This window comes from Crotalus tigris, unplaced genomic scaffold, assembly GCF_016545835.1.
Source record: "Crotalus tigris isolate CLP2741 ecotype Arizona unplaced genomic scaffold, ASM1654583v1 scf7180000019692.1526454, whole genome shotgun sequence".
NCBI lineage: Eukaryota > Metazoa > Chordata > Lepidosauria > Squamata > Viperidae > Crotalus > Crotalus tigris.
The window spans coordinates 86,107-310,000 of record NW_024097664.1 but is presented as its reverse complement, the minus strand read 5'-3'; the positions used below and the strand labels follow the sequence as shown (position 1 = coordinate 310,000).

The 223,894-nt window shown below is 47.6% G+C and overlaps 16 protein-coding genes, 3 long non-coding RNA genes and 2 pseudogenes across 28 annotated transcripts in view; 4 read left to right on the top strand and 17 right to left on the bottom strand.

Annotated features, from left to right (window-relative positions):
- The window catches only part of GPSM1 (G protein signaling modulator 1), a 60,068-nt gene extending 50,886 nt beyond the window's left edge, over positions 1-9,182 (bottom strand). For 2 of the 5 annotated variants that reach the window (XM_039364165.1, XM_039364169.1), the window contains exon 1: positions 9,066-9,182. In XM_039364165.1, coding sequence (XP_039220099.1) covers positions 9,066-9,118 — 53 coding nt within the window. In that variant the 5' untranslated portion in view covers positions 9,119-9,182. Of the gene's footprint in view, positions 1-7,674; positions 7,855-8,642; positions 8,853-8,891; positions 8,960-9,065 lie in introns of those variants that run through there. The other 3 variants (XM_039364166.1, XM_039364167.1, XM_039364168.1) reach the window with 3 other exon arrangements.
- Positions 9,183-15,577: 6,395 nt separating this feature from the next.
- DNLZ (DNL-type zinc finger) lies at positions 15,578-17,881 on the top strand. Its single transcript, XM_039364209.1, has 3 exons — positions 15,578-16,077; positions 17,040-17,179; positions 17,706-17,881. The coding sequence occupies exons 1-3, from the start codon at positions 15,841-15,843 to the stop codon at positions 17,839-17,841; spliced, it is 513 nt and encodes a 170-aa protein (XP_039220143.1). The 5' UTR covers positions 15,578-15,840; the 3' UTR covers positions 17,842-17,881.
- A 2,049-nt stretch (positions 17,882-19,930) lies between these two features.
- On the bottom strand, positions 19,931-31,562 carry LOC120317540 (annotated as a pseudogene).
- Positions 31,563-32,576: 1,014 nt separating this feature from the next.
- LOC120317529 (zinc finger protein 239-like) lies at positions 32,577-37,077 on the bottom strand. The gene is made up of 2 exons (XM_039364207.1): positions 36,928-37,077; positions 32,577-36,691 (listed from the first exon to the last, which is right to left on the bottom strand). The coding sequence occupies exon 2, from the start codon at positions 36,587-36,589 to the stop codon at positions 35,720-35,722; it is 870 nt and encodes a 289-aa protein (XP_039220141.1). The 5' UTR covers positions 36,590-36,691; positions 36,928-37,077; the 3' UTR covers positions 32,577-35,719.
- Positions 37,078-45,255: 8,178 nt separating this feature from the next.
- LOC120317569 lies at positions 45,256-55,279 on the bottom strand (annotated as a pseudogene).
- Positions 55,280-61,805: 6,526 nt separating this feature from the next.
- On the bottom strand, positions 61,806-64,297 carry LOC120317549 (zinc finger protein 665-like). Its single transcript, XM_039364224.1, has 2 exons — positions 64,167-64,297; positions 61,806-63,928 (listed from the first exon to the last, which is right to left on the bottom strand). The coding sequence occupies exon 2, from the start codon at positions 63,814-63,816 to the stop codon at positions 62,155-62,157; it is 1,662 nt and encodes a 553-aa protein (XP_039220158.1). The 5' UTR covers positions 63,817-63,928; positions 64,167-64,297; the 3' UTR covers positions 61,806-62,154.
- On the top strand, positions 64,295-68,141 carry LOC120317559. Its single transcript, XR_005559265.1, has 2 exons — positions 64,295-64,432; positions 67,268-68,141. It is a non-coding gene; the product is annotated as an uncharacterized LOC120317559 (long non-coding RNA).
- Positions 67,406-70,978, bottom strand: LOC120317560. The gene is made up of 3 exons (XR_005559266.1): positions 70,046-70,978; positions 69,270-69,432; positions 67,406-67,541 (listed from the first exon to the last, which is right to left on the bottom strand). It is a non-coding gene; the product is annotated as an uncharacterized LOC120317560 (long non-coding RNA).
- A 124-nt stretch (positions 70,979-71,102) lies between these two features.
- Positions 71,103-73,795, bottom strand: LOC120317551 (zinc finger protein 665-like). The gene is made up of 2 exons (XM_039364227.1): positions 73,665-73,795; positions 71,103-73,431 (listed from the first exon to the last, which is right to left on the bottom strand). The coding sequence occupies exon 2, from the start codon at positions 73,380-73,382 to the stop codon at positions 71,883-71,885; it is 1,500 nt and encodes a 499-aa protein (XP_039220161.1). The 5' UTR covers positions 73,383-73,431; positions 73,665-73,795; the 3' UTR covers positions 71,103-71,882.
- A 3,563-nt stretch (positions 73,796-77,358) lies between these two features.
- On the bottom strand, positions 77,359-92,285 carry LOC120317568 (zinc finger protein 850-like). The gene is made up of 4 exons (XM_039364246.1): positions 92,058-92,285; positions 90,446-91,835; positions 88,773-88,888; positions 77,359-82,207 (listed from the first exon to the last, which is right to left on the bottom strand). Exons 2-4 carry the CDS (start codon positions 91,724-91,726, stop codon positions 80,692-80,694), a joined length of 2,913 nt encoding a protein of 970 aa, XP_039220180.1. The 5' UTR covers positions 91,727-91,835; positions 92,058-92,285; the 3' UTR covers positions 77,359-80,691.
- A 4,380-nt stretch (positions 92,286-96,665) lies between these two features.
- LOC120317555 (zinc finger protein 525-like) lies at positions 96,666-99,740 on the bottom strand. The gene is made up of 2 exons (XM_039364233.1): positions 98,243-99,740; positions 96,666-97,984 (listed from the first exon to the last, which is right to left on the bottom strand). Exon 2 carries the CDS (start codon positions 97,865-97,867, stop codon positions 96,953-96,955), a length of 915 nt encoding a protein of 304 aa, XP_039220167.1. The 5' UTR covers positions 97,868-97,984; positions 98,243-99,740; the 3' UTR covers positions 96,666-96,952.
- A 1,031-nt stretch (positions 99,741-100,771) lies between these two features.
- On the bottom strand, positions 100,772-122,561 carry LOC120317557 (zinc finger protein 665-like). The gene is made up of 3 exons (XM_039364235.1): positions 122,314-122,561; positions 107,752-109,017; positions 100,772-101,979 (listed from the first exon to the last, which is right to left on the bottom strand). The coding sequence occupies exons 1-3, from the start codon at positions 122,520-122,522 to the stop codon at positions 100,908-100,910; spliced, it is 2,547 nt and encodes an 848-aa protein (XP_039220169.1). The 5' UTR covers positions 122,523-122,561; the 3' UTR covers positions 100,772-100,907.
- Positions 102,620-107,398, top strand: LOC120317561. The gene is made up of 2 exons (XR_005559267.1): positions 102,620-102,840; positions 103,988-107,398. It is a non-coding gene; the product is annotated as an uncharacterized LOC120317561 (long non-coding RNA).
- On the bottom strand, positions 113,581-115,683 carry LOC120317553 (zinc finger protein 665-like). Its single transcript, XM_039364230.1, has 2 exons — positions 115,510-115,683; positions 113,581-115,274 (listed from the first exon to the last, which is right to left on the bottom strand). Exon 2 carries the CDS (start codon positions 115,160-115,162, stop codon positions 113,738-113,740), a length of 1,425 nt encoding a protein of 474 aa, XP_039220164.1. The 5' UTR covers positions 115,163-115,274; positions 115,510-115,683; the 3' UTR covers positions 113,581-113,737.
- LOC120317550 (zinc finger protein 665-like) lies at positions 117,691-122,447 on the bottom strand. 2 transcript variants are annotated; one of them, XM_039364226.1, is made up of 2 exons: positions 122,314-122,447; positions 117,691-121,174 (listed from the first exon to the last, which is right to left on the bottom strand). In XM_039364226.1, the coding sequence occupies exon 2, from the start codon at positions 121,087-121,089 to the stop codon at positions 119,584-119,586; it is 1,506 nt and encodes a 501-aa protein (XP_039220160.1). In that variant the 5' UTR covers positions 121,090-121,174; positions 122,314-122,447; the 3' UTR covers positions 117,691-119,583. The 2 variants fall into 2 exon arrangements, with proteins under 2 accessions (XP_039220160.1, XP_039220159.1); XM_039364225.1 differs by lacking the exon at positions 122,314-122,447 and adding an exon at positions 121,955-122,218.
- A 3,325-nt stretch (positions 122,562-125,886) lies between the features above and the next one.
- LOC120317556 (zinc finger protein 239-like) lies at positions 125,887-127,308 on the bottom strand. The gene has a single exon (XM_039364234.1). The coding sequence runs from the start codon at positions 126,884-126,886 to the stop codon at positions 126,605-126,607; it is 282 nt and encodes a 93-aa protein (XP_039220168.1). The 5' UTR covers positions 126,887-127,308; the 3' UTR covers positions 125,887-126,604.
- Positions 127,186-134,946, bottom strand: LOC120317567 (zinc finger protein 665-like). The gene is made up of 5 exons (XM_039364244.1): positions 134,601-134,946; positions 133,012-134,353; positions 132,511-132,625; positions 129,039-129,363; positions 127,186-128,777 (listed from the first exon to the last, which is right to left on the bottom strand). Exons 2-5 carry the CDS (start codon positions 134,242-134,244, stop codon positions 127,331-127,333), a joined length of 3,120 nt encoding a protein of 1,039 aa, XP_039220178.1. The 5' UTR covers positions 134,245-134,353; positions 134,601-134,946; the 3' UTR covers positions 127,186-127,330.
- A 3,537-nt stretch (positions 134,947-138,483) lies between these two features.
- On the bottom strand, positions 138,484-155,375 carry LOC120317566 (zinc finger protein 850-like). The gene is made up of 7 exons (XM_039364243.1): positions 155,227-155,375; positions 153,210-155,002; positions 152,896-153,095; positions 150,510-150,520; positions 149,307-149,669; positions 147,374-148,488; positions 138,484-140,999 (listed from the first exon to the last, which is right to left on the bottom strand). Exons 1-7 carry the CDS (start codon positions 155,265-155,267, stop codon positions 139,780-139,782), a joined length of 4,743 nt encoding a protein of 1,580 aa, XP_039220177.1. The 5' UTR covers positions 155,268-155,375; the 3' UTR covers positions 138,484-139,779.
- A 21,797-nt stretch (positions 155,376-177,172) lies between these two features.
- PTGS1 (prostaglandin-endoperoxide synthase 1) lies at positions 177,173-207,254 on the top strand. 4 transcript variants are annotated; one of them, XM_039364222.1, is made up of 12 exons: positions 179,074-179,090; positions 190,674-191,569; positions 191,665-191,736; positions 195,767-195,883; positions 196,486-196,626; positions 196,824-196,967; positions 197,961-198,142; positions 199,524-199,607; positions 201,355-201,601; positions 202,863-203,149; positions 203,282-203,429; positions 205,009-207,254. In XM_039364222.1, the coding sequence occupies exons 2-12, from the start codon at positions 191,563-191,565 to the stop codon at positions 205,368-205,370; spliced, it is 1,791 nt and encodes a 596-aa protein (XP_039220156.1). In that variant the 5' UTR covers positions 179,074-179,090; positions 190,674-191,562; the 3' UTR covers positions 205,371-207,254. The 4 variants fall into 4 exon arrangements, with proteins under 4 accessions (XP_039220154.1, XP_039220156.1, XP_039220157.1 ...); XM_039364223.1 differs by lacking the exon at positions 179,074-179,090 and having other exon boundaries at positions 190,098-190,837; positions 191,086-191,569; XM_039364220.1 differs by lacking the exons at positions 190,674-191,569; positions 191,665-191,736 and adding an exon at positions 177,173-177,465 and having other exon boundaries at positions 178,874-179,090.
- Positions 181,089-183,921, bottom strand: LOC120317552 (zinc finger protein 665-like). The gene is made up of 2 exons (XM_039364229.1): positions 183,767-183,921; positions 181,089-183,584 (listed from the first exon to the last, which is right to left on the bottom strand). The coding sequence occupies exon 2, from the start codon at positions 183,469-183,471 to the stop codon at positions 181,975-181,977; it is 1,497 nt and encodes a 498-aa protein (XP_039220163.1). The 5' UTR covers positions 183,472-183,584; positions 183,767-183,921; the 3' UTR covers positions 181,089-181,974.
- Positions 207,255-209,805: 2,551 nt separating the features above from the next.
- On the bottom strand, positions 209,806-218,161 carry PDCL (phosducin like). Of its 2 annotated transcripts, none has more exons than XM_039364231.1 (4): positions 218,040-218,161; positions 215,385-215,561; positions 214,009-214,190; positions 209,806-211,485 (listed from the first exon to the last, which is right to left on the bottom strand). In XM_039364231.1, exons 1-4 carry the CDS (start codon positions 218,098-218,100, stop codon positions 210,952-210,954), a joined length of 954 nt encoding a protein of 317 aa, XP_039220165.1. In that variant the 5' UTR covers positions 218,101-218,161; the 3' UTR covers positions 209,806-210,951. The 2 variants fall into 2 exon arrangements, with proteins under 2 accessions (XP_039220165.1, XP_039220166.1); XM_039364232.1 differs by lacking the exon at positions 218,040-218,161 and adding an exon at positions 217,790-217,947.
- Between the last annotated feature and the right edge of the window lie 5,733 nt (positions 218,162-223,894).

The following is a 223,894-nucleotide window of genomic DNA, read 5'->3' as shown; positions in this document are numbered from 1 at the left end:
TATTTCATCTCTAGTTATCGACTACGGAAAACCCCATTTCTGCCCTCTCTGGATTCTGTCATACTACGAAGGGGAAGGGGGATGAGCAAAGGGGTTTTATGGCTCTCACTTCCTTCATTAGAACTTCAAAGGGACTGAATGTGGATTCTCACCAAGAGGACTGACTGTAACAATATGGCCATCACCTTTCATCTACTACTCTCTGAATTCTCCCTTCTGCCGGACGTGACGAAAAGGGGGTGGAAATGTAACGCCTGGGATCGTGGCTGGAAGGATGGTGGGGTGGGGGCTGCTTGGGACCCCTTAAAACCTTGAAGGGTAGGGGTTGGCCCCTCAGATCCTGTCTAGAACGCCGCTTTATTTTGAATAAAACTTTGTTGCTGGAATTCCAAGCGAGTTCGTTTGTTTTGGGATCCTGAGCCACGTTCCAAACACACTCTCTCATAGCCCAGCCCACCTCACAGGGTTGTTTTGGCAGAAAAAGGAGGAGGGAAGAGTACTCGATCTGCTCGCCGCTTTGAGTTATATGCAAAGATAATGAAGGCAAAGATATAAATAAACTTTTAAAAAATGCACAACGTATGATTTGTTCAGGCCACAATTGGCCTTAAATATAATCCCAAACCGATGATCCTAATTTGGAAGCCATCACGGTTGGTTCCTTAGGACAAGCCAACAAGCAGAGCAAAACAAGGGACGCCCTGCAAATTCAGCCACTTCCTGACATTTCAGAGTTTGGATAGAGTTGCGAAACTTTTTCAAAGTCTCATGCCCAAAACCTCACTGGACCAAAATTACTTTGTTCCAGGACAACATCCATCGCTATTTATATCTGGTTGTAAGCGCTGATTCCCAATTCTTTAGCTCCTTTTCTTGGGGAACAAACCGCTGTCTTTGCCACCTGCCTAGCTGAGGATTATGGGAGCTGAGGGCATTTGGAAGGTGAGCATGGGAAGGCTGGGTGAAGCTCTTCCCTCAGTTTAGGTGGGACACAGCTCCATAAATAGGACTTTAAAAAATGACTTTAAAAAGAGGCAATATTATTTCTCCCAGTGTCAGGTAGGCTAGAGAGATGAAGTCAGCTCAGCATGGATAATAACCACATTCCTTTTTTAAATTTGGTTTGATACACACCCAGCCGTTTCGCTGTGTTATGAAACTCTCAGTATTCTTAGACTGGAAATTCTGGACACCAGTATCTAAAAAAACATCTGTATATAATAATAATAATAGTAGTAAAGTTGGAAGGGACCTTGGAGGTCATCTAGTCCAACCCCCTGTTCAGGCAGGAAACCTTACACCATTTCGGACCAATGGCTGTCCCGTCTCTTCTTCAAAACTTCCAGTGTTGGAGCATTTACTGTTTCTGGAGGCAGGCTGTTCCACTGATTAATTGTTCTCACTGTCAGGAAGTTTCTCCTTAGTTCTAGGTTGCTTCTCTCCTTGATTAGTTTCCACCCGTTGCTTCTTGTCCTGCCTTCAGGTGCTTTGGAGAATAGCTTGATTCCCTCTTCTTTATGGCAGCCCCTGAGATATTGGAATACTGCTATCATGTCCTTCTCTTCGTTAAACTAGACATACCCAATTCTAGCAACCGTTCCTTATATGTTTTAGCCTCCAGTCCCCTAATCATCTTTGTTGCTCTTCTCTGTACTCTTTCTAGAGTCTCAACATCTTTTTTACATCTGTAAGGTTCTACACCAGGCAAGGAGGGTCAAAATCACTAGTTCCAACCCCAGAACATCTGAATATACATGGACAAATCTCTGCAAGCCTCTATCAGGTTTTTGTCCAGGAATTGTGGAAAATCACAGACACCCTCCATCTGATTCTGTGGGAAGTCAGCCCCCCCCCCCAGAGTCATCTTGGAACTGTTGAAAGGACTGTGTTGAAGACTGGAGATAGATGATGTCATCAACCCAGTCCTTTCAACAGTTCCAAGATGACTCCACACCCATTTGCACCACTCAGATGACCCAGATGACCCAGAGGAACCTCCAGGTGGCCTCAAGGTCCCTCTAAAAGAATGCAAATAACCAGCAGTCTGCAAGGAGTATAAATCCTTCCACTCCCCATCATCCAGCCAGAGCTGAAGAAATTTCTTGGATGAGAAGTGAAACTTCTTCCAAGGAAAAACAAGAACGTCCAGGTGCCTCCTGAAAAAACATCTTTGGGACAACTGTGTCCTAGATGACGGAGAATCTCCACAGACATCTTCCTTCGGGGATCACAGAAAGCAAGAGATCCTGGAGATTATCTAGTTTAGAGTGTCTCAGCCTTGTCAACCTTAGGAGGTGTGGGCTCCTTCTGGGCGTTGAAGTCCACACAACCCAAAGTTTTGAAAAACACTGATCTAGTTTAACACTCTGCCCAGGCAGGAATCCGCCGTGGCTGTGAATAACAAAAAGTGCCACAAATGGACTTTGACAACCAAAGACCAACATTTTTCCATCACGATAGTCGGGCGGTGCTGCTGTCATGTTCTCAGTAGCTTTCCACAATGTCCAACTTCTCCCGGTTTTATGCTCCCAAGGATTTCCAAAGATGACTCATTTCGCACTGGATTCAGCCATTTCATCCTTGAAAAGAGTTTGGGATTGGGAACATATGATATGCTCTTCACTTGCCCCTCCTGAGACATCAAAAAAAACCACCACAATTTAGCAGTGGCTGTCCTCCTGGACCAGCGCTTAGCTCAGACAGCTGCATGGTCAGCCTTGAAGAAGGGAGCGTCTGTTGCAACAGGCTCTTCTTCCTCCATAACGTTTATCTTGTTTATACGACAATTTAGGCTTTGACAAACATGCATCTCTTTCACCCTGCATTCTTGGAGCAATTCAGGAGAAACACAATGACCTTCGTCAACCAGTGAAACTGGAGGTTTAAACAACGCAGAGAAGGGAAAAAAAGCCACGTCTGGGGAAAAAACCCATGGAAAAAACAAGCCACTGTATTTACTCAAGGCCGTGAGGCCAACGGGAGGGAGCTGGGGGATGATTTGGCACAGCCGGTGGTCTCTTGTGGGCTGAAACTTGATTACACGCTCTGCTGATGACCAACTGCCAGAGAACAACCTGGCGATCCAAGAACAACAAGAAAAGAGAAAACAAGCCTGGAGAACCAGCCACGTTTCATGTGGCTGGACGTGGCATTGTGTGGCATTGCCAAGACATGAAATGGTATAGACAGGGTTTCCTGCCTGAGCAGGAGGCTGGACTAGAAGACCTCCAAGGTCCCTTCCAGCTCTATTCTATTCTAAGGACTAGGGGAGACACGATAGCAGTATTCCAGTGTTTGAGAAACGGGTGTGTGCGTGTGTCAATTTATTCTCCAAAGCACCAGAGGGCAGGACAAGAAACAACAGAGGGAAACTCATCAAGGAGAGAAGCAACTTGGAACTAAGGAGAAACATCCTGACAGTGAGGACAATTAAGCAGTGGAACAGCTTGCCACCTGAAGTTGTAAAGTGCTCTATCACTGGAGGCTTTTAAGAAGAGACTGGGGTCCCTTCCAGTTCGATTCTGATTCGAATTCTGAGTGTAGCCATCGCTTCTCCGCCCTCAGAGGCCAGCCTTCCTGCAGGGACCCCCACGACATCTGTGCCTCCTGCAGCATAAAGTCTGCTTGTTCCCACTCTCACCGGGCGCCATTTTGCAGTGACGTCCCTCTTTCTTGCCGTGAGCAGGGCAGAAACACCAACAGCTTCTAGGGAATTCCATTTAGCAAGAGCTCCACGCAGGTAGTTCTCAACTTATGACTGCAACGGAGCCCAGAATTTCTGTTGTCAAGTGAGGCATTTGTTAAGACAAGTTTTGCCCCCATTTTACAACCTTGCTTTCCTCAGTTAAGTGAATCGCTTGCAGTTGATAAGTCAGTAACCCGATTGTTAATGAATCTGGCTTCCCCGTGGACTTTGTCAGAAGTTTGGAAAAGTGACGCCCAGGGACTCTGCGACCCGTCATAAATACGAACCACTTGCCAATCGTCTGAGTTTTGATCACGTGACCACGGGGATGCTGGAAATGTCGTAACTGTCATGGTTCCGACAGATGAAACTCTTCCAAGGATTTTGAGGCATTGCTTACCTTAAAAGAATCCTTATTCGAGTAGCATAGCATTGGCACGTACACAGGCCAAGCCAAAATCTGAATTCCCCTCCCCTGAGCACACAGTACCAAAGCACAACTCCCTCTTGTAATTTACAGTCATAAATCACATTCTCCAATTAGCTTGAAATGCAGGCTTTCCCTCCAGTTCTTCAACCCGGCCATTTCTTATCATCTCTTATTTCAAAAAAACCTTGGTTCTCACCCTAGTTACAATATTGTTCTGTCTAACTAAACTCCCATGGACCTTCCTCCTCCCTCCCCCAATATCATCTAATTCTAACTCTAATTCTAAGAGTAAAACATAAGAAGGAAAATGGCTGCATCTCCATATGTTGTCAAAGCAAGAACGTCCGATGTTAGCAGCGTTGACAGTTTAAGTGTGAAAAATGGTTATAAGTCATCTTTTTCAGAGCCGTTATAACTTTGAACAGTTGCTAAATGAACTGTTGTAAGTCAAGGACTTCCTGTATGCTGAAAGGGGGGAAAACGTGGGCAGGGGGGATGGAAAAACGAGTATTTGTGCCCAGAGAGAGGCTGATGTGGAAGTTGCACAACATCAGGGCACAAAAACTGAAGAATCAATATATCTTAACACTCATCCTCCTCTACTCTCCAAATATTCTGTTTACCCCGCAAGTAAGCCACTGCAGGATCTATCAAAGAACCAGATCCAATTTGGGCAACCACTTGTGATGGCCAGTTGCTCCAGGGATCAAAAATAGACAACATTCCAGTTGGGAGCCAAGGAAAACGCTTGGTCACTGCAGTGTGGTTAGAAATGAGACAAAAATCTGTGTTCTATGCCTTTTTGGGTCTTCAGATATACTATTTTTTTTTTCCTTTTGGGAGGAGCTGATGATATTTTAAACCTCTGGCTCAGGACAAGTGCTGAATTACAGTTCCCATTATCCCCCACTGGGCCAGGACTGCTGGGAGCTGAATTATATGGAAGGTTTGAAAAATCAAGGCTGGGAGGATCAGCACAGCCCCGGGCTTTCGCTGCAAAAACCTTTCATTTCGCAACCCAAAGTAGAACGTTGTGAGTCAACAACGCTGGCGTCCCTTCCTCAAATGCCACCAGGAACCCACTTTCCTTCCAACAAGCCAACATTATCAGGGCTTCGTCCTGCGGTGGGACTCCAGCATGTTTTGACAGCTGCAACACAGTCTCGCTGCAAAATCACGCAGTTTCCTTGGAATTGCAAGGAAATGGTTTTGCCAGAGCTTTCCTCTCAGATGTATTTATCAAGATCTCTAGACTCTCCTAATGGCCTCCCATCCGCTGGGTCCGATTCTGCTTAGTTTTACCGAGCCTTTAGTAAATATAAATATGAAGCAGGTCCAAATTTCAATTTGCTCGTATTTTTGCTGGAAATGTACTTTACACTCAAGGCACTTAAGATGGTTAAGCGCATCAAACATGCATTTATAGGGCTGGAAGGATCCTCAGAGGTCTTCTAGTCCAGCCACCTGCTCAAGGCAGGAGACCTTATACCATCCCAATCAAATGGTTCTCACAACACAGGCCAGACAAGGAATAATGGATGGAAACTGATCAAGGACAGATTCAACCTGGAAATGAGGAAAAAATTCCTGACAGTCAGAACAATCAACCAGTGGAACAGAAGTTGCCTTCAGATGTTGTGGGAGCTTCATCACTGGAAGTTTTCAAGAAGAGACTGGACCGCCATCTGTCAGAAATGGGGGAGGGTCTCCTGCTTGGGTGGGGGGTTGGACTAGATGACCCTTCCAACTCTGTTATTCTATTCTATTCTATTCTATTCTATTCTATTCTATTGCATATTCTATTCTATTCCATATGCTATTCTATTCCATTCCATTCCATTCCATATTCTATTCCATATTCTGTTCTATTCTATTCTATTCCATATTCTATTCCATATTCTATTCTATTCCATTTTCTATTCCATATTCTGTTCTATTCCATATTCTGTTCTATTCCATATTCTATTCTATTCTATTCTATTCTATTCTATTCTATTCTATTCTATTCTATTCCGTATTCTATTCTATTCCGTATTCTATTCCATTCCATTCTATTCCATATTCTATTCCATATTCTATTCTATTCCATTTTCTATTCCATATTCTATTCCATATTCTGTTCTATTCCATATTCTATTCTATTCTATTCTATTCTATTCTATTCTATTCTATTCTATTCTATTCTATTCTATTCTATTCTATTCTATTCTATTCTATTCTATTCCGTACAGGATTCCAGTCTTTGAGGGGCTATCATCACAAAGAAGAAGAGGGGGGGTCCATTTATTTTCCAAAACACCAGGACAAAAAAACGGATGGAAACTAATCAAGGAGAGAAGCAACCTGGAATTAAGGAGAAACTTCCTAACGGTGAGGACAATTAACCAGTGGAACAACCTGCCTCCAGAAATCGTGGGTGCTCCATCACTGGAGGCTTTTAAGGAGAGTTTGGACAGCCATTCGTCCGGAATGATATAGGGTCTATCATTCCGGACGAATGGCTGTCCAATCTCTCCTTAAAAGCCTCCAGTAGGGGTTTGGACTAGATGACCTCCAAGGACCCTTCTAACTAAATTGTTATTTAACAATTTTAAGAAGAGACTGGACAGCCATTTGTCCGAAATGGTGTAGGGCAGTGGTTCTCAACCTGTGGGTCGGGACCCCATTTGGGGTCGAACGACCATTTCACGGGGGTCGCCAAACAAGGCTGTCCGCCATTTTTTCCCCCTTTTCTTTGGCCACGCCCCTGGCACCCCGTGATGTATAAGTGGTTGGGGGTCACCACAACATGGGGAACTGTATTATGGGGTCGCGGCATTAGAAAGGTTGAGAACCACTGGTGTAGGGTTTCCTGCCTGAGCAGGGGGTTGGACTAGATGACCTCCAAGGTCCCTTCCAACTTTACTATTATTATAATTTAGGTGCTAAAGCCTAACTGCGCACAATCAGGAAATATGCACGCCTGCCTGTGGGCAACGCCAGCCTGAGATGTGCCCGGCTTGCTAAAACTGCTACAGAAATGCTAGGGGGAAAAAAAAAACAAGCTGGCCGTCTTCGCACGTTAGCTGGGAAGGCGTCCCATTAACTCAGTTTACGACTCCGCGTAGGATCCTGTTAAAAGGGAACCAAGGGGGTCCCCCCCCCAAGCTGTGCCCGACTTGAGGCTGGCCAAACCCAAACCCGACTCTCCCAACAGACACTGAAAGCCCACCGACCCCCTCTAAGGGTGGGGTCCTGCCCCCACCCCTCTTCCGGCCAGGACCCTGTTGGGTGGGCTTCTCACAACCCAACACCCGGGTGGATAAACCCAACAGGTCCATGTCCAGCAAGACAGACTGGGACTCTGGTGAATGACTGGGGTCCCCCCCCTCTGACCCAGCACTGGGGGGGTCAGCTCCTCTCCGCCCCCCCCCCTTGCCCTGTCTGAGCCCCTCCGCTCTGCCTGATCCGGACCCTGCAGCGCTGGGGACGGCTGGCATAGCGCAGGCGGCGCCAGGGCCAGGTGGGACCCCGCAAGAGCATCTAGCCGGCCTCTCCCCCTCCCGACCTCCGTGCCTACCTGGACTGCGGGCGTCCGTCGCTCGCCCACCGGAGGGGCGCCCGGCTGGCCATCCGCGCTGTCTGCGCTCCACACTGCTGGGGGGGGGGGTCGTCTGGCCACGCCCCTGACTGTGATGTCAGCGCCGCTCTCCGCCCCCAGCCCCGCGCGAGAAGGGCCCCTCCCTCGGGGGAGGAGAGGCTGCCCGGATCGGCGGGGGGGGGAAAGAAATGAAGGGGCTGGGGAGGGGGGGGGTCTACCCGCCTTGCTCTCCTCCAGCCAGAAGGGGCGCGGACCCCCCCCACGCAGCCCCGTTGGCACCCCTGCTTCGTCGCCTCTCCATCCCTCCCCCTCCCGCCTTCATGAGGACTTGGAACTTGTTCTCCTGCTCCAGATTGTCCCGCCGCCTCCGCGCAGCGCAACCAGCTGCAAAAATCCGACCGGCCAGCGGGAGGGGCTTGACTGGGCTTGCGAGGAGGAAGCCAGCTGGGCACGGAGGTGGAACCGACTAGACCTGGTTTTCCATTGCCTCGTTCCTGGGGTTCCCAGACAGTGGCTGGCCCCAGTTGGCTTTGTGCCCGACTCAGCGTCCCCCAGTTGCCCGCCCGATGCCAAAGTAGCTCGGGTCATATCCCTACAATCCGCTTTAACCAGGTCACTTCATCAACTGTTGCATCCACACGTTTAAACCACGGGTTGTTGAACTTGCTGGCCTACAAGCCAGGGCAACTGTGGGAACCCCCGAAGTACATTAGTTCAGCGGAGACAAGCTGAACAATATAGTCCATAACAGAAATAAGCCAGGAACACACTTCTCCCGGCAAGCACCACGTTCACACCACCCACACACCAGGCTGGAGGGGGGGGAACCTCCTTGCAGCTCCGTGTGTGCACCATTTGCTAAGTCTAGGGTTCTTTGGCACCACTGCGCAACTTCCCCGGATGGGTTAAATTCCCCACCCTGGTTAAGAGGAACACAAGATAGTTACCCTAGTTGGGTTGATGCGACTCGCTCTTAAAATTCAGAACCAACTGTGGGTCACGTCGGCCCGGGATGCTTGTGAAAACCGCTGCAGAAATGCCTGGGAAACATCAGCTGTGAAGGGGGCCCGTTCAGTCCACCACTAGCCAAGTTAAAGAGACCCCCACGCTGGCACGACCCATCATGGTTAATGGGGCTTGGCTCACCCTGCTCCAGTCTGCAGGGCAGAGAGGACCTTTACTCCCACCTTACTCACCTCTCCAAAGACAGGAGCAGAAATGCTGGTGTTGCCTCAGCTCCTCCTTCTTCGGCTTCACACAACCCCTGACACCAGGATGAAGGAAACCTGGCTAGTTTTCTCCCCCCCCCATGCCCCATTTCCTCCCCCCCGCGAGCGCCTCAATGCCCAGGGACACCCCCCCAGCCTCACCTGGACTGCGGGCGCCTGGTGCTCGCCCCCCGGAGGGGCTCCTGGCCGTCCATCCACCCTGCCTGCCTGCGCTGCCCGGGCGAGGGATAGTTGGCATGGGACCCGCCCTCGACTGTGACGTCGGCGCCCCGCCCCTGCCCCGCCCCTCCTTAAGGGGCTGTCCAGATCAGCTGGAAGAGAGGGAGGGTCCGCCTCCTTCCTCCCCCCCCCATCAGTCCTTCTTCCCCCCCCCCAGAAGCCGCCTTCATGAGGACTGGAAACCTGTCCTGCTCCACCAGAGCCAGGCTTTCCTGCCCACCTCTGTGTGGCAGCGCAGCCAGCTGCCAACATCCGCTCAGCCAGCTGGGATTGCCCGGCCTGCAGCAGGTCGTGAGAATGGCCCACAGGTGGAGCTGGCCTGGAGACCTGGGCAAGGTTTGGGCGGAAAGTGTGGGGGGGTTGCCGTTGCTTCCTTCCGGGGGCTCCGACGGAGCGGCTGGCCCCCAGGTCAGCCAGGGGCTTGGGGGTCCAACTCAGGGACCCCCCCAGTTTCTTGCCCGACTCCATATCACAAAAAAAGATGTTGAGGCTTTGGAAAAAAAATCAGAGAAGAGCAACTAAGAGGATCCAAGGCCTGGAGGCTAAAATATACGAAGAACGGCGTCAGGACTTGGGCTTGGCCAGTCTAAAGAAAAGAAGAAATAGGGGAGACACGATAGCAGCGTTCCAGTATCTGGGGGGCTGCCACAAGGAAGAGGGGGTCACGTTATTCACCAAAGCACCAGAGGGCAGGACGAGAAACAATGGTTGGAAACTGATCAAGGAGAGAAGCAACCTGGAATTAAGGAGAAACTTCCTGACAGTGAGGACAATCAACCAGTGGAACGTCTTGCCTCCAGAAGTTGTGGGCGCTCCCTCACTGGAGGTTTTTAAGAAGAGACTGGACAGCCATTTGTCCAAAATGGTGTAGTGTCTCCTGCTTGACCATGGGGTTGGGCTAGATGACCTCCAAGATCCCTTTCAACTCTTGTTATTCTGTATCGTAGGTCTCTACGGTCTGCCTAGTGTGAGCATGGATATCCCTGGATAGTGAGGTGGGCAATATATAAATTTAATAAATAAAGACCCACTTGTATTTCTCTGCATTAGCTGCTGCTTTAAAATAAAGCAGAATTAACTCTTTCAAGACTGTTTTGGAGCACAGCCATGTGGATCAGAGCATCCCCTTCAAAATCCTGCACCCTTTTACAAACTCCTCTACTGACTTGATAATTAACAGACTACCTTACAGGATTGTTGTAAACACTGTAGATGCCCGTCATGCTAAACCACAGCTGGAGTTCTTGTGGGTTGTTCGCAGCTGGCTTAGGCAAGAGTGAGAATGGGGCTGTCATAGTTTGTTCAATAATTGGGTTTTTAAAAAATAAACCTGTAAGCTATAAGCTATGCAGAAATGCCTTATAAAGATAGCATGAAAATTTAATAAATAAACAAATCCGTGCCAGATATCAATGCTGCCGTTCTATGGTGGAGTTTTGCATCAGCAAAACGTATTATGTTCCTCTTTTTTGCATAAGAAAGTATCTCTTTTTTTAAAAATTTTCTTCTTTACCTGAGCATCCTGTTCTCTGCTGCATTTTCCCACATCTGCTGCCATGGAAACAGCATCCTCTGGTCCATGCAACTGACATCTAAACTGTGGAATTCTGCAGAGTTTTTTTTTTTTCTTTTGACATTGCCAGGGGTGAGACCTTCTCCTTCAACCCCCCACCCCCAGCCCCAGAAGTTCTGTGCCATCAAGGATCCATCCCGGTTCCCTGCTTCTGAAAGGAGCCAAGGAAAACAGGCCCTCTTTAAACCATCTTCGCCTCTTTAGTTAGAAACAACCACAAGACAAATAAGCCCACTGCGTAATTGGGAGCGTCATGGTGAAAATGAATAATTCTGTGTAGCGGGTTGGGTTAGATGACCTCCAAGGTCCTTCCAGCCTTATGACCCTATAACTGTGTGATTACAGCGACCTACGACTGACAATTTGGTCCTACATTGCACTGTTTATAAAGCAGGTTACTACGTGACTATGTCCAATTACCTTTTTTTTTGGGGTGTGGTGGGTTGTTAAGCAAGTGTGGCCATCATAAAACAAATCCATTCTTCACTAAGGAGCAGGTTTTGCCAGAAATTGTTTTTCCAGCAATAACACCGTAAATTGTGGTCATGTGACTGTGGGGCATCGCAAATGGCTGTAAATGAACCGAGGTGGCGCAGCAGTTAGAATGCAGTACTGCAGGCCACTTTAGCTGACTGTGTTCAGCAGGTCAGCGGTTCAAATCTCACCGGCTCAAGGTTGACTCAGCCTTCCATCCTTCCGGGGTAGGTAAAATGAGGACCCAGATTGTTGGGGGCAATGTAATATATATATATACATTGCTTACTGGTGTACACCGCTTAGGGAGTGCTTGCACTTAAAGCGGTATATAAGTCTCATAAATAAATAAATAAATAACTGTGGGACGGTGGATGAGTGTCCAAAATGTGGTCATGTGACTGGGGGGAGGGATGGCACTTATTATGTCTAGTCCTGGGCTAGGCAACTTTGGCTCTTTTATGACTCGTGGACTTCAACTCCCAGAATTCCTGAGCCAGCCATAAATTGAGGGGGTCAATTTATTTTCCAAAGCACCAGAAGGCAGGACAAGCAACATTTATCCTGGGACACGTCTATTTGCCTTCATTCGTCCTCAACAATGCCTGGGTAAGGTGTGACAACAAACTGAGTCATGAACACTTTTTTCCATACCTGGTAAGAAAGGATGCTGGAGCTTGGTGCCGATCCTGGCGCTTCTGCTGAGCCCAGAAGAAGCGCCGATCAGCTGGAAAGCAGCACTGATCCTGAGGCTTCTGCTGAGCCCAGAAAAAACGCCAATCAGCTGGAAAGCAGCGCTGATCCTGGTGCTTCTGCTGAGCCCAGAAGAAGTGCCGATCAGCTGGAATGTTGCAGCCTCTCCAGGGTCTTGTGATTTACATTCAGATGCTTGGCAACTGATTCATATTTATGACGGTCACAGTGTCCCAGGGTCATATGAAATGACCAAAACCTGCTGCAACCACCCAGCAGATGGGGGGGGGGAATAAAAACCAAACACCCCCACCCCACCCCCACTGCCAATCCTCAACAAAAATGCTCACAACAATGAAAACCTCGGACAGAAGGAAGAGCACCGCTGGGTGGGCAGGCAGGAGTCTTGCTCGGCTGTGGCTTGGGGAGCACTTTTTTCAGTGCCATTGTAACTTCGAACAGTCACTAAGCGAACTGTTGTAAGTCGAGGACTACCTGTAGTTTATCGCTTTTTTCCTTTTTTTTTTTTTGGTCATCAAGTTTTTGACACCTTGCTAGGCGACGGGTGGTCCTCAGATGTTGCCGTATCCTAAAAGTGGTACAATGGGAGAAAAGGTTGAAAAGCCCTGGACTAGATGACCTCCGAGGTCCCATCCAGTTCTGTTCTGATTAAAGCCACGGTGAGCCACTGAATGCTGGGCTGGCTGAGTTTCCCGTCTCCAGGTCTGTACTGAGGCCACGGAGAGAACCCACTTGGCAGTTTGTCCGTTCCTGCCAATTTCTTGCTCCTTCTCCGTTCTGCCAAGCATCAAAAATACCATTTTTTGGCAAGCCGGGCATGTGTTTAGTACACACAGCTGCTGCCAGGGAAAACATTAATCAGAAGCTCTTTCACTGCCAACCACCCAAAGAGTGGCAGTGCCCTGAAATGCACCATATGTTCTCCCTGGGAAAATCCGACAGAAAGGAAAAAAGGAGAAGGAACAGCGGTAATTGGGGGGGGGGTCAAGGGGCAGGGCACAGGGGTTCCAGAGGACGGCTGTTTACAATAGCCTTGTGGATTTACGCAGGGTCGTAACGATGGGCTGGATCTTAAGTCCCATTCGAGGCTGCAGAGGATCTCCTTGATTTTTTGGAATAATAATAATAATAATAATAATAGTAGTAAAGTTGGAAGGGACCTTGGAGGTCATCTAGTCCAACCCCCTGCTCAGGTATCTCACTGAGTTGGACTCGTGATTGTGTCATCTTTGATTTCCTAGAAAGCCACCAATTGCAAAGGTCCACAATTTATTTATTTATTTATTTATTTATGAGACTTATATACCGCTTTAAGTGCAAGCACTCCCTAAGCGGGTGTACACCAGTAAGCAATGTATATATATATATATATATATTTACATTGCCCCCAACAATCTGGGTCCTCATTTTACCTACCTCGGAAGGATGGAAGGCTGAGTCAACCTTGAGCCGGTGAGATTTGAACCGCTGACCTGCTGAACACAGTCAGCTCAAGTGGCCTGCACTCTAACTGCTGCGCCACCTCGGCTCCTGAATAAAGAGCAATAAGCTCTTTATTCAGCTTAAACGTGTGTGTCCAATGACACTTGGCCAATAAAGAAATTCTACTCTACTCTACTCTACTCTACTCCATTCCGTTCCATTCTATTCTAGAGTTATTTTGGACTTTACAGCCTCTTCTGTGTCAAAGACTTCAATGGTTCTGTAAGGTCACAAAGCGAAGTCTCTGTCCAGCGGATTATGCAACAGCTAAAGGTGGATGCCATTTATTTGCGTCACTTACATTGAGATTATTTTGGCAAAAGAAGGGTACCTCTACTTTGGCTGCAACAGGAGGACTTTGTTTGCCTTGTCCGTCTCTGAATCTGAAATTTGAGGTGCAGGTTGACCAGATCAGAACAATTCTTGAACTGTATTTTATGGCCACGATCTGCATTTTTATGACAAGGCAGTTTCTGGCTCCTTCTCTCTCTTTCAGGAAGGGAAGGAATGGAATAAGAGTTGGAAGGGACCTTATAGGTCATCTAGTCCAACCCCCTGCTTAAGCAGGAGACCCTCCACCATTTCTGACAGATCCAGCGATGAAGCTCCCACAACTTCTGAAGGCAATCTGTTCCATTGGTTGGTTGTTCTCACTGTCAGGAAATTTCTCCTTATTTCCAGGTTGAATCTCTCCTTGATCTGTTTCCATCCATTATTCCTTGTCTGTCCTTCAGGTGCTTTGGAGAATAGGTGGACCCCCTCCTCTCTGTGACAGCCCCTCAAATATTGGAATACTGCTCTCATGTCTCCCCTGGTCCTTCTCTTCACTAGACTAGCCATGCCCAGTTCCTGTAACCGTTCATAGTTTTAGCCTCCAGTCCCATAATCATCTTCTATTGGCTTTTGAAAGCCAATAGAATTAGACTCTACTCAAGAAAGTCTATTCTATTGGCTTTCAAAAGCCAATAGAATAAAAGGGAGTAGCACAGCTAAGGAAAAGGGGGGAAACAATGGCGGACTGCGTTGTTTGACGACCTTCGTGAAATGGTCATTTGACCCCAAATGGGGTCCCGACCCACAGGTTGAGAACCACTGTTCTAAAGTCTCAACATCTTTTTTATAGTGTGCAGACCAAAATTGGTTGCAGTATTCTAGGTGTGGTCCTACTAAGGCAGAGATGTCAAACTCGCGACATCACATGACGTCGCGTGACGTATCGGAGCTTTTTCGCCGTTGCCGGCAATGGGGTGGGCGCGGCTCCAGTATGATGAAACCAGCGGACGGGCCAGCAGTTTGACACCCCTGTACTAAGGCTTTATAGAGTGGTATTATACCTCACCTGATCTTGACTGAATCCCCCTGTTAATGCAATTGAGGATTGAAGGAAAGAAAACTGGAGCCAGAATTATCCAGAGATGGGGCAACAGAGCGACAGGCCTGCTTGAAGTCAACCAGGAACTAAGGAATGCTGGATTTGGACAAAAGCCCCAGAAATCCAGGTCTCCTTAACACTGTGTAAGGACCCAGGCACGCTTGGTACTTGTGAATGTGTGTGTTAGATGCTAAGTGGAGGGAGCTGTGTTGTGTGAATGGGAGCAAGAGCTTGCTGACCTATGACTCCCAACATTCTTGCCATTCACCAGGCTGGCCAGCAAACCTCAACCTCTAGACCAGGGTAGGCAACCTTGGCTCTTTTATGACTCGTGGACTTCAACTCCCAGAATTCCTGAGCCAGCATGGGGGAACTATGGCCCCTTCATGACTTGCCGACTTCAACTCCCAGAATTCCTGAGCCAGCATGAGGGAAACTTTGGCCCCTTCATGACTCGTGGACTTGAACTCCCAGAATTCCTGAGCCAGCATGGCTCAGCATGGAAACCTCTCCCTTCCCCTCAGCATGGCTGGCTCAGGAATTCTGGGAGTTGAAGTCCACGAGTTATAAAAAAGCCAAGGTTGCCTACCTCTAGCCTAGACCTAGGCTGCTTTATGACTCATGGACTTCAACTCCCAGAATTCCTGAGCCAGCATGGAGGAACTATGGCCATGACTCATGGACTTCAACTCCCAGAATTCCTCAGCCAGCATGGCTGAGCTTGTAGACCTCTCCCTTTCCCCTCAGCATGGCTGGCTCAGGAATTCTGGGAGTTGAAGTCCACGAGTCATAAAAGAGCCAAAGGTTGCCCACCCCTGCTCTAGACAGTCTTGGCCAGCCTACCTGGGCAGGTTGTTGTGAGGCTCTAAGCTAGGGCCAGCCAGTGCCCCACCTTCTTGGCAGGCTGCGAGCTGCCCTCTGAAGAAAACCTGGGGTTGAGCATCTCTGGACTGCAGGGCTCCCGTGGGCCGGCAGAGGGCGCGAAGACACGTCCTTTGCTGCCCCCTGGTGGCCGGTAGCGGCGTTGCTGCTCGGCTGTACGTCAAGGGCCGGGAAAGGCCGCAGCGCCTCCCTCAATAAAGATGGCGGCCGCGGCCTGTAAAGCGCTTCTCCGGCCTCCCCGCTGGCGCTTCCTCGGCAGCTGCAAAAGCCCAGGGGCCGCGGGAGTCGGAACGCGGGGGCTGGGCAGGTGGCCGGTGCGGGGAGCAACGGCTTCCTGGCGACGGGCCTTGACGGTGGGCCCTGGAGAGCGGCCGCAACAGGAGGACCGGCTCGTCAAGGCGGCAGCGGCGCAGTACCGGCTGGTGTTCACGTGCAAGGTGGGTTCGCGTCGGGCGCGCCGCTCCTCCTGAAGGAAGCCCACGAGTGGAAGCGGCCGAGTGCAGCGAAGCGAGGGCGCCATCTTTGTAGCGGGCGGAACGCAGGCAGGGCGCGGGCGCCATCTTTGTAGCTGCAGAAAGCAGAAGAGAGTGGTGCTGCGGGCGCCATCTTGGCTGGTGGCGGAACGGAGAGGGCGGCCGCGAGCGCCATCTTGGCTGCTGGCGAAACGGAGAAAGCGGCCGCGGACGCCATCTTGGCTGTTGGCGGAACGGAGGAGGCTGCGGGCGTCATTTGCGCCCTGTGCCATCAGCTGGGATGAAGGGATGAATTGTGCAATGGTCTAGGCCAGAGGTAGGCAATCTGGGCTCTTTTATGACTCGTGGACTTCAACTCCCAGAATTCCTGAGCCAGCCATGCTGAGGAGGAATGGAGAGGTTTCCATGCTGAGCCAGGTTGGCTCAGGAATTCTGGGAGTTGAAGTCCACAAGTCATAAAAGAGCCAAGGTTGCCTACCCCTGGTCTAGGCCAGGGGTCTTTAAGCTTGGGCCGTTTTATAACTGGACTTCAACTCCCAGAATTCCTCAGCCAGCGTGCCTGGCTGAGGAATTCTGGGAGTTGAAGTCCATAAATTATAAAAAGGCCAAGTTTGAAGACCCCCTGGCCTAGAACCACCTAAAGGAGGACCCAACGGGACCCGAGGCCCTCTTCACACAACCTGCTTACCTCTGGCTTTGCGCATCCCAAGATGTGGCTTGGTTCAACAGGCTTGTTTCAAATCAACAAATCTGGTCAAACTGAGCAGGCCATGCAAATGGGAGGGCTCCCCTTGCCGGTGAGTCACTGAGAGCTGGGCTGCTCCCCAAATGTAATAAAAGAAGTCATACCTAAACAAACGGATATCCTGGGATATGCCAGAAAACCACTTTGAAACATCCCTGATGGAACTTGGTTTCTGTTTCAGGTATGCAGGACACGATCTGCGAAAACTATTTCCAAGGCGGCTTACCATCATGGAGTTGTGGTAGTGAAATGCTCGGGGTGCAACAACCATCATGTGATTGCTGATAACTTGAGCTGGTTCTCCGACTTGGAAGGGAAAAGGTGAGTATGCGGTCTTTTGCCCTCCCGCTTTTCTGCTCTTCAGGGTTTGATGCTTCACCTGCTGAAGTTGGAATCAATTCCCGGGAACAGTTCAGAACTGACATGATGGACACACCAGAACTCATTAATCCGCAAATCTTTTTATCGTTTTGGCTTGCAAAACAAGCACCAAGCCAGGATTCCCTTATGTGACAAAATCCCACAGAAACCATTTTATTGCATTATTGTTGGCTGTTACTGCTCTTTCTCAACACGTGAAGGCTGAAAGAATAATGAAACAGATAAACAAAGGCAATCCATAAGATAGCCTCCATGTAATTAAAGTAAGGCAAAGAGCAAAAATTATTTCTGCTTGTTTTTTCTACGGCAAATGACTGTGCTGTCATTGTTACCTGGGGGGGGGTGTTTTTTCTTGCTTACAGTCTTGCATTAGAGGCAGCTATGATGTGCACAAAGCAAGGCTTTTGCTTCAGTCGCAGCTAATGCTCCCAGCCTTCTTCGTAACACACTTTTCTTTGTGAATTAGGAACATTGAGGAAATCCTCGCAGCCAAAGGAGAGAAAGTGAGGCGAGTAGCAGGCGAAGACACTCTTGAACTCTTAGTTGAAGACCCCAAATTGCTGGAACCTCTGATCAAAGGAGGAGAAAAAGATCCAGAGTGATCAGAACAGATGTCTTCAATCAACCCAGAAAAAAAAAAAACTCCCCTTAGTTCAGTGGTTCTCAACCTTTTTAATGCCGCGACCCCAAGTGGTCGTAAGTCGAGGACTACTCAACCGGTCGTAAGTTGAGGACTACTCAACTGGTGCAGCACCGTTTGCAGAATGGGACTTTTGGCGGGCTCAGCAGGGCAGAGACAGCCTGGACAATTCCTCTTGGCTTTTGAAAGCAAATAGAATTAGACTCTATTCAAGAGAGTCTATTCTATTGGCTTTCAAAAGCCAATAGAATAAAAGGGAGTAGCACAACTAAGGAAAAGGGGGGAAAAATGGCAGACTGCATTGTTTGGCGACCCCCGTGAAATGGTCATTCGACCCCTACAACAGTATCTACAAAATTGTGGGAAGATATTTGGGTTCAATGGAACACACTGATTAGGAAAAATGTTTTGGCAAAAAAAAAAAAAGGGCTAAAGCCAAAATTAAAAAATTAGATTTGATGGAATACTTAAAAGATTAAGCACTTGTTTGAATATGGTTAAAGAAATAAAATTTTGAATACAAATGAATCTTAGCTTAGAGGGATAAGCAATACAGTATTTTTTGCCTATGATATGAGAAACATAAAAAAGTTTGGGTAATTTATATGAGGGAAATGTACTAAATACTTAAATAAAATGGATTTTGAAGACTTGAATATGCTTAAAAAGAATGAAACATTGATTATAAATGTATTTTAGCTTAAGAGGGATGTTTTTTAAAAAAACAGTATATACTTTCTTTAGTTCTTTCTGTTTCAAGATATGAAAAATGTTAAGTGTTGGGATGGTTCATATGTAGAAAAGGATTTCAATATCTAAGTGTAATTAATTTTAAGAAAATTTTAATAGGTTAAAATATTTTCTTTGAAACATTGTGGGGAAAATAAATTTAAATGAAAACTCTAAAAACAGGATCTATGATAAGGAGATCTAGATGATTAATTAGAAAAGAAGCTTAATAATGAGATGGAGGTTATTTGTGAATACCTAACTGTTATCTTCTAAAATTATCAAGAAATGTACTAATTTAAGGCTGATAAAAGAGAATATTATTGGAAGGAGAGAAAATCAAGGAAAGTTATTATCTAGCATATGGAACTATAGAAACTAATTGTTATTTGTAAATACAAACCCAGACAACACACCGTTTACCAAATATTGATGGTGATATGTAAAAAAAACCAATAAACATATTTTCTTTAAAAAAAAAACATCTTGGCGGCATCACATTGGCTGGATTTGGACTGGTCTTGGGGGGAGGTGGGAAATGAAGGAAATGAGTGTTGTATTGTTGTATGGGAAACTTATGATTCCACCTCCAGCCAATGGCTGATGGGGCAACCACATCTGCCACTGAAGATGGGACCGTGTCCGGCCCCAAAGCAGTAGCAATCATTGTGGCCCCAGCACCAGGGGTGGCAGCTAAAACCATCCCTCCCTGCAGGATTAGTACTGGTGAGGGGGAGGGGTTATAAGAGACCACCAGTGGGAATGAAATTTAACAGGGATCCCCTTAGATGAGAGAATAGAAGGGGAATTCATCAACTTAGCAGATAACACTAAGCTTGCAGGAATATCCAACAACACAGAAGACAAGCTCTGGATCCAAAGAGATTTTGACAGACTTAAACAATGGGCCCTTATCCAACATCATGAAATTTAATGTGGAGAAAAGCAAGGTTTTACACTTAGCCATGAAAACCCAAAGGTACAAGTACAGATTGTGCGAAACCTGGCTCAAAAACAGTAACCGTTGAGAGGGACCTTGGAATCCTAGTGTACGATCACTTAAGGATGAGCTAGCACTGTTGCAGCAGCAGCCCAAAAAGCTAACACAATCCTTAATTGCATAAACAGAGGCATAGAATTAAAATCACATGAAGTATTAGTGCCGCTTTATAAAGCCTTAGTAAGGCCACACCAAGAATACTGCATCCAGTTTTGGTCAACGCATTACAAAAAGATGTTAAGAGTTTGGAAAAAGTGCAAAGAAAAGCAACCACGATGATTAAGAGCCTGGAGATTAAAACACATGAAGAATAGTTGTGGGAACTGGGTATGGCTACTCTAGAGATGAGAAGGACTAGGGGTGACATGATAGCACTGTTTCAATGTCTGACAATTAACCAGTGGGACAGTTTGCCTTCAGAAGCTGCGGGTGCTTCATCACTAGATGTTTTTCAGAATAGATTGAACAGCCACTTGTTTCAAATTGTATAGAGTCTCCTGTTTGAACAGGGGGTTGGACTAGAAGACCTCTAAGGTTCCTTCCAGCTCTATTCTTCTGTTATCATTCTTCTGTTGCTTTGTATGTACACCAAGAGCTTCTGCACCAGAAGCAAATTCCTTGTGTGTCTAATCACACTTGGCTAAACAAATTATTCAACTGAATTCAATTATTCAGACAGGTATTGTGAGTGAAGATCTTTCCACCCTCAGGCATATTCAGCGTTTTTTCTCCATGTGAATCCTTTGATGTTTGTAAAGGTTTTCTCTCCGATTGAAGCTCTTTCCACACTCCAGGCATTTATATGGTTTTTCTCCTGTGTGAATCATGTGATGTCTATACAGAGTTCCTCCATTATTGAAATGCTTTCCACATTCCAGGCATTTATACGGTCTCTCTCCTGAGTGGATCCTTTGATGTACATAAAGGCTGCACCTATGACTGAAGCTCTTTCCACACTCAAAGCATTTATAAGGTTTTTCTCCTGTGTGGATTCTTACATGCTTTTCAAGATCTCCATTCCTTTTGAAGGATTTTTCACATTCGGTGCATTGGTATTTTTCTCCCTCTTGGATTCTTTGCGGATTCCCAAGTTTTCCATCTGTTCTCTCACTGAAGCTCTTTCCACACTCCAGGTGTTTATGCTGTTTCTCTCCTAAGTGGATTCTTTCGTGTGCATAAAGGTGTCCTGTCTGACTGAAGCTCTTTCCACACTCCAGACATTTATATGGTTTTTCTCCTGTGTGAATCCTTTGATGTGCATAAAGGTGACCTGTCTGACTGAAGCTCTTTCCGCACTCCAGACATTTATATGGTTTTTCTCCCGTGTGAATCCTTTGATGTTTATGGAGGTTTCCAGCGTGAATAAACCTCTTTCCACACTCCAGGCATTTATACGGTTTTTCTCCAGTGTGAATTAGTTGATGTATATAAAGATTTCCTCTCTGACAGAAGCTCTTTCCACATTCCAGACATTTATATGGTTTCTCTCCAGAGTGGATTATTAGATGAGTGTAAAGATTTGCTCTCTGACTGAAGCTCCTTCCACACTCCGGGCATGTAAATAGTTTTTCTCCTGTGTGGATTCTTTGATGGTTTTCCAGATCTGCATTATTTTTGAAGTATTTTCTACATTCTGTACATTCGTACTTCTTTCCTCCCTCCTGGATTCTTTGGGGATTCCCAAATCTTCCCTCTGTTCTCTTCCTGAAGCTCTTTCCACACTCTAGGTGTTTATACTGTTTCTCTGCTAAGTGAATTCTTTCATGTGCATAAACATGTCCTGTATGGCTGAAGGTCTTTCCACACTCCAGACATTTATATGGTTTTCCTCCTGTGTGAATCCTTTGATGTGTATAAAGGTGTCCCCTCTGACTGAAGCACTTTCCACACTCCAGACACTTATGCTGTTTCTCTCCAGTGTGCATTGTTTGATGTGCATAAAGGTGTCCCCTCTGAGTGAAGCTCTTTCCGCACTCCAGACATGTATATGGTTTTTCTCCTGTGTGAATCCTTTGATGGGTACGGAGGCTTCCAGCATAAATAAACGTCTTTCCACACTCCAGGCATTTATACGGTTTTTCTCCTGAATGGATCCTTTGATGTACATAAAGGTTTCCTCTCTGACTGAAGCTCTTTCCACACTCCAGACATTTGTGCTGTTTCTCTCCTGAGTGGATCCTTTGATGTACATAAAGGTGTCCCATTTGACTGAAGCTCTTTCCACACTCCAGGCATTTAAATGGCTTCTCTCCTGAATGGATTCTTAGATGCCTTTCGAGATCTCCGTTACTTCTGAAAGATTTTCTACATTCCGGGCACTGATATTTCTTTCCTCCCTCCTGGATTCTCTGGGGATCCCCGGGTCTTCCGCCTGTCCCGATGGACCCTCCGCCCTCCAGGCCCGTCTCGGGGTCTCCGCCCGTTTCCTGCTCCCCGCTTCTCCCTCCGGGCGGCCTCCGTTCCCGGAGTCCCCTTCGGCTCATCCCTGCCGGGCCTCCCCCGCCGTCTCCTCCCGGGGCTGCTCCGCGGGGCCTCCTCTCCTCTCGGGCGGCGCCTCCTTCCGTCCTTCCTGCCTTCCTTCCTCTGCCGGGCTCGCCCGTCCTCCTGCAGGGGCGAAGGAGAAGCGGGTTACGGTTTCGCCCCCTTCCCCGGAGGGGAGTCCCAGCCTGTCAAGCCCGGGGAGGAAGGCCGAAGCCTCCGCCTGTCACGGAACTCTCTCCCAGCCTCCTCCCACACGACCAGGCCTCGGCCTTCTCATCTATCCCTTCACCGCCTCCCGGGACTCCCAGCATCCCCTGCGCCACACCTGCAACATCCGGGCTCCTCTATCGCCGATTCAGGAAGATCGCTCGTTCCCGTTTGGTTTCCGGAAGTGGAGGCGGGACCTCTCTGCGCCCTTTCCCTAGAAGCTCCGCCTCTTCCTCTCTGGAGAGTCCGCTCCCAGGCGTCCTCCTGCCAATCGCCGCCAGCGCCAGAGCGACCAATCCGGGTCCTCCTTCCTTGAATCAGCCACGATAGCGCCTGCGCAGTAACGAGGGTCATCCAGGCAGGCGCAGCTGAGGGGCGTTTCCGGGTCTGCGCCCCTCCTTCATCCGGGCTCTTTCCCTTGGCAGGGTGGGGGTGGGGGAAGTGGGGGTGGGCGCTTCCCCCCTTCGTCCTCCTGGGGGGCTCCAGCCAGGCTGCCCCCGAGGCCTCCAGGCAGCCGGGCCTCCTCTCTGCGCCTCCTGGGCCCCCCAAATCCCGCCTCCTTCCCCGGAACCCCTTTGCCAGACTGCAGCGGGGGGGAGGAAGTCCCCTCCAAGGAGCCCCCCTAATATCTGGGCCTCTCTGACCTCTCGACGTCCTGAGGTCGAAGCCTCCAGAAAGGCCCAGCTTTCCCCCCCTCCCCTTCCCAGCTCTGCCCCCCCCATGCGCCCCTTCCTCCCCGGGGAGCCTGGCCCGAGACCCTCGGCCTTGGGGGGCTCCCCCTGCTTCCTACGCCCCCCCCCCAAAGGCCGGAGGGGTTCCTGCTCCTGCTGCTCTCCCGGACTCCAGCCAGCTTCTCCCGGGCTGAGAGAGGATGCTGAGCTGGCCGTTTCAGAGGCTTTGGAACTTCTATGGCCCCCACCTCCCCACAAGCCCCTTTTCTACGATGTGAAATCATTTTAATGCTCCTGCACTCAATACCCGAGGTAATCGGATGCTGGAGCCCAGTGACCTTCTCCAGGCAATGTTTAAATGTAGGCAGGAAGGTCTCTTCTCAGTTAACAGAACAACAGAGCTGGAAGGGACCTTGGAGGTCTTCTAGTCGACCCCCTCCTCCAGCAGGAGACCCTCCATGATTCCACAAAGTGGGAATGTGCTGCGTCTGGAGGAGCTGGGAGTCTCTTTATTGGCTTCTGTGTTGTGTTCTGCTTTTATTAAAGTGTGTTGTTGAATAAATGTAATGCATGCCTACATGCCCCTGGCCAGCACCTGTTATTTGGTAGAATATGCCTAATGTTCTTATCATTTTTGAGCAAAGAGAAGGGCTGAGTTTAATAAGCAGTGGAAGAACTGCTATTCATTATTCTCTGAAGCTCATTAGACCCTTTGAATTGATAAGCCTGTCCATGGAGGGCTTAAAGGGACAAAGACTGATTCCTTTTGGTGGGCTTCTGCTTTAGGCTTGTAAGGAACTGCCTCAGCTGATCCCTCAGCAAAGGAAGACTCTGAATCCATCCAGTTGGATCAAAAGAACTTTTATGGAGCAACAGTGATTGCGGGAGGACCAGGCGAAGTCTGAAAAGGCCGTGCAGAGCCTTTTTTGGGTGACTGAAAATTTTAGGTATTTTTACAGCTAGTTCTCAACTTACAACAGTTCATTTATTGACCGTTCAAAGTCCAACGGCACTGAAAGAAAGGGATTATAACCATTTTTTGCCCTTATGACCGTTGCAGTCATATGATCAAAAATTGCAATGCCTGGCAACTGACTCATATCTATGACGGTCACAGTGCCTGGGGAGGGTCACGTGATCAGCTTTTGTGACCTGACGAGCAAAGTCAATGGGGAAGCCAGGGTCGCTTAACAACTGCGTTACCGACTTAACGACTGCAGGGATTCACTTAGCAACAGTGGCAAGAAAGGTCGTAAAATGGGGGGAAATTCACTTAATAAATGTCTAACTTAGCAACAGAAATTGTCCAGTGGTCCATTGCATGATCCTGGGTCCTACATCCAGGCTGGTTCCCAAGTGCCTGAAATTTGGATGATGTGACCGATAAGGGTGCTGTGATGGTCGTAACTGCGAGGACTGGGTGTAAATCCCTTCTTTCAATGCTGTTGCAACTTTGAACAATGATTCTCAGTCGAGGATTACCTGCGGCAGGTTAAAATGAACTTGGCACCCTTTGGAAGGCTGGCTTACTACCCCGATGGTCACCCAGAGGTACCCCCAAGCCCACCCACCCCTCACCAGTCCTCCAGCAGATATCTCCCTCCCTAAATTATCAAGCAGTTACAGCAAAGCAAAAAGCAAGCAAAAATGCCAGCAAGCCTCCCCCCCCCACTTGCCAAGAATGGCAGGACACGATGGTGGACCTGAGAGAGTTTGTGCATTTAGTAATAGTGAAGGTCCCATCTAGACGTAAGAGAGCCTTGATAATTCTGTGTCATTCTGAAGAAAGGCATAGATCTTGATCTTAAACATTTTGGCCTCTTTCTTTAATCTGTGATCCTACCTGAGATGGAAACAGCCAGTCCAGAGCTGGAGTAACCTGCAGAAAGATCAGGCTAAAATATTTTATTATTGTAATGGGGGTAAATACAGTAACCTCCTCCAGTGCAAAGTCTTAACTTTTTTCTTGCCTTCCTGAGGAGCTCATATCGATTACCACGTTTTACTTATTTTATCTGAACTGGCACATCGATATAATATCCTTATTTTCTAACTCCTCCAACAGATTGTGGGAGGAGAATGCATTTTTTTTTCCTTGCACCAACTTAGTCCCCCAAGCGATCAAATTCTGTACACTTTTTCCACGGCTGTTCAGAGCTTTGCCATCTGAATTCTCCTCCTTCAGGTGTGGTGCGTTTTATGTATCCGCGGGGGGGGGGGCAAAATGTCGAGGTGAAAAAATGTGCATCACAGCATAAACCATGTGATTTATCTCCTTCCATCTGGCATCAGGAAGTGAGCAGAACAGGCTAGACTTTGCAATAGGTTTCATCACCTAAGGACAATATTTGTACCTCAGGGTTGAAATGAGGGGTCCTTGGTGCTCTCTGAGCTTGCTTGTTTTCTGGCAGACCTTTCATTACCCAACTAGGTAATGTCATCAGCGCAATAAGGAGTGCTGTTTGCTGTCTGGGGGGGCGGTCTTAGGGATTTGTTGGTTGGGCTGTTTACTAATGGCTTGGGGCCGTTTCTGGATTGGGGTCTTGCTTCCTTGATTCTTGGTCTGAAGGTGACCTTGGAGCTAATCTATGCTGATCTGACCGCTCATTCCTGGTGGGGAGGAGCTGGGGTCTTTTTCTCTTTGGGGCTGGTTGATTGTCTCTTTTGCGTGATCCAAGGGCCCTTGCACTTGCCAGCGAGGTCAGGGGAGCGCTTTGAAGGAGCCAACTGCCACCTTTACTGTGGGAGCTGCCAAAGCCTTCTGGGTTCTTAAGATGGAAGTCGATCAGAGCAGCAGCTCCACTAACGGCCATCAGGGGGCAGCAAAGGACAGGACCGTCCACTAACGGCCATCAGGGGGCAGCAAAGGACAGGACCTTGCGCCATCTGCTGGCCCTCCAGAGTCCAACAGCCCCGAGATGCTCAGCCCCAGGTTTTCTCTGCAGGGCCACTCCTAGCCGGCCTTCCGGCCAAGGAGGTGGGGCACCGGTTCTCCCCAGACTAACGCCTCACAACCACCTGCCCAGGTAGACTGGCCAACATTCTCTAGAGTTCGAGATATGCTGGTCAGCCCAGTAAATTTTGATTCGATTCCCACAAGAGTACTCTATAGAATCTAATACCCACATTCACATTTGGTAAGTGTGGCAGTGTTGAGAAGAGCTGGATTTCTGCGCATGTTGTCCAAGCCCAGCCTTCATTACTTCCTGACTGAGTTCAAGCTGGCCTATCAGTTGCCCCCAGTCTGGGCAATCCTGGTTCCAGCTGAAACCCTTCCTGAAGGAGGAGGAGGAACCAAAAACTCATAAAAATAGAGATTGCGGACACAAAATAGAGGCCAAGGATTCTTCCACCTGATTCTACTCCAGGCAACCACCACCATAAATACTGTACTCACTTTGAGCCCCTTCAAATGCTTTACACAAGTTTCAGAGAAGGACAAGGCGAATGATCGAGTCCACCTGTTGCATCAAAAAGTAGGGGTGCCTTTTTACCAAACAATCTCAATTTACTGTGAAATCGGTTGAAGATGATGCAATGGAATTTATTTTTGCCTAATGCATTGGGTGTAAATTTTGATGTATGACTAACATGCTCTCCTTTTCCCGGGCACAACCCACTGCATCGCCTCCTCAGCTGTTGGCCAGCCGTCCAGCTCAGAGATGGCTTCTCTGAACTGCTGGTAACGGGCTGCGGACCCCCGAGTGTGCCAGTCGAGGGGCTGGCAGCCTGTGGCTGCTCATGCGCTTGCTGGCCTGTGTGTGTGGGCCGATGGTATCAGGCAGCAGCTGCCCCGGCCCCTGCCTCGCCTTGCCCTGCGACAATGGTGCCCCACCCTGCCTTGCCTCACCTCACCCCGCAGGATGAGCCTCCTACCCACCGCCCCACCTGCCAGAGACCCCCTGGATCTGCTCCAGGAGTCCAGGACACATTCAGTAGAAAAAGTACAAAAGAATAATTGATTGGATGGAGGAAATGTTACATCAGAAACATGGACAGTTAAGATAAACATCCCATAATATTAAGCATAACCATTTGAAACAGCATTTTATTAAAAGGAGAACATTTGCGTGGGAAAAGGCATCACGAGTCACATAAATCTGTTGTGAAAAGGGACATTTTCAGCCAGCTGAATCTTCTAGCATGTTCAGTTGAAAAAGTCCTTTGTTACTCAGCCTGAGAAAGTCCCTTATTTTGCAGTTAGAAAGTGACAAGCACCTAGATGCTAAGGCAGAAAGGTACATTACACGGTTATGATAAAAACATAAAAGTTACAAGAAAGTGCAAATAAGTACAAGAAATGTGCAAGGGATGTATTCCTGCAACACAGACGTCGTCAAATCAGGCAAAAGTTATTGGCTGCATAACTTGAAGTGCTAACGAGAGCGCGAAAGTAGCGTTAAGGATGAGGTTGGAGGCAAAAAGGAGAGAAAAGGGGGAATTGACTCATTAATAAAAATTTGCAACAATTTAAATGGACTTGAGTTTAATCTTCAGGTAAACAAAAAACGAACAGGGAAGTTTTCTTCACTTGAAAAGGCAAAGCCATAATCCAGCAGGGCAGTTGGGGAGGATGAGTTGCAATGTTGGCTGAGAACTGTTGCCAGATGGGCTGTTTTTCTACTGACTGGATTAGTTTTGGAGGTTTCTTGCAGGAAAGCTGGGGCCTTGGTGGGTTCATTGTGGGGGAGGCTGTTTTGGCCTATTTTTAAGGGGGTTAAGTTTTAGGGCAGTATATCAAACTATCATGAAGGATATCTGCAAAATACATTGCAGGAGCAGGCAGGACGGGGTCACCCATCCAAACCCCTCCAGCTTCTCCTTTCTTCCCTCCCCATTCCACCTTCTTTCCCAAAGACCCTGTCAAGCATCTTGCCGTCAAATGTCTAGGAGAGGGGGGGCAATGGGCAAGAAACCTGCTGTGGGAATTCGTGGCGGGAGGGAATGATAGCTGAGGAAGAGCAGATCAACATGGAACCAGTTTGTGCCAGGCATCGTCAAGGGCGTTTACAAGTATCATGACTTAAGGTCTTTCCACATTCAAGCATATTTAGCGTTCCCCTCCCCCGGGAATCTTTTGATGTCAATGAAGGTGTACACCATCGGTAAAGCTCTTCCCACACTCAAGGCGTTTATATGGTTTTTCTCCTGAATGGATTCTTTGATGCTTACAAAGCCTTCCCTTCTCACAGAAACTCTTCCCACTCTCCAGACATTTCTGTGGTTTTTCTCCAGTGTGGATCCTTTGATGTTTGCAGAGCTGTCAACTCACAGTAAAGCTCTTTCCACACTCCAAGCATTCTTATGGTTTTTCTCCCGCGTGGATCCTTTGATGGGTATAAGGTTTCCCCTCTGACTGAAGCTCTTTCCACACTCTATGTATTTATGCGGTTTCTCTCCTGAGTGGATCCTTTGATGTCTATAAAGTTGTCCCCTCAGATTGAAACCCTTTCCACACTCCATAAATTTATATGGTTTTTCTCTAGTGTGGATTCTTTGATGTGTATAAAGGGTGCTCCTCTGACTGAAGCTCTTTCCACACTCCAGGCATTCATGTGGTTTCTCTCCAGTGTGGATCCTTTCATGTTTATGAAAACTGCTCGTCTGAGCGAAGCTCTTTCCACACTCCAGGCATTTATATGGTTTCTCTCCTGAATGGATCCTTTGATGTACATAAAGGATGCTGCTCTGAGTGAACCTCTTTCCACACTCCAGGCATTTATATGGTTTTATTCCTGAGTGGATCCTTTGATGGGTATAAAGGTGTACCATCCGACTGAAACACTTTCCACATTCCAGGCATTTAAATGGTTTCTCTCCTGAGTGGATCCTTTGATGGGTAGAAAGGTGACCCCTTTGACTGAAGCTCTTTCCACACTCCAGGCATTTAAATGGTTTCTCTCCTGTGTGGATTCTTAGATGGTTTACAAGAGCTGTATTTCTTTTGAAAGATTTTTCACATTCTGCGCACTGATATTTCATTTCTCCCTTCTGGATTCTTTGGGGATTCCCGAGTCTTCCAGCTGTTCTCCTCTCACTGAAGTTCATTCCACAGCTCGGACGGTTATGCTGTTTCTCTCCTAAGTGGATCCTTTGATGTTTCTGAAGGTGTCCAGTACGACTGAAGCTCTTTCCACACTCTAGGCATTTATATGGTTTTTCTCCTGTGTGGATCCTTTGATGTACATAAAGGCTGCTGCTCTGAGTGAAACTCTTTCCACACTCCAGGCATTTATGTGGTTTTTCTCCTGTGTGGATCCTTTGATGTACATAAAGGCTGCTGCTCTGACTGAAACTCTTTCCACACTCCAGGCATTTATGCATTTTTTCTCCTGTATGGATCCTTTGATGTCTATAAAGATTTCCCCTCACACTGAAGCACTTTCCACACTTGAGGCATTTATGCGGTTTCTCTCCAGTATGGATCCTTTGATGTACATAAAGGATGCTGCTCTGAGTGAAACTCTTTCCACACTCCAGGCATTTAAATGGTTTTTCTCCTGAGTGGACCCTTTGATGTATATAAAGGTTTCCCCTCACACTGAAGCACTTTCCACACTTGAGGCATTTATGCGGTTTCTCTCCAGTGTGGATCCTTTGATGTTGATAAATGCTGCTCCTACGACTGAAACTCTTTCCACACTCCAGGCATTTATAAGGTTTTTCTCCTGTGTGGATTCTTAGATGGTTTACAAGATGTGCATTTCTTTTGAAGGATTTTCCACATTCCGGGCACTGATATTTCTCTCCTTCTTCCTGGATTCTGTTGCATTTCCTGAGTCTTCCACCTGTCCCGAAGGACCCTCCGCCCTCCAGGCCCGTCTCAGGGTCTACACCCGTTTTCTCTCTAGTATGAATCCTTTGATGTCTATACAGGGTGCCTTTCCCACTGAAGCTCTTTCTACATTCCAGGCATTTATAAGGTTTCTCTCCAGTGTGGATCCTTTGATGTCTATAAAGGTGTCCTGTCCGACTGAAGCTCTTTCTACATTCCAGGCATTTATAAGGTTTCTCTCCAGTGTGGATCCTTTGATGACTATATAGATTTTCTGTCCTGCTGAAGCTCTTTCCACACTCCAGGCATTTATGTGGCTTTTCTCCAGTGTGGATCCTTTGATGTATATAAAGGTGTCCCTTCCCATTGAAGCGTTTTCCACACTCCAGGCATTTAAATGGCTTTTCCCCTGAGTGGATTCTTAGATGCATTTTAAGATCTGCATTTCTTTTGAAGGATTTTCCACATTCCGGGCATTCAAATGGCTTTTCCTCTGAGTGGATTCTTAGATGCATTTTAAGATCTCCATTTCTTTTGAAGGATTTTCCACATTCTGGGCATTTATGTGGCTTTTCTCCTGTGTGGATTATTAGATGCATTTCAAGACCTCCTTTTCTTTTGAAGGATTTTCCCCATTCCGGGCATTCATATTTCTCTCCTCCCTCCTGGATTCTCTGGGGATTCCCGGGTCTTCCGCCTGTCCCGAAGGACCCTCCGCCCTCCAGGCCCGTCTCGGGGTCTCCGCCCTTTTCCTGCTCCCCGCTTCTCCCTCCGGGCGGCCTCCTTTCCCGGAGTCCCCTTCGGCTCATCCCTTCCGGGTCTTCCCCGCCGTCTCCTCCCGGGGCTGCTCCGCGGGGCCTCCTCTCCTCTCGGGCGGCGCCTCCTTCCTTCCTTCCTTCCTCCGCCGGGCTCGCGCGTCCTCCTGCAGGGGCGAAGGGGGGAGGAGAGGCGGGTCACGGCTTCGTCCCTTCCCCGGAGGGGAGTCCCAGGCCCGCCCGGGGAGGAAGGCCGAAGCCTCGGGCTCTCCGTGGGACTTTCCGGGCAGGCCTCCCTCCCAGCGCCCGTCCCGCCAGACCAGGCCTCGGCCTCCCCCCTCCCTCCCTGCCTCCGCCAGAGAGCCCCTCGGACTGCCACTCCCAGCATCCCTTGCGCCCCACCTGGCTCCGAGCCCGTCCGCGGCCCAATCACTTAGGCGCCTACCTTACATTTGTTTCCGGAAGTGGAGGCGGGACTTCGCTGCGAGGTCTCTTCCTGGTTGCTCTTCCTCTTTCCTCTGAATGGACCGCCCCGAGGAGTCCTCCTGCCAATCGTTGCCCTGCCCAGAGCGACCAATCTACTCCCCCTTGTCCCGATCCATCATCATATGGCGCCTCGCCAGGCCAGATTTCGGCCTTCCCCCTCCCTCCCTCCGCCAGAGAGCCTCTGGGACTGCGACTCCCAGCATCCCTTGCGCCCTACCTGGCTCCGTCCGCGGCCGAATCGATGAAACGCCTCAGTTCTGTTTCATCCCAGAGGTGTGCGGCCTTTCCCTGGAAACTCCGCCTATTTTCCTACAGGGTCCGCCCCGAGGGGTCCTCCTGCCAATGGCTGCCATCGCCAGAGCGACCAATCGGCGTCCTCCTCCCTTGAATTAGCCAGATGGCGCCTGCGCAGTAGCGAGGGCTTTTGTTCCCGGCGCGGAGGGGAGGGGCTCCCCTTGAACTTTGGGGTCCGCTCTTCCCCCCCCCCATCCAGGCAGGCGCAGCTGGGGGGCGTTTCCGGGCTGCGTCTCCGCCCCTTCCTCATCCGGGCTCTCTCCCTTGGCAGGGCGGGGGAACTGGGAGGGCGCTTCCCCCCTTCGCCCTCCTGGGGGGCTCCGGCCAGGCTCCCCCCGAGGCCTCCAGGCAACCGGGCGCTTCCTGGGCCCCCCAGTGCCGCCCCCTCCTCCCCGGGACCCCCTTGCCAGACTAACGGGGGGGGGAAATCCCCTCCAGGACCCCCCCCTAATATCCGGGCCTCTAATAGGTTGAAGCCTCCAGAAAGGCCCAGCTTCCCCCCTCCCCCCCGCTCTGACCCCCCCCCATACGCCCCTTCCTCCCCGGGGAGCCCCCCCCTCGGCCTTGGGGGGCTCCCCGTGCTTCCTACGCCCCCCCCCAAAGGCCGGAGGGGTTCCTGCTCCTGCTGCTCTCCCGGACTCCAGCCAGCTTCTCCCGGGCTGAGAGAGGATGCTGAGCTGGCCGTTTCAGAGGCTTTGGAACTTCTATGGCCCCCACCTCCCCACAAGCCCCTTTTCTACGATTGGAAATCATTTTAATGCTCCTGCACTCAATACCCGAGGTTATCGGATGCTGGAGCCCAGTGACCTTCTCCAGGCATGGTTAGATGTAGGCAGGAAGGTCTCTTCTCAGCTAACAACGGAGCTGGAAGGGACCTTGGAGGTCTTCTAGTCCACCCCCTCCTCCAGCAGGAGATCCTCCATGATTCCAGAAAGTGGGAATATGCTGGGTCTGGGAGTCTCTTTATTGGCTTCTGTGTTGTGTTCTGCTTTTATTAAAGTGTGTTGTTGAATAAATGTAATGCATGCCTACATGCCCCTGGCCAGCACCTGTTATTTGGTAGAATACGCCTAATGTTCTTATCATTTTTGAGCAAAGAGAAGGGCTGAGTTTAATAAGCAGTGGAAGAACTGCTATTCATTATTCTCTGAAGCTCACTAGACCCTTTGACTTGATAAGCCTGTCCACGGAGAGCTTAAAGGGACAAAGATTTATTCTGTTTGGTGGGCTTCTGCTTTAGGCTTGTAAGGAACTGTCTCAGCTGATCCCTCAGCAAAGGAAGACTCTGAATCCATCCAGTTGAGTCAAAAGGATTTTTACGGAGCAACAGTGATTGCGGGAGGACAAAGCAAACTCTGAAAAGGCTGCGCAGAGCACAGTCATCTCTGGGTGACTGTGAAAATTTTAGGCATAATACAGATAGTCCTCAACTTTACAACAGTTCATTTAGTGACCGTTCAAAGTTACAACCACTAAAACAAGGATCATGACCATTTTTCACACTTACAACCTTTGTGGTCACGTAATCAAAAATTGCAATGCCTGGCAACTGACTCATATTTATGACGGTCGCAGTGCCTGGGGAGGGTCACATGATCGGCTTTTGTGACCTGACTTGCAAAGTCAATGGGGAAGCCAGGTTCGCTTAACTACTGCGTTGCTGACTTAATGACTGCAGGGATTCACTTAGCAACAGTGGCGTGAAACGTCGTAAAATGCTCGCTGTAGAATTCTGGGAGTTGAAGTCCACATGCCTTAAAATTGTCAAGGTTGAGAAGCACTGCCTTAGAGTCTCTTCTTTCTGCTAAGAAGCTTTAAAAACAAGGGTACCATTGAGAGCATCCAATTTAGAATTTCAGATATCTGGGGATGGTATTAACATGGGGTTAACCTTTGGAAAACCCATTTAGATTATATCAAACAATGACAGGGAGGAGCTCTGTCACACCCCCAACAGTGAAGGCTGAATTAGCTCTAGTGTCAGGTCCTGCAAGTTCCTGCCATCTGGAAGGGCATTGGGGGTGTGTGTGTGGACAAATGGACAATACGATTGCGTGTACGTGATAGGGAGGGGGGAAATGACAGGTGATGAAGCCCATAGAAGTCCAGAATTGGTTGGTACCAGAGGCACCTTTTGCTTCAATCCGATGACGTCGAGGGTCTTTCTTTCCTAAGGGACCCGGTTGGGGCAGGTCGGACGCCTAGATTCTGCCACATTGCATTGTTCAAATTAGGCAGAGATGGAAGATCTTTTAAAGGCAACTTATTAGAGTAATCTAACAAAGAGGTTTCCCCTAATGAAAAGACGAGCCCAGGACACATACAGCAGAAAAAGTACAAAAGAATAGTTGATTGGATGGAAGAAGTCCTGTTACATCAGAAACGTGGACAGTAAGTTAAACATCCCATAATATGAAGCATAACCATTTGAAAGAGCATTGTATTAAAAGGAGAACGTTTGCATGGGAAGCGACGTGACGAGCCACATAAACCTGTTGTGAAAAGGGACATTTTCAGCCAGCTGAATCATCTAGCCCAGGGGTAGGCAACCTTGGCTCTTTTATGACTCGTGGACTTCAACTCCCAGAATTCCTCAGCCAGCCCTGCTGAGAAAGGGAGAGGTTTCCAAGCTGAGCCACGCTGGCTCAGGAATTCTGGGAGTTGAAGAAGTCCAGGAGTCATAAAAGAGCCAAGGTTGCCTACCCGTGGGCTAGAATGTACAATTGATAAAGTTCTTTGTTATTCAGCCTGAGAGAGTCCCTTATTTTGCAGTTAGAAAGTTACAAGCACCTAAATGCTAAGGCAGAAACCTTCTAAATTACAAGCTTATGATAAAAAATATAGAAGTTACAAGAAAGTGCAAACAAGGGCAAGAAAGTACAAAAGAATGGAAGAAGAAATGCATGAGTCCCTCAGACTCTCCCTCCCTCTCATTCCAATGTCCCTCCTTCTTTCCTTCCTTCCCTGCTTCCCTTCTTTTCATTCCCATCTCCTTCCTTCCTTCCTGTTTCCCTCTCTTGTTTCCTTCCCTCTGGACCCAGGAAGGCACGAGGGGAGGGGGAGAGGTTCGCAGCAGTTCTCTCAAAGAATAACAGTTGGAACAGACCTTTGAGGCCTTTAGTCTAAGCTCCTGCTCAAGCAGGGGACATATACCATTCCAGACAATGGAATATCCAATCTCTACTTAAAAGGTCCCAGTGATGGAGCACCCACAACTTTTGAAGGCAAGCTTTTTCACTGGTTAGCTGTTTGCACAAGTCCTTAGTTCTCGGCTGCTTTTCTTCTTTGATTCGTTTCCATCTATTATTGCCTTCTGATGCTTTGGAAAATAGGTTGACCCCTTTTTCTCCGTGGCAACCTGCCAAATATTGGAACACCATCATGTCACCCCCGCTAGTCCTTTTTCACTAGGCTAGAGATAACCAGTTCCCACAAATATTTGTCATATGGTTTAGCCTCCAGTCCCCTAATCATCTTTTGTTCACAATCCATTAAGACAAGATGGTCCCCCTGGTTTGGTTAATAGAACAGTGGCCATGAGCAGAGCCTTCTCAGAGACAGCACCCCAATTTAGCAAAGGCACGGAGGGGTGTACTCTGCCAAAAACAGCAGAGTCTGTGTCTGCGCCTGCTATGTGCTCAACCATCACGATGCGAAGCTCGTTGTCTTGATCGCTCCAGTTCTGCTTGCAGCGGCACCGGTGCGATCGGTGCAATGAGCCTCAAGGCCTGCAGCCATAAGTGGTGGAACTGCACAACTGGCACGACGAGCCTCACGGCATGCTGTTTTCGGCAGCGCTTCGGTGTCTGGCCGGCCGCCTCAGATCAGCTGTAGTGTGCCACGGAGAGCATGGCGGAGGTGGGCAAGACAGGTGCGCACAGACTCTGCTGTTTTCAGCGGTGCTTTGGTGGATGGCCCAGCAAAGTGGAGCCTGGTGTGGTGAGGCAAGGCCAGGCAAAGCAGAGCTGGATGAAGAGAGGCCCAGCAAAGCAGGGCATGGACGGGTGTGATTGAGTGAGGCAAGGAGGGACGAGATGGGATGAGGCAAATAAGCTGCAGTTGCTGCTACGCACCACTAGCCCCTGCGCGCTTGCTGTTTCCTATGCGTGCTCCAGGAGGGCGCCCAGCTGGGTTGGGGTGGGCCAGGGCTGGAACAACAGGGGCTGGTCCCTTGCCATTTTTGGAAAAGCTCCAGGGGCCAAATCTGAGTCTTTTGGAGGCAACACCCAGCCGGGAGGCCTTGTGTTTGACATGTCGGCCTTATGGTTTAGGGAGGTTTCCATCACCAATAAAACTCTTCCCATAGTCATTTATATGATTTTTCTCATGAGTGGATTCTTTGATGTCTATAAAGACTGCTCCTCTCACTGAAGCTCTTTCCACACTCCAGACATTTATACGGTTTTTCTCCTGTGTGAATACTTAGATGTCTATGGATTTGTTCACCCAGAGTAATCTCTTTCCACCTTCAAGCATTCATGTGGTTTTGCTCCAGTGTGAATCTTTTGATGTCTTTTGAGACTTCCTCCAGTATTGAAACTCTTTCCACACGCCAAGCATTCATACGGTTTTACTCCAGAGTGAATCCTTTGGTGTCTATTGAGACTTCCGCTAGTATTGAAACTCTTTCCACACTCCAGGCATTTAAATGGTTTTTCTCCCGAGTGGATTCTTTGATGTACGTAAAAGCTACTCCTGCAATTGAAGCTCTTTCCACACTGCAGGCATTTATTCGGTTTTTCTCCAGTGTGGATTCTTTGATGTTCACGAAGGTGACCTGTCTGAGTAAAGCCCTTTCCACACTCCAGGCATTTATACCGCTTCTCTTCTGTGTGGGTCCTTTGATGTCTATACAGGTTTTCCCTCAGACTGAAAGTCTTTCCACATTCCAGACATTTATTTGGTTTCTCTCCAGTGTGAATTCTTTGATGTGCATAAAGGTGTCCAGCCTGACTGAAGCTCTTTCCGCACTCCAGACATTTGTACGGTTTCTCTGCTGTATGGATCCTTTGATGTACATAAAGGATTCCCGTCTGACGGAAGCTCTTTCCACACTCCAGGCATTTAAATGGCTTCTCTCCAGTGTGGATTCTTAGATGCTTGTTAAGATCTCCATTTCTTTTGAAGGATTTTCCACATTCCGGGCACTCATGTTTCTCTCCTCCCTCCTGGATTCTCTGGGGATTCCCGGGTCTTTCGCCTCTTCTGCAGGACCCTCCGCCCTCCAGGCCCGTCTCGGGGTCTCCGCCCGTTTCCTGCTCCCCGCTTCTCCCTCTGGGCGGCCTCCGTTCCCAGAGTCCCCCTCGGCTCATCCCTGCCGGGCCATCCTCCCGGGGCTGCTCCGCGGGGCTTCCTCTGCTCTCGGGCGGCGCCTCCTTCCTTCCTTCCTTCCTCCGCCGGGCTCGCCCGTCCTCCTGCAGGGGCGAAGGGGGGGAGGAGAGGCGGGTCACGGCTTCGTCCCTTCCCCGGAGGGGAGTCCCAGGCCCGCCCGGGGGAGGAAGGCCGGAGCCTCCGCCTCTCCGTGGGACTTTCCGGCCAGGCCTCCCTCCCAGCGCCCGTCCCGCCAGACAAGGCCTCGGCCTCCCCCCTCCCTCCTCCCTCCGCCAGAGCGCCTCTCGGACTGCCCCTCCCAGCATCCCTTGCGCCCTACCTGGCTCCGAGCCGGTCACCGGCTGAATCAATTAGGGCGCCTCGGTTCTATTCGTTCCCGGAAGTGGAGGCGGGACTTCGCTGCGAGAACTCTTCCTGGTTGCTCTTCCTCTTTCCTTTCAATGGACCGCCCCGAGGAGTCCTCCTGCCAATCGCTGCCCTCCCCCGAGCGCCCAATCGGCGTCCTGCTTCCTTCCATCCATCAGCCATATGGCGCCTGCGCAGTAGCGACGGTTGTCTTCGTTCCGCCGCGCAATTGAAGCGAGCGGCTCCCTTTGACCTTTGGGGGTCCCGACTTCTCTCCGCCCCTCCCTCCCCTCCCCATCCTGGGGGTCTCTCCCTAGGCAGGGAGGGGGGATCTGGGGGGCGCTTCCTCCCTTCTTCCCCCTGGGGGGCTCCAGCCAGGCTCCCCCCTTAGCCCCCAGGCAGCCCCTCTCCCGGGCGGGGGGGGTCGGGGCAGGGGGGGAGGTGAGAGCAGCCTTCTCATATCTGGGGGGCGCCCCGAAGAGGAGGGGGCCCCCCTGTTCCCCCCCTGAAGGCTGGAGGAGCAGCGAAGGAAGAAAACTGGCCGGGGAAGGAAGGAGGAATCTCCTGACAGGGAGAACAGTTAGCCGGTGGAACTACCCGCCTCCAGAAGCTGTGAATGCTCCAACAATGGAGGTTTTAAAGAAGAGACTGGACAGCCGTTTGCCTGAAACGATCTAGGGCTGGGGTAGGCAACCTTGGCTCTTTTGTGACTCGTGGACTTCAACTCCCAGAAGTCCTGAACCAGCCATGCTGACACAGGAATTCTGGGAGTTGGAAGTTCACAAGTCATAAAAGAGCCAAGGTTGCCTACCCCTGAGTAGCATCTCCTGCCTGAGCCTATGGATGGACTAGGTGACCTCCAAGATCCCTTCCAACTCTATTATTATTATTGTTTGACTTCAAATATTTGTATTCAAATAATGTTTTTCCCAAATGTATTTCTTCAGGTTCCCCCCCCCCAGTTCTGCCTTTCCAAAGAGGAAGGAGGAAAGGGGGGGGGGATGAAGGAGAGGACGCCTTTCCCAACCTCTCGGGGTGCTTTGGACTGGAGTAGATGTGGGGTGCCCTCTAACATCTAATGCTGCTCCCCCTTTTTAGGCATTGCTTTGGGAGAAGAATCCATCCACCCCACCCTACCCCCTCGAGGGTTGAGGTGTGTCTCTTCCTCAGTCCTGTGTCTTCCATCGCAGGCCGGAGGGATTGAAGTTTCTGTGCAGGACCTTAGCCCTCCTTGGCACTGCCTTCCTCTGGGCAGAGAGAGCTCTGAGTTGCTTCCTGGGATCTCCTGGGGCCAGCTTGGGAGTCCTAGCCCTGAGTGCCAGGACCGGGATTACATCCATGCATAGTCAAACCCATCTTTTACTTTTGCAATATTTCTTATGCTTTTTCATAGACCGAACCCCATTCTGACGTCTTTGACCCTAATAAAGGTTGGATTAGGAACCAGCTGAGTATTTCCAGAGCAGAATGTTCTTCAGTGGAGTGAGAGGCTTTATTTTGAACAATTCCCAAAGTGATCTTCTGAGTTTGCAACACTTTAGCAGACTGAATGTAACTTTAGGGTAAACCAAAAATACAACAATGTGGTTGTCTTTCCTTGAAAAGCCAAACTCTGTCTGGGGGGGGAGAGTTTGGGGATTAAGTTGAAATGGGAACAGTTTTGTCAGCTGAGCAGTTTTTCTACCCAATTGGGCCAGTTTTGGAGATTAGTTGCAGGACAATTTTGACCTCGGTGGGTTCCATTCTGGGCTATTTTTAAAGGGCTGTGGAGAGAATCCTTGACTATAAATCATTTCTTTAGTGATTGTTTGAAGTTATAGCAGTGCTGAAAAAAGTGACATATGATCAGATTGCACAATTGTGAGCATTGGACATCCCCGTGGTCACGTGACCGAAATTCAGGCTGATAGCAACTGGCATGTGTTTCTGATAATCACACAGTGCCAGGCTCATTTGTCCTTTCCCACGATGGACTTAGCATCTATCTATCATCTATCTATCTATCTCTATCTATCTATCTATCTATCCCTAATAACTATAAAAATACAAATCCCAGGCATATCTGTACAACGATATAAAATGCTCAAACTCTGGGAAGGATATAAACCAGCTTTTCATTGTTAAAAAATAAAACAATAAAAACAACTATTTACAATGCTAAAAACAGCCTTAGCTTTTACTGGTCCACTGTCCAGTGTCATCACAGTGAGTGTTAGGGGTGAGGAGTTTTCTTATAAACCTTGCTCAGTTTTTTGCCCATTGATGGCGTGATAGGGCAGACCTTAATTGTCTCAGTTGTCCCGCCTCCCCTCGTTTGCATTCCAATTTCACAGCCTTCTTTCCTCCCATAACATAATGCTGGACCCAGCCGTGCGGCCCAAATTGACCATGGGGGGGGGCGATTGGAAGATACACCACAGGTAATAGCATCAGGAAGGGTAGGATTGACAAAGGTGGAAAGGACAGAAAAAGGAATAATGGGAGGAAACAAGGCTGTGAAATTGGAATGCAAAAAACAAACAAACCCAGAGTTTAGTGGGAGGCTTTTGTGAGCCTTTCTTACTTCGCGCTTGATTCCTGTCTTTAGGGGTACAGTAAACGGACTGGGGGGTGCATTCTTACTACACTGTGGAAGGAGAGCTCAGAAGACAGAGGAAGAAGAGAGGGAGGGAGGAAGAAGGGTGGACCAGCAAGTTATTAACTTAGCAACTTTAAGACTTGTGGACTTCCAGTCCCAGAATTCTTTAACCAGCCATGATGGCTGAGGAATTCTGGGAGTGGAAGTCCAGAAGTCTTAAAAGTGCCAAGTTTGAAGACCCCTGAACTAGCTGGTAGCGCTGCATATTAATAAACATGGATAAATTCATCGTACATTTGTCAGCGCAAAAGGAAATGGATTCAGCAAAGGAACAGCCACCAAATAAATAAAAACTTTTTTTCCCTACAGTTTGTAATATTTTATTAGATTATACAATAAAATACAAAAATACAAAAGCAAATAGTAGGACACAGAGGGGAGGAAAAGGGGGGGAAAGTGAGGGGGAGAAGGGAAAAAGAACAGACTTCCTCTGTTGCTGTAGAAGGAAGCATTAACATTGAACCTCATCTTTTTACTTTTCCATATTAACTAGCCATTTCTATAACAACTAATGAATCTAGTCAGTAAAACCCCAAATCCCCCCCCTTTTTTTTAGTCATCAAGTTTTTGACACCTTGCTAAGCACTGGTGGTCCTCAAATATTGTCATGCCCTAAAAGTGGTACGATCTGTGAAAAGCTAATTTGGAATAAATTTTACAAATGGAGGGAAAAAAGTATGGAGTCAACAGAAGAGATATAAGCAGATTAAGATACTAGGAATATACAGTTGTATATATATATATATTTAAATGTACAGTATGATTGACAAGATATATGTCAAAAACGATATATCGTGTTCAATGTTTTTAATTTTTTTCTGTATTCAATAAAAGTAATAAAAAAAGAACGTTTGCATGGGAAAAAGTGTCACTGTCAGGATTCAGTTATATTTCTTTTGTATCTATCTCCTCTAACCTAAAACCAATTCTTACCCTTTACTGGGTCCTGCGATACTCCAAAGGGGGAGGGGGGATATGCATGTGGGTTTTATTACTTTCACTTCCTCCATTCAGGACAAAGTAACCTTTATTTGCCTCTATTAACCATTGCAATGGAACCATTTGACTCTTATCCTATGTCCCTCTGAACTTCTATTCCTTACTGGACAACTAAAAAAAAAAAGGGGGGGGGGGTTTGAAAAGACACAAACCTCTGGAATCTGGTTTATTTCTTCATCGTCAAGATGAACTCTGAAGAGCTGGTGGGTGATCCTGGAGCTGATTTGATGTTATCTTTCATGGGTTTAACACCTAGAGAATGGCCAGCCTGAGTCGGCTGGAAGGAACGTGGGGGGGGGGGAGTTTGCTTTGGGACATTTTAAAACATCAATGTATACGGGAACCCCTCGGATCCTGTCTATCATGCCCACTATCAGTTCCTTTTAATAAAAGTTCCTGTTGGAAGAGACCGTTTCCAAGAGTTCTGCTTTCTTAAGATGTAGACTGAAGTGGGTCCTTACAGTCCCGAATCAAATGAGGCTGTGGCTAAAAGGGACAATTTCAACCCTACAATTTCTGCTAAAGCAGAAAGCTTCTATATTACAAGGTTATGATAAAACTATACAAGTCACAAGAAAGTGCAAATAAGTGCAAGAAAGCCGTTGCTCGGCCCTCCGCAAGGCATGTATTCCTGCACCACAGACATCGTCCTATCATCCCCTCCACGAGTTGGAGCAAGGGAGGTGCCATAGTGCAGATCGAGTTCAAGAAGGGGTGCAGAGACGGGAAATAATGCGCAGCTCAGGGGCGTCTTGGAAGGCCAAACGGCTCCGGGGCTGAAACAGCCACTGAGCTGCAGCACAAAGCCCAGTCTTAGCCCAGCCCAGCAAAGTGCTATGATGGGAAATGCTCACTAAACCTCAAGAATGCCCAGCCATCTTGAGCAGGGTTGCCTGCACCAACCTCCACTTCAAGACCCTTCCTGGCCTCTAAAGTGGAGGCCAGGAAGGGTCCAATCTTATCTTCATCATCTTCCTCCTCCTCCTGCTAGTCGGGATCTAAGTTAAATAAATGGAGTGGGAAATACAGGGGTTGTTAAATGCACATGGGAAGCCTCAGGGATATCTTCCTTGGGCCTCCCCCAGCCCATGAGATACCCCCGTGTTCTGCTTCCTTTCCTTGGGATCTCCACAGCCATCTCCACCCCTCACAATCTCTTGCTCACCTTCTGGAGATCTGCAGAAACCTGTTGCAGTGAGAGGGAGGAAAGACAATGAAGTGGGAAGTGTTAAAAGGGCGATGCAGAGGGAGCTGCTTTGCCTTGTTTGAAACCTGACCTGGAAGGCAAAGTTGCTCTTCCCCCCTCCCTCTGCATCGCCCTTTTAACACTTGCACCCTCCATTGCCTGTTCTCCTTCTTACTTCAAGATGCTCTTGTTTCTCCCCAAGAAATATAGAAAGTGCAAAGGACAAACTGTGGCTCATTATTCTGTTTGGAGTTACAGAGGCCATGCACCAAGGCAGAAGGTGGAGGAAATTCTGCTTTATGGAAGTCAGTTGGCAAAGGCTGCTCCCCGTGGCCCAGTAAGAGCAGCCTATAACGCTGAACTTTGCAGATCTCCAGAAAGTAAACAAGGCATTGTGAGGGGTGGGACAGTGGGAAAAAGCAGGCCCACGCCTTTGGGGATCTGGAAGAGCAAGGATGGGGGGAGGACCTGGAAGAGCAAGGATGGGGGGACGGAGGGATAGGTGGGCATGCTTCAGTGGCTCTGCAAAGTTTTGAATCTGCCCGGTCATTCAAAAGTGCAAATGACGGGATAACTTTTGTAAAATTCTTATCTTCGAATCACGGTCATACAGGGCTTTTGGGAGGTGTGTTGTAACTTTCAACGGTCATTAAATGATCCATCATGCCTCGAGGATTACCTGTTTAGTAGTTCACCACTGAAGTTGTTTAAGGCAAACCGTACTGTTTTACAGCCACATTATTCTGCTGACAGCTCAGAAGAAATTGTGATTTGAGTTCACAGAACTGAATACACTTGTGCTCATAGGATTACACGTCCCTTGAAAAGTGTGTAAAATTATTCAAATTCAACTATTAGGCATCACAAAACAGCACAATAATTAAACCGAGTGTAGCAATAAAGGGAATAGTAAAATGGTGCTGTCCATAAAATTACTTACTCCTGAATGTTTGGGCTGAGAATTCTGTACACACTCATGTTGATACACAAAGGTTGAGATGGCAATGAAGGGTAAGAGTTCACAACTGTCTTATTGAGCTGTAATTAGATCTGTGATAAATATTCAAGTAGCTTCTTAACACTTGAACAGCCCTTTTGCATTTCATCAATCGCATTTTAAAGAGTTATTAAAAGTGCAGTATTGCAGGCAGACTGTCCGCAGCCTGGAGTTCCATTCTGACAGCGCTCAGCCTTCCATCCTTCTCAGGATGTAAAATGAGGAACCAGATAGTTGCGGCCAATATGCAAATAATGCTTATCTTGTAAATCTCCCAGAGTGTGATGTAAAGCACTCTAAGGTGGCATATAAGTCTAAATGCTATTGTTATTTTAGTGGCATCGTTGTGACTGAAGGTCTTTCCACACTCCAGTGATATTTAGCGTTTTTTCCGCATGTGAATCCTTTGGTGTCCACGGAGATGTCCGTCAACAATAAAGCTCTTTCCACACTCAAAGCATTTTTATGGTTTTTCTCCAGACGGATGCTTATAAAGACTTCCCTTCTCATAGAATCCCTTTCTACACATAGACATTGATATGATTTCTGTCCTCTTTGATATGTATAAAAGTTTGTCCACTGAAACTCTTTCCACGCTCCAGGAATTTATATGACTTTTCTCCTGAATGGCGTCTTTGATGCCTGTAAAGGTTTCCCCTCTGACTAAAGTTCCTTCCACAATCCAGACATTTATATGCTTTTTCTCCTGTGTGAATGCTTTGATGTCTATACAGAGATCCTGCCCTGTTGAAGCTCCTTCCAGACTGCAGGTTTTCATAGGGTTTCTCTCCTGTGTAAATTCTTTGTTTACGGAGATCTTTAAATCTTCAGTAAAGCTCTTTCCACACTGGAGGCATTTACAGGTAATCCCCCAGGTACTAGCGTTTATTTAGCGAGTTTTCACAAAACCGAATTAATTCAGAAGGGTACTTACAGTAGAAATGGCCAAACAAGAGCTCAGATAGCAGCGGTTTTTGCTTTTGTTGCAATCTGCTACTGACTGGGCTCCAGTGCTAAAATTACTTATGTATTTTAAAAAATATTTTTGTTACTCTATAGCAGTGGTGGTGAACCTATGGCACCGGTGCCAGAGGCAGCACTCAGAGCCCTCTCTGTGGGCAGGCACGCCGTCGCCCCAGTCCTAAGCCTTCAGCTGGGTTTTATAAAACCTTTTTGCTTTAGGCCTCCGCCGCCATGTGCAAAAAAAAAAAAAAAAAAAAGGTTCAATCAGTCAATTTCAACTTCTCGCAGGAAAAAAAAAGATCTTGCAAAGTTGTAATTGATTGATTGAATTTTTTAGTCCCACCCAGTCTGCCGTTACCACCACAGCCATGCCCAGCCAATGGGCCATGCCTAGCCAATGGGCCACACCTACCTGGCATAAGTAGGTGTGGCCCATAAGTGGGTTTTGGATTGCAGTTTGGGCACTCGGTCTCCAAAACGTTCGCCATCACTGCTCTATAGTGTTTGTTTGCAAGGTCTTTGGGAACTGCTCTGCTTTTTAAGTACTGTACTTTGCAAACTATTGTATTTGCAAACTATTGAGCTTTTATTTTGGAGATTAGCATATATTACTGCAGTTTTGGAGATTAGCATATATTACCGAAGTTAAATTAAATTTAAATTGCCTCCAGAAGTTGGGGGTGCCCCATCACTGGAAGCTTTTAAGAAGAGACTGGATAGGCATTTATCAGAAATACTCTCTTCTGAGACCAGTGGGTTAGACTAGATGAGCTCAAGATCCCTTCCATCTCTGTTACTATTGCAAGCTGAGAGTTCTGCAAATCCCTCCCCCATCTCCCACTGGGCACCTAATTGGAGACTCTTAAGCGAATTAGTGACAAGTTTGTTTTTAAAGCAACAGCTTTACCCCCTCCCCCCTCTGGGCAGCTACTTGAAGAATCTTGAGCTAGCTAGCAGTTCTTTAAAAAAAAAAAAAGTAACTGCAATGGCTTCAATGCTAAATTGGAGGCAATTTAGTTCCTGAGCACACCAGAAACAGCTGATAGGCGGCTGGCGGAGAAACCCTCCCACTTCAGTTAACATGGCAGCTATACAAGGGAATAGCAAGTCAGATCTTTGTTCATTTAACAAGCCATTTGATTTAATTAATGAATTTAATTTTAAAAATTTGTAAAATTGAGTCTGATTCATTTGGCGAGTTTTTTGACTTACCAGCCAAATGGCCAGGCTCCATTAGGTTCGTACCTCGGGAACTACCTGCATACAGTTTCTCTCCTGAGTGGATTCTTTGATGTAGATAAAAGTTGCTCATCTCATTGAGGCTGTTTCCATATTCCAGGCATTTTTAGGGCTTCACTCCTAAGTAATTTTTTTTTTTTTTTAATGTTTATACAGTTTTCCATTCTGTCTGAAGCTCTTTCCATACTCCAGGAATTTATAAGGTTTTTCTCCAGTGTGGATCCTTTGTTGTTCAGGGAGGTTTCCGCCATCAAATAAAGCTCTTTCCACACGCCAGGCATTAATATTGTTTTTCTCCTTAGTGGATTTTTTGATGTCTAAAAAGGCTGCTCTTCCAAATAAAGCCCTTTCCACACTCCAGGCATTTATAAGGTATTTCTCCTGAATGGATTCTTTGATGTTTATCAAGGCTGCAGCTCTCATTGAAGCTCTTTCCACACTCCAAGCATTTATATGGTTTTAATCCCGTGTGAATCGTTTGATGTTGATTGAGACTTCCTCTACTATTGAAACTCTTTCCACACTCCAGGCATTTAAATGGTTTTTCTCCAGTGTGAATCCTTTGATGTTTAGTGAGACTTCCTCTAGTATTGAAGCTCTTATCACACTCCGGGCATTTAAATGGTTTTTCTCCAGTGTGGATTATTTGATGTCTATTAACAGTGCTCTTCTGACTGAAGCTCTTTCCACATACCAGGCATTTAAATGGTTTTTCTCCTGAGTGGATTTTATTATGTCTATGAAGGGTACCCTTCAGACTGAAGCTCTTTCCACAGTTCAGGCATTTATAAGGTTTTTCTCCTGAATGGTTTTTTTTATGTAGCAATAAGGAGTTCCTGTCACTGAAGCTCTTTCCACACTCCAGACATTTACACAGCTCTTTCTCTCCTGAGTGGATTTTTTGATGTTCACTAAGGTTGCTGTTCCGTCTGAAGCTCTTTCCACACTGCAGGCATTTATACAGTTGTCTCTCTCCTGAGTGGATTTTTTGATGTTCACTAAGGTTGCTATTCCGTCTGAAGCCCTTTCCACACTGCAGGCATTTATACGGTCTCTCTCCTGTGTGGATTCTTTGATGTACCAAAAAGCTGCTCTTCTCACTGTAGTTCTTTCCACACACCAGGCATTTATATGGTTTTTCTCCTCTGTGAATCCATTGATGTCTACGGAGCTGTTCACTCGCAGTAAAGCTCTTTCCACACTCCAAGCATTTATATGGTTTTTCACCAGTGTGAAATCTTTGATGTCTTTCAAGACATCCTCTCCGATTGAAACTCTTTTCACACTCCAGGCATTTAAATGGTTTCTCTCCAGTATGGATTATTTGGTGTCTGTCACGGTAGTCCATCCGACTGAAGCTCTTTCCACACTCCAGGCATTTATATGGTTTTTCTCCTGTGTGGATTCTTTGATGTGCATAAAGGTGTCCCGTCTGACTAAAGCTCTTTCCACACTCCAGGCATTTAAATGGTTTCTCTCCAGTGTGGATTCTTTCATGTTTATAAAGTTCTCCCCGCTGAATGAAGCTCTTTCCACACTCCAGGCATTTGTGAGGTTTTTCTCCTGTGTGGATTCTTTGATGTTTATAAAGCGTGCTCCTATGATTGAAACTATTTCCACACTCCGGGCATTTATACGGTTTTTCTCCTGTGTGGATCCTTCGATGTACATAAAGGGTGCCCCTCCAACTGAAGCTCTTTCCACACTCCACGCATTTATACGGTTTCTCTCCTGTGTGGTTTCTTTGATGAACCAAAAAGCTGTTCCTCTCACTGTAGTTCTTTCCACACACTGGACATTTATATGGTTTTTCTTCACTGTGAATCCATTGATGTCTACGGAGCTGTTCACCCAGAGTAAAGCTCTTTCCACACTCCAAGCATTCATATGGTTTTTCACCAGTGTGAAATCTTTGATGTCTCTTGAGACCTCCTCTACTATTGAAACTCTTTTCACACTCCAGGCATTTAAATGGTTTCTCTCCAGTGTGGATCCTTTGATGTATATAAAGGTGTCCCGTCTGCCTGAAGCTCTTTCCACACTCCAGGCACTTATGCTGTTTCTCTCCAGTGTGGATTTTTAGATGTTTATAAAGGTGTCCCCTCAGACTGAAACTCTTTCCACACTCTGGGCATCCATAAGGTTTCTCTCCAGTGTGGATTCTTCGATGGCTTTTAAGAGCTTCATTTGCTTTGAAGGATTTTCCACATTCCGGGCACTGATATTTCTCTCCTTCCTCCTGGATTCTCTGGGGATTCCCGAGTCTTCCGCCTGTCCCGAAGGACCCTCCGCCCTCCAGGCCCGTCTCGGGGTCTCCGCCCGTTTCCTGCTCCCCGCTTCTCCCTCCGGGCGGCCTCCTTTCCCGGAGTCCCCTTCGGCTCATCCCTTCCGGGCCCTCCCTGCCGTCTCCACCCGGGGCTGCTCCGCGGGGCCTCCTCTCCTCTCGGGCGGGGCCTCCTTCCTTCCTTCTGTGAGAAGTCAGAGCCCCCCAGAAAAGGAAATATTAAAAGGCCAGAAAAATATATGTTTCCTCCAGGATTTTTAAAAGCAAAAGCCAAATCTCTCTGCCCTCCAATCTCTGCCCCAAGCAAGAGCCAGCACTATACAAATGCAGCGGTAGAACCATCAGGAAGGTTGGAGCCAGGGAACTGAAGAAGACAAAGAGACTCCAGGAGTCATCAGCCCCAGGGAAGCAGGAGATGACTTTTGGACCTAACAGGATACTAAGGCCTAGAAAAGCACTCAGACTCAGTTCAAAGTTCATGCCACAGGAACAGGAAACTATGCCAATCCAAAGGCTAGAGAGGGCATACAAAGCTACTGCCCTCCTGCTCAGCCTCTCTCCCCTCTGGTCCTTCCTGCAAGAACCATCTTTCTGCTTCTTCCCTAAACTGTAACCTTCTTCCCAGAGCAGACGCCATGTTGCTTATTTATTCCCGGCTTGGATAAATTTACTTCCAGCACTTCCTCCGCCGGGTTCGCCCGTCCTCCTGCAGGGGCGAAGGGGGAGGAGGAGAGGCGTGTCACGGCTTCGTCCCTTCCCCGGAGGAAGGCCGAAGCCAGACGGAGCCGGCTTCCCTCCCAGCGCCCGTCCCGCCAGGCCAGGCCTCGGCCTCTTCCCCCATCCCCCCGCCCCCGGAGAGCCTCTTGGACTGCGACTCCCAGCATCCCTTGCGCCCTACCTGAGTCCGAGCCAGAGCAGGCCTCGGCCTCCCACCCCCTCCCTCCCTCCGCTAGAGAGCCCCTCGGACTGCCACTCCCAGCATCCTTTGCGCCCTACCTGAGTCCGAGCCGGTCACCGGCTGAATCAATTAGGGCGCCTCGGTTCTATTCGTTCCCGGAAGTGGAGGCGGGACTTCGCTGCGAGAACTTTTCCTGCTTGCTCTTCCTCCCCAGAGCGCCCAATCTACGTCCCGCTTTTCCCGATCCATCATCATATGGCGCCTCTCAATGAGAATTTCCGGGCAGGCCTCCTCCTCCCCCCTCCCTTCGCCAGAGAGCCAGTCGGAGTTCGACTCCCAGCATCCCTTGCGACCTACCTTGGTCCGAGCCCGTCCGCGGCCGAATGAATTAGGGCGCCTCTGTTCTGTTTGTTCCCGGAAGTGGAGGCGGGACTTCGCTGCGAGGTCTCTTCCTGGTTGCTCTTCCTCTTTTCTTTGAATGGACCGCCCCGAGGAGTCCTCCTGCCAATCGCTGCCCTCCCCAGAGCGACGAATCGGCGGCGTCCTTCCTCGAAAAAAAAAAAGCCAGTTGGCGCCTGCGCAGTAGCGAAGGTTGTCTTCGTTTCGCCGCGGAGGTGAGGCGGGCGGCTCCCTTTGACCTTTGGGGGTCCCGTCTTCTCCCGGGGCTGCGTCTCCGCCCCTCCCCCCTCGCCATCCTGGGGGTCTCTCCCTAGGCAGGGCGGGGGGATCTGGGGGCATCCAAGCAGGCGAAATCGGGGGGGGCGCCTCCCTCCTTCCTCTCGGGGGGCTCCGGCCAGGCTCCCCCCGCGGCCCCCAGGCAGCCCCTCTCCCGCCTCTCAGGGAGGATCCCGCCTTGCTTTGGACTTCGCTCTGCGGGGCTTCTGCCCCTCGCTGGCCTCGCTCTGCGCTCCTTCCCGTTGCCTCGCCTGCATTGCTAGGCTGGGGGGGGGGGTTCCTCCAAGAAGGCTTTTCCCAAAGGTGTTTCTTGGGGTCCCCTCCCCCTCTGCCCTGCCAGGAGGATGGAGAGGAGACCCTTCCCAGCCTCTGGGGGGGGGGCTTCGGACTGGGGGAGATGTGGGGTGCCCTATAAGATCCAAGGCTGCTCCCCCTTTTTAGGCTTTGCTTTGAGAAGAGTCCACACACACACACACACACACACACACCCCGAGGGTGGCAGGTGTGCCTCTTCCTCAATCCTGTGTCTTCCATCGCAGGCTGGAGGGATTGAAATTTCTGCGCAGGACCTTGGCCCTCCCTGGCACTGCCTTCCTCTGGGCAGAGAGAGCTCTTGAGTTGCTTCCTGGGGTCTCTTGCGGCCCGTCTGCCAGCTTGGGAGTCCCAGCCCTGAGTGCCAGGACCGGGATTAGATCCATGCATAGTCAAACCCATCTTTTATTTTTGCAATATTTGTTATGCTTTTTCATAGACCGAAGCCTGTTCTGACGTCTTTGACCCTAATAAAGGTTGGATTAAGAACCCGTTGAGCATTTCCAGGCCGAAACGTTCTTCAGTGGAGTGAGAGGCTTTATTTTGAGTTGAACAATTCCCAAAGTGATCTTCTGAGTTTGCAACACTTGAGCAGACTGAATGTAACTTTAGGGTAAACCAAAAATACAGCAGTGCGGTTTTGTTTCCTTGAAAAGCCAAACTCCTGTCTGGGTGGGGAGGAAGTTTGGGGATTAAGTTGAAATGGGAACAGTTTTGTCAGCTGAGCAGTTTTTCTACCCAATTGGGCCAGTTTTGGAGATTACTTGCAGGACAATTGTGACCTCGGTGGGTTCCATTCTGGGGCCTATTCTGGGCTATGTTTAAAGGGCTGTAGAGAGAGTCCTTGACTATAAACCATTTCTTTCATGATTGTTTGAAGTTATAGCGGTGCCGAAAAAAGTGACATATGATCAGTGTGCACAATTGTGAGCATTGCAGATCCCCGTGGTCACGTGACCAAAATTCAGGCTCATAGCAACTGGCATGTATTTCTGATAATCGTACAGTGCCGGGCTCATGTGTGAGCAGCTGCACTAAGTTCCTTAACAACTGCAGATGACCTGACAACTATGGCAAAAAACCAAAACCAAACCGGTAACATGGAGTGCAACCCGCTTAACAACGGTCAGCAACGGTTAGCTCAATTCTGGTCATAGGTGTACAGTTTGGGGTCAATATATCTATATATCAAGCTGTCACGAACAATAACTGCAAAATACATCACGGGCTACAAAATGATTGTGTCAGTCAGGCCCCACCCCTCTAGCTGCATTACCAGCCCCTCCCTCCCCAGACCCAGCTTCTCCTGTCCTGCCCCTCCTCTCCCAAGGACCCCTTTGCAAAACTACAGCTGAGGGGGGAAAACCCGTTCAATGCTTCTACCCTTAATGCATGGTTTTTTCAACCTCTGTTCGCCTCTTGGCACCCTGATGCCGAAGCTACCACACAGGCACACATTTTCCTCCTATCCGCCCTTTGGAGGGGGCACCTATTAAAGCTGCAGACCAGATCAGCATGCCCTGAGACATAGCCCTCCATCCCTGGGCTAGCACCTATCTCATTTTCTCTTTTTTGTGCAGCTGAATGGCAAAAGAATGCACCTGCTTATCTTCCAGTACATTTGCAAGTTAACTCTCCCCCCCCCAACTTACCTATCCATTTCCATGGGGATCTGTAATCACACACCTGCTAAGACATTGGAAAAAGGGCAAAGGACCACTAAGATGGTGAAAGAGCTGGAGACTAAAACAAATGCAAAACGGTGGCAGGATTTGGGTTTGGCTAGAGAAAAGAAGGACTAAAGCAGTGGTTCTCAACCTTTTTAATGCTGCGACCCCCAACCGGTCGTAAGTCGAGGACTACTCAACTGGTGCAGCACCGTTTGCAGAATGGAACTTTTGATGGGCTCAGCAGGGCAGAGACAGCCTGGACAATTCCTATTGGGTTTTGAAAGCCAATAGAATTAGACTCTATTCAAGAGAGTCTAATTCTATTGGCTTTCAAAAGCCAATAGAATAAAAGGGAGTAGCACAGCTAAGGAAAAGGGGGAAAAAATGGCGGACTGCGTTGTCTGGCGACCCCTGTGAAATGGTTGTTCGACCCCAAATGGGGTCCCGACCCACAGGTGGAGAACCACTGGACTCACCGGCTCAAGGTTGACTCAGCCTTCCATCCTTCCAAGGTAGGTAAAATGAGGACCCAGATTGTTGGGGGCAATGTAAATATATACATACATTGCTTATTGGTGTACACCGCTTAGAGAGTGCTTGCACTTAAAGCGGTATGTAAGTCTCATAAATAAATAAATAAATAAAGGGATATGATAGTTCCCAATATTTGAGGGTTTTCCAAAAAGAAGAGGGAGCCAGAACAGAAACTGATCAAAGAGAGAAGCAACCTGGAATTAAGGAGAAACTTCCTGAGGACACACAATCAGCGGAATGACTTGCCTCCAGACGTTGTGGGTGTTTCATCACTGGAGATTTTTAAGAAGAGATTGGACAGCCAGTTGTCTGAAATGGTACATCGGGTCTCCTGCTTAAATAGGGAGCTTGACTAGGAGATCTCCGAGGTGCCAGCTCTATTCTAAATTTGAATTTGCCTTCACTAATAAACAATGTCAGCTCTGAAGTATTCCCAGGAACCAATTCCAGCTTCAGCAGCTGAAGCATCAAACCCTGAAGAAGACAAAGGGGGGGGGAGGGCAAAGGACGTCACGCCCACCTTTTCCCCTCCAAGTCAAGAACCAGCCCAACTTAATCAGCAGTCACATGATGGTTGTTGCACCCCAAGCAATTCACTTTCACAGTTCCACGATGATAAGCCACCTTGGAAGTGATTTTTGCAGACCGTGTCCCACATCCCTGAAAGAGAAGCCAGCATCCACTCAGGGATTTTTCAAAGTGGTTCTCTGGGATATCCAAGGGCAGGGAATTTGGGAGAGGTGCCCATTTATTTTGAAATGACTGCTTTTATTACATTTGGGAGCAATTTTGTGGAATTCAATACATTTATACTCATAAGATTACATACTAGCATTTATTTAGCGAGTTTTCCCAAAAACGAATTAATTCAGAAAGGGTACTTACAGTAGAAATTCAAAATTATGACCAAAACGAGGCCTGTGTAGCCATGTCACTTGGCTTCAGTCTATACCGCAGGGGTGACCATTTTTATCTCTGTGGGTCATTCGGGGCTACAAGAAGCTGACAGGGTTGGGGATTTTTTTTTGTCCCTGGTCACATGGCCAAACAAGAGTCGAGCTAGCACCACCGGTTTTTGCTTTTGCTGCAATCTGCTACTGACTGGGTTCCAGTGCTAAAATTATTTATTTTAAAAAATATTTTTGCTACTCTATAGCGTTTGTTTACAAGCTCTTTGGGAACTGCTCTGCTTTTTAAGTACTGTACTTTGCAAACTATTGTATTTGCAAACTATTGAGCTTTTATTTTGGAGATTAGCATATATTACTGTAGTTTATAGGTTTTAAATTTAAACTGCCCCCAGAAGTTGTGGGTGCCCCATCACTGGAACCTTTTAAGAAGAGACTGGATAGGCATTTATCAGAAATAGTTTTTCTCCTGAATGGATTCTTTGAGGTAGATAAAAGTTGCTCATCTCATTCAGGCTCTTTCCATATTCCAGGCATTTTCAGGGCTAAGTGATTTTTTTTTTAATGTTTATAATGTTTTCCATTCTGACTGAAGCTCTTTCCACAATCCAGGCATTTATCAGGTTTTTCTCCAGTGTGGATCCTTTGTTGTTTAGGGAGGTTTCCACCATCAAATAAAGCTCTTTCCACACTCCAGGCACTAATATTGTTTTTCTCCTTAGTGGATTTTTTGATGTCTAAAAAGGCTGCTCTTCCAAACGAAGCCCTTTCCACACTCCAGGCATTTATAAGGATTTTCTCCTGAGTGGATTCTTTGATGTTTATCAAGGCTGCAGCTCTCATTGAAGCTCTTTCCACACTCCAGGCATTTATAAGGTCTTTCTCCTGAATGTTTTTTTTTATGTATAAATAAGGACCTCCTGTGACTGAAGGCCTTTCCACACTCCAGGCATTTATACAGTTGTTTCTCTCTTGAGTGGATTTTTTGATGTTCATGAAGGTTGCTGTTCCGTCTGAAGCTCTTTCCACACTGCAGGCATTTATACGGTCTCTCTCCTGTGTGGATTCTTTGATGTCCCAAAAGGCTGCTTCTCTCACTGTAGTTCTTTCCACACACCAGACATTTATACGGTTTTTCTTCTCTGTGAACCCATTGATGTCTACGGAGCTGTTTACCCAGACTAAAGTTCTTTCCACACTCCAAGCATTCATATGGTTTTTCACCAGTGTGAATCCTTTGATGTTTCTCGAGACATCCTCTGCTAATGAAACTCTTTTCACATTCCAGGCATTTAAATGGTTTCTCTCCAGTGTGGATTGTTTGATGTGCATAAAGGTGTCCCGTCCGACTGAAGCACTTTCCACACTTCAGGCATTTATGTGGTTTTTCTCCTGTGTGGATCCTTTGATGTACATGAAGGCTGCTTCTATGACTGAAGTTCTTTTCACACTCCGGGCATTTATATGGTTTTTCTCCTGTGTGGATTCTTTGATGTACATAAAGGTGTCCCGTCTGAGTGAAGCTCTTTCCACACTCCAGGCATTTATGTGGTTTCAGTCCAGTGTGGATTGTTTGATGCGCATAAAGGTTTCCTGACTGAATGAAGCTCTTTCCACAGTCCAGGCATTTATATGGTTTTTCTCCTGTGTGGATCCTTTGATGTTTATAAAGGGTACTGTTCTGAGCGAAGGTTTTTCCACACTCCAGACATTTATATGGTTTTTCTCCTGTATGAAGCCTTCGATGTTTATAAAGGGTGCTCTTCACATTGAAGCTCTTTCCACACTCCGGGCATTTATATGTTTTTTCTCTTGTGTGGATCCTTTGATGCCTATAAAGGCTTCCCCTCCAACTGAAGCTCTTTCCACACTCCAAACATTTATCCGGTTTTTCTCCTGTGTGGATTCTTTGATGTTTAAAAAGGGTACTGTTCTGAGCGAAGGTCTTTCCACATTCGAAGCATTTATATGGTTTTTCTCCTGTATGAAGCATTTGATGTTTATAAAGGTTTGCCCTCTGAGTGAAGCTCTTTCCACACTCCGGGCATTTATGCGGTTTCTCTCCTGAGTGGATCCTTTGATGATCATAAAGGTTGCTGCTCTGACTGAAACTCTTTCCACACTCGAGGCATTTATGTGATTTTTCTCCTGTGTGGATTCTTAGATGTTTACAAAGGTTTCCCCTCTGGCTGAAGCTCTTTCCACACTCTGGGCATCCATATGGTTTTTCTCCTGTGTGGATTCTTAGATGGATTTCAAGACTTCCTTTTGTTTTTAAGTATTTTCCACATTCCGGGCACTGATGTTTCTCTCCTCCCTCCTGGATTCTCTGGGGATTCCCGGGTCTTCCGCCTCTTCTGATGGACCCTCCGCCCTCCAGGCCCGTCTCGGGGTCTCCGCCCGTTTCCTGCTCCCCGCTTCTCCCTCCAGGCGGCCTCCTTTCCCGGAGTCCCCCTCGGCTCATCCCTTCCGGGCCCTCCCCGCCGTCTCCTCCCGGGGCTGCTCCGCGGGGCCTCCTCTGCTCTCGGGCGGCGCCTCCTTCCTTCCTCCGCCGGGCTCGCCCGTCCTCCTGCAGGGGCGAAAAGGGGGAGGAGAGGCGGGTCACGGCTTCGTCCCTTCCCCGGAGGGGAGTCCCAGGCCCCCCCGGGGAGGAAGGCCGGAGCCTCCGCCTCTCCGTGAGACTTTCCGGGCAGGCCTCCCTCCCAGCGCCCGTCCCGCCCGGCCAGGCCTCGGCCTCCCTCCTACCTCCCTCCCTCCGCCAGAGAGCCCCTCGGACTGCCACTCCCAGCATCCCTTGCGCCCTACCTGGGTCCCGGCCAGTCCGCGGCCGAATCAGTTACGGCGCTTCAAGTTCTATTCGTTCCCGGAAGTGGAGGCGGGACTTCGCTGCGAGCCCTTTGCCTGTTACCGTAGCACTTCCTCTTTCTTTTGAATGGAGCGCCCCGAGGAGTCCTCCTGCCAATCGCTGCGCTCCCCAAAGCGACCAATCGGCGTCTTGCTTCCTTCCATCCATCAGCCATATGGCGCCTGCGCAGTAGCGAAGGTTGTCTTCGTTCCGCCGCGTTGTTGAGGCGAGCGGCTCCCTTTGACCTTTGGGGGTCCCGTCTTCTCCCCCCTCCGGGCAACCCCCCCCGCATCCAAGCCGGCGGAGCTGAGGGGCCTCCCGGGGCTGCGTCTCCGCCCCTCCCTCCCCGTCGAGATCTCTCCCTAGGCAGGGGGGGGGGGAACTGGGGGGATCCAAGCAGGCGAAATTGGGGGGGCGCCTCCTGCCTCCCGGGGGGCTCCGGCCAGGCTCCCCCCGCGGCCCCCAGGCAGCCCCTCTCCCGCCTCTCAGGGAGGATCCCGCCTTGCTTTGGGCTTCGCTCTGCGGGGCTTCTGCCCCTCGCTGGCCTCGCTCTGCGCTCCTTCCCGTTGCCTCGCCTGCATTGCTAGGCTGGGGGGGGGGGTTCCTCCAAGAAGGCTTTTCCCAAAGGTGTTTCTTGGGGTCCCCCCCCCCGCTCTGCCCTGCCAGGAGGAAGGAGAGACCCTTCCCAGCGTCTCGGGGGGGGGCTTCGGACTGGGGGAGATGTGGGGTGCCCTATAAGATCCAAGGCTGCTCCCCCTTTTTAGGCTTTGCTTTGGGAGAAGAATCCACAAACACACACACACACCGAGGATGGCAGGTGTGCCTCTTCCTCAATCTTCATTCTTCCATCTCAGGTCGGAGAGGTTGAAGTTTCTGCGCAGGACCTTGGCCCTCCCTGGCACTGCCTTCCTCTGGGCAGAGAGAGCTCTTGAGTTGCTTCCTGGGGTCTCTTGGGGCCCGTCTGCCAGCTTGGGAGTCCCAGCCCTGAGTGCCAGGACCGGGATTACATCCATGCATAGTCAAACCCATCTTTTACTTTTGCAATATTTCTTATGCTTTTTGTGTGGGTGTTTCGTCACTGGAGGTTTTTAAGAAGAGATTGGAGAGCCAGTTGTCTGGAATGGTACATTGGGTCTCCTACTTGAGTAGGGAGCTGGACTAGGAGACCTTCAAGGTCCCTTCCTGCTCTATTCTAAATTTGAATTTGCCTTCACTAATAAACAATGTTGGCTCTGAACTGTTCCCAGGAACTCATTCCAGCTTCAGCAGCTGAAGCATCAAACCAGGGAGAAAGGTGGGGGGGAGAAGGATGTCATGCTCACCTTTTCCCCTCCAAGTCAGAGAACCAGCCCAAGTTATCAGCAATCACATGATGGTTGTTGCACCCCGAGCATTTCACTGTCACGACTCCATGAGGATCAGCCACCTTGGAAATACTTTAGGCAGATTGTGTCCTGCATACCTGAGATAGAAACCAAGTTCCATCAGGGATGTTTCAAAGGGATTCTCGGGGGTATCCAAGGGCAGAGAATTGGGGGGAGGTGCCTGTTTATTTAGGAATGACTTCTTTCATTTGGATAGAGCCCAACGCCCAATGACTGAGTGGTTTACAAAAGAGAAGAATAAAAGTGAAAAGAACGTGTACAGCAGGGCAAAACACTTACTGCACTGCACACCAAAGCTCCCTGTGGCTCAACCAACCATTTTCTGAACAGCAATACAGACTGAGCTGGTTCTTTTAACTTTCCAGTGCTAGATAGCATCTCTTGCATTTCGTGGTGGTCCCCCATCCAAATCCCAACTAAGCATAAACAAGCATTACTTCCCAGGTCAGCCAACGATGTGCAGGGCCAGACTGAGAGTCCCCCAGCTGGTGGATGCTGCCCGGGTGAGTCCCTGCACTAAGTCTCAGTGGCACGGGAAGCCCTCACATTTCCATAGCCTGTTAAGTTTGGTTAGTCTTATGCCAGGTTAAGTTGGCTTGCAAAGAGCGTGTTGAACCAGGCTGGGGGTCTGGATGTGCAAATCCAGGAGTGGGGAAGCAGGTCGTGTGAACAGAGCCTCGGGTGCTCAGGTAGGCAGGCAAAAGCACTGCAGACGCTGAATGGCAAGAAAGTGGGAGTTTATAGTTCAGCAACATCTTGTTTCCGCTCACACAACACAATTCCCTCCATAGGATCTAACACCCGCACTGGAGGAGGAGCTCTTTCACACCCACAACAATGAAGGCCACCGTGGCTTTTGTCGGCTGTCCTCCCGCTGCTGCCCCGTTTAAGGCTGGAGGGCTGCAGCCCAAAGATGCTCTAATTGGGTTTCCTTTGGAGGGCAGTTCTTCCCCCCCAAGGAGGCGGGGCACTGTCTGGCCCTAGATTAGAGTGCACAACAACCTGCCCAGGTAGGCTGGCAAAGGCACTGCAGAGGCTGAATGGCAAGAAAGGTTTGAGTTTATAGTTCAGCAACATCTTGTTTCCGTTCAGACAAAACAACTCCCTCCATGGGATCTAACACCCACATTCACACGTGCTAAGTGTGGCAGTGTTGAGAAGGGCTGGATTTCCGGGGCTTTGGCTGTCGTCCAAGTCCAGCCTTCCTTACTTCCTGCTTGACTTCCAGCCGGCCTCTCAGCTGCCCCTTTTCTGGGCAATCCTGGCTGCAGCTGAAACCCTTCCTGAAGGAGAAGGAGGAGGCAGAACCTGTCCTCTCATAGGATTGCAGATCAGGCCCATGAAATAAAGACCCAGAATTGTTCCCGGACGGTTCTGCTTTGCTCAACCTGCATCGTAAATACTGTGCCCTGTTTGGGCCCTTAAAAATCTATGCAGAAGAGGCCAAGAAGGACAAGGTGAACCATCGAATCTTCCCATTGCAGCAAAAAGTATTTAGGGGTACCTTTTTACCAAATAATTTCCATTTAGAGTGAAATCAGCTGTAATTAAACAGCATGGACAGTTTATTCTTGCATAATGCATTGGGTGTCAATTTTGAGTTATGGCATTCTTCTAAATAAAACAAAACGACATGGACAAAATCACTGCATTGTAGCCTTTATAGTTGATGAAAGTGGCAAATACAGTATAAATGGATGTTACTTTTTCTCAGTCAGCGTTTGAATGAAATGTACTAACCAACCAGGTACGTCTTCAGAAAAGTCTCACAGGGCTGTATTTAGACTTGCACCCTCTTTAGGTTGTACCTCCACTCCCCAACAGGTCATCTGACAGTCTCCTACTTACACCACACAGAATCCGTGGACCCAGATGTGCTTCTTCTCCTGTATGCTGAGGATATGGATAGTATCTCACGAAGCTTTGTTGGCCTTAGAAAGTCTCTTGTTTCTGCTAAAAAGCCTTGAAGACAAGGGGACCACTGAGAGCATCCAATTTACAAGAGCAGTGTTTCTCAACCTTGACCATTTTAAGGCATGTAGACTTCAACTCCCAGAATTCCTCAGCCAGCAATGCTGCCTGTGGAATTCTGGGAGTTGAAGTCCACATGCCTTAAAATGGTCAAAGTTGAGAAACACTGTACAAGAGTTTCATATATCTGGGATGGCCTTAACGTGGTGCTGACATTCGGAAAACCCATTTAGATTATATCCAAAATGAGATGGAGGAATTCTTTCACACCCACAACAATGAAGGCCCAATTAGCCCTAGATTCAACCACGGCACACGTGTTCCAATTAGGCACTGAGTGGGAAGATCATTTAAAGGCAATTTATTAGACCAGTGGTTCTCAACCTTTTTAATGCCACGACCCCCCAACCGGTCGTAAGTCGAGGACTACTCAACCGGTCGTAAGTCGAGGACTACTCAACTGGTGCAGCACTGTTTGCAGAATGGGACTTTTGGCGGGCTCAGCAGGGCAGAGACAGCCTGGACAATTCCTATTGGCTTTTAAAAGCCAATAGAATTAGACTCTATTCAAGAGAGTCTATTCTATTGGCTTTCAAAAGCCAATAGAATAAAAGGGAGCAGCACAGCTAAGGAAAAGGGGGGAAAATGGTGGACTGCGTTGTTTGGCGACCCCCGTGAAATGGTCGTTCGACCCCAAATGGGGTCCCAACCCACAGGTTGAGAACCGCTGTATTAGACTATTATAGCAGAGAGGTTTCCCTTAATGAAAAGAAAGAATCCAGGACAGAGAACTGAGTTTCATTTTACACTCCATACAGCAGAAAAAGTACAAAACAAGACTTGATGGAATGGAAGAAGTCATCCTGCTCTGTTACGTCAGAGACAAGGACAGTAACATCCCATAATATTAAGCATAACCACTGAAATGAACATTGCATAAAAAGACAAATGTTCATATGTGAAAAAAGTGTCACCAATCATACAAGGCTGTTACGTAAAGGTACAATTTCAATCCATTTTTATTTCTACCCTATGCAGTAGAAAAAAAGGCCTTTGTTACTCAACCTGAAAAAGTCCCTTATTTGGCAGTTAGAAAGTTACAAGCAACTAGATCACAGGTCGGCAACCTGCAGCTCCAGCGGTTTGTGGGGAGGTCTGTAGTAACTCTGAATGGTCGCTAAGTGATCTGTCATACCTCAAGGATTACCTGTAGTTTAGTACTTCACCAGTGAAGTTGTTCATAATAATAATAATAATAATAATAATAATAATAATAATAATATATCAACAACAACGTTAGAAGGGACCTTGGAGGTCATCGAGTCCAACCCCCCTGCTCAGGGAGGAAACCCTACAACAGTGGTTCTCAACCTTTTTAATGCCACGATCCCCAACCGGTTGTAAGTCGGGGACTACTCAACCGGTCGTAAGTCGATGACTACTCAACTGGTGCAGCGCCGTTTGCAGAATGGGACTTCTGGCGGGCTCAGCAGAGCAGAGACAGCCTGGACAATTCCTATTGTCTTTGGAAAGCCAATAGAATTAGACTCTATTCAAGAGAGTCTAATTCTATTGGCTTTCAAAAGCCAATAGAATAAAAGGGAGTAGCAGAGCTAAGGAAAAGGGGGAAAAAAAGGCGGACTGCATTGTTTGGCGACCTCCATGAAATGGTCGTTCGATCCCAAATGGGGTCCTGACGCACAAGTTGAGAACCACTGCCCTACAACATTTCGGACAAACTGTTCTGTCAGGAAGCAGCCTACCTGTTTTACAGCTACATTATTTCACTCACCAATCAGAAGCAATCATGATTCGAGTTTGTGGAATTCAATACACTTGTACTCATAAGATTACATGCCCCTTAAAAAGTGTGTAAGATTATTCAAATTCAACTATTAGGCAACACAAAATAGGACAATCATTAAACAGAATGTAACAATAAAAGGAATAGTAAAACTTAGGTCCTGCGTGAGCAGAGAGCTGGAGAATACAGTATATACTTACACTGACACACAAAGGTTGAGATGGCAACGAAGGGCAAGAGTTGACAACTGTCTTACTGAGCTGTACTTAAGTCTGTGATAAATACTTAATAGCTTCTTAGCCCTTGAGAAGGCCTTCTGCATTTCATCAATCGCATTTTAAAGAGTTGTTAAAAGTGCAGTATTGCACGCAGACTGTCCGTAGCCTGGAGTTCAATTCTGACAGTGCTCAAGCCTTGACTCAATCTTCCATCCAATGGAAAAATGAGGACCCGGATTATTGGGGGTTATATGCAAATAATGCTTACCTTGTAAACTACCAGAGTGCACTGTAAAGCACTACGGGGCGGTATATCAGTCGAAATGCTGTTGTCATTTTAGTGGCACTGTTGTGATCAAAGGACTTTCCACACACAGGCATATTTAGAATTTTGTTCCCATGGGAATCCTTTGATGTCAATGGAGGTGTCCACTGACAATAAAGCTCTTTCCACACTCAAGACATTTGTATGCTTTTTCTCCTGAGTGGATTAATGCTTATAAATACTTCCCTTCTCACAGAATCCCTTTCTACACACACACATTGATATGATTTCTCTCCTGAGTCTTTAATATGTATATTGAAATTCTTTCCACGCTTCAGGCATTTATTTGATTTCTCTCCTGAATGGCATCTTTGATGCCTGTAAAGGGTTCCCCTCTGACTAAAGCTCCTTCCGCACTCCAGACATTTATATGCTTTTCCTCTTTTGTGAATGCTATGATGTCTATACAGAGTTCCTGCCCTGTTGAAGCTCCTTCCAGATCAAAATTGTGATCAAAAAGAGGCCTGTGTAGCCATGTCACTTGGTTTCAGTCTATATGGCAGTGGCGGCCATTTTTACCTCTCTGACTTTCTTGGGCCGTTTGGGGCTACATGAAGCTCGCAGGGTTGGGGTTTTTTTGTCCCTGGTCACATGGCGAAACAAGAGCTGAGCTAGCACCAGTTTTTGCTTTTGCTGCAATCTGCTACTGACTGGCTTCCAGTGCTAAAATTACTTATGTATTTTTTTAAAAAAAACTGTTACTCTATAGTGTTTGTTTGCAAGTTCTTTGCAACTGCTCTGCTTTTTAAGTACTGTACTTTGCAAACTATTGAGCTTTTATTTTGGAGATTAGCATATATTACTGAAGTTTGTAGGTTTTAAATTTAAATTGCCCCCAGAAGTTGTGGGTGCCCCATCACTGGAACCTTTTAAGAAGATAGGCATTTATCAGAAATACAGTTTCTCTCCTGAATGGATTCTTTGATGTAGATCAGTGGTTCTCATTTGGGGTCGAACGACCATTTCACGGGGGTTGCCAAACAAGGCTGTCCACCATTTTTTCCCCCTTTTCTTTGGCCATGCCCCTGGCACCCAGTGATGTATAAGTGGTTGGGGGTCACCACAACATGGGGAATTGTATTATGGGGTCGCGGCATTAGAAAGATTGAGAACCACTGATGTAGATAAAGGTTGCTCATCTCATTCAGGCTCTTTCCACATTCCAGGCATTTTCAGGGCTAAGTGATTTGTTTTTAATGTTTATAATGTTTTCCATTCTGACTGAAGCTCTTTCCGTACTCCAGGCATTTATAAGCTTTTTCTCCAGTGTGGATCCTTTCTTGTTTAGGGAGGTTTCCACCATCAAATAAAGCTCTTTCCACACTCCAGGCACTAATATTGTTTTTCTCCTTAGTGGATTTTTTGATGTCTAAAAAGGCTGCTCTTCCAAACGAAGCCCTTTCCACACTCCAGGCATTTATAAGGTTTTTCTCCTGAGTGGATTCTTTGATGTTTATCAAGGCTGCAGCTCTCATTGAAGCTCTTTCCACACTCCAGGCATTTATATGCTTTTTCTCCTTTGTGAATCTTTTGATGTCTACGGAGCTGTTCACCCAGAGTAAAGCTCTTTCCACACTCCAAACATTCATATGGTTTTTCTCCCGTGTGAATCCTTTCATGTTTATTGAGACTTCCTCTAGTATTGAAACTCTTTCCACACTCCAGGCATTTAAATGGTTTTTCTCCTGAGTGGATTATTTGATGTCTATAAACACTGCTCTTCTGACTGAAGCTCTTTCCACACTCCAGGCATTTATACAATTTTTCTCCAGAGTGGATTTTATTATGTCTATGAAGGGTACCCCTCAGACTGAAGCTCTTTCCACAGTTCAGGCATTTATAAGGTTTTTCTCCTGAATGGTTTTTTTGATGTACAAATAAGCAGCTCCTGTGACTGAAGGTCTTTCCACACTCCAGGCATTTATGTAGTTGTCTCTCTCCTGAGTGGATTTTTTGATGTTCAGTAAGGTTGCTGTTCCGTCTGAAGCTCTTTTCACACTGCAGGCATTTATACGGTCTCTCTCCTGTGTGGATTCTTTGATGTACCAAAAAGCTGCTTCTCTCACTGTAGTTCTTTCCACACACCAGACATTTGTAAGGTTTTTCTCCTCTGTGAATCCACTGATGTCTACGGAGCTGTTCACCCAGAGTAAAGTTCTTTCCACACTCCAAGCATTCATATGGTTTTTCACCAGTGTGAAATCTTTGATGTCTCTCAAGACATCCTCTACTATTGAAACTCTTTTCACACTCCAGGCATTTAAATGGTTTCTCTCCAGTGTGGATCCTTTCATGTTTATAAAGGTTTCCCTTCACACTGAAGCACTTTCCACACTTCAGGCATTTATACGGTTTTTCTCCTGTGTGGATTCTTTGATGTTTATAAAGGGTGCCGTTCAGAGCGAAGGTCTTTCCACACTCCAGGCATTTAAATGGTTTTTCTCCAGTGTGGATTCTTTGATGTGCATGAAGTTTTCCCGGCTGAATGAAGCTCTTTCCACACTCCAGACATTTATGTGGTTTTTCTCCTGTATGAAGCCTTTGATGTCTATAAAGGGTGCTCCTCAGATTGAAGCTCTTTCCACATTCCGGGCATTTATACGGTTTTTCTCCTGTGTGGATCCTTTGATGTATATAAAGGGTGCCCCTCCGACTGAAGCTCTTTCCACACTCCAGGCATTTATGCTGTTTCTCTCCAGTGTGGATCCTTTGATGTTTATAAAGGTTCCCCCTCAGACTGAAGCTCTTTCCACACTCGGGGCATCCATACGGTCTCTCCCCAGTGTGGATTCTTAGATGCTTTTTAAAAGCTTCATTTGCTTTGAAGGATTTTCCACATTCTGGGCACTGATATTTCTTTCCTCCCTCCGGGATTCTGTGGCGTTTTCTGAGTCTCTCGCCTCTTCTGGAGGACCCTCCGCCCTTCAGGCGCGTCTTGGTGTATCCGCCCGTTTTCTGCTCCCCGCTTTTCCCTCCGGGCGGCCTCCTTTCCCGGAGTCCCCCTCGGCTCATCCCTGCCGGGCCTTCCCGCCGTCTCCTCCCGGGGCTGCTCCGCGGGGCCTCCTCTCCTCTCGGGCGGCGCCTCCTTCCTTCCTTCCTTCCTCCGCCGGGCTCGCCCGTCCTCCTGCAGGGGCGAAGGGGGGGAGGAGAGGCAGGTCACCGTTTCGTCTCTTCCCCACAGGGGAAGCCTAGGTCCACCCGCCCACCGAGCCTTCCGGGGAGGAAGGCCGAAGCCTCCGCCTGTCATTGGCATTTCCCCGGCAAGAACGAGACTGACTCGGCCTCCCTCCCAACGCGCGTCCCGCCAAACCAGGCCTCGGGCTCCTCCCCCCTCCCTCCTCCCAGCATCCCTTGCGCCCTACCTGGGTCCGAGCCCGTCCGCGGCCGAATCAATTAGGGCGCCTCAGGTCTGTTTCTTCCCGGAAGTGGAGGCGGGACTTCGCTGCGAGCGCTCTTCCTGGTTGCTCTTCCTCTTTCCTTTGAATGGACCGCCCCGAGGAGTCCTCCTGCCAATCGCTGCCCTCCCCAGAGGGACGAATCGGCGGCGTCCTTCCTCGAAAAAAAAAAAAAAAAAAAAGCCAGTTGGCGCCTGCGCAGTAGCGAAGGTTGTCTTCGTTCCGCCGCGGAGGTGAGGCGGGGGGGGTTCCTTTTGACCTTTGGGGGTCCCGTCTTCTCCCCCCTCCGGGCAACCCCACCCGCATCCAGGCCGGCGGAGCTGAGGGGCCTCCCGGGGCTGCGTCTCCGCCCCTCCCTCCCCCCATCGGGGGTCTCTCCCTAGGCAGGGCGGGGGGATCTGGGGGTATCCAAGCAGGCGAAATTGGGGGGACGCCTCCTCCCTCGCGGGGGGGCCCCGGCCAGGCTCCCCCCGCGGCCCCCAGGCAGCCCCTCTCCCGCCTCTCAGGGAGGATCCCGCCTTGCTTTGGGCTTCGCTCTGCGGGGCTTCTGCCCCTCGCTGGCCTCGCTCAGCCTTCCTTCCCATTGCCTCGCCTGCATTGCTGGGCTTGGGGGGGTTTCCTCCAAGAAGGCTTTTCCCAAAGGTGTTTCTTCCGGTCCCCCCCCCCGTTCCCCCCTGCCAGGAGGAGCGGGGGGGGGAGGAGACCCTTCCCAGCCTCTGGGGGGGGGCTTCGGACTGGGGGAGATATGGGGTGGCCTATAAGATCTAAGGCTGCTCCCCCTTTTTAGGCTTTGCTTTGGGAGAAGAATACACACACACACACACACACACAGGGTGGCAAGTGTGCCTCTTCCTCAATCCTGTGTCTTCCATCGCAGGTCTGAGAGATTGGTGTTTCTTCGGCTCCCCCCCCCCCCCCGTACAGTACAGATAATTGAACAAATCTTGTTTCGTTACATTCTTGATGAAATTACTTTTTCACCGATATATAATTTTATGGCACGTTCCCCCCCCAAAAAAAATAGTAGTATTATTAGCCATCAAATCTCAAAAATGCACTTTTCCCAAAAGGTTTCTGCAATTTTGGCCACTACTGAATGACATAAAACATGGTAAAAACAACAAAGGTTAGCTACAGAAACGCTTGGCTAGATGATTGTGGTCATAAGTGTGTAGTTTGGGGTCAATAATAGATCAGGCTGTCATGAACAATACCTGCAAAATACATCACGGGGGATGTATCCCCCCTTTGGAGGGGGCGCCTGTTACAGCTGCTGCCCTGGCCAACGTGCCCTGAGATGTAGCCCTCCATCCCTGGGCTGGCACCTCTCTCATTTCCTCTTCTTCTTGCAGCCCACTGGCAAATAGACCTGCTTATTTGCCTGCACATTTGCAAGTTAACTCTCCCTCCCCCCCATCTTACCTATCCACTTTTTAAAAAAATTCATTTTTTACATATATACAATAATTATTTTTCAACCAACGTGCTGTCTGGGTTTACATGCTAATACATATTTAATTCCTAATCCTTTCTTCTTTCCTCCAACCAATGATCCCACGTTTGATAATAATCCACCCGTGTCTTCTTTTTCTTTCAGTCTCATAATCTTTTTTATAAAGATTTTATTAATAATACATATATTAATTTTTCCACCAACCTGCTGAAGTATAACAATGCTGATACATATTCAATTCCTAATCCTTCGTTCTTTCCTCTAGCCATTGACAAAATAGATCCCAAGTTTGATAATATTCTGTTTCTTCTTTGTCTTTCAATCTCATAGTTAATCTGTCCATCTCTGCGCATTCCAGTATTTTTCTGGTTATTTCTTCCTCTGGTGGTACTCCTTCATTTTTCCAATATCGCACAAAGATTATTTTTGCTGCTGTAGTGATGTGGAAAATCAAATATAAGCTTTGTTTGTTAATCTTTTCTGGCATTATACCTAATAAGAAATGTTCAGGTTTAAAGTTAACATGTTCTCCTAATATTTTTTCTAACCAAGCATGTATCGTTTCCTAATAAGCCTTTGCTTTATTATTTCCAGCATCTGACATATTTTTAAACATTTTTGCTAGTCTTGCTGGTGGCAAGTGCCATCTATAAAACATTGTATCTAAATTTTCTTTATACGAAGTTGACATTGTTAATTTATAGTTTCTCTCCCATAGCGTTTGATACTTTTCTAGTTCTATATTATAACCAAAGTTTTTCGCCCATCTCAACATTGTTTCTTTAATTTGTTCACTTTCCATTTGCAGAATTATCAAAATAATTATACATTTTCTTAATTAATTTCTCAGCTAAGGATAACAAAATCTTATCAAATACAGTTTGATGTTTATAAAATCCATACAGTTTTACGTCTTTTTCATACCTATTTTGCATCTGTAAATGTGCCCAACATGACACGTTGAAACCCTGATTTTTCAGTTCTTGTTTGGATTTTAAGTTCCCATCAATATTTAGAATATCTCTATATGTCAAAATTTTTTCAAAGTCTACCAAGTTTGGATGTATGAATGCTTCCATCGTTGATAGCCACCCTGGAATTTTTAAATATATTTTAGCTTTAATTTTTTTCCCATACTATTAACAGCATTTCTTATATAGTGATTTTTTATATAGTGATTTCTTATGGTATGGGGGAAATAGAGCTCTATTTTCCCCATACCATAAGAAAGCGTGCCATCCCAATTGTAAATCACGATCCTCCAAATATAACAACCTTTTATTTCTGAGAGATATCCATTCTTTCACCCCTGTTAAAATAGATGCTTAATAGTACAGAATCCACTCCGGTAACCCCAAACCTCCATTTTCCTTAGCATGTTTTCATAATTCTAGCTTTCTTAACTTCCCAGACAAAATTCAAAATTAATGTGTTTAAATCTTGGAAGAATTTTTTCTCAAGTTTTATCGGAATTGTTTGAGATAAAAATAGCACCTTCGGCAAAAGATTCAATTTCACTGTAGCAATTCTTTCTAATACTGACAATTGCAAGTTCTTCCAGCTTTATTTGTTTCAATAGTTTTGTATAGTTATCTTCTTTTATTGTTTATCATAGGGTAGCCTAACAGAATCCAGTTTGCAGTTTGGGTGGCCGTCTGGATCATCAAATGGTGGGAACAGGTGAGCGGGTGACGACGGAACCTTACGGAGTTTCAGCTTGAGTTCATCTAGCCATTGGACTGGCCACTGGGCGGATGGAGGCGACACCTTCTTCATTCTGGATCCATGGACCTACGCCTTTAGCCCCTCAACCTTTACTGCAGTGGGGGTGCTGAGCAGCACTTGTCAAGGCTCAGACCACTTCGATTTAATTGCCTTGGCACGGAAAGCTATTTGGCAAAGAAAGAAAGAGAGAGTTAGATTTAAAAGACAGAATTATATGTCTAAATACTTGTTTGAACATAGTTAAAAGAATTTAGGACTTTGAGATATAATTAGTCTTTTATAATGAATATGATTTAGAATTAAATAGCACTTTTTTTTCTTCTTTTGACAAAGGAAATACAAACATAAGAGGATTAGTATGAATAAAATTGATAAGTTATTCAAATGTAATTAACATTGTGAAAATCATAACTAGCAAAGACTTTAAATATTAATGGGAAACTAAATGTTAACAAGAGTATGAAAAACAGGAGAGTGATTTATGAACTGATGTTATTTGTATAAAAGTAAAATATGATGAAAATGTTTATATCTAATTTTGTATACATTAATAGTAGTAAGAATGGTAATTGTTTAATTATGAGGGAAAAATGAAAAAATATGGGGAAGGAAGGAGGATCCAGAGAAAAATACTGGACTGTGTAGTAATGACCAGATTTATATTGAAGAAGGCAATGTCAAATATGTGAACCCAAACATGTTGTTTACTAAGCGTTAAAGATTGTAATTCTAAAAAAAAATAATAAAACCTTATTTTAAAAAAACTGAGACTCTCACAAGCCAAATGTTATGGTTCTGGCTAATGAAACATTTCAAAGAATTTCCAAGCATTTATTTTCCTAAAAGTCTTTTATTGTTACAAAATGGCGGCAACGGAGGGATGCTAGGATCTAAGTTCTCTTCCTCTGAGCAGTTAAATTATCAGCATGTTCCCTCCCTAAATTAGCTGTCATATATCACATTATCCAATTTGTGTGAAGGTCAAAGGTTTTCTTCCTCTTTCTTTCCCGGGCTTTACCCCCATCCCCCTTCTGCTCTGTATTAACCCCATAAATACCAGACAGTTCTGCATATTTTCAAAAGCAAGAATATACAATATTTGCAGCATTGACACCAAAGTAAAAACTGAGATGGAGGCTTCAGAAATGGAAAAAACAACTCTTTAATCGACTGAGAAAAGCAGCTGGGTGATCAGCCTCCCAACACTGGCAGCACACCTGGGGGGGGGGGAATAGTAGTTTTTATACAGTCTTGCCCAACGGCAACAGCAAAGGGACAAGGAAGTGATGTGATTGCCTTTTAAATGGTTAAACAATAGTTATATGTCATCACTTCCTTCGGCATTACCTTTTCATTTGCATCAAGATACACGACTCCTTTTGTTTAAGGTAAATGGTGTTTTCCCCATGCAAGCGTGGTTTACAGAAGCGAGATAGCGTTAATTAGGTTAGCCTGAGATTGATCTGATTTCTCTAGAGTTAAAAGAATGTAGAGGTGAATGCAGGGATGTTAAATGTGCATGGTGTGCCTCAGGGATGGCTGCCTTGAGCTTCCCAACGCCTTCCCCACCCCCTAAGATACCTCTTGCTTTTCCAAAGTAATTTTGGAAACGGCTGCTCCATGGGGCCCACTAAGAACGGCCTATAATACTCGGTTCTGCAGATCTCCGGAAGGTAAACAAGGCACTGTGGGGGGAGGAAGGGTGGTGCAAAGCAGGCCCAGCCTTTGGGGATCTGGTAGAACAAGGATGGGAGGGGGGAATAGGTGGGCATGCTTCAGTGTCTCTGCAAAGTTTTGAACTTTTGTAAAATTCTTATCTTCGAATCATGGTCATACAGGGTTTTGGGGAGGTCTGTAGTAACTCTGAATGGCCGCTAAATGATCTGTCATACCTTGAGGATTACCTGTAGTTTAGTACTTCACCGCTGAAGTTGTTTAAGGCGACCTGTACAACCGACCTGTTTTACAGCCACATTATTCCGCTCACCAATCCGAAGAAATCGTGATTCGAGTTTGTGGGATTCAATAAACTTGTACTCTTAAGATTACATGCCCCTTAAAAAGTAAGATTATTCAAATTCAACTATTAGGCAACACAAAATAGCACAATCATTAAACAGACTGTAGCAATAAAAGGAACAGTAAATCTGAGATAGTATAGGTTCTCCTGCTTGAGGAGGAAGCTGGAGTACAAAAGCTCCAAGGTTCCATTCTGTTCTGTTCTATTCTATGCTATTCATTCCTTTCCTGCGTTCTATTCTTTTCCATTCCACTCTTCTCTGTTCCATATTCTATCTATTCCACTTTCTATATTCTATTCTATTCCCATTCCATTCCTTCTCTCCTGCATTCTGTTCTGTTCTATTCTAATCTACAGTTTACTTACTATTGAGAGGTTGAGCTGAGAATACAGTACACACTTGTGCTCATAAGATTACATAATCTTTGAAAAGTGTGTAAGAGTATTCAAATTTGGCATCACAGAATAGCAGGCCTTCTGCAGTTGATCAATCGCATTTTAAAGAGTTGTTAAAAGTGCAGTATTGCAGGCAGACTGTCCAAAACCTGTTCGATTCTGACAGTGCTCAAGCCTTGACTCAACCTTCCATCCTAAGAATAGAAAAATGAGGACCCAGATTATTGGGGGCAATATGGAAATAATGCTTACCTTGTAAATCTACCAGAGTGCGCTGTAAAGCACTATGGGGCGGTATATCGGTCGAAATGCTATTGTCATTTTAGTGGCACTGTTGTGATCAAAGGACTTTCCACACACAGGCATATTTAGAATTTGGTTCCCATGTGAGTCCTTTGATGTCGATGGAGGTGTCCACTGACAATAAAGCTCTTTCCACACTCAAGACATTTGTATGCTTTTTCTCCCGAGTGGATTGATGCTTATAAAGAATTCCCTTCTCACAGAATCCCTTTCTACACACAGACAGTGATATGATTTCTTTCCTAGAGAAATCTCTAGTCTTTAATATATATAATAGTTTGTCCACTGAAACTCTTTCCACGCTCCAGGCGTTTATATGATTTCTCTCCTGAATGGCGTCTTTGATGCCTGTAAAGGTTTCCCCTCTGACTAAAGTTCCTTCCGCTCTCCAGACATTTATATACTTTTCCTCCTGTGTGAATGCTTTGATGTCTATACAGAGATCCTGTCCTGTTGAAGCTCCTTCCAGATTGCAGGCTTTCATGGGGTTTCTCTCCTGTGTAAATTCTTTATTTACGGAGATCTTTAAATCTTCAGTAAAGCTCTTTCCACACTGGAGACATTTACAGGTAATTCCCCAGGTACTAGCGTTTCATTAGCGAGTTTTCACAAAAACAAATTAATTCAGAAAGGCTACTTACAGTAGAATTTCAAAATTATGACCAAAAAGAGGCCTGTGTAGCCATGTCACTTAGTTTCAGTCTATACCGCAGTGGCGGCCATTTTTAGCTGTTATAATTGCAAGCCGAGAGTTCTCTTAGATCAGTGGTTTTCAACCTTTTTAATGCCGTGACCCCCAACCGGTCGTAAGTCGAGGACTACTCAACCGGTCTTAAGTCGAGGACTACTCAACTGGTGCAGCACCGTTTGCAGAATGGGACTTTTGGCAGGCTCAGCAGGGCAGAGATAGCCTGGACAATTCCTATTGGCTTTTGAAAGCTAATAGAATTAGACTCTATTCAAGAGAGTCTATTCTATTGGCTTTCAAAAGCCAATAGAATAAAAGGGAGTAGCACAGCTAAGGAAAAGCGGGGAAAAAAATGGCGGACTGCGTTGTTTGGCGACCCCCGTGAAATGGTCGTTCGACCCCAAATGGGGTCTCGACCCACAGGTTGAGAACCACTGTCTTAGGTGAATTAGTGAGAAGTTTGTTTTTAAAGCAACAGCTCTACCCCCCTCCCCTCTCTGGGCAGTTACTTAAAGAATCCTGAGCTGGCTAGCAGCAGGTGTTTTTTTTTTTAAAGTAACTGCAATGGCTCCAAGCTAAATTGGAGGCAATTTAGTTCCTGAGCGCACCAGAAACAGCTGATAGGTGGTTGGCCGGAAACCCTCCCACTTCAGTTAACATGACAGCTATACCAGGAAACAGTAAGTCAGATCTTCGTTCATTTAACAAGCCATTTGAGTTAATTAATGAATGTAATTTTAAAAATTTGTAAAATTGAGTCTGATTCATTTGATGACTTTTTTGACTTACGAACCAAGTGGCCAGGCTTGGCCCTTAGGTTCGTACCTCAGGGACTACCTATAAGCAATTTCTCTCCTGAATGGATTCTTTGATGTAGATAAAAGTTGCTCATCTCACCGAGGCTCATTCCACATTCTAGGCCTTTTTAGGGCTTCATTCCTAAGTGATTTTTTTTAATGTTTCTAAAGTTTTCCATTCTAACTAGAGCTCTTTCCACACTCCAGCCATTTATAAGGTTTTTCTCCAGTGTGGATCCTTTCTTGTTTAGGGAGGTTTCCACCATCAAATAAAGTTCTTTCCACACTCCAGTTTTTCTCTTTAGTGGATTTTTTGATGTTTATAAAGGCTGCTCTTCCAAATGAAGCCCTTTCCACACTGCAGGCACTCATAAGGTTTTTCTTCTGAGTGGATTCTTTGATGTTTATCAAGGCTGCAGCTCTCATTGAAGCTCTTTCCACACTTCAGGCATTTGTATGGTTTTTCTCCTGCATGAATCTTTTGATGTCTACGGAGCTCTTCACCCAGAGTAAAGCTCTTTTCACACTCCAAGCATTCATATGGTTTTTCTCCCGTGTGAATCCTTTGATGTCTATTGAGACTTCCTCTAGTATTGAAACTCTTTCCACACTCCAGGCATTTAAATGGCTTTTCTCCTGAGTGGATTATTTGATGTCTATAAACATTGCTCTTCTGACTGAAGCTTTTTCCACACTCCAGGCATTTATACAGTTGTTTCTCTCCTGAGTGGATTATTTGATGTCTATCAACATTGCTCTTCTGACTGAAGCTCTTTCCACACTCCAGGCATTGATACAGTTGTTTCTCTCTTGAGTGGATTTTTTGATGTTCATTAAGGTTGATGTTCTGTGTGAAGCTCTTTCCACACTGCAGGCATTTATATCGTATTTTTCCTGAGTGGATTCTTTGATGTCTATAAAAGCTGCATTTCCAACTGAAGCTCTTTTCACATACCGGACATTTATATGGTTTTTCTCCTCTGTGAACCCATTGATGTCTACGAAGCTGTTCACCCAGAGTAAATTTCTTTCCACACTCCAAGCATTCGTATGGTTTTTCACCAGTGTGAAACATTTGATGTCTCTTGAGATTTCCTCTAGTATTAAAACTCTTTTCACACTCCAGGCATTTAAATGGTTTTTCTCCTGAGTGGATTTTTTGATGTCTACCAAGGTGTCCCGCCTGGCTGAAGCGCCTTCCACACTCCAAGCAGTTATGTGGTTTTTCTCCTGTGTGGATTCTTTGGTGTTTATAAAGGGTGCCGCTCCGAGCGAAGGTCTTTCCACAGTCCAGGCATTTAAATGGTTTCTCTTCTGTGTGGATTCTTTCATGTCTATAAAGACTTCCCCTCACATTGAAGCACTTTCCACACTCCAGGCATTTATATGGTTTTTCTCCTGCATGAAGTCTTTGATGTTTATAAAGGCTGCCCCTCCAACTGAAGCTCTTTCCACACTCCAGGCATTTATGCAGTTTCTCTCCAGTGTGCATTGTTTGGTGTGCATAAAGGCTGCTCTTGCAACTGAAGCTCTTTTCACACTCCGGGCATCCATACGGTGTCTGTCCAGTGTGGATCCTTCGATGTTTTTTAAGAGCTTCATTTGATTTGGAGGATTTTCCACATTCCGGGCACTGATATTTCTTTCCTCCCTCCTGGATTCTGTGGCGTTTTCCGAGTCTCTCGCCTCTTCTGAAGGACCCTCCGCCTGTTTCCTGCTCCCCGCTTCTCCCTCCAGGCGGCCTCCTTTCCCGGAGTCCCCTTCGGCTCATCCCTCCAGGGGCTGCTCCGCGGGGCCTCATGTCTTCTCGGGCGGCGCCTCCTTCCTCCCTTCCTTCCTCCGCCGGGCTCCTGCAGGGGCGAAGGGGGAGTTGGAGAGGCGGGTCACTGTTTCCTCCCTTCCCCGGAGGGGAGCCCCGCCCCGCCCATCCTTCCGGGGAGGAAAGCCGAAGCCTCCGCCTCTCATCGGCATTTCCCCGGCAAGAACGAGACGGGGCGCCCGTCCCGCCAAACCAGGCCTCGGCCTCCCCCCTCCCGCCAGAGGGCCCCTGGGATTGCGACTCCCAGCATCCCCTGCGGCCTACCTGGGTCCGAGCCAGTCCGCGGCCGAATCAATTAGGGCGCCTCTGTTCTGTTTGTTCCCGGAAGTGGAGGCGGGACTTCGCTGCGAGCGCTCTTCCTGGTTGCTCTTCCTCTTTCCTTCGAATGGACCGCCCCGAGGAGTCCTCCTGCCAATCGCTGCCCTCCCTAGAGCGACGAATCGGCGGCGTCCTCCCTCAAAAAAAAAAAAGCCAGTTGGCGCCTGCGCAGTAGCGAAGGTTGTCTTCGTTCTGCCGCGGAGGTGAGGCGAGGGGTTCCCTTTGACCTTTGGGGTCCCGTCTTCTCCCCCCTCCGGGCAACCCCACCCGCATCCAGGCCGGCGGAGCTGAGGGGCCTCCCGGGGCTGCGTCTCCGCCCCTCCCTCCCCGTCGAGATCTCTCCCTAGGCAGGGCGGGGGGGGGGAACTGGGGGGATCCAAGCAGGCGAAATTGGGGGGGCGCCTCCTGCCTCCCGGGGGGCTCCGGCCAGGCTCCCCCCGCGGCCCCCAGGCAGCCCCTCTCCCGCCTCTCAGGGAGGATCCCGCCTTGCTTTGGGCTTCGCTCTGCGGGGCTTCTGCCCCTCGCTGGCCTCGCTCTGCGCTCCTTCCCGTTGCCTCGCCTGCATTGCTGGGCTGGGGGGGGGGGTTCCTCCAAGAAGGCTTTTCCCAAAGGTGTTTCTTCCGGTCCCCCCCCCCCGCTCTGCCCTGCCAGGAGGAAGGAGACCCTTCCCAGCCTCTCGGGGGGCTTTGGACTGGGGGAGGTGTGGGGTGCCCTATAAGATCCAAGGCTGCTCCCCCTTTTTAGGCTTTGCTTTGGGAGAAGAATCCACAAACACACACACACACCGAGGGTGGCAGGTGTGCCTCTTCCTCAATCTTCATTCTTCCATCTCATGCCGGAGAGGTTGAAGTTTCTGCACAGGACCTTGGCCCTTCCTAGTACTGCCTTCCTCTGGGCAGCGACAACTCTTGAGTTGCTTCCTGGGGTCTCTACTACTACTACAGTCGTGGCCAACATTGTGGACACCTTTTGGGAAAAGCGTACAGGAGAAATGCCACCCTTGGTTAAGTTTCCACCCATTTTTCTTCTAATTTCTTTATAACTGTAACCTCGTTCGCTTAATAATGCTATTTTACATCGCACTCAACTCTTTGCACCATGACTTTAATTTTATTGTGTTTTTACAAGCTCACTAAATGAAAGGAAAAAAAAAAAAACCCAACCAGTTTGATGGCAATCACATCACACACTGACACAATGTCCTCCTCTCAGCTTCCATACAGGACATCAATAACTGGATCCTACTGTGATCTGATTGGCTCATTGGCAGAACAGGATGACATCTGATTGATTCTCTAAACAGGCTCATTGGCAACAATCAGATGAAGGGAAGCTACCTGATATCAATCTAAGCAAGTTGTGCTTCCTTTTTCTGGTTATTTAGCTGTGCCTTTTCAGAGAATACAAGTACAGATAATTGAACAAACCTTGTTTCGTTACATTCTTGATGAAATTATCTTTCCACTGATATATAATTTTATGGTACTCCCAAAAAAAAGTGGTATTATTAGCCATCAAATCTCAAAAATGCACTTTTCCCAAAAGGTTTCTGCAATTTTGGCCACTACTGAATGACATAAAACATGGTAAAAACAACAAAGGTTAGCTACAGAAATGTTTGGCTAGATGATTATGGTCATAAGTGTGTAGTTTGGAGTCAATAATATATCAGGCTGTCATTAACAATAACTGCAAAATACATCATGGGGTTGTATCCCCCCTTTGGAGGGGGCGCCTGTTACAGCTGCTGCCCAGGCCAGCGTGCCCTGAGATGTAGCCCTCCATCCCTGGGCTGGCACCTCTCTTATTTCCTCTTCTTTCTGCAGCCCACTGGCAAAACAATAGACCTGCTTATTTGCCTGCACATTTGCAAGTTAACTCTCCCTCCCCCCATCTTACCTATCCCCTTTTTTTAAAAAATTCATTTTTTACATATATACAATAATTATTTTTCAACCAACGTGCTGTCTGGGTTTACATGCTAATACATATTTAATTCCTAATCCTTTCTTCTTTCCTCCAACCAATGATCCCACGTTTGATAATAATCCACCCGAGTCTTCTTTTTCTTTCAGTCTCATAATCTTTTTTTAATAAATATTTGATTTTCTCCTACATACATATATTAATTTTTCCACCAACGTGCTGAATATAACAATTCAGTTCCTAATCCTTCGTTCTTTCCTCTAGCCATTGACAAAATAGATCCCAAGTTTGATAATAATCTGTTTCTTCTTTGTCTTTCAATCTCATAGTTAATCTATCCATCTCTGCGCATTCCAGTATTTTCCTGATTATTTCTTCCTCTGGTGGTACTCCTTCATTTTTCCAATATTGCACAAAGATTATTCTTGCTGCTGTAGTGACATGGAAAATTAAATATAAGCTTTGTCTGTTAATCTTTTCTGGCATTATACCTAATAAGAAATGTTCAGGTTTAAAGTTAACATGTTCTCCTAATATTTTTTCTAACCAAGCATGTGTCTTTTTCTAATAAGCCTTTGCTTTATTATTTCCAGCATCTATCTGACATATTTTTAAACATTTTTGCTAGTCTTGCTGATGGCAAGTGCCATCTATAAAACATTTTATCTAAATTTTTTTTTATACGAAGCTGACATTGTTAATTTATAATTTCTCTCCCAGTTTGCAGTTTGAGTGGCTGTCTGGATCACCAAAGGGTGGGAACAGGTGAGCGGGTGACGCCGGAACCTTACGGAGTTTCATCTAGCCATTGGACTGGCCACTGGGCGGATGGAGGCGACACCTTCTTCATTCTGGATCCATGGACCTACGCCTTTAGCCCCTCAACCTTTACTGCAGTGGGGGTGCTGAGCAGCACTTGTCAAGGCTCGGACCACTTCAATTTAATTGCCTTGGCACGGAAAGCTATTTGGCAAAGAAAGAGTTAGATTTAAAAGACAGAATTATATGTCTAAATACTTGTTTGAACATAGTTAAAAGAATTTAGGGCTTTGAAATATAATTAGTCTTTTAAAATGAATATGATTTGGAATAGCACTTTTTCTTCTTCTTTTGACAAAGGAAATACAAACATAAGAGGATTAGTATGAATAAAATTGATAAGTTATTCAAATGTAATTAACATTGTGAAAATCATAACTAGCAAAGACTTTAAATATTAATGGGAAACTAAATGTTAACAAGAGTATGAAAAACAGGAGAGTGATTTATGAACTGATGTTATTTGTATAAAAGTAAAATATGATGAAAATGTTTATATCTAATTTTGTATACATTAATAGTAGTAAGGATTCATATAGTAGGATTCCTTGCCTACTATAGAGGAATGGTTTCTTAAAGTTTCTTACTTATCAGAAATGGCAAAAATTTCAGCTTATCTGAAAGACCATTCACAAGAGAGAGATATCTCGATGTGGAAAAGATGGGTAAATTTTGTACAGAATAAATATGGGGTTAGGAAGTATTATTTAGCTTTTGAATAATTTATAGTTTAAAATGGGTATGGTTGGATTTGTAGTTTCTATGTATTGGAGTTAAAGTACTTTAAATTTTTGGGATGTATGTATAGTGGATTGATGTTCATTTAATTTGTATGTGTTTTTTTTCCCCAGCTCTGGAAAGGAGGGGGGAGGGTTATGGGGTGGGAGGGGAGGTATTTTATTGTAAAAAGTTTATAAAATTTTCAATAAAAGAAAAAAAGAAAAAAGAGGATTAGGAAATAAAATTGATAGTTATTCAAATGTAATTAACATTGTGAAAATCATAACTGACAAAGACTTTAGATATTGATGGGAAACTAAATGTTAACAAGAGTATGAAAAACAGGAGAGTGATTTATGAACTGATGTTATTTGTATAACAGTAAAATATGATGAAAATGTTTATATTTAATTTTGTATACATTAATAGTAGCAAGAATAGTAATTGTTTAATGAGGGGAAAATGAAAAAATATGGGAAAGGACAGAGGATCCAGGGAATAATACTGGACTGTGTAGTAATGACCAGATTTATATTGAAGAAGGCAATGTCAAATATGTGAACCCAGACATGTTGTTTACTAAGTGTTAAAAGATTGTAATTCTGAAGAAAATAATAAAACCTTATTAAAAAAAATCTGAGACTCTCACAAGCCAAAGTAGAAACTGAGATGGAGGCTTCAGAAATGGAAAAAACAACTTTAATCTGCCAAGAAAAGCAGCTGGGTGATCAGCCTCCCAACACAACGGCAGCACACCTGGGGGGGGGGGGGGATAGTCGTTTTTATACAGTTTTGCTCAATGGCAATAGCACAAGACAGCAAAGGGACAAGGAAGTGGTGTGATTGCCTTTTAAATGGTTAAACAATAGTTACGTGTCATCACTTCCTTCGGCATTACCTTTTCATTTGCATCCAGATACATGACTCCTTTTGTTTAAGGTAAATGGTGTTTTCCCCGCGCAAGCGTGGTTTACAGAAGCGAGATAGCATTAATTAGGTTAGCCTGAGATTGATCTGCTTTCCCTAGAGTTAAAAGAATGTAGAGGTGAATGCAGGGATGTTAAATGTGCATGGTGTGCCTCAGGGATGGCTGCCTTGAGCCTCCCAAGGCCTTCCCTACCCCTAAGATAGCTCCTCCTTTTCCGAAGTAATTTTGGAAACGGCTGCAGATCTCCGGAAGGTAAACAAGGCATTGTGAGGGCAGGAAGGGTGGTGCAAAGCAGACCCACGCCTTTGGGGATCTGGCAGAGCAAGCATGGGGGGTGGGGATAGGTGGACATGCTTCAGTGTCTCTGCAGTTTTGAATTTTTGTAAAATTCTTATCTTCGAATCATGGTCATACAGGGTTTTTGGGAGGTCTGTAGTGCCGCTAAATGATCTGTCATACCTCGAGGATTACCTGTAGTTTAGTACTTCACTGCTGAAGTTGTTTAAGGCGACCTGTACGGCCGACCTGTTTTACAGCCACATTATTCCGCTCACCAGTCCGAAGAAATTGTGATTCGAGTTTGTGGGATTCAATAAACTTGTACTCTTAAGATTACATGCCCCTTGAAAAGTAAGATTATTCAAATTCAACTATTAGGCAACACAAAATAGCACAATCATTAAACAGACTGTAGCAATAAAAGGAACAGTAAATCTGAGATAGTATAGGTTCTCCTGCTTGAGGAGGGAGCTGGAGTAGAAAACCTACAAGGTTCCATTCTGTTCTGTTCTACTCTATTCTATTCTTTTCCATTCCACTCCACTCCTCTCTGTTCCATATTCTATTCCTTATTCTATCTACTCCATTTTCTATATTCTATTCTATTCCCATTCCATTCCTTCTCTCCTGCATTCTGTTCTGTTCTATTCTACAGTTTACTTAATATTGAGTGGTTGAGCTGAGAATACAGTACACTTGTGCTCATAAGATTACATAACCTTTGAAAAGTGTGTGAGAGTATTCAAATTTGGCATCACAGAATAGCACAATCATTAAGCAGAGTGTAGCAATAAAGGGAATAGTAAAATGGTACTGTCCATAAGTTTACTTACTCCTGAATGTTTGGGCTGAGAATACATATACACTTACATTGACACACAAAGGTTGAGATGGCAACGAAGGGCAAGAGTTCACAACTGTCTTATTGAGCTGTAATTAGATCTGTGATAAATATTCCAGTAGCTTCTTAGCCCTTGAGAAGGCCTTCTGCATTTTAAAGAGTGTTAAAAGTGCAGTATTGCAGGCAGACTGTCCAAAACCTGTTCGATTCTGACAGTGCTCAAGCCTTGACTCAATCTTCCATCCTAAGAATGGAAAAATGAGGACCCGGATTATTGGGGGTTATATGCAAATAATGCTTACCTTGTAAACTACCAGAGTGCACTGTAAAGCACTATTGTCATTTTAGTGGCACTGCTGTGATCAAAGGAGCTTCCACACACAGGCATATTTAGAATTTTGTTCCCATGTGAGTCCTTTGATGTCGATGGAGGTGTTCACTGACAATAAAGCTCTTTCCACACTCAAGACATTTGTATGCTTTTTCTCCCGAGTGGATTGATGCTTATAAAGAATTCCCTTCTCACAGAATCCCTTTCTACACAAAGACAGTGATATGATTTCTTTCCTAGAGAAATCTCTAGTCTTTAATATATATAATAGTTTGTCCACTGAAACTCTTTCCACGCTCCAGGCGTTTATATGATTTCTCTCCTGAATGGCGTCTTTGATGCCTGTAAAGGTTTGCCCTCTGACTAAAGTTCCTTCCACGCTCCAGACATTTATATACTTTTCCTCCTGTGTGAATGCTTTGATGTCTATACAGAGATCCTGCCCTGTTGAAGCTCCTTCCAGATTGCAGGCTTTCATGGGGTTTCTCTCCTGTGTAAATTCTTTGTTTACGGAGATCTTTAAATCTTCAGTAAAGCTCTTTCCACACTGGAGGCATTTACAGGTAATTCCCCAGGTACTAGCGTTTATTTAGCGAGTTTTCACAAAAACGAATGAATTCAGAAAGGCTACTTACAATAGAATTTCAAAATTATGACCAAAAAGAGGCCTGTGTAGCCATGTCACTTGGTTTCAGTCTATACCGCAGTCGCGGCCATTTTTAGCTCTGTCACAATTGCAAGCGAAGAGTTCTCTTAGGTGAATTAGTGAGAAGTTTTTTTTTAAAGCAACAATTCTACCCCCCTCTCCTCTCTGGGCAGTTACTTAAAGAATCCTGAGCTGGCTAGCAGCAGGTGTTTTTTTTTTTAAAGTAACTGCAATGGCTCCAAGCAAAATTGGAGGCAATTTAGTTCCTGAGCACAACAGAAACAGCTGATAGGTGGTTGACCAGAAACCCTCCCACTTCAGTTTTTCTCTTTAGTGGATTTTTTGATGTTTATAAAGGCTGCTCTTCCAAATGAAGCCCTTTCCACACTCCAGGCATTCATAAGGTTTTTCTTCTGAGTGGATTCTTTGATGTTTATCAAGGCTGCAGCTCTCATTGAAGCTCTTTCCACACTTCAGGCATTTCTATGGTTTTTCTCCTTTGTGTATCTTTTGATGTCTACGGAGCTGTTCACCCAGAGTAAAGTTCTTTCCACACTCCAAGCATTCATATGGTTTTTCTCCCGTGTGAATCCTTTGATGTCTATTGAGACTTCCTCTAGTATTGAAACTCTTTCCACACTCCACGCATTTAAATGGTTTTTCCCCTGAGTGGATTATTTGATGTCTATAAACACTGCTCTTGTAACTGAAGCTCTTTCCACACTCCAGGCATTTATACAGTTGTTTCTCTCCTGAGTGGATTTTTTGATGTTCATTAAGGTTGATGTTCTGTGTGAAGCTCTTTCCACACTGCAGGCATTTATATGGTTTTTTTCCTGAGTGGATTCTTTGATGTCTATAAAAGCTGCATTTCCAACTGAAGCTCTTTCCACACACCAGACATATATACGGTTTTTCTCCTCTATGAATCCATTGATGTCTACGAAGCTGTTTAACCAGAGTAAAATTCTTTCCACACTCCAAGCATTCATACGGTTTTTCACCAGTGTGAAACATTTGATGTCTCTCGAGACATCCTCTAGTATTGAAACTCTTTTCACACTCCAGGCATTTAAATGGTTTTTCTCCTGAGTGGATTTTTTGATGTCTATCAAGGTGTCCTGCCTGAGTGAAGTGATTTCCACACTCCAGGCATGTATATGTTTTTTCTCCTGTGTGAATTCTTTGATGTTTATAAAGGGCGCCGTTCCGAGCGAAGGTCTTTCCACATTCCAGGCATTTAAATGGTTTCTCTCCTGTGTGGATTCTTTCATGTCTATAAAGATTTCCTCTCATACTGAAGCACTTTCCACACTCCAGGCATTTATGCGGTTTTTCTTCTGTGTGGAGCCTTTGATGTGTAAAAAGGGTCCGGCTCAGATTGAACCTCTTTCCACATTCTGGGCATTCATACAGTTTTTCTCCTGTGTGGATCCTTTGATGCATATAAAGGCTGCCCCTCCGACTGAAGCTCTTTCCACACTCCAGGCATTTATGCACTTTTTCTCGTGTGTGGATTCTTTGATGTGCATAAAGGCTTCCCCTCTGACTGAAGCTCTTTCCACACTCCAGGCATTTATGCACTTTTTCTCCTGTGTGGATTTTTAGATGTTTATAAAGGTTTTCCCTCTGACTGAAGCTCTTTTCACACTCCGGGCATCCATACGGTCTCTGTCCAGTGTGGATTCTTAGATGCTTTTTAAGAACTTCATTTGATTTGAAGGATTTTCCACATTCCGGGCACTGATATTTCTCTCCTCCCTCCTGGATTCTCCGGGGATTCCCGGGTCTTCCGCTTGTCCCGAAGGACCCTCCGTCTTCCAGGCCCGTCTCGGGGTCTCCGCCCGTTTCCTGCTCCCCGCTTCTCCCTCCAGGCGGCCTCCTTTCCCGGAGTCCCCTTCGGCTCATCCCTTCCGGGCCTTCCCCGCCGTCTCCTCCCGGGGCTGCTCCGCAGGGCCTCCTTCCTTCCTTCCTTCCTCCGCCGGGCTCGCCCGTCCTCCTGCAGGGGCGAAAGGGGGGGAGGAGAGGCGGGTCACGGCTTCGTCCCTTCCCCGGAGGGGAGTCCCAGGCCCGCCCGGGGAGGAAGGCCGACGCCCCGGCCTCTCCGTGGGACTTTCCGGGCAGGCCTCCCTCCCAGCGCCCGTCCCGCCAGACCAGGCCTCGGCCTCCCCCCTCCCCCCTCCCTCCGCAAGAGAGCCCCTCGGACTGCCACTCCCAGCATCCCTTGCGCCCTACCTGGGTCCGAGCCCGTCCGTGGATGAATCAATTACGGCGCTTCAGTTCTATGCGTTCCCGGAAGTGGAGGCGGGACTTCGCTGCGAGATCTTTTCCTGGTTGCTCTTCCTCTTTCCTTTGAATGGACCGGCCCGAGGAGTCCTCCTGCCACTCGCTGCGGTCCCCAGAATGACCAATCGGCGTCGTCCATCATCGAACTAGCCAGTTGGCGCCTGCGCAGTAGGGAAGGTTCGCTTTGTATTCCCCCCCCCCGCGGAGGTGAGGCGAGCGGCTTCCTTTGACCTTTGGGGGTCCCGTCTTCTCCCCCCCCCGCTCAGCCCCCCCCCAGCATGCAGGCCGGCGGAGCTGAGGGGCCTCCCTGAGTCTCCGCCCCTCCCTCTCCTCCCCCTCCCCATCGGGGGTCTCTCCCTAGGCAGGGCGGGGGGATCTGGGGGCATCCAAGCAGGCGAAATCGGGGGGGGGGGCGCCTCCCTCCTCCCTCCCGGGGGGCTCCGGCCAGGCTCCCCCCGCGGCCCCCAGGCAGCCCCTCTCCCGCCTCTCAGGGAGGACCCCGCCTTGCTTTGGGCTTCGCTCTGCGGAGCTTCTGCCCCTCGCTGGCCTCGCTCTGCGCTCCTTCCCGTTGCCTCGCCTGCATTGCTAGGCTGGGGGGGGGGGTTCCTCCAAGAAGGCTTTTCCCAAAGGTGTTTCTTGGGGTCCCCCCCCCCCGCTCTGCCCTGCCAGGAGGAAGGAGAGGAGACCCTTCCCAGCCTCTGGGGGGGGGCTTCGGACTGGGGGAGATGTGGGGTGCCCTATAAGATCCAAGGCTGCTCCCCCTTTTTAGGCTTTGCTTTGGGAGAAGAGTCCACACACACACACACACACACATACCGAGGGTGGTAGGTGTGCCTCTTCCTCTCTTGTAGAAAAACATAAGACTTTTATGCATTCCAGAGGGTGTTAGCAGAGAGATTTATTTTGCGCAAGGTTCAAAAGCAACTCACAACCAGCAATTCCGAACAAAGGGGGTAGGTTCAAACTACACTTTTTTACTTTCTATTTCTCAGGAACATAGAACCACACCGAAATCTACATTGTATTCCCTTCGGTTAGTTTCTCACAGTGAAGAGAGTTTTGCTAAATGCCCTGCGCATTTGGTTAGTCACAGATTGCTTACACAGCTTTATTCCAGTAACTGTGCATCATTTTTCTTTTAGTGATTTTTCATTATCGTTGTTATTATTCCACTTTATTCTTCATTATTCTTTATTATTCCACTTTACCTCAATCTTGTCTCTTCTATCGCAGGCCGGAAAGGTTGAAGTTTCTGCGCAGGACCTTGGCCCTTCCTGGCACTGCCTTCCTCTGGGCAGAGAGAGCTGTTGAGTTGCTTCCTGGGGTCTCTACTACTACAGTCGTGGCCAACATTGTGGACACCTTTTGGGAAAAGCGTACAGGAGAAATGCCAGCCTTGGTTAAGTTTCCACCCATTTTTCTTCTAATTTCTTTATAACTGTAGCCTCGTTCGCTTAATAATACTATTTTACATCGCACTCAACTCTTTGCACCATGACCTTAATTTTATTACGTTTTTACAAGCTCACTAAATGAAAGGAAAAAAAAAAAACCACAACCAGTTTGATGGCAATCACATCGCACACTTGCAAATGTCCTCCTCTCAGCTTCCATACAGGACATCAATAACTGAATCCTACTGTGATCTGACTGGCTCATGGCCAAAACAAGATGTCACCTGATTGGTTCTCTAAACACTCGTGCTCATTCGTGATGAAATTATCTTTCCATTGATATATAATTTTATCGTACTACTCCCAAAAAAGAAAAAAGTAGGGTTATTAGCCATCAAACCTGAAAAATACACTTTTTTGGCCACTCCTATATGACATAAAACATGGTAAAAACAACAAAGGTTAGCTACAGTAATGCTTGGCTAGATGATTATGGTCATAAGTGTGTAGTTTGGGGTCAATAATATATCAGGCTGTCATAAACAATAACTGCAAAATATATCACAGGAGCAAACGGTTGGTCAGTCAGACCCCTCCCCTCTAGCACTGACCCCTCCCCTCTAGCAGCATTAACAGCCCCCCCCCTCCCCAGACCCAGCTTCTCCTGTCCTGCCCCTTCTCTCCCAAGGACCCCTTTGCAAAACTGCAGCACAAGGAGAAACCCCCTCCAACGCCTCTCCCCTTAATACTTGGATTGTTCAACCTCTGTTGGCCTCTTGGCACCCTGATGCCGAAGCTGCCACACAGGCACAAATTGTCCTCCTATCCCCCCTTTGGAGGGGTCTCCTGTTACAGCTGCTGCCCTGGCCAGCGTGCCCTGAGACATAGCCCTCCATCTCTGGGCTGGCATCTATCTCATCTCATCTCTTCTTCCTGCAGCTGACGGGCAAAACAATACATCTGCTTATCCGCCTGCACATTTGCAAGTTAACTTTCTCCCCCCCCCCAACTTACCTATCCACTTCCATGGGCATGAGACTTAAAAAAAAAGTGCAAAGAAGAGCAACCAAGATGACTAAAGGCCTGGATTCCAAAACATATGAAAAATGGTTGCAGGATTTGGGTTTGGCTAGAGAAAAGGAGGACTAGGGATATGACAGCTTGCAAATGTTTGAGGGGTTTCCAGAAAGGTTGCCAACCTATTTTCCAGAGCACCAGAAGGCAAGACAACAAATCATGGATGGAAACTAATCAAGGAGAGAAGCAACCTGGAATTAAGGAGAAACTTCTTAACAGGGAGGACAATTAATCAGTGGAAGAGCTTGCATGCTCAACTTCACCCCTCCAAGTTGGAGAACCAGCCCAACTTAATCAGCAATCACATGATGGTTGTTGCACCCCGAGCATTTCACTGTCATGACTCCATGATGATAAGCCACCTTGGAAATACTTTGGGCAGATTGTGTCCTACATACCTGAGATAGAAACCAAGTTCCATCAGGGACGTTTCAAAGTGGTTCTCTGGGGTATCCAAGGGCAGGGAATTGGGTGGGGAGGTGCTAATTGATTTTTATTACATTTGGAGAGCAGCCCAAATCTACAGGTACACCTGGGCAAAACACTACATTGCACACCAAAGCTCCCTGTGGCTCAACCACCTGCCTGACCCCCCAGCCCAGGAGCACAGCCCCCTCCTCAAAGAGGTATGGAACGTTTGTTGGGTGGGGCACAGAAATCTCTGGGTGGTGCTGTTAGAAAGGGGAGGGGTCTGCAGCTCTCTTGGGGGCAACATGTAAGCAATGGGCCAATGCTGCCTTTCCAATTCCAGTCCCTGCCCTGCTCCAGGTGCTAAAGAGGCTGGACCTCAATTAACCTTTTCCCAGAGCAGCCATTAGTCAACTGAGCAGATGAACCATCCTCAAGTGAAACCAAACAGCCTGTCTTCACAAGCACCATAGAGGCATTTTCTGAACAGCGATACAGACTGAGCTGGTTCTTCTTTTTAATTTTCCAGTGCAGGAGAGCATCTCTTGCATTTCCTGGTGGTCCCCCATCCAAGTCCCAACGTAGCCTAAACAAGCATTAATTCCCAGGTCAGGCAATGATGTCCGGAGCTACATTGAGAATCCCCCAGCAAGAGAAGGTTCCCTGGTGGATGCTGGCCTCAATGGCAAGGGAAGCCCTCACATTTCCATGGCCTGTTAAATTTGGCTAGTCTTCTGCCGGGTTAAGTTGGCTTCCAAAGAGCCTGTTGAACCAGGCCAGGGGTCTGGATGTGCAAACTCAGGAGCGGGGAAGCAGGTCGTGTGAACAGCCTCGGGTACCACTGGGTCCACTGCTCCAGGTCAGAAGTGGGGAACGATGGCATTTTAATGACTTGTGGACGTCAACTCCCAGAATTCCTGAGCCATCATGGACACTATTTGGATGCTTCAGGAATTCTGGGAGTTGGGAGTCCACAAGTCATTAAAGGACTCCCCAACCCCATTGTAGACTGTCGCCTACTTTGTTCCTTTTTTTCCAGCTGTTCGCCAGCAGTCTCGCTCTGTTCTGCTTTTGCCAGCCTTTCTTACTTTGTGCTTGGTTCCTGTGTCTTTAGGGGTACAGTGAAGGGAATGGGGGGTGCCTTCTTACTACACTGTGGAAGGAGAGCTCAGAAGACATGGAGGAAGAAGAGAGAGGAAGAAGGGCCGACCAGCAAGCTGCAAAATTAGTAACTTTAAGACTTGTGGACTTCAAGTCCCAGAATTCCTCAACCAGCCATGATGGCTGAGGAATTCTGGGAGTGGAAGTCCAGAAGTCTTAAAAGTGTCAAGTTTGAAGACCCCCTGAGCTAGCTGGTAGCGGTGCATATTAATAAACATGGATAAACTCATCGTACATTTGCCAGTGCAAAGGGAAAGGGATTCAGCAAAGGAACTGCCACCGAAGAAATTAAAACTTTTTTTTCCTACAGTTTGTAATATTTTATTAGATTATAGAATAAAATACAAAAATACAAAAGCAAATAGTCGGACACAGTGGGGAGGAAAAAGGGGGGGAGGGAGGGGGAGAAGGGAAAAAGAACAGACTTCCTCTGTTGCAGTAGAACAGTGGTTCTCAACCTTTTATATGCCACGACCCCCAACCAGTCGTAAGTCGAGGACTACTCAACCGGTCGTAAGTCGAGGACTACTCAACTGGTGCAGCACCGTTTGCAGAATGGGACTTTTGGCGGGCTCAGAAAGGCAGAGACAGCCTGGACAATTCCTATTGGCTTTTGAAAGCCAATAGAATTAGACTCTATTCAAGAGAGTCTATTCTATTGGCTTTCAAAAGCCAATGGAATAAAAGGGAGTAGCACAGCTAAGGAAAAGGGAGAAAAAAATGGCGGACTGCGTTGTTTGGCGACCCCCGTGAAATGGTCATTTGACCCCAAATGGGGTCCCGACCCACAGGTTGAGAGCCACTGCAGTAGAGGGAAGCATTAACATTGAACCTCATCTTTTTACTTTTCCATATTATTATTAACTAGCCATTTCTAGAACAACTACTGAATCTAGTCAGTAAAACCCAAAATCCCCCGCCCTTTTTTTTAGTCATCATGTTTTTGACACCTTGTTAAGCACTGGTGGTCCTCAAATATTGTCATGTTCTGAAAGTGCTACACTTTGTGAAATGATTCAAAAGCCTTGCCGTGAGAGACATGGGACAACAACCTCCCATAATATTAAGCATAACCACTGAAATGAGCATGGCATTAAAAGAAGGTTCAAATGAGGCTGTGGGCGAAAAGGGACAATTTCAACCCTACAATTTCTGCTAAAGCAGAAAGCTTCTATATTACAAGGTTACGATAAAACTATACAAGTTACAAGAAAGTGCAAATAAGTGCAAGAAAGCCGTTTCTCGGCCCTCCGCAAGGAATGTATTCCTGCAACACAGACATCATCCCCTCCACGAGTTGGAGCAAGGGAGGTGCCATAGTGCAGATCCAGCTCAGGAAGGGGTGGGAGAGACGGGAAATAATGCGCAGCTCAGGGGCTTCTTGGAAGGCCAAACGGCTCCGGGGCTGAAACAGCCACTGAACTGCAGCACAAAGCCCAGTCTTAGCCCAGGCCAGCAAAGTGCTATGATGGGAAATGCTCACTACACTCCAAGAAAGCCCAGCCATCTTGAGCAGGGTTGCCTGCACCAACCTCCACTCCGAGACCCTTGCTGGCCTCCACTTTACACTCCAATTTTGCCTTCATCATCATCTTCCTCCCGCTGCTCGTCGGGGATCTAGGCACTAGGCGAGGCTGAAGCTCTGATTCTGGAAATCCTCGACTTATGACAGTAATGTAGGCGGCCCATTTCGGTCGCAAGGATGGAGGATGTTAATGGAACCTCGTTAAGTGAAAGAGCCCACACCCTGGATCGCCCCAATGCAGACGTTAAACCAGTGGTTCTCAACCTTTTTAATGCCGCGACCCCCAACTGGTCGTAAGTCGAGGACTACTCAATTGGTGCAGCCCCGTTTGCAGAATGGGACTTTGGGCGGGCTCAGCAGGGCAGAGACAGCCTGGACAATTCCTGTTGGCTTCTGAAAGCCAATAAAATTAGACTCTATTCAAGAGAGTCTATTCTATTGGCTTTCAAAAGCCAATAGAATAAAAGGGAGTAGCACAGCTAAGGAAAAGGGGGGAAAAAATGGCGGACTGTGTTGTTTGGTGACCCCCGTGAAATGGTCATTCGACCCCAAATGGGGTCCCGACCCACAGGTTGAGAACCGCTGCATTAAACGTTCAATGTGCACGGGGTGCATGCCATGGATTTCCCCCACCCCATGAGATACCAACGTCTTCTGCTTCCTTTCCTTGCGATCTCTACAGCTATCTCCACCCCTCACAATGTCTTGCTTACCTTCTGGAGATCTGCAGAATTTCTCCCTTTCTCCGTGGCCTGTTAAACTCTAAACAGGATAATAAGCCACAGTTTGTGCTCTGCGGTTTCTCTTTTTCCTGGGGAGAAACAAGACCCTGTAGCAGTGAGAAGGAGAACAGGCAATGAAGGGTGAAGTGTTAAAAGGGCGATGCAGAGGGAGCTGCTTTGCCCTGTTTGAAACCTGACCTTCAAGGCAAAGTTGCTCTTCCCTCTCCCTCTGCATCACCCTTTTAACTCTTCACTCTTCATCGTCTGTTCTCCTTCTCACTGCAAAAGACTCTAGTTTCTCCACTGGAAATACAGAAACTTGCAAAGCACAAACTGTGCCTCATTATCCTGTTTGGAGAGGCCATGCACCAACGCAGAAGGTGGAGGAAATTCTGCTTTATGGAAGTCAGTTTGCAAAGGCTGCTCCACGTGGCCCAGCAAGAGCAACCTATAATGCTGAATTTTGCAGATCTCTGGAAGATAAACAAGGCATTGTGAGGAGTGGGGGGGGGGGAAACAGGCCCATGCATTTGGGGATCTGACAGAGCAAGGATATGGGGATGGAGAGATACGTGGGCATTCTTCAGTGGCTCTGCAAAGTCTTGAATTTGCCCGGTCACTCGAAAGCAAGAATGACAGGATGACTTTTGTAAAATTCTTATCTTCGAATCATGGTTATACAGGGCTTTTGGGAGCTGTGTTGTAACTTTGAACGGTCACTAATGATCCGTCATACCTCAAGGATTACCTGTTGTTTAGTCGTTCATCACTGAAATTATTTAAGGGAAACCGTATGGCCTGCCTGTTTTAAAGCAACATTATTCCGCTGACAACTCAGAAGAAATTGTGATTTGAGTTCGCGGAATAGAATACACTTGTTTTGATAAGATCACCCTTGAAAAGTGTGTAACATTATTCAAATTCAACTATTTGGCATCACAGACTAACACAGTCACTAAACAGAGTGTAGCAAAAAAGGTAATAGTAAAATAGTGCTGTCCATAAGTTTACTTACTCTTGAGTGTTTGTGTATCAACACACTCATGTTGATACACAAAGGTTGAGATGAAAAATGTAGGGCAAGAGTTCACACCTGTCTTACTGAGGTGTAATTAGATCTGTGATAAATATTCAAGTAGCTTCTTAGCCCTTGAACAGCCCTTTTGCATTTCATCAATCGCATTTTAAGGAGTTCTAGTGACCCAAACAGTCCACAGCCTGGAGTTCAATTCTGACAGCACTCAACCCTTGTCTCAGCCTTCCATCCTTCTGAGGATGTAAAATGAGGACTCAGATTGTTGCGGGCAATATGCAAATAATGCTTACCTTGTAAATCTCCCAGAGTGCGCTGTAAAGCACTATAGAGAGGCTATATAAATAAATGCTATTGTTATTTTACTGGCACGGTTGTGACTGAAGGTCTTTCCACACGCAGAGATATTTAGCTTTTTTTCTCCATGTCAATCCTTTAATGTCTACAGAGATGTCCGTCGACAATAAAGCTCTTTCCACAGTCAAAGCATTTGTATGTTTTCTCTCCCGAGTGGATTGATGCTTATAATCCCTTCTCACACAATCTCTTTCTACACATAGACATTGATATGATTTCTCTCCTGAACTGAGGCTTGGATATGTATAAAAGCTTGTCCACTGAAACCCCTTTAACGCTCCAGGCATTTATATGGTTTCTCTCCTAAATGGAGCCTTTGATGTTTATAAAGGTTTCCTCTCTGGTTAAAACTCTTTCCACACTCCAGACATTTATATGGTTTTTCTCCTGTGTGAATGCTTTGATGCCTATACAGAGTTCCCGCCCTGTTGAAGCTCCTTCCACATTCCAAGCATTCATATGGTTTTTCTCCAGTGTGATTCTTTTTATGTCTATCTAAAGAGCCTTTACTATAAAAGCTCTTTCCACATTCCAGGCATTTGAATGGTTTCTCTCCAGTGTGGATCCTTTGATGTTTATAAAGGTTTCCCCTCAGACTGAAGCTCTTTCCACACTCCGGGCATTCATATGGTGTCTCTCCAGTGTGGATTCTTAGATGCTTCTTAAGATCTCCATTTCTTTTAAAGGATTCTTCACATTCCTGGCACTGATATTTCTTTTCTCCTTTCTTTTCTTTTGAGTGGATTCTTAGATGTCTTTGAAAATGGTCATTTCTTTTGAAAGATTTTTCACATTGCAGGCATTTATGCAGTGACTCTCCTGAGTGGATTCTTTGATGTCTATCAAGGTGTCCGGCCTGACTGAAGCTCTTTCCACACTCCAGGCATTTATGTGGTTTTTCTCCTGTGTGGATCCTTTGATGCGCATAAAGGGTGCTGTTCTGAGTGAAGGTCTTTCCACACTCCAGGCATTTAAATGGTTTCTCTCCAGTGTGGATTCTTTGATGTGTATAAAGTTTTCCCAGATGAATGAAGCTCTTTCCACACTCCAGGCATTTATACCGATTTTCTGCTGTGTGGATCTTTTGATGTATATAAAGGGTGCTCCTCAGATTGAAGCTTTTTCCACACTCAAGACATTTATATAGTTTTTCTCCTGTGTGGATCCTTTGATGTACATAAAGGCTGCTGCTCTGACTGAAGCTCTTTCCACACTCCAGGCATTTATGTGGTTTCTCTCCAGTGTGGATCCTTTGATGTTTATAAAGGTTTCCTCTCTGACTGAAGCTCTTTCCACATTCCAGGCATTTAAATGGCTTTTCTCCTGAGTGGATTCTTAGATGGATTTCAAGATTTCCTTTTGTTTTGAAGGATTTGCCACATTCCGGGCATTCATATTTCCTTCCGACCTCGTGGATTCTGTGGCGTTTCTTGAGTCTTCCGCCTGTCCCGAAGGACCCTCCGCCCTCCAGGCCCGTCTCGGGGTCTCCGCCCGTTTCCTGCTCCCCGCTTCTCCCTCCAGGCGGCCTCCTTTCCCGGAGTCCCCTTCGGCTCATCCCTGCCGGGCCTTCCCCGCCGTCTCCTCCCGGGGCTGCTCCGCGGGGCCTCCTCTCCTCTCGGGCGGCGCCTCCTTCCTTCCTTCCTCCGCCGGGCTCGCCCGTCCTCCTGCAGGGGAGAAGGAGAAGCGGGTCACGGTTTCGCCCCCTTCCCCGGAGGGCAGTCCCAGGCCTGCCCACCCTACCGGAGAGGAAGGCCCGAGCCTCCGCCTCTCCTCGGCATTTCGCCGGGAAGAAGCACACGGAGCCTGCCTCCGTCCCGACCACCGTTCCGCCAGGCCAGGCCTCGGCCTCCCTCTGAAGGCCACTCCCAGCATCCCTTGCGCCCTACCTGGATTCGAGCACGCTCGTGGATGAATCAATTAGGGCGCTTCATTTCTATTCGATACCGGAAGTGGAGGCGGGACTTCGCTGCGAGGCCTCTTCCTGGTTGCTCTTCCTCTTTCCTTTGAATGGACCGCCCCGAGGAGTCCTCCTGCCAATCGCTGCCCTGCCCAGAGCGACCAATCGGCGTCCCGCTTCCCCCGAGCCATCATCATATGGCGGCTCTCAGTGAGACTTTCCGGGCAGGCCTCCCTCCCAGCGCCCGTCCCGCCAGGCCAGGCCTCGGCCTCCCCCCTCCCTCCCTCCCTCCGCCAGAGAGCCTCTGGGACTGCGTCTCCCAGCATCCCTTGCGCTCTACCTGGCACCGAGCCAGTCCGCGGCCGAATCAATTAGACGCCTCCGTTCTATTGGTTTCCGGAAGTGGAGGCGGGACTTCGCTGGCAGCCCTTTGCCTGTTGCCGGTAGCTCTTCTTTCCTTTGAATGGAGCGCCCTTAGGAGTCCTCCTGCCAATCGCTGCCCTGCCCTGCCCTGCGTCCAATCGGCGTCCTGCTTTCTGACAGCTATCAGCTACACGGCCCCTGCGCAGGCGCGAAGTCTATCCAGCATGTGGTTTAGGCGAGGGGCTCCCTTTCACGTTTTGGGGTCCCGTCCTCTCCCCCCGCCCCCCCCATCCAGGCCGGCGGGGCTGTGTCTCTGCCCCTCCCCCTCCCCACACTGGGGGTCTCTCCCTAGGGAGGGAGGGGGGATCTGCCTTCTTCCCCCTGGGGGGCTCCAACCGGGCTCCCCCCGCGGCCCCCAGGCAGCCCCTCTCCCGGGCGGGGGCGGGGTCACAGCAGGTGAGAAGGGCGGGGGGGGAGGTGAGAGCAGCCTTCCCATATCTGGGGGGCGCCCCGAAGAGGAGGGGGCCCCGCTCTTCCCCGAAGCCCCCCCTGAAGGCGGGAGGAGCAGCGACGGAGGGAGACTGGCCGGGGAAGGAAGGAGGAATCTCCTGACAGGGAGAACAGTTAGCCAGTGGAACTACCTGCCTCTAGAAGCTGTGGCTTTTCCATCACTGGAGGTTTTAAAGAAGAGACCGGACAACCATTTGTCTGAAATGGTATAGGGTCTCCTGTCTGAACGGGATTGGACTAGATGACCTCCAAGGTCCCTTCCAACTCTATTATCATCATTATCCTTAATAATAATAATATTAATATTATTTACAAGGTCCCTTCTACTTCTGTTATTCCGATTCTGGTCTCATGGACGATCCTGCCTTTTGGGGGGTTTGGCTCTTCAGAGCTTCTCCCTCTCATTTTCCTCGCTCTGCACACCGGAACCTTTTCGTGCATGTGGGGAAAGAGGAGGATATGTATTGTTTGACTTTCAACATTGGTATTCAAATGTTTTCCTTGGGTTTTTTTCCCTCCTGTTCTGCCCTGCCAAAGAGGAAGGAGGAAAGTGGGGAGCATGAAGGAGTCTATGAGAAGAGACGGTGCCCTAAACTGGACTTAAGGACCAGCTTTCCTAGCCTCGCGGGGTGCTTTGGACTGGGTAGATTTGGGGTGCTGTATAACATCTAATGCTCCTACCTCTTTGGGGGGCATTCATTGGGATTTTTGGGAGAGAGGTAAGATCCATCCATGCCCTGAGGGTGGGATGTGTGTCTCTTCCTCAATCCTAACTCTTTCATCGCAGGCCGGAGAGATTGAAGTTTCTGCGCAGGATCTTAGGTGTTCCTAGCACTGCGTTCCTCCTGGCAGAGAGAGATCTGAGTCGGTTCCTGGGATCTGTGGCAGCCCCTCTGCCCGCTTAGGAGTCCTAGCCCTGAGTGCTGGGACTGGGGAGTAGAGGCAGTCAAGCTGTCAGGAAGGATAACTGCAAAAAGTATCACAGGAGCAGGAAACAGGGTTGGGTCAGTCAGCTGGCTACATCACCAGAACCTCCCTCCCCAGACCCAGCTTCACCTGTCCCGCCCCTCCTCTCCCAACGACCCCTTTGCAAAACTGCATCAGAGCGGGGAAACCCCCTCCAACACCTCTCCCCTTAATACTTGTTCAACCTCTGTTGGCCTCTTGTCACCCTGATGCCAAAGCTGCCACACAGGCACACCATAAACTCCATGATGGTAAGCCACCTCGGAAGTAGTTTTTGCAGACTGAGCTGGTTCTCTTTTTTTTAACTTTCCAGTGCTAGACAGCATCTCTTGCATTTCCCGGTGGTCCCCCATCCAAGCGCCAACTAAGCCTAAGCAAGCTTTACTTCCCAGGTCAGCCAACAATGTCCAGGGACAGACTGAGAGCCCCCCATCTGAAGAAGGTTCCCCCCCCCCGTGGGCGCTGCCCAGGTGAGTCCCTGCAATAAGCCTCAAGGGAAGCCCTCACATTTGCACAGGCTGATCAGTTTGGCTAGTCTTATGCTGGGTCAGGTTGGCCTCCACAGAGCCCATTGAAAAATGCCAGGGGTCTAGATGTGCCCACCTAGCAGAGGGGAAACAGGTCGTGTGAACAGAGCATCGGGTCACGCTGGGTCCTCCTTTACGTTGTTCTAGCTGAGAGGTGGCCCTTTTAATGACTTGCCAGAGGCTCAGGACAGCGGTGGAAGCAGGCAGGCAGTGGCTTCACATTTTGACCCCTAGCTCTCAGCTCACCTCTCCCAGACCCACACACGTTTGTGTGTTCACATGCGGTGGGCACAAAGCTTTTCGGAGTCCTTGTTTCTGTTTCTCAACCTGCCACCAATCGCATCACGCCCTGCGCCCCTCAGCTCCTGCCCCCAGCCAGGTGGAAGGTTCTAAGAAGCTCCCATCGCAGCTTCTCTCGTCTCCTCCCGTTCTTGTCCTCCCCAAAGTCACAGCGTGGGGCTCCAAGGAGTCAGAGCCCCCACACGCATGTGCGCGCACACACAGACAGAAACACATGCGTGGGTCTGGGAGAGGCGAGCTGAGAGCCATGCAGAGGTCCTTCAGGCACAGAGACAATGACAGGGGAGGGGTCAAATGGGGGAAGCCCCCTGCCCGGAGCCTCTGGCAGTTAAAAAAAATGAACCCAAGAAGTGCTCAGAATACAGTCCCTTTCCAGCTTGCTCCTTTCCTCCCCTGCTTCTCTTTCCTTCCTCCATGCTTAGGAATGGATGATGGAAGGAGGAGAGATTGCCAGCGCTGCAGTAGCTATCCCACACAGGCAGGGGCGATCCCAGTGAAAGGGAAGTCTAGTGGCTGCAAGGCTCGGTCAACGAGCAGACATGGCGTTGATCTACCGGCAAGGGCCATCAAAGCCAAAAGGCGGTCAGCCTTAGATCTAAGGGACAGCCCTAAAGTCAGCGAAACCCCCCGCATCTCTGCCCCACCACCTGGGGGTGCACAGAGGAGGCGACGAGCGCATGAATGCTGGTGTCGAGGGGGAAACAAGCCCTTGTCTTACCTTTTTTCTTTCTCAGCGGTCAGTAGGGCCGAACACTCAACGCCTCTTCACAAGCCCAGGGGGATGGGTGGGGACAGCCCTTTACTGGCCTTTCCCACCAAAACCTCCTTTTATAAGCTCTCTCCCCCCCCTTTTTCTCCTTTGGGCACCACCAGCTTCCAGAAGCGCCGATCAGCTGGAGCTCATCCTGGTGCCTCTGGATCTCTCTCCCTGGAGCTTGTGGGGCGCTACCACCGCTTCAGCTCATTCCTCCCCTCTCACTACTTCTCTAGGACGGTCGTTAACACATGCCAGGTGCCAAAGTACCATCAATGAGATGCAAACCACGGGTTGAAAAGCTCTGGTTTAAGGCAAACTTTACGGCCTACCTATTTTATAACTACATTATTGCACTCACCACTCAGAAGAAATTGTGATTCAAATTTGTGGAACTGGATAATCTGGTGCTCATAAGATTACTGACCCTTTGAAAAGTGTGTAAGGCTATTCAAATTCCACTATTAGGCATCACAGAACAGCACAATCATTAAACAGAGTGTAGCAATAAAGGGAATGGTAAAATGGTGCTGTCCATTACTTACTCCTGAATGTTTGGGCTGAGAATACAGTATTTATTTATTTATTTATTTATGAGACTTATATACCGCTTTAAGTGCAAGCACTCTCTAAGCGGTGTACACCAGTAAGCAATGTATATATATATATACATTTACATTGCCCCCAACAATCTGGGTCCTCATTTTACCTACCCCAGAAGGATGGAAGGCTGAGTCAACCTTGAGCCGGTGAGATTTGAACCGCTGACCTGCTGAACACAGTCAGCTAAAGTGGCCTGCAGTACTGCACTCTAACTGCTGTGCCACCTTGGCTCATACTCGGTATGTACTCATGCTGACACACAAAGGTTGGGATGGCAATGAAGAGTTCACACCTGTCTTACTGAGCTGTAATTAGATCTGTGATAAATATTCAAGTAGCTTCTTAGCCCTTGAGAAGCCCTTTTGCATTTCATCAATCACATTTTAAGGAGTTCTGGTGACCCAAACAGTCCACAGCCTGGAGTTCAATTCTGACAGCGCTCAACCCTTGTCTCAGCTTTCCATCCTTCTGAGGGTGTGAAATGAGGACTCAGATTGTTGCCAGCAATATGCAAATAATGCTTACCTTGTAAATCTCCCAGAGTGCGCAGTAAAGCACAATGGAGAGGCATATATATCTAAATGCTATTGTTATTTTACTGGCACCTTTGTGACTGAAGGTCTTTCCACACGCAGAGATATTTAGCTTTTTTTCTCCATGTGAATCCATTAATGTCCACGGAGATGTCCGTCAACAATAAAGCTCTTTCCACAGTCAAAGCATTTGTATGTTTTCTCTCCCGAGTGGATTGATGCTTATAATCCCTTCTCACAGAATCTCTTTCTACACATAGACATTGATATGATTTCTCTCCTGAACTGAGTCTTTGATATGTATAAAAGCTTGTCCACTAAAGCCCCTTTAACGCTCCAGATATTTATATGGTTTCTCTCCTAAATGGAGCCTTTGATGTTTATAAAGGTTTCCTCTCTGGTTAAAACTCTTTCCACACTCCAGACATTTATATGGTTTTTCTCCTGTGTGAATGCTTTGATGTCTATACAGAGTTCCCGCCCTGTTGAAGCTCCTTCCACATTCCAAGCATTCATATGTTTTTTCTCCAGTGTGATTCTTTTTATGTCTATCTAAAGAGCCTTTACTATAAAAGCTCTTTCCACATTCCAGGCATGTAAATGGTTTCTCTCCAATGTGGATCCTTTGATGTTTATAAAGGTTTCCCCTCAGACTGAAGCTCTTTCCACACTCCAGGCATCCATAAGGTTTCTCTGCAGTGTGGATTCTTAGATGCTTCTTAAGATCTCCATTTCTTTTAAAGGATTCTTCACATTCCTGGCACTGATATTTCTTTTCTCCTGAGTGGATTCTTACATGCCTTTGAAGATAGTCATTTGTTTTGAAAGATTTTTCACATTCTAGGCATTTATGCGGTTTGTCTCCCGAGTGGATTCTTTGATGTCTATCAAGGTGTCCCGCCTGACTGAAGCACTTTCCACATTCCAGGCATTTATGTGGTTTTTCTCCTGTGTGGATCCTTTGATGCGCATAAAGGTGTCCCGTCTGACTGAAGCTGTTTCCACACTCCAGACATTTAAATGGTTTCTCTCCAGTGTGGATTCTTAGATGCTTTTTAAGATCTGCATTTGATATGGAGGATTTTCCACATTCTGGACATTCATATTTCTCTCCTCCTTCCTGGATTCTGTAGCGTTTTCTGAATCTTTCGCCCTCCAGGCCCGTCTCGGGGTCTCCGCCCGTTTCCTGCTCCCCGCTTCTCCCTCCGGGCGGCCTCCTTTCCCGGAGTCCCCTTCGGCTCATCCCTGCCGGGCCTTCCCCGCCGTCTCCTCCCGGGGCTGCTCCGCGGGGCCTCCTCTCCTCCCGGGCGGCGCCTCCTTCCTTCCTTCCTTCCGTCCTCCGCCGGGCTGGCCCGTCCTCCTGCAGGGGCGAAGGGGGGGAGGAGAGGCGGGTCACGGCTTCGTCCCTTCCGCGGAGGGGAGTCCCAGCCAAGCCCACCCTCCCGGGGAGGAAGGCCGAAGCCTCCGCCTCTCCTCGGCATTTCCCGGGCAAGAACGAGACGGACTCGGCCTCCCTCCCAACGCGCGTCCCGTCAGACCAGGCCTCGGCCTCCTCCCCCCTCCCTTCTCCGCCAGAGCGCCTCTCGGACTGCCACTCCCAGCATCCCTTGCGCCCTACCTGGGTCCGAGCCGGCCACCGGCCGAATCAATTAGACGCCTCGGTTCTATTCGTTCCCGGAAGTGGAGGCGGGACTTCGCTGCGAGGTCTGTTCCTGGTTGCTCTTCCTCTTTCCTTTGAATGGACCGCCCCGAGGAGTCCTCCTGCCAATCGCTGCGCTCCGCAGAGCGGCCCATCGGCGTCCTGCTTCCTTCCGTCCTTCCGTCAGCCAGATGGCGCATGCGCAGTAGCGAAGCTTCTCTTCGGCAAGGGGGTGGGGCGAGGGGCTCCCCTTGAAGGCTTCTCCCCCCCCCTCCGCATTGAGGAAGTGGAGCTGAGCGGCCTCCCGGGGCTGCGTCTCTGCCCCTCCCCAAACTGGGGGTCTCTCCGTAGGGAAGGGGTGGGGGCGCTTCCTGCCTTCTTCCCCCTGGGGGGCTTCAGCCGGGCTCCCCCCGCGGCCCTCAGACGGCTCCTCTCCCGGGCGGGGGGTCGGAGCAGGCGAGAAGAAGGGCGGGGGGCAAGTGAATGTTTCCATTCACACAACACAACTCCCTCCATGGGATCTGACACCCACATTCACACGTGCTAAGTGTGGCAGCGATAAGAAGGGCCAGATTTCCAGGGCTTTGGCTGTTTTCCATGTCCAGCCTTCCTTACTTCCTGCATGAGTTCCATCTGGCCTCTCGGCTGCCCCTTTTCTGGGCAATCCTGGCTGCAGCTGAAACCCATCCTGAAGGAGAAGGAGGAGGCAGAACCTGTCCTCTCCTAAGAATGCAGATCAGGCCTATGAAATACAGACTGAGAATTGTTCTGGACGGTTCTGCTTTGCTCATCCTGCATCGTAAATACTGTGCCCGGTTTGGGCCCCTCAAATTCTGTGCAGGAGAGGCAGAGAAAGACAAGGTGAATGATCGAATCCTCCCCTTGCAGCAAAAAGTATTTAAGGGTACCTTTTTTAACCAAATAATTTCAATTTACTGTGAAATCAGTGGAAATTGATGCAATTAAACGGCATGGATAGTTTATTTTTGCATAATGTATTGGGTGTAAATTTTGATTTATGACAAACGTTCTTCTAAATCGAACAAAACGGTATGGACAAAATCACTGCTTGTAGCCTTTGTAGATTTTAAGTCTACATTTGATTCCATTTAAACGTGGAGAATACAGTATATATGAGTCAAATGAGTCTGTTACAAAAAGGTACAATTTCAACCACACAACTTCAGTTCAGCATGTAACACAATCATTTCCCAGAATCTGATAGACAAACTGGGCCTTTTAGGAGAACACAGTAGAAAGGGAGGTCACTTTTTCTTATTCAGCATTTCTATAAAATGTGCTAACCAGCCTGGTACTTCTTCAGAAAAGTCTCCCAGCTAATGAGTAAAATTACATAGCCCTTGAAAAAGTGTGTAAAATTATTCAAATTCCACTATTTGGCATCACAGACGAGCACAATCATTAAAAGGAGTGTACTTCTCTGTGCATTAATGATTCACCTGTGGAGATGGTTACCAGCATCAAATTCCTGGGTGTGCAGCTAATGAGTAACATTACATAGCCCTTGAAAGTGTAAAATTATTCAGAATCCACTATTTGGCATCACAGAATAGCACAATCATTAAACCGAGTATAGCAAGAAAGGGAATAATAAAATGGTGCTGTCCATAAGTTTATTTAGTCCTGACGTTTTGGGCTGAGAATACAATATATACTCATGTTGACACATAAAGGTTGAGATAGCAATGAAGGGTAAGGGTTCATATCTGTCTCACTGAGCTGTACTTAGGTCTGTGATAAACATTCAAGTAGCTTCTTAGTGCAGTATTGCAGGCAGACTGTCCACACCCTGGCGGTTGATTCTGACAGCCCTCAAGCCTTGACTGTCATCCATCCTTCTGAGGATGGTAAAAGGGGGACGCAGATTGTTGGCAGCAATATGCAAATAATGTTTACCTTATAAATCTCCCAGAGTGCCCTGTAAAGCATATGGGGAAGCACGTAAGCCTAAATGCTGTTATTTCAGTGGCACTGTTGTGACTGAAGGCATATTTAGCGTTTTTTTCCCCCATATGAATTCTTTGATGTCGATAGATGTATCCACAAACAATAAAGCTCTTTCCACACTCAAGGTATTTGTATTGCTTTTCTTCCGAGTGCCTTGATGCTGATAAAGACTTCCCTTCCCATAGAAACCCTTTCCACTCCAGGCATTTATATGGTTTCTCTCCAGAATGGACACTTTGATGTCTGACTACAGCTCCTTCCACACTCCAGACATTTTCTCCTCTGTGAATGCTTTGGTGTTTATGGAGACCTTGACTTTCAGTAAAGCTTTTTCCACACCGGAGGCATTTACAGGTAGTCCCCCAGGTGCCAGAGTTCATTTATCCACTTTTCACAAAAACGAATTAATTAAATTAATTCAGGAAGGGTACGTACATTAGAAATTCAGAATTACGACCAAAAAGGTCTGTCTAGCCATGTGACTTGGTTTCAGTCTCTACTGCCGTGGCGGCCATTTTTATCTCTCCGACTTTCCTTGGCTGTCCATGGCCACATGGCCAAACAAGTGCCAAGCCAGCTCCGTTTTTTGCTTTTGCTAGCTGAAGATGCTTGAGCTGGCTAGCAGCCGTTATTTTTTTAAAAAGGTAACTGCAATGTTTCCAAGCTAAATTGGCATTTATAGGGTTTCTCTGCTTATGTGGATTCTTTGATGTCTATGAAGGTGTCCCCCCTGACTGAAGCTCTTTCCACACTCCAAGCATTTATGCGGTTTCTCTCCTGAATGGATTCTTTGATGTACGTAAAGGTTGCTCCTCTGACTGAAGCTCTTCCCACACTCCACACATTTATAAGGTTTTTCTCCTGTGTGGATCCTTTGATGTGTATAAAGGTTTCCCCTCCCATTGAAGCTCTTTCCACACTCCAGACATTTATGTGCTTTTTCTCCTGAGTGGATCCTTTGATGTCTATAAAGGTGTCCCCTTTGACTGAAGCTCTTTTCACACTCCAGGCATTTATACTCTTTTTCTCTATTGTGAACCCTTTGATGATTAGAAAGGCTTTTCCTCTGACTGAAGGGCTTTCCACACTCCAGGCATTTATATGGTTTTTTTCCAGGGTGAATTCTTTCATGTATATAAAGGTCTCCCCTCTGACTGAAGCTCTTTCCACACTCCAGGCATTTATACTGTTTCTCTCTTGAGTGGATTCTTTGATGTGCATAAAGGTTTCCTTGAAAACTGAACCTCTTTCCACACTCCAGGCATTCATACGGTTTCTCTCCTGAATGGATTCTTTGATGTACGTTAAGGCTGCTCCTCTGACTGAAGCTCTTTCCACACTCCAGACATTTGTAAGGTTTTTCTCCTGTGTGAATCCTTTGATGTGTATAAAGGTTTCCCCTCCCATTGAAGCTCTTTCCACACTCCAGGCATTTATGTGGTTTTTCTCCTGAGTGGATCCTTTGATGTGTATAAAGGTTTCCCCTCTGAATGAAGCTCTTTCCACACTCCAGACATTTATGTGGTTTTTCTCCTGAGTGGATCCTTTGATGTGTATAAAGTGTGGTCTTCAGATTGAAGCGCTTGCCACACTCCATGCATTTATATTGTCTCTCTCCTGACTGGATTCTTTGATGTGTATAAATGTGTCCCCTCTGACTGAAGCTCTTTCCACAGTCCAGGCATTTAAAAGGTTTCTCTCCTGAGTGGATTCTTTGATGTGTATAAAGGTTGCTCCTCTGACTGAAGCTCTTTCCACATTCCAGGCATTTATGTGGTTTTTCTCCTGAGTGGATTCTTAGGTGGATTTCAAGATTTCCTTTTGTTTTGAAGGATTTTCCACATTCAGGGCACTGATATTTCTCTCCTCCCTCCTGGATTCTCTGGGGATTCCCGGGTCTTCCGCCTCTTCTGCAGGACCCTCCGCCCTCCAGGCCCGTCTCGGGGTCTCCGCCCGTTTCCTGCTCCCCGCTTCTCCCTCCAGGCGGCCTCCTTTCCCGGAGTCCCCCTCGGCTCATCCCTGCCGGGCCTTCCCCGCCGTCTCCTCCCGGGGCTGCTCCGCGGGGCCTCCTCTCCTCTCGGGCGGCGCCTCCTTCCTTCCTTCCTCCGCCGGGCTCGCCCGTCCTCCTGCAGGGGCGAAGGGGGGGAGGAGAGGCGAGTCACGGCTCCGTCCCTTCCCCGCAGGGGAGTCCTAGGCCCGCCCGGGGAGGAAGGCCGGAGCCTCCGCCTCTCCTCGGCATTTCCCCGGCAAGAACCAGACGGAGCCGGCTTCCCTCCCAGCGCCCGTCCCGCCAGGCCAGGCCTCGGCCTCCCCGCGCCCTCCCTCGCCACTCAGACTGCGACTCCCAGCATCCCTTGCGCCCTACCTGAGTCTGAGCCAGCCGGCGGCCGAATCAATTAGGCGCCTCAATTCTATTCGTTTCCGGAAGTGGAGGCGGGACTTCAGTGCAAGGTCTCTTCCTGTTACCGGTAGCTCTTCTTTCCTTTGAATGGAGCGCCGCGAGGAGTCCTCCTTCCAATCGCTGCCCTCCGCAGAGCGACCAATCGGCGTCCTGCTTCCTTCCGGCCATGAGCCATACAGCGCCTGCGCAGTAGCGAAGCTTCTTTTTGGTAAGGGGGTGGGGCGAGGGGCTCCCCTTGAAGTCTTCTCCCCCCTCGCCCCCCCCGCATTCAGGCAGCGGAGCTGAGGGGCCCCCTCCCCCGTCTTCATACTGGGGGTCTCTCGCTAGGCAGGGCTGGGGGGCGCTTCCTGCCTTCTTCCCCCGATGGGGCTCCGGCCAGGCTCCCCCCTTAGCCCCCAGGCAGCCCCTCTCCCGGGCGGGGGGGGGGCCGGAGCAGGGGAGGGAGGTGAGAGCAGCCTTCCCATAACTGGGGGGCGCCCCGAAGAGGAGGGGGCCCCGCTCTTCCCAGAAGCCCCCCCTGAAGGCGGGAGGAGCAGCGACGGAGGGAGACTGGCCGGGGAAGGAAGGAGGAATCTCCTGACAGGGAGAACTGTTAACCGGTGGAACTACCCGCCTCCAGAATGCTCCAACGCTGGGTGTTTTAAATAAGAGACGGGACAACCGTTTCTCTGAGCACGTGGGTGGACTAGATGACCTCCAAGGTCCCTTCCAACGCTACTACTATTAATATTATTATTACCCACCCACTCTGCCCCTTCCAGCTCTGTGACTCTGATCCTGATCTGGAAGGTCCCTTCCAGCTCTATTCTGAATTTGAATTTGCCTTCACTAATAACCAGTATCAGCTCTGAACTGTTCCCAGGACCTCATTCCAGCTTCAGCAGCTGACGCATCAAACCAGGAAGAAGAGAAAGGAGGGGGGGCGCGCAAAGGACGTCATGCTCACCTTTTCCCCTCCAAGTCCGAGCCCAAGCTATCAGAAATGACATGATGGTTGTTGCACCCCGAGTTATTCACTGTCACAGCTCCATGATGATAAGCTAGCTTGGAAGTGATTTTTGCAGACCGTGTCCCACATCCCTGAAAGAGAAGCCAGCATCCACTCAGGGATTTTTCAAAGTGGTTCTCTGGGATATCCAAGACCAGGGAATTGGGGGGAGGTGCCCATTTATTTTGCAATGACTTCTTGTATTACATTTGGGAGCAGCTCAATCCCCAAAGACTCTGGGTGCTTTACAAAAGAGAAGAATAAAAGGGGAAAAGAATGTGCACACCTGGGAACACGTAGTGGCCACCTTCAAGGCATTTTCTGAACAGCGATACAGACTGAGCTGGTTCTTTTTTTAACTTTCCAGTGCTAGACAGCATCTCTTGCCTCTCAGCTGCCCCTTTCCTGGGCAATCCTGGCTGCAGCTGAAACCCTTCCTTAAGGAGAAGGAGGAGCCAAAACCTGTCCTCTCCTAAGAATGCAGATCAGGCCCATGAAACAGAGAATGAGAATTCTTCCAGCTGGTTCTGCTTTGCTCAACCTGCATCCTAAATACTGTGCCCGGTTTGGGCCCCTCAAATTCCGTGCAGCAGAGGCAGAGAAGGACAAGGTGAATGATCGAATCCTCCCCTTGCAGCAAAAAGTATTTACCTTTTTATCAAATAATTTCAATTTACTGTGAAATCTGTTGAAACTGATGCAATTAAACGGCATGGACAGTTTACGGTTGCATAATGTATTGGGTGTAAATTTTGATTTAGGACTAACTTTCTTCTGAATAAAACAAAACGGTATAGACAACATCACTGCTTGTAGCCTTTGTAGATTTTAAGCCTACATTTGATTCCATTTGAGAGAAATCTTGTTGAACGTGGAGAATACAGTACAAATGAGTCAAATGAGGCTGTTACAAAAAAATACAATTTAAACCACACATTTTCAGTTAAGCAGGTAACACAATCATTCCCCAGCATCTAGTAGACAAACTGGGCCTTTTAGGAGAATACAATAGAAAGGGAGGTCACTTTTTCTCATTCAGCATTTGTATGAAATGTGCTAACCAACCTGGTACCGCTTCAGAAAAGTCTCCCAGCGCTTTATTTAGACTTTCACCCTCTAAGTTGTATCTTCACTCCTTGACAGCTCATTTGATTGTCTCCTGCCTGAATCAGTGGACCCAGATTTACTGCTCCTCCAGGATATAGTGTCAACACTGCAAATATTGCATATTCTTGCTTTTGACAATATGCAGAATTGTCTGGTAATTATGGGGTTTATACAGAGCAGAATGGGGATGGGAGTAAAGCGCGGGAAAGAAAGAGTAACAAAACATTTGACCTTCACACTAATTGGATAATGTGCACACTAATTGGATAATGTGAGATATCACGGCTAATTTAGGGAGGGAACATACTGATAATTTAACTGCTCAGAGGAAGAGAACTTAGATCCCTCTGTTATGCCTGTGCAGAGGTTTTGTAACAATAAAAGACTTTTAGGAAAACAAATGCCTGGAAGTTCTTTGAAGTGTTTCATTAGCTGGAACCGTAACAGATAGTATCTCACAAAGTTTTGCTGGCCTTAGAAAGCCTCTTGTGTCTGCTAAAAAGCCTTGAAGACAAGTAGACCATTGAGAGCATCCAAGACTTTCATACATCTGGGGATGGCCTTAACGTGGTGCTGACATTTGAGAAACCTATATAGATTATATCAAAAATGAGATGGAGCTCTTTCATAGCGACAAAAAAGAGGCTAAATTAGCCCTAGATTCAGCCATGTCTCACTTACTTCAACTAGGCACCAAGTGGGATGACAATTTAAAGGCAATTTATTAGTCTATTATACCAAAGAGATTTCCCTCAATGAAAAGGGGAAATCCAGGACACAGAATCGGGTTTCATTTTATAAGCCATATAATAGAAAAAGTACAAAACAAGACAAGAAATCATCCTACTCAGTTATGCCAGAGACATGAACAGTAAGATCCCATAATATTAAACATAACCATTGAAACGTGCATTGCATTAAAAGGAGAACGTGATATGGGAAAGTGTCATGAATCAAATGAGGCTGTTGGAAAAAGGGACAATTTCAGCCACAGAATTTCAGTCTGGCATTTAACACAATCATTCCCCAGCATCTAGTAGACAAACTGGGCCTTTTAAGCTTAAACGCTCTTTGTTTAACTGGATTGTTGATTTTCTTACCAACAGCCTCCAATATGTGCAAGTTGGAACAAATACCCCTAATACCATTTTCTTGAGCAGTTTCTCCGCAGGGCTGCGTCCCATGTCTGCTGCTGTTCACCCTGTTCACCCATGACTGTTGTGCTAGGTTTTCCATATTGTGAAGTTCACAGTAGCGGGCCTTATTCATGATGACAATGAGGGAGCTTACCGCAAGGAGGTTGTGGGGTTGATGAACTGGTGTAAGGAAAACAGCCTAGTTTTACATGCCAGAAAAACCATAAAAATCCTTGTCAATTTAAGAACAGGCAGGCACAGACACATTTCTCTGTGCATTAATGATTCACCTGTGGAGATGGTTACCAGCATCAAATTCCTGGGTGTGCAGCTAATGAGTAACATTACATAGCCCTTGAAAAAGTGTGTAAAATTATTCAGATTCCACTATTTGGCATCAGAGAATAGCACAATCATTAAACTGAGTATAGCAATAAAGGGAATAATAAAATGGTGCTGTCCGTAAGTTTAATTACTCCTGACATTTAGGGCGGAGAATACAATATATACTCATGTTGACACACAAAGGTTGAGATAGCAATGAAGGATAAGGGTTCACACCTGTCTTACTGAACTATACTTACGTCTGTACTTAGGTCTGTGATACACATTCAAGTAGCTTCTTAGTGCAGTATTGCAGGCAGACTGTCCACACCCTGGAGTCTGATTCTGATAGCGCTCAAACCTTCACTGTCATCCATCCTTCTGAGGATGGTAAAAGGCGGGCCCAGATTGTTGACGGCAATATGCAAATAATGTTTACCTTATAAATCTCCCAGAGTGCCCTGTAAAGCATATGGGGCGGCATATATGCCTAAATGCTATTGTTATTTCAGTGGCACCGTTGTGACTGAAGGCATATTTAGCATTTTTTTCCTCCATATGAATTCTTTGATGTCGATAGAGGTGTCCACAAACAACAAAGCTCTTTCCACACTCAAGGTATTTGTATTGTTTTTCTCCCGAGTGCATTGATGCTTCCCACAGAAACCCTTTCCACGCTCCAGGCATTTATATGGTTTCTCTACTGAATGGAGTCTTTGATGTCTGTAAAGGTTTCCCCTCTGACTAAAGTCTTCCACACTCTAGACATTTATTTGCTTTTTCTCCTCTGTGAATGCTTTGATGTTTATGCAGGCCTTGAGTTTCATTAAAGCTCTTTCCACACTGGAGGCACTTACAGGTAATCCCCCAGGTGCGAGAGTTCATTTAGCCACTTTTCACAAAAACGAATTAATTAAATTAATTCAGGAAGGGTACTTACATTACAAATTCAGAATTGCGACCAAAAAGGTTTGTCTAGCCATTTGACTTGGTTTCAGTCTCTACTGCCGTGGCGGCCATTTTTATCTCTCCGACTTTCCTTGGCTGTTCGGGGCTACGAGAAGCTGGCAGGGTTTAGGTTGGTTTTTTTTTTGGTTGTTTTTTTTTTTTTTTTGTCCCTGGCCACATGGCCAAACAAGTGCCAAGCCAGCTCCGTTTTTTGCTTTTGCTAGCTGAAGATGCTTGAGCTGGCTAGCAGCCGTTATTTTTTTTAAAAAGTAACTGCAATGGTTCCAAGCTAAATTGGCATTTATAGGGTTTCTCCGCTGTGTGGATCCTTTGATGTCTATAAAGGTTTCCCCTCACATTGAAGCTCTTTCCACACTCCAGGCATTTATGCAATTTCTCTCCTGAGTGGATTCTTTGATGTGTATAAAGGTTTCCCCTCTGACTGAAGTTCTTTCCACACTCGAGGCATTTATATGTTTTTTTTCCAGGGTGAATTCTTTCATGAATATAAAGGTCTCCCCTCTGACTGAAACTCTTTCCACATTCCAGGCATTTATACTGTTTCTCTCTTGAGTGGATTTTTTTATGTGCATAAAAGTTTCCATGATGACTGAACCTCTTTCCACACTCCAGGCATTCATACGGTTTCTCTCCTGAATGGATTCTTTGATGTACATAAAGGCTGCTCCTCTGACTGAAGCTCTTTCCACACTCCAGGCATTTATATGGTTTTTCTCCTGTGTGGATCCTTTGATGTGTATGAAGATGTCCCCTCCGACTGAATCTCTTTCCACACTCCAGGCATTTATGTGGTTTTTCTCCTGAGTGGATCCTTTGATGTGTATAAAGGCTACTCCTCTGACTGAATCTCTTTCCACACTCCAGACATTTATGTGGTCTTTCTCCTGTGTGGATTCTTTGATGTGTATAAAGGTTTCCCCTCACATTGAAGTGCTTTCCACACTGCAGGCATTTATATGGTTTTTCTGCAGAATGGATCCTTTGATGTACATAAAGGGTGCTGCTCCGAGGGAAGCTCTCTCCACACTCTAGGCATTTATGCTGATTCTCTCCTGAGTGGATTCTTTGATGTTTATAAAGACCGCTGCTCTGATTGAAACTCTTTCCACACTCCAGGCATTGATACGGTTTTTCTCCTGAGTGGATCCTTTGATGTACGTAAAGGTTGCTCCTCTGACTGAAGCTCTTTCCACACTCCATGCATTTATGCGGTTTCTCTCCTGAGTGGATCCTTTGATGTGTATAAAGGTTTCCTCTCAGACTGAAGCACTTTCCACACTCCATGCATTTATGCGGTTTCTCTCCTGAGTGGATCATTTGATGTGTATAAAGGTGTCCCCTTACACTGAAACGCTTTCCGCATTCCAGGCATTTATATGGTTTTTCTCCAGTGTGGATTCTTTGGTGTGTATAAAGGCTGCTACTCTGACTGAACCTCTTTCCACACTCCATGCATTTATGTGGTTTCTCTCCAGTGTGGATCCTTTGGTGTTTACAAAGGTTTCCCCTCTGACTGAAGCTCTTTCCACACTCTGGGCATCCATATGGTTTTTCTCCTGTGTGGATTCTTAGATGCATTTCCAGACTTCCTTTTGTTTTGAAGGATCTTCCACATTCCGGGCATTTATGTTTCTTTCCTCCCTCCTGGATTATCTGGGGATCCCTGAGTCTTCCGCCTCTTCTGACCTCCAGGCTCGTGTCGGGATCTCTGCCGGTGTTCTGCTTCCCGCTTCTCCATCCAGGCGGCCTCCTTTCGCGGGATCCCCTTTGGCTCATCCCTTCCAGGTCTTCCACGCCGTCTCCTCCCGGAGGTATTACATGGGGCCTCCTCTCCTCTCGGGCGGCGCCTCCTTCCTGCCTTCTGTGAGAAGTCAGAGCCCCCCAGAAAAGGAAATATTAAAAGAGCAGAAAAATATATGTTTCCATAAGGATTTTTAAAAGCAAAAGCCAAATCTCTCTGCCCTCCAATCTCTGCAGCAAGCAAGAGCCAGCCCTATACAAATGCAGTAATAAAACCATCAGGAAGGTTGGAGCCAGGGAACTGAAGAAGACAAGGAGACTCCAGGAGTCATTAGCCCCAGGGAAGCAGGAGATGGCTTTTGGGAACTAACAGGACTAAGCCACAGATACTAAGGCCTAGAAAAGCCTTCAGACTCAGTTCAAAGTTCATGCCACAGGAACAGGAAAATATGCCAATCCAAAGGCTAGAGAAGGCAGAAAAAGCTACTGCCAAGGTGCTCAGCCTCTCTCTCCCCTCTGGCCCTTCCTGCAAGAACCATCTTTCTGCTTCTTCCCTAAACTGTAACCTTCTTCCCAGAGCAGACGCCATGTTGCTTATTTATTCCCGGCTTGAATGAAGTCTTTACTTCCAGCACTTCCTCCGCCGGGCTCGCCCGTCCTCCTGCAGGGGCGAAGGGGGAGGAGGAGAGGCGGGTCACGGTTTCGTCCCTTCCCCGGAGGGGAGTCCCAGGCCCTCCCGCCCTCCCAGGCAGGAAGGCCTCCGCCTCTCCTCGGCATTTCCCCGGCAAGAAGCAGACGTACCCGGCTTCCCTCCCACCTCCAGTCCAGGCCTCGGCCTCCCCCCTCCCGCCAGAGGGACCCTCAGTATACGACTCCCAGCATCCCTTGCGCCCTACCTGGCTCCGAGCCCTTCCGTGGATGAATCAATTAGGGCGCCTCAGTTCTATTCCTTCCCGGAAGTGGAGGCGGGACTTCGCTGCGAGGCCACTTTCTGGGTGCTCTTCCTCTTTCCTTTGAATGGAGCGCCCCGAGGAGTCCTCCAGCCAATCGCTGCCCTCCCCAGAGCGCCCAATCGTCGTCCCGCTTCCCCCGAGCCATCATCATATGGCGCCTCTCAGTGAGACTTTCCGGGCAGGCCTCCCTCCCAGCGCCCGTCCCGCCAGGCCAGGCCTCGGCCTCCCCTTCCCTCCCTCCCTTCTCCGCCAAGGAGCCTCTCGGACTGCCACTCCCAGCATCCCTTGCGCCCTACCTGGATTGCGAGCCTGCCCGCGGCCGAATCAATGAGGCCACTCGGTTCCCTTCGTTTCCGGAAGTGGAGGCGGGACCTCACTGCAAGCTCTCTTCCTGTTTCCGGTAGCTCTACCCCTTTCCTTTGAATGGACCGCCGCGAGGAGTCCTCCTGCCAATCGCTGCCCTCCCCAGAGCGACCAATCGGCGTCCGGCTTCCTTCGAACCATGAGCTACATGGCGCCTGCGCAGTAGCGAAGCTTCTCTTTGGCAAGGGGATGGGGGGAGAGGTTCCCCTTGAAGTCTTCTCCCCCCTCGCCCCCCCCGCATCCATGCAGCGGAGCTGAGGACCCCTCCCCCCCTCTTCATCCTGGGGGTCTCTCCCTAGGCCAGGGCGGGGGGCAGCTGGGGGGGCGCTTCCTCCCTTCTTCCCCCTGGAGCAGAGGCAGAGAAGGACAAGGTGAATGATCGAATCCTCCCCTTGCAGCAAAAATTATTTACCTTTTTATCAATTTCAATTTACTGTGAAATCTGATGCAATTAAATAGCATGGACAGCTTACGGTTGCATCATGTATTGGGTGTAAATTTTGATTTAGGACTAACTTTCTTCTGAATAAAACAAAACGGTATGGACAACATCACTGCTGGTAGCCTTGTAGATTTTAAGCCTACATTTGATTCCATTTGAGAGCAATCTTGTTGAACGTGGAGAATACAGTACAAATGAATCAAATGAGTCCGTTACAAAAAGGTACAATTTAAACCACACATTTTCAGTTAAGCATGTAACACAATCATTCATCTAGTAGACAAACTGGGCCTTTTAGTAGAATATAATAAAAAGGGAGGTCACTTTTTCTCATTCAGCATTTGTATGAAATGTGCTAACCAACCTGGTACCTCTTCAGAAAAGTCTCCCAGGGCTTTATTTAGACCAGCGGTTCTCAACCTGTGGGTCGCGACCTCATTTGGGGTCGATTGACCATTTCACGGGGGTCGCCAAGCAAGGCTGTCCGCCATTTCTTTCCCCGTTTTCCGTCGGGTGCCTTACCTCCCTTGGGTTGGGCCAGCTGGTGGCCCAGCCGGTGGTCGGCCTGCTCAGACTCTGCCGCTTGCCAGCTATGCCTCGGCCGGCGCAGGGGGCAGCACCATGCATGCGTGGCGCTCTCGAGCTGGGAACATCCTCGACTTATGACCGGTTGGGTAGTCCTCGACTTACGACCGGTTTAGTCCTTGATGTATGACCGGTTGGGGGTCGCGGCATTAAAAAGGTTGAGAACCACTGATTTAGACCTTCACCTTCTTTAAGTTGTATCTCCACTCCTTGACAGCTCATCTGATCGTCTCCTACCTGAATAAGTGGACCCAGATTTACTTCTCTCTTCTCCAGGACATAGATAGTATCTCACAAACTTTTGCTGGCCTTAGAAAGCGTCTGCTAAAAAGCCTTGAAGACAAGTAGACCATTGAGAGCATCCAAGACTTTCATACATCTGGGGATGGCCTTAACGTGGTGCTGACATTTGGAAAACCTATATAGATTATATCAAAAATGAGATGGAGGAGCTCTTTCACAGCCACAAAAAAGAGGCTAAATTAGCTCTAGATTCAGCCATTTCACACTTAGTTCAACTAGGCACAAAGTTTGATGATCATTTAAAGGCAATTTATTAGTCTATTATAGCAAAGAGTTTTCCCTCAATGAAAAGAGAGAATCCATGACACAGAATCGGGTTTCATTTTATACACCTTATAGTAGAAAAAGTACAAAGGCTTGATTGGATATAAGAAATCATCCTACTCAGTTAAGCCAGAGACATGGACAGTAATATCCCATAATATTAAACATAACCATTGAAATGTGCATTGCATTAAAAGGAGAACGCTGATATGGGAAAAAGTGTCATGAGTCAAATGAGGCTGTTCCAAAGGTTCAGCATTTAACACAATCATCCCCCAGCATCTAGTAGACAAATTGGGCCTTTGGGGCTTAAACGCTCGTTGTGTAACTGCATTCTTGATTGTCTTACTAAAGGCTGCAATATCTGCAAGTTGGAACAAATATCCCTAATACCATTTTCTTCAGCAGTTTCTCCTCAGGGCTGCGTCCCACATTCGCTCCTGTTCACCCTGTTCACCCATGACTGTTGTGCTAGGTTTCCCATATTGTGAAGTTTGCAGATGATAGCGGGCCTTATTCATGATGACAATGAGGGAGCTTACCGCAAGGGGGTTGAGGAGTTGGTGAACTGGTGTAAGGAAAACAGCCTAGTTTTAAATACCAGAAAAACCATAAAAATCCTTGTCGATTTGAGAACAGGCAGGCACAGACACATTTCTCTGTGCATTAAATGATTCACCTGTGCAGATGGTTACCAGCATCAAATTCCTGGGTGTGCAGCTAATGAGTAAAATTACATACCCTTTGAAAAAGTGTGTAAAATTATTCAAATTCCACTATTTGGCATCACAGAATAGCAATCATTAAACCGAGTATAGCAATAAAGGGAATAATAAAATGATGCTGCCCATAAGTTTACTTACTCCTGACATTTTGGGCTGAGAATACAATATATACTCATGTTGACACACAAAGGTTGAGATAGCAATGAAGGGTAAGGGTTCACACCTGTCTTACTGAGCTGTACTTAGGTCTGTGATAAACATTCAAGTAGTGAAGTATTGCAGGCAGACTGTCCACAGCCTGGAGTTTGATTCTGACAGCCCTCAAGCCTTGACTGTCATCCATCCTTCTGAGGATGGTAAAAGGGGGACCCAGATTGTTGGCGGCAATATGCAAATAATGTTTACCTTGGAAATCTCCCAGAGTGCCCTGTAAAGCATATGGGGCAGCATGTAAGCCTAAATGCTATTGTTATTTCAGTGGCTGTTGTGACTGAAGGCATATTTAGCGTTTTTTTCCCCATGTGAATTCTTTGATGTCGATAGAGGTGTCCACAAACAATAAAGCTCTTTCCACACTCAAGATATTTGTATTGCTTTTCTCCCGAGTGGATTGATCCTCTTAAAGACTTCCCTTCCCACAGAAACTCTTTCCACACGTTTATGTGGTTTCTCTCCTGAATGCAATCTTTGATGTCTGTAAAGGTTTCCCCTCTGACTACAGCTACTTCCTCACTTCAAACATTTATATGCTTTTTCTACTCTGTGAATGCTTTGATGTTTAGGAAGACCTTGACTTTCAGTAAAGCTCTTTCCACACTGGAGGCATTTACAGGTAGTCCCCCAGGTGTGAGAGTTCATTTAGCCACTTTTCACGAAAACGAATTAATTAAATTAATTCAGGAAGGGTACTTACATTAGAAATTCAGAATTGCGACTAAAAAGGTCTGTCTAGCCATGTGACTTGGTTTCAGACATTAATGCTGTGGTGGCCATTTTTATCTCTCCGACTTTCCTTGGCTGTTCCGGGCTACAAGTTGGTAAGGTTAGGGTTTTTTTGTTTTTTTTTTTTTTGTCCATGGCCACATGGCCAAACAAGTGCCAAGCCAGCTCCGGTTTTTGCCTTTGCTAGCTGAAGATGCTTGAGCTGGCTAGCAGCCGTTATTTTTTTAAAAAGGTAATTGCAATGGTTCCAAGCTAAATTGGCATTTATAGGGCTTCTCCGCTAGTGTGGATTCTTTGATGTCTATAAAGGTTTCCCTTCCGACTGAAGCTCTTTCCACACTCCAGGCATTTATGCGGTTTCTCTCCTGAGTGGATTCTTTGATGTGTATAAAGGTTTCCCCTCCGACTGAACCTCTTTCCACAATCCAGGCATTTATATAGTTTTTTTCCAAAGTGAATTCTTTCATGTAAATAAAGGTCTCCCCTCTGACTGAAACTCTTTCCACATTCCAGGCATTTATACTGTTTCTCTCTTGAGTGGATTCTTTTATGTGCATAAAGGTTTCCTTGACAATTGAACCTCTTTCCACACTCCAGGCATTCATACGGTTTCTCCCCTGAATGGATTCTTTGATGTACATAAAGGCTGCTCCTCTGACTGAAGCTCTTTCCACACTCCAGGCATTTATATGGTTTTTCTCCTGAGTGGATCCTTTGATGTATATAAAGATGTCCCCTCCGACTGAATCTCTTTCCACACTCCAGGCATTTATGTGGTTTTTCTCCTGTGTGGATCCTTTGATGTGTATAAAGACTACTCTTCTGACTGAATCTCTTTCCGCACTCCAGACATTTATGTGGTTTTTCTCCTGTGTGGATCCTTTGATGTGTATAAAGGTGTCCCCTTTGACTGAAGCTCTTCCCACACTCCAGGCATTTATGCTGTTTGTCTCCTGAGTGGATTCTTTTATGTCTATAAAGACAGCTGCTCTGATTGAAGCTCTTTCCACACTCCATGCATTTATGCGGTTTCTCTCCTGAGTGGATTCTTTGATGTCTATAAAGACAGCTGCTCTGATTGAAGCTCTTTCCACACTCCATGCATTTATGCGGTTTCTCTCCTGAGTGGATCCTTTGATGTCTATAAAGGTTTCCTCTCAGATTGAAGCTCTTTCCACACTCCATGCATTCATGCGGTTTCTCTCCTGAGTGGATCCTTTGATGTCTATAAAGGTTTCCTCTCAGATTGAAGCTCTTTCCACACTCCAGGCATTTATGCGGTTTCTCTCCTGAGTGGATCCTTTGATGTCTATAAAGGTTTCCCCTCAGACTGAAACGCTTTCCACACTCCAGGCATTTATATGGTTTTTCTCCTGAGTGGATTCTTTGATGTGTATAAAGGTTTCCCCTCAGACTGAAACGCTTTCCACATTCCGGGCATTTAAATGGTTTTTCTCCTGTGTGGATTCTTAGATGGTTTACAAGAACTCTATTTCTTTTGAAGAATCTTCCACATTCCGGGCATTTATGTTTCTCTCCTCCCTCCTGGATTCTCTGGGGATTCCCGGGTCTTCCGCCTCTTCTGAAGGACCCTCCGCCCTCCAGGCCCGTCTCGGGGTCTCCGCCCGTTTCCTGCTCCCTGCTTCTCCCTCCAGGCGGCCTCCTTTCCCGGAGTCCCCTTCGGCTCATCCCTGCCGGGCCTTCCCGCCGTCTCCTCCCGGGGCTGCTCCGCAGGGCCTCCTCTCCTCTCGGGCGGCGCCTCCTTCCTGCCTTCCTTCCTCCGCCGGGCTCGCCCGTCCTCCTGCAGGGGCGAAGGGGGGGAGGAGAGGCGGGTCACGGCTTCGTCCCTTCCCCGCAGGGGAGTCCCAGGCTCGCCCGGGGAGGAAGGCGGGAGCCTCGGCCTCTCCGTGGGACTTTCCGGGCAGGCCTCCCTCCCAGCGCCGGTCCCGCCAGACCAGGCCTCGGCCTCCCCCCTCCCTCCCTTCTCCGCCAGAGCGCCTCTCGGACTGCGACACCCAGCATCCCTTGCGCCCTACCTCGCTCCGAGCCCGTCCGCGGCAGAGTCAATATGGGGCCTTAGTTCTGTTTGTTCCCGGAAGTGGAGGCGGGACTTTACAGCGAGGGCTCTTCCTGGTTGCTCTTCCTCTTTCCTTTGAATGGACCGCCCCGAGGAGTCCTCCTGCCAATCGCTGCCCTCCCCAGAGCGACCAATCGGCGTCCCGCTTCCCCCGATCTATCATCATATGGCGCCCCTCCCTCCCAGCGCCCGTCTCGCCACACCAGGCCTCGGCCTCCCCCCTCCCTCCCTCCCTTCCTCCGCCAGAGAGCCTCTCGGACTGCGACTCCCAGCATCCCTTGCGCCCTACCTGAGTCCGAGCTCGTCCGCAGCCGAATCAATTAGAAGCCTCGGTTCCTTTGTTTTCCGGAAGTGGAGGCGGAACTTCACTGCGAGGTCTCTTCCTGTGAACGGTAGCTGTTCTTTCCTTTCAATGCAGCGTCCCGGTGGAACTACCCGCCTCCAGAATGCTCCAGCACTGGAGGTTTTAAAGAAGAGACGGGACAGCCGTTTTTCTGAGCACGTGGACGGACTAGATGGCCTCCAAGGTCCCTTCCAACTCTATTATTATTAATATTATTATTCCCACCCACTCTGCCCCTTCCAGCTCTGTGACTCTGATCCTGATCTGGAAGGTCCCTTCCGGCTCTATTCTAAATTTGAATTTGCCTTCACTAATAACCAGTATCAGCTCTGAACTGTTCCCAGGAACACATTCTAGCTTCAGCAGCTGAAGCATCAAATCAGGAAGAAGAGAAACGGGGGGGTCGCAAAGGACTCATGCTCACCTTTCCCCCTCCAAGTCAAGAACCAGCCCAACTTAATCAGCAATCACATGATGGTTGTTGCACCCCGAGCATTTCACTGTCATGACTCCATGATGATAAGCCACCTTGGAAATACTTTGGGCAGATTGTGTCCTACATACCTGAGATAGAAACCAAGTTCCATCAGGGACGTTTCAAAGTGGTTCTCTGGGGTATCCAAGGGCAGGGAATTGGGTGGGGAGGTGCTAATTGATTTTTATTACATTTGGAGAGCAGCCCAAATCTACAGGTACACCTGGGCAAAACACTAAATTGCACACCAAAGCTCCCTGTGGCTCAACCACCTGCCTGACCCCCTGACCTCATGCTCACCTTTCCCCCTCCAAGTCAAGAACCAGCCCAACTTAATCAGCAATCACATGATGGTTCTTGCACGTCGAGCATTTCGCTGTCACGACTCCATGATGATAAGCCACCTTGGAAATACTTTGGGCAGAGTCTGTCCTGCATACCTGAGATAGAAACCAAGTTCCATCAGGGATGTTTCAAAGGGATTCTCTGGGATATCCAAGGGCAGGGAATTGGGGGGAAGTGCCTGTTTACTTAGGAATGATTTTTTTTATTTGAACAGCAGCCCAACGCCCAATGATTATGAGAAGAATAAAAGGGGAAAGAATGTGTACACCAGGACAAAACACTTACTGCATTGCACACCAAACTTCCCTGTGGCTCAACCATCTGCCTGCCCCCCCCAGCCTAGCCCAGGAGCAAAGACCCCTCCTCAAAGAGGTATGGGACGTTTGTTGGGTGAGGCACAGAAATCTCTGGGTGATGCTATTAGAGAGGGGAGGGGTCTGCAGGTCTCTTGGGGACAACATGTAAGCAATGGGCCATCGCTGCCTTTCCAATTCCAGTCCCTGCCCTGCTCCAGGTGCTAAAGAGGCTGGACCTCAATTAACCTTTTCCCAGATCAGCCATTAATCAACTGAGCAGATGAACCATCTTCAAGTCAAGCCCAAGAGCCTGTATCTTCACAACCACCTTCAAGGCATTTTCTGAACAGAAATACAAATTGAGATGGTTCTTTTTTTTTAACTTTGCAGCGCTTCATAGCATCTTTTGCATTTCCTGGTGATTCCCCATCCAAGCCCCAACTAAGCCTAAAGAAACTTCACTTCCCAGGTCAGCCAAAAATGTCCTGGGCCAGACTAAGAGTCCCCCCCTCACTGTCTGGACAAGTCCCTGCAATAAGCCTCAATGGTAAGGGAAGCCCTCACATTTGCACAGCCTGCTCACTTTGGCTAGTCTTCTGCCCGGTTAAGTTGGCCTCCAAAGAGCCCATTGAACAATGCCAGGGGACTGGGTATGGCCAGTCAGGAGTGGGGAAGCAGGTCGTGTGAACACAGGTTTCATTTTATTCGCCTTATAGTAGAAAAAGTACAAAACAAGACTTCATTGGATGAAAGAAATCACCCTGCTCAGTTACGCCAGAGACATGGACAGTAAAATCCCATAATATTAAGCATAACCATTGAAATGTGCATTGCATTAAAACGAGAACGCTGATATGGGAAAAAGTGCCAAGACTCAAATGAGGCTGCTACAAAAAGGTACAATTTCAACCACACAATTTCAGTTCGGCATTTAACACAATCATTCCCCAACATCTAGTAGACAAATTGGGCCTTTGGGGCTTAAACACTCTGTGTAACTGGATTCTTGATTTTCTTACCAAAGGCTGCAATATGTGCAAGTTGGAACAAATACCCCTAATACCATTTTCTTGAGCACAGTTTCTCCTGAGGGCTGCGTCCCACGTCCGCTACTGTTCACCCTGTTCACCCATGACTGTTATCCTAGGTTTGCCACCAACCATACTGTGAAGTTCGCAGATGATACAACAGTAGCGGGTCTTATTCATGATGACAATGAGGGAGCTTACTGCAAGGAGGTTGAAGGGTTGGTGATCTGGTGTAAGGAAAACAGCCTAGTTTTAAATACTGGAAAAACCATAAAAATCCTTGTCGATTTGAGAACAGGCAGGCACAGCCACACTTCTCTGTGCATGAATGATTCACCTGTGCAGACGGTTACCTGCATCAAATTCCTGGGTGTGCAGGAATAGCCCTTGAAAGTTCCACTATTTGGTATCACAGAAGAGCACAATCATTAAAGAGAGTGTAGCAATAAAGTGAATAATAAAATGGTGCTGTCCATAAGTTTACTTACTCCTGAATGTTTGGGCTGAGAATACAATATATACTCATGTTGACACACAAAGGTTGAGATGGCAATGAAGGGTAAGAGTTGACGCCTTTCTTAATGAGCTGTATTTTCTCTGGGATAATCATTCAAGTAGCTTCTTAATGCAGTATTGCAGGCAGACTGTCCACAGCCTGGAGTTTGATTCTGAGAGCGCTTAAGCCTTGACTGTCATCCATCCTTGTGAGGATGGTAAAAAGGGGACCCAGATTGTTGGTGGCAATATGCAAATAATGTTTATGTTGGAAATCTCCCAGAGTGTGCTGTAAAGCATATGGGGCGGCACATTAGCCTAAATGCTATTGTTATTCCAGTGGCACCGTTGTGACTGAAGGCATATTTAGTGTTTTTTTCCCCCACATGAATTGTTTGATGTTGATAAAGGTGTCCACAAACAATAAAGCTCTTTCCACACTCAAGATATTTGTATTGTTTTTTTCCAGAGTGGATTGATGCTGATAAAGACTTCCCACAGAAACTCTTTCCACTCTTTCTATGGTTTCTCTCCTGAATGGAGTCTTTGATGTCCGTAAAGGTTTCCCCTCTGACTACAGCTACTTCCACATTCCCGACATTTATGTGCTTTTTCTCCTCTGTGAATGCTTTCATGTTTATGAAGACCTTGACTTTCAGTAAAGCTCTTTCCACACTGGAGGCATTTACAGATAGTCCCCCAGATACGAGAGTTCATTGAGCCACTTTTCACAAAAATGATTTAATTAATTCAGGAAGGGTACTTACATTAGAAATTCAGAATTGCGACCAAAAAGGTCTGTCTAGCCATGTGACTTGGTTTCAATCACTAATGCCGTGGTGGCCATTTTTATCTCTCTGACTTTCCTTGGCTGTTCGGGGCTACAAGACGTTGGCAGGGTTTGGGGTTTTTTTTGTCCATGGCCACATGGCCAAACAAGTGCCGAGCCAGCTCTGGTTTTTGCTTTTGCCAGCTGAAGATGCTTGAGCTGGCTAGCAGCCGTTATTTTTTTTAAAAAGGTAACTGCAATGGTTCCAAGCTACATTGGCATTTATAGGGTTTCTCCACTTGTGTGGATTCTTTGATGTCTATAAAGGCTTCCCCTCTGACTGAAGCTCTTTCCACACTCCAGGCATTTATACTCTTTCTCTCTTGAGTGGATTCGTTGATGTGTATAAAGGTTTCCTTGAAGACTGAACCTCTTTCCACACTCCAGGCATTGATACGGTTTCTCTCCTGAATGGGTTCTTTGATGTACGTAAAGGCTGCTCCTCTGACTGAATCTCTTTCCACACTCCAGACATTTATAAGGTTTTTCTCCTGTGTGGATCCTTTGATGTTTAAAAAGGCTTCCCCTCACATTGAAGTGCTTTCCACACTCCGGACATTTATGTGGTTTTTCTCCTGAGTGGATCCTTTGATGTGTATAAAGGTTGCTCCTGCGACTGAAAGTCTTTCCACACTCCAGGCATTTATGTGGTTTCTCTCCTGAATGGATACTTTGATGTACGTTAAAGCTGCTCCTCTGACTGAAGCTCTTTCCACACTCCAGGCATTTATGCGGTTTCTCTCCTGAGTGGATCCTTTGATGTACATAAAGGCTTCCACTCACACTGAAGCTCTTTCCACACTCAAGGCATTTATAAGGTTTTTCTCCTGTGTGGATCCTTTGATGTTTATAAAGGCTTCCGTTCACACTGAAGCTCTTTCCACACTCCAGGCATTTATGTGGTTTTTCTCCCGAGTGGATCCTTTGATGTGTATAAAGGGTGCTCTTCAGATTGAAGCTCTTTCCACACTTCAGGCATTTATTTGGTTTGTCAGTGTGGATCCTTTGATGTTTATAAAGGCTTCCCCTCTGACTAAAGCTCTTTCCACACTCCATGCATTTATGCGGTTTCTCTCCGGAGTGGATCCTTTGATGTGTATAAAGGTTTCCCCTCAGATTGAAGCTCTTTCCACACTCCAGGCATTTATGCGGTTTCTCTCCTGAGTGGATCCTTTGATGAGTATAAAGGTGTCCCCTTTGACTGAAGCTCTTTCCACACTGAAGGCATTTATGCGGTTTCTCTCCTGAGTGGATTCTTTGATGTGTATAAAGGTTGCTGCTCTGTCTGAAGGTTCTTCCACATTCCAGGCATTTATGAGGTTTCTCTCCTGAGTGGATTCTTTGATGTGTATAAAGGTGTCCCCTCCGATTGAAGCTTTTTCCACATTCCAGGCATTTATGTGGTTTTTCTCCGGAGTGGATTCTTTGATGTATATAAAGGTGTCCCCTCTGACTGAAGCTCTTTCCACACTCCAGGCATTTAAAAGGTTTCTCTCCTGTGTGGATTCTTAGGTGGTTTACAAGAACTGTATTTGTTTTGAAAGATTTTCCACATTCTGCGCATTCATATTTCTTTCCTCCCTTCTGCATTCTCTGGGGATTCCCGGGTCTTCCGCCTCTTCTGAAGGTCCCTCTGCCCTCCAGGCCCGTCTCGGGGTCTCCGCCCGTTTCCTGCTCCCCGCTTCTCCCTCCAGGTGGCCTCCTTTCCCGGAGTCCCCTTCGGCTCATCCCTGCCGGGCCTCCCCCGCCGTCTCCTCCCGGGGCTGCTCCGCGGGGCCTCCTCTCCTCTCAGGCGGCGCCTCCTTCCTTCCTTCTGTGAGAAGTCAGAACCCCCCAGAAAAGGAAATATTAAAAGGCCAGAAAAATATATGTTTCCTCCAGGATTTTTAAAAGCAAAAGCCAAATCTCTCTGCCCTCCAATCTCTGCCCCAAGCAAGAGCCAGCCCTATACAAATGCAGCAGTAAAACCATCAGGAAGGTTGGAGCCAGGGAACTGAAGAAGACAAGGAGACCCAAGGAGTCATCAGCCCCAGGGAAGCAGGAGATGGCTTTTGGACCTAACAGGACTAAGCCACAGATACTAAGGCCTAGAAAAGCCCTCAGACTCAGTTCAAAGTTCATGCCACAGGAACAGGAAACTATGCCAATCCAAAGGCTAGAGAGGGCATACAAAGCTATTGCCCTCCTGCTCAGCCTCTCTCCCCTCTGGTCCTTCCTGCAAGAACCATCTTTCTGCTTCTTCTATAAACTGTAACCTTCTTCCTAGAGCAGTCGCCATGTTGCTTATTTATTCCCGGCTTGGATGAACCAGGAGGAAGACTTTACTTCCAGCACTTCCTCCGCCGGGCTCGCCCGTCCTCCTGCAGGGGCGAAGGGGGGGAGGAGAGGCGGCTCACGGCTTCGTCCCTTCCCCGGAGGGGAGTCCCAGGCCCGACCGGGGAGGAAGGCCGGAGCCTCGGCATTTCCACGGCAAGAACCAGACGGAGCCGACCTCCCTCCCAACGCCCGTCCCGCCAGGCCAGGCCTCGGCCTCCCCCCTCCCTCCCTCAGAGAGCCTCTCGCACTGCGACTCCCAGCATCCCTTGCGCCCCACCTGGCTCCGAGCCCGCCCGTGGATGAATCAATTAGGGCTCCTCGGTTCTGTTTGTTTCCGGAAGTGGAGGCGGGACTTCGCTGCGAGGTGTCTTCCTGGTTGCTCTTCCTCTTTCCTTTGAATGGACCGCCCCGAGGAGTCCTCCTGCCAATCGCTGCCCTCCCCAGAGCGCCCAATCGGCGTCCCGCTTCCTCCGATCCATCATCATATGGCGCCTCTCAGAGAGACTTTCCGGGCAGGCCTCCCTCCCACCGCCCGTCCCGCCAGGCCAGGCCTCGGCCTCCCCCCTCCTTCCCAGGGTTCCCTTCTCCGACAGGGAGCCTCTCGGACTGCGACTCCCAGCATCCCTTGCGCCCTACCTGGATTGCGAGCCTGCCCGCGGCCGAATCAATGAGGCGCTTCGGTTCTGTTCGATCCCGGAAGTGGAGGCGGAACTTCGCTGCGAGGCTTTTGCACGTTTACCGGGTACTCTTCCTCTTTGTTTTGAACGGACCGCCCCGACGAGTCTTCCTGCCAATCGCTGGCCTCCCCAGACCGACCAATAGGCGACCTGTTTCCTGCCAACCATGAGTCACATGGCGCCTGCGCAGTAGCGAAGGTTCTATTCGGCAAGGGGGTGGGGCAAGGGGCTCCCCGGAAGTCTCCCCCCTCGCCCCCCCCCGCATCCAGGCCGGTGCAGCTGAAGCTCCCCCTCCCGCCTCTGGGGGTCTCTCCCTAGGCAGGGCGGGGGGGGCGAGATCTGGGGGGGCATCCAGGCAGTCGAGAGCTGGGGGGGGCAATTCCTCCCTCCTTCCTCCCGGGGGGCTCCAGCCAGGCTCCCCCCGCGGCCCCCAGGCAGCCCCTCTCCCGGGCGGTGGGGTGGGGGTCGGAGCAGGTGAGGAGAAGGGCGGGGGGGGGAGGTGAGAGCAGCCTTACCATATCTGGGGGGCAGCCCAACGCCCAATGACTATGAGAAGAATAAAAGGGCAAAGAACATATATACCTGGGAAAAACACTTACTGCATTGCACACCAAAGCTCCCTGTGGCTCAACCACCTGCCTGCCCCCCCCCAGCCCAGCCCAGGAGCAAAGCCCCCTCCTCAAAGAGGTATGGGACGTTTGTTGGGTGAGGCACAAAAATCTCTGGGTGCTGCTGTTCGAGAGGGGAGGGGTCTGCAGCTCTCTTGGGGGCAACATGTAAGCAATGGGCCATCACTGCCTTTCCAATTCCAGTCCCTGCCCTGCTCCAGGTGCTAAAGAGGCTGGACCTCAATTAACCTTTTCCCAGATCAGCCATTAATCAACTGAGCAGAGGAACCATCCTCAAGTCAGACCCAACAGCCTGTGTCTTCACAAGCACCTTAGAGGCATTTTCTCAACAGTGATACAGACTCAGTTCTTTTTTTTAATTTTTACAGTGCTAGACAGGATCTCTTGCATTTCCTGGTGGTCCCCCATCCAACGGCCAACTGAGCCTAAACAACCTTTACGAATCATCCAAAGTTGTCCAGGTACAGACTGAGAGTCACCTGCCTGGAGATGGTTCCCCGTGGACGCTAGCCGGGCGAGTCCCTGCAATAAGCCTCAATGGAAAGGGGAGCTCTCACATTTACACAGCCTGCTCCGTTTGGCTACTCTTATGCCGAGTTAAGTTGGCTTCCAAAGAGCGTGTTGAAGCAGGCAAGGGGTCTGGATGTGCAAACCCAGGAGTGGGGAGCAGGTCGGGTCGCGCTGGGTCCTCCTTTAGGTTGTTCGAGGCCAGAGGTGGGGAACGACGGCCCTTTTATGATTTCTGGACTTCAGCTCCCAGAACTCCTGAGCCCGCATGGACAATAATTGGCTGGATCAGCAATTCTGGGAGTCGAAGTCCAGGAGCCATAAAAGGGGCATCCTTCTAAGCGCTCACCCACTTTGTTCCTTTCCTTTCCCGTCTTTGCTGCAGCTGCAAACAATGCGAGTGTGTTCTTTCTGCAGCTTCTGTCGCTTCTGCCCAGCACAAGCATGGTACCCACCAGTGCCTCCCCTAGATGGCCGCTTCACTTTCACTGCCCCCCCCCCCGGGCATCCCTGCAGCTCCAGCCTTCAGGACCCCCCCCCCCGGCCCTTTCCTCACACCTCCCAGCAACCGCCGGCGAGCATCACTTTGAGAGGCACCACTGCCGTCTTTGTTGTGGGTGGCACAGTGGCCTTTCCCCGGCTCTTAAAGTACCTCTGAGCAGCAGCTCCGCTATCCACCCTAAGGTGGCAGCAAACGATGGGTCTTGGCGCCACCTGCCAGCCCTTGGGAGCACTGCAGATCAGAAATGCTCTACCCAGATTTCCTTTGGAGGAGGCGGGGCACTGCATGGCCCTAGATTACAGCTCACAACAATCTGCCCAGGTAGGCTGGCGAAGGCACTGCAGAGGCTGAATGGCAAGAAAGGTTTGAGTTTATAGTTCAGCAACATCTTGTGTCTGTTTACACAACACAACTCCCTCCTTGGGATCTAACACCCATATTCACACGTGCTAAGTGTGGCAGTGTTGAGAAGGGCTGGATTTCCGGGGCTTTGCCTGTCGTCCATGTCCAGCCTTCCTTACTTCCTGCTTGACTTCCAGCCGGCCTCTCAGCTGCCCCTTTTCTGGGCAATCCTGGCTACAGCTGAAACCCTATCCTCTCCTAAGAATGCAAATCAGGCCCATGAAATAGAGACCACGGATAGTTCCGGCCAGTTCTGCTTTGCTCAAGCTGCACCGTAAATACTGCGCCCGGTTTGGGACCCTCAAATTCTGTGCAGGAGAGGTAGAGAAGGACAAGGTGAATGATCAAATCTTCCCCTTGCAGCAAAAAGTATTTAAGGGCATCTTTTTACCAAATAATTTCAATTTACTGTGAAATCTGTTGAAACTGATGCAATTAAACGGCATGGACAGTTTATGGTTGCATAATGTATTGGGTATAAGTTTTGATTTATGACTTTCTTCTAAATCAAACAAAACGGTATGGACAACATCACTGCTTATAGCCTTTGAAGATTTTAAGCCTACATTTGATTCTATTTAAACGTGGAGACTACAGTACACGAGTCAAATGAGGCTGTTACAAAAAGGTACAATTTCAACCACACAATTTCAATTTGGCATGTAACACAATCATTCCCCAGCATCTAATAGACAAACTGGGCCTTTTAAGAGAATACAATAGAAAGGGAGGTCACTTTTTCTCATTCAGCATTTGTATGAAATGTGCTAACCAACCTCTTCAGAAAAGACTCCCAGCACTTTATTTAGACCTTCACCCTCTTTAAGTTGTATCTCCACTCCTTGACAGCTCCTTTGATCATCTCCTGCCTGAGTAAGTGGACCCAGATTTACTTCTCTTTCTCCAGGATATAGATAGTGTCAACGCTGCAAATATTGCATATTCTTGCTTTTGACAATATGCAGAATTGTCTGGTAATTATGGGGTTAATACAGAGCAGAGTGGGGGTGGGAGTAAAGCCCTGGAAAGAAAGAGAAAGAAAACATTTCACCTTCACACTAATTGGATAATGTGAGATATGATGGCTAATTTAGGGAGGGAACATGCTGATAATTTAACTGCTCAGAGGAAGAGAACTTAGATCCCTCTGTTATGCCTGTGCCAACATTTTGCAACAATAAAAGACTTTTAAGAAAACAAATGCCTGAAGTGTTTCATTAGCCGGAACCATAACAGATAGTATCTCACAAAGTTTTGCGGGCCTTAGAAAGCCTCTTGTGTCTGCTAAAAAGCCTTGAAGACAAGTAGACCATTGAGAGCATCCAAGACTTTCATACATCTGGGGATGGCCTTAACGTGGTGCTGACATTTGAAAAACCTATATAGATTATATCAAAAATGAGATGGAGCTCTTTCATAGCGACAAAAAAGAGGCTAAATTAGCCCTAGATTCAGCCATGTCTCACTTACTTCAACTAGGCACCAAGTGGGATGACAATTTAAAGGCAATTTATTAGTCTATTATACCAAAGAGATTTCCCTCAATGAAAAGGGGAAATCCAGGACCCAGAATCGGGTTTCATTTTATAAGCCATATAGTAGAAAAAGTACAAAACAAGACAAGAAATCATCCTACTCAGTTATGCCAGAGACATGAACAGTAAGATCCCATAATATTAAACATAACCATTGAAACGTGCATTGCATTAAAAGGAGAACGTGATATGGGAAAGTGTCATGAATCAAATGAGGCTGTTGGAAAAAGGGACAATTTCAGCCACAGAATTTCAGTCTGGCATTTAACACAATCATTCCCCAGCATCTAGTAGACAAACTGGGCCTTTTAAGCTTAAACGCTCTTTGTTTAACTGGATTGTTGATTTTCTTACCAACAGCCTCCAATATGTGCAAGATGGAACAAATACCCCTAATACCGTTTTTCTTGAGCACAGGTTCTCCTCAGGGCTGCATCCCAAGTCCGCTGCTGTTCACCCTGTTGACCCATGACTGTTGTGCTAGGTTTACCACCAACCACATTGTGAGGTTCGCAGATGATACAACAGTAGCGTTCCTTATTCGTGATGACAATGAGGGCACTTACCGCAAGGAGGTTTGTGCTCTGGAGTGTAAAAAGGGCGAGGCAGAAGGAGTTGCTTTGCCTTGTTTCAAACCAGACCCTGAAGGCAAAGTTGCTGCTCCACATGGCCCAATTACAACGGCCTATAACACTGAGTGGATTGATGCTGATAAAGAATTCCCTTTCCACAGAAACCCTTTCCACGCTCCAGGCATTTATATGGTTTCTCTCCTGAATGGAGTCTTTGATGTCTGTAAAGGTTTCCACTCTGACTAGAGCTACTTCCACATTCCCGACATTTATATGCTTTTTCTCCTCTCTGAATGCTTTGATGTTTATGGAGACCTTGACTTTCAGTAAAGCTCTTTCCACACTGGAGGCATTTACAGGTAATCCCCCAGATACGAGAGTTCATTGAGCCACTTTTCACAAAAACGATTTAATTAATTCAGGGAGGGTACTTACATTAGAAATTCAGAATTGCGACCAAAAAGGTCTGTCTAGCCCAGTGTTCCCAAACTTGACAATTTTAAGGCATGTGGACTTCAACTCCCAGAATTCCACAGCCAGTCCTCATGCCTTAAAATTGTCAAGTTTGGGAAACACTGGTCTAGCCATGTGACTTGCTTTCAATCACTAATGCCGTGGTGGCCATTTTTATCTTTCTGACTTTCCTTGGCTGTTCGGGGCTACAAGAAGTTGCCAGGGTTTGGGGTTTTTTTTTGTCCATGGCCACATGGCCAAACAAGTGCCAAGCCAGCTCCGGTTTTTGCTTTTGCTAGCTGAAGATGCTTGAGCTGGCTAGCAGCCGTTATTTTTTTAAAAAGGTAACTACAATGGTTCCAAGCTAAAGTGGCATTTATAGGGCTTCTCCGCTTGTGTGGATTCTTTGATGTCTATAAAGGTTTCCCCTCCGACTGAAGCTCTTTCCACACTCCAGGCATTTATACTCTTTCTCTCTTGAGTGGATTCTTTGATGTACGTAAAGGCTGCTCGTCTGAATGAAGCTCTTTCCACACTCCAGGCATTTATGCGGTTTCTCTCCTGAGTGGATCCTTTGATGTACATAAAGGCTTCCCCTCACACTGAAGTGCTTTCCACACTCCAGACACTTATGTGGTTTTTCTCCTGAGTGGATCCTTTGATGTCTATAAAGGTGGCTCCTGCGACTGAAGCTCTTTCCACACTCCAGGCATTTATGCAATTTCTCTCCAGTGTGGATCCTTTGATGTAGATAAAGGCCACTTCTCTGACTGAAGCTCTTTCCACACTCCAGGCATTTATATGGTTTCTCTCCCGTGTGGATCCTTTGATGTTTATAAAGGGTGCTCTTCAGATTAAAGCTCTTTCCACACTCCAGGCATTCATATGGTTTTTCTCCCAAGTGGGTCCTTTGATGTGTATAAAGGGTGCTCTTCAGATTAAAGCTCTTTCCACACTTCAGGCATTTATTTGGTTTGTCTGAGTGGATCCTTTGATGTGAATAAAGGTTTCCCCTCTGACTAAAGCTCCTTCCACACTCCATGCATTTATGCGGTTTCTCTCCTGAGTGGATCCTTTGATGTGTATAAAGGTTTCCCCTCAGATTGAAGCTCTTTCCACACTCCAGGCATTTATGTGGTTTCTCTCCTGAGTGGATCATTTGATGTGTATAAAGGTGTCCCCCCTGACTGAAGCTCTTTCCACACTCCAGGCATTTATGCGGTTTCTCTCCTGAGTGGATTCTTTGATGTGTATAAAGATTGCCGCTCTGTCTGAAGCTCCTTCCACATTCCAGGCATTTATGAGGTTTCTCTCCTGTGTGGATTCTTTGATGTGTATGAAGGTGTCCCCTCCGATGGAAGCTTTTTCCACATTCCAGACATTTATGTGGTTTTTCTCCGGAGTGGATTCTTTGATGTTTATAAAGGCTTTCCCTCTGACTGAAGCTCTTTCCACACTCCAGACATTTATAAGGTCTCTCTCCTGTGTGGATTCTAAGATGGTTTACAAGAACTCTATTTGTTTTGAAGGATTTTCCACATTCTGAACATTCATATTTCTTTCCTCTCTCCTGGAAACTTTGGAGATTCCCGGGTCTTCCGCCTCTTCTGCAGGACCCTCCGCCCTCCAGGCCCGTCTCGGGGTCTCCGCCCGTTTCCTGCTCCCCGCTTCTCCCTCCGGGCGGCCTCCTTTCCCGGAGTCCCCTTCGGCTCATCCCTTCCGGGCCTTCCCCGCCGTCTCCTCCCGGGGCTGCTCCGCGGCGCCTCCTCTCCTCTCGGGCGGCGCCTCCTTCCTTCCTTCCTCCGCCGGGCTCGCCCGTCCTCCTGCAGGGGCGAAGGGGGGGAGGAGAGGCGGGTCACGGCTTCGTCCCTTCCCCGGAGGGGAGTCCCAGGCCCGCCCACCCTCCAGGAGGGGAAGGCCGGAGCCTCCGCCTCTCCTCGGCATTTCCCGGGCAAGAACCAGACGGAGCCGGCCTCCCTCCCAGCGCCCGTCCCGCCAAACTAGGCCTCGGGCTCCTCCCCCCCCCCGCCTCCACCACCGAAGAGCCTTTCGGACTGCGACTCCCAGCATCCCTTGCGCCCTACCTGGATGGCGAGCCAGGCCGCGGCCGAGACACCTCGGTTCTCTTGGCTCCCGGAAGTGGAGGCGGGACTTCGCTGCGAAGTCTTGTTCCTGGTTTCTCTTCTTCTTTCCTTTGAATAGACCGCCCCGAGGAGTCCTCCTGCCAATCGCTGCCTTCCCTAGACCGACCAATCGGCGTCCTGCTTCCTTCCTTCAGCCAGACGGCGCCTGCGCAGGAGCGAAGTTGGTCTTCCTCCGGAATAGGGGTTGAAGTGCGGGACTCCCTTTGACTTTTGGGGGTCCGGTCCTCTCTCCTTCGCCCTGCCCCCCCCATGCAGACCGATGGAGCTGGTGGGCCTCCCGGGGCTGCCTCTCTGCCCCTCCCCCCTCCCCATACTGGGGGTCTCTCCCTAGGCAGGGCGGGGGGTGCGCTTCCTGCCTTCTTCCCCCGGGGGGGCTCCAGCCAGCCCCCCCCCGCGGCCACTCTCCCAGGCGGGGGGGGTCAGAGCAGGTGAGAAGGGCGGGGGGAAGGTGAGAGCAGCCTTCCCATATTTGGGGGGCGCCCCGAAGAGGAGGGGGCCCCCCTCTTCCCCGAAGCCCCCCCTGAAGGCGGGGGGAGCAGCGATGGAGGGAGACTGGCCGGGGAAGGAAAGACAGGAAGAACTGTTAACCGGTGGAACTACCCGCCTCCAGAAGTTTTGAATGTTCCAACAGCGGAGGCTTTAAAGAAGAGACTGGACAGCCATTTGTCTGAAATGGTTGTCCAAGGAGGCGGGGCATTGTCTGGCCCTAGATTAGAGTGAACAACAACCTGCCCAGGTAGGCTAGCAAAGGCACTGCAGAGGCTGAAGGGCAAGATAGTTTGGAGTTTATAGTTCAGCAACATCTTGTTTCCGTTCACACAACACAATTCCCTCCAGGGGATCTAACACCCACATTCACACGTGCCAAGTGTGGCAGTGTTGAGAAGGGTTGGATTTCCTGGGCTTTGCCTGTCCTAGTCCAGCCTGCCTTACTTCATATATCTGAGGCTGGCCTTACGTGGTGCTGACATTTGGAAACTGATATAGATTACATCAAAAATGAGATGGAGCTCTTTCACAGCCACAAAAAAAGCCCAAATTAGCCTAGATTCAGCCACATCGCACTTGCTCCAATTAGGCACCAAGCGGGACGATCATTTAAAGGCAATTTATTAGTCTATTATAGCAAAGAGAGTTCCCTCAATGAAAAGAGGGAATCTAGGACACAGAATCGGGTTTCACTTTATACTTCTTATAGTAGAAAAAGTACAAAGCAAGACTTGATTGGAAGTAAGAAATCATCCAAGCCCCAACTAACACTAAACAAACTTTACTTCCCAGGTCAGCCAACAATCTCCAGGGTCAGACTTAGAGTCCCCTGCTCACTGTCAGGGTGAGTTCCTGCAATAAGCCTCAGTGGCAAGGGAAGCCAACAGTTGCACAGCCTGCTCAGTTTGGCTAGTCTTCTGCCGGGTTAACTTGGCCTCCAAAGATTTGCAAACCCAGGAGTGGGGAAGCAGGTCGTGTGAACAGAGCTTCGGGTCCCGATGAATCCTCCTTTAGGTTGTTCTAGGCCAGAGGCGGGGAACGATGGCCCTTTTATGACTTCTGGATTTCTGCTCCCAGAACTCCATGAAATACAGACCGAGAATTGTTCCGGCCGGTTCATCGTAAATACTGTGCCCTGTTTGGGCCTCTCAAATTCTGTGCAGGAGAGGCAGAGAAGGACAAGGTGAAGGATCACTGCAGCAAAAAGTATTTAAGGGTACCTTTTTACCAAATAATTTCAATGTACTGTGAAATCAGTTGAAATTGATGCAATTAAATAGCATGGACAGTTTATTGTTGCATAATGTATTGGGTGTAAATTTTGATTTATGACTAACGTTCTTCTGAATAAAACAAAATGGTATGGACAAAATCACTGCTTGTAGCCTTTGTAGATTTTAAGCCTACCTTTGATTCCGTTTGAGAGAAATCTTGATGAATGTGGAGAATGCATCAGAAAGGGATGTCACTTTTTCTACTGCATCCAATTTACAAGAGTTTCATACATCTGGGGATGGCCAAAAATGAGATAGAGCTCTTTCACAGCCACAAAAAAAGGCTGAATTAGCCTAGGCTCAATTAGCACTTGCTCCAATTAGGCACCAAGTGGGATGATCATTTAAAGGCAATTTATTAGTCAATTAAAGCAAAGAGATTTTTCTGAATGAAACGGGGGAATCCAGGACACAGAATCGGGTTTCATTTTATACGCCTTATACCAGAAAAAGTACAAAACAAGACTTGATTGGATGGAAGAAATCACCCTGCTCAGTTACGCCAGAGACATGGAAAGGAACAACCCATAATATTAAGCATAACCATTGAAATGTGCAATGTATTAAAAGGAGAACGCTGATATGGGAAAAAGTATCACGAGTCAAATGAGGCTGTTACAAAAAGGGACAATTTCAACCACAAGAGTTTCAGTTTGGCATTTAACACAATCATTCCCCAGCATCTAGTAGACAAACTGGGCCTTTTGGGATTAAACACTCATCGAGTCACTGGATTCTTGATTTTCTTACCAACAGGCTGCAATATGTGCAAGCTGGAACAAATACATCTAATACCATTTTCTTGAGCACAAGTTCTTCTCAGGGTTGCGTCCCAGGTCTGCTGCAGTTCGCCCTGTTGACCAATGACTGTTGTGCTAGGTTTACCACCAACCCTATTGTGAGGTTTGCAGATGATACAACAGTAGCGTTGCTTATTCGTGATGACAAGGGCGCTTACCATAAGGAGGTTGAAGGGTTGGTGATCTGGCGTAAAGAAAACAGCCTAGTTTTAAATACTAGAAGAACCTTAGAAATCATTGTCGATTTCAGAAAAGGCAGGCACAGCCACAATTCTCTGTGCATTAATGATTCACCTGTGGAGATGGTTACCGGCATCAAATTCCTGGGTGCGCAGCTACAGCACACTGGTGAAGCGGGCACAGCAGCGCCTGCATTTTCTGCGTCGCATGAGAAAAGCACATCTTCTATCCTTTCTGTCCACTTGCTCGTCAGGGATCTAGGCACTAGGCGAAGCTCAGTTCTAATTCAGGTAATGCTCGACTTAACGACAGTAGTGGAATCGGCGCATTTCAGTCATGTTAATTAAAACTGATTAAGTGAAAGAGTCCACATCCTAGATCACCCCAATGCGTACACCCCTTGAAAAAGTGTGTAAAATTATTCAAATTCCAACATTTGGCATCACAGAATAGCACAATCATTAAACTGACTTTACCAATAAAGGAAATAATAAAATGAAGCTGTGAATAAGTTTACTTACTCCTGAATGTTTTTCTCCTGAGTGGATTAATGCTCTTAAAGACTTCCCTTCCCACAGAAATCCTTTCCACGCTCCAGGCATTTCTATGGTTTCTCTCCTGAATGGAGTCTTTGATGTCTGTAAAGGTTTCCCCTCTGACTACAGCTACATCCACACTCCAGACATTTACATGCTTTTTCTCCTCTGCGAATGCTTTGATGTTTACGGAGACCTTGACTTTCAGTAAAGCTCTTTCCACACTGGAGGCCTTTACAGGTAATCCCCTAAGTACAAGAGTTCATTGAGCCACTTTTCACAAAACTGATTAAATTAATTCAGGAAGGGTACCTACATTAGAAATTCAGAATTGCGACCAAAAAGGTCTGTCTAGCCATGTGACTTGGTTTCAGACATTAATGCCATGGTGGCCATTTTTATCTCTCCGACTTTCCTTGGCTGCTTGGGGCTACAAGAAGTTGGCACGGTTAGGGTTTGTTTGGGTTTTTTTTTGTCCATGAACATATGGCCAAACAAGTGCGGAGCCAGCTCCGTTTTTTGCTTTTGATAGCTGAAGATGCTTGAGCTGGCTAGCAGCCGTTATTTTTTTAAAAAAGGTAACTGCAATGGTTCCAAGCTAAATTGGCATTTATAGGGTTTCTCCGCTTCTGTGGATTCTTTGATGTCTATAAAGGTGTCCCCCTTGACTGAAGCTCTTTCCACACTCCAGGCATTTATGCGGTTTTTCTCCTGTGTGGATTCTTTGATGTTTATAAAGGTTTCCCCTCTGACTGAAGCTCTTTCCACACTCCAGGCATTTATGTGTTTTTTTTCCAAGGTGAATTCTTTCATGTAAATAAAGGTCTCCCCGCTGACTGAAACGCTTTCCACATTCCAGGCATTTATACTGTTTTTCTCTTGAGTGGATTCTTTTATGTGCATAAAGGTTTCCTTGACAATTGAACCTCTTTCCACACTCCAGGCATTCATACGGTTTCTCCCCTGAATGGATTCTTTGATGTATTTTAAGGGTGCTCCTATGACGGAAGCTCTTTCCACACTCCAGGCATTTATAAGGTTTTTCTCCTGTGTGGATCCTTTGATGTCTATAAAAGTTTCCCCCCAGACTGAAGCTCTTTCCACACTCCAGGCATTTAAAAGGTTTCTCTCCTGAGTGGATTCTTTGATGTGTATAAAGGTTTCCCCTCAGATTGAAGCTCTTTCCACACTCCAGGCATTTAAAAGGTTTCTCTCCTGAGTGGATTTTTTCATGTGTATAAAGGTATCCCCTCCGATTGAAGCTCTTTCCACACTCCAGACATTTATGTCGTGTCTCTCTTGAGTGGATTCTTTTATGTGTATAAAGGTTTCCGCTCCTTTTGAAGCTCTTTCCACATTCCAGGCATTTATTTGGTTTGTCTCTTAAGTGGATCTTTTGATGTGTATAAATGCTTCGCCTCTGACTGAAGCTCTTTCCACACTCCAGGCATTTATGTGGTTTCTCTCCTGAGTGGATCCTTTGATGTGTATAAAGATGTCCCTTCTGATTAAAGCTCTTTCCACACTCTAAGCATTTATGTGGTTTTTCTCCGGAGTGGATTTTTTGATGTGTATGAAGGGTGCTCCTGTGAGTGAAGCTCTTTCCACACTCCAGGCATTTAAATGGTTTCTCTCCTGTGTGGATTCTTAGATGGTTTACCAGACTTCGTTTTGTTTTTAATGATTTTCCACATTCCGGGCATTTATGTTTCTCTCCTCCCTCCTGGATTCTCTGGGGATTCCCGGGTCTTCCGCCTCTTCTGAAGGACCCTCCGCCCTCCAGGACCGTCTCGGCGTCTCCGCCCGTTTCCTGCTCCCCGCTTCTCCCTCCGGGCGGCCTCCTTTCCCGGAGTCCCCCTCGGCTCATCCCTGCCGGGCCTTCCCCGCCGTCTCCTCCCGGGGCTGCTCCGCGGGGCCTCCTCTCCTCTCGGGCGGCGCCTCCTTCCTTCCTTCCTCCGCCGGGCTCGCCCGTCCTCCTGTAGGGGCGAAGGGGGGGGGGTGGAGACGCGGGTCACGGCTTCGTCCCTTCCCCGGAGGGGAGTCCCAGGCCCGCCCGGGGAGGAAGGCCGAAGCCTCCGTCTCTCCGTGAGACTTTCCGGGCAGGCCTCCCTCCCAGCGCCCGTCCCGCCAGACCAGGCCTCGGCCTCCCTCCTCCCTCCCGGGGTTCCCTTCTCCGCCACAGAGCCTCTCGGACTGCGACTCCCAGCATCCCTTGCGCCCTACCTGGATTGCGAGCCAGCCCGCGGCCGAATCAATTAGGCTCTTAACGTTCCATTCGTTTCCGGAAGTGGAGGCGGGACTTCGCTGCGAGGTCTCTTCATGTTACAGGTAGCTCTTCCTGTTTTGTTTTGTTTTTTTGGAATGGACCGCCCCGAGGAGTCTTCCTGCCAATCGCTGCCCTCCCCAGAGCGACCAATCGGCGTCCGCTTCCTTCCAACCATCAGCCACTTGGCGCCTGCGCAGTAGTGAACGTTCGTTCTCGGCAAGGGGGTGGGGCGAGGGGCTCCCCTGGAAGTCTTCACCCTCCTTCGCCCCCCCCCCGCATCCAGGCCGGCGGAGCTGAGGGACCCCCTCCCCAAACTGGGGGTCTCTCCCTAGGCAGGGCGGGGGGGGAGCTTTCTGCTGGGGGGCTCCGGCCAGACTCCCCCCCGCGGCCCCCAGGCAGCCCCTCTCCCGGGCGGGGGGTGGCAGAGCAGGTGAGAAGGGCGGGGGGGGGAGGTGAGAGCAGCCTTCCCTTATCTGGGGGGCGCCCCGAAGAAGAGCCCCCCCCTTTTCCCCGAAGCCCCCCCCTGAAGGGAGGAGCAGCGACGGAGGGAGACTGGCCGGGGAAGGAAGGAGGAATCTCCTGACAGGGAGAACTGTTAACCGGTGGAACTACCCGCCTCCAGAAGCTGTCAAAGCTCCAACACTGGAGGCTTTAAAGAAGAGACGGGACAGCCGTTTGTCTGAGCACGTGGATGGACTAGATGACCTCCAAGGCCCCTTCCAACTATTACTATTAGTATTATTACCACCTACACCAGTGTTTCCCAAACTTGACAATTTTAAGGCATGTGGACTTCAACTCCCAGAATTCCACAGCCAGCATTGCTGGCTGTGGAATTCTGGGAGTTGAAGTCCACATGCCTTAAAATTGTCAAGTTTGGGAAACACTGACCTACACTATCCCTTCCTCCTCTGTGACTCACCTTTTCCCCTCCAAATCAAGAAGCAGTCCAACTTAATCAGCAATGTATTCTTTGACTTTAAACATTTGTATTCATCTCATGCTTTTCCCACATGTTTTCCTTGGGGGTTTTTCCCTCCTGTTCTGCCCTGCCAAAGACGGAGGAGGAAACTGGGGAGCATGAACGAGAGGAAACAGTGCACTGAACTGGCCTTAAGGGCCACCTTTCCCAGCCTCTCAGGGTGCTTTGGCCTGGGGTAGATTTGGGGTGCTGTATTAATGTGGGAAATAAATAGAATAACATAGAATAAAGAAGAATAAAGTATAATAATGAAAAATCACTAAAAGCAAAAATCATGTGTCTGCATAATCTCTGAAAAGAAAGCTGTGTTAGCAAAAAGCTGTATTAACAGTACGTGAATGATCTAATGCATATTTAGGAATATTGTATAAAAGTAAAAAACTGCCTTCATTGTATTCCCATGAGAAATGGAGCTAACGTGTGAGAAACTATCTGAATGTTACACAAAGTAGATTGCATATACAATGTAAGATTCCATTGATGCTTCCTTTGTTCCTGAGAAAAAGAAACCTATAAAAGCTTTGGTTTAGACCCTCCCCCTTGTTCAGAAATTTGCTGATTGTTAAAATCACTTCTGAACCTTTTGCGCAAAAAAATAAAAACCTCTTTCACCTTTGGAATCCTTAAAAGTCCTTATTTTTTTAAGGCTTTATTTTTCCACAAGAGTATAACATCTAATGCTGCTCCCCCTTTGGGGGCTTCTTTGAGAGAAGAATCCATCCACGTCCAGAGGTTGGGATGTGTGTCTCTTCCTCAATCTTGACTCTTCCATCGCAGGCCGGAGAGACTGAAGTTTCTGCGCAGGATCTTAGGTGTTCCTAGCACTGCGTTCCTCCGGGCAGAGAGAGAGATCTGAGTCGGTTCCTGGGATCTGTTGCAGCCCCTCTGCCCGCTTAGGAATCCCATCCCCAAGTGCTGGGACTGGGGAATAGAGGCAGTCAAGCTGTCAGGAATGATAACAATGTCCAGGGCCAAACTGACTCCCTGCAATAAGCCTCAATGGCAAGGGAAGCCCTCACATTTGCACAGGCTGCTCAGTTTGGCTAGTCTTCTCCCCGGTTAAGTTGCCTCCAAAGGGCCCACTGAACAATACCAGGGGTCTGGATATGGAAAGCCAGGAGTGGGGAAGCAGGTCGTGTGAACACGGCCTCGGGTCACGCTGGGTCCCCCTTTAGGTTTTATGACTTGTGGACTTCAACTCCCAGAATTCCAGAGCCCCGCATGAACCACAAATCATAAAAGGACCATCAGCGATCGCCCTGTTTGTTGCTTCCCTTTTCCAGCTGAAATCCTGCAGGCTGGCTCTGTTCCGCATCCTACAAAGATGGCACTGTGAGCCTCCCTCACTTCCGCTTCTGTCTGGCAAACACATGGTGCCCCCCACAGTATTTCCACTTGTAGGTTTCTTCCGTTGCAGCCGGTGAAGGCCGCACCACTGACCTCCTGGGTATCCCTCCAGCTCTGGCCCCCACGACCCGTGTGTTCTTTGCACATGCTGAGGAAATGCCCACAAGAGCCGCTCTGAGGACCCCCAGTGCCCTCTTGACTGCGGGAGGTGCCACGGCCTTTCCCGGCCCTCCAGATGAAGTAGAGCCGAGCAGCAACCCCGCCACCAGTCACCAGGAGGCAATAAAGGGCGGGTTTTGACTCCACCTGCCAGTCCTCGGGAGCCCTGCAGCCCACAGATGCTCTACCCCAGGTATCCTTTGGAGGGCAGCTCTTCCGCCCAAAGAGGCGGGGAACTGTCTGGCCCTAGAGTGCACAACAACCTGCCCAGGTAGGCTGGCAAAGGCACTGCAGAGGCTGATTGGCAAGAAAGTTTGGAGTTTATAGTTCAGCAACCTCTTGTTTCCGTTCACACAACACAACTCCCTCCGTGGGATCTAACACCCACATTCACACGGGCCAAGTGTTGCAATGTTGAAAAGGACTGGATTTCCAGGGCTTTGCCTGTCCTAGTCCAGCCTTCCTTACTTCATATATCTGGGAATGGCCTTACATGGTGCTGACGTTTGGAAAACCTATATAGGTTATATCAAAAATGAGATGGAGCTCTTTCACAGCCACAAAAGGCCAAATTAGATTCAGCCACATCACACGTGCTCAAATTAAGCACCAAGTGGGATGATCATTTAAAGGCAATTTATTAGTCTATTATAGCAAAGAGATTTCCCTTAATGAAAAGGGGGAATCCAGGACACAGAATCGGGTTTCATTTTATACGCCATACAGTAGAAAAAGTGCAAAGCAAGACTTGATTGGATGTAAGCAATCATCCTACTCAGTTAAGCCAGAGACATGGACAGTAACATCCCATAATATTAAACATAACCATTGAAGTGTCCATTGCATTAAAACGAGAACGCTGATAATGGGAAAAAGTGTCACGAATCAAATGAGGCTGTTAACAAAAAAGTACAATTTCAACCACACAATTTCAGTTCGGCATTTAACACAATCATCCCCCAGCATCTAGTAGACAAATTGGGCCTTTTGGGCTTAAACACTCTTTGTGTAACTGCATTCTTGATTTTCTTACCAAAGGCTGCAATATGTGCAAGTTGGAACAAATACCCATAATACTATTTTCTTGAGCAAAGTTTCTCCGCTGCTGTTCACCCTGTTGACCCATGACTGTTGTGCTAGGTTTGCCACCAACCATATTGTGAAGTTCGCAGATGATACAACAATAGTATTCATGATGACAATGAGGGAGCTTACCACAAGGAGGTTGAAGGGTTGGTGATCTGGTGTAAGGAAAACAGCCTAGTTTTAAATACCGGAAAAACCATAGAAATCATTGTCAATTTCAGAAAAGGCAGTCAAAGCCACACTTCACTGTGCATTAATGATTCACCTGTGGAGATGGTTACCAGCATCAAATTCCTGGGTGTGCAGCTAATGAGTAAAATTACATCGCCCTTGAAAAAGTGTGTAAAATTATTCAAATTCTACTATTAGGCCTCATAGAATAGCACAATAATTAAACTGAGTGTAGCAATAAAGTGAATAATAAAATTGTGCTGTCCATAAGTTTACTTACTCCTGACATTTTGGGCTGAGAATACAATATAAACTCATGTTGACACAAAAAAGTTGAGATGGCAATGAAGGGTAACAGTTCACACCTGACTTACTTAGGTCTGTGATAAACATTCAAGTAGCTTCTTAGTGCAGTATTGTAGGCAGAGTGTCCACACCCTGGCATTTGATTCTGAGAGCGCTCAAGCCTTGACTGTCATCCATCCTTGTGAGGATGGTAAAAGGCGGGCCCAGATTGTTGGCGACAATATGCAAATAATGTTTACCTTGGAAATCTCCCAGAGTGTGCTTTAAAGCATATAGGGCGGCATATAAACCTAAATACTATTGTTATTTCAGTGGCACCATTGTGACTGAAGGTTTCTCCACTCAGGCATATTTAGTGTTTTTTTTCCCCATGTGACTTCTTTGATGTCGATAGAGGTGTCCATAAACAATAAACATTTTTCCACACTCAAGGTATTTGGATTGTTTTTCTCCCAAGTGCATTGATGCTGATAAAGACTTCCCTTCCCACAGAAACCCTTTCCATGCTCCAGGCATTTATATATTTCTCTCCTGCATGGAGTCTTTGATGTCTGTAAAGCTTTCCCCTCTGACTACAGCTCCTTCCACACTCCAGACACTTTTCACAAAAACAAATTAATTAAATTAATTCAGGAAGGGTACTTACATTAGAAACTCAGAATTGCCACCCAAAAGGTCTGTCTAGCCATGTGACTTGGTTTCAGTCTCAACTGCCGTGGCGGCCATTTTTATCTCTCCGACTTTTCTTGGCTGTTCGGGGCTACAAGAATCTGGCAGGGTTTGGGGTTTTTTTTGTCCATGGCCACATGGCCAAAGAAGTGCCAAGCCAGCTCCGGTTTTTCTTTTGCTAGCTGAAGATGCTTGAGCTGGCTAGCAGCCATTCTTTTTTTAAAAAGGTAACTGCAACGGTTCCAAGCTAAATTGGCACTTATAGGGTTTCTCTGCTTATGTGGATTCTTTGATGTCTTCACTCTGACTGAAGCTCTTTCCACACTCCAGGCATTTATATGGTTTTTTTCCCCAGGGTGAATTGTTTCATGTATATAAAGGTCTCCCCACTGAAGCTTTTTCCAAACTCCAGGCATTTATACTGTTTCTCTCAAGTGGATTCTTTGATGTGCATAAAGGTTTCCTTGAAAACTGAACCACTTTCCACACTCCACGCATTGATACGGTTTCTCTCCTGAATGGATTCTTTGATGTATGTTAAGGCTGCTCCTCTGAATGAAGCTCTTTCCACACTCCAGACATTTATAAGGTTTTTCTCCTGTGTGGATCTTTTGATGTTTATGGAGGTTTCCCTTCCCATTGAAGCTCTTTCCACACTCCAGGCATTTATGTGGTTTTTCTCCTAAGTGGATCCTTTGATGTGTATAAAGGTTTCCATGATGACTGAACCTCTTTCCACACTCCAGGCATTGATACGGTTTCTCTCCTGTATGGATTCTTTGATGTACATTAAGGCTGCTCCTCTCACGGAAGCTCTTTCCACACTCCATACAATTATAAGGTTTCTCTCCTGAATGGATTCTTTGATGTACGTTAAGGCTGCTCCTCTGACTGAAGCTCTTTCCGCACTCCAGACATTTATAAGGTTTTTCTCCTGTGTGGATCCTTTGATGTGTATAAAGGGTTCCCCTCCCATTAAAGCTGTTTCCACAGACCAGACATTTATGTAGTTTTTCTCCTGAGTGGATCCTTTGATGTGTATAAAGCTGTCCCCTCTGACTGAAGCTCTTTCCACACTCCAGGCATTTATAAGGTTTTTCTCCGGTGTGGATCCTTTGATGTTTATAAAGGCTTCTGCGCGCACTAAAGCTCTTTGCACACTCCAGGCATTTATAAGGTTTCTCTCCTGAATGGATTCTTTGATGTATGTGAAGGCTGCCCCTCTGACTGAAGATCTTTCCACACTCCAGACATTTATAAGGTTTCTCTCCTGTGTGGATCCTTTGATGTTTATAAAGGCTTCCCCTGTGACTGAAGTTCCTTCCACACTCCATGCATTTATGCGGTTTCTCTCCTGAGTGGATCCTTTGATGTGTATAAAGGTTTCCCCTCAGACTGAAGCTCTTTCCACACTCCAGACATTTATGCGGTTTCTCTCCTGAGTGGATTCTTTGATGTGTATAAAGGTGTCCCCTCTGACTGAAGCTCTTTCCACATTCCAGGCATTTATGAGGTTTTTCTCCTGAGTGGATTCTTTGATGGTTATAAAGGTGTCCCCTCTGACTGAAGCTCTTTCCACACTCCAGGCATTTAAATGGTTTCTCTCCTGTGTGGATTCTTAGATGGTTTACAAGAACTGTATTTGTTTTGAAAGATTTTCCACATTCTGTACATTCATATTTCTCTCCTCCCTCCTGGAACCTTTGGGGATTCTCAGGTCTCCTGAAGGGCCCTCCGACCTCCAGGCTCCTGTCGGGATCTCTGCCGGTTTCCTGCTCCGCGCTTCTCCCTCCAGGCAGCTTCCTTTCGCGGGGTCCCCTTTGGCTCATCCCTTGAAGGCCGTCTCCTCCCAGGGCTGGTCCGCGGGGCCTCCTCTCCTCTAGGGCGGTGCGTCCTTCCTTCCTTCTGTGCAAAGTCAGAGCCCCCCAGAAAAGGAAATATTAAAAGGGCAGAAAAATATATTTTTCCTCCAGGATTTTTAAAAGCAAAAGCCAAATCTCTCTGCCCTCCAATCTCTGCCCCAAGCAAGAGCCAGCCCTATACAAATGCAGAAGTAGAACCATCAGGAAGGTTGGAGCCAGGGAATTGAAGAAGACAAGGAGACTCCAGGAGTCATTAGGGAAGCAGGAGATGGCTTTTGGGACCTAACAGGACTAAGCCACAGATACTAAGGCCTAGAAAAGCCCTCAGACTCAGTTCAAAGGTCATGCCACAGGAACAGGAAACTATGCCAATCCAAAGGCTAGAGAGGACATACAAAGCTATTGCCCACGTGCTCAGCCTCTCTCTCCCCTCTGCTCCTTCCTGCAAGAACCATCTTTCTGCTTCTTCCCTAAACTGTAACCTTCTTCCTAGAGCAGTCGCCATGTTGCTTATTTATTCCCGGCTTGGATGAACCAGGAGGAAGACTTTACTTCCCACACTTCCTCCGCCGGGCTCGCCCGTCCTCCTGCAGGGGCGAAGGGGGGGAGGAGAGGCGGCTCACGGCTTCGTCCCTTCCCCGGAGGGGAGTCCCAGGCCCGACCGGGGAGGAAGGCCGGAGCCTCGGCATTTCCACGGCAAGAACCAGACGGAGCCGGCCTCCCTCCCAACGCCCGTCCCGCCAGGCCAGGCCTCGGCCTCCCCCCTCCCTCCCGGGGTTCCCTTCTCCGCCAGAGAGCCTCTGGCACTGCGACTCCCAGCATCCCTTGCGCCCTACCTGGCTCCGAGCCCGCCCGTGAATGACTCAATTAGGGCGCTTCGGTTCTATTTGTTTCCGGAAGTGGAGGCGGGACTTCGCTGCGATGCCTCTTCCTGGTTGCTCTTCCTCTTTCCTTTGAATGGACCGCCCCGAGAAGTCCGCCGGCCAATCGTTGCACTCCCCAGAGCGACCAATCGGCGTCCTGCTTCCTTCCGTCCATCAGGCATATGGCGCCTGCGCAGTAGCGAAACTTCTCTTTGGCAAGGGGGTGGGGCGAGGGGCTCCCTTTGAAGTCTTCTTCCCCCCCCCCCTTCCGCATTGAGGTAGTGGAGCTGAGGGCCCCCCTCCCCCTCCCCATACTGGGGTCTCTCCCTAGGCAGGGCGGGGGGATCTGGGGTGGCGCTTCCTCCCTTCTTCCCCCCGCGGCCCCCTGGCGGCCCCTCTCCCGGGCGGGGGAGGGTCGGAGCAGATGAGGAGAAGGGCGGGGGGGGGAGGTGACAGCAGATTTCCCATATCTGGGGGGCGCCCCGAAGAGGAGGGGGCCCCCCCTTCCCCGAAGCCCCCCCTGAAGGCGGGAGGAGCAGCGACGGAGGGAAACTGGCAGGGGAAGGAAGGAGGACAGGGAGAACTGTTAACCGGTGGAACTACCCGCCTCCAGAAGCTGTGGGTGGTCCAACATCGGAGGTTTCAAAGAAGAGACTGGACAGACAGGTATAGGGCCTCCTGCCTGAGCAGGTGCATGGACTAGATGACCTCCAAGGTCCCTTCCATTACTACTACTACTACTACTACATTATTATTATTATTATTATTATTATATTTTATAATAATAATAATAACTATACAAGGTCCATTCCACTCTGTCATCTCATGGACGATCCTGCCTTTCTTTGGGTTTGGCTGTTCAGAGCTTCTGCCCCTCCCTTCACTCGCTCTGCATTCACACCGGAAGCTCTTTGCGCATGTGGGGGGGAGAGAGAAAGGAGGATATGCAGTGATATTTATATATATTTCAATGGGCATCTTTAATCACCCACCTGCTCAGACTTTGGAAAAAGTGCAAGGAAGAGCAACTAAGATACTTAAAGGCCTGGAGACTTAAAGGCCTGGAGAGTAAAACATATAAAGAAAGGTTGCAAGATTTGGGTTTGGCTAAAGCACAGGTGTCCACTTTGTGACCTCGTTTGACATGTTGTGACTTTTTTCCCACTGCTGGCAATGGGGTGGGAGTGGTTTCGGCGTGAGGCATCCAGCCCGTGGGCTGTCACTTTGACATGCCTGGTATATTAGGGCTCCTGCTTGAGTAGGGAGCTGGACTAGGAGACCTTCAAGGTCCCTTCCAGCTCTATTCTGAATTTGAATTTGCCTTCTCTAACAACCAATATCAGCTCTGAACTGTTCCCAGGACCTCATTCCAGCTTCAGCAGCTGAAGCATCAAACCAAGAAGAAGAGAAAGGAGGGGGGGGGGGGGCGCAAAAGACGTCATGCTCACCTTTTCCCCTTCAAGTCAAGAACCAGCCCAACTTAATCAGCAATCACATGATGGTTGTTGCATCCCGAGCAATTCACTATCACGGCTCTATGATGCTAAGCCACCTTGGAAATACTTTTGGCAGATTGTGTCCTGCATACTTGAGATAAAAACCAAGTTCCATCAGGGATGTTTCAAATTGATTCTCTGGGATATCCAAGGGCAGGGAATTGGGGGGAGGTGCCTGTTTATTTAGGAATGACTTCTTTTATTTGGCAAGCAGCCCAACTCCCAATTACTGAGTGGTTTACAAAAGAGAATAAAAGGGGGAAAGAATGTGTATACCTGGACAAAACATTTACTGCATTGCACAACAAAGCTCCCCGGGGCTCAACCATCTGCCTGACCCCTCTGCCCAGGAGCAAAGCCCACTCCTCAAACAGGTATGGGATTTGTTGGGTGAGGCACAGAAATCTCTGAATGATTCTGTTAAAGAGGGGAGGGGTCTGCAGCTCTCTTTGGGGCAACATGTAAGCAATGGGCCATTGCTGCCTTTCCAATTCCAGTCCCTGCCCTGCTCCAGGTGCTAAAGAGGCTGGACCTCAATTAAGCTTTTCCCAGAGCAGCCATTAGTCAATTAAGCAGATGAACCATCCTCAAATGAAACCCAACAGCCTGTGTCTTCACAAGCACCATAGAGGCATTTTCTGAACAGCGATACAGACTGAGCTGGTTTTTTTTATTTTTTTTAATTTTCCAGTGCTACATAGCATCTTTTGCATTTCCTGGTGATCCCCCATCCAAGTCCCAACTAACACTAAACAAACTTCACTTTCCAGGTCAGCCAACAATGTCCAGGATCAGACTAAGAGTCCCCCGCTCACTGTCTGGGCGAGTCTCTGCAATAAGCCTCAATGGCAAAGAAAGCCCTCACATTTGCACAGCCTGCTCACTTTGGCTCGTCTTCTGCCCGGTTAAGTTGGCCTCCAAAAAGCCCATTGAACAATGCCAGGAGACTGGGTATGGCCAGTCAGGAGTGGGGAAGCAGGTCGTGTGAACAGAGCTTCGGGTCCCGATGAATCCTCCTTTAGGTTGTTCTAGGCCAGAGGCGGGGAACGATGGCCCTTTTATGACTTCTGGATTTCTGCTCCCAGAACTCCATGAAATACAGACCGAGAATTGTTCCGGCTGGTTCATCGTAAATACTGTGCCCTGTTTCGGCCCCTCAAATTCTGTGCAGGAGAGGCAGAGAAGGACAAGATGAAGGATCACTGCAGCAAAAAGTATTTAAGGGTATCTTTTTACCAAATAATTTCAATTTACTGTGAAATCACCTGAAATTGATGCAATTAAATGGCACAAACAGTTTATTGTTGCATAATGTATTGGGTGTAAATTTTGATTTATGACTAACGTTCTTCTAAATAAAACAAAATGGTATGGACAAAATCACTGCTTGTAGCCTTTGTAGATTTTAAGCCTACATTTGATTCCATTTCAGAGAAATCTTGATGAATGTGGAGAATACATTAGAAAGGGATGTCACTTTTTCTACAACATCCAATTTACAAGAGTTTCATACATCTGGGGATGGCCTTACATGGTGCTGACATTTGGAAAACCTATATAGATTATATCAAAAATGAGATGGAGCCACAAGAAAAAGGCTCAATTAGCTTAGATTCAGCCACATCACACTTGCTCAAATTAGACAACAAGGTGGGATGAGCATTTAAAGGCAATTTATTAGTCTATTATAGCAAATAGATTTCCCTTAATGAAAAGGGGGAATCCAGGACATAGAATCGAGTTTCATTTTATATGCCTTATAGTAAAAAAAATACAAAACAAGACTTTGGATGGAACAAATCACCCTGTTCAGTTACAACAGAGACATGGAAAGTAACATCCCATAATATTAAGCATAACCATTGAAATGTGTATTGCATTAGAAGGAGAACGCTTATATGGAAAAAAGTATCACAAGTCAAATGAGGCTGTTACAAAAAAGTACAATTTCAACCACACAATTTCACTTCGGCATTTAACACAATCATCCCCCAGCATCTAGTAGACAAATTGGGCCTTTTGGGCTTAAACAATCTTTATGTAACTGGATTCTTGATTTTCTTACCAAAGGCTGCAATATGTGAAAGTTGGAACAAATACCCCTAATACTATTTTCTTGAGCACAAGTTCTCCTCAGGGCTGTATCCCACGTCCGCTGTTCACCTTGTTGACCCATGACTGTTGTGCCAGGTTTCCCACCAACCATATTGTGAAGTTCGCAGATGATACAACAGCAGCAGGCCTTATTCATGATGATAATGAGGGAGCTTACCGCAAGGAGGTTGAATGGTTGGTGATCTGGCGTAAGGAAAACAGTCTAGTTTTAAATACCGGAAAAATCATAGAAATCATTGTCGATTTGAGAACAGGCAGGCACAGACACACTTCTCTGTGCATTAATGATTCACCTATGGAGATGGTTACCAGCATCAAATTCCTGGGTGTGCAGCTAATGAGTAACATTAGATAGCCCTTGAAAAAGTGTGTAAAATTATTCAAATTCCACTATTTGGCATCACAGAATAGCACAATCATTAAAGAGTATAGCAATAAAATGAATAATAAAATGGTGCTGTCCATAAGTTTACTTTCTCCTGAATGTTTAGGCTGAGAATACAATATATACTCATGTTGACACACAAAGGTTGAGATGGCAATAAAGGGTAACAGTTGACACCTGACTTACGTAGGTCTGCGATAAACATTCAAGTAGCTTCTTAGTGCAGTATTGCAGGCAGACTGTCCACAGCCTGGCGTTTGATTCTGAGAGCGCTCAAGCCTTGACTGTCATCCATCCTTCTGAGGATGGTAAAAGGCGGGCCCAGATTGTTGGCGACAATATGCAAATAATGTTTACCTTGGAAATCTCCCCGAGTGCGCTGTAAAGCACTATGGGGCGGCATATAAGCCTAAATGCTATTGTTATTTCAGTGGCACCGTTGCGACTGAAGGCATATTTAGCGTTTTTTTCCCCCATGTGAATTCTTTGATGTCGATAGAGGTGTCCACAAACAACAAAGGTCTTTGCACACTCAAGATATTTGCATTGTTTTTCTCCCAATTGGATTGATGCTCTTAAAGACTTCCCTTCCCACAGAAACCCTTTCCACTCTTTATATGGTTTCTCTCCTCAATGGGGTCTTTGATGTCCGAAAAGGTTTCCCCTCTAACTACAGCTACTTCCACACTCCCAACATTTATATGGTTTTTCTCCACTGTGAATGCTTTCATGTTTATGGAGACCTTGACTTTCAGTAAAGCTCTTTCCACACTGGAGGCATTTACAGGTAATCCACTACGTACGAGAGTTATTTAGCCACTTTTCACAAAAATGAATTAATTAAATTAATTCAGGAAGGGTACTTACATTAGAAATTCAGAATTGTGACCAAAAAGGTCTGTCTAGCCATGTGAGTTGGTTTCAATCACTAATGCCATGGGGGCCATTTTTATCTCTTTCCTTGGCTGTTTGGGGCTATAGGAAGTTGGCAGGGTTTGGGGTTTTTTTTTGTCCATGGCCGCATGGCCAAACAAGTGCCGAGCCAGCTCCGGTTTTTGCTTTTGCTAGCTGAAGATGCTTGAGCTGGCTAACAGCCGTTATTTTTTTTAAAAAGGTAACTGCAATGGTTCCAAGCTAAATTGGCATTTATAGGGTTTCTCCTCTTGTATGGATTCTTTGATGTGCATAAAGGTTGCTCTTGTGACTGAAGCTCTTTCCACATGCCAGGCATTTATGCGGTTTTTCTCCTGAGTGGATCCTTTGATGTGCATGAAGATTGCTCCTCTGACTGAAGCTCTTTCCACACTCCAGACATTTATGCGGTTTTTCTCCTGTGTGGATCCTTTGATGTACATAAAGATTGTTCCTTCGATTGAAATTCTTTCCACACTCCAGGCATTTATGTGGTTTTTCTCCTGTGTGGATCCTTAGATGTCTATAAAGGTTTCCCATTAGATTGAAGCTCTTTCCACACTCCAGGCATTTATGCGGTTTTTCTCCTGAGTGGATCCCTTGATGTGCATAAAGGTTGCTCCTCTGACTGAAGCTCTTTCCACACTCCAGACATTTATGTGGTTTTTCTCCTGAGTGGATCTTTTGATGTTTATTAAGGGTGCTCTTCAGATTGAAGCTCTTTCCACACTCCAGGCATTTATGCGGTTTTTCTCCTGAGTGGATCCTTTGATGTGCATAAAGGCTTCCACTCACCCTGAAGCTCTTTCCACACTCCATGCATTCATAAGGTTTTTCTCCTGAGTGGATCCTCTGATGTCTATAAAGGCTTCCCCTCAGACTGAAGCTCTTTCCACACTCCAGGCATTTATACGGTTTTTCTCCTGTGTGGATTCTTTGATTTCTATAAAGGTGTCCCCTCAGATTGAAGCGCTTTCCAAACTCCATACATTTATAAGGTTTTTCTTGTGTGTGGATTCTTTGATGTGTATAAAGGCTACTACTCCGACTGAAGCTCTTTCCACACTCCAGGCATTTATGTGGTTTCTCTCCAGTGTGGATCCTTTGGTGTTTATAAAGGTTTCCCCTCAGATTGAAGTGCTTTCCACACTCCAGGCATTTATGTGGCTTTTCTCCTGTGTGGATTATTAGATGCATTTCAAGACCTCCTTTTCTTTTGAAGAATTTTCCACATTCCGGGCACTGATATTTCTCTCCTTCCACTTGGATTCTCTGGGGATTCCCGAGTCTTCCGCCTCTCGTGAAGGAGCCTCTGCCCTCCAGGCCGGTCTCGGGGTCTCCACCCGTTTCCTGCTCCCCGCTTCTCCATCCAGGCGGCCTCCTTTCTCGGAGTCCCCTTCGGCTCATGCCTGCCGGGCCTTCCCCGCCGTCTCCACCTGGGGCTGCTCCGCGGGGCCTCCTCTCCTCTCGGGCGGCGCCTCCTTCCTTCCTTCTGTGAGAAGTCAGAGCCCCCCAGAAAAGGAAATATTAAAAGGCCAGAAAAATATATGTTTCCTCAAGGATTTTTAAAAGCAAAAGCCAAATCTCTCTGCCCTCCAATCTCTGCCCCAAGCAAGAGCCAGCACTATACAAACGCAGCGGTAGAACCATCAGGAAGGTTGGAGGCAGGGAACTGAAGAAGACAAAGAGACTGAAGGAGTCATCAGCCCAGCCCCAGGGAAGCAGGAGAAGGCTTTTGGGACCTAACAGGACTAAGCCACAGATACTAAGGCCTAGAAAAGCCCTCAGACTCAGTTCAAAGGTCATGCCACAGGAACAGGAAACTATGCCAATCCAAAGGCTAGAGAGGGCATACAAAGCTATTGCCCTCCTGCTCAGCCTCTCTCTCCCCTCTGGTCCTTCCTGCAAGAACCATCTTTCTCCTTCTTCCATAAACTGTAACCTTCTTCCCAGAGGAGTCGCCATGTTGCTTATTTATTCCCGGCTTGGATGAACCAGGAGGAAGACTTTACTTCCAGCACTTCCTCCGCCGGGCTCGCCCGTCCTCCTACAGGGGCGAAGGGGGGGAGGAGAGGCGGCTCACGGCTTCGTCCCTTCCCCGGAGGGGAGTCCCAGGCCCGCCCGCCCTCCTAGGGAGGGAGGCCTCCGCCTCTCCTCGGCATTTCCCCGGCAAGAACCAGACGGAGCCGGCCTCCCTCCCAGCGCCCGTCCCGCCAGGCCAGGCCTAGGCCTCCCCCCCTCCCTCCCGGGGTTCCCTTCTCCGCCAGACAGCCTCTGGCACTGCGACTCCCAGCATCCCTTGCGCCCTACCTGGCTCCGACCCCGTCCGTGGATGGATCAATTAGGGCGCTGAGTTCTATTCGATTCCGGAAGTGGAGGCGGGACTTTGCTGCGAGGCCTTTTCCTGTTACCGGTAGCTCTTCTTTCCTTTGAATGGACCGCCCCGAGGAGCTCCTGCCAATCGCTGCCCTCCCCAGAGCGCCCAATCGGCGTCCTGCTGCCTTCCATCCATCACTCATATGGCGCCTGCGCAATAGCGAAGCTTCTCTTTGGCAAGGGGGTGGGGCGAGGGGCTCCCTCAAGGCTCCCCTTGAAGTCTTCTCCCCCCTCGCCCCCCCCCCGCATCCAGGTAGCGGAGTTGAGGGCCCCCCTCCCCCCTCTGGAGGTCTCTCCCTAGGCAGGGCGGGGGGAGTTGGGGGTCGCTTCCTTACCTCTTCCCCCTGGGGGGCTCCAGCCGGGCTCCCCCCGCGACCCCCAGGCAGCCCCTCTCCCGGGCGGGGGGGGGTCGGAGCAGGTGAGGAGAAGGGCGGAGGGGGGGAGGAGATAGCAGCCTTCCCATATCTGGGGGGGGGGCGAAGAGGAGGGGGCCCCGCTCTTCCCCGAAGGCGGGAGGAGCAGCGACGGAGGGAGACTGGCCGGGGAAGGAAAGAGGAATCTCCTCACAGGGAGAACTGTTAACCGGTGGAACTACCCGCCTCCAGAAGCTGTCAAAGCTCCAACACCGGAGGCTTTAAAGAAGAGACGGGACAGCCGTTTGTCTGAGCACGTGGATGGGCTAGATGACCTCCAAGGTCCCTTCCAGATCTGCGATTCTGCTCCTGATCTGGAAGGTCCCTTGCAGCCTTATTCTGAATTTGAATTTGCCTTCATTAATAACCAGTATCAGCTCTGAACTGTTTCCAGGACCTCATTCCAGCTTCAGCAGCTGAAGAAGAGAAAGGAGGAGGGGAGGGCAAAGGAACTAATATGCACCTTAGCCCGCATGAACCACAAATCATAAAAGGGCCATCAGCGATCGCCCTGTTCCTTCCTTCCCTTTTCCAGCTGTTCCGCCTGAGAAAGATGGCGCCAGGAGCTTCTCTCGCTTCCGCTCCTGCCCGGCATACACATGCTGCCCCCCACAGTATTTCCACTTGTAGGTTTCTTCCGTTGTGGCCGGTGAAGGCCACGCCACTGACCTCCCAGGCATCCTTCCAGCTCCGGCCCCCACAAACCCCGTGCCCTTCCTTGCACCTCTCCAGGAACTGCCAGCAAGAGGGGACATCAGGGGACAGCCAAGGACGGGTATTGGGGCCCTCTGCCAGCCCTCGAGAGCGCTGCTGCCCAGAGATGCTCTATCCCGGGTTTCCTTTGGAGGGCAGCTCTTCCTGCCAAGGAGGTGGGACACTAAATTAGAGCTCACAACAACCTGCCCAGGTAGGCTGCCGAAGAAACTGCAGAGGCTGATTGGCAAGAAACCTGGGAGTTTATAGTTCAGCAACATCTCGTTTCCGCTCACACCACACAACTCCCTCCCTGGGATCTAACACCCACATTCACACGTGCCAAGTGTGGCAGTGTTGACAAGGACTGGATTTCCGGGGCTTTGCCTGTCCTAGTCCAGCCTTCCTTACTTCATATATCTGAGGCTGGCCTTACATGGTGCTGACGTTTGGAAAAGCCATTTAGATTATATGAATGGGATGGAGGAGCTCTTTCACACCTACAACAACGAAGGCCAAATTAGCCCCAGATTCAGTCACGTCACACTTGCTGCAAATAGGCACTGGGTGGGATGATCCTTTAAAGGCAATTTATTAGCCTATTATAGCAAAGAGATTTCCCTGAATGAAAAGAGGGAATCAGGACGCAGAATCGGGTTTCATTTTATACGCCTTATAGTAGAAAAAGTACAAAACAAGACTTGATTGGATGGAACAAATCACCCTGCTCAGTTACGCCAGAGACATGGACAGTAACATCCCATAATATCAAGCATAACCATTGAAATGTGCATTGCATTAAAAGGAGAACACTGATAATGGGGAAAAGTATCACGAGTCAAATGAGGCTGTTACAAAAAGGTAACATTTCAACCACAGAGTTTCAGTTCGGCATTTAACACAATCATTCCCCAGCATCTAGTGGACAAACTGGGCCTTTTAGGCTTAAACCTGTGGTTCTCAACCTATGGGCCGCGACCCCATTTGGGGTCGAACCACCATTTCACGGGGGTCGCCAAACAACGCAGTCCGCCATTTTTTCCCCCCTTTTCCTTAGCTGTGCTATTCCCTCTTATTCTATTGGCTTTTGAAAGCCAATAGAATAGATTCTATTCAAGAAACTATTCTATTGGCTTTCGAACGCCAATAGAATAGACTCTCTTGAATAGAGTCTAATTCTATTGGCTTTCAAAAGCCAATAGGAATTGTCCAGACCTGGCCGTTAAAGGCTGTCTGCACTGCTGAGCATGGCAAAAGTCACAGCAGGCAAATGTCTGCAGCAAAAGTGAGTTTGCAGGAACTTTCCACCCATCCCTACTGAGCAACTACAGAACGCCATCTTCTACTCTACTACTTGTAAATAAAAGGGGACCAGGGGTGGAAGGTGGGTAGCAGCGTTTAACTGGCTGTTACAAAAAGGTACAATTTCTACCACACAATTTCAGTTTGGCATTTAACACAATCATTCCCCACCATCTAGTAGAGAAATTGGGCCATTTGGGCTTAAACAATCTTTGTGTAACTGGATTCTTGATTGTCTTACCAAAGGCTGCAATATGTGCAAGCTGGAACAAATACCTCTAATTCCATTTTCTTGAGCACAGTTTCTCCTCAGGTCTGTGTCCCAAGTCCGCTGCTGTTCACCCTGTTGACCAATGACTGTTGTGCTACGTTTGCCACCAACCATATTGTGAAGTTCGCTGATGATACAACAGTAGTGGGCCTTATTCATGATGACAATGAGGGCGCTTACTGCAAGGAGGTTGAGGGGTTGGTGATCTGGTGTAAGGAAAACAGCCTAGTTTTAAATACCTGAAAAACTATAGAAATCATTGTCGATTTCAGAAAAGGCAGGCACAGACACACCTCTCTGTGCATTAATGATTCACCTGTGGGGATGGTTACCAGCATCAAATTCCTGGGTGTGCAGCCTAATGAGTAAAATTACAGAGCCCTTGAAAAAGTGTGTAAATTTATTCAAATTCCACTCTTTGGCATCACAGAATAGCACAATCATTAAAGAAAGTGTACCAATAAAATGAATAATAAAATGGTGCTGTACATAGGTTTACTTATTCCTGAATGTTTGGGCTGAGAATATAGTATTCGCTCATGTTGACAAAAGATTGAGATGGCAATGAAGGGTAAATGTTCACACCTTTCTTAATGAGCTGTACTTAGGTCTGTGATAAATATTCACTGTAAAGAACTATGGGGCGGCATATAAGCCTAAATGCTATTGTTATTTCAGTGGCACCGTTGTGACTGAAGGTTCTTCAGACACGTTTTTTTCCCCCATGTGAATTCTTTGATGTTGATAGAGGTGTCCACAAACAATAAAGTTCTTTCCACACTCAAGGTATTTGTATTTCTTTTCTCCCGAGTGGATTGATGCTCTTAAAGACTTCCCTTCCCACAGAAACTCTTTCCACGCATTTATATGGTTTCTCTCCTGAATGGAGTCTTTGATGTCTGTAATGGTTTCCCCTCTGACTACAGCTACTTCCACATTCCAGGCATTTATTTGCTTTTTCTTCTCTGTGAATGCTTTGATGTTTATGGAGACCTTGACTTTCAGTAAAGCTCTTTCCACACTGGAGGCATTTACAGGTAATCCCTTAGGTACGAGAGTTATTTAGCCACTTTTCACAAAAACGAATTGATTAAATTAATTCAGGAAGGGTACTTACATTAGAAATTCAGAAATTGCGACCAAAAAGGTCTGTCTAGCCATGTGACTTGGTTTCAGTCTCTCCTGAATGGATTATTTGATGCCTATAAAGGTGTCCCCTCTCACTGAACCTCTTTCCACACTCCAGGCATTCATACGGTTTCTCTCCTGAATGGATTCTTTGATGTACGTAAAGTTTGGTCCTCTGGCTGAAGCTCTTTCCACACTCCAGACATTTATGCGGTTTTTCTCCTGTGTGGATCCTTTGATGTCTATAAAGGTTTCCCCTCAGACTGAAGCTCTTTCCACACTCCAGGCATTTATGTGGTTTCTCTCCAGTGTGGCTCCTTTGATGTAAATAAAGGTTGCTCCTCTTACTGAAACTCTTTCCACACTCCAGGCATTTATGCAGTTTTTCTCCTGTGTGGCTACTTTGATGTACATAAAGGCTGCTTCTCTCACTGAAAGTCTTTCCACACTCCAGGCATTTATGCAGTTTTTCTCCAGTGTGGCTCCTTTGATGTACATAAAGGTTCCCCCTCTGACTGAAACTCTTTCCACACTCCAGGCATTTATGCGGTTTCTTTCCTGTGTGGATCCTTTGATGTGCATAAAGGTTCCCCCTCTGACTGAAGCTCTTTCCACACTCCAGACATCGATGTGGTTTCTCTCCAGTGTGGATTCTTTGATGTTGACGTAGGTGTTCATTCCGAGTAAAGCTCTTTCCACATTCTAGGCATTTGTATGGTTTTTCTCCAGTGTGAATCTTTTGATGTGTATAAAAGTTTTCTTTCCAAGTGAAGCTCTTTCCACACTCCAGGCATTTATGTGGTTTCTCTCCCGAGTGAATTCTTCGATGTGCATAAAGGCTGCTCCTGCGACTGAAGCTCTTTCCACACTCCAGGCATTTAAATGGCTTTTCTCCTGAGTGGCTTCTTAGATGTTTATAAAGGCTTCCCGTCTGAGTGAAGCACTTTCCACACTCCAGACATTTATGCGGTTTTTCTCCTGTGTGGATCCTTTGATGTGTATAAAGGCTTCCCCTCTCACTGAAGCTCTTTCCACACTCCAGACATTTATATGGTTTTTCTCCTGTGTGCATCCTTTGATGTGTATAAAGATGTCCCCTCCGACTGAAACGCTTTCCACACTCCAGACATTTATATGGTTTTTCTCCGGTGTGGATCCTTTGATGTGTATCAAGGTGTCCCCTCAGACTGAAGCACTTTCCACACTCCATACATTTATATGGTTTTTCTCCGGTGTGGATCCTTTGATGACTATAAAGGCTGCTACCCTGATTGAAGCTCTTTCCACACTCCAGACATTTATATGGTTTCTCTCCTGTGTGGATCCTTTGATGTATATAAAGGTTTCCACTCCGACTGAAGTTCTTTCCACACTCTAGACATTCAAATGGTTTCTCTCCTGAGTGGATTCTTTGATGTGTAGAAAGGTTGCTCCTCTGACTGAAGCTCTTTCCACACTCCAGGCATTCAAATGGCTTTTCTCCTGTGTGGATTCTTAGATGGTTTACAAGACCTGTATTTCTTTTGAAGGATTTTCCACATTCCGGGCATTCATATTTCTCTCCTCCCTCCTGGATTCTCTGGGGATTCCCGGGTCTTCCGCCTCCTCTGCAGGACCCTCCGCCCTCCTGGCCCGTCTCGGGGTCTCCGCCCGTTTCCTGCTCCCCGCCTCTCCCTCCGGGCGGCCTCCTTCCCCGGAGTCCCCCTCGGCTCATCCCTGCCGGGCCTTCCCCGCCGTCTCCTCCCGGGGCTGCTCCGCGGGGCCTCCTCTCCTCTCGGGCGGCGCCTCCTTCCTTCCTTCCTCCGCCGGGCTCGCCCGTCCTCCTGCAGGGGCGAAGGGGGGGAGGAGAGGCGGGTCACGGCTTCGTCCCTTCCCCGGAGGGAGTCCCAGGCCCGCCTGGGGAGGAAGGCCGAAGCCTCCGCCTCTCCGTGGGACTTTCCGGGCAGGCCTCCCTCCCAGCGCCCGTCCCGCCAGACAAGGCCTCGGCCTCCCCCCTCCCGCAAAAGGGCCCCTCCGAATATGACTCCCAGCATCCCCTGCGCCCTACCTGGGTCCCAGCCCGCCCGTGGATGAATCGGTTCTATTCATTCCCGGAAGTGGAGGCGGGACTTCGCTGCGAGGGCTCTTCCTGGTTGTTCTTCCTCTTTCCTCTGAATGGACCGCCCCGAGGAGTCCTCCTGCCAATCGCTGCCCTCCCCAGAGCGACCAATCGGCGTCCTGCTGCCTTCCAATCATGAGCCACATGGCGCCTGCGCAGTAGCGAAGCTTCTCTTTGGTGGCGGGAGGGGCTCCCCTGGAAGTCTTCTCCCCTCTCGCCCCCCCCCGCATCCAGGCAGCGGAGTGAGCCCCCCTCCCTCCTCCCCCCATTGGGGGTCTCTCCCTAGGCAGGGCGGGGGGAATTGGGGGGGCGCTTCCTCCATTCTTCCCCCTGGGGGGCTCCAGCCGGGCTCCCCCCGCGACCCCCAGGCAGCCCATCTCCCGGGCGGGGGGGGGTCGGAGCAGGTGAAGAGAAGGGCGGGGGGGAGGTGAAAGCAGCCTTCCCATATCTGGGGGGGCGCCCCGAAGAGGAGGGGGCCCCGCTCTTCCCAGAAGCCCCCCCTGAAGGCGGGAGGAGCAGCGACGGAGGGAGACTGGCCGGGGAAGGAAGGAGGAATCTCCTGACAGGGAGAACTGTTAACCGGTGGAACTACCCGCCTCCAGAATGCTCCAACACTGGAGTTTTTAAAGAAGAGACGGGACAGCCGTTTGTCTGAACACGTGGATGGATTAGATGACCTCCAAGGTCCCTTCCAACTCTGTTAATATTATTATTACCACCCACTCTGCCCCTTCCAGCTCTGTGATTCTGATCCTGATCTGGAAGGTCCCTTCCAGCTCTATTCTAAATTTGTATTTGCCTTCACTAATAACCAATGTCAGTTCTGAACTGTTCCCAGGACCTCATTCCAGCTTCAGCAGCTGAAGCATCAAACCAGGAAGAAGAGAAGGGGGGGGGGCACAAAAGACGTCATGCTCACCTTTTCCCCTCCAAGTCAAGAACCAGCTCAACTGGTCAGCTATTTGTCTGAAATGATATAGGGTCTCCTGTCTGAAAAGGGTGTTGGACTAGAAGACCTCCAAGGTCCCTTCTAGCACTATACTATACTATACTATACTATACTATACTATACTAATACTAATACTAATACTAATACTAATACTATAGCTTGCACTGCCGTTGTGGGAGGCGCATTATTTTTCTCCTTGTTAGGTCTTCAATTATGATAATTTCTGCTTGATTGTCTGGAGTTAATCCCTGCTTATCTGAATTTTGGAGAGGATGTAAATCCTCTTTTTATTCTCTTCTTCACTTTTTATTGTGTGTTTTTAATGGTGTGGAAATGTAGTTCATTTCTCTGTGTCTGTAGATGATGATGATAACCAATATCTCAGGGGCTGCCCCAAAGAAGAGGGAGTCAAGCTATTCTCCAAAGTGCCCAAAGGCAGGACAAGAAGCAACAGATGAAAACTGACCAAGGAGAGAAGCAACCTAGAACTAAGGAGAAACTTCCTGACACTTAAAACAATCAGCCAGTGGAACCACCTGCCTCCAGAAGCGGTGAATGCTCCAATACTGGAAGTTTTTAAGAAGAGACTGGACAGCCATTTGTCTGAAATGGTATAGGGTTTCCTGCCTGAGCAGGGGGTTGGACTTGATGACCTCCAATGTCCCTTCCAACTTGATGATGATGATGATGATACAGCTACAATCCCGCCTTAGGCATGCAAGCAAACTAAATGTCTTTGGACCAATCCTTCTCTTAGGCCAACCCACCTTGCAGGATTGTTGTTGTGGGGAAAATTAGAGGAGGATGGAGTATTAAATAAGTTCACCACTTTGAGCTATTTCTAAAAACAATAAAGGCAGGATGCAAATCAATACATAACATTTAAAAATGAAAATAAAACTTTTATTCTCTTTTGAAAGGGGAACGCCTGTTTTCTGCCTTCCTTTCCCAACCATGGAGCAATACTGCCATCCCGTGGCCAAAGAATAGTGGTGCAGGGCACATCTTTTTCATTTCCTTTTTCTTAGCTTTTTCATGAACCCGAAAGGCCAGAGATTGGATTCACACGACCCTCCCTTCCTTGTTGACTGATTCACACGTGTTTGGTGGGGCTTGTACGGTACACTGAACTGGCTACTATCCCGTGTGGAAAGGCTAGGCTCCAGAAAAGGAATTGTGTTATTCTTTTATTAATATTTTGTTATTTCTTCTCACCAGAGCCCCTGCTTTACCTGGCTCTGAGTTTGAATTCTGTTCACGTCTTTAGCAACTTCAGCTGATTATAAAATAAACGTTTTATGTGTTAAGCTTATGAATAATAAAATGGCTTTTTAAAATATGCCCCGGGACAGCACCCCCCCCCCCAAACCTTGACTAAGGAGTGGGCTAGTGAACTTGCAGGCAGAAATTCAACTAGGGAAGGAATTCCCTGTTGAATGCAAGCCGAAGGGGAGGGACTAAGCGAGTGGGCGGAGCCAGAACGACCGCAGATGGAGCTCGTCGACTTTTTTTAAGAGATAATTTTTTTATATGTGTTACACCCGCCCATTTCAGGGGTCTGGCTCCTCCCCTTTGTCCTCCCCTATCTGCGCATGCTTGTTTGATTCTAATGCCGTTTACCTCCCTGGGTGGCAACCAATAAAAGATCATTTTGCACAACTGTGTAATATTCTTTTAATCGCTTAAAACTATTTTATTCTCCTTTTAAAGGGGTACGCGTGTTTTCCGCCTTCCTTTGCCAACCATGGAGCAATGCTGCCATCTCGTGGCGAAAGGAAAGTGGTGCACTGCCTTTAATTTTCGTTTCTTTTACATAGCTTTTTTCATGAAGTTAAAACCCCCCAGAGGTCGGATTCACACGAGCCTCCTCGCTTTGTGACTGATTCAGACGTGTTTGGGTTTTGCATGGTGCATCGAACTGGCTACTAACCCACGCGGAAGGCTGGGGTCCAGCAACGGCATTTTATTATTCTTTTATTAATAGATATTTTATTATTTCTTCTCATCAGGGCCCCTGCTTTACGTGGCTCTGAGTTCGAATCCTGCTCACATCCTTGGCAGGATCACCTGATAAAATAAACACTTTATGTGTTAAACTGATGAATAATAAAATGACTTTTTAAAATATGCCCTGGGACAGCAGCCCCCCCCCCCAAACCTTGACTAAGGAGTGAGCTAGTGAACTTGCAGGCAGAAATTCAACTAGGAAAGGAAATCCCTGTTGAATGCAAGTCGAAGGGGAGGGACTAAGCGAGTGGGCGGAGCCAGAACGACCGCGGATGGAGCTGCTCGACTATTTTAAAAAATAATTTTTTTATGTGTGTTACACCCGCCCATTTCGGGGTCTGGCTCCTCCCCTTTGTCCTCTCCTATCTGCGCATGCTTGGTTTGATTCTCAATGGAATCTCCCGCTGAATTCAACGCAATCGCATGAAGGCATTTGTGGGTTGCAACCACAATAGATCATTTTGCACAAGTGTGTGATATTCTTTTAAATGCCCAGCCTGGGCCTAGTGAGTTAAAACTTTTTATTTATTTTATTCTCTTTTGAAAGGCTTCCCGTGTTTTCCGCCTTCCTTTCCCAACCATGGAGCAATGCTGCCATCTCGTGGCCAAAGAAAAGTGGTGCAGGGCACTTCTTTTTCGTCCCTTTTAGCTTTTTCATGAGCCCGAAAGGCCAAAAGTCTTATTCACACGAGCCTCTCTTCCTTGTTGAGGATTCACACGTGTTTGGGGGGCTTGCACAGTGCACTGAACTGGCTACTATCCCGTGTGAAAGGCTACAGTCCAGCAAAGGAATTTTATTATTCTTATTCATCCAAATTTTAGCATACCGTTCCCCAAGGGGGGTCTCTGTTTTATGTGGCTCTGAATTCGAATTCTACTCACGTCCTTGGCAAGATCAGATCATTAATAAAAGCTTTATGTGTTACCTTTGTGAATAATAAAATGAGTTTTTAAAGTATGCCATGGGACAGCCCCCAAAAAACTTTGAATAAGGAGTGGGCTAGTGATCTTGCAGGCAGAAATTCAACTAGGGAAGGAAATCCCTGTTGAATGCAAGTCGAAGGGGAGGGACTAAGCGAGTGGGCGGAGCCAGAACGACCACGGATGGAGCTCCTCGACTTTTTTAAAGAATTATTTTTTGTGTGTTACACCCGCCCGTTTGGGGGCTGGCTCCGCCCCTTCGTCCTTTCCTATCTGCGCATGCCTATTTTGATTCTCACGAAGTCCATCTGCCCCCTGAATTCAATGCTATCACATCAGGACATTTGTGTGTTGCAACAAATAGAAGATTATTTTGCACAAGTGTGTAATATTCTTTTAATCAGTTTAAACTTTTATTTAATTCAGGGGTCTTCCAACTTGGCCCTCAGCCAAGGAATTCTGGAAGTTGAAGCCCACAAGTGATAAAAGGGCCAAGTTGGAAGACCCCTGAATTTTTTTTTTACTTTAAACTGGTGTTTTCCGCCTTCCTTTCCCAACCATGGAGCAATGTAGCGCCTTGAAACTCCCCCAAAACTTTGACTGTGGAGTGGGCTAGTAAACTTGCAGGAAGAAGTTCAACTAGTGTAGGAACATTTGCAAAATAAGTCCTGGAGTGGCTTCTTTTAATTCTTTCATTTCTTTGCTTTGCTGAAAGCTCAAAGCAGCCACAAAACGGGCTGCTGGGAATATAAAAGATAATTGCAGGAGCTAAAGTTTCATTTCTAATAGGGCATTGAGGATGGCAAAACAGGGAATGCTGCCCTCCTGTGGCCAGGAAAGTCCATGGCATTTTTTTTCCAAGGTACGGCAGAAAAGGACACTGGATAGTTTAGATTAGATAAAATTAATGTTATGGATGGATGGATGGATGGACAGACAAAAAGATGGTTAGATAGGAGAGATGGATATAGATAGATAGATGATAGATGAATAGACGTATAGGAGATAGATAGATAATAGGAGAGATGGATAGACGGATAGATGGATAAACAGATATGATGGATCGATGGATAGGAGATAGATAGATAGACGGATAGATAGATAATAGGAGAGAGAGAGACGGATATATAGGAGAGATAGACGGATAGATGGATAAACAGATAGACGAATCAATGGACAGACAGATAGGTGATAGACAGCTAGATAGATAAAAAGATAGTAGATAGATGATAGACGAATAGATAGATGTATAGGAGATAGATAGATAGATAGATAGATAGATAGATAGATAGATAGATAGATAGATAGATAGATAGATAATAGAGAGTGACAGGAGAGATATAGATGGATAGATGGATAAACAGATGAATCAATGGATAGACGGATAGGCAGATAGATAATAGTGACGGATAGATAGGAGAGATAGACGGATAGATGGATAGACAGATAGGCGATAGATAAGAGAGATAGATAGATAGATAATAGGAGAGATGGATAGATAGACGGATAGATGGATAAACAGATATGATGGATCGATGGATAGGAGATAGATAGACGGAAAGATAGATAGATAGATAGATAATAGGAGAGAGAGACGGATAGATATGAGAGATAGACGGATAGATGGATAAACAGATAGATGAATCAATGGACAGACGGATAGGCGATAGACAGCTAGATAGATAAAAAGATAGTAAGATGATAGACGAATAGATAGATGTATAGGAGATAGATAGATAGATAGATAGATAGATAGATAGATAGATAGATAGATAGATAGATAATAGTGACAGACAGGAGAGATATAGATGGATAGATGGATAAACAGATAGATGAATCAATGGATAGACGGATAGGCAGATAGATAGATAATAGAGTGACGGATAGATAGGAGAGATAGACAGATAGATGGATAGACAGATAGGCGATAGATAATAGATAGATAGATAGATAGATAGGAGATGGATAGACACGGATAGATGGATGGATGGATAGATGGATAGATAGACGAATAGATAGACGTATAGTAAATAGATAGGAGAGATAGATAGACGGACCGATGGATAGACGGATAGGCAATAGAAAAATAAATAAGATAGATAATAGAGTGACGGATAGATAGGAGAGATAGACGGATAGATGGATAGACAGATAGGCGATAGATAAGAGATAGATAGATAAGAGATGGATAGACACGGATAGATGGATGGATGGATGGATGGATGGACAGACAAAAAGATGGTTAGATAGGAGAGATGGATATAGATAGATGATAGATGAATAGACGTATAGGAGATAGATAATAGGAGAGAGAGATGGATAGACGGATAGATGGATAAACAGATATGATGGATCGATGGATAGGAGATAGATAGACGGATAGATAGATAATAGGAGAGAGAGAGACGGATAGATAGGAGAGATAGACGGATAGATGGATAAACAGATAGACGAATCAATGGACAGACGGATAGGTGATAGACTAGATAGATAGATAAACAGATAGTAGATAGATGATAGACGAATAGATAGATGTATAGGAGATAGATAGATAGATAGATAGATAGATAGATAGATAGATAGATAATAGAGAGTGACAGATAGGAGAGATATAGATGGATAGATGGATAAACAGATAGATGAATCAATGGATAGATGGATAGGCAGATAGATAATAGTGACGGATAGATAGGAGGGATAGATGGATAGACAGATAGGCGATAGATAAGAGAGATAGATAATAGGAGAGATGGATAGATAGATGGATAGATGGATAAACAGATATGATGGATCGATGGATAGGAGATAGACGGATAGATAGATAATAGGAGAGAGAGACGGATAGATATGAGAGATAGACGGATAGATGGATAAACAGATAGATGAATCAATGGACAGACGGATAGGCGATAGACAGCTAGATAGATAAAAAGATAGTAGATAGATGATAGACGAATAGATAGATGTATAGGAGATAGATAGATAGATAGATAGATAGATAGATAGATAGATAGATAGATAGATAGATAGATAGATAGATAATAGTGACAGATAGGAGAGATATAGATGGATAGATGGATAAACAGATAGATGAATCAATGGATAGACGGATAGGCAGATAGATAATAGAGTGACGGATAGATAGGAGAGATAGACAGATAGATGGATAGACAGATAGGCGATAGATAAGATATAGATAAGAGATGGATAGACACGGATAGATGGATGGATAGATAGATAGATAGACGTATAGTAAATAGATAGATAATAGGAGAGAGAGATGGATAGATAGGAGAGATAGATAGACGGACCGATGGATAGACGGATAGGCAATAGATAAATAAATAAGATAGATAGATAGATAGATAGATAGATAGATAGATAGATAGATAGATAGATAGGTAGGTAGGTAGAGATAGGTACGTAGGTAGATAGGTAGATACATACGTAGATAGGTAGGTAGGTAGGTAGATGGGTAGATAGATAGATAGATAGATAGATAGATAGATAGATAGATAGATAGATAGATAGATAGGTAGGTAGAGATTGAAACATTTTATGAAAATGAAAAGTGAAAAAAGAATTTCATGGGAGGCTTATTTTGATAGGAGAGGACATTTCTGAATACACCACCAAACCTCAAATCCTCGCAAAAGAAGATCCTCAGTGACTTTGGCAAAGAGCAGGAGCGCACGGTGCCCAACAGGTCCAAGCTGCTGACTCAGGATCACAAATATAGTCAAGCAAGCCTTGGAAGTAGTAGTTTCAAATACTTTTGTGTTTTTTTAACACAATAAGTGTCACATCTTCCAAGCATAGCCCAGCTGCAGCAGTTTGTACAATTCAAATCATAATACAGTTCTAAAGACACAATACATAAAAGCATCATCCAATATTTTAAGGATGATAAAAAGTCACATAATCACAAAAATTGCAAAAAGCAACCATACAATACCATGATGGGTTAAGTGGTTCGGTAATTTAAAATGACATTTTTGATTTAAAAAAAAGGTGAGGTGTAAAAGTTGACATCGAAAGTAAATACAACTTCAGTGTTCAAATAAATGAATATCACAACAAGTTTCTCTTGGTGAAGAGATGGTGATAAGAAAGGATACATAAAAACAGGCAAAAGACAAAATACTTTGTCTACCATAAGCATCACAACTATTTAACAATAGTAAATCAGGAGTAAAACTCAGTTGTATTACAAAAAATACACGTCAAACAGAATGTTACCAAGCGGGAATCCCATTTAGAGATATTTCAGGAACAAAAAGACAAATGTGTGCGACAAAAGAAATCAAAATTCTTGAGATGATCGCCACATACTGTGTGTCATGATTAACACTGATCAGTCAAAATATAACTTACACATTTTAAACAACAGCAGAGGATAAAATTATTCCAAATAGAAATCCTTTATCAATCACTGGCCACACCAGACATTAAAAAGGGCCGTTGAGATGCTTTCTGGTTCTAAGAACCAACATCGTGCCTAAGTTAAGCCAGGCGAGAAATCTCCTCTGGGTTTCAATGGCCACATCTGGAATTTAAAAGGGTCACACAGATTTATTTTCCAGTTCCAGCACATAATGTCTCACCCTAGTAAAAAACTAGTTATTAATTGATTGAGATGGCAATACCTGGTATTAAAGTGCATCACCAGGTTTACTTTTGGCTCCAAGAGATCTGGCTGCAGCTGACATTATTTCTCAGGGTATGAAGTTGGGAGGGAGGCGATCCAAAAGGATTCCCTTCCAGGTTGAGACTCAGCTGGGGCACTGGAGGAGGCTGGTAGTTGAGCGCTGTTGACTCCTCCCGTGTGACTCGCCCCGGCTGCTCACTCAGGGACTGAAAGGGTCCCCCTCCCAGGGTGGGGCTCACAGAGTGTGCGCTCAGAGATGGAAGGAACCTGGGTGCTGACTGGCGGCCTATTCAGTCAGGGTGAGTTGCACAGAGTGGTAACTCAGGGGCCGGAAGACCCCCGTCAGGAGTGCCTCGGCATCACCTCTGTGAGTCAGGGTGGCCTCAGCAGCAGGGCAGCCTTTCGCCCAAGAAATGCACCCCACCAACTCAACCGTGCTCGCGCCACAGGGGTTCTCCTCCAGTACGAGGGTCAGGTGGGGATCCTCAGCGACCGGGAGAGGCTTCCAGCGGGGGGGGGGCTGCAGTCTCCCCCAGTGGGATTCGCCCTGGCTGCTCCCTTAGGGACCGAAGGGTGACCCGGGGCGACCCCGGAGAGTCTTCCAGTGGGAGCTTCACAGAGCGTCTGTTCAAGGACCGAAGGAGCCTGGGGGCGACTGGCCACCTTCTCCTTTGGGGTGAGGGTCACAGAGTGGTGACTCAGGGACTGAAAGGCCCCCATCAGGAAGGGAATGGGAGGGTTAGGCCTGGACCCTTGGCCACGCCTCCTTCGCCCCCTGCCACTCGCCTCAGCCCACCTACAGCCCGCTTTCCTCCTCCGCTGCCCTCCCCCAGCCATTCCCCAGGGCCAATGGGCCCTCGGCCCTCTGCCCGTCGCCCTTCAGTCCAGCCACCCACCAGCCCCCTTTTGTCCTGGGTCTTTGGCTGTGGGGGAAGAAGAGCCCCCAGCCCATCGGGTGGCAGGCAGGAGCCACGGGGCTGCGGGGCCAGTGCGTGATGGGCAATCCCAGGGGATGGGGGGGACAGCTGGGATGCAAGAATCACCAGAATCGGAAGGAGGAGGAGTGGCAGCAGGAGTAACAGCCACCGGTGCCACGGGGGGGGGGAGTCAGGCAAGAGTAAGTTGGGGGGACGAGGGAGGGAGGGGGGGCGCCACAAGGGAGCTTCACAAAGACAGCTTAACTCGCAACTCAGACGGAAGAGGAGGAGCAAGGCCGGAGCAGCTTCTGCCATTGCCAGGGGGGCTGGGGGGGGCGCACAGGCAAACAGCAAGGCCTCCCTTCCCTCCCACGACGGCACACGCACTCCCAACATCCCCAGCCCTTGCCATTTGCCCTCCCTTCCCTCCCACGACGGCGCACGCACTCCCATCATCCCCAGCCCTTCCCATTTGCCCTCCCTTCCCTCCCACGACGGCGCACGCACTCCCATCATCCCCAGCCCTTCCCATTTGCCCTCCCTTCCCTCCCACGACGGCGCACGCAGTCCCATCATCCCCAGCCCTTGCCATTTGCCCTCCCTTCCCTCCCACGACGGCGCACGCACTCCCATCATCCCCAGCCCTTGCCATTTGCCCTCCCTTCCCTCCCACGACGGCGCACGCACTCCCATCATCCCCAGCCCTTGCCATTTGCCCTCCCTTCCCTCCCACGACGGCGCACGCAGTCCCATCATGCCCAGCCCTTGCCATTTGCCCTCCCTTCCCTCCCACGACGGCGCACGCAGTCCCATCAGCCCCAGCCCTTGCCATTTGCCCTCCCTTCCCTCCCACGACGGCGCACGCAGTCCCATCAGCCCCAGCCCTTGCCATTCCCTGCCCTCCCTTCCCTCCCACGACGGCGCACGCAGTCCCATCATCCCCAGCCCTTGCCATTTGCCCTCCCTTCCCTCCCACGACGGCGCACGCACTCCCATCATCCCCAGCCCTTGCCATTTGCCCTCCCTTCCCTCCCACGACGGCGCACGCAGTCCCATCATCCCCAGCCCTTGCCATTTGCCCTCCCTTCCCTCCCACGACGGCGCACGCAGTCCCATCAGCCCCAGCCCTTGCCATTTCCCAGCGCTTCCCTTGCTGTTTGCCTGTGCGTCCCCCCCAGCCCACCCCTGGCAATGGCAGAAGCTGCTCCGGCCTTGCTCCTCTCTTTCGTTTGAGTTGCGAGTCAAGCTGTCTTTGTGAAGCTCCCTTGTGGTGCCCCCCCTCCCTCCTTCGTCCCCCCAACATACTCTTGCCTGACTGCCCCCCCCCGTGACACCGGGGCTGTTACTCCTGCTGCCACTCCTCCTCCTTCCGAGTCTGGTGATTCTTGCATCCCAGCTGCCCCCCCCAGCCCCTGGGATTGCCCGTTACGCACTGCCCCCGCAGCCCCGTGGCTCCTGCCTGCCACCCGATGTGCTGGGGGCTCTTCTTCCCCCACAGCCAAAGACCCAGGACAAAAGGGGGCTGGTGGGTGGGTGGCCGGACTGAAGGGTGATGGGCAGAGGGCCGAGAGTCCATTGGCCCTGGAGAATGGCTGGGGGAGGGCAGCGGAGGAGGAAAGCGGGCTGTAGGTGGGCTGAGGCGAGTGGCAGGGGGCAGAGGAGGCGTGACCAAGGGTCCAGGCCTAAAGATGGGGGTCGGCCCAGATGGAATCAGAAATAGTGCATCTCTTTTGTCTCCTTGGTTTCACTGACTGCACTGATCATGATCATCATTGGCCAGTGAGGGAAGCGATCCAAAAGGATTCCCTTCCAGTTTGAGACTCAGTTGGGGAGCCTCAGGGACTGGGACAGGCTTCCAGCCGAGGGCTGTTGACGCCTCCAGTGTGATTCGCCCTCGCTGCTCACTCAGGGACTGAAAGGGTCACCCAGGGCGACCCGGAGAGACTTCAAGTGTGCGTCTCACAGAGTATCTGCTCATGGACTGAGTGAGTCTGGGAGACGATAATTATCCACATCCGTTCAGTGTGGGTGTCACACAGGGGAAGCTCAGGGACTGAAAGACCCCTAAAAATGAGTCATCACCCTTATTTACAGGATGGGTTGGCATGTGGAATGCTTGTGTGGCCCTTCTCAAGTTCTAAGGAGTACAGCTATGGCTAACATTACACCAGGTCAGAGTACTAAGTACTGTTTTAACAATCAGTGGCCAAGCCTAGCAATAGAAAGGGCCGTAGACATTTTCTTTTGGGTTTTAAAAACCATTTCCAGGTCTAAGAGTAAGGAGGCAAGAAAAGTATGGAATCTTATGTACATCATGGAACACACCTAGAATGGGCTAAAAATACAACAGGCAAGAAAACGAGAATCTCTATTGTGTATCAACGGCCACAGAGAGGATTAAAATGTGTAGTGTGGTGTGTTCATGAAAGTGACTAACATTTTCAGCGATTGTTCTAAAGGTCAGTTTTGACATACACGGTGAAGTAGCATTCTTCATGGAGATCATGTACATTCTTGCCTTCCATTCCTTCTTCCTCCATTTTCACCAACAACACTGCAGGCTGACGACGGTGTCTTCTGTCTTCTAAGATGGTGTAGTACATGCCTTTGAAATTAAAAAAAAATGAACATTACTTCAGCTGCCACTGAGGTTTTACCCCTAAGAATGCAAAATACACAATGGTTACTATTACCACAGATGCAGGTGTTACCCTTACTTCCCTAGGAAGAATGGACCATCAGTTAGTGGGAGATCATTCCACCTCACTCCATATCCTAAAGCTTTGGAGAATACAAGACTCAACTTACCTCACAGCGAAGGAGGCGCCATCACAGCCAAAGGCTAATTGAGCTTGAACTGGAGACATTTTCTTGCTGTCTTGTTTCTTCTTTTTTCTTTCTTCGCTTTTGTTTCTTCCTCCGCCGTGTCTCTTCTGAGGAACATTTGGCAACAGGCGTGCAAATGTTCCTCCCCTCAATCTCAGGGACTCTAAAGCTATAAATTCTTTTCTAGATCAACGGCCACACCTAGCATTAAAAAGGGCTGTTGAGGCTTTCTTTCTGGTTCTAAGAACCATCGCCATGGCTAGAATTATGCCAGGCAAGAAAGATATAATATCAATTATCCATCAATGGCCACACTTAGAATTAAAAAGGTCCATTGAGAGGTTTCCTTTCTGGTTCTAAGAACCATTACCATGGCTAGAATTATGCCAGGCAGAAAACTATAAAATCTATTATCCATCAATGGACACATTTAGAATTAAAAAGGTCCATTGAAACTTTTTTTCTGGTTCTAAGAACCATCGCCATGGCTAAAATTATGCCAGGCAGAAAACTATAAAATCTATTATCAATCAATGGCCACACCTAGAATTAAAAGGTCCATTGAAACTTTCTTTCTGATTCTAAGAACCGTTGCCAGGGCTTAATTTACGCCAGGCAAGAAAGATATAAAATCAATTATCTACAAGATCATATTCATTCTTGATTTCCATTCCTTCTTCTTGTACTTTTACCATCAAAGCTGAGTCTTCTGTCTTCTAAGATGCTGTAGTACATGCCTTTGAAATAAAAAAAAAAATCAACGTTACTTCATCTGCCACTGAGGTTTTACACCTAAGAAGGCACAATACACTGTGGTTACTATTACCTCAGATGCAGGTGTTACCCCTACTTACCTAGGAAGAATGGACCATCTAATAGTGGAAAACCACCCCCCCCCTCCGCTGCCCATATCCTAAAGCTTTGGAGAATACAAGACTAAACTTACCTCACCGTGTAGGAGGCGCCATCACAGCCAAAGGCTACTAGGGCTTGAGCTGCAGACATTTTCTTGCTGTCTTGGTTCTTCTTTTTTCTTTCTTCGCCTTTGTTTCTTCCTCCGCCGTGTCTCTTCTGAGGAACATTTGGCAACAGGTGTGCAAATGTTCCTCCCCTCAATCTCAGGGACTCTAAAGCTATAAATTCTTTTCTAGATCAACGGCCACACCTAGCATTAAAAAGGGCCGTTGAGGCTTTCTTTCTGGTTCTAAGAACCATCGCCATGGCTAGAATTATGCCAGGCAAGAAAGATATAAAATGTATTATCGATCAATGGCCACACTTGGAATTAAAAAGGTCCATTGAGAGGTTTCCTTTCTGGTTCTAAGAACCATCTCCATGGCTAAAATTACGCTAGGCAGAAAACTATAAAATCTATTATTGATCAACAGCCATGCCTAGCATTAAAAAAAGCTGTTGAGGTTTTCTTTCTGGTTCTAAGAACCATCACCATGGCTAAATTTACACCAGGCAGAAAACTATAAAATCTATTATCAATCAATGGCCACACCTAGAATTAAAAGGTCCATTGAAACTTTCTTTCTGATTCTAAGAACCGTTGCCAGGGCTTAATTTACGCCAGGCAAGAAAGATATAAAATCAATTATCTACAAGATCATATTCTTTCTTGATTTCCATTCCTTCTTCTTGTACTTTTACCATCAAAGCTGAGTCTTCTGTCTTCTAAGATGCTGTAGTACACGCCTTTGAAATTAAAAAAAAAATGAACATTACTTCAACTGCCACTGAGGTTTTACACCTAAGAATGCAGAATACACAATGGTTACTATTACCACAGATGCAGGTGTTACCCTTACTTCCCTAGGAAGAATGGACCATCAGTTAGTGGGAGATCATTCCACCTCACTCCATATCCTAAAGCTTTGGAGAATACAAGACTCAACTGACCTCACAGCGTAGGAGGCGCCATCACAGCCAAAGGCTAATAGGGCTTGAACTGCAGACATTTTCTTGCTGTCTTGTTTCTTCTTTTTTCTTTCTTCGCTTTTGTTTCTTCCTCTGCTGTGTCTCTTCTGAGGAACATTTGGCAACAGGCGTGCAAATGTTCCTCCCCTCAATCTCAGGGACTCTAAAGCTATAAATTCTTATCTAGATCAATGGCCACACCTAGCATTAAAAAGGGCCGTTGAGGCTTTCTTTCTGGTTCTAAGTACCATCGCCATGGCTTGAATTACGCCAGACAAGAAAGTTATAAAATCTATTATCAATCAATGGCCACACTTAGAATTAAAAAGGTCCATTGAGAGGTTTCCTTTCTGGTTCTAAGAACCATCACTATGGATAGAATTACGCCAGGCAGAAAACTATAAAATCTATTATCCATCAATGGCCACACTTAGAATTAAAAAGGTCCATTGAAAGTTTCTTTTTGGTTCTAAGAACCATCGCCATGGCTAAAATTACGCCAGGCAGAAAACTATAAAATCTATTATTGATCAACAGCCATGCCTAGCATTAAAAAAGGCTGTTGAGATTTCCTTTCTGGTTCTAAGAACCATCGCCATGGCTAAAATTATGCCAGGCAGAAAACTATAAAATCTATTATTGATCAACAGCCATGCCTAGCATTAAAAAAGGCTGTTGAGATTTCCTTTCTAGTTCTAAGAACCGTTGCCAGGGCTTAATTTATGCCAGGCAAGAAAAATATAAAATCTGTTATCTACAAGATCATATTCATTCTTGATTTCCATTCCTTCTTCTTTTACTTTTACCATCAAAGCTGAGTCTTCTGTCTTCTAAGATGCTGTAGTACATGCCTTTGAAATTTAAAAAAAAAAACAATGTTACTTCAGCTGCCACTGGAGTTTTACTCCTATGAATGCACAATACACTGTGGTTACTATTACCTCACACACAGGTGTTGCCCCTACTTACCTAGGAAGAATGGCCCATCAAATAGTGGAAAACCAAACCAGCCCCCCGCCCATATCCTAAAGCTTTGGAGAATACAAGACTCAACTTACCTCACAGCGAAGGAGGCGCCATCACAGCCAAAGGCTAATTGAGCTTGAACTGGAGACATTTTCTTGCTGTCTTGGTTCTTCTTTTTTCTTTCTTCGCCTTTGTTTCTTCCTCCGCCGTGTCTCTTCTGAGGAACATTTGGCAACAGGCATGCAAATGTTCCTCCCCTCAATCTCAGGCACTTTAAAGCTATAAATTCTTTTCTAGATCAACGGCCACACCTAGCATTAAAAAGGGCCGTTGAGGCTTTCTTTCTGGTTCTAAGAACCATCGCCATGGCTAGAATTATGCCAGGCAAGAAAGATATAATATCAATTATCCATCAATGGCCACACTTAGAATTAAAAACGTCCATTGAGAGGTTTCCTTTCTGGTTCTAAGAACCATCGCCATGGCTAGAATTATGCCAGGCAGAAATCTATGATTGATCAACAGCCGTGCCTAGCATTAAAAAAGGCTGCTGAGATTTCTTTTCTGGTTCCAAGAAGTGTCGCCAGGGTTTAATTTATGGCAGGAAAGAACGATATAAAATCTATGATAGATCAACAGCCATGCCTAGCATTGAAAAAGGCTGTTGAAGGTTCTTTTCTGGTTCTAAGAACCATTGCCATGGCTATATTTACAAGCAAGCAAAAATGGTATTAAATCTGTTATCTACAGCTCAGTTGTGAATGACTTGGTGAAGTAGTATTCTTAATGGAGAACCATATTCATTCTTGCTTTCCATTCCTTCTTCTTGTTCTTTTACCATCAACACTGAGTCTTCTGTCTTCTAAGATGGTGTAGTAGACGCCTTTGAGATAAAAAAAAAAATACCGATGTTACATCAGCTGCCACTGGAGTTTTACTCGTAAGAATGCACAATACACAATGGTTACTATTAGCTCAGATGCAGGTCTTACCATTCCTTATCTAGGCATAATGCAGAGGTTCCCAACCTTTTGGGCACCAAGGACCAGTGCCATGGAGAAAGGTTTTCCGTGGACCAGAGGGGGTGTGGTTTTGAATACTGCCTGCATCCTAAGGATGGAGTTTTGCTTGTTTGTGTGGCCCACTTGCTGGCATGCAGCGAACCGATGCTGGTTCACCGACCGGGGGTTGGGGACCCCTGGCATAATGGATCATCTGCCTCCCTCCATACCCTAACACTTTGAAGAATACAACACTCAACTAAATTTACCTCACAGTGTAGGAGGCGCCATCACAGCCAAAGGCTAATAGGGCTTGAGCTGGAGACATTTTCTTGCTGTCTTGGGTCTTCTTTCTTTCTTCTTCTTTCTCTTTGGTTTCTTCCTCTGCCGTGCCCAGCATGCATCGTCTTTTTCGAGGAACATTTGGCACTTGTTTCTCCGCTCAATCTGCAAAGCTAGGAAACTCTAAAATCTTTTATAGATTAACGGCCACACCTAGCATTAGAAAGGGGCCGTTGAGGTTTCCTTTCTGGTTCTAAGAACCATTGCCATGGCTAAAATAATGCCAGGCAGAAAACTATAAAATCTATAATTAATTACCGGCCACGTTGGTCATTTAAATGGGCCGTTGAGGTTTCCTTTCTGGTTCTAAGAACCATTGCCATGGCTAAAATAATGCCAGGCAGAAAACTATAAAATCTATAATTAATTACTGGCCACGTTGATCATTTAAATGGGCCGTTGAGGTTTCCTTTCTGGTTGTAAAAACTATTGCCATGGCTAAAATTATGCTAGGGAAGAAAGGTATGAAATCTATAATTAATTACTGGCCATGTTGGTCATTTCAATGGGCCGTTGAGGTTTCCTTTCTGGTTCTAAGAACCATCACCATGGCTAGAATTATGCCAGGCATAAATCTATAAAATCTATTATTAATCACCAGCCACACTGATCATTTAAATGGGCCGCTGAGGTTTCCTTTCTGGTTCTAAGAACCATCACCATGGCTAAAATTATGCTAGGGAAGAAAAGTATGAAATCAGATATTAATCATAATACCAGGGAGCAGCCAGAATATATAATGAAAACTCTTTAATTTCACAACAAATTCAAAGACCTAACCATAGTTCCAGTTGGAAAACTGACTATCCTAGACCAGGGATAGGCAACCTTGGCTCTTTTATGACTCCACAAGTCATAAAAGAGCCACTGTTGTCTACCCGTCCTAGACCAAGCAATGTCCAAAAACACTAATAAATTTCTAGGAGCCTGTCACTCTGACAAATTAGCCATCAATAGACAGACAGAAACAATATGTATCCACTTTGCAAAAAAAACAACACCTCCTCACCAGCAATCCACACTGAGATATGCATAGATTAACACTATGATTAACATCAGACCAACAATCAAGAAGTAAACAATGTCCTAATCAAGGAACTGCCAAAGAAGCTAACAACAAAGACCATTTTTTTAAACTGCTAAAGCAAGCCTTAGGGCAGTGATGGCGAACCTTTTATATCTTTTAGAGTGTCCAAAAAGCGTCCTGCCCCCGCTCCCGCCCGCCCGCCTCCCCGTCCCGCTCTGCCATCCCGCAGGGCCACCTCCCGCCTCCATGGCCCGTCGCAGATCTCCCAGGCGGCACTGCAGTGCCATGGCAGCCACACCTTCCGCCTGCGTCCCACAGCATCATCTGCATGCGTCAGGGTGCAAGGGCGGAGTCTTGTCCCCACTGCCTGGCTGCCATGTCCTTGGCTGGGCTGCTGCGCACGGGCCATGCCCAGGGGTGATTCTCCTCTGGGGGTCTGCTGGTGAAGAGGGGGCTGCGGGGGGAGGTGGGGCTGGGGCGATGGCGTGCGTGCCCATAGAGAGGGCTCAGAGTGCAACCTCTGTCTCACGTGCCATAGGTTCGTCACCACTGCCTTAGGGTAAATTTCAGCAAGGCCCAAACAGTACTGGCCAGGCTTCCTCACTTTCATGATACACCGAAGAGTGAATTAAACCATTTGTCTTACTGTTGATGTCTTCTTCTTCGTCTACAGGTCATTTTGGATTCGTGTCTTTGAACGTCGACGTTACTTCAGTTGGACCTGGGGTTTTACTCCTAAGAATGCACGATACACAGTGCTTACTATTACCCCAGACACAGGTGTTACCCTTGCTTACCTAGGCATAATTAGTAGAAGACCATCCACCTCCCTCCATATCCTAAAGCAGGGGTCTCCAAATCTGGCCCTTTTATGACTTGTGGACTTCAACTCCCAGCATGCTGGCTGAGGAATTCTGGGAGTTGAAGTCCACAAGTCATAAAAGGGCCACGTTTGAAAACCCCTGTCCTAAAGCTTTAAAGAATACAAGACTCAACGTACCTTTCAGCGTAGAGGGTGCCGTCACAGCCGAAGACTAAGAGGGCTTGCGCTGGAGACATTTTCTTGCTCTTTTTTTCTTCTTTTTTCTTCTTTCTCCTTTGTTTCTTCCTCAGTCGTGCCCGGCCACGTTGTCTCTTTCGAAGAATATTCGGCAGAAGAGTGCACTTCGTCTGCTCAGTCTGCAAAGCTAGAAAACTATAACATCTTTTACAGCTCAATGGCCGCACCTAACATTAAAAAGGGCCATTGAAGTTTTCCTTTTGGTTCTATGAACCATTGCTAGGGCTAAATTTCCAGACCAAAAATCAAGAAGTAAACAATACCCTAATCAAGGAGCTGCCAAAGAAGCTAACAACAAATAGCACAACAAAGAACCTTCAAGACCATTTTCACCAACACTGAGCCACTAGAACCTAAACTGGGAGTAAACTGCACTCTCTTCAAGCACTGATGATGTTCCCTAGTTTGGTAAAGAAATGTCTACAACAGGGGTGTCAAACTGCCGGCCCACAGGCCAAACGTGTTATGTGGAAGCCACGCCCACCCCATTGCCGGCAAGGGCAAAACTGGCCCGATACGTTGCACAAATGACATCACATGACGTCGCGAATTTGGACATGCCTGGTCTACAAGAAAACCGCCAAGCTCAGAGAGCAGCAAGGACGCCTCATTTCAATCGTGAGCCACAAATATTCTCCTTTATTGGTATTCCTCATATTAAATTGCATCATCAGGTTTACTTTTGGTTCTAAGAAGTCTGGCTGGTACTACTAGTAAATAACAATAAGAAACCCTTTATTATCAAAGTATAACATCTATACAGTGAAATTGGCTGAGCCAACTCAGGCACTGGAGGAGGCTGGTTAGCTGTCTGGTTCTAAGATCCACAGCCAATAGCTAAAATGGTCTTGAGTCAATTTTTTTTTTTTTTGCTACTTTTTAGGCATGTTTGTCAAACTTGTGACTATTCTTTTTAGCCTTGATACTTTGTAATGTTTTTTTTAAACTGCTAAAGCAAGCCTTAAGGTAAACTTTAGCAGGGCCCAAAGATTTTTGCAGTAGTTAACATGTTGCAAACAGTACTTGCCAGGCTTCCACACTTTCACGATATACTGGGGAGTGAATTAAACCATCTGTCTTACTGTTGACGTCTTCTTCTTCGTCTACATGAATTTCACGATATACTGGGGAGTGAATTAAACCATCTGTCTTACTGTTGACGTCTTCTTCTTCGTCTACATGAATTCATGCCTTTGAAATTTAAAAAAAAAAAAAAATCAACATCACTAAATGACCAGTGGATGTTCAGAGGCTAGAAAAGCTATCAAAGGGGCTTTTGTGTGTTTTATTCTACGTGTGAAAGAAGGCGAGATACAATGAACTGTAACATTGTTCTCTCGACCAAGCAACTAGCGGTCTTCTACACGTTTTGTTTCTTTTTAGAGCAGAGGTGTCAAACTTGCCACGTCACGTGACGCCGCAACGTGGTTTTTTTGCATGGGCGGAGCTGGGTGGGCGTGGCCTCCGTGTGACGCAACCGTCTTGTGGGCCGGCAGTCGAGGCTCAAATCCTCAAAGCCGGGGTGAAACTGCCCGCCCACAAGCCGGTTGCGTCATACGGAGGCCACGCCCACCCAGCTCCGCCCATGGCCCAAAAAAAAAAAAAGGAAAAAAAAGTCGCGGCTCCCGTTTTAAGGATTCGAGCCTCGAGCGCCGTTTCCTCACGTGCCGAGAGTTGCGTGTCTTCGAGAAAGAAAGGGCAACCCCAGAGGACTGGGGCAATTTGGCCTTGAAGCTCAATTTTGCCTTCAGCCCTTCTCGCTGCACCTGGCTCAAAAGTTGCCTCGTCTTTATTCCCGAGAGTTTATTCAGCTCCTGGCCCCGAAGTCGTTTTCCTCCGCTTTCCCCTTTTCTTCCTTGCGGGGCTTTTAGACGGGGCTGAGATTCCCTCTGACTTGATCCCGAAGCTCATTTTAACTTCTTCGCCTTGGCTGGTTTGCTCCTTTTTAAAGGGGCATGGCTGAAATTATTATTATTACTATTACTATTATTATTATTAATAATAATAATAATAATAATAATAATAATAATAAAGTTGGAAGGGACCTTGGAGGTCATCTAGTCCAACCTCAGGCTCCGCCAAAGTTTTACTCTGCGCACCCGAGTCTTGGCTGAAATTACCTCAGGCGCCAAGAATTCGCTTTATTCCCGAGAGCCAGGTCAGCTCCCGAGTCCATTTTACCTTTAAAACTATTTTAATTCTTATCCACCTATGGTAGTTTGAAGCTAATTTTAACTCTTATTCAGCTGTGCTAGTTTGCTCCTTTTTAATGGGACGTGGCTGAAATTACCTCAGGCGCGCCAAAATTTTACTCTGCGAACCCGAGTCTTGGCTAAAAGGCGCCAAAAATTTACCTTTAGAACGAAATTTAATTCTTATCCACCTGTTGGTAGTTTGAAGCTAATTTTAACTCTTGCTTGCTCCTTTTTAAAGAGACATGGTTGAAATTACCTCTGGTTCCACCAAAATTTTACTCTGAGTCTTGGCTAAAATGACCCCGGACGCCAAGAATTCGCTTTATTCCCGAGAGCAAAGTCAGCCCTCGAGGCAATTTTACCCTTAAAACTAATTTTGAAATTACCCCGGACGCCAAGGATTGGCTTTATTCCCGAGAGCCAGGTCAGCCCCCGAGTCCATTTTACCTTGAAAACGAATTTTAGTTCTTATCCACCTGGGGTAGTTCGGTCCTTAATTTAAAAGGACACGGCTGAAATTACCCCGGGGTCCGCCAAAACTTTGCTCGAGCTGAAATGACCCCGGACGCCAAGAATTCGCTTTACTCCCGAGAGCCAGGTCAGCTCTCGAGGCAATTTTACCCTTAAAACTCATTTTAATTCTTATTCACCTGGACTGGAATGACGTTTATTCCCTAAAGGGAAAGACCGTCTTTAGGGACCGGGGGTCTCGGCGTTCTTTTAAATGACACACCGTTGATGTTCCCTCAGCCCCCGCTGGCCCTTTTACTCCGAAGCATACACGCCGCGGTTCAAATTCCCACAGGCGTCCCCCTTCCTCCGCGGGAACGGGCTATTCCTCAGCTAAAGAACTCCCGCTCCCCCCCCCCCGTATCTTACAAGGTGGAAAAGCCTCAGAATTACCTCAAAAGCTCAAAAGGCCCTGCCCGGCCTCGAGCTCGAGGACTTGGGCCGCGGGAGCGCCGGAGAGAGCGACGTTTGTGCCCCCCCGGCGCCCCGCAGCATCGTCTCTGCTGAGGAGAAAGAGACGCGGTAGCGGCGTCTGCAGCCTCCGCCGCGCGCTCGCTTCTCTTTTCTGCGCTCAGCCTGAGGGAGCCCGCCGACTTTTTAAATGCCCCCGCCTCTCGGAGAGCAGGGAGGCCTCCCAGCCAATCCGAGCGACGGGGTTTCGGAGCAGCCAATCGCGGCCGAGGTGGCCGCGCGAGAAGAAACTCGCCAGGAGGGCCTTGGGTGGCGCTGGGCGGGGCAGGGGAGCGGGCTCGCGCTCGCGCGCACGCGCACACAGTGAGCGCGCGCGACGCTGTTTTACAACCACCACCCCCCCCGCCAACCTCGCAATCCGGGCCCGGCCGCGGTTGCCATGGAAACGGCGGGAAGCAACGCGCAGGTGGGCCGAAGCTGCGCAGGTGAGGGGAGATTGGGCGGTTGCGACGTTGTGTGTCAGTGTGTGTGTGTGTGTGTGTGTGTGTAATGCTTTCTCCTCGAGGCTTCGCCCCATCTGGAGGACTCTTCGCCCCGCCGGTTGGGGGGGGGACCTTTGAACTACAAATCCCATCCGAGGCAACCGGCGCATCTCCCCTGGTGCCTGAGAGGCTGCCGCCCCCCTCCCCGCAAAAGGCCCAGTTTTTTTAAAAAAAAAATCTGAAAATTTAATACAAAAAATAATAAAAGTAATAAAATTGTGACTATATGTAGAGTATTGGAGATGCGTTGGACTACAGTTCCCATTAGCCACTCTGTTGCAAGAGGGGGCAATCCCCATCAGCCCTCCCCCCCAAGGCTGGCTAATGGGAACTGTAGTCCAAAGCATAGAACCAGAAGCTTTGGACTACAGTTCCCATTTGCCAGTGTGTTGCAAGAGAAGAAATCCCCTCAGCCCCCCCCCCCGACTGCCTAATGGGAACTGTAGTCCAAAGCATTTCCAACATATAACCAGATGCTTTGGACTACAATTCCCCTTAGCCAGTCTGTTGCAAGAGAGGCAATCCCCATCAGGCCTCACCCCAAGGCTGGCTAATGGGAACTGTAGTCCAAAGCATCTCCTATGCTCTACATAGAACCATTATTTTATTGTATTGTATTGTATTTACTGTATTAAATTTTCTGGTTGCAGTTCCTTCCCACCTAAAATTCAAAGTCTCTTTCTTTTTTTTCTCTTTTTTTGTTTGCATCTTCTCCACCATGTTACAATCTTGCCAGGCAGCCCATGGTTTTATTTTGTTGTGCAAATAAATTTGGGGCACTGCTTTCATTTAGTATCCATCTACGAGAATAGATTATGCAGAAAAAGCTATATGCATTCAGAGCATAACCTCAGATCTTACTTTCAAGTCATTCTTTTTCCTTCCTAAGTATGAAACAGTTTGATCTCTGGTTTTACCTTTAAAAAAGTAGCTACCCCTTTGCCGATACAGAGAGAGTCATTTTACAATCTATGCTTGTTATTAGTGGCCTCAAGGTAGGTAACGGAAGCAAATTATCGGGCAAACACTGAAGGGATTTCTTGAGCAGATCCTGCTACTTTGGAACTGTAAAAGCAGCAGCTAACATCTGCTAAAGTGTTTATGCGCTGAAGGGGAACCACAGCTTCCAGAAAAGAGGCATGCAGTGAGTAGGCAAAGATAGAGGTGTAAAATAGACTACCTTGGGGAAGGTGTCTTCTAATTGATTTCCGTTCTTGTGAAAAATTAGTGCAGGGCAGGTTAATATTTTGGAGGGAAGCCGGTTTAAAAGTTGCTGACTTCTCTTGTTTTACGGTGAAGCAGCTGCTCAATTGGTTATGCCCTGCTAAAGCCTGGGTGTCTTTCCTTGCAGCTTTTTGCCTTGTGACATGCAGAGGTCTGTGCACTGAGGAGAGGCCAGCCACAAAAAACATCCCTTGGGAATCCACAGATGTCTCCGTCCCATGCTCGGAGTCCAAAGTCTCATGCAAGCACCCATAGCAGGTCATCATCTCCGCTGAACAGAGAAGGGATCCACCAGCCAACTGGGCGAAGCTATCAAGGAGAGGTAGATCAAGAAAGCGATACAGGTATTGCAATAATCCGTGAGGGATATAATCAAATGTTGCAGCTTTCCTTCAGGGACTTTGCTTAAGAGATCTAAATAATATTAAGATTGATATTTATATGTATTTGTAAGGGTGTATGTATATAGTATATGTATGTACATAGCGTGCTTATATGTGAGTGATGCATATGTTACGCTTTTGAGAGGCAGAAAACAAATTCATTTTTAACGTGCCATTGTGCCCACAGTAAAAAATGACAATAAAGGTTATCTTATCTGGACGTGGCTTTTTAAGATTTTTTTTTTGTAGAATATACACTACAGGTAGTCCTTGACTTACAACCATTCATTTAGTGACCGTTCAAAGTTGCAACAGCACTGAAAAAGGTGACACGACTGTTTTTCACACTCTTCACCGTTGCAGCATCCCCAAGGTCACGTAATCAAAATTCAGACTTATGAGGGTCGCAGCGTACCGGGGGAGTCACGCAATCCCCTTTTCTGACGGGGAAGTCAGATTCACTTAACAGCCACGTTTCTAACTTAACAACTGCAGTGATTCACTTAACAACTGTGGCAAGAGAGGTTGTAAAAGGGGGACAAACTCACTTAACAACTGTCTTGCTTAGCTACAGAAATGTTGGGCTTAGCTGTGTCGTAAGTTGAAGTCTATCTGTATTTCTATTTTGGCTTACCACCGTTTGCACGGTGCATTGAACTGGCTACTAACTGGCTCCAGCAAAGGCATTTTATTATTCTTTTGCTAATTGACACGTTATTATATCGTCTCCGGGGGGCACTCTCTAAGCGGTGTACACCAGTAAGCAATGTATATATATATTTACATTGCCCCCAACAATCTGGGTCCACATTTTACCTACCCCGGAAGGATGGAAGGCTGAGTCAACCTTGAGCTGGTGAGGTTTGAACCGCTGACCTGCTGAACACAGTCAGCTAAAGTGGCCTGCAGTACTGCACTCTAACTGCTGCGCCACCTCGGCTCATTTACACACACTGGTTGAAATGGCAACGAAGGGTAAACGTCTGTGGAGATTCTCAGTTGTCCAGGTCATCGTTGTCGCTAAGGTGCTTTTTTTTTTTTCCCAAGAGGCAATTGGACTTTGATTTCCTTTGAAGACGTTTTGCTTCTCATCAGCTCTGACTGAAGGAGCATGGAGCTTCAGTCGAAGAAACCAGCTGCAAGTAGAGCACGGGGGCTGCTGGGAATTGCGGGAGATGGTGAAGGGGAGGCTGTTCAGAGCTGAAGAAACTTCTTGGATGAGAAGCGAAACGTCTTGAAAGAAAATCAATGAAGTCCAATTGCCTCTTGAAAAAAAAAAAGCACCTCATTGGATGGTAATTAGATGTGTGGTAAATATTCAAGGTGTTTCTTAGCCTTTAAAAAAACCTTTGTGCATTACATCCCCAGGGTTGCATTGACTTTGCTGGGTATTAAAGCACTGTAGCAACACTCTATCTATAATGGAGCGGGATGGCTCAGCGGTTAAAGACTTTGAGCTTGTCAGCTGGAGAGCTGACAGCCCGGATTCAAGACTCAAGAATTGAAGGGGATGACCAGGCTGAACCTGTGGGAGAGGTCAAATGTGTCATAAGCCATGAGTCCCTTTGCGCCCACAAGAGATCTAACTTGCATGAGCCTCAGCTACTAAAAAAAAAAAAAAAGACAGATTCTGTTCTGGCTTGCTGAGTAATATATAAAATACAGCACCACGAATTTGTGAGGATAAGTATGCATAATTGAATACAGTCGTGCTAATAGGTATATGTACTCCTCGCAGACGTGGATCAATTTGTAAGAAACGAGCGATCAGAGAAAAATAATTTGTAACGTCATTCAAATTCAACTATGAAGCAACACAAAATAGCACAATCATTAATCTGTAGCAAGAAAGGAACTAAGTAAAATGGCCCTGTTTCAGATAGCTTGATGCCTAATGCTTGGGCTGATAATACATTATGCACTCAAGTTGAAGCACACAGGTTGAGTTGGCAATGAAAAATAAGTATCCACATCTGGGTTTTATTGGATGGTAATTAGATCTGTGATAAATATTGGAGGAGTTTCTTAGCCTTTAAAAAAAAACATGCATTACATCCAGGGCTACACTGACATTGCTGGGTACTGAAGCATTGTAGTAACACTCTATAAGGGGATGCGATGGCGGTTAAAGACTTTGAGCTTGTCGGCTGGAAGGTTGACAGCCCAGGTTCAAGATTCAAGAGCTGTAGGAGATGACCAGGCTTAGCCCGAGGGAGGGGTCAAATGCTTCATCAGTCGTGAGTCTCTTCGTGCCCACAAGAGATCGAAGTCCAGCCCACCCTGAATTCCTTTCTATTCTTAACTCCTGTTAATTTCCCTTGACAGTTAGTAGTTCAGATTCTTGTAGAGAACTTAAGCTTATGATAAATCTCTATACACATAGGAACTGTCTGGATCTCCCTGGTGTTGACAAGAGTTGTGTGATGGGATGATCCCCAGCTCCTGCCCAAATAGCCATTTAAAAACATGCAAATGAAAGTCGATAAACAGGTAGCACTTTGGTGGAAGAGTAACAGCGTTCCAGGCACATCAGCATGTAGTCATGCTGGCCACATGATGACAGAAATGTCTCTGGATCACGCTATCTACCTTGGCGAAAAAACACAGATAAGCACAGCCCTTAAGAATCGCAAAACAACTGGATGGGGCAAATCTTTACTTTTATCTGTCCATTTCTATAGTTTTGCTTGGATGGTTTGGGGAGATTTCCATTTCTTTTGAAGGATTTTTCAATCTGTACAAATCTGTAAAAATTTATTCTCCAGGTGAGCTCCGTAATATTTACTGAGGCACTACGTTGTCACTGAAGCTCTTTCTGCACTTGAGGCACGTACAGGTTTTTTTTTTACTCTTGTGCGAACTCTTCGAAGTTGATGGTGTCCCCTCTGAGCAAATTTCTTTTTAATGCCAAACATTTATAGGATTTCCCACCTGAATGGATTCTTTGATGGCTATAAAGGTTTCCCCGCTGACTGAAGCTCTTTCCACACTCCAGGCACTTATAGGGTTTCTCCCCCGTGTGAATCCTTTGGTGTTGACAGAGATGTCCACCCTGTGTAAAGCATTTCCCACACTCTAGGCATTTAAAGGGTTTTTCTCCCGAGTGGATTCTTTGATGTGCGTAAAGGCTTGCCTTGTGACTGAAACTCTTTCCACACTTTATGCATTTATACGGTTTCTGTCCTGTGTGAATTCTTTCATGCTGACTGAGGTGTTCTACCCGACTGAAAGCTTTTCCACACCCCAGGCATCGATATGGTTTCTCTCCTGTATGGATTCTTTGATGTTGACTGAGTTGTCCACCATCAATAAAGCTCTTTCCACACTCTAAGCATTTATATGGTTTGTTTCCTGTGTGAATTCTTTGATGCATATAAAGACTCCCATTTTGACGGAATCTCTTTCCGCAATCCAGGCACTCATACGGCTTCTCTCCTGTGTGGATCCTTTGATGTTGACGGAGGTGTGCATTTTCAGTAAAGGTCTTCCCACACTCCAGACATTGGTATGGTCTCTCCCCCGAGTGGATCCTCTGATGTCTATAAAGGTGTCCCCTTTGACTGAAGCTCTTTTCACACTCCAGGCATTTATACTCTTTTTCTCTAGTGTGAACTCTTTGGTGATTAGAAAGGCTTTTCCTCTGACGGAAGCTCTTTTCACACTCCAGGCATTTGTATTCTTTTTCTCTAGTGTGAACTCTTTGGTGATTATAAAGGCTTCTCCTCTGACTGAAGCTCTTTCCACATTCCAGGCATTTATGCATTTTTTCTCTTGAGTGGATCCTTTGATGTTTGCAAAGGCTTTCCCTCTCGCTAAAGTTTTTTTCACATTCCAGGCACTTATGCAGCTTTTCACCTGTGTGAGTGCTTTGGTGTCGCAGGAGGTGCCCACTCACAATAAAGCTTTTCCCACACTCCAGGCATTTATATGGCTTTTCTCCAGTGTGGGTTCTTTTGTGTATGTAAAGGTTTCCACCCAGCCGGAAGGTTTTTCCGCATTCGAGGCATTTAAAGGGTTTTTCTCCCGTGTGGATCCTTTGATGGGCGTAAAGGTTTCCGCTTAAACTGAAGGTTTTCCCGCATTCCAGGCATTTATAGGGTTTTTCTCCCGTGTGGATCCTCCGATGGGCGTAAAGGGTTCCCCTCTGACTGAAGCTCTTCCCACACTCCGAGCATAGGAATGGTTTCTCTCCCGAGTGGATTCTCAGGTGGTTTTCGAGGTTTTCATTCGTTCTGAAGGATTTTTCACATTCTGTGCACTGGTATTTTTTTTCTCCGCCCGTTTCCTGCTCCCCGCTTCTCCCTCCGGGTGGCCTCCTTTCCCGGAGTCCCCCTCGGCTCATCCCTGCCGGGCCTTCCCCGCCGTCTCCTCCCGGGGCTGCTCCGCGGGGCCTCCTATCCTCTCGGGCGGCGCCTCCTTCCTGCCTTCCTTCCTCCGCCGGGCTCACCCGTCCTCCTGCAGGGGCGAAGGGGGGGAAGAGAGGCGGGTCACGGCTTCGTCCCTTCCCCGGAGGGGAGTCCCAGGCCCGCCCGGGGAGGAAGGCCGAAGCCTCGGCCTCTCCGTGGGACTTTCCGGGCAGGCCCGAGGCAGCCCCAGCCTCCCCCTCACCTCGACTCCCAGCAGCCCCCGCGCTCTACCTGCATCCGGTTTCTCCGCCTCCGAAGCGCCGCTCTCCTCGGGTCAGCTCTCTGATTCCGGAAGTGGGGCGCCACCTTTTCGGCGAAGCTCCGCCCCTTCCTCTCCGGGCGCCGCCTCTCCGTAAAGTCTCCTCAGGTGGCCTTTGAGGGCTGTCCCCGTCACGCCGTTCGTATTTGCATACGGGCGCCTCCTGCGCCATGCCATTGGCTTGCCGGCCGCGTGGCCCCGCCCCCTGCTCGATTCTGCTGCGCCGCCCTTTTCCATTCCGCCTACGAGTCTGGGCTCCTCCCCTCCCGCGTTGGCTCCTCCCACCCCGAGGGTAGGGGGTGGACGGGGGCTCTCCTTGCCGGCCGGGGAAACCTTCACGCCTCCGCTGCTGCCTCTTTTCTCCCCGGAGCGGCTCCTTTTTCCGCCCCACGGAGGCCCTGCTTGATCCGGGTCTGCCCCGAGTTGGGCGTGCATCTCCGGGTGGCCCCCTTTCCTTCTCTCCTCTTGGGCGGGGTTTGCAGCTGGGTCTCCCTTGGGAATGCCCCCACTTCCACCGGCACCCCCCAAAATAGACGCCCCCAGGCCGCCTGGCTTCTTCCCAGGGAGCCTTGGAGACTCCCTGCTGGAAAGAAAGGTGTGTGTGTGTGTGTGTGTGTGTGTGTGTTTCGCGATTATTGCCAGCCTCAAACGTGCCTTGAGTACAGTAATCCTTCTGGGTATTCCGTTAGTTGTTCTTTAAATTTACTTGCCACCCGATTCCCAGGGTTCTCCTGCTAATTTGCAAATGTTAAAAACAAGTTTTGTTGTCTTTGTTGTGTGACACGCAAATTGGGGGGGGGGTGACCTGGCAAACCCCTTAAGGAAAGAATTCAGAATCAGAATAGAAGCTGGAAAGGGACCTTGGACGTTATCTAGTCCAATGCTCTGCTCAAACAGGAGACACTACTGGAGCATTTCAATCAATCAGAATAGAGCTGGATGGGACCTTAGAGGTCTTCTAGTCCAGCTCCCTGCTCCCAATTCCACCGTAAGACAAGTGACTGTCCAGGGGGCCAGACTAGAAGACCTCCAAGGTCCCTTCCAGCTCTATCATAATTTCTGATAATGAGCGTGTAACTGCTTTCGGCTACATGGGAGGGTCCCCACCATTTCTGATTGAACAGTCTGTGGGGAATTTTCAGGGTCACAAATTCTGCTTTTAACAGCACCTTTAAATGACCCGCAAGATCATGATGATGATGATGATAATAGGAACTGCTTCCATCCTGCAACGATATCTGTAATAACATCAAACATCCACATCTGCCTATTCCAGGTCCTTGGTAAGGACTCGATAGGTAGACAAAATGCCAAACCAGTCTGAACATCTGGCATAATAAAGTTGGAACAGACTTTGGAGGTCATCTAGTCCAACCCCCTGCTCAGGCAGGAGACCCTATACCAGGGGTAGGCAACCTTGGCTCTTTTATGACTTCAACTCCCAGAATTCCTGAGCCAGCCTGGCTCAGCTTGGAAACCTCTTCCTTTCCCCTCAGCATGGCTGGCTCAGGAATTCTGGGAGTTGAAGTCCACAAGTCATAAAAGAGTCAAGGTTGCCTAGCCCTGATCTAAACTCATCAAATCATAATCTATACCCTATCAGACAAATGGCTGTCCGGTCTCTTCTTAAAAACTTCCAGGGTTGGAGCATTCACTGCTTCTGGAGGCAGGTTGTTCCACTGGTTAATTGTTCTCACTGTCAGGAAGTTTCTCCTTAGTTCTAGGTTGCTTCTCTCCTTGATGAGTTTCCATCCGTTGCTTCTTGTCCTGCCTTCGGGCGCTTTGGAGAATAGCTTGACTCCCTCTTCTTTGGGGCAGCCCCTGAGATATTGGAACCCTGCTATCATGTCCCCCCTCGTCCTTCTCTTCATTAAACTAGACATAGTTGTAGGGGGGAAGCGAATAAACTGTGGGGAGTCCCCTCTTGTTCCACACTCCCTTCTCCCCTTGGATTGCATTGTGTGAAGGGCCTTCATTTTCTGACGCCACGTTAAGCAACGAGATGGTTAGGTGGGTCTATCCACCGACTAATCCTTCATGGAAAGAAGACACGAAGAGCAGCTTTTTAGCACCTTTCTCCTGGTCAGGCAAGGCTGAGGTGGGTCTTTCTGCTCTCTGGGATTAGCGCAAGCTGTGCATGAGATGCTTCCCAGCAGCCCTGCGGTGAGGCCCTGAGCACAGTGGGTCTTTCCACCCAGGCCTTCCTCAAAAGGGGGTCCCCAACGTGCAGCGGTAGATGAGGGGCCCACCACTAAAGAATGTCCATAGATAACTATTCTGCATTTCTAGTACTGTAGTTCAAACCTTGAACCGTTGCGTCTACCCCTCAAACACAAACTATGCAAGGAAAATGACATTCAGAGGAGACTCCGGACCTCTAACTTTACTTAATACTTTAAGACGACTGCAAACCAAGACAGCATGCAAAGCAGGGTCAGCTGAGAGATAAACCGTCTGGGAACACGGCTGCGGCGCATAGTTCACACCCTCACGATTTCCCCTTCTGAGCTGTTCGCATCCGAAGCACGTTATCTTTCTGCAAACAGAAAGTGAGATGGAAGCCGCAGAGATTCTACCCGGGCATCTTCCTTCTCAAAGAGCCAAGCAGAGTTAGAAAGATAAATTTGCAGTCTTTTTTTTTTTTTTTAAGAACAGATCATCTTAGAAGACAGAGCCTAAATTTTCTCAAAGTTCTTTCTATTAATTCCCTAAAGTTCAGATCCATTCAAAGGGCCCTCTGTTGCAGACACACATTTTCCCCCTGCTTACGTTTCACATCTGCTCACAGTTCCTGAATTTGCTGGAATAAATAATAATAAAGTTGAAAGCGACCTTGGAGGTCATCTAATTCAACCCCCTGCTCAGGTAGGAAACCCTATACCATTGGTTCTCAACCTGTGGGTTCTCAACCTGTGGCCACCCCAACCATTTGGGGTGGAACGACCATTTCACGGGGGTCGCCAAACAACGCAGTCCGTCATTTTTTCCCCCTTTTCCTTAGCTGTGCTACTCCCTTTTATTCTATTGGCTTTTGAAAGCCAAGAGAATAGACTCTCTTGAACAGAGTCTAATTCTATTGGCTTTCAAAAGCCAATACGAATTGTCCAGGCTGTCCCTGCCCTGCTAAGCCCGCCAAAAATCCCATTCTGCAAACGGTGCTGCACCACTTGAGTAGTCCTCGACTTACGACCGGTTGAGTAGTCCTCGACTTACAACTGGTTGGGGGTCGCGGCATTAAAAAGGTTGAGAACCACTGCCCTATACCATTTCGGACAGATGGCTTCCAGTGTTGGAGCATTCACCGCTTCTGGAGGCAGGTGGTTCCACTGGTGAATTGTTCTCACTGTCAGAAATTTTCTCCTTAGTTCTAGGTTGCTTCTCTCCTTGATGAGTTTCCATCCGTTGCTTCTTGTCCTGCCTTCAGGGGCTTTGGAGAATAGCTTGACTCCCTCTTCTTTGGGGCAGACCCTGTAGGTATTGGAATGTCCCTATCATGTCCCCCCTCGTCCTTTTCTTCATTAAACGAGACATACCCAATTCCTGGGTATGGTTTAAAAAAGACTGAACAGCCACTTGTCTGGAATGCTATAGGATCTCCTGCTTGAGCAGGGGGTCAGACTAGATGACCTCCAGGGTCCCTTCCAACTCTGTTCTGATTGATGGATTAGATCCTGCTGTTACGAAAAGAACAGCTCTGGTTCCACAGAGGCTCAGTTCTATTGCTCTGTTTTACCTCTGTCAAAATGTTAGAGGTTTTTAGCGGGGGCAACAGGAGCCCCCTTCACCTGGAAAGGGGTGGGAGGCCAGGTGAGAATTCCGGCAGGGCCTGTTTTGAGCTGGTTTATCTTTCCTTCCCTGGAGCATGGTGGCTGTTAGGAGAGGTGGGAGGCAGAGCCTCACATCCACGTATGCAGAGGGCAAGTCCAGCAACTGATTTCTGCATTTTCCAGGGCTCTTCTGCTCCCCCCCCCCCCAGGGTAGAGGCCTACCCAAAATCTGTTTGTGTTGTCCCCCGTGGCGGTGCATCGCTAAAGAGGGAGATTTAAAAGCCCCAGGGAAATATTGTTCTTACTGCAAAGGGTTATTGCAGCTATCTCTTTTGTTCTGAGAGAGTTTGGGCTTAGGTTCCACTTGTATTTTTTTCTCTACTGTGGAAAGAAGGAAAGGAGAGGAGAAAAGAGAGAGGAAGGGAAGGACGAGAAACAATGGATGGAACCTGACCAAGGAGAGAAGCAAGAAGGAATTAAGGAGAAACTTCCTAACAGTAGGGACAATTAACCAGCGCAAGGGTAGGCTACCTTGGCTCTTTTATGACTCGTGGACTTCAACTCCCAGAATTCCTGAGCCAGCCATGCTGAGGGGAAAGGGAGAGGTTTCCAAGCTGAGGAAGGAGAAAGAGAAGGAAAAAGGAAAGGAAAGGAGAAAGAAGGGAAGGAAAAAAAGGAAAAGAGAAAGAAGGGAAGGAAAAAGGAGAGAAAGAAGGGAAGGAAAAAGGAGAGAAAGAAGGGAAGGAAAAAGGAAAGGAAAGAAAGAAGGGAAGGAAAAAGAAAAAGAAAGGAGAAAGGAAGGAAGGAAAAAGGAAAGAAAGAAGGAAAGGAAAAAAGGAAAGGAGAAAGAAGGGAAGGAAAAAGGAGAGAGAAGGGAAGGAAAAAGGAAAGGAAAGGAGAAAGGAAGGAAAAAGGAAAGAGAAAGAAGGAAAAGGAAAGGAAAGGAGAAAGAGAAGGAAAAAGGAAAGAGAAAGAAGGGAAGGAAAAAGAGAAAGAAGGGAAGGAAAAAGAAAAGGAAAGGAGAAAGGAAAGAAAGAAGGGAAGGAAAAAAGGAAAGGAGAAAGAAGGGAAGGAAAAAGAAAGAAGGGAAGGAAAAAGGGAAGGAAAGGAAAAAGGAAAAAGGAAAAGAGAAAGAAGGGAAGGAAAAAGAAAAGGAAAGGAGAAAGGAAAGAAAGAAGAGAAGAAAAAAGGAAAGGAGAAAGAAGGGAAGGAAAAAGGAGAGAAAGAAGGGAAGGAAAAAGAGAAAGAAGGGAAGGAAAAAGGAAAGGAAAGGAGAAAGAGATGGAAAAAGGAAAGAGAAAGAAGGGAAGGAAAAGGAAAGGAGAAAGAGGAGGAGGAGGGGAGGAAGAAAGCTACGAAGACGTGTAAGCTTTTACGACAGCCCCTAATGCAATAAAAAATAGTCTGAATTCCTGATACTTTAGCAGAATGACCCTCCGTTGAGTTAACTAAACACTGACTTCCTGGAGAACAGCTCCCCACCTTAGAGATAAACATCTTGTGCTATGGGCCACTTTTTCACTAACTGCTTTCATAAATACATGACGTGTTCGCTTCATTTCTTTATTCCGAAAAAACTTCCTGTAACAATATACTGGCTTTTAAGGTTGACCTAAAAGACCTATCTACATCTCCAAACTGTCCCAAAACATACAAATCCCACTCCAACACCCACACACCCCATACACAAACATACTTAAGGAGACTTGCAGGATAGGATAAAATAGTCCAATAATAAAGGGTTAGCGGCTTAACCCTTTCCAAAATAAGCAAGGGTTTTCTAAAAACCTCCCAGGAGACGATAAGCAGTAGGAAAAACATGGAAAGAGAAAACGTTCACAATTAGATTTGGACTAAAAAGAAAAGAAAAAAAAAAGAACTACGATACGCTAAGCGCTAAACTCAATTTGATTTGAAAAGATTGTAAAGATATTTTAAAATTTAAAAACCTGGCAGGGGAAAAAAAAAAGCTCTTTGAAAGAGGCTGAGTCAAGTCAGAATCAGAATAGACCTGGAAGGGACCTTGGAGGTCTTCTAGTCCAGCCCCCTGCTCAAGCAGAAGCAAATAATCAGATTATTTGAAATCAGATTATTTGAAGATGTACTAGATCAGGGGTAGGCAACCTTGTCTCTTTTATGACTCGTGGACTTCAACTCCCAGAATTCCTGAGCCAGCATGGCTCAGCTTGGAAACCTCTCCCTGTCCCCTCAGCATGGCTGGCTCAGGAATTCTGGGAGTTGGTCCACAAGTCATAAAAGAGCCAAGATTGCCTACCCTTGATCTAAACTCATCAAATCATGATCTAGATCAGCGGTGGGGAAGACTTCAACTCCCAGAATTCCTGAGCCAGCATGAGGGAAACTATGGCCCCTTCATGACTTGTGGACTTCAATTCCCAGAATTCCTGAGCCAGTGTGGCTCAGCTTGGAAACCTCTCCCTTTCCCCCCCCAGCGTGGCTGGCTCAGGAATTCTGGGAGTTGAAGTCCACCAGTCATAAAAGAGCCAAGGTTGCCTACCCCTGCACTAGATGGATTTTTTTTTTTTTTTGCAGACCACAGCTTCTTGGTGACCATCCTAGGACACCTGCAGAAAAGATTTTCAAATCCGAAATTTCGTGGCAGACTCCACAGCCCCGATCTGTTTTACTCCTAGAAAGGCTTAAGAGTAACAAACCATCTTTCACGCTCTATCCAGCTTGTTTAAAGCCATGTTTCTAGACCAGACTTCCTGGAACGGTTGCTTTCCAGATGTGCTGGCATTAACAGCTGCTGGGGCTGCTGGAAACGGTAGTCCCAGCCCATCTGGATGCCATCCAGCTGGAGAATGCTATTCTGGAGTCTATCCAAAGATGCCTTTGAAATCTTCCCCTCCCACCCACACACACAAAAGCCTTGCGGCTTCATTCTTTTGGTAAATGCACTTCTACTGCTCCTCCTTGAAATTTACTGCTGGTTTGAAAGAATGCCACAAGAAAGAGAGAGAGAGAAAGAGAGAGAGAGAGAGAGAGAGAGAGAGAGAGAGAGAGAAATCCTTAGGCAAGACGAATATTTCAGACCAGCAAGGGGGAATGGAAAGAAGAATTTGCAAAATTAAAGCTTTTGTCTTCCCAGGGGTGTGTTCAGCGCACAGCAACCCTGATGCCTCCGAAGGTAACCTGGCTGAGAACAGACCTCCCAGCCACCACAACCACACGAACCCAGAACATCAGAAGACACCGCAAAGTTCAGAACAGCTGCTGAGTGGATGGCACCAAGGGCTGTCCGAAGAAAAATCGGTCAGTTCTGGGCCGGGGCTGCTAAGAATGTTTTCTAGGACGTCAGGGAGGCGTTGATAATGTGCCCTCCTCGGCAGCCCATCCCCGCTTAATTTAGACCGCCTTCCTGGCCAGCATAACGGGGCTTCCTCTCCCAGAATGTGGGCACCATGGCTGGGTCTCCCGGGCTGGTGAGGATTGGAGCAGTTCACGACCACCGATCCAAGCCAGGGTAGCTGAGGCGTTCACACCCAGCCTTTCCGAAGCAGGTTATTCTCTACCACTTTTCCTGGAGAAGCAAGCTACGAGAAGCTGGCTCGGAGCTTTGGATGAAGCGTGCCACGTACCCCCAAGCCTGCGACAACTACAGGGGTCCCCCAAAGCCCCCCATCGCTTCCTGAAGTCCGGAGTAAAAACCACAACGCGGTGTGACTGCTTATCTCCTGTATCTGGGGGAGAAAGGGTTGGGCAACTGGAGTGCCAGTCGGGCGCCCTAACAGAAGCTTCCTCGGATAGCTTTGGAGCTTCTGCTAAAGGTGTTTTGCCCAGCGCTGACACAAGATGCCCCTGGGCTCCTGCACCCACAGCCCAGAGTAGGCAGAGGCAAGGGAGGAGGAGGAGGAGCGTTGGAGGAAGGTGGAGACCAAGCTGCTTGGAGAAAAAGTCCAGGAGCTGCTCAGCAGCCTGGTGGAAGCAGAGCGACCCTCCCTGCCTCTCTACCTCCTTCCTTCCTTCTCTGCTGCACCATGCACTGTAAGTCCCAGGCGAGTTCCTGCCTTCCCCCCCCCCCATCCACACCTTCCTCCCACCCACCCCCCACTCCCACCTATTTCCTTTTCTGTTTCTAGGCTTGTGGTCCTCCTGCTTGCCCTTGGCGTTGCTAGTGGGTCTGAACGCCAGCCCAGGAGAGTCCAGTTCAGGTAGGGCGAAAGAGGGCGAGAAAGCCAGCCGTTTGAAACAGACCTGGCTATATGGGGGGGGGAGCGGGGGCTTGGCTGCCCCCTTTTGCCCAAAGTTGTTGCCACTTTGCAACTCTTGAATGTGACAGAGATGCGCAGGGCATGATTGCGTGCAGGACTGGGGTCTTATGAGTCGGGGTGGATTTTATCCGGACCCACTCACCGTTTCTGGACCCCTCCGGGGACTTGGCGCTGCAATTTAGCATTTGTGATTGTTGAAGCATATTGGAAATTGGTTCGGAAGTAAAGGATGGAAACTGTCTTAGCAAAGCAACGGCTCCGTTGCTACCATCTAAGGACAGAGGCACCGCTGAAGGATTTTAACACCGTGAACCCGGCTGGCAGAGGTTGGGTACCAACGTGGTTTGGCACTGGCTGAATTTTTAATTCTCCAGCATAGCTTGTAAGCTGGACTTGAACGGTGTGAATCTGAAGTTTGAGAGAGTTTAGCCGGATCTGAATCCTGGTTGAGAAGCTGGTTCAGAAGAGGCAGAGAGAGTCCGCTAGAGGCAGCAATTCTGCATTTTCCCGGAATTGATTGTTTCTTGCCCAAATTTTGCTAAGGGCTTTTTGTTTTCTGTTTTTTTTTAAATGGAAGCAATAATGGGAAAAAAAAAAATCTCTGCGTTCCAGCATCTTCTTTTGTCCCACCCTTCCCGCTGGGTGGTTTTTCCCTAATAAAACTTTGTGCGCCTATAATGGTCCCTGTATTTTGCACAACTGTCGGGCTCAAAGACTCGTCCGCTTCCTGGAGGCTGCATGTTCTTCACCATTTGGACCAGTCCGGTTGTGTCTTGTTGCTTCTTGGTCATCTCCCGATTCCCTTTGCTTCCACTCTCCCTTTCAGCAAGGGCACGGGTTCAATTGAGTCCATAAATCTCCCTCTTTTCCAGCTGTTCAAAGGCCCTCATGAGGCTTTTCTCCTAGGCCGCCTCTAGGACTTCAGAATCTTATCTTTCATGACTCCAACGGGTTCTCAAAATTAGCCTTAAAAATCAAAGGCTTCCCAGACCGTTCTCAGCTTCCTGGATACCATCCATGCTTAGTTCAGACCGTATCTTGAGGTCTTATCAGGGCTCTGTCTTTTAAGAGACTATAAAAACCACTCTTTGCCCCAAGGGCTGCTGAAGACGGACACGAAGGGAAGGCAATGCAATTGTTTGAGACCAGGAGTCACCAGGGCTGACCGCTCTGGGTCCTTAGGACCAACCTCTGCCCCAGAACACAAACATGCACCAGGACTGTAACCCACGATAAACCCTCACATTCCCCTTTCCACTTACTGCAACTTGGAAGAGCATCCAGTTCTGGTGACCACAATGCAAAAAAGATGTTGAGACTCTAGAAAGACTGCAGAGAAGAGCAACAAAGATGCTTATGGGGCTGGAGGCTAAAACAGTTGCAGGAACTGGGTATGCATAGTCTAGAAAAAAAAAGGACTAGGGGGGACACCATTGCAGTATTCCAGTATTTGACGGGCTGCCACAAAGAAGAGGAGGGTCAACCTATTTTCCAAAACACCAGAGGGCAAGACAAGAAACAACCGATGGAAACTAATCAAAGAGAGAAGCAACCTGGAATTAAGGAGAAACTTCCTAACAGTGAAGACAATTAACCAGTGGAACAGCTTTGCCTTCAGACATTGTGGATGCTCCATTACTGGACACTTTTAAATAAAGACTGTGTTCTAATATCTCAGGGGCTGCCACAAAGAAGATGGTGTCAAGCTATTCTCCAAGGCGCCTGAAGGCTGGACAAGAAGCAACGGGTGGAAACTAAGCAAGGAGAAGCAACCTGGAACTAAGGAGAAACTTCCTGACAGTTAGAACAATTAACCAGTGGAACAACCTGCCTCCAGAAGTTGTTGATGCTCCAACACTGGAGGTTTTTAAGAAGAGACTGGACAGCCACTTGTCTGAAATGGTATAGGATTCCCTGCCTGAGCAGGGGGTTGGACTAGATGACCTCCAAGATCCCTTCCAACTTTACTATTATTATTATTATTATTATTATTGTCTAAAATGGTATAGGATCCCCTGCTTGAGCAGGGGGTTGGAGTAGAAGACCTCCACGATTCCTTCCAACTCTATTTTTCTATGTTCTTCAAGTTTATCTCAGTCCTAGATGCTGTTTTTTCTTCTCCAGACATGAAACAGGCACCACCCTGAGATGGGTGGCAGATAGGAAGTTTGTTTAGCACTTTACAATTCACAAAGAGTCACGGCAGACTCAACTGCTGACATCTGGCCTGGCTTTGCAGCTGCTAAAAAAAAAAAAAAAAAAAACTCTGCAGAGTGATGCAATCCCCATCACGACAAAGGGGTGCTGTGCAGGCTTCCTGCTTCGACAAGACCGAAGTTTTTAAAAGTAAAGCTGTCATGTTAAAGCAACTTACCTGTTGCTTTATAACTATTGCATTGTGTGGTTAACGTCGTGTCGGTTAAAAAGAAAGAAAGAAAGAAAGAAAGAAAGAAAGAAAGAAAGAAAGAAAGAAAAAGAAAGAAAGAAAAGAAAGAAAGAGAAAGGAAGGAAGGAAGGAAGGAAGGAAAGAAAGAAAGAAAGAAAGAAAGAAAGAAAGAAAGAAAGAAAGAAAGAAAGAAAGAAAAAAAAAAAAAAAGCAAACAGACTTAGATCCAATCTGAAGTTAATTTGCCTCTTGGCTATTACGGTAGCTACATTAAATAAACTCTTCTACAAGTTTTGGCTCACAAGTCAACAACCCCTTGCGTCAAATTTGCTGCCGAGTTGTCGGTGTGAGGGCACACTTCAATGCAGCCCAGTGACAAATGCAGGTAGCCCTCATCTCACAATAGTTCTTTTAGTGACCGTTCCAAGTGACAACAGCACTGAAAAAAGGGACTTACGACTTTGTTTCACAGTTACGACCTTTGCAGCCTCCCCAGGTCACGTGATCAAAATCCAGACACTTGGCAACTGGCATGTACTTGTGACGGTTGCAGTGTCCCACGGTCAGGCGATCCTCTTTTTGCGAACTTCCGGTGAGCAAAGTCAATGGGGGAAGTCAGATTCGCCGAATGACCACGTTGCTAATTTAAACAACCGCCGCGATTCACTTAAGAAAGGTCATAAAGTGGGGCAAAACCAAGCGTCTGGATTTTGATCGCGTGAGCCTGGGGAAGCTGCAAAGGTCGTAACTGTGAAAAAAGTCGTAAGTCCCTTTTTTCAAATGTCTTGTCAACCTTGCTAACGTCGGATGTTCTTGCTTTGACAACGTATGGAGATGCCGCCATTTTCCTTCTTACATTTTACTCTTAGAATTAGAGAAATAGATGATACTGGGGGGGGAGGAGGAGGAATGTGCACGGGAGTTTAGTTAGACATAACAATATTGTAACTCGGGTGAGAACCAAGGTTTTTTGAAATAAGAGATGATAAGAAATGGCGGATCTGGAGAACAGGAGGGAAAGCCTGCATTTCAAACTAATTGGAGAATGTGATTTGCGAGGAGGGAATTGTGCTCGATACTACGTGCTCAGGGGAGGGGAATTCAGATTTTGGCTTGGCTTGTGTACGTGCCGAAGTGATGCTTCTCGAATCAAGATTCTTTAAGGTAAACAATGCCTCGAAGTTTCATTTGTCGGAACCATGACACGTCTCACTTAACCACAGAAACGTTGGGCTCCATTGTGAGGGTAAGTCGAGGATTAAGTGCAAACCACATTTCCTGACGTGAAAACAGACCTGGGCGAAGCCTCCCCCAAAGAGCAAATTTATTACTTTGCAGCGTTCAGATTGATTAAGAAGCCGGAACGACTTCCCGTAGCCTCAGGGCTAGTCATTTGAGCTTTTACACACAGAAGTCTTGACTGATTGATCTATCAAGTTTCCACACCGCCCTTCTCTTGCTTGAGTGACGCTGGACGGTTTCCTCGATTTGTCAGTGATCACGTTTCAGGCCCTGCTCATTTTTATTATTATTTTTTGTGATTTTGCTTCTTGACCTTCCTTGCTTCTCTTTCTGTCCTTGCAGTGGACCCCTGCTGCTATTTCCCCTGCCAACACAGTGGTTTGTGCGTCCGGATTGGCACGGAGGACTATGAATGTGATTGTACCCGGACGGGATACTATGGCACCAACTGCAGCTCGGGTGAGTATCGCTTTCGACGACGTCTGTGTACGCAGAGAGAAGCTGAGGCTCAGAGGCTCCGTGTTCAGAGGCAGTCTACCTCAACGTACCCTCCCCTCACTCCCCAGAACTGAGAAGGGAAGCTTCCCGTTGGTTCTTCCTGGTAAATCCTCCAAACGGGACATCTTTTAAGGCAGTGGTTCTCAACCTTTTTAATGCCGCGATCCCCCCCCAACCGGTCGTAAGTCGAGAACTACTCAACCGGTCGTAAGTCGAGGACTACTCAACGGGTGCAGCACCGTTTGCAGAATGGGACTTTTGGCGGGCTCAGCAGGGCAGAGACAGCCTGGACAATTCCTATTGGCTTTTGAAAGCCAATAGAATTAGACTCCTATTCAAGAGAGTCTATTCTATTGGCTTTCAAAAGCCAATAGAATAAAAGGGAGTAGCAGAGCTAAGGAAAAGGGGGAAAAAAATGGCGGACTGCGTTGTTTGGCGACCCCCGTGAAATGGTCGTTCGACCCCAAATGGGGTCCCGACCCACAGGTTGAGAACCACTGTTTTAAGGGAATATCTCTGGCTTTTTAAAAATTTCTTTGCCGTGCCCCCCTCCCCCTCCGCAGCGGAGTTCTGGACATGGCTGTACGACACCCTGAAGCCGAGCCCGTCTTCCGTTCATCACTTGCTGACCCACTTCCGCTGGCTGTGGAGCCTGGTCAACCGGACTTTCCTCCAAGGTCTTCTGATGCGACTGGTGTTGACGGGTGAGCGGGCGAGGGCTCAGGCAGGCCAAAGAGATTGGCGCTCCTCTTCTTCAGAAAGGCTGCCCGCCCTCTTGGATTGGAGAGGCTCACCAGGCCCAGACCCGCCCAGCTGCCAGTCCCGGGACACCCCCTACCCTGCGAGTCCTAGGTGCCCGCTCTCTGAAGTCTCCTCCATCTTCCTGCCTCTCGCCCTGCAGCCCGGGCCAACCTGATCCCCAGCCCGCCCACCTTCAGCGGCAACTACGGATACCTGAACTGGGAATCCTACAGCAACCTCAGCTACTTCACCCGCATCCTCCCGCCGGTGCCCCCCAACTGCCCCACTCCGATGGGAGTGAAAGGTACTTCGCGGTGTAGCCCCCTTTCCCGGCTGCCTGGCTCTGCTTTGTCAGGAGGAGGAGGAGGAGGGAGGAGAAGAAGGAGGAGGATAAGAAGGAGGAGGAGGGAGAAGAAAAAGGAGGAGGGGGAGGAGGGAGGAGGAGGAGAGAGAAGAAGAAGGAGGAAAAGGATGAGGGAGAAGAAGGAGGAGGATAAGAAGGAGGAGGGAGAATAAAAAGGAGGAGGGGGAGGAGGGAGAAGGAGGAGGGGGAGGAGGAGGAGAGAGAAGAAGGAGGAGGAGGAGGAAGAGGATGAGGGAGAAGAAGAAGGAGGAAGAGGTGGAGGGAGAAGAAGGAGGAGGAGGAGGAGGGGGAGGGGGAGGGGGAGGAGGGATAAGGAGGAGGAGGAGGGGGAGAAGAAGGAGGAGGAGGAGGGGGAGGAGGGAGAAGGAGGAGGAGGAAGAAGGAGGTAGAAGGAGGAGGATGGGGAGGAGGAGGAAGAAGGAGGAGGGGGAGGTGGGAGGAGGGACAGGTGGAGGAAGAAGAAGAAGGAAAGGGGAGGAGGAGGAGGAGGAAGAGAAGAAGAAGAAGAGGGAAAGAAGGAAGAGGATAAGGAGGAGGAGGAGGGAGAAGAAGGAGGAGGAGGGGGAGGAGGGAAAAGGAGGGAGAAGAAGAAGAAGGAGGAGGAGGAGGAAGAGGATGAGGGAGAGGAAGAAGGAGGAGGGAGAGGTGGAGGGAGAAGAAGGAGGGAGAGGTGGAGGGAGAAGAAGGAGAATAAGGAGGAGGAGGGGAGGGGGAGAAGAAGAGAGAGAGGGAGAAGAAGGAGGAGGAGGAGGGTTGCAGAATACTTGGCTCTCCCTGAACATGGTTGTTTTCTTCGAGATCTTTCATGATCCAACTAGGTAAAATCACCAGTGTAGAAGGGAGTGGAATTTGTGGAATGGAGGAGGAGGAGGAGGAGACTTGCACATGCCCAGGAGACCAGACCCGGGCACGGCTTCCTTCTTTGCCTCCCAGGACCACTGGAGCTGCCAGGAGCCGAGCTGGTGGCCGAAGAACTTCTCCTGCGCCGGACTTTCCATCCGGACCCGCAGAGGACCAACCTGATGTTCGCCTTCTTTGCCCAGCACTTCACCCACCAGTTCTTCAAGACGTTTGGGAAGATGGGCCGGGGATTCACCCGGGCTCTGGGCCACGGGGTGAGGGGAGAGAGACGCAGGCCCCAACCTTCGCCTCCCCAGATTAGGATGGGCAACCTGGCTGGGAGGCTGTGGGGGGCGGATCCTGAGACGGGGAAGGGCCAGGCTTCGCCCCAAAGCGGAATTTGGAGGCCTCCCGTCTTAGCTCTGGTGGGGAGGCTCCTGAGGAGGGCAGAGCCGGAGCCCCCGGGATTGATTCAAGGGTCCCCAGCGTTTCTCTCCTGGAAGCTTTCGAGAAGAGAGTGGGCTGCCTTCAGTTGGAAAAGGTGTGGCGTCTCCTGCTTGGGCAGGGGGTTGGACTAGATGACCTCCAAGGTCCCTTCCAACTCTGTTGCTCTCTGTTCTGTTCTATTCTATTCTATTCTATTCTATATTCCATTCTATATTCTATATTCTATTCTATATTCTATTCTGTATTCTATATTCTATTCTATTCTATTATTCTATTCTATTCTATTTTCTATTCTACTCTATTCTATTCTATATTCTATTCTATATTCTATATTCTGTTCTGTATTCTATATTCTATGTTCTATTCTGTATTCTATATTCTATTCTACTATTCTATTCTTTCTTATTCTATTCTATTCTATTCTATATTCTATTCTATTTTCTATTCTATTTTCTATTCTATATTCTATATTCTATTCTATTCTATTTTCTATTCTGTTCTATATTCTATATTCTATTCTGTATTCTATTCTATTCTATTCTATTCTGTTTTATTCTATTATTCTATTCTATTCTATTCTATTATTCTATTCTATATTCTATTCTATTTTCTATTCTACTCTATTCTCTTCTATATTCTATTCTACATTCTATATTCTATTCTGTATTCTATATTCTATATTCTATTCTGTATTCTGTATTCTATATTCTATTCTATTCCATTCCATTCCATTTTTATTATTCTATTCTATTCTATTCTATTCTATTCTATTCTATTCTAGTCTAGTCTAGTCTAGTCTAGTCTAGTCTAGTCTAGTCTAGTCTATTCAGAACAGAACAGAACAGAACAGAACAGAACAGAGCTGGAAGGGACCTTGGAGGTCTTCTAGGCCAGCCAGATTAACTGCATGACCTTGGGGCACAGCAACGGTCATAAGCACGAACCCCCTCCTGATCATCTGAATTTCGATCCCGTGGCTGTGGGGGATGCTGCAAAGGCCGTAACTGTAGAAAACGTCCCTAAGTCCATTTTTCCGGTGGCGCTGTGACTTTGAACGGTCGCTAAATGATCTATTGTAAGTCGAGGACCACCTGTACTGAACCACCTTCCCCTCTCTCACACACACACAACACAAACACACACGCTCGCATAGACCCAAAGGAGACAGGGGAACGACTCACCCATAGTTACGTCGGCTCTTCCCTGCAGGTGGACCTTGGCCACATCTACGGAGACAACCTGGAACGCCAGCATCACCTGCGCCTGTTCAAGGACGGGAAGCTGAAATACCAGGTGAGAAGGTTAAATAAGTCTCTGGCAGCCTGTGCAAACTCTTAACTGGGGGGGGGGGAGTTTGTGCCTGGCTGTGGATTTCACCCCCCACCCCACCCCCACCCTAGAAAGCATCTCCTCTTATCTCCTATCACCAAATTTTCACAGTTCCAAAGCACCTGGAGGCAGGACAAGAAGCAACGCGTGGAAACTAATCAAGGAGAGAAGCAACCTAGAACTAAGGAGAAATTTCCTGACAGTGAGAACAATTAACCAGTGGAACAACCTGCCTCCATAAGCGGTGAATGCTCCAACACTGGAAGTTTTTAAAAAGAGACTGGACAGCCATTTGTCCGAAATGGTATAGGGTTTCCTGCCTGAGCAGGGGGTTGGACTAGATGACCTCCAAGGTCCCTTCCAACTTTACTACTATTACTGTTACTATTTGCTGGACCACTCTGCCGCTCGTTCCCAGCGAGAATGGGTGGATGGCGGGTGGAGTCCAAGATGAAGAGAAAACTTCCCAGCTTCCTTCCCCCGCATCTGCCTACCCCCTACTTTGGGGGGAATTTAGCAATGGGAGGGGGGGCTCCTTTGCCCGCCCAGGTGTATTTTTCTTTGTAGCAAATGAAACACAAGACAAAAATGATATTGTGCAAGCAAGAGCGCAGCAGACCCCAAAGCCTTGACTCTACCTTTGATGGGATGCCAGTTGTTTGATAACAGCCTTGTCAGAGCTGTTATCCAGAACAGCCGATGGCAACAACTGGGGAAGCTAGGAAGTCCTTCTATGATGCTTGGGATGGGATGGGACGGGAGGGAAGAGAAGAGAAGAGAAGAGAAGAGAAGAGAAGAGAAGAGAAGAGAAGAGAAGAGAAGAGAAGAGAAGAGAAGAGAAGAGAATATGGAATAGAGAAGAGAAGAGAAGAGAATAGTTGGGACGGATCTTGGAGGTCTTCTAGTCGCCTTGCTTAGGCAGGAAACTTTATACTATTTCAGACAAGTGGCTGTCCAGACTTTTCTTAAAAATCTCCAATCTTGGAGCATTCACAACTTCTGGAGGCAAGCTGTTCCACTGGTTAATTGTTCTCACTGTCAGGAAATTTAGAATAGAATAGAATCTGGAAAGGACCTTGGAGGTCATCTGGTCCAGCCCCCCACTCAAGCAGGAGAACCTACACCATTTCAGACAGGTGGATGTCCAGTCTCTTCTTAAAAACCTCCAGTGATGAAGCACCCATAACTTCTGGAGGCAGGCTGTTCCACTGGTTAATTGTCCTCACTGTCAGGAAGTTTCTCCTTAATTCCAGGTTGCTTCTCTCCTTGATTAGTTCCCATCCGTTGTTTCTTGTCCTGCCCTCTGGAGCTTTGGAGAATAAATTGATCCCCTCCTCTTCTTTTTGGCAGCCCCTCCAATACTGGAACCCAGCTATCATGTCACCCCTAGACCTTTTTTTCTCTAGACTAGCCAAACCCAAATTCTGCAACTGTTCTTCATAGGTTTTTGTCTCCAGGCCTTTAATCATCTTAGTTGCTCTTCTTTGGACTTTTTCCAAAGTCTCCACATCTTTTTTTTTTTGTCATGTGGTGACCAAAACTGGGTGCTGCATTCCAGGTGTGGCCTTACTAAGACTTTATAAAGTGGCATTAATACTTCAGGTGATTTTTATTCCATGCCTCTGTTTATACAACCAAGGATTGTTTTAGCTTTTTTTGGCTAACGTGGTCCCCATCTTCTAAGTGTGATCCTTTGTCCTTCTCTCCCCAGGTGATGAAGGGAGAAATGTACCCCCCAACAGTGATGGAAGCCGCCGTGCACATGATCTACCCACAAGGCACCCCCCCGGAGCAGAGGTTTGCCATAGGCCAAGAGGTCTTTGGTCTTCTTCCAGGCCTTCTGATGTATGCCACCCTCTGGCTGCGGGAGCACAATCGTGTCTGTGACCTGCTGAAGCAAGAACACCCTACCTGGGACGATGAGCAGCTGTTCCAGACCGCCCGGCTTATTCTGACAGGTGGGCAGGTTGTCCAAGCTGCCTATTGTGAGTTTGGGGTTCATAGGAAGTCCCAAACAGGCAACGTAAATAAGCTACTATTTAATTATTGTCCCAACTCTTAGCTATTTCAGAAGGAATTGTAGATGCCTTCACAGCCATTGCCATTTTCTGCAGTGTGCGTGTGTGTGTGTGTATTTGGACAACTTGAGTTGTCACCTGAAAAACTATCGTAACAAAATGAAATCCAATGGTGAAAAAAAGAAGGTTAAAAAAAAGTAAGGTCACCACGATGTAAACAAGATGTTGAGACTCTAGAAAGAGTGCAGAGAAGAGCAACAAAGATGATCAGGGGACTGGAGGCTAAAACATATAAAGAACGGTTGCTGGAATTGGGTATGTCTAGTTTAATGAAGAGAAGGACGAGGGGGGACATGATAGCATCTTCCTATATCTCAGGGGCTGCCCCAAAGAAGAGGGAGTCAAGCTATTCTCCAAAGCACCTGAAGGCAGGACAAGAAGCAACGGATGGAAACTAATCAAGGAGAGAAGCAACATAGAACTAAGGAGAAAGTTCCTGACAGTTAGAACAATTAACCAGTGGAACAACCCGCCTCCAGAAGTTGTGGGTGCTCCAACACTGGACATTTTTAAGAAAAGATTGGACAACCAATTTGTCTGAAATGGCATAGGGCAGGGGTAGGCAACCTCGGTTCTTTTATGACTGGTGAACTTCAACTCCCAGAATTCCTGAGCCAGCCACGCTGAGGAGAAAGGGAGAGGTTTCCAAGCTGAGCCACGCTGGCTCAGGAATTCTGAGAGTTGAAGTCCACAAGTCATAAAGCGTCCTAGGCCTAGGCTAGGGGTAGGCCACCTTGGCTCTTTTATGACTTCAACTCCCAGAATTCCTGAGCCACCCACGCTGAGGAGAAAGGGAGAGGTTTCCAAGCTGAGCCACGCTGGCTCAGGAATTCTGGGAGTTGAAGTCCACGAGTCATGAGGGGGCCATAGTTCCCCCATGCTGGCTCAGGAATTCTGGGAGTTGAAGTCCTCAAGTCATGAAGGGGCCATAGTTCCCCCATGGTGGCTCAGGAATTCTGGGAGTTGAAGTCCACGAGTCATAAAAGAGCCACGGTTGCCTACCCCTGGCATAGGGTTTCCTGCCTGAGCAGGGGGCTGGACTAGAAGACCTCCGAGGTCCCTTCCGAGTCTGTCATTCTAAAATTCTAAATTGGCCATGGCTACAAGGCTGCTCCTCCCTCCCTCCCTCTGCTCTTTCCAGGTGAGACGATCAAAATTGTCATTGAGGATTACGTCCAGCATCTCAGCGGCTACCACTTTAAGCTGACGTTTGCACCCGAGCTTCTATTTGGAGCCCAGTTCCAGTACCAGAACCGCATCGCTCTGGAGTTCAACCAGCTGTACCACTGGCACGCCTTAATGCCCAATTCCTTCCAGCTGCCCGACAGAGAATACAGTTACGACCAGTTCCTGTTCAACAGCACTCTTTTCACCCACTACAGCATAGAGACCCTGGTAGAGGCCTTTTCCAAGCAGCGAGCTGGACAGGTGGGTCAGGGGCAAGATCCAAGGGCGTCTGTTTGCGGAGCGGGGGGTTACATCCAGCCTGTCGTCTTCTTCTTCTAACGTGCCAATTCTGAGCGATCTTGACAAAGGACCTTTTCTGGCTCTCCTTTTCAGATCGGCGGGAAGCCGAATATCAACAAGCACCTTCTCAAAGTGGCTATTGGAGTTATCAAGGAATCGCGGCTGATGCGTCTCCAGCCTTTTAATGAATACCGAAAGAGGTTCCATCTGAAGCCGTACACGTCCTTCCGGGAACTGACAGGTAATAGCCCCAGAAGAAGCCTCTAAGTCAACTTCTTGAGATGCTGTCACCATGTATGAACCTCTTGAAGGAACTGCCATGGCTGTGTTAGGTACAAGAATGAGGACATGTCCCTATCTGGAAAGCTAAGCTGAACGTTTTAGATTAGATTAGATTAGATTAGATTGCCTTTATCGTCATTTTTCCTGTGGGCACAATGGCACACCTTAAAAATGAAATTTAGTTGCTTGCTCTCAAAGTGTACACATACACATTTAAAACATACTATATACAACATAATGTATAAACCAGGGGTAGGCAACCTTGGCTCTTTTATGACTCGTGGACTTCAACTCCCAGAATTCCTGAGCCAGCCATGCTGAGGGGAAAGGGAGAGGTTTCCAAGCTGAGCCGTGCTGGCTCAGGAATTCTGGGAGTTGAAGTCCACGAGTCATAAAGCGGCCTAGGCCAGGGATAGGCAACCTTGGCTCTTTTATGACTGGTGGACTTCAACTCCCAGAATTCCCGAGCCAGCCATGCTGAGGGGACAGGGAGAGGTTTCCATGCTGAGCCATGCTGGCTCAGGAATTCTGGGAGTTGAAGTCCACGAGTCATAAAAGAGCCAAGGTTGCCTACCGCTGGTATAAGGTCTCCTGTCTGAGCAGGGAGCTGGACTAGAAGACCTCCAAGGTCCCTTCCAACTCTTTTATCTAGCTAGACAAAGTCCATCTGGGTTGACATGCCAATCTCTAACCTACCTGATATATAATCATCCCAGAATTAGGAATTCTGGGAGTTGAAGTCCACGAGTCATAAAAGAGCCAAGGTTGCCTACCTCTGGACTATAGCTCTACATCCTTACATATAAGGAATATATAAATATTAATCACTGTCCATCTTGAATACATAATGGAAGGAGGAAGCTTGAGAGTTCACAAGGTTGATACTGTATGGAACAAAGCTGGGACTGAATCTGGATGTTCTGCTTCGGATACCACGGAGTCCCCTCCTCCCAGAAGGGAACAAGGAAAACTGGTCATGGAGAGGATGTGTAGCATCCCAGACAATGCTGCAGACCCTGGTCACGCAACGCTTCTGTGCTATGTCCTGGATGGAAGGGAGGGAACTGCCAATCATCTTTTCTGCTGTCCTCACCACTCTCTGCACCGCCTTCCTGTCCGAAGCAGCGATGCTTCCAAACCAGACAGTGATGCCATATGACAGGATGCTCTCGATCGACTCTCTTAGAAAGTGGTCAGGACAGGGGAAGGAAGATGAATTTGTGGGGATGACAGGAGAAGAGGAAGAGTTCTTTGAAGGCTTGTCCAAGTAGACTTGTACAGTTGTGTGGATGTAAACGATTCCTTCCATCCTAAAGCATTTGTTGAGCATTGAAAACATCAACGGGCCCCTTCCCTGTTTTTACTTTGAAGACGTCTCGCTTCTCGTTCAAGAAGCTTCTCCAGCTCTTCCAAAATAGCTTTTCCACAGTGGGTGGAGCAGCAGGAAAGCCAAGTCCAGGTGTGGACAATCTTGGTAGGTCCTTCACAAGCTGAGGTGCCTCATTGCCCGATTTCTCTCTTTTCTCTCCTGGATGCAGATGATGAAAATATGGTTGCCAAACTAGAAGCGCTGTATGGAGACATTGATGCTCTGGAGTTCTTTCCCGGCCTGTTGGTGGAGAAGACCTACTCCAACGGCATCTTTGGACAGAGCATGATAGAGATGGGGGCTCCCTTCTCCTTGAAGGGGCTCCTGGGGAACCCCATCTGCTCCCCCGAATACTGGAAGCCCAGCACTTTTGGCGGTGCCGCTGGCTTCCGAATCGTGAACACGGCAAGCTTGGAAAAACTGGTCTGCCTGAACGTCAAGCGGTGTCCCTATGTGGCTTTCCACACGCCCGACCACGGAGAGGCTCCTGAAGGCTCGGAGGAGAAGCAGCGACCTTCAACGGAGCTCTAACCAGGCTTTCTTCGGTCGAGTTATACAGGTAGTCCTCAACTTACAACAGTTCATTTAGTGCCTGCTCGAACTCACAACGGCACTAGGAAAAAAAGTGACCTAAGGACCGTTTTTCACAGCTACGACCTTCGCAGCGTCCCCACGATCACGTGATCAAAATTCAGAGGCTTGGCTACCGGTTCACATTTAGGACGGTCGCAGTGTCCCGGGGGAATCCCGTGGTCTCCTTTTGCGACCTCCCAAGAGGCAAAGTCCATGGGGGAAGACAGCTTCCCTTAACGAGCGCGCGACTAATTTAAACAACCGCAGCGATTCGCTTAACAAACGTGGCAAGGAAAGTCGTAAAACGGGGGGGTGGGGGAACTCAGTGAACAAATGTCTCACTTAGCCACAAAAATTTGATCGTAAGTCGAGGATGACCTGTACTTACGTCCTCCAGGCTTTGAGACCAGGAGGTCATGACGGCAGAGCAAGGAGGAGAATGAGTGTGTGTATGTGTATGTGGATCTGTGGCCTGTCTCCCTCAGTTTGTAACCCAGACCTCTCCTCATAGATTTAGGACAGTGGTGGTGAACCTTTTAGAGGCCTAGTGCCTAAAACCCGCTCCATCCCCCAACCCTGCCCCTGCTACGCCCCCACCCCACTCGCCTGCAGGACCATCTACCGCCTCCACAGCCCACCGTAGCAGATCTTCCAGGCAGCCCAGCAGCATTGTGGACATGCCTTCTGCCCGCGCCACACAGCATTATCTACGCACGACGGGGTGCGAGGGTGGCGTCTTGTCCCTGCTGACAAGTGCTTGGTTGTGCTGCTCCGTGCGGGCTGTGTCCAGGGGCGACTCTCCTCTGGGGAGAGCTGCTGGTGAGGAGGGGGCCGTGGGGGAAGGCGTGGCTGGGGCGACAGCGGGTGTGCCCACAGAGGGCTCTGAGTGCCGCCTCTGGCACGCCTGCCATAGGTTCGCCACCACTGGTTTAAGATGTTCAGGTGCCCACCATTGGTCGCACCCCCTTCGCCCCCCAGCTATCTTCCTCAGCCGATTTATAGCCAGCTTTCCTCCTCCGCTGACCCTCCCCCGGCCATTATCCACAGCCTCCACCCCTTGCCCTTCCTCCCTGCCCATTTGTCCAGACACTAAGATGGGCGCCTAAACGTCTCTTCCTACTCCTCACATTCTGCAAATGCCTCCAGGATCCTATCCAGAGAGGAGAGAAAGCACCAGCTCAGTTGACTGGAAGGAATCCATCCCTGGCTGATCACCTGGTGGTCTTCCCTTCCCCTCCCCTCTGCCCTCTTTTATCTTTGCCTTTCGTAGCTGCTCCCGGGACGGTAGAGGTAGAACAAGTTGTGCAAAAGGAACTGGGGAGGACCAAACCTGCTCTAGGTGAGAGTTTAGCGACCGCCTCCATCTCTGCTTTCAAATTTATTTATGCAGCTGTGTGCCTTTATCTCTGGATTAAAAAAAACAAAAGAAAAAAAAAATCTACAGCAAAACAGGCTGACCACAGACGAGAGATGGAGCTTCTCCAATGGCAAAGGGACGAAGTAAGGGGTGGAAGGGTTCTGCTTAGGGGCACCAGTTGGGGAAGACACTGGAATGGAGTCTGGGGTCCAGGAGAGCCCCTAAGATCTATTCCAATGCCAACAGGAAGTCAAGCCCCACCGACACCACCATCTCAGGAGAAGGTCAAAAACTAGACAACTGTCCGGTGCAGATTTTGACATCAGTCAAAAACCACACAGACACATCTTTGGAGACCCGATTTAGTCCTACAAATATCCCGAAGTCCACAAATCATGAAGGGGCCATAGTTCCCCCATGCTGGCAGAAGAATTCTGGGAGTTGAAGTCCACCAGTCATGAGGGGGCCATAGTTCCCCCATGCTGGCTGAGGAATTCTGGGAGTTGAAGTCTGCAAGTCATGAAGGGGCCAAAGTTTCCCTCATGCCGGCTCAGGAATTCTGGGAGTTGAAGTCCACAATCATGAAGGGGCCATAGTTCCCCCATGCTGGCTCAGGAATTCTGGGAGTTGAAGTCCACAAGTCATGAAGGGGCCATAGTTCCCCCATGCTGGCTGAGGAATTCTGGGAGTTGAAGTCTGCAAGTCATGAAGGGGCCAAAGTTTCCCTCATGCTGGCTCAGGAATTCTGGGAGTTGAAGTCCACAATCATGAAGGGGCCATAGTTCCCCCATGCTGGCTCAGGAATTCTGGGAGTTGAAGTCCACAAGTCATGAAGGGGCCAAAGTTTCCCTCATGCTGGCTCAGGAATTCTGGGAGTTGAAGTCCACAAGTCATGAAGGGGCCAAAGTTTCCCCCATGCTGGCTCAGGAATTCTGGGAGTTGAAGTCCACAATCATGAAAGGGCCATAGTTCCCCCATGCTGGCTCAGGAATTCTGGGAGTTGAAGTCCACAAGTCATGAAGGGGCCATAGTTCCCCCATGCTGGCTGAGGAATTCTGGGAGTTGAAGTCTGCAAGTCATGAAGGGGCCAAAGTTTCCCTCATGCTGGCTCAGGAATTCTGGGAGTTGAAGTCCACAATCATGAAGGGGCCATAGTTCCCCCATGCTGGCTGAGGAATTCTGGGAGTTGAAGTCCACAAGTCATGAAGGGGCCATAGTTCCCCCATGCTGACTCAGGAATTCTGGGAGTTGAAGTCCACAAGTCATGAAGGGGCCATAGTTCCCTCATGCTGGCTGAAGAATTCTATGGTCAACACCTTCTCACCGGGCGCAGGTGTGGCACCTGCCACCCCCTCCGGGATGCTACCTTTCCGCTCCCATCATCCCCACTCTGCGCACACTGGCTGGGGAGGAGGGAGCATAATCCATCCGGAGGGCACAGCTGGGGACGGCTGCTGCAACCCAGGCAGGCCCTGGGGCTCCAGGGGTTTGTCTCAGCAGCTGCCAGAGTTCATTTGGAGAGGAGGAATGACATAAGCAAATGTTTACTGTCTGAATGACTAGTGCATGTAAACAAACGTTTACTGCCTGAGTCACCCATGCATCTGCAGAGCGCCCATCCACGGTTAAGGACGCGGCCTCCTTGCCTGACCCAGAGGAAGCGCCAGGCAGATGGATTCTTGCAAAGAAGAGCCTCTCCTTCCTGGCATTGTAGAGGCAATAAATCATCGATAAACACGCAGAGTTGTCGGGAAAACGGGCCTTTCAGCAAAATAACTAAAATTCGGCTCTTGAATTGCTCGGAAACGGCTCCTCTAGTCTAAAAAAAAGGCAAATGACCAGCGGTCTGCAAGGAGTATAAATCCTTCCATTCCCCACCAGTCAGAGCTGAAGCTTCTGGGAGGAGAAGCGAAAGGTTTTCAAAGAAAACACAAGGAAGTCCTGAAAAAACAGCTTTGAAACTTTGACCGGGATGATTAAGACTCTCCATAGCCACTTGTCTGAAGTGGTATAAGGCAGGGGTAGGCAGCCTTGGCTCTTTTATGACTGGTGGACTTCAACTCCCAGAATTCCTGAGCCAACCATGCTGAGGGGAAAGGGAGAGGTTTCCAAGTTGAGCCAGGCTGGCTCAGGAATTCTGGGAGTTGAAATCCACGCGTCATAAAAAAGCCAAGGCTGCCCACCCCTGGTCTAGGAGGCTCACCGCTTAGAACAGGAGGACTTAGGACAGGGGTAGGCAACCTTGGCTCTTTTATAACTTGTGGACTTCAACTCCCAGAATTCCTGAGCCAGCCATGCTGAGGGGAAAGGAAGAGGTTTCCAAGCTGAGCCAGGCTGGCTCAGGAATTCTGGGAGTTGACCCCTGATCTAGATCATGATTTGATGAGTTTAGATCAGGGCTAGGCAACCTTGACTCTTTTATGACTCGTGGACTTCAACTCCCAGAATTCCTGAGCCAGCCACGCTGAGGGGAAAGGGAGGTTTCCTAGTTGAGCCATGCTGGCTCAGGAATTCTGGAAGTCCACAAGTCATGAAAGAGCCAAGGTTGTCTACCCCTGGTCTAGGGTCTCCTGCCTGAGCAGGGGGTTGGACTAGATGACCTCCAAGGTCCCTTCCAACTCTGTTATTTAGCTAGACAAAGTCTATCTGGGTTGACTTATGCCAATCTCTGCCCTACCGGATATATCAATCACCCCACCCTCCACCTCCCCACTGAACAGGCTTACACCTGGGGCATTTGGTGCCCAAGAGACTTTTCCTGTTATGATAAGCCAAAGATAAACTAGTAGCAACATCCAAACATCCTTCTAAAACGTGCCAGGAATGTAGTCTTGAGTCACCTTGAGCGCCCTCCGGCTTCACATCTGCCTCTCGACTGACGCAAGAGGAAAAACTTTTTTTGGGGTGGGGCACTTCTTCCCCTCTTTTCTTCATTGCCTCAAAGCTTTGATGACCCCCCCCCTCCCAAACACACACCTTGCCCAGGATGGCCTTTTCCCACTTCGATTTGGTCAAGCGACTACGCCGTTAGAAAGGTTCGGGTTTTAATCTTTTATTGCATGAAGAAAACGTTTTAAGTTCTTGCAAGGCGTGAAGAAAGCGTCAACAGTCAATCTGCACATGAGGGGAGGGGGGGGGGGGAAGGAGAGGGTGAGACCCCTCCCCAGGACAGCCATATTCGGAGAGGTGAAGACCGACAGTTCCAAAAAAAAAAACCTCTTCGTGGGACGGAAAAGGTAACCAGGCTGGGAGCGGCCACCACCCAAAGCAATTCCAGAGACCTCCACGTCCTGTCCATCACTGTCAAGTCAAGCAAAAGATGAGATGCCCCCCCCCCTCTGCAAGGAAAGCTCTGGGGCTGACCCACGGCCCACAGGCCAAGGCTTTGGGTGGTGACAGTGATGGGACTAAAAAAAAACAGAAGACCTATTTCTGAAACTACGCAGGGCCCAGGTGCAGGGCAGGCTTCAGAGGCGCCACCAAAAAGGGGCATGGGACCACTCGCCACGGCGAACTCGCTGCGGGACAACCCATCGTAGGACAATTTAACCCGTCTATTTCATTATTTGAAATCAATAAAAATGATTTGAACTTTGGCCATTCACGTTTCCTCCCGCTTCATCTTCAGCGAGTTGTCCGTGGTGAGTTTTGGCCACGGCAAATTGTCCTAGACCAGGGGTGGGCAACCTTGGCTCTTTTATGACGCGTGGACTTCAACTCCCAGAATTCCTGAGCCAGCCATGGCTCAGCTTGGAAACCTCTCCCTTTCCCCTCAGCATGGCTGGCTCAGGAATTGTGGGAGTTGGTCCACAAGTCATAAAAGAGCCAAGGTTGCCCACTCCTGATCTAAACTCATCAAATCATGATCTAGATCAGGGGTGGGGAACCTTGGCTCTTTTAGGACTCGTGGACTTCAACTCCCAGAATTCCTGAGCCAGCCTGGCTCAGCTTGGAAATCTCTCCCTTTCCCCTCAGCGTGACTGGCTCGGGAATTCTGGGAGTTGAAGTCCACCAGTCATAAAAGAGCCAAGGTTGCCTCCCCCTGTCCTAGACCCCCCACCAAAGAAGCAGCCAGATGGGTTTTTTTGGGGGGGGGGGCTCCGAGGTGACCAACTACCCATTACAAACTAGCCAGGGGCCCCAGAGGGAGGGGGACCAAGGGCCCCAGCGCTCTGGCGTCCCTCAGTCTATCTCCAAGTCGCTGTCTTCGCCGTAGCAGGCGGCAGCGCTGCAAATGGAGGTGTAGAGCACCACGTCCTTCTCCGGCAGCAGACTGAACTCTTGCAGGAAGGCTTCCAAGTCCGCGGCGAAGAAGTCTTCGCCCAGCTGGTCGGTGATGCGGACGAAGTTGCCGATCAGCTCCCCGCCCTTGTAGACCAGCAGGGCCGGCAAGGCGTTGCCGGTGAAGCGGGAGCTGGTGCCGATCAGGGAGCTGCGCACCCGGCAGAACTTCACCGTGGGGTACTCGGCGGCCAGGCAGAGCATGCAGCCGTCCAGGGCTTCGGACCCGGGGAGGTGATCCTCGTAGATGTGGATCATCACCAGCGTCTTCTTGTTGCCTCTGTCCACCGTGTCTAGGAAGGCCTCCCCGCTCTGGATCTCAAAGACCTGCTTGAACTGCTGGCCGGGGTGCAGCTGCTGGCGCATTTCCTCCATGCGCTGCTTGCGGTATTGCTGCAGGAACTCCTCGTCGTCTGCTTCCTGGTGCAGCGCCAGCTGGGGGGAGGGGAAGAAAGAGGCCACAGCTTTTAATGGCGGGAGGAGGGAAGGGGGGGGGAGATCGTGGTGCCTGGATGCCTGCACAGTTGTTGCCTGGGGGGGGGATGGGGGCATGAAGGCTAACAAGAGAAGGGACCCTGCAAAGAATCAGGAAGCATAACCGAATAACGGACTTGGAAGGACCTTGGAGGTCTTCTAGTCCAGCCCCTGAGCTCCTGCAGGAAATACTTTCATACAGAACAGGGGTTCTCCACCTGTGGGTCGGGACCCCCTTTGGGGTCGAACGACCATTTCACGGGGGTCGCCAAACAAAGCAGTCCGCCACTTTCCCCCCCCTTTTCCTTAGCTGTGCTCCTCCCTTTTATTCTATTGGCCTTTGAAAGCCAATTAGAATAGACTCTCTTGAATAGAGTCTAATTCTATTGGCTTTCAAAAGCCAATAGGAATGGTCCAGGCTGTCTCTGCCCTGCTGAGCCCGCCAAAAGTCCCAGTCTGCAAACGGGGCTGCACCCGTTGAGTAGTCCTCAACTTACGACCGGTTGAGTAGTCCTCGACTTACGACTGGTTGGGGTCACGGCATTAAAAAAGGTTGAGAACCACTGATAAAGAAGAACAGAATGACAGAGCTGGAAGGGACCTTTGGAGGTCTTCTAGTTCAATCCCCAGCTCATGCAGGAGACCCCATATCCTTCCAGACAAATGAATGTCCAGTCTCTTCTTAAAACCTTCCAGTGATGGAGCATTCACCGCTTCGGAAGAGAAGCATTTCCACTCATTCATTTTTCTCACTGTCCTAAAACTCCTCCTTAGTTCCAGGTTGCTTCTCTGCTGGATTAGTTTCCATCCTTTGCTTCTTGTCCTGCCTTCTGGTGCTTCATAGAATAGCTTGACCTCTTCCTCTTCTCTGGGGCAGCCACTCAAGTACTGGAGCGCTGTTATCGTACCACCCCTATTTTTTCTCTCTGTTAGGTTAGACATATCCAAGTTCCTGCATCTCTTTCTTTGCCTTCGGTTGCCTCCGTGAAAGTTTGGCCCCAATTCCTGAAAGCCAAGACTGGGTGTTTTGTGAAATTCATCACAGAATCCTAGTGCGCCCCTTTTCTATTCTCACCAAGCCAACCTTTGTCAGGTGTCCCCTGGATCACGGTCTGGCCGAGAATCAGCTCAGCCACCCTCAAAAAGGGAGGATTTCAAACCTATGGAGAGTTTTTAGAGATACGTCGGCTCGGTTGGATTGTTGAACCCATAATTAAAAGGGTGAGATGCAGGTGAGGGCAAGTGTGGGCTGTCGACTGGGATTTTAATATTGTAAGCCACCCAGAGTTACTGGGTGACAAGGTGGGTGGCTAATAAAGTTTACAAATAAATAAATACAGGTAGAATAGAATAGAATAGAATAGAATAGAATAGAATAAATATGGAATGAAATAATAGAATAGACTAGAATAGAATAGAATAAATATGGAATGAAATAATAGAATAGAATAGAATAGAATAGAATAGAATAGAGTAGAGTAGAGTAGAGTAGAGTAGAGTAGAATAGAATATGGAATGAAATAATAGAATATAATAGAACAGAATAGAATAAAATAGAATGGAATGGAATAGAATAGAATAGACTAGAATAGAATGTAGAATGTGGAATACAGAATGTAAAATGTGGAATACAGAATGTAGAATATAGAACAGAACAGAAAGAACAGAAAATGGAATGGAATGGAATATAGAATAGAGTAGAATAGAATAGAATAGAACAGAATATGGAATGAAATAATAATAGAATAGAATAGAATAGAATTAGAGTAGAGTAGAATAGAATATGGAATGGAATATAGAATATAGAATAGAACAAAACAGAAAAAACAGAATAGAAAAAGAATGGAATGGAGAATAGAATAGAATAGAATACAATAGAGCTAGAAGGGACCTTAGAGATCTTCTAGTCCAGCTCCCTGCTCAAGCAGGAGAACCTATATACCATCTCAGACAGGTGATTGTCCAGTCTCTTTTTAAAAACCCTCCAGGGATGGAGCGCCCACGATTTCTAAGGCAATCCTCAACTTACAACAGTTCATTTAGTGACTGTTCACAGTTACAACAGCACTGAAAAAAGTGATTTATCACCGTTTTTCATTCCCCCCCCCTTCCTATCACTATAGCTCTGGTGATCAAAATTCAGAGGCTTGGCCACCGACTCATATTGATGACGGTCGCAGTGTCCCCGGCTTACGTGATTCCCTTTTGCGACCTTCTGACCAGCCAACAAAAGGGGGAAAGAGGCCGGATTCACTTCACAAACCGTGTTGTTCATTTAACAACCGCAGCGATCCACTTACCAACGGGGGTGCGAGAAGTTGGAAAATGGAGCAAGACTCCCTTAAGAAACGTCTCGCTTAAGGACAGAAATTTGGAGCGCCATTGTGGTCTACCTGTAATAAATACATTCCCCACCCACCCACCCCTGGCGGAAACACGGCCAACGTTGGGAAATCCGTCCGAGGGGAACGGAGAGAGTTCTACCTTGTCGTTCAGCTTCTCCTGCAGCTCCTTCTGCTTCTGCTTGTCCTTCTCTTCATCCAGGTGTGACTGGCAGGTCATGGAGAGCTTCTTGATCAGTCTCTCCATCTCCCGGCATTGTTCCTCCCGCTGCTCCGTCTCCAGCTGTTTGAACCTCCTCCAGTCATTGATCACCCCTTTAGGGCCTGAGGGGGGAAAAAAGTAAATAGCAAATAATAAAAAAGCTGGAAGGGACCTTGGAGATCTTCTAGTCCAACCCCCTGCTCAGGCAGGAAACCCTACACCATTTCGGACAGATGGCTGTCCAGTCTCTTCTTAAAAACTTCCAGGGTTGGAGCATTCGCCGCTTCTGGAGGCAGGTAGTTCCACTGGTTAATTGTTCTAACTATCAGGAAGTTTCTCCTTAGTTCTAGGTTGCTTCTCTCCTTGGTTAGTTTCCATCTGTTGCTTCTTGTCCTGCCTTCAGGCGCTTTGGAGAACAGCTTGACTCCTTCTTCTTTGGGGCAGCCCCTGAGATAATGGAAGACTGCTATCATGTCCCCCCTCGTCCTTCTCTTCCTTAGGCTTACTCCATCAAGATCAAAAGTGCCACGCAACTACAGTGAGGTTTTGAAGAGGGGAGGGCGGAGGACTGGAAATTGTGCGTGGGTTCAAATCTTTTTGTGACCGTTTAAAAAAAAAATTGGAACTGTTTAGCTAGTGGGATAAATGATATTTATTGACTCACTTTTATTTTTTACGATTACGATTATTTTTTTGTGATTGTTAACTTTTTGGTATTATTTTAAATTACAGTTATTTAACATTTGGACCCGGATGGCAGTCTGCTTGCTAAAGCGATGAATTACTGTTGGGGGGTAACCCCACTATTGTTATCTTTCCCTACCCTTATCCCAACCTCACTCCCCAACCCCATCCAACACCCTTACCGATCTTATCCCTTCCCCTCCCTTAGAAAATCTAATAAAATATTTTTTTTTTAAAAAAAAATGGGTCTAAGAGGGGACACTGGAGACAGAAAAGGCTGGAAAACGGAGAGGCCATAAGAAGAAAAAAACAAACAAAAACAAAATGGCCGTCTAGCAAGGATCGAAATGAAACCCCGAAAAGACTGAAATATTTACAGGCAATCCTCGACTTACAACAGTGCATTTAGTGACCGTTGAAAGTTACAACGGCACTGGAAAAAAACCGGACTTGTCCCCCTTTTCACACTTAATGACCGTCGCAGAGTCCCCAGGGGTCACGTGACCAAAATTCAGAGCTTGGAAACTGGCATGTGCTAATGACGTCGTACGTCGAGGACTACCTGTAACAGACTCCTGCAGACGTGAACTGGATGGAGACAGACAGGAGGGCTCAAAGGAGGGAGGAAGTACCTGTGTTTATGGCGCTGCCATCGGCGCTCAGGGCCACCTCTTCCGGCATAGCCACATCGTGACCTGGGGGGGACTCCTCGTTGTCGTCCTTCTCGCTGTCCTCCTCGTCGCTGCTGCTGTAGTAGTACTGGAGTTTCTCCCCCAGCAGCTTGTCGTCCAGGGTGGTCATCGTGGGGGCTGCGAAGGAAACAGGCAATGTCACAGGGAAGCCGATGCGTTGTGTGGGAACAAAACCTCTGTCGTTGGTGCCGGAATCAGAATCCGGTTAGAGCTGAGAGGGACCGTGGAGGTCTTCTAGTCCAGCCCCCTGCTCAAGCAGGAGATCCTTAGACCATTTCAGACAAGCGACTCTCCATGGAGTCTCTTCTTAAAAACCTCCCGTGCCGCATCGTCACTGGGAGATAAAATAAGTCAACAACAGGGGAAAAACAACCCCAGAGCGCAGAACAGCTGAGTCCCCACAGCTCGGAAACCTTTCCCCCCAGCCAGAATTCTACCTACCCACAACCCCAAATTATATCTAATTCTGCCGCGGGATTCTCAACCTCAACCCCAATCCAGCCAGTGGATTAATACCCGATTCACACACTCTCCGGCTTAACGGATTCACTATTTTACTTCCCCCACCCCCTAAAAAAAGCGATCAAATATAGAGATGGGTATCAAGGCGACAGCAGCAAAAGGGCATTAGCGCCCATCCTTAATCCTCTCTTTATGCTCTCAGCGGCTTCCGGATTTGCCAGCAGGAATTTTTAAAAGCCATCTGGCAGCTCAGTTGTTAAAAGAAAAAAGGGGGAAAAAAAAGATATTTCTTTGGGGGCACAAATTGTGGGCCTGGAAGCAAAGCTTTTCTATGGTGCGGCTGATGGATTTTGTGTGTGTGTGTGTGTGTGTGTGTGTGTGTGTCTGGCTCAACTCTGGTTTAGGGGGCTTTTAGGAGCAGCCTGAAGCCCATCCCAGGAATTCTGCGGGATATTGGGATTAAGAGGCTGGGCAAATCCAGATGCTGAACTGAAGCTCCTTTTTTTTAAAAAAAGAAAAGACTGGATAGCCACATCTCTGAAATGATGAGCAGGGGGTTAGACTAGAAGACCTCCAAGGTCCCTTTCAGGTCTGATTAATTGGATGGATTGATCACTCTCCTTTGGGGAAGGTTAACTGGTTGCTTTCCCAATGGGTCCCTTTTCTGAATCTGCATTAACCTCCTTCCCATCTGCAGGCCAGCCCTCCCCTTTCCAGCACCGTCCCTGCAGGGCAGACCAGCTTCCCAGCTCTGTGGGGTAGGCAGTCCCTTGCCCAGCCCCTCCTTTACAACCTCCCCTTTCCTAGCCCCCTCCTGTGGGGCAGGCCAGCCCCTTTCTTTTCAACACTGTCCCTATGGGGCAGACCAGCCCCCTTTCCCCAAATCTATAGGGTAGACCCCTCCCCTTTCCCAGCCCCCTCCCTACTGGTCAGTAAGCCCCCCCGCCCTATTCACATCCCTTTACTCTAGGGCAGACCAGCCTTCTGTTTCCAGCCCTATGGGTTAAGCACCCCCTTTTCCCACGCCTCTTTCCCAGCCCCCTCCTTTCCAACACTCTCCCTATAGGGAAGGCCATCCCTTCCTTTCCCAGCTCCAGGCCAAACCCACAAATACCCTCCCTGCAGAGGGCAGCCCCTTCCCAAGCCCCCTCTTTTTCTACACCTTCCTGTGGGGAAGACCAACGCCCCCTCCCCAGCCCCCTCCCCCCCAACACCTTCCCTGCAGGGCAGACCAGCCCCCTTTTTCCCCCAACACCCTCCCTGCAGGGCAGACCAGCCCCCCTTCCCAACCCCTTTCCCCTCCAACACCCTCCCTGTGGGGAAGACCAGCTCCTCTCCCAGTCCCCCTTTTCCCCCAACACCCTCCCTGCAGGGCAGACTAGCCCCCTTCCCAGCCCCTTCCCCCCCCCAACACCCTCCCTGCAGGGCAGACCAGCCCCCCCAACACCCTCCCTGCACGGCAGACCAGCTCCCTTCCCCCCCAACACCTTCCCTGCAGGGCAGACCAGCCCCTCTCCCAGTCACCTTTTTCCCCCAACACCCTCCCTGCGGGACAGACCAGCCCCCCTTCCCAGCCCCTTCCCCCCAACACCCTCCCTGCAGGGCAGACCAGCCCCCCCCTTCCCAGCCCCTTTCCCCCCCAACACCCTCCCTGCAGGGCAGACCAGCCCCCCTTCCCAGCCCCTTCCCCCCCAACACCCTCCCTGCAGGGCAGACCAGCCCCCCCTCCCAGTCCTATAGGATAGCCCCCCCCCTTTTGCCAGCCCCCTCCCTGAGGATCAGCCCACCCACCGTTTTCCTTTCGGGCCGCCCAGCCCTCCCTCCCCACCCGCCCCCCGCGGGGCAGGCCGGCCCCTTTTCCAGCCCCCTCCCCAATTCCTCACCCTCCGAGGGGCGGCTTCTCTCGCGCTCTCTCTCCCCCCCCTCCAAGCGACTCAAAGGAAGAAGCGCAAAGGAGGCTGGGAAAAAGGGGCGGGGCAGAAAGGAAGGAAGGAAGAAAGAAAGGAGAGGCCGGCCAGGCGATAGAGGTAGAGAAGAGAGAGAGCTCGCTCGCGGCGCGGCACCACTTCCGGTTCCTTTTGGACCAACCCTCTTCCTCCCCCCCCCACCCCAAAAGAAAAACCAACCACTTACGTGGGCTGATCCATGTGCTGTGTCCATACACTTCCGTCTTCTTTTCTGCCCCCGCTGCCATTCAAAGCGTACCTAGCTCCATTCGCACGCACACGGGTTTCACTCTGCGCCGTTGCAGCCGCTCCTAAGGACGAAAGGCGCGTGAACATCCCCGTTCGCTTCGCTTCTTCTTAGTTCCTCAGAGATGCGAGTATTGGGGGGGGGGGAAGAAAGTCTCCGGCCGGCTGTTGCACAACTAGCAGCCCTCCATTTGGCTGGCTGGCGTGCCCCTTTCCACTCTTTTGCCCCGCACGGTCGCTTGACAACCGGAAGTGCTCCTGTCGCTCGGTGGAGGAAGGAAGGCAAGTTAAACACCGCTCGGCCCCCTGCCGGCGGGAAAGGGGAAATCCATCAATAAATAGCTGGTTGCTATGGTGATTCAGGCCTAGTCGTTCAGCCTTCCGCCTGCTTGCGAGGAGTAAAAAAAAAAATAACAAACTCCCCAGCACCAAGCTGGATTGTTTTATTTCATGCCTGGTCGTTGTTATACACGGGAAAACAATTGAGGTTGAGCCCCAAAGCCACGGAAATATATTGCAACTGTGACAGTGATTCTCAACCTGTGGGTCGGGACCCCATTTGGGGTCCAACGACCATTTCACGGGGGTCGCCAAACAACGCAGTCCGCCATTTTTCCCCCCTTTTCCTTAGCTGTGCTCCTCCCTTTTATTCTATTGGCTTTTGAAAGCCAATAGAATAGACTCTCTTGAATAGAGTCTAATTCTATTGGCTTTCAAAAGCCAATAGGAATTGTCCAGGCTGTCTCTGCCCTGCTGAGCCCGCCAAAAGTCCTATTCTGCAAACGGTGCTGCACCAGTTGAGTAGTCCTCGACTTATGACCGGTTGAGTAGTCCTCGACTTACGACCGGTTGGGGGGTCGCGGCATTAAAAAAGTTGAGAACCACTGAACTGTGAGATAGCAACCAACTTCTCTGGCAATGTGCAGCTTTCCTGTATTGCTAAACTACAACTCCCAGCAGCACCCGCTGCGTGCAAAGCATTCCAGAGGGGGCAGCACAACCACATCTGGAGGGCTGTTGAGTCTCCTTTTGCTAAGAGGAGGAGGAGGATGGTCATCCAGGGATCAGAAGCATGGGAAGCAACCTTCAAGCATCCCAAGAGGATTATAAGAATTGGGGGGGGAGGCAGAATTGGCCTCTGGGAATCCAGCTGTTGCACCGGGGGGGGGGAGGGGCTGGGGTGCCAAGAATGGAAGATGATCTTTGGGCGTATCTGCCTTGTCATTGGTGGCAAGCTAGAACATGTTGGCCAAGATGGAATGGATCCAGTTCTTGCCTAGCATGCAACAAATGGGGACCAACTTAAAAATTCAAGGGGATTTTACAAAATACTGGACTCAAACTCTACCAATTGTCTCTTATTCTCCGCTCAGCAGGTCAACAAACTCAATTTATTATTATTTTTTGCAACCATACACATTGCCTATCCATTGGTTCCTGAACTGTTCCTTCCATCAAAACCACCACAGGTTTATCGTACCATCCCATGTGGAGCTTTGAGATTCTTGATCTTTGGGAATCAGAAAAAAAATTGGGCTGATATACATTTTCTTACTTGTGTTTAGGCCCCCCTCCTCTCGATTTCTTTTGCCCTTTTTTTCAGTAGAGCAAAGCACCACATCAGGCAACATCTGGATTGATAACTGTAGCAAGCTGTAAATGAAAAATGGTTTGTTGAATTCAATGGCTAGATTCATCCCACATATTTAGTACAAGGTTGTTGGGCAAGAGAGTGATTAACACAAAACCATCTATGAATTCTGGTCAGCAACTTAACTGCCTTTACCCATGTTCCTAAACCTCTGGAGGGCCACGTAAAAACACATCTGCTTAACATTTCCCCGGCCCCATATTTAAAAATACATATTTTCCTGCCCCAACACAATAAGAAAAGAACAAAACAAGCTTAAGCAGATACGTCTTTTTTTATTTTACTGCATGCAAATACATTTCAAGTATTGCAAATTGATTCTATTAAGTCTCTCTTGAAACACTGGAGAAACAAACAAACAAACCACAATTAGCTAAAGCCTGTGACCAGCCTTAAAGCTAACAATCTCTACTTCAGTGCTACAGCAAACACACACGTATGTACTATTCAGGCTAAATCACAAAGCCGGTTCCCACTTTTTCCAACTTTCCCACCCAAAAATACAGACCGTACGGTCTAAACATCCCTGGTGTAAATCCTATTCCTCTAACACAAAAGGGAAAAAAAAATAACGATAATACAATTTGGAGATTTAAAACAGAACAAAATGGAATAGAATTCATTACCCCACCCCCATTTTGTTTTACAGATTTGTTCTTTAAAAATTATATTTTTAAATAGAAGCTGAGAATGCACCATTAAAAATGAGCATTAAATCCATCGTAGCGATGGAATCTGCTTTATTATACATGATGGGTGTACACCATCTTTTATCTCATTTACATTTTAATCGAACAATAGATTTGCAAAGAAAATGTCTAATACAGACGTAAGAATATTCACACTTGAGTTTTACAACCGGTTGTACAATTGACAAAAACAGGTCTCTTTTCCCAAACTTTCCAGATTAAGCAGGTTTATAAAATCTTAAATCAACAGAAGAAAAACAAAGCCTTTACCCCCCCCCCTTTCTTTTTAACTTTCAGGGAAAAGAATATATGCAGTATATAGTGTAAATGTGGAGAGTAGATACTGCATGCTAAATTACAATACTCTGGAGTGGCTGTACAGTTGCTGTGTGCAATAGAAAGAAAAGAACCACACGTGTTGTATCACAACTACAGTATAATGGATTTATCCACCCCCCAAAAAAGAGAAATGCATGCATTTCCTATGCCTTGGACTAACTGACCGAGAATTAATGAAGGGGAGGACTAAGATCTGTGCAAATCAGCTTTTTCCCTGTGTCTGACGCTTGCAGATGCAGCCAGGAGCTCTTTAATGTCAGACTTTTGTCAAGTACATAAAAAGTCCATTAAAGCTTTGCAACAGCATAGGTGCATGAATGTGTGTGGAAAAATCTTTCCTTTGTCATGTACCCTTTTGACATCTCCTTACTGTAGGAGGTGAACAAGATATTCTGGTCTATACAACCCCCAGCATATCTGACCAAAGCAAGTAGACATGTATTGGCTGTGAATGATGGATTTTGCAATCCAACACCTCTGGCAGGCAAGAATCCGTACTATGGTGCGCGGACCTTCCTTGTGTGAAAGAAATAATTGAAGATTGAAAGAGTTGGCGAATCAGTCATCACTCTACTCCAGGGGTCTTCAAACTTGGCCCTTTTGTGACTCGTGGACTTCAGCTCCCAGAATTCCTCAGCCAGGCACACGTGAGGAATTCTGGGAGCTGAAGTCCACAAGTCATTAAAGGGCCAAGTTTGAAGACCCCTGCTCTAGCCCTTTATCTCTTAAAGGTGCTTCAAAACAAACTTAACCCCTGGATAGCGCGTAGTTCACTTTTTTCCAAAGATGTGCATTCAGATTTAAACTCTGCAAAGAACAAAATAAATACTGGAAAACCATACCTGTCGACAAAAAAACAAAAACAGGTCTCAAAAAATGGTTAGCATCTTTCTTTTCTCATTGAGTCGGCGCTGCGGGTTAAGTTCTTCACAAATCCTATGATTATTTATTTAAGTCAACATTCCCAACAACTGGTGTGGATTTGTTTAAAAAAAAAAAAAAAAAGCTTATCCTCCATTCCTCTATTCTGGCTGCTGTTCTGCCTCTCTTTATGGATCCATACGCTTCTGAGCTGTCTTTCTGGGCAAAATAACATATTCAGCAAGGATGACATATCTGCGGGTTGCAGGGTGTGTTGAAGAAGCACAGCTACACCACTCCCTGCTGATGGAAAACCTGCGCAGGAGATGCCCTGTGGATAAGGGTCTACTGAAGACTAGCACCACACACGGTTTTGCCAAACTTCCCGTTCAAAGTTCTAATGCAAGGGTCTTCAAACTTGGCCTTTTTATGACTGGTGGACTTCAGCATCCAGACTGGTGGACTTCAGCATTTTATGACCGGTGGACTTCAGCATTCAGCATCCAGACCTCAGCCAGGCACGCGAAGTCCACAAGTCATAAAAGGACCAAGTTTGAAGACCCCTGCTCTAATGTTTTTGCAACAACGATGCTCCCCTTAAGTCTGGGCCAATACAAACAGTGGCCATTCTTCTATTCATGCTCAAACTCTGCTAACAGAAGGGCTGAATCAGAAGGAAGGCAAATAAATTGATTTCAACTATCTTCTGCTCCTACAGTACACATATATATGTTTGTGCAATGAACTTGCCTTTCCCCTTCATTTCTGAGTAGGAAGTAGCTTAGCGTGCCATCCTCCTGGCTTTTCTCATCTGCTCTAGTCCTGCAAACTCAAGGGCCTTAAAATAGACCTTGCTTCTCATCTGGCTGCCTCAGGACCACCGCTCTCCCTCCCCAAAAGAGAAAAAAACTGGAGATTCTAATCGTCGCGAAAAGCGCCCAACTTAAAATAAAAATAAAAATAAATTCACAGCAAGATGCCACAGCTGGGTTGCAAAAGCCGGTGAGGGAAAAAGGCCCCTTGCTCAGATTTTAATATTTTCTGTGATCTGCAATTCTCCCTCCATTGCTTTAATTTTTTAAACCAAGCTGCTCTAAGGCGGGTGAGTTCCTTGCTCGCTCGCTCCAAACTAAAATAAAACAAGCTTCTCTTAGATAGCTCAGATACAAGCCCAGCTGAATGGGAGCTTTCTGAGTTTAATGGCACCAGAGAAAGAACAGTATGCAAACAATTGTTTGCAAGCAGCCAAATCCTGAGAAAGAGACAGTTCCTTAAAAAGCAACCCACGAAAATCAAAACACGTAACCGCGAAAATACAGATAATCTGATCAGATAATGCACATTTGGACCCCTGATAACTGGTGCTATTCAGATAAGGATCTCTCCAGCCTCTATCGTCTTCTATTTTAATAAGAAAATAGCAATGCAGTTTTTTCTTTCGCTCCTTCTCATTTTGGAAAAACCATTTTTGCCTTCAAAAGCGTGGAAGACCTCATTGACTAAACATCCGCATAGGAATGAGATTGTTTTACGTATCTCTTTATCAGATTTTTAAAGTCCGAAGTCCAGAACAGCGCAAAGAAAAGTTTCTGGAAATAAATCCCTATATACAAGAATTGCTCGGCTAAATTGAGAATTTGGCCAGTGGGTGTTAACAGTCGCCAGGTAAAGTGAAGAGGTACGTAACACAAATCTTGACTTTCAGTTCCCTTTAACAGCCACGGTGGAAAGGAAAACTTTGGGAACTGGGTACGAAAATCCAAGGAAAGGAATTTGGCGGCTACAGAAATAGCCTTTTGCACCTCACTATTAAATTAGCAGGTTAAAAAAAAACGGTCACAACATTGCTGGAATTATCAAAATAAGTAGTCCTTGTATTTTTTTTTTTTAATCCGTATGTACAACATAATTTTTTCACGCGCCACGCAGGTCAGGTGAGATTTCGTTTTTTTCCAATGATCCAAGTTAGAACTGCAGCCCTTAGAGAAATGCCACAACGTTGCGAGTGTGAAAACTATTGTGGTGCCGCAGTACCAGCTTTATTCTGCCAATAAGACGATCATTTTTAAATGTTTTCTTTTGTCACCCATTTGATAGAAGGATGAACCCTTGTGTGTGTGTGTGTGTGTGTGTATATATATATATATATATATATATATATATATATATATATATATATATATATATATATATTTATACAAGTACTATAGATAGATAGATAGATAGATAGATAGATAGATAGACAGACAGATAGAT

Coding starts and splice junctions, on each gene's coding strand:
- LOC120317529 (XM_039364207.1), bottom strand. CDS start 36,589: ATGAGCCGAGGGGGACTCTGGGAACGGAGGCCGCCCAGAGGGAGAAGC.
- LOC120317568 (XM_039364246.1), bottom strand. CDS start 91,726: ATGAGCCGAAGGGGACTCCGGGAAAGGAGGCCGCCTGGAGGGAGAAGC. Junction 88,889..90,445: donor CATATAAATGCCTGGAGCGT/TAAAGGGGTTTC, acceptor TCACTGCTACAG/GGTCTTGTTTCTCCCCAGGA. Junction 82,208..88,772: donor ATTCTGCAGATCTCCAGAAG/GTAAGCAAGACA, acceptor TCGCCCCTGCAG/GAGGACGGGCGAGCCCGGCG.
- LOC120317555 (XM_039364233.1), bottom strand. CDS start 97,867: ATGAGCCGAAGGGGACTCCGGGAAAGGAGGCCGCCCGGAGGGAGAAGC.
- LOC120317550 (XM_039364226.1), bottom strand. CDS start 121,089: ATGAGCCGAAGGGGACTCCGGGAAAGGAGGCCACCTGGAGGGAGAAGC.
- DNLZ (XM_039364209.1), top strand. CDS start 15,841: ATGGCGGCCGCGGCCTGTAAAGCGCTTCTCCGGCCTCCCCGCTGGCGC. Junction 16,078..17,039: donor GGCTGGTGTTCACGTGCAAG/GTGGGTTCGCGT, acceptor TTTCTGTTTCAG/GTATGCAGGACACGATCTGC. Junction 17,180..17,705: donor TCCGACTTGGAAGGGAAAAG/GTGAGTATGCGG, acceptor TTTGTGAATTAG/GAACATTGAGGAAATCCTCG.
- LOC120317552 (XM_039364229.1), bottom strand. CDS start 183,471: ATGAGCCGAGGGGGACTCCGGGAAAGGAGGCCACCCGGAGGGAGAAGC.
- LOC120317553 (XM_039364230.1), bottom strand. CDS start 115,162: ATGAGCCGAAGGGGACTCCGGGAAAGGAGGCCGCCTGGAGGGAGAAGC.
- LOC120317567 (XM_039364244.1), bottom strand. CDS start 134,244: ATGAGCCGAGGGGGACTCCGGGAAAGGAGGCCGCCCGGAGGGAGAAGC. Junction 132,626..133,011: donor TTTATAGACATCAAAGAATC/CACAGAAGCGGA, acceptor TCTTGTACTTAG/GGGATTACCTGTAAAGGCCT. Junction 128,778..129,038: donor CGGCCTGGCTCGCCATCCAG/GTAGGGCGCAAG, acceptor TCGCCCCTGCAG/GAGGACGGGCGAGCCCGGCG.
- LOC120317551 (XM_039364227.1), bottom strand. CDS start 73,382: ATGAGGCCCCGCGGAGCAGCCCCTGGAGGGATGAGCCGAAGGGGACTC.
- LOC120317557 (XM_039364235.1), bottom strand. CDS start 122,522: ATGGTTGGCAGGAAACAGGTCGCCTATTGGTCGGTCTGGGGAGGCCAG. Junction 109,018..122,313: donor CGGGCAGGCTCGCAATCCAG/GTAGGGCGCAAG, acceptor GACTTCTCACAG/AAGGCAGGAAGGAGGCGCCG. Junction 101,980..107,751: donor TGCCTGGAGTGTGGAAAGAG/GTTCAGTCATCA, acceptor ATGTGGAAAGAG/CTTCAGTCAGAGGAGCAACC.
- PDCL (XM_039364231.1), bottom strand. CDS start 218,100: ATGGCAGCGGGGGCAGAAAAGAAGACGGAAGTGTATGGACACAGCACA. Junction 215,562..218,039: donor CAGCACATGGATCAGCCCAC/GTAAGTGGTTGG, acceptor TTTCCTTCGCAG/CCCCCACGATGACCACCCTG. Junction 211,486..214,008: donor AGGAGAAGCTGAACGACAAG/GTAGAACTCTCT, acceptor CCCTCCCCCCAG/CTGGCGCTGCACCAGGAAGC.
- LOC120317566 (XM_039364243.1), bottom strand. CDS start 155,267: ATGAATAGAACCGATTCATCCACGGGCGGGCTGGGACCCAG. Junction 155,003..155,226: donor ACGGGCGGGCTGGGACCCAG/GTAGGGCGCAGG, acceptor TCGCCCCTGCAG/GAGGACGGGCGAGCCCGGCG. Junction 148,489..149,306: donor ACGGACGGGGTCGGAGCCAG/GTAGGGCGCAAG, acceptor GACTTCTCACAG/AAGGAAGGAAGGAGGCGCCG.
- LOC120317549 (XM_039364224.1), bottom strand. CDS start 63,816: ATGAGCCGAGGGGGACTCCGGGAAAGGAGGCCGCCCGGAGGGAAAAGC.
- PTGS1 (XM_039364220.1), top strand. CDS start 178,952: ATGTCTCCGTCCCATGCTCGGAGTCCAAAGTCTCATGCAAGCACCCAT. Junction 198,143..199,523: donor CCCGGGCTCTGGGCCACGGG/GTGAGGGGAGAG, acceptor TCTTCCCTGCAG/GTGGACCTTGGCCACATCTA. Junction 203,150..203,281: donor CCAAGCAGCGAGCTGGACAG/GTGGGTCAGGGG, acceptor TCTCCTTTTCAG/ATCGGCGGGAAGCCGAATAT.
- LOC120317556 (XM_039364234.1), bottom strand. CDS start 126,886: ATGAACTCTCGTATCTGGGGGATTACCTGTAAATGCCTCCAGTGTGGA.